Source organism: Gorilla gorilla, chromosome X, assembly GCF_029281585.2.
Source record: "Gorilla gorilla gorilla isolate KB3781 chromosome X, NHGRI_mGorGor1-v2.1_pri, whole genome shotgun sequence".
Classification (NCBI taxonomy): domain Eukaryota; kingdom Metazoa; phylum Chordata; class Mammalia; order Primates; family Hominidae; genus Gorilla; species Gorilla gorilla.
Genome location: NC_073247.2, coordinates 132,131,688 through 132,420,045, shown reverse-complemented (window position 1 = coordinate 132,420,045; position 288,358 = coordinate 132,131,688). Strand labels below are relative to the sequence as shown.

General features: G+C 40.1%; 4 protein-coding genes, 2 non-coding genes and 2 pseudogenes across 14 annotated transcripts; 5 read left to right on the top strand and 3 right to left on the bottom strand.

Moving 5' to 3' along the window:
• Positions 1–74,512: 74,512 nt before the first annotated feature.
• Positions 74,513–79,114, top strand: C1GALT1C1 (C1GALT1 specific chaperone 1). Its single transcript, XM_004064813.4, has 2 exons — positions 74,513–74,994; positions 77,749–79,114. The coding sequence occupies exon 2, from the start codon at positions 77,754–77,756 to the stop codon at positions 78,708–78,710; it is 957 nt and encodes a 318-aa protein (XP_004064861.1). The 5' UTR covers positions 74,513–74,994; positions 77,749–77,753; the 3' UTR covers positions 78,711–79,114.
• A 13,397-nt stretch (positions 79,115–92,511) lies between these two features.
• Positions 92,512–101,018, bottom strand: MCTS1 (MCTS1 re-initiation and release factor). Of its 2 annotated transcripts, none has more exons than XM_004064811.5 (6): positions 100,645–101,018; positions 99,333–99,485; positions 98,716–98,813; positions 96,538–96,671; positions 93,816–93,883; positions 92,512–92,719 (listed from the first exon to the last, which is right to left on the bottom strand). In XM_004064811.5, exons 1-6 carry the CDS (start codon positions 100,653–100,655, stop codon positions 92,638–92,640), a joined length of 546 nt encoding a protein of 181 aa, XP_004064859.1. In that variant the 5' UTR covers positions 100,656–101,018; the 3' UTR covers positions 92,512–92,637. The 2 variants fall into 2 exon arrangements, with proteins under 2 accessions (XP_004064859.1, XP_004064860.1); XM_004064812.5 differs by lacking the exon at positions 100,645–101,018 and adding an exon at positions 100,025–100,577.
• Positions 101,019–115,261: 14,243 nt separating this feature from the next.
• On the bottom strand, positions 115,262–115,351 carry LOC115932608 (uncharacterized; annotated as a pseudogene).
• A 19,676-nt stretch (positions 115,352–135,027) lies between these two features.
• CUL4B (cullin 4B) lies at positions 135,028–184,282 on the top strand. Of its 6 annotated transcripts, none has more exons than XM_019019490.4 (22): positions 135,028–135,248; positions 136,024–136,103; positions 149,986–150,528; positions 152,572–152,687; positions 163,367–163,470; positions 163,991–164,060; positions 165,089–165,162; positions 165,963–166,125; positions 166,402–166,491; positions 166,796–166,878; positions 167,561–167,628; positions 168,869–168,987; positions 170,029–170,221; positions 171,219–171,323; positions 171,821–171,931; positions 172,385–172,470; positions 173,559–173,666; positions 174,651–174,764; positions 176,002–176,107; positions 177,989–178,161; positions 180,331–180,483; positions 183,727–184,282. In XM_019019490.4, the coding sequence occupies exons 2-22, from the start codon at positions 136,040–136,042 to the stop codon at positions 183,820–183,822; spliced, it is 2,739 nt and encodes a 912-aa protein (XP_018875035.1). In that variant the 5' UTR covers positions 135,028–135,248; positions 136,024–136,039; the 3' UTR covers positions 183,823–184,282. The 6 variants fall into 6 exon arrangements, with proteins under 6 accessions (XP_018875035.1, XP_018875034.1, XP_018875036.1 ...); XM_019019489.4 differs by having other exon boundaries at positions 172,385–172,476; XM_019019491.4 differs by lacking the exons at positions 135,028–135,248; positions 136,024–136,103 and adding an exon at positions 149,123–149,240 and having other exon boundaries at positions 172,385–172,476.
• On the bottom strand, positions 166,186–166,289 carry LOC115932565 (small nucleolar RNA U13). The gene has a single exon (XR_004068830.1). It is a non-coding gene; the product is annotated as a small nucleolar RNA U13 (small nucleolar RNA).
• A 21,285-nt stretch (positions 184,283–205,567) lies between the features above and the next one.
• LOC115932520 (uncharacterized) lies at positions 205,568–205,617 on the top strand (annotated as a pseudogene).
• Positions 205,618–207,175: 1,558 nt separating this feature from the next.
• On the top strand, positions 207,176–207,235 carry LOC115932516 (U7 small nuclear RNA). Its single transcript, XR_004068786.1, has one exon. It is a non-coding gene; the product is annotated as a U7 small nuclear RNA (small nuclear RNA).
• A 33,404-nt stretch (positions 207,236–240,639) lies between these two features.
• On the top strand, positions 240,640–284,277 carry LAMP2 (lysosomal associated membrane protein 2). Of its 3 annotated transcripts, none has more exons than XM_031006048.2 (9): positions 240,640–240,945; positions 253,298–253,416; positions 254,497–254,710; positions 260,988–261,146; positions 262,095–262,279; positions 263,716–263,838; positions 267,495–267,558; positions 268,263–268,427; positions 271,143–273,954. In XM_031006048.2, the coding sequence occupies exons 1-9, from the start codon at positions 240,882–240,884 to the stop codon at positions 271,280–271,282; spliced, it is 1,233 nt and encodes a 410-aa protein (XP_030861908.1). In that variant the 5' UTR covers positions 240,640–240,881; the 3' UTR covers positions 271,283–273,954. The 3 variants fall into 3 exon arrangements, with proteins under 3 accessions (XP_030861908.1, XP_030861907.1, XP_030861906.1); XM_031006047.3 differs by lacking the exon at positions 271,143–273,954 and adding an exon at positions 278,984–279,506 and having other exon boundaries at positions 240,659–240,945; XM_031006046.3 differs by lacking the exon at positions 271,143–273,954 and adding an exon at positions 281,807–284,277 and having other exon boundaries at positions 240,683–240,945.
• The last annotated feature ends 4,081 nt before the right edge of the window (positions 284,278–288,358 follow it).

Sequence of the window (288,358 nt, the reverse complement as noted above, 5' to 3'; positions counted from 1 at the left end):
TTCTGTATACATATATATATATATATATATATATATATATATATATATATATATATATATATATATATATATATATGTATATATTCTTTAAAAATACATTGATTTTGGCCAGGCTCAGTGGCTCATGCCTGTAATCCCAGCACTTTGGGAGGCTGAGCTGGGTGGATCACTTGAGGTCAGGAGTTCAACACCAGCCTGGCAAACATGGCAAAACCCCGTCTCTACTAAAAATACAAAAAAATTAGCTGGGCGAGGTGGTGCACGCCTGTAATCCCAGTTACTCAGGAGGCCAAGGCAGGAGAATCACTTGAACCCAGGAGGCAGAGGTTGCAGTGAGCCAAGATTGCGCCACTGCACTCCAGCCTAAGCAACAGAGTGAGACTCCATCTCAAAAACAAAACAAATATATTGATTCTAAGAGTGGGAAAGTTAGGTATTGGTTGAAAGAGCAGCTTTGTTTCTTAGTTTGGTTGCTAAGTTAGGTTGCTAAGCAGCAGCAGAGAGAGATACAGAAGCACTTTAAGCCTTTGGTTTGAGAACTTACATTTAAGTCTTTAATCCATTTTGAGTCAATTTTTGAATATGGTATAAGATAAATGTCCAATTTTATTCTTTAGCATGTGGATATCCAGTTTTCCCAATACCGTCTATTGAAGAGACTTTCCTATCCTCATTGTGTATTCTTGGTGCCCTTGTCAAAAACTAGCTAACCATATATGCATGGTTTTATTTTTTATTTCTGAGGTCTCTATTTCTTTCCATTGGTCTATGTGTCTGTTTTTATGCTGGTACCATACTGTTTTGATTACTATAACTCTGTAATATAGTTTGAAATCAAGGAGTGTGATGCCTCTAACTTTGTTCTTTTTTCTCAAGATTGCTTCGGCCATTCAGGGTCTTTTGTGGTTCCATATGAACTTTAGGATTGTGTTTTCTATCTCTGTGAAATATGCCATTGGAAATGTGATAGGGATTGATGGCATTGAACCTATAGATCATTTTGGGTAGTATAGATATTTTGACAATATTAATTATTCCAATTTATGAACATGATATATTTTCCATTTATTTTAGTAATATAATTTTCCATTTTTAAAATACATTTTCCTTTCATTTTTATAATACAATTTCTTTCATTAATGTCTTATAGTTTGCAGTGTACAGATCTTTCACCTCCTTGGCTAAATTTATTCCTAAGTATTTTACTCTTTTTAATGCTAGAGTGAAATTGGACCCTTTTCTTACACCATGTGCAAAAATAACTCAAAATGGATTAAAGACTTAAATAGATCTGAAACAAGGTCTGAAATCACAAAACTCCTCAAAGAAAGCATAGGGGAAAAGCTCAACATTTGTCTTGGCAGTGATTTTTTTTTTTTTTGACACGACACCAAAACACAGGCAATAAAAGCAAAAATAAACAAATGGGACTACACAGCAAAAGAAACAATCAACAAAATGAAACTACAACTTTCAGCATGGGAAAATATTACAAACCATATATCTGATAAGGAGTTAATATCTAAAATATATAAGGAAATCACACAACTCAATAGCAAAAAATAATAATAATAACCTGATTATAAAATGGGCAAATGATCTGAATAAACATTTTCCCAAAGAAGATATTCAAATGGCCAGCAGGTATATAAAAAGATGCTCAACATCACTAATCATCAGGAAAATGCAAATAAAAATCACCATGAGGTATCATTTCATACCTGTTCAGATGGCTATTATCAAAGACAGAAGTAACATGTGTTGGAGAGGGTATAGAGTAAAAGGACCCCTTATGCACTGTTGGTGCAAATGTAAATTTATTAAACCACTGTGGAAAACAGTATAGTGGTCTCTTGTATTAGGACAGAACTAATAGGATATACGTATATATAAAGGGGAGCTTATTAAGGAGTATTGACTCACATGATCACAAGGTGAGGTCTCACAATAGGCTATCTGCAAGCTGAGGAGCAAGGAAGCCAGTCTGAGTCCGAAACCTCAAAAGTAGGGAAGCCGACAGTGCAACAGCCTTCAGTCTGTGGTTGAAGATCCAAGAGTACTTACGGTCTAATGTTCGAAGGCAGGAAGCATCCAGTCGGAGAAAAAGATTTGGCCGAGAGACTAAGCCAATCTAGTCTCTCCACGTTCTTCTGTCTGCTTTTATTCTGGCCAGCTGGTAGCTGATTAGATTGTGCCCACCTGGATGGAGGGTGGGTCTGCCTTTCCCAGTCCACTGACTCAAATGTTAATCTCCTTTGGCAACACCCTCTCAGACACACCCAGGAACAATACTTTGCATCCTTCGATCTAGTCAAGTTGACGCTCAATATTAACCATCACATCACTCAAAAAATGTAAAATGAATTACCATACAATCCAGCAATACCACTTCTAGGTATATATCCAAATAAAATGGCATCACTATGTCAAAGAGACATCTGTGTTCCCATATTTATTGCAGCACTATTCACACTAGCCAAGACATGAAATCAACCTAAAGGTTCATCAATGGATTAATGGATGAAGAAAACGTCACATACGCACAAACACACACACACACACAGAGAGAGAGGGAGATAGAGAGAGAGAGAGAAATATTATTCGGCCATATAAAAGAAGGAAATTCTGCCACTTGTGACAACATGAATGAACCTGGAGGACATTATGCTAAGTGAAATAAGCCAGATACAGAAAGACAAATGCTGAATGATCTCACTTATATGTAAAATCTTAAAAAGTTAAAATCGCAGAAGCAGAGAGTAGAGCAGCAGTTGCCACGGGCAACCTGTGCTGGAAGAATGGGGAGAAGTTGGTCAAAGAGTACAAACTTACAATTATAAGATGAACCAGTTCTGGGGCTCTAATATACACCATGGGTGGTCAGAGAGGTGTTAATTAATTTGATTATGAAACATTTCACAATGTATATGTGTATTAAATCATCACACTGTACACCATGATTATATTAAATCTTTGTCTATTAAATATTTCTAGAAGACTTTATTATTGGGTTAAAGAAAATGAGTGACACCGTATTGCTCACAAATCTGCCACTTGAAAGCCCCACAAAATTAGCTGGCCACTAAGGCTGCCAAGGGTTTAGAAAGCCTTGTCTTACAGGCTGGAAAGCAATAAGGCTTCTGATCCAGAAGTTGATAAGGGAAATCAAGGACTTCAAAATAGATTTCAGTTTCCAGAGTGCAGCCATAGAGTGCTTCAGAAGACTGGTGAAGCATACCTGGTGCTGTTATTTGAAGATTTTAACCTTTGCGTCATCTGTAATGAGAGAGTCTCTAACGTGCCTTAGGATGCCCTGTTAGCCTGCTTGATATGGTGAAAAAGAGCTTAAGTTAAGGCAGTTTTTATGGTGTTTAGTAGTAAATTATGCAAAATGTTTTGCCTTAACTTGTTACTTTATTGCAAGGAAATATTTATATATTGCATTTGAGCTTAAGTCATCCCCTCACTCAAGACGGTGTGAAAAGTAACTACTCAGATTCAGTGACATGAGCACTGTTGTTCAAGAGTGGCAAACTGCTGCATGAAGAATGGGTGGATGATAGTTTTTCCATGTTTCTGTATATTAATGAGTTGTTGGGTAGTAATTATAACAGTAGAATTGATTAAATGCATTAGAGGGCCTTTTTTCAATTATTGGTTATGAGTTGATCCAAGTGTTCAATAATTGAGGCTATTAAAAAGGAACCTGAACCTGAATAAGCATCAACAGCCAACCACTACTTTACAGGAAATAAAGAGGACAGAGAAAAATGTTAAACACTATGGGAAAGCTTTCGGCAAAATCCAGGATGTCAAAAACTCTACTAAATAAACCATCCAGTTTCTTTAACAAATAAATTACCAAAAATAAAGAGATAGGAGGGGAACCTGTAAATTAAAGTAAATATAAGAGACGTATCAACCAATAACAGTGTATGGATGGCAACTGTGGGATAGGGTGGGGTAGAGTTGGGAAAGTAGTGGGGATATAGAAGTAACAAGATTGATTATTAGTTAATAGTTGTTGAATCTGAGTGATGGGAACATGGGGTTTCTTTATACTGTTCTGTCTACCTTTGTATCATAATGAAAATATAAAATATACCTACCAAAAAAAAACCCAGGGTCTGAGGAATTTGACCATATGCTTTTGTGATAGAACATGGGCTTTTCCATGAGTGAAATTTAAAGTTTCCTTAGATAGATAGATAGATAAATAGATAAAATTTTTTATTTTTTTATACTTTCAACTTCTATTTTACATTCAGGGGTACATTTGCAGGTTTGTTACACTGGTATATTGCATGATGCTGAGGTTTGGGGTACAACTGATCCCATCACTCAGGTAGTGAGCATGGTACCCAATAGGTAGTTTTTCAACCCTTGCCCACCTCTGTCCCTCCTTGCTCTTACTAGTCCCCAATGTCTATTGTTCCCATCTTTATGACTATGTGTACCAAATGTTTAACTCCCACTTATAACTGAGAACAAGTGGTATTTGGTTTTCTGGTCCTGCTTTAATTCACTTAGGATCATGGCCTCCAGCTGCATTCATGTTGCTGCAAAGGGCATGATTTTGTTCATTTTTATGGCTGTATAGTACATCATGGTGTATATGTACCACATTTTCTTTATACAATCCACCATTGATGGACATCTAGGTTGATTCTATGTTTTTGCTATTGTGTATTGTGCTGTGATGAACATACAAGTGCATGTGTCTTTTTGGTATAACAGAATGATTAATTTTCTTTTGGATATATACCCAGTAATGGGATTGCTGGGTCAAATAGTAGTTCTAAGTTATTTGAGAAATCACCAAACTGCTTTCCACAGTGGCCAAACTAATTTACATTCACACCAACAGTATGTAAGTGTTCCCTTTTCTCTGCAGCCTTGTCAACACTTGTTGCTTTTTGACTTTTTAAATAATAGCCATTCTGACTGGTGTGAGGTGATATCTCATTGTGGTTTCGATTTGCATTTCTCTGATGATTAGTGATGTGGCTCATTTGTTCATATGTTTTTTGGCCACTTGTATGTCTTTCTTTCTTTTTTTTCTTTTCTCTTTTTTTTTTTTTTTTTGAGATGTAATCTCGCTCTGTTACCCAGGCTGGAGTGCAGTGTCACGATCTTGGCTCACTGCCATCTCCGCCTCCTGGGTTCAAGAGATCTTCCTGCCTCAGCCTCCCGAATAGCTGGAGTTACAGGCGTCCGCCATCACACCCAGCTAATTTTTGTATTTTTAGTAGAGACGGGGTTTCACCATGTTAGGCAGGCTGGTCTCGAACTCCTGACCTTGAGTGATCCCCCCCCCCCCCTCAGCCTCCCAAAGTGCTGGGATTACAGGCGTGAGCAACCGTGCCCGGCCTGTTTCTTTAGTTTAATTATAGTTTCTTTAGTTTATTTAGGTCCCACTTGTCAATTTTTGTTTTTGTTGCAATTATTTTTGAGGACTTAGTCATGAATTATTTCCCAAGGCCAATGTCCAGAATGGTATTTCCTAGGTTTTCTAGGATTCATATAATTTAAGGTCTTACATTTAAATCTTTAATCCATCTTGAGTTAATTTTTGTATACGGTAAAATTTCTGGGTCCAGTTTCATTTTTCTGCAAATGGCTAGCCAGTTATCCCCACACTATTTATTGAATAAAGAGTCCTTTCCCATTGCTTATTTTTGTTGACTTTGTCAAAGATCAGATGCGTGTAGGTGTGCAGCTTTACTTCTAAGTTCTCTATTCTGTTCCATTGGTCTATACGTCCGTTCTTGTATCAGTACCATGCTGTTTGGGTTACTCTAGTCTTTTAGTATAGTTTGAAGTTAAGTAGTGCAATGCCTCCAGCTTTGTTCTTTTTGCTTAGGATTGGTTTGGCTCTTCAGGCTCTTTTTTAGTTCCATATGAATTTTACAATAATTTTTTTACTAATTCTGTGAAAAATGATGTTGGTAGTTTGATAGGAATAGCATCGACTGCAAATTGCTTTGGGCAGTATGGCCATTTTAACAATACTGATTTTTCCAAATCATGAGCATGGAATGTTTTTCCATTTATTTGTGTAGTCTCTGATTTCTTTCAACATGTTTTGTAGTTCTTTTAGTAGAAATCCTTCACCTCCTTAGTTGTCTGTATTCCTAGGTATTTACATTTTTGCGGTTATTATAAATGAGATTGTATTCTCGATTTGATTCTCAGCTTTAACATTATTGATGTATATCCAGGGACCTAAGTTAGTTCCCTCTAGCCCTTTTAAAAGACACTAACCCATTCAAGGGGGTGTAGTCCTCATGACTTAATCACTTTCCAAAAGGCCCCACCTCTTAATTAAGGATTAAGGATTAAAGAAACTTAATTGAGGATTAAGTTTCAACACATAAATCTTGGAGGACAAATTCGAACCATAGCAAGAAGGCTCATAACTTCCATCAGATTCTCAAAGAATATCAACAATCACTGCCTTGAACAAAGGCAGCACACACACACACACACATCCTGTCTTTAGGGATGTTTCAGTTTCTGATCTCATCCTGGCAGGCACTATAGCTGCTTCTGCACATGAGAAATAGTTGACCTGATCTCACCTACCACTTCTTTTCTTTTTTCTTTTCTTTTCTTTTCTTTCTTTCTCTCTTTCCTCCCTTCTTTCTTTCTTTTTTCCTTCTTTCTTTCTTTTTTTGGCACTTCCTTTAGGAATCTTCCCTGTCTTGATGTTTACTTCTCTGGCTATAAGGACTTGCACGGTGTGTCCATGGTTATACCTCATATTATAAGTCATTTCCAGCTACATCATTCTCACACCTACTCACCCTGAACTCTACCTTCACCTCATCCTACTTGGGTTGTCCGACTCCCATGTTCCTGCTGCTGGTCCTTCCAAGCATACCTACTAACTAATGTTCCCTACCTAAAGTCTCAGATCTCTGTCCCTAACCATTCTTGGCCTCAGCTCCTCACCTGGCCCTCAGCATGTGATGAGTACAGAATGATGAAAGCAGTCTAATTGGAAAAAAAAATGGTTCATGGAGTGAAGCAAAGGGAGATGAAATTGGACTGGATTAAGTTCAGATCAAGTTCCAAAGGTCCTTGAAGTAAGGCTGTCACAATGAATATTTCCACCATGGGAAAATGGGGAACCACTGGACATATTATAACTGGGAAAATAGCATGACTAAAGCAATGCTTTAGTAAATCATTTCTGAAAAAAAGGTGTGGTATGTAATATTAATAGATGTTACATGAAAAAAAGTTATGTGGGCAATTAAGTTTGGGGAATGTAGGGTTAAAGTTAGAGATGGTTCTTTATTGCAGGACTTCTCAGACCCTTTAACATGATAATAAACATAGTGAATCTTCAGGAGGGATTTGAATGTGCCCTGGTTCTTAAACTCACATTAGCACAAAATCCTCCTTTTAATGAGGAGCATGTATCAGGGCTAATGTTTCCCAAAGCACAGTTTGAGAAACAGGATTTTGGGAAGATTGATCTGGCAAGGTATGCAAGAGAATTTGAAGTGAGATGAACCTGAGCCAGGAGACTATTGGCAGCAAAGCAGGTATAGTGGAATAGCAGACCACACTGCCCTCAGCAGTGAGAATTAAGTGGAACAGGTGATCCCAGAGGCTTTGTGAAAAACAACAGTGGGGACTGGGGTTAAACATCTGGTGGAAGACTGAAACCATGCTTTTTACTTTTATACTGTAGCATCAAGCAGAAAACTTTGCATGTGAGAGAAAGATGTACTCTTTTGGTCACTATGTTATTTCCATCCCAGGGATTTAACAAAATTATTTTTTCTATTCCACGTTAAAAGTTTGCCTTGCGTTGGCCAGGCATGGTGGCCCACACCTATAATCCCAGCACTTTGGGAGGCCGAGGCGGGTGGATCACCTGAGGTCAGGAGTTCGAGACCAGCCTGACCAACATGGAGAAACCCCGTCTCTACTAAAAATACAAAATTAGCCAGGCGTGGTGGCACATGCCTGTAATGCCAGCTACTTGGGAGGCTGAGGCAGGAGAATCACTTGAACCCGGGAGGCAGAGGTTGCGGTGAGCCGAGATCATGCCATTGCACTCCAGCCTGGGCAACAAGAGCGAAACTCCGTCTTAAGAAAAAAAAAAAGAAGTTTACCTTGTGTTTTTCTACAATTGGTGCAATTTGCAAAATGTCTCCCACCTGTCATTAGCTCGCTGTTCATGTTGCAACTAAAAAGGAGATTGGAAGTTATCTAAACAGAGTTTCTTTCTATCCAGTTGCAAAGCAGATTGTGTATTTTGGTAAGAGTTTCGGACTGAGAGTATTTGCTTGAAAGAAAAGAAGAGGGAGAGAATAAGGAGGAGTAAGATAAAGAGGGAACAGTCTATCCCAGGAATGTTTTAATTTGTTACTCAGCCCCTCATCCCCACTCCAAGAGCTTTCTAGGATGATAGCCTGTAGCCAATAGTTATAAGGCTAATAGTTATATAGGTTACAATGTTGATTACATTAAAAAACACTCAACATTAACAGTTAACAAGTTCATAGCCAGAGATATCTGACTGAGGTAAGAAATTCCTAAGCACAACTAGAGGTAAATTTGCTTGGTTAATCAGAGTTTCCAGAGTTAGTATCCATGACTTAAAATCCTCATGTCCTGGATCTCTTAATTGATGCTAAGTCCGTTGTAACAAATTGTGGAGTTCAGGCTGTTCTCCCAAAAGATAACATTAGCTTCACCTTTCTGGTGACATTTTGAAATTAACCAACATGTTTCTAAGACTTCTGATAGCCCCTTTTAGCAGAGGCAGTCCTGGTAAAAGCAGAAGGGGAATGGTTTCCTAAAAAAAGTTCAAATAGTCTCCAGCCTTTCATCCACACCATCAGGATCAACATGGCCACCAGAGATTCTTAGATGATAAATGCAACCCCAATTTAGGCAGAGCTTGACTGGACTGGCATCCTCTTGAGAGAAAACATCCATCCCCAAGAATGCTGCTTTATTTATATAAACTTACAGACAGCAAAATCCACATATCAGTCTGTGCCTGTTTCCTTACTGTAAAATGGAGATGATAACAGCACCTACTTCATATGGTTGAGGTAAAGATTTAATGAGTTCATACATGTGAAATGCTGAGTATAGCACCTGACAACAATAAGTGCTCATTAAGTATTAACTATTTTTTTCATTATTTATTATGGTTAGTGTTAGATTAATACATTATCAAAGCCCAACAATCTAACAAGATACAACCATATAGTGGTTGGCAGAGAGATTCCCTTTTAGGAGCTTAGCCAATTTATGTCATTCATATCTATACTTTTCTAACCCAGCAATCTCATTTCTGGGTATTTGCCCAAAAGATTTTATATCAGTTTGTCAAAAAGATGTCTGCACTCCCATGTTCATTGCAGCACTATTCATATTAGCTAGGTTATGGAATCAATCCAAGTGTCCGCCATCAGATGAATGGATAAAGAAAATGTGGTATATACACATAATGGAATACTATTCAGCCGTGTGTGTGTGTGTGTGTGTGTGTGTGTGTATGTGTGTGAATTTTTATTTTAGGTTTGGGGATACATGTGAAGGTGTGTTACATAATTAAACACGTGTCACGAGGGTTACTTGTACATATTGTATCACCCAGGTATTAATCTCGGTACCTAATAGTTATGTTTTCTGCTCCTCTCCCTCCTCCCACCCTTTCCACTCAAGTAGACCCCAGTGTTTTTTGTTTTCTTCTTTGTGTTCATAAGTTCTTATCATTTAGCTCCCACTTATAAGTGAGAACATATGGTATTTAGTTTTCTGTTCTTGCGTTAGTTTGCTGAGGATGATAGCCTCCAGTTCCATTCATGTTCCTGCAAAAAAAAAAAATGCTATCTCATTCTTTTTCATGGCAGCATAGTATTCCATGGTGTATATGTATCACATTTTCTTTATCCAATCTGTCATTGATGGGCATTAAGGTTGATTCCATGTCTTTGCTATTGTGAGCAATGCTGCAATGAACATTCACGTGCATGTGTATTTATGGTAGAATGCTTTATATTCCTCTGGGTATATACCCAGTAACAGGATTGCTGGGTCAAATGGTAGTTCTGCTTTTAGCTCTTTGAGGACTCACCATACTGCTTTCCACAATGGTTGAGCTAATTTACACTCCCACCAAAAGCGTGTAAGTGTTCCCTTTTCTCTGCAACCTCACCAGCAGCTGTTATTTTTTGACTTTTTAATAATAGCCATTCTAAGTGGCATGAGATGGTATCTCATTGTGGTTTTGATTTGCATTTCTCTAATGATCAGTGATATTGAGCTTTTCTTCATATGCTTGTTGGTCGCATTGAGAAGTGTCTTCTTTGAGAAGTGTCAGTTCATGTGCTTTGCCCACTTTTTAATGGGATTGTTTGTTTTTCTCTTGTAAATTTGCTTAAGTTTCGTATACATGTTGGATATTAGACCTTTGACAGATGCATAGTTTGCAAATGTTTTCTCTCATTCTGTAGGTTGTCTGTTTACTCTGTTGATAGTTTCTTTTTCTGTGCAGAAGCTCTTAAGTTTAATTAGATCTCATTTGTCAATTTTTTGCTTTTGTTGCTATTGCTTTTGGTGTCTTTGTCATGAAATCTTTGCTCACTCCTATGTCCAGGATGGTATTGCCTAAGTTGTCTTCCAGGGTTTTTATAGTTTTGGGGTTTACATTTAAGTCTTTAATTCATCTTGAGTTAATTTTTGTATATGGTGTAAGGAAGGGGTCCAGCTTCAATCTTCTGCATATGGCTAGCCAGTTATCCCAGCATCATTTATTGAATAGGGAGTCTTTTCCCCATTGCTTGTCTTTATCAGCTTTGTCGAAGATCAGATGGTCGTAAATGTGAAGCCTTATTTCTGGGCTCTCTATTCTGTTCCATTAGTCTATGTGCTTGTTTTTGCACCAGTACCATGCTATTTTGGTCACGGTAACCTTGTAGTATAGTTTCAAGTTGGGTAATATGATTCCTCCAGCTTTGTCCTTTTTGCTTAGGATTGCCTTGGCTATTCAGACTCTTTTTTGGTTCCATATAAATTTTAAAATAATTTTTTCTAGTTCTGTGAAGAATGTTTTGGTAGTTTGATAGGAATAGCATTAAATCTATAAATTGCTTTGCACAGTATAGCCATTTTAATAATACTGATTCTTCCTATCAATGAGCACAGGATGTTTTTCCATCTGTTCTTCTCTGATTTCTTTGAGCAGTGTTTTGTAATTCTCATTGTAGAGATCTTTCATCTCCCTGGTTAACTGTATTCCTAGGTATTTTATTTTTTTGTGGCAATTGTGAATGGGATTGCCTTTCTGGGTCAGTTCTCAGTTTGGTTGTAGGTGGTGTATAGGAATGCTAGTAATTTTTGTACATTGATTATGTATCCTGAGACTTTGCTGAAGTTGTTTATCAGCTGAAGGAGCTTTTGGGCTGAGACTATGGGGTTTTCTAGATATAGAATCACGTCATCTGCAAACAGAGATAGTCTGACTTCCTCTCTTCCTATTAGGATGCCCTTTATTTCATTCTCTTACCTGATTGCTCTGGCTAGGACTTCCAATACTATGTTGAATAAAAGTGGTGAAAGACAGCATTCTTATCTTGTGCTGGTTTTCAAGAGCAATACTTCCAGCTTATGCCCATTCAGTATAAAGTTGGCTGTGGATCTGTCATAGATGGCTCTTATTATTTTGAGGTATGTTCCTTCAATAACTAGTTTATTGAAAGTTTTTAACATGAAAGGATTTTGAATTTTATCAAAAGCCTTTTCTGCATCTGTTGAGATAATCATGGTTTTTGTCTTTAGTTCTGTTTATGTAATGAATCACATTTATTGATTTGCATATGTTGAATCAAACTTGCATCCTGGGGATGAAGCCTACTTGATCATGGTGGATTAGCTTTTTGATGTGCTGCTGGATTCAGTTTGCAAGTATTTTGTTTAAGATTTTTGCATTGATGTTCATCAAGGATATTGGCCTGGAGTTTTCTTTTTTGTTGTGACTCTGCCAGGTTTTGGTATCAAGATGATTCTGCCCTCATAGAATAAGTTGGGGAGAAGTCTGCCTCCTCAATTTTTTGGAATAGTTTCGACAGGAATAGTGCCAGCTCTTCTTTGTACATGTGGTAGAATTAAACTGTAAATCCATCCAGTCCTGGGCTTTTTTTTGTTGTTGGCAAGCTATTTATTACTGATTCAATTTCAGAGCTCATTATTGGTCTGTTCAGGGAATCAATTTCTTCCTGGCTCAGGCTTAGGAGGGTGTATGTGTCCAGGAATTAATCCATCTCTTCTAGGTTTCCTAGTTTGTGTGTGTAAAGGTGTTCATAGTAGTTTCTGATGGTTGTTTTTATTTCTGTGGGGTCAGTAGTAACATTTCCTTTGTCATTCAAATTGTGTTTATTTGGTTTTTCTCTCTTTTCTTATTAATTATTCTATCTAGTGGCCTATCTTTTTTATTAACTTTTTCAAAAAAACCATTCCTGGATTTGTTGATCTTTTGAATTTTTTTTGTGTGTGTGTTTGTCTTGATTCCTTCAGTTCCGCTCTGGTTTTTGTTATTTCTCATCTTCTGCTAGCTTTCCTGTTGATTTGTTTTTGCTTCTCTAATTCTTTCAGTTGTGAAGTTACGTTGTTAATTTGAGATCTTTCTAACTTTTCAATGTGGGCATTTAGTGCTATGATTTTCCCTCTTAACACTGCCTTACCTGTGTCCCAGAGATTCTGGTATGTTGTGTCTTTGTTCTCATTATTTTCAAAGAACTTCTTGATGTCTGCCTTAATTTCATTATTTACCCAAAAGTCATTCAGGAGCATTTTGCTTAATTTCCATGTTATTGTATAGTTTTGAGCAATTTTCATTGTGTTGACTTCTATTTTTATTGTGCTGTGGTCCGAGAGTGTGTCTAGTATGATTTTGGTTCTTTTACATTTGTTGAGGATTGTTTTATGTCCAATTATGTAGTTGATTTTAGAGTATGTGCCATGTGGCGATGAGAAGAATGTATATTGTGTTGTTTTGGGGTGGAGACTTCTGTAAAGGCTCATCAGGTCCATTTGATCCAATGCTGAGTTTAGGTCCTGAATATCTTTGTTAATTTTCTCCTTAGATGATCTATCTAATACTGTCAGTGGAGTGTTGTAGTCTCTCACTATTATTGTGTGGGAGTCCATGTCTCTTTGTAGCTCTCTAAGAACTTGCTTTATGAATATTTAAGATAGTTATATCTTCTTGTTGAATTGAACCCTTTACCATTATGTAATGCCCTTCCTTGTCTTTTTGACCTTTGTTGGTTTGAAATCTGTTTTGTCTGAAATTAGAATTGCAACCCCTTCTTTTTTCTGTTTTCCATTTGTTTGGTAGATTTTTCAGCCTCTTGTTATTTGGAGCCTATGAATGTCATTACTTGTGAGATGGATCTCTCGAAGACTGCACACCATTGGGTCTTGCTTTTCTATCCGGCTTGCCATTTTGCACCTTTTAAGTGGGACATTTAGCCCATTTACATTCAAGGTTAGTATTGATATTTATGGATTTGATCTTGTCATTGGGCTGTTAGCTGGTTATTATGTTGGCTTGTTTGTGTGGTTGCTTTACAATGACACTGGTCTGTGTGTTTAAGTGTGGTTTTGTATTAGCTACCAGTGGTCTTTTCTTTCTATATTTAGTGCCCCTTTCAAGACCTCATGTAAGGCAGGTCTTGTGGTAATGAAGTCCCTTGATATTTGCTTATCTGAAAAGGATCTTATTTCTCTTTCACTTAGGAAGCTTAGTCTGGCTGGATATGAAATTATTGGTTGAAGATTTTTTTCTTTAAAAATGTTGAATATAGGCCCCCAATCTCTTCTGGCTTATAGGGTTTCAGCTGAGAGTTCTGCTGTTAGCCTGATGGGGATCCTCTTACAGGTGACCTGCCATTTCTCTCTAGCTGCCTTTAACATTCTTTCTTTCATTTTGACCTTGGAAAATCTGACAATTATGTGTCATGGGGATGATCTTCTTGTGGAGAATCTTGTAGGAGTTCTCTATTTTCCTGAATTTGACTGTTGGCCTCTCTAGCAAGGTTGGGGAAGTTTTCATGGATGATATCCCAAAATAGATTTTCTCCCCCTCCCTTTTGGGGATGCCAGTGATGCATAGATTTGGCCTCTTTACATAATCCCATACTTCTCAGAAGTTTTGTTTATTCCTTTTTATTCTTTTTTGTTTATTTTTGTCTGACTTTCTTATTTCATGTTCTGAGGTTCTTTCCTCAGCTTGGTTTATTCTGCTGTTAATACTTGTGATTGTATTGTGCAATTCTTGTACTGTGTTATTCAGCTCTGTCAGACCCGTTATGTTCTTCTTCTTCTTTTTTTTTTTTGACGGAGTCTTACTCTGTCGCCCAGGCTGGGGTGCAGTGGCATTATCTTGGCTCGCTGCAATCTCCACCTCCCGGGTTCAAGCAATTCTCCTGTCTCAGCCTCCCGAGTAGCTGGGATTACAGGCGTCTGCCATCATGCCCAGCTAATTTTTGTATTTTTAGTAGAGACAGGGTTTCGCCATGTTGGCCAGGCTGGTCTCGAACTCCGGACCTCATGAGATCCACCTGCTTTGGCTTCTTAAAGTGCTGAGAATATAGGTGCGAGCCACCATGCCCAGCCTAGGTTCTTTTTCAAACCAGCTATTTCACCCTTCAGCTCCTGTATCACTCTATTATGGTTCTTATTTCCCTTAGACTAGGTTTTGCCATCCTCCTGAATCTAAATAGTCTTTGTTCCTATCCATATTCTGAATTTAATTTCTGTCATTCTAGCCAGTTCGGCCTGGTTAAGAACTCTTGTTAGAGAACAAGAGGTGCAGTCGTTTGGAGGACATATGGCCTTCTGGCCATTTGAGTTACCAGAGTTCTTGCATTGGTTCTTTCTCATCTCTGCATGTTGGTAGCAACATGCAGATGCCCAGGAAGATCAATACACCCTACAAGAGATGTCCTGTAAGGTAGATGGGCAGGGCCTGGTGTCAGCTGTGGAGGGGTGGTGATTTGATGGCTGCTAAAGGGGGAAGACAACTTTCCAGCAGCTGAGAGGTGGCATGGGCTACCTATCAGGTGGTTGCTTTCATTGCGTTGGCTGTGTTTAACCACAATGTGGGCAACCACTTAGAGAAACTGTACAGAAGACTTAAGAGCCAGATGCATTGTTGGAGTTGACAGCATTTATGGGGACTTCCAACCCTGACATTCTCAATTTGTGCAACTCTTTGGCATTTCAAAGAAAAGGAAACAATAAGAAACCACATGAAACTGCAACATAGATTGAGTACAGACAATAGACTTCTTTTCTGGATGTTTTCACTGGGCCAAGGCTTTGTGTAGAGTCTTTATTTGAAGCTGATGTCTTGTCTCTGGTTTCAGAGGGGGATATGTTAGTGAAGTATTTTTCGTGTTGAAGCTTTGGGGTGTGATCCAGCAGGTGACACTTAGGCTTACTGGTCAGTTGGTAGACTCTTGTCCAGTTGTGTGGCTCCCCTATGTTTCCTCTCAGTTGCAGCTGTGTTCCCTCTCAGTGCCCTGAAAGTGTGGGGTCCTCTCCCCCTTAAGTGCTGGCCGTAGTTCATGACTTGGCACTCTTGGGCTGCCCACTGCAGCTCTGGGGCAATCTCAGAGCTGCTAAGGAAAAGATCTTAGTAATGGTTGTGGCCCAGGGTCGTTTGCTCGACTCCTGGGGCCTCTATGCCAGAGAGATGCAGGTCAGCAATTGCTCAGTGCAGTCAGCCCAAGTTAGAGGGTTTGTGCTGTGGACCCAAGCCAGGGGTTCCCTGCCTGGTGATGAGCCACGGTGGGTGTGTGGGACCCGTGGGACACAGATTGGCCACCTCTCCTTGGGTCAACTGCAGCTTGTTGGAGGTATGGATAAGGCACTTAGGATCTTTGTTCCTTTGTTAGTCTGAGGGTGGCAAGGGCAGAGAAGCTTTCAGATGCCCCTGGAGGATCTGCACAGGGAGCTGCTGAGTTTGTACTGGCTCGAGAGCTCTGGTGGCAGGGTGTCTGGAGGCCCAGGCCTGGAGAACCTGCCCGGTGAGGAGATAGGAGAACGGGCGTATTGTAAGAGCCTGGCCACTTTTCTGTAGGGCTGCTGCAGTATGCTTGGGGCCTGCTTCAGTCTTTAGTCACCTCAGATTTTCCAGAACTTGGAGGTGTCACTAGTGAAGGCTGCAAAAAGACAAAGATGGCAGCATGTCCCTCCCTCTGGGAACTTTGTCCCAGGGAGGTGCAAACCTGTTGCTGGCCCAAAGGCACCTATAGGAAGTGGCTGGAGGCCCTAGTTTGGAGGTCCCACCCAGTGAGGAGGAAGGGATCAGGACCTGCTTTTAAAAAGCAGCCTGGCCACGTTTTGGTAGAGTAGCTGTGCTGTGCTGGGAGTGCACTTCAGCCCCTGATCGCTTCAGACCCTCTGAAGCCCAAAGGCTGGAATGGCTAAGTCGCCCAAACAGCAAAGAAGCAGCCCGCCCCTCCCTCTGGGAGCTCCATCCTAGGGAGAATTAAGATCTTTGTCAGCTGGAGAGCTCAGGCAGGGGTGGCCAGAGGCCCCATTGGGAGGTCCCATCCAGTGAGGAGGAACGGGATCAGGCACCTGCTTAAAGCAGCAGTCTGGCCATGTTTTGGTAGAGGAGCTGTGCTGTGCTGGGGGATCCCTTCAGCCTTCAGCTCAGACTCCAAAGTCTGAAGGCTGGAATGGCCAAGACACCCATACAGCAAAGATGGTGGCCCACCCCTTCCCCTGGGAACTCCTTCTTAAGGAGGTGCGATGCAGCTACTGGTAGTTGGCTGGAATTCCAAGCCAGTGGGTCTTATCTTGTGAGGTGCCATGGAAGTGGGGTGTGTGGGCTGTTGCGGCTCAGCCCCCTGGGAGAAGCCTGGTTTCCCCGGGTCACTCATTCACTCACCGCTTCCCTGTGTGGCTGGGGGATCCCCTGGCTCCATGTTGTTCCTAGGTAGGCTGTTGTCTTCCTTTTGTTCGTTCTCTGTGGGTCAGGTTGTTTCCTTGATTAATCCCAGTGTGAATGCCTGGATGTTTCAGTTGAAGGTGTTGTATTTATTTGCCCCTTCTTTTCCTCTACCTGACAGCCATGCACACTAGCTGCTTCTAGTCGGCTATCTTGGACACTCCCCTCCGCCCCCCACTCTGCCATTCAGCCTTTCAAAAGAAGGAAATTTGGCTGGGCATGGTGGCTCACACCGGAAATCTCAGCACTTTGGGAGGCCGAGGCGGGTGGATCACCTAAGGTCAGGAGTTCGAGATCAGCCTGGCCAACATGGTGAAACTCCATCTCTACTAAAAACACAAAAATTAGCCTGGCATGGTGGCGGGCACCTGTAATCCCAGTTACTGTGGAGGCTGAGGCAGGAGAATTGCTTGAACCCAGGAGGTGGAGGTTGCAGTGAGAGGAGATCATGCCATTGCACTCCAGCCTGGGCAACAAGAGTGAAACTCCATCTAAAAGAAAGAAAGAAAGAAAGAAAAAAGAAAGAAAGAAAGAAAGAAAGAAAGAAAGAAAGAAAGAAAGAAAGAAAGAGAGAGAGAGAAAGAAAGAGAGAAAGAGAAAGAAAGAGAGAGAAAAAGACAGAAAGAAAGAGAAAGAAAGAAAGAAAGAAAGAAAAAGAAAGAAAGAAAGAAAGGAAAGGAAAGAAAGAAGGAAAGAAAGAAAGAAACGAAATTCTAGCTAGGCATGTTTGTATGCATTTGTAGTCCTAGCTACATGGGAGGCTAAGATGAGAGGATTGCTTGAGCCCAGGAGTTCAAGTTCAGCCTGGGCAACATAGCAAGACCCCATTCCTTAAAAAAGGAAGAAAATTTTGTCATTTGCAGCAACAACATGGATGGAATTAGAGAGCATTATGCTGAGTAATATAAGCCAGAATAGAAAAGCAAATACTACATGTTCTCAATTATATGTGGGATCTAAAAAATTTGAACTCATAGAAGCAGAGAATAGAATGGTAGTTACCAGAGGCTGGGGGTGGGGTGCATGGGGAGATGATGGTTAAAAAATATAAATAGGCCAGGTGTAGTGGCTCATGCCTATAACCCCAGCACTTTGGGAGGCCAAAGTGGGAGGATCGCTTGAGGCCAGGAGTTAGAGACCAGCCTGAGTAACATAGCAAAACCCCATCTCTACTAAAAATGAAAAAGTTAGCTTGGTGTGGTGGCATGCACTTGTGGTCCTAGCTTCTCAGGAGGCTGAGGCAGGAGGATCACTTAAGCCCAGGAGGTCGAGGATACAATGAACCGTGATCACATCACTGCACTCCAGCCTGGGCAACAGAGCTAGACCTTGTCTTAAAAAGACACACACTCACACACACATAAGCACCAACTCATTCCTTAGGAGAGATAAGGGTTTTTTTTTTTTAAATCTACTGCACAGCATGGTAAATATATTTAATAATAGTGTATTGTACATTTCAAAATTGCTAAGACAGTAAATTACAAATGTTCTCACCACAAAAAATGATAAGTATTTCAGGTGATGGATATGTTAATTACTTTGAATTAATTATTACACATGGTATTCATAAATCATAATATCACTTTGTACCTCATAAACATATACAGGTATAAGTTGTCAATTTATAATAAAATAAATAAAAAATAAATTGATTGAGACTTGTAAAAAATATCTAAGTCTTTCTCACATGCATCCTTAAAGCCCATTTCCACTATGGAAACCTGGGTATATAATCCTGAGTTTATTTACCATGTAAGTTCCTTCAAATGTCCCCATAAGCTAGTACCAACTGAAACTGAAACACTCAACTTTCCATAAAGACAGCAACAAAACAAGACTATGATGAGAATCCAAGTCTTTTTTGTTTTTTTTCGGAGATGGAGTCCTGCTCTGTCCCCCAGGCTGGATTGCAATGGCACAATCTCAGTTCACTGCAACTTCCACCTCTTGGGTTCAAGCGATTCTCATGGAGCAGCCTCTTGAGTAACTGGGATTACAGGTGTGCACCACCACGCCCGGCTAATTTTTGTATTTTTAGTAGAGACAAGGTTTCACCATGTTGCCCAGGCTGGTCTCAAACTCCTGGCCTCAAGAAATCTGCCTGCCTCGGCCTCCCAAAGTTCTGGGATTACAGGCATGAACCACCGCTCCCAGCCAGAACCAAGTCTTTTTCATGTTTCATTCCCCAGTGTCTAGTGCAGGGCCTGGCCTGAAATAGATGCTCAGTGAAATTTCATTGTATTATACAACACAAGAAGGAAGAAGCAATTCTCAACGTTCCTTAGCACATGCCAAAGCATCAGCCAGTAAAGGAACTGAGAGAGGCTGTCATCTACAGCATGAATGGGAATATGGCAAGGCTTTCATTCAAGTAATTTTCTCTCACATTAGATGCAAAGTCATTACTCCTTCTAGACAGTTTCAACATTCTATAATCAACCACCAGCGGCATGGTGTGGTGGACACCTAGCAGCACCAAAAGAGCTTCCTGTCCCAAGTGGCCCCCCACAGTTGCCTGTCATGCTGCCTTATCTTCTTAGTATAGTCTTCACTCTTTAAAGGGTTAGGTTTTTTGGGGGTTTTGTTGTTGTTGTTGTTCTGTGTGGTTTTTTTTTCTATCAAGGGTGAACACGTAGCAGAGCTAGGATCATCTGACTAAGTGGAGACAGCCAGATCTCAGCTCTTATAGCTCTTTTGTAAGCAACCTATGATTCTTCAAGCCTCTTGAATTCTGTATTACAATAGCCTGCTATGTTGGATTCAGTTAGGTATGTGCTAAGCACATGGTTCTCCTGCATAATAATGTAAGAAAACATCCTCCTAGAGTTGGCGGTCAGTCATCTCGTACTCTATGTTTATGTCTGATATCTTCCTCTGACACACCAGCAGAGAGCACATAATTTAAGTGACCTTTACCCATGGTTTCAGAGACATGACGGGTGCAGGGTCCTAGCTGCATAGGAAATCCAAGAGCGTAAATTTTTAAAAATTGATAGGAATTTTATAAAGCCAAATTTGAAGAAAGAGCCAAGAAAACTTATGAATGGAGAATGTCAAAAGCAGTAGACTTTAATTTACCCTATATACAAAAATTAACTCAAAGTGGATCAAATACCTAAATTTAAGAGTTAAAACTATAAAACTTGTAGAAGAAACAGAGGAACAAATCTTGACAACTTTGAATTTGGGCAAAGTTTCTTAAATCTGACACCAAAAGCACAGGCAACAAAAGAAAAAATATAGTAATTGCACTTCATTAAAATTATAAACTTTTGTATATCAAAGGACATTATCAATAGAGTGAAAAGAAAACCCAAAGAATGGGAGAAAATACATGCAAATCACAAATCTGACAAAGGCTTAATATCCAAAATATATAAAGAACTTTTACAACTCAACAACAAAAAGACAACCCAATTTTAAAATGGGCAAAGGACTTGAATAAACATTTTACCGAATAAGATATGCAAATGGCAAAAAGCACATGAAAAGATGCTCAACATCATTAGTCATTAAGAAAATGCAAATCGAAACCACAATGAGGCCCAGGTGTGGTGGCTCACACCTGTAATCCTAGCACTTTGAGAGGCCAAGGCAGGTGGATCACTTGAGGTCAGGAGTTCAAGATCTGCCTGGCCAACATGGCGAAACCCCATCTCTACTAAAAATAGAAAAATTAGCCAGATGTGTGGTGGCAAGTGCCTGTAATTCCAGCTACTCGAGAGGTTGAGGTGGGAGGATCACTTGAACCCAGGAGGCAGAGGTTGAAGTGAGCCGAGATTGTGCCACTGCACTCCAGCCTGGGTGACAGAGTGAGACCTGGTCTCAAACACACACACACACACACACACACACACACACACACACAAAATGAGATATCACTTCTATCCTACTAGGATGGCTATAGTAAAAAAAATCAGACAGTAACAAGCATTGCTGAAGATTTGGAGAAATTGGAACACTCGTGCATTGCTGTTGGGAATATAAAATGGTGCGGCCACTGTGGAAAACAGCTTGGCACTTACTCAAAAATTTAAATGTAGAATTATTATATGATCCAGCAATTCCACTTTGGAGTATATACCCAAATGAATTGAAAGCAGAGACTCAAACAGATACTTGTACATTCATGTTCATAAGCAACATTATTCACAACAGCCAAAAGGTGGAAACAACCCAAATGTCCATCAATAGACGAATGAATAAACAAAATTTGGTATATCCATACAGTGAAATATCATTCGGCCATAAAAAGGAGTAAGGCTCCAACACATACTACAACATTCTGAGTCAAATATGCCAGGCACAAAAGAACAAATACTATGTCACTCCACTTACATGAAAGATTTTAAATAGGTAAATTCATAGAGACAGAAATTAGATTAAAGGTTATCAGAAACTGAGAGTAGGAGGGAGGGAAGAATGAGGAGTTATTGCTTACTGGATTCATAGTTTCCGTTTGCAGGGGTGAAAAAATTTAGAAATAGTGGCAATGGTTGTACAACATTTTGAATGTAATTAATGCCATTGAGTTTTACGCTTTAAAAGGTTAAAATAGCAGTCTATTTCATACGTATTTTACCACAGTAAAAAAAAAAAAAAAAAAAAAGCAGTTGCTGTGTCTGTGTTAATGGTTCTATTTGAAGTGAGAAGCCATAACAGAACCAGACGCAGCTCAAGGGCATTTTGATAGGGGACCTGAAAGAACAGTGCCAGCAACTCCAGTTTTGCTTTTGCACAAGGATGATGGTGGTTCAGTGTGCTGGTTCAGCCTTCGTCACATTCTCATCAGATGCTGCTTAGTTGAGCTTTAGTGTGAGATGCATGATCCATGACTCTACGCAGGAGACCTCTTGAGGCTCTGGAAAGTGAATGAGCTCAGCATTCTTGTTAGGGGAGAGAAGAGGATGTTCCAAGGACTGGGTGAAGGCAACGTGTTTGTTGCCCAGGGTTATAATACATGGAGCCAAGGAGCAGATTCCAAATGTGGAGTCCTGAGATGCCAAGATGTTAGCTGATATAGAGCGCAAAACATAAATCACCAAGGCTGAAGGATTACCAGAAATATAGAACCAGGATATGAAAGCAAAAATTAAGGAGACAGGGAAGCTAACACATGAAGTGGGTTAGGGTGGGCTTGAATTGTTTCTGAGCTATCTGCCTCAGATTTTTATAGGATTCTCATGACTGACATTACATTTAAGGGCCTGAAAAGAATGGAACGTTTAAGGTATTTTTGGCATTATAAACCATCATTATTAGACTCTTTTAAGAACACTCCCTTTTAAGGAGAGAAGTAACCTGGGAAACTGACAAGAGCTGTTAGCCTGAGAAAGGAAGAATCGGGGCATGTCAATCTTTCCTCCTCCACAAATAATCAATAGAAATAACAGCATTCCTCAGACATAATAAAAGAACTTAGATGACACTTTATTATAGGCACAGAGACTTTAGAAATGGAAGAGACAGCAATTGTCTGTTACGTGACCACTGGATATTGGAAATTGGATACCATATGAAACAGAGAGGCTCCTGGAGTGTTGGTACCTGCTATGGAAGCCCCATCTATGGCACAACCAAACCCAGGTGCTATTTGTCCAGGTCAGGTCTATGTCCTAAGGCTAAGAGTGATAGCAGGTAGATAAAATGGGGACAGCTGAGTGAAGTTGAGGCAAAAAGTCAGAAAGAAAAACCTGTGGCACAAGAGACTTATCACACAACTGGGATGGCCACCCCTTACAATCTGTGCGATGTTTCTATACCTCATGCTTGTAAATTCAGTGCAGAGGCCCTCAGGTTGTGAGACCAAGTAGATTTATCTCTTGCTGCATAGCAGAGATCTGGGCCTGGAAAGAATGAAACAGTCTCTGAGTAAGAAAGGGGAGAAAGTATTAACAAAAAAGAGGAGGAGAGAGGGAGATTGATAAAAGAAAATGTGAAGGGGAACATAATTCAATCTGCTTCCTTCATAATGCCAAGGGCAAGGCTAGGCTTGCCAAAATCACACAGGAGTCAGGGATTCAATATTTACCCAACAGTCGGTGGCTAAAATAGATTATAATATAAAATCAACTGAATTATGAGAATTACTTGAGCAGTAGAAAACTAAAATATATTAAAGTCATCCATCAGGCCCTCCTGTTGCTAGTAAATGGTAATTGGCTAAATCTATTTTCTGGGGTTGCTAGCAAAGGTTGCTCTGGCTCCTGCTCTGGCAGGGAGTAAAAGGAGCAGGTCCTGGGGAGCTAGCCCTGCATACAGGACTTGGAAGAGAGGTGCTTCTTTCCTGTGTATTACACAGAAGACAAGTAATAAATTATACTGGTTGTGGGTGATAGGGAGACATCAAGTCAAAATTAGAATAAGGAATACAAATGTGTTATCAACTAAAGTGTCTAGATATTTTTTGAGCCATAGGACCCTTTGACAGTTTAGGAAAAACTATAAATTTCTTTTAAAAGAATAATATTTAAGTATATAAAATAAAACATAATGAGCTACAAATGAAACCAAATATATCTCTGTACAATCATAAAAATATTAATAAGTGATACAGTAATGTATGTGTTTCCTTATTGACACATCCAATAACAAGATCTGGTGGCAGGTCTAGTAACTATTATGATTCCAAAGTAGTGATTAGCATAAAAGATACTTTGAAGCCTCTACAACTTCTGAAATTTTATATTAAAAGATTTCTACTCGTTTCAAAGTTGCAGGTACTACACGTACTACTGTGGTTCGCTGCTTATGTTCATAATAGAATTTTAGTTGGACGTTAGTGAAAACGAAGCTGTATTTTTTTTCATACAAGTTTATAGACCCCTTGATTTTTACCCATTGACTCCTTGGGGATTTGTGTATCCAGATTAAGAACCCCTGGTAGAAGTAAAAAACAAGAGCCAAACAAGGAAGCAGGAAAAGTTACAAACAAATCTGCCTCTTTTATAATAGAGAGGGCAAGCAGGAGGTCTAAATTAAGTGCAGATACCTGTAGCGGTTTTTAAAATGTTCCCATTGTCTTAGTCCATTTGGGCTGCTATAACCAAATACTGTAAAGTGGGTGGCTTATACACAACAGAAATTAATTTCTCACAGTTCTGAGGGCTAGCAAGTCCAAGATCGGTCGGCCACGGTGGCTCACGCCTATAATCCCAGCACTTTAGGAGGCCAAGATGGGTGGATCACCTGAGGTCAGGAGTTTGAGACCAGCCTGGCCAACATGCCAATACCCTGTCTCTACTAAAAACACGAAAATTAGTTGGGCATGGTGGTGCACACCTGTAATCCCAGCTACTCAGAAGGCTAAGGCAGGAGAATCACTTGAACCCAGGAGGCAGAGGTGGCAGTGAGCCAAGATCGTGACACTGCACTCCAGCCTGGGTGACAGAGCGAGACTCCAAAAAAAAAAAAAGAAAGAAAGAAAGAGAGAGAGAAAGAGAGAAAGAAAGAAAGAAGGAAAGAAAGAGAGAAAGAAAGAAAGAGAAAGAAAGAAAAGAAAAAGAAAAGGAAAGGAAAAGAAAAGAAAAAAGAAAGTCCAAGATCAAGGCACTGGAAGATTTGGTGTCTGGTGAGGGCTCACTTTCTGGTTTTCAGATGGCACACTCCCACTGTATCTTCACAAGGTGCAAGGAGCAAGCTAACTCTCTGTGGCCTCTTTTATAAGTGCACTAGTCCCACTCGTGACATAATCACTTCCCAAAAGCCTCACCTCCTAATACCATCACACTGATAACTAGGTTTCAGCGTATGAGTTTCGGGGACACAAATATTCAGATCATAGCACCCATAATGCACTTGCTTGACTGAACTGAATTCAGCTAAAGGACCAGACAAAAAGCAGACAGGTATAAATAAAAGAAGAGTGGCTCCATGTTGGTAGCTATTGAAGCTGTGTGATACATACACAGGAACTGTTTGTACCACTCCCTCTACTCATCTGTATATTTGAAATTTTTCATACTAAAATGATTTAGAAGTAATAAACACAATAAAGGGGCTAGATGCAGTGCCTCTCGCCTGTTGTCCCAACTACTTAGGAGGCTTAGGAGAGAGGATCACTTGAGCCTAGGAGTTCAAGGTTGCGGTGAGCTATGATTATGCCACTGCACTCCAGCCTGGGTGACAGAGCAAGACATTGTCTCTAAAAAAAATAATAAATTAATCTAAGTAAATTAAATAAAGGACCTGACATGTCAGGTGCAGTGGCTCGTGCCTGTAATCCCAGCACTTTGGGAGACCAAGGCAGGAGGATATCTTGAGGTCGGGAGTTCAAGACCAGCCTGGTCAACATGGCAAAACCCTGTCTCTACTAAAAAATACAAAAATTAGGTGGATGTGGTGAAATGCACCTGTAGTCCCAGCTACTCAGGAGGCTGAGGCATGAGAATCACTTGAACCTGGGAGGCAGAGGTTACAGTGAGCTGAGATCATGCCACTGCGCTCCAGCCCGGGAGACAGAGCAAGACTCCATCTCAAAAAACAAATAAAAATAAAAATAAAAATGAGGACCTGACATCCTGTTTGATCATCAGAATTCCTCAAATTAATTAATTCATTCACTCACCTATCTATTCATTTATTCAATATTTATTGTTGCCTCTGGCACAATGTAGGTTATAGGAAGACTGAAACAAGAGTCATGTAGGGGTCAGACCAGGAGAAACATTAAGGAGGAATCAGTTCCAGTTCAGAATGAAAGTAAAAGAATGGTAGGAGGAAACCAGGAGGCAAAGTAGAAGACTCTGAAGGACATTTTGATAAGGGTGAAGTTCTTGAAAGAAAGCGAAAGAAGGTGGGGCACATAACAATGGGGCACACATTGTAAGGTAACAAGCTGGCTGGAAGCAAGAATCGGGGATTGGAGAAAATGGCTGAAGACATGGGGAACCACCAATGGCAGCTTTGCAGCCTCCTTCACAACTACGTCTATCCCTACATGGAAGAATCAACTTGGTGGCTGTTTTCCACCCAAAAAGGTGTATTCAAGAATACGTCATTTGGTAAATAAAAACAAACAAACAAAAAAGTCAGGTCTCATCAGAGCTCTGTCCTTAAAACATCATTTTAAAGTTCATTATGAATCTCAAAAGAAAAATATATGTACGTTAACTTGTGGAACAGATAATTAGAAGGAACACAGTATAAAAAGAACACAGTATAAATGGAACAGTATAACTTGGAACTAATGAAAATCAAATGTCAGAGAGAAGAAATTAATCTCTGTTTATATTTCATTTCCTCTAACATTTGCCTAACTGAGAAAACAGCAACTAGGTTTTAATAACATTGGAAGAGCAAAAATTCCCAGGATGTAACCCTTTAAACAAGTTTTCTTCTAAAGACCATTTCAATAATGGCTTGGTAATTATTACATTCACAGGAGAACTCTGGCTGGCACCTTCCAATAGTGGGATACAGGACCCCGCTGGCAGCCAGATGCCCACATTCTACACTCCTGACTCTTTCAAGAAGCAAAGTCCAGACGAGTTTCATCAGGAAAATCTTTTGTAAAAAGATTGGCAAACGAGAGGAATTCTGCTCCAAAATGTGTTTCTCCTTCTTTGGCTACTACTAGTTATGTTTCCTTCAGCATTTCCTGTGACTCTGTTAGCCAGAACACAGTGACTTGAATTTGTCATCCAATTGGCAACTGTTCCATTCCCTTCAGGGGTCCTAGTTATATCTGCTACAACATTTGAACAGTAGGTGGTCCAGTCCCTGTCCACAAAGGCACACAAGTCAGAGGGGAAAATAATATCTCTAAAATATTCATCTCTTAAAAACCTTCTTACACCCATGGTTGGCAGCAAGAAAAGTCCTGTCTGCTACTACCAGCATTCAAATAGTTTAATGATTTGCCATCAAATTAGCCTAAACTATCTTGGTTAAGAACACAGGCTCTGGAGACAAACATGGGTCTTTATTTAAGAGACCACACACACACATACTTGCTAACTGTGTGACCTTGAACAAGTTACTTAACTCCTCTAAGACTTAGTTTCATAGTAAGTAAATAAGGAATAGATAGATACAGCTATTTATCTCACAGAGTCGTTGTAAGCATTAAATGAGAGATCTTGTGCAGTTCCTTCCCTGAAACCCCCATCCCTCAGTAATGCAGGCCTATCACTCCACTGGCCAGTCACACCTCACTAGCCCCGCTCCAGAGGTGTGGATCTGAGAAGCCTCTGGGTACTCCACAGCAAACCCCTAGCATGAGCATCCAGAGCTCCTAGGTGCTCTAGGGAAATGCGAACACTCAATTCACCCCCATTCCATCACCAAGGTCAAAAAACAGGAAAATGGCCACCTGAAAAGCAATTAAAACCTGGCACTCATAGGCAAAGGGGAGTCTCGTCACCTTAAATGGAACGGATGAGGCAGGCGAGGCTACCCCAGATGCCATCAAACCAGCACTCCGCAATGTAGAGCCCCAAAGAGACTCAGAAGAAGAAAGAAAGAGAAGGATAATGAGGGGAATAAAAGAAGAAAAGAGGAAGGAAATGAGGAGATGGAGGAGGAGGAGCCTTCTAGAGACTGAATGTTTGTGCCCCCCAACAAAATTTATAAATTTATATATATATATATATATATATTTTTTTTTTTTTTTGAGACGGAGTCTCTCTCTGTCACCCAGGCTGGAGTGCAGTGGCACGATCTCGGCTCACTGCAAGCTCCACCTCCCAGGTTCATACCATTCTCCTGCCTCAGCCTCCCGAGTAGCTAGGACTACAGGCGCCTGCCACCACGCCCAGCTAATTTTTTGTATTTTTAGTAGAGACGGGGTTTCACTGTGTTAGCCAGGATGGTCTCGATCTCCTGACCTCGTGATCCGCCCACCTCAGCCTCCCAAAGTGTTAGGATTACAGGCGTGAGCCACCGCTCCCGGCCCAAAATTTATATATTAAAACTTAATCCCCAATGCAATAGTATTAGGAGGTGGTGCCTTTGGGATGTGATTAGGTCGTGAGGGTGGAGCCCTCATGAATGGGATTAGTGCCCTTATAAAAGAGGCCCTTCATTGGAGGGACATACAAGAAAAGTAAAATAAAACGAGAGGCCTCAGAGATTTTCCTCTCCTCTTCCACCCTGTGAGGTTATAGTGAGAAGACAGCTGACTATGAACCAGTAAACGGGCACTCACCAGATATTGAATCTGCTGTTGCCTTGATCTTGGTCTTCCCAGCCTTCAGAACTGTGAGAAATAAATTTCTGTTGTTTATTAATCACCAACTCCATGGTATTCTGTTATAGCAGACTGAATGGACAAAGATGGAGTCCTTCAAATACAGGCCTATCTTTCAAGAGAAACCAGAAAGAGGTTGAAGATATTGTGTCTCCCACCTCACCAACCAAGAGAAGAGGAAGTTTGTGCTGGTGGTACTGAACAGTCTGCCAGGAAGGAAAGGCCACCGCCACCACCTTCTCCCAAGAGCCAGGAGTCCCAAGCAGAGGCTACCTCTACCAGTAATGCTGGAAACACAAAAGAAGAGACAGGGCTCCAAGCCACAGAATTGTCCACCCCCTCAGGCCAGAGACTAGCACCGACACCAAGGGTCAGGAAGCAGAACGAAGAGCTGGGTTGGGAGCACACAAGTGATTGCTAAGCTGCAAAAATTGTACTGTCATTGTAGGGTGACTGGCCAGACCGAGTACCCTCACTTTCTCCCCATGCCAAAAAAAAAAAAAAAAAAAAAACTGTCTTCTGCTTCCCCACAGCCGCATTTTTCCCTTTCTCTTTCCTGAGGACCTTCCCATAATCCATCTGCCCTTCCCTCCTCAAGGACAGTTGAAAATGATCTTTTACAGTTTTCTGAGTGAGTTTAGTCATGTAAAATACATCTGTCCATCTCCCCACCTCTTTCACTGACTCTACACTTGCAGAGGTCAATTTCTGATTCTCCTCCCTACTTCTATTCCGGGTAAGTTTTGTTTACCTGCCCACTAAATCCCAGAGCCAGAGTGGAGTGTTTTCACTCCCAGACTCTGAGCATACACCTCTGCCACCCTCTGTTGAGTTTTTAATTTCCTTTGCTTTCCAAGGGTCTCTGAGTTGGGACATTGACCCTACCTAGGTTTATGCCTCCAGACTGGGAATCAACTGTGTGTCCATTTTAGACATGGTCGGGGAATGGTTAGGCTTTCAGGCCAAGGCAGGGAGAGAGAGGAAAGTGTCTAATGTAATACACCTTATTTTTTGTCTCCCTTGTTGTAAATAACATATAATGGCCAAATCCTGAAGATGTATACATTCTAATTGCTAAAATCATTCCCATTTGGCTCCATTGTAACATTTGGAAAGAAAATAAATAAATGCTGATCCCTCTAAAAAAGAGAAAATTAAATGAGATAGACTATGTATGGTCCTTAGCAAAAACCTAGCACAAAGTGTTCAATAAGTGTTAGCCTTTGTTATCATTTTAAAGACTTCTGAATCCTATTTTCATTACTCCATTCATTTACTCACTCAAAAAATATTGTTTAGGCCAGGCACGGTGGCTCATGCCTATAATCGCAGCACTTTGGGAGGCCAAGGTGGGCAGATCACTTGATGTCAGGAGTTCAAGACCACTCTGGCCAACATGGCAAAACCCTGTCTCTACTAAAAATACAGAAAAAATTAGCCGGGCATGGTGGCACACGCCTGTAATCCCAGCTACTTGGGAGGCTGAGGCAGGAGATAGCTTCAACCTGGGAGATGGAGGTTGCAGTGAACCAAGATCATACCACTGCACTCCAGCCTGGGCGACAGAGTGAGACTCCATCTAAAAACAAAAAAATTATATGTATAGTTTGGGTGCTTACTTTATCACGAATATAACACAATATTAGACATTGGAGGCTGGGGATTGGAGTACAAAGAAAGAAAAGAACACCTCTAAATAGTCTCTACTCTGCAGGACTTTACAATGTGATTGTGGAGACAAGGTGTACACATGAGTGATAGTGTCAGAAATCCCGGCAAGGTATTAAGTGCCAAGTGAATGATATAGATTGAAAGGGGGCACTTGGTAGAGTTGAGGTAAAAAATGGCTGCATGCAACTTTGTGTTGATCCCTGAAGGATGGTCAATCTTTGTAGTGGCAAGGGACATTGTAGACAGTGGCAACAACATGAGTATGAACTTAAAATTTCAAATAAGTACAACATATTCAAGAGACAATGAGAAAACCAGCCTATAGAGGGGCCATGGCAGACCATGGCAGAGACAGTAAAAAGTGCAGCTAGAGAGATTTGGGTTACATCAAGATTCATGGCTAATAGGAGTTTAAGATATGCAGCCCAGCTCCTGACATGTAGGGGCCAGAAGGAAGATGGTGTCTATGGGGAAGGGGCACTGATAGGAACAACAGAGGAAGGCAAGAGCCAGGCATGGTGGTGCAAGCCTGTAGTTCCAGCTCCTTGGAAGGCCAAAGTTGGGGGATTGCTTGAGGCCTGGGCTTTGAGACCAGCCTGGGCAATATAGTGAGACCACTTGTCTACAAAAAAGTTAACAATTAGCTAGGCATGGTGACTGTAGTCCTAGCCACTCAGGAGGCTAAGGCAGGAGGATCACTTGAGCCCAGGAGTTTGAGGCTACGGTGAGCTGTGATCACAGCACTGCACTCCAGCCTGGGCAATGGAGCGAGACTGTGTCTCAAAAAAAAAAAAAAAAAGACAAAACATTTGAGTTCATCATCCTTTTGAAACCAGCCCAATTTTCCCAGAAAACTGATGTTTATGGTTTTTTTAGTTGAGAACATGTCCCGGCACACAAAAAAAAGAAATAAAAAAAATTTAAAAACTGATGTTTATGGTTTTTTCCAAATAAACGTAGAAATTGAATCTCCTGGTCTCTCTCTTTTAAGAGATGGGGTCTCACTATGTTGGCTAGGGTGGTCTCAAACTCCTGGCCTCAAGTGATCTTCCCACCGTGGCATTTGGCAACATTTCTTAGTGAGCAGACTCTGACTAAGACAGAATTTTTCTGCTGTCAAATGGCCTGAAGTCAACTATGAAAGTTAGGCATCTAGGGCATATATTTGTCAGGTTAGCTGAGTGCAGACTAACCAGGGACATGCTATAAAAGTTTATTTTTTTAAATAAATTCCTGATACAGCCTTCTTTTTTTATTGTTTACCTCATTCCCCTAAAAACTAGGCATAACAAGAAAAGAAAAATGGCCGGGTGCGGTGGCTCATACCAATAATCCCAGCACTTTGGGAGGCCGAGGCGGGTGGATCACGTGAGGTCAGGAGTTTGAGACCAGCCTGGCCAACATGGTGAAACCCCATCTCTACTAAAAAGACAAAAAGCCAGGCATGGTGGCGGGTGCCTGTAATCCTAGCTACTTAGGAGGCTGAGGCAGGAGACTCACTTGAAACCAGGAGGCAGAGGTTGCAGTGAGCCGAGATTGCACCATTGCACTCCAGCCTGGGCGACAGAGTAAGACTCTGTCTCAAAAAAAAAAAAAAAACAAAGTGAAAGTTAAAATTCAGTTAATTCAACTTCCACTATGGCCAAGATGGAGTACCAGGGGCTGGATTTATCCTACCACCTTAAAACTATAAAATTGTATGAAATGTATGAAAGAACTGTTTTTAGACATTGGGGCAATAAGCAGTGAAGAATTGTAACCCCCAAATATCTGGAAACACATAAAGTTAACCCTGCCGTTGCATAAGGCAGTTTCCAGTATGCAGCACAAGGAGAAGAGACCCAAACAGAGCCCAGCAGTCTCCTTGAGTTGAGGAGACAGAGACTGGTGTTCAGGGAGGTCAAGGCAACTATAATTTGTGGAACAGACTACCAGAGAGGAAGGAGCTGCACAGAGAAAATGTCCCAGAGATTGGCAGAAGAGTTCCCTTAAGTCTTTGGCTAAGTACTGATCTGCACAGAAGTAAGAAGAAAATACCAAGAGCCAAGGAAAGAATCACCAAAAAAGGAGTAACTAGAATCATTCCTGGAGCTCACAGAAGGCTGGTAATAGTACATGTCTTCACCAGCCAGAGTAGAAAAATCTCCTAATACACAGATTATTCAGTAGAATCCTCAGAAGAATGATACCTTAGTAGGAGTGCAAAATTAACCCTAAACTAAAGGGTATTCTAGACCTGTCCTAACAAAGCTTAAGAGCAAGCTGAATGAAAATGAAAGTAAAACATCAAAATTGTAGGATGCAGCTAGTTGTGGTGGTACGTGCCTAGAGTCCCAGCTACTTAGAAGGCCGAGGCAGAAGAATAGCTTGAACCCAGGAGTTCGAGTCCAGCCAGTGCAACGTAAGACGACCCTATCTTTACAAAAAAAATGTACGATGCAATTAAAACAATCCTTAGAAGGAAATTTATAGCATTGAATACTTACATAGGTTGAGCATTCCTAATCCAAAAATCTGAACTGCTCCAAAATCTGAAACCTTTTTAGTGTCAACATGATACCACAAGTGGAAAATTTCATACCTGACCTCATATGAGAGGTTGCAGTCAAAACTTTGCTTCATGCTCAGAAGTATTTAAAATATTGTGTAAAATTGCCTTTAGGCTATGTGTATAAGGTATATATAAAACATAGGCTGCCGCAGTGGTTCATGCCTATAATCCCAGCATTTTGGGAGGCTGAAGCGGGTGGATCACTTGGACCCAGGAGTTCGAAACCAGCCTGGCCAACATGGTGAAACTCCATCTCTACTAAAAATACAAAAATTAGCCAGGTGTGATGGCACATGCCTGTAATCCCAGCTACTCAGGAGGTTGAGGCAGGAGGATCACTTGAGCCTGCGAGGCAGAGGTTGCAGTGAACCAAGACTGTGCCACTGCACTTCAGCCTGGGCAACAGAGAGAGATTCTGCCTCAAAATAAATAAATAAATAAATAAACCATAAATGAACTTTGTGTTTAGACTTGAGTCCCATTCCCAAGATATCTCATTATATTTATGCAAATATTCCAAAATCTGAAAAAAGAAATCTAAAATCCAGAACGCTTCTGGTCCCAATAATTTCAGATGAGACACACTCAACCTGTATTAGAAAAGAGGGGCAATGATTTTTTGAAAATGATAACAAAAGCACAAGCCACAAAATGAAAATAAATAAGTGCAACTATATCAAACTAAAAAGCTTCTGCACAGCAAAGAAAACAATCAACAAAATAACTAGGCAACCTATGGAATGGGAAAAAATATTTGCAAACCATATATCTGATAAGGGGTTAATATCTAAAACATATAAGAAACTCATACAACAACTCAATTTCAAAAAAATTCCAAACAACCCAATTTAAAAATGGTCAAAGGACCTGAATAGACATTTCTCCAAAGAAAACATACTAATAGTAAACAGGTATATGAAAAAAATGTTCAAAATCACTAGTCATCAGGGAAATGCAAATCAAAACCATAATGAGATATCACCTCACACCTGTTAGGAGGACTATTACGAAAAAGGTAAGAAATAACAAGAGTTGGAGAGGGTGTGAAGAAAAGAGAACCCTTATGCACTATTGATGACAATGTACATTGGTACAGCCACTATGAAAGCAGTATGGAGGTTCTTCAAAATGCTAAAAATAGACCTACCACACAATCCAGCAATCCCATTTCTGGGCATATATTTGAAGGAAACAAAATCAGCATCTCAAAGAGATTGCAGCATTATTCACAATAGCCAAGATATGAAAACAACCTAAGCATCCATCAACGGATGAATGGAGAAAAAAATATGATAGATAGATAGACAGATAGATAAATACATACATACATACAGTGGAATATTATTCATCCATAAAAAGAAGGAAATCCTGCCATTTGTGACAATGTGGATGAACCTGAAGGATCTTATGCTAAGTGAAATGAGCCAGACACACAAACAGGCAAATACTGTATGATCACACTTACATGTAGAATCAAAAAAGTCAGACTCATAGAAGCAGAGTACAATGGTGGTTGTCAGGGGAGTGGAGGAAATAGGGAGATGTTGGTCAAAGGGTAAAAACTTTCAATTATAAGATGAAGAAGTTTTGGTAATTTTAATCTACAGCATGATTACCATAGTTTATTAAAATTCTCTGCTAAATACTTGATATCTTAAATGTTCTCACCACTAAAAAGTGGCAAATTCGTAAGGTGATAGATTGTTAACTAACTTGATTGTGGTAACCATTTCACAATATATGCATATAGCAAATCACCATGTTGTACACCTTAAACTTATACTGTATTTGTTAATCGTACTTCAATATATCTGAGGTGAAAAGAGGAAAAGACTCAAGTCAATAATATAAGCTCCCACCTTAAGACACTAAAACAAAAAGAGCTAAATAACCCAAAACCAAGCAGAATGAAGAAAATAATAAAAATAAGAGGAAAAATTAACAAAATTGAAAACAGAAAACAATAGAGAAGATCAATTAAAATGAAAGCTAATTATTTGAAAAGATGAATACAATTCACAAATCTGACAAAAACTGATAAATGTAAAACAAGACACAAATTATCAATATAGGAAATTAAAGAGAATATCAGTAGAGATGACTCAGACATTGAAAGGGAAAATAAGGGAATACAACAAATAAGTTTATGCACATAAATCTGACAGCTTCTATGTGATGAACCAATTCCTCAAACACCACAAGCTGTGAAAACTCACCCAAGATTAAATAAATAGCCTGAATAGTCCTATAACTATTTAAGACATTGAATTCATATTTTAAAGCCTTTCAAAAAAGAAATTTCTAGGCCCAAGTGGTTTCACTGGTAGACATTTAAAGAATATAAAAACCAATTCTACACAATCTCTACCATGAAATAGTAGAGAAGCCAACACTTTCCAATGCATTTTATGAGGTAAGCATTACTCTGATACCAAAACCAGACTAAAACAGTACAAGAAAATTACTGATCAACATTTCTCATAAACCTAGTGGCAAAAATCCCTATCCTTGTAGCAAAACATGTACTTTAGAGGTGTATAACCTGGGCTAGAATCCAGAGTCTGCCATTTACTAGCTACACCACTTTCACCAAATCACTTAACTTCTCTGATCCTGCTTCTCATCTGTAAAATGGAGATGACTATTGATATGGGTTAGCTGTGTGCCCACACAAATCTCATCTTGAATTTTAGTTTTCATAATCCCCATGTGTTGTGGAAGGGAGCCAGTGGGAGGTAATTGAATCATGGGGGCAGTTTCCCCCATGCTATTCTCATGATAGTGAGTAACTTCTCAGAAGATCTGTGGTTTCATAAGGGGCTTCCCCATTCACTCAGTTCTCATCCTTCTCACTCCTGCCACCTTATGAAGAAGGACATGTTTGCTTCCCCTTCTGCAATGATTGTAAGTTTTCTGAGACCTCCCCAGCCCTGTGGAGCTGTGAGTCAATTAAACCTCTTTGCTTTACAAATTACCCAATCTTGGGTATGTCCTTATAGCAGCATGAGAACTGACTAATACAGTAAATTGGTACCACAGAGAGTGGGGTGCTGCTCTAAGGATACCTAAAAATGCGGAAGCAGCTTTGGAACTGGGTAACAGGCAGAGGTTGGAACAGTTTGGAGAGCTCAGAAGAAGACTGGAAAATGTGGGAAAGTTTGAAACTTCCTAGAGACTTGGAGGGCTCAGAAGACAGGAAGATGTGGGAAACTGTGAGACCTTCCTAGAGACTTGTTGAATGGCTTTGACCAAAATGCTGATGGTGATATGGACAATGAAGTCCGGGCTGAGATGATCTCAAATGGAGATGAGGAACTTGTTGGGAACGGTAGTAAAGATGAACTTGCTATGCAAAGAGACTGGTAGAATTTTTCCCCTTCCCTAGATATCTGTGGAACTTTTGAACTTGAGAGAGATGATTTAGGGTATCTAGGGGAAGAAATTGCTAAGCACCAAAGCATTCAAGATGAAGCAGAAAAGTTAGGAAAATTTGCAGCCTGACTATGCAATAGAAAAGAAAATCCCATTTTCTGCGGAGAAATTCAAGCAGACTGCAGAAATTTGCATAAGTAACGTGGAGTCAAATGTTAATCACCAAGACAATGGGTAAAATGTCCCCAGGGCATGTCAGAGGTTTTCATGGCAGCTGCTCCCATCACAAGCCTGGAGGCCCAGGAGGGAAAAATGGTTTCATGGGCTGGGCCCAGGGGCCCCCTGCTTTATGCAGCCTCGGGCCATGGTGTCTTGCATCTCAGCTGCTTCAGCTCCAGCTGTGGCTAAAAGGGGCCAACATATAATTCAGGCCATTGCTTCAGAGGGTGCAAGCCCCAAGCCTTGGCAGCTTACACATGATGTTGGGCCTGTGGGTGCATAGAAGTCAAGAATTGAGGTTTAGGAATCTCTGCCTAGATTTCAGAGGATGTATGGAAACGCCTGGATGTACAGACAGAAGTTTGCTGCAGGGATGGAACCCTCATGGAGAACCTCTACTAGGGCAGTGCAGAAGAGAAATGTGGGGTTGGTGCCCCCACACAGAGTCCCCACTGGGGCATGGCCTGGTGGAGCTGTGAGAAGAGGGTCACAATCCTCCAGACCCCAGAATGGTAGATCCACCAATAGCTTACACAGTGCACCTGGAAAAGCTGCAGAAAATGCCAGCCCATGAAAGCAACTGGAAGTGGGGCTGTACCCTGCAAAGCCACAGGGGTGGAGCTGCCCAAGACCATGAGAGCCAACCTCTTGCATCAGTGTGCCCTGGATGTAACACATGGAGTCAAAGGAGATCATTTTGAAACTTTAAGGTTTAATGACTCCCCTGTTGGATTTCGGTCTTGCATGGGGCCTGTAGCCCCTTTGTTTTGGCCAATTTCTCCCATTTGGAATGGATGTATATACCCAATGCCTATAGCTCCATTGTATCTAAGAAGTCACTAACTTGCTTTTGATTTTACAGACTCATAGGTGGAAGGGACTTGCCTTGTCTCAGATGAGACTTTGGAATTGGACTTGGAGTTAATGCTTAAATGAGTTAAGACTTTGGGGGACTGTTGGAAGGGCATGATTGTGCTTTGAAATGTGAGGACATGATATTTGGGAGGGGCCAGGAGTGGAATGATGTGATTTGGCTGTGTTCCCACCCAAATCTCATCCTGAATTGTAGCTACCATAATCCCCATGTGTCATGGGAGGGACCCTGTGGAAAGTAACCGAATTATGGGGTCAGTTTCCCCCATGCTATTCTCATGATTGTGAGTAAGTTCTCACAAGATCTGATGGATTTATAAGGGCTTCCCCCTTCGCTTGACTCATTCTTCTCTCTCTTGCCACCTTGTGAAGAAGAATGTGTTTGCTTCCCCTTCTGCCATGATTGTAAGTTTCCTGAGGCTTCCCTAGCCCTACAGAACTGTGAGTCAATTAAACCTCTTTTCTTTATAAATAACCTAGTCTTGGATATGTCCTTATAGCAGCATGAGAACAATCTAATACAACTATACCTGCCCCCATAACTTTGTTGTAAAGATTAGATGCAATACTACAAAATGCTTAACATAATTCCTGAAATACAGTAGCATTCAATAAATGTTGAATAGTATTTCTATTAATATTACTATTGGTATTATTATTGATGTTCCCATATATGTGAAAATGTGAGGTACATTAAAACAACCAAAACCAGAGTGGACAGTAGTACATGCCTTCTGCTCTTGTGAGAGCTGGATGGGAGTATATGTCCAGGGTTACAAAGCAAATGTAGTACATATTCCAGGGCCTGACCTGTGCGAAGAGATTAATTGGAGCAGAATGAAGCAGTGGAATTCCTCCATCCCAGGATTTATAGGAACAAAGGTAGAAGCATGACTTCCCTTCAGACATACATTCTCTGGTGAGAAGAGTGAAGTCCTGCCAATCTGAGGGCTTCTAGAGCTGAACAACCTACGTGTCCTGAGACTTATGACAAGTAGATTCTAAATCACTGTCACTCTGAGATGGATCACAGGAGGCGTAACATTCTTAACAAGGCACTTCAGATGCTTCTGGTACACATGATTTATTGTTTTGGACTGAATTGTGTGCCCCACCCCTGCCGCTGCAACCTCCACCAAATTTATGTATTGAACTCCCACCCACTAGTACCTCAGAGTGTAACTATATGTGGAAATAGAGATTTTTAAAGAGATGATTAAGTTAAAATGAGGCCACTAGAGTGGACCCTAATCCACTTTGACTGGTGTCCTCATAGGCAGAGGGGATTAGGACACAGACACACACAGAGGGAAGACCACGTGAAGACACAGGGAGAAGACAACCACCTGCAAGCCAAGGAAAGAGGCCTCAGAAGAAAGCAGCCCTGCCAAGACCCTGCTGATCCTGGGCTTCTAGTCTCCAGAATTGTGAGAAAATTAATTTCTGTTGTTTAAGCCACCTAGTCTGTACTAGACTGCACACGAGCCTGGGTGGCAGAGTGAGATCCTGTCACTCACACACACACACACACACACACACACACACACACATAAATGAGAATTATAACTGTGGATAAGAGCTCACTGCTGGGTGGCCAAAGCAAAAGTTAAAGCAAAATTTAAATCATGGTGACTTTTCTTAAAACTTTTTGATGACTCTCACTGCTCTGAAGATACAAATCCTTTCCATAGCCTCCAAGGCCTTGCATGGTATGGCCTTGTTAACCCTTCCAGCTACTATCTCTATTATCTAACAATAGCCACTTGGCCTCTGTCAGATCTACGGTAGTCCCACATTCCTGCCTGTTTTGTGATATTTGCACATGCTATTCCTTTTGCCTTAAAACTTGATCCCCTCCTCTTTGCCTAACCAACTCCTACTTACTCTTCAGGCCCCATTTTAAGTGTCACTTCCTTGGGGAAGACTTCCCTGATCCGCTAAATTAGAAAAATCTTCTTTAGTGTTTGTTTTCTAGCACTTTCCTATCTTCCCTCATGGTGTTTATTAATGTCTGGCTCCCCCGTTCAATTGTGAGCTCCATGAGAACAGAGGCTTTGTCTGCTTTGTTCACCATGGTCTCCCCAGTGACTGATATGATGTAGACGCTCAATGAAAATTTCAATTGAAGGCAGAGAGGCAGTACAATATGCCCTAGGAGTGATGCCCCCCATGAGAAGCCTAGTAAGAGAAGTGACCTAACTACTTCCTTGTGCGTGTCATTCTGCCTTCTCAGCAGTTTCGCCCAAGCTCTCTATTCTTAACCTCATCTATTTTTCAACCCATCTCTATATTTCAGTTCTTAAAGCACAACAGTCCTCTCCCCCTACTCTAGCTTTTGTTTCCCAACTTTTATAAAAACTGGGCATAGAAAAGTATTTCACTTTTTTTTCCTAATGTCACTGTAAGAATAACAATGTCAGTTCCATGAAAAATGGTAACCAACTTTCAGATTCAACATCAAGTTGATATTATAAGGGCAGCTACTGCTCAGTTCCAGTCAGTTGTTGCTATGAGGAAATGAAGGCCCTGTGTGCCAGATTTCATTTTTTCAGGAGAAATCAGGAATGCATATTTTTGTATGAACCTTCCTATTTTTGAAATATTGGCAACTATTTTTTAATGTGAGCTTGTGTTAGCCAAATGAAGCATAGGCTAGAAGTGACCTATACACCACCATTTTGCATCCTCAAATTATAAGTAACTATAATACAAGTCAGAATAAAATCAGTGGTATACTGGAAGTAGAATCAGCATGTCATAAGATCATGTAGAAAAGAACAATTACAAAATGCACATTGCCATATAAACAAATAAATTTTTGTAAAAGATAGGCCAACTGACCCATTCATTTGCTTAAGAGCACAGCCAAGTCAGGTTTCCGTGCCCTGACCTTTGTTTGGCCTCCTGAGTCACACAGCTTGTCTAGTCATGGACTGTGACATGCTCTCTTGCCTATTTTTTGCCTCCTAGATCTTGGCAACAAACATAGCGAGTAAGGGCAGAATGACGATCAGAACAAAGAAAAATAAGCTTAGAAAGGAGCACAGTGTTCTTTCAGAAAAGCCCTACAGGAAATGAGTTCCATAAAAATGATTCTTAGGCCTGTGTATGTATTAACAAATCATTCCTAAGTGCACCCCTTGAGTTTGGGCATTTTGATTGTAATTTCCAATATTGCACATTAAGACCCTCACTTAAATCCCTTGCCTCATCTCTTCAGTCTCCTAATTTATCAAAACATTCAAACCTGTGTTTGCCACATAATCCTATCTTACCTCAATATTCTACTTTTCCTCTAGTGAAAATACTGCTAATTGCTATTTAAATCTAACCACTTCCTCAAGATAGTCAAGCTTATCTGGACTATTCCCACTATCTCAGCTCATTTCTCCACCCATGCTTCATCCTTTCCATTTCCCTAATCTGTAACTCTTTTGTGAAATATCTTTGTGTAGCTCCATAATTCACGGGCTCTTTCATGATTTACCTTAAGTAATTAGTTTCCTGGAATATAGCCATAGTCCAAAAAACTAATATTCATAGCACTCTTGGTACTACCTGAAGTCTTAGATTCACATTTCTGATGACAAGTTATACAAAGAAGTTTGAAGACTGAGGCATAGAGTCAGATGCAAGGATGTTTGCTGGAACATTGTTTGTAATAGAAAAAGACTAGATAAATACCAAATGTCTACTCATAAGAGAAAGGCTAAATGTACCAGGACACAGCCATCTGTGGATTAGTATGAATGTTTCATGTATAAATGGACATGAAAAATCCCCAGGATATATTGCTGAGAGGAAAAAGTAAGTTAGAGAAAAACACATACAGTATGATACTATTTATGTAATTGTTTTTAAACACAGCAGTATATATTTATATAGGCATTATGCACACATGTTTTATTGATGCATAATAGTTGTATATCATTTTAAGGTACATGTGATAATTTAACATATTCATATAATTTGTAAAGATCAAATCAGCCCATATGCATTTTTAAAAGTGTGGGGGGGGTAATTCCAAACTGATAACAATTATTACCTTTGCGAAGAGGAAAGAAGTTTAGGGGAAGAGGGAGGAATAAATGAAAACTTTAAATTGTTTTGGATATACATAATTTTGTTATATTATTTTGTTACTTTGGTATTATATGCCTCTTATAATAGACTATAGGGCCCATGAGAATAAGGCTGAATTTTTTAACATTTAAAAACTTGTTTTAAAATACACATAACATAAAATTTACCGTTTTAGCCATTTTTTAATGTTTTTTGTCTGTTTGTTTAGAGACAGGCTCTTGCTATATTGCCCAGGTTGGACTCAAACTCCTGGACTCAAGCGATCTTCCCACCTCTGCCTCCTAAATACCTGGGACTACAGGCACATGACACCATGTCTGGCTCATCTTAGCCATTTTCAAGTGTACAATTTAGTGGCATTAAATACCTACACATTATTGTGCAACCGTCACCACCATCCATCTCCAGAACTCTTTTCATCTTGCATAACTAAAACTCTGTTTCCATTAAACAATAACTATTCATTACCCTCTTCTCTACCCCCAACAACTGTTATTCTACTTTCTGTCTCTACGAATTTGACTACTCCACGTACCTCATATAAATGAAATCATGGCCGGGCACGTGTGGCTCATGCTTGTAATCCCAGCACTTTAGGAGGCCGAGACAGGTGGATCACCTGAGGTCAGGAGTTCGAAACCAGCCTGGCCAACATGGCGAAACCCCATCTCTACTAAAAATACAAAAATTAGCTGGGCATGATGGCAGGCGCCTGTAATCCCAGCTACTCGGGAGGCTGAGACAGGAGAATCGCTTGAACTAGGGAGGTGGAGGTTGCAGTGAGCCAAGATTGCATCACTGCACTCCAACCTGGGCAACAGAGCAAGACTCCGTCTCAAAAAAAAAGAAGAAGAAAAGAAAAAAGAAATCATACACGATTTGTCCTTTTATGACTGGCTTATTTTGCTTAGCGTAAAGCCCTCCCAAGTTTCATCCATGTTGTAGAATTAGTAGGATTCCACTGTAGGCATATACCACATTTTGCTTACCCATTCATCCACCAGTGGACATTTGAGTTGTTTCTACTTTTTGGCTATTGTGGACAATGCTGCTATGACCTTGGGTATAGAAATACCTCCTTGAGTCCTTGCTTTCTATTTTTTAGGGCACGTACTCTGAAGTGAAGATGCTCCTTGATTCATGATTGGGTTACATCCTAATAAATCCATTGTAAGTTGAAAATACTATGTCAAAAATGCACTTAATACACCTAAACATCCTAACCTCATAGCTTAGCCTACCCTACGTTAAATGTGCTCAGAACACTTACTTCAGCCTACAGACAGGCAAAATCATCTAACACAAAGTCAATTTTATAATAAAGTGTTGAATATTTCATGTAATTTATTGAATATGGTACTGAAAGTTAAAAAAAACAGAATGGATGTTGTTTTAGTCTGTTTCCATACTGCTATAAATGCTATAAAGAACTGCCTAAGACTGGGTAATTTATAAAGGAAAGAGGTTTAATTGACTCACAGTTCAGCATGGCTGGGGAGGCCTCAGGAAAGTTACAATCATAGCAGAAGGCAGAGAAACAAGGCACCTTCTTCACAAGGCAGCAGGAAGGAGAAGTGCCAAGTGAAGGGGGAAGAACTCCTTATAAAACCATCAGATATCGTGAAAACTCACTATCACGAGAGCAGTATGGGGGAAAATGACCCCATGATTCAATTACCTCCACTCCACCCTTGACATGTGGGAAGTATGGGGATTACAATTCAAGATGATATTTGAGCAGTGACATAAAGCCTAACCATATCAGATGTATAGGTACTTGAAGTGCAGTTTCTACTTAATGCTTACAGCTTTTGCACTATCGTAAAGTAAAAACAATCAGCACTCTCAAAATTCTTGCCCATACCTACTTCCCAGCTCCTGCTAGTACATGTTGACCAGATACTGCAGTTTCAGAGTCTTATCCAGTTCACATCTTGGCAGGCATAGCATATCCCCAGATGGGTTACATTGTGATTTAACCCTAGTTAAATCAAACCCTATGTCCAGGAGGAGGGGGTGCAGGCACATGTTGTCTTGCAAGAGAGAGGCCTCTGTATTGTCTTCAAGCAAATAGGGCATGCTAGCTCTTAATAGGAAGGTGCAGGCCACTTCTACAAGCTCAGAGGTCTCAGGGAAATCTGGGAATTCAGGATTTTCAGGCCCAGAAGTCCCTATCCCATGTGTCAGGATCTCTTTCTTTTTCAACCACAGCCTTGACCCTGGCATAGCACACTTGTCTTAGTTGATATGCTAGCCACCTTTGGAGCTTGACTACTCTTACAATTAAGTCCTAGACCTGGTCCTTAGCTTTCTCTATCATCCTGCTGCAGGAAGTAAGAGCCTCTTTATATGCTACCAAAGAGGCTCCATGGCTTTCACTCTTAACTTTAAATTGCTAATTAATCACTTTCAGCTTTGTGTTATCTTTGTTCAGAGTAGCAATCAAACTTCAGAATAGCTACTAAATTCCATCTTTTTTAAGATTACTATTCTCCCCATAGTTCTCAAATGCCTAATATATCCCAATAACTACTGTATCCCCTTTCACCAATGAAAGTTTTACCTGCACTTCTACCTATGTCAGGGAATATCAGTGCTCCACCTACCAACATTAATGATGTCCTCAATGTCATCTAGGCAGTGGTTGATCCAGATCCAAAATCCCATCAAGGTACCTGCTTTCTCAGACCACTCTTGGCATCAACTGTCACAGAGTCTGGGTTCCCCGAGAAACAGACCCTGAGATGGAGACCAGTGTGCAGGGTGTTTATTAGGGAGTGCCCCTTGAGATCAACACTTGTGGAAAGGAGGTGAAAGAAAGAGGATTAGTCAGAGGGAGAAGTGAAGCCATGATGTAGTTCTAATGAAGGCCTCAGCCAACCCCATGGGAGGCTCTGGAACTAGAATGACTGCTTGTCCCAAATTAGGTTGAGAGGGCTGGGCCTTTATATCCCTGCATTGACTAATCACTGAGTGTGGGCTGCCCTTGGAAAGAGGTATGAGGTTTCAATTGGGTGAGGCAGTTTTCTTTAGCTATGGTAATCTCTAGAGAGAACTGGCACCCAAAGGCCATCTTCTAGATGTGCTTTCAGCAGCTAGAGTAATAACATCTCCATTGCTGAAGGGAAATCTGGATGCCCCATTACAGCATTCACCACATGTGCTGATGTCCATACTATGTGAATGCAAACTCTTTCTGATCCACCTTCAAAGGGGTATGGAAAATAAAACATTCACTTGACCAGTAGCCATATATACACGTATATTAATCTACTTCAGTAAAGATATGACATCTAACACAGCTGTTACAGTTGTTACTACTACTTAGTTAAATTTGTGGTACTTCATTGTCATTTGCCGTGATTTATCTGGTTTTCTCAGGAGCCACACTGGTGAATTAAATAGGTATCTGATGGGGACTGCATTATATAAGTCTTTGAAGGCACTAAATTCTGCAATTCTCCCTGGGATGCAATGTGGTTTGTCAATTTCATTTATTTATTTACTTACTATGTTGGTAAGAGGGGATGAGAAATATCTGAGGCTTTTGCTTGCCTTTCCTCCTACAACAGATTTTACTCTGCTGTTCAAATAATCAATATAGGGGTTCTGCAAACTTCTCAGTTTTGCCAGTCCAATTATACATTCTGGAACTAGGGAAATGACCATCAGATAAGTCCATAGACCCAGCAGACCCACAGTGACCTGTTCTTGGGCCAGGACTCTATTCATTTATTTCCTGTCTCTCATATGTTCCCACTCAAACAGAGGGAGCTGAGTTTCTCTACTGGAAAGTTATCGTTTTTCCCTTGTAATTAATAAATATCATGGGAGAGATACTTTGAAGCCCTATTTCTTCTCAAACTTTCTCCCACTAATTTTAACATCCATTTTGTCCACAACAATTACGGTGTTTGTTCAATGATTTTGTGTTTTTCTCATTTCTTACATGTTTGTTTATTGAAATTATTCAATTAAACCTGCACATTCTCCCCAGTGTTTAGGTGATTTCTAAGCCCATGTAGAGTTGATATTTTAGGGTTCATTGTATTTATCACAATTTGAAATAATTTTGTTTTTCTGTCTAACTGGTATGGATCAGATCTGTCCCAATTTGTCAAACAGTCAAGCCCCTTAAGCAACAGTGCATTGGTAGCTGCTAGGTTAGCTTAGCACACTTCCATAGATTCAGCCAATAAGAAGACAACTAGCCCAAATGGATACAGTTTATTACTAACACAGGCAGCAAAACAAGATCAGTATGATGTCGCTAATCCCACAGGATGACACTGAATTAGAGATGTCAGATGGCAGATGACACAAGCAATGGGTCACTCTGGTGTGCAGAAGCCAACTCTAAATTATAGCCAAGCAGTTTATGCTACAGCTCTACTGAAGTGGGCTGTGTGTGTGTATGTGTGTGATGGTACAAAGCTCTATGTTTCACTGGAACCAGGGAGGCAAATAAGAAACCACCTCATGGTACCCTCCCACAAGATAAGGAGGCAGTTGAGAAATGATCTTGTGACAACTTATCACAATATTTCTTATCTTGCCATGTTGCAGAGAGATCACAGAGCATTCCTCCAAGATTTGAGTCAGACTATGGTTGAACCTTGGCTGTGTGACATAGGTGAAGGTGTTCAAGGTCACCAGGGCACCACAGCAGAACCATTCATTCCTCTACACTCACAACTAGAATGAAAGTTCCATGAGTCTAATGTCTGTATCTGGCTTGCTATACTGACTGTACCTAGAATAGCATCTGGCACATACTAGATGCTCAGTAAATATTTGATCTAGGAATAAATGAATGAATAGGGGTTTATAGTGTCTACTCTTATGAGGTAAGAAAGATGTGTCTGCCATCTCTCTCCCTACCTCAAAGTGGGATCCATGTCCTTTTCTTTCCTGGTTCTTCATCTCTAATGGTTTACTTCCATCAACTCTCATCCAACTTACTTGCACTACTAAATCAGATTGAACAAATGACATTTCTAAGATATTTATTTACTCCTCTTCCTTTTTCCTCAGTGAATTTTCTTGGTATTTGCTAGGAACAGTCTCTAGAAAAGTTGAATTGACTATGTTAAGATGTTGGGTCACTGACTTTTCTGCTATAGCAATGTGGTTCTCAACCCTAACTGTACATTAGAATTAACTTTTAAAAAGAAAAAAAAAAACTTTTTCTCAGGCTCCACTGCCGGAGGCTCTGATTTAATTACTTTCTTGTGGGGCCAGAATGTGGGTAATTGTTTTCTAACTCCCCAAGTGATGTTATTTTACATCCAGGGCTGAGAACCACTGCATTAAATAAAGTATAGGCTTGTAGCCTGCACCCAGTGTTTTTTGGTGCACCTGCTCTTGAGACCTTAAATATCTAACAGAAAACAAAATATTTCATTCCATAAAAGAAAGGGAAAAATCAAATGTGAATACCCTCAGGAGAGGAATTAGACTGACCTAAAGATAGTAGGGTTTGAGCCCTGGATTCCTAAATCAGATGATCTGAGTTGGAGTGCAGACTCTGCCACTTAACCACCAGATGATTTTGGACAACTAACTTAACTTCTCTAACATGGGAAAGTACCTATCAGTATGCCTGGCATATAACAGGTCCTCAATATATTTTTATTGACTCTGTATATGAACCTCTGAATTCCATCTGTAAGTTGAGTGTAATAATGCCTGCCTGCATCCTGGGGTTGCTGTGAGACTGAAAATAGATAATGGGCACAAAGGCACTTTTTTTAAAAAAAATGATGTTTTTATTTACTTTTTATTATTATTTTTTTAGAGAGAGACAGAGCCTCACTCTGTCACCCAGGCTGGAGTACAGTGGCATGATCATGGCCTACTGAAGCCTCAAGAGATTTCTGGGCTGAAGAGATCCTCCCATCTCAGCCTCCTGAGTAGCTGGGACTACAGGTGTGCACCACCTCATCCAGCTAATTTTTTAATTTTTCTTTTCATAAGACAGGGTCTCACTTTGTTGCCCAGGCTGGTCTCAAATGCCTGACTTCAAACGATCCTCCTGCTTTGGCCTCCCAAAATGCTGGGATTACAAGAGTGAGCCCCCACCCGCTGTCATGACTGCACTTTAAAATGCTCAGGTGCTGTACAAATGAAAAGGATAAACATTATTTTTCTTTTGTAGTATTGTTAAACATGTATATCACTTTTTAAAAATGTTTTGAAGAACCTTCACGCCTGTGGTCCTATAGAGTGTCATGAGAGCCCTGGGAAGTAAATTAGGCATCAAGTTAACTGGTAAGAAAACTGAGATAAGAGAGGTTGTGTGATCTGCGCAAGGTTGTTCAGCAAAACTAGGACTGGATCCCAGGACTGTTAAATCAAAAGCAGTGATTCTTAGCCAGGCACAGTGGCTCACGCCTGTAATCCCAGCACTTTGGGAGGCCGAGGCAGGCAGACGGTTTGAGCTCAGTAGTTCATAGACCAGCCTGGGCAACATGGCAAAACCCCATCTCTACAAAAATATATATATATTAAAAATTAGCCAGTCATGGTGGCACGCACCTATAGTCCCAGCTACTCAGGAGGCTGAGGTGAGAGGATCGCTTGAGCCCAGGAAGTTGAGGCTGTGGTGAGCTAAGATTGTGCCACTGCACTCCAGCCTGGGTGACAGAACAAGACCCTGTCTCAAAATAAATAAATAAATAAATAAATAAATAAATAAATAAATAAATAAATAAATAAAACAGTGCTTCTCTTCACCAGATGACTGTTATAAAAGGTCTATTAATAGCTCCCCTTAAATAAGTAGATTGGTTATCTGATCAGAGTTCTGAATTGTTGAACATGTTGGGACAATTTCTCTTACTTGACCCATTCGAAGCATGGATTGTACCTGAGGAAATCCAATAAATATTTCCCAGGTCTATATTCAATCCTCAGGTACACGATTTGTTTTGGGTTTTTGTTTCCCTCCACCTCTAGTTTTTCTTATGAAATATTTCAGTAACCATGCTGTTCGTACGTTGAGCAAAAGAAAAAGAAACCTTCCCAATTTCACCATCATCACCTTAGTTTCTTACCATGTGATGCTTTTCTAATTTCAACACTAAAAAAATACAGTGAAAATGACAACACTAAAGATGAATAACCACAAGATGGCAGAGTTTACCATTTCATTTTTTTCTTGTTTATATCATTTATTCATTCATTCATTCAAGAATTATTCCCTGAGTGTCTACTATGTGTCTAGTGCTTTTCTAGGAGTCTAGAGGATTACAAAAGAGGTTTACATGTGATATAGATCCTGCTCTTGATGAGCTTGTGGTGGGGGGAGCCTGTGGGAAAGACATACCTGAGAACATTTAAATGAAAATACATGGTAATGTGTGATTAAAGACCAAATGCAGAGTGCTGTATGAGTTTGCAATGAGCCAGAGAAGTCTGTACGGAGGAGGGGAGAACAGAGCTAGGGCTTGAGGGATGAATAAAATAGGTCGATGTAGGAAAAAGGAATAAGTCCCCAGCAAAGGAACCAGTGTGGGCTATGCCACTTAGGTAGAAATGAGCAAGACACAGTCCCAGGTTAGTGGCATGACTAATCTAGTTATAATAAACAGATATTGGGTAAACAAGAATGAAATAAATTAGATCTCCATTGATTTTGTTAGAATGATGCCCACCACGAAAGCTAAACTTATCTATTAAGTCTGCCACTAACTTATTGCCTTTAGGCAAGCAGCGTGACTGATTCAACTCTAGGGTTCTCCTTTGTAAAATGTGCAGGTTGAACAAGATGACCTCAAATAGCCCTTCCAGATCTTAGAAGAAAAGGAGGGAGGGAGGGAGGGAAGGAAGGAAGGAAGGGAGGGACGGAGGGAGGGAGGGAAAGAAAGGGGAAAAGAGAGGAGAGGGAAAAGCTGATTCTAAGTTCCCTAGCAATTACTCTATGGCCTTTGACATGGTTCAGTTGCAAAAAAGAACAGTGATAGTCTGGTATGGTGGTTACAACTTGGGGTCTACTATTAGCTAGCCTAGTTCAAGTCTTGGATCAGTCACTTAATAGCTATTTAACAATAGGCAAGTTAGCTTAGCCTTTATAAGTTTCACTCATTCATTCAACAAATATGCATGTAACACCTTACTGTGTTAGTCAGGGTACTCCAGAGAAACAGAAACAATAAAATATATTTATATCTATGTATGTATTAATAGGAATAGAGACTCAGTTGTAGGAATTGGCTCACACAATTATGGAGGTCAAAGAGTCCCATGGTTAGCTTTCTGCAAGCTGGAGAACCAGAAAAGCCAGTGGGATAATTCAGTCTGCGTCTGAAGACCTGAGAACCAAGGAGCTCTGATGTGTGAGAGAAGACGGATGTCCCAGCTCAAGAGAGTGAATTGACTCTTCCTCCAAATTCAGGCCCTCAATAAATTGTATGATGGCCACCCACATTAATGAGGATAACCTTCTTTTTACACTCTACCAATTCAAATGCTAATCTCTTCTGGAAACGCCCTCACAGGCACACCCAAAAATAATGTTTTACCTGCTCTCTGGGCATCCCTTAAGCTAATCAAATTGACACATAAAATTAACCATCACACTTACAATATGCTAAGCCCTATGTTAGTCATTGGGAATAGAGAGATAAACAAGACAAACAAGATCCCTTCCCCGGAACTTATAGTTTTGTAGAGGAGATAGCCCAAACCCAGAAAATCAAACAGCCTGTTACAGCATGCTGAGAAGAAATAAAACTCCATCATGATACGTGATTGCGATTGAGTCTTCGTGTAATCTTGAGAAACAAAGGGAACTTTCAAGGAGGCAAGAAAGGCTACAGAAGAAGGTTGCAGTCAACCTTCTGAGAATTACAATGTATTGTTTACTAAACGTGCTGGTAACGTCATCTGGCATGCAAAAACAATGGACAAGGCCCCAAATGATTGGCTTTCTAAACGGTAGTAAACCTCTAAGGGTACCAATATAAAATTTATTCTTTGCCAGTGGGGAAAAATATTTTAAAAAGTTAATCTATCCTTTTTGGACTTTTGTGTCCTGATTCTCCAAAACTGATCACTTTGAGGAAACTGAATTAATTACGCATGTCCTTTGTTTGAAGGATTTTTTTTATTTTTTATTTATTTATTTATTTTTATTTTATTTTATTTTATTTGAGACGGAGTCTCCAGTGCCAGGCTGGAGTGCAGTGGCGTGATCTCAGCTCACTGCAACCTCTGCCTCCCAGGTTCAAGTGATTCTCCTGCCCCAGCTTCCAGAGTAGTTGGGACTACAGACGTGCGCCACCACACCCAGCTAATTTTTTGTATTTTTAGTAGAGATGGGGTTTCACCATGTTGGCCAGGATGGTCTCGATCTCTTGACCTCGTGATCCGCCTGCCTCGGCCTCCCAAAGTACTGGGATGACAGGTCTAAGCCACTGCGCCTGGCCTTTTTTTTTTTTTTGAAATGGAGTCTCTCTTTATCACCCAGGCTGGAGTTCAGTGGTGGGATCTCGGCTCACTGCAACCTCCACCTCCCGGGTTCAAGTGATTCTCTCTGCCTCAGCCTCCCTAGTAGCTGGGATTACAGGTGCCTGCCACCACGCCCTGCTAATTTTTGTATTTTTTAGTAGAGATGGGGTTTCCCCATGGTGGCCAGGCTGGTCTTGAACTCATGACCTCAGGTGATCTGCCCGCCTTGGCCTCCCAAAGTGCTGGGATTACAGGTGTGAGCCATTGCACCTGGCCTGTTTGAAGGATTTAGATAACGGCCCATTTTCCTCCACTCAAATGTTATCTGATGTGCTAGCTGATGATAAATCATTGCTGCTCATTTAGATAGATTCAGTTTTTAATTTTTTTTTTATTTTAGAGACAGGGTCTTGATCTGTCACCCAGGCTGGAGTACAGTAACACAATCATAGCTCACTGCAGCCTACGCTTCCTGGGCACAATTGACCCTCCTCCACCGCAGCCTCCCAGGTAGCTAGGCCTACACGTGCACACCTCCACACTCAGCTAATTTTAAAATTTTTTTTGTAGAGACAAGGTCTCACTCTGTTGCCTTGGCTGGTCTCAAACTCCTGGCTCAAGCTATCCTCCTGTCTCGGCTTCCCACAGCACTGGGATTACAGGCGTGAATCACCATGCCAGGTACCAGATTTATTTTTAAAAAAGATCTTTGGCTAGGAAAGCCTTCATGATCCAAGGGATTGAATCTCAAATGGTGGAATCTGAGAAATTAAGACATGCAATGCAGGAAATAGGTTCAGGAATGCCCATTGCCCTGTGTGTTTTAACTCAGGCAGTGGTTAGGAGCAGGTGTTTGAAATCACATAAGTGGGCTTTCGGATCCAATTGCAAATCCTAGCTCTGCAACATATTGGCAGGGTGATCAAGGTAAGTTAATTCAGTTTCCTCAACTGTAAAACAAGGATAAGAAGGACCTGTCTTACAAGGTTGTTATGAAGATTAAATGTGGTAACATACAGTCATTCAAGAAGAGCCTGGCATAATTTTTTAAGTGCTCACTTATTTTTATTATTTAATCACATCTGGTGATTAAATAGAGCTGGCTGTTGCCTCTTCTTTTCCGAAACCACGGAGGGCTCCTCCCAAACAGCCCTGGGACATTTATGGTCCCCGCCCTGTTTGCATTTCAGACCAAGAGTGAAAGGAGCTGCAATGATCAGGAGCCCAGACCATTGGTCCCACGTAACTGGTAACAGCCACATGCAGGACATAAAGGGGAAAACTTGGAAAGACAGATGAAACCTGTGCCTTCCCTCCCCCAAATAAAAAATAAAAGCACGACCGGGTGCGGTGGCTTATGCCTGTAATCCTAGCACTTTGGGAGGCTGAGGCGGGTGGATTACGAGGTCAGGAGTTCGAGACCAGCCTGGCCAACATGGTGAAACCCCATCTCTAATAAAAAAAAAAGATACAAAAATTAGCTGGATGTGGTGGTGGGTGCTTGTAATCCCAGCTACTCAGGAGGCTGAGGCAGGAGAATTGCTTGAACCTGGGTGGCAGAAGTTGCAGTGAGCTGAGATCGCGCTACTGCACTCCAGCCTGGGTGACAGACCAAGACTCCGTCTTGGAAAAATAATAATAATAATAAAAAATAAAAATAAAAGCACAGTTGAGCATAATTCTGCCCAGATTTCTGCTGGGAGAGGTTTGCACACTAGATACTTTTATATCCAAGCTGCCAGGTCAATTAGCATCCCGAGTGCTTACAGGAGTGAGTAGTAGGAAGCAGGGAGCCTTTTTCCCATCTCCCCAACAACTACTCTCATGCCTCAGACACTTTTCCCTTTCCAGCAAACTGATGGAGTGGGTGCACTTCACAAGTGCCCTCTCTCTCCTCCTTTTACACTCCCTCAGTCTACTCCCAGAAACCTCCGGTGATTTCTGCTTTCTACTTTAGAGCCTCCAGATTTTTCCCAGATCCTTCCTCTCTATAAAAACATGCCTGTCCTATTTCCTCAAGACCTCACTCTTCACTAGATGTCAGTAATATAATTTGGGGTTAAAGCACGCTAATATTTTGGTTATTTTGTTTCTCACCAGTTCCAGATGCAAATTTCAAAGAATACATTATGAAAGATATTAAATCAACAAATATTTCTGAGGGCCTAGTATGTACTCAGCCTTGTGCTAGATTCTATAGCACTGGACTAAGGAGCAAACAAATTGGTACAGTGGGTCTATCCAGCCTTGTTGCCGACATCAGCAACCGGGAATGTGCTCTGGAAAAAAAAAATAGGTGAAATGTTAATATAAACTTTCTGACAGGCAATTTAGCCAGATGTAGCAAAAACTTTAAAAATGTATATAATCTTTGACCCAATAATTTTTCTCCAAAGAATTTATACTAAGGAAGTAATCAGGGATATATACAAAGATGTATGTACGATGATATGTATTGCAGCACTATCTATAATACCAAAAACTTGAAAACAACCTAAATGTTCAAAATAGGGGGTTAGGTAAATCATTAATTCTGCATCCATGTGATAGAATACTATATGTTCATTAAAGTTATATTAATAAATGATCATTTTATCCAGCCTGGCTCAAAATAAATTATTCTTTAAAGACGAGAAACAAATGTATTGCTGAGTATGAAAATTTTTGTTTTAATTTTATATATAGAAAAAAAAAAGACCATGTATGGTTGCTCATGCCTGTAATCCCAACACTTTAGGAGGTCGAGGCAGGAGCTTGAGTTCACGACCAGCCTGGGCAACATAGCAAGACCTCATCTCTACTAAAAAGAAAACTAGCTGAGTGTGGTGGCACGTGCCTGTAGTTCCAGCTACTGGGGAGGCTGAGTCAGGAGGATCTCTGGAGCCCAGGAGTTTGAGGCTGCAGTGAGCTATGATCAAACCAGTGCACTCCAGCCTGGGCAATAGAGAGACTCTATGGCTAAAAACAAAACAAACAAACAAACAAAAATCCCACTCTAAATGTCGAAAAATAATGGTTATCTCAAATTGGTAGGATTATTAATAATGTTTTTGGGGCTACATGTTCTAAATTTTCCACAAGAAACATTCTTTTATAATTGGAAAAACAATGAAACTTATCTGTTTTTAAATGTAATATTCCTGGCCAGGCTCTGTGGCTCACGCCTGTAATGCTAGTACTTTGGGAGGACAAGGCAGGCAGATCACCTGAGGTAAGGAGTTTGAGACCAGCCCGGCCAACATGGCAAAACCCCATCTCTACTAAAAGTACAAAAAAAAGATTAGCCTGGCATGGTGGTGCATGCCTGTAGTCCCAGCTACTCAGGAGACTGAGGCAGGAGAATCTCCTGAGTCTGGGAGGTGGAGGTGGAAGTGAGCTGAGATGGTGCCAATGCACTCCAGCCTGGGCTACAGAGTAAGACTGTGTGTCCAAAACAAAATAAAATAAAATAAAAATAAAATGTAATATTTCCTGAGACAGTTTGTCCTCCTTGTAACATCGAAGATTAACTATATTCCCAGGTTCTCCTAATGACACCATTTGTAGTTTTGCATTTACAAATGTGTCTGACATTTTTAATCCTTTTGATTTCTGGTTAGCAGCTTCTCAGACTATTATTTTTTGAACCAATTATAGATTCACAGAAGATTGCAAGGCATGTATAAGGAAGTCCTACACACCTTTTCCTCAGTATCCTCCAATGTTAGCATCTTATACAACTATAGTGCAATATCAAAACCAAGAAATTGACATTGGTACTATCCACAGTGCTTATTCAGATTTCAGCAGCTCTACATGTATATTTGCATGTGGTGTGTGGGTGAGTGTTTAGTTCTATATAATTTTACCATAGTATAGCCTTGCATCACCACCACTACAATCAATCAAGACATAGAACATTTCAGTCACCACAAGGATCCCTCATGTTATTGTTTCATAACCACACCTCCCTCCCTCACTCCCTCTCAGCTTCCCTAACCCCTAACAACCACTAATCACTCTTCCATCTCTATAATTTTGTCATTTCACGAAGATTACACAGATGGGATCATACAGTATGTCACCTTTGGGGATTAGCCTTTTTCACTCAACATAATCAGCATAGTCTGGAGATTCATCCATGTTGTCATGTGTATTGATAATTCATTCCTTTTTCTTACTGAGTAGTATTCCAAGTTATGGATGTACCACAGTTTGTTCAATTATTCATCCTTTGAAGGATGTTTGGGCTGTTTCATTTTTGGCTATTACAAATGAAACTTCTATGGACATTCATATATATCTTACTTTACTATACATATATATAAAAATATATATATATAAAAAAATATATATATATATATTTTTTTGAGACAGAGTCGCCCAGGTTGGAGTGCAGTGGCATGATCTCAGCTCACTGCAACCTCTGCCTCCCAGATTCAAGCGTTTCTCCTGCCTCAGCCTTCTGAGTAGCTGAGATTACAGGTGGCCGCCACCATGACCAGCTAATTTTTGTATTTTTAGTAGAGACTGAATTTTGCCATGTTGCCCCAGGCTGGTCTTGAACTCCTGACCTCAAGTGACCTGCCTGCCTCAGCCTCCCAAAGCGCTGTGATTACAGGCATGAGCCACTGTACCCAGCCTCATCTTACTATTTTTTAAAAATCCTCAATTTATGTCACCCAAGAGCCCAGGAAACACTCCTCCTCCTATATACAAGGACTTGTTGAACAAATCCATGTTTACCTTACCCATACTGGCACAATTTTATGAGAAACAATCTAGATTAAGAAAAGAACATGGAATTATACTGTATTTTCTTGATGAATTATAGTTTTTTATTTATCCATCTTTGCCCCTCAACTATGAATTAAGGGGCAGGGTCCATGACTGGATTTCCTTTACACCTAGAGAAAGGCATGGGGCATAGCATAGAGTAGGTATTTAGAAAATGTTAGGATCTCTAGGGGTGGGTGGGGTCCAGGGATAGATGTTTTATAACAAACTCCATAGATTATAATGTGCAGTCAGAGTTAATTTAGCTGAATAAACAAATTCATAAAGAGGAAGAAGCAAAGCTCACTGTAGGAGAGGGCAGACACAGGGCCGGGAATATAGATGTCCTATTATCATTTTTCACCTAAGATAGCGAGTTTTTTGGACAGATTACCCTCTAGACTGTATGGTAGGGAATCAGTGATTTCCAATTCTGTGTTTGAGAAGTGCTATTATTAAATCCCTATGGCTGACTGAAATAAAGAAAAGACAGCTTTCATCTGCTCTGTGGGGTTTTACCTATTTGAAAGACTGCCCCATACATCTTTTCAGCCCCAGACACCTTCCAGGGTTTTATGGAAAGGCAATTGGTGATATGAATTACCTGGAGGTACTTGCTTGTTTAGATGACATAATTATATTTGGTGGCACTTTGGAGGAGAGGAGCAATTGCTCCTCATTTTACTGGATCACTTGGGAAACACAGCCTGAAACTGTCCCTTGACAAATGCCAGTTCTGCAAGACCTCATTAAAATATTTTGGGTAGATATTTTTAAAAATCAGTTCAAACAAACTTTGGAACAAAAAATAATACGTTGGATATATAAAATCACAGCAGAGGCTGGGCATAGACCCTGAAAAGATCACTGAATGGCCAGTGTTCAACATTTAAAGACATTTGGGAGATTCAGCAGATACCACAGGAGCTGTTTGAAGGACTGTTCAAAGATTGCAAAGCTCATCAATGAGTTGATTCAGGATGGTCAGGTCAGAATTGGAGCACACATTAGAAAGGGCTGTGGAGTTGAAGAGGAAGGGAGAAGCAGGTACAAAATGCCAGGGCCTGACAGTGAGGAAGAGTGTTTGCGGCTCAACTATGTGGCCTATCAAAATAAAGCTGCCCTTACTGAGGGATCCCCCAGAAAGCAAACTAACAGACGAAGGAGTTTTCACCTGGGCAAACTTCTCTCATGCGCTCCTCCTCTTACTTGAACATTTTGGAAATTGTCAACCTGCTTGGCTCAAGGTTCTGTTTTAGCATATGCTGTCCACTACCTCCAAGACCTTTGACAAGTAGATGCCAATTTTGATGACTTAGAAGCAGTGCTATGTCATAAAAACACAGAGGAGAAAATAACTACTGATTTTTGACAACTAGAATAGGTCAGCTGGTGAGACTTGGAATCAAGTTCAAAAATTCGAGTTTGCAGCACAAAAGTAGACAAGTACAGAAACATCCTCAGGTATTTGGTGCCCTGGAAGGCAGGGATGCTTATTTCAGTCTCCTGCTGCCCTACTGAGAGGGTCAGGTTGAAATCTCATATTGGAACATGGAAAGGCTGTGACACAGAGGTCTTTTGTTGTCCCCCAAGCTGAGAAGTGAGGTGAGAACTAATAGGATTCAGGTATGTGCCCTGGGGACAGCATCTCCCTTTCTTGAAGACTTTAAGAGGAATCAAAGGAATCCTGGCAGCCTAGGTTCTCACAACCATATTTGACATCACTTAAATAGTTGAAAAAGGTAGGCCGGGCACGGTGGCTCACACCTGTAATCCCAGCACTTTGGGAGGCCGAGGCGGGCGAATCACGAGGTCAGGAGATCAAGACCATCCTGGCTAACACGGTGAAACCCCGTCTCTACTAAAAATACAAAAAATTAGCCGGGCGTGGTGGCGGGCGCCTGTAGTCCCAGCTACTCGGGAGGCTGAGGCAGGAGAATGGCATGAACCCGGGAGGCGGAGCTTGCAGTGAGCGGAGATCGCGCCACTGCACTCCAGCCTGGGCGACAGAGCGAGACTCCGTCTCAAAAAAAAAAAAAAAGAAAAAAAAAAGGTTGAAAAAGGTAATAGTGTTGCCAAAAGCAGGATTGGTGATAGCAAAGGAGGAAGTACAGGGTTGCTTCAGTGTTAATGCAGTGCCTGTGGGCCCTCAATGGTAACTGTGAGTATAACCCTGAAGAAGAGGCCAGAAAGTTCTTTGGTTGATCATATTTAGGCCTCCTGTCTATCAGGAACACCACAATTGAGCAGCCAAGATTAGCTTTTGAGAGGATAGGTGTGGGCAAAAGCAATGACAGAACACTGTCTAGGATTTGTGGAAAGAGACACCTAGGGCATTTGGTTCATATTGGTGTGCCAAAATTTTGGGGGAAGGATTTGATCTGCTCACATCTAGGTCAGAGAAGGCACTGTCCTCTTCTGTACTCAACTGGAGGTTGATGGAAGGAAACAATAAGCCAGTCTTCCCTTGTAGGAACTCCAGGATTTTCTCCCCAGGCAGTTTGTGACATAGTAGAGGCTTTAGACTCATTTAGACACGAATTCAAATCCTGGCTTTCATCCTTTATTAGCTGTGTGAGCCTGAACAATTTAATTCACTTCTCTCAATCTTAGTATTCCCAACTGTAAAATAAGGATGATAATATAGACAGTCATTGTGCAGTTTAAGTGAAATAATATTTATTGATGACTGACACCTACTAAGCACTTGATAGATTGTTGTTATTACTACAATTTGTGTTGATTACCATAAATTTTCATTTGGAAGAGGATAGTTTCAGATAGTGAAGAAAACATAAGCTTTGAATCCAGAAGACTCAACATTGCATCCTGGCTGTACCCCTATCTATGCTAGCTTGGGCAAACCAGTGTCCTTATCTATAACATGGCACACTCCAAATGACCATCACTATTTACCCCATCAGTAGTGGCAGATCCAAGTTTTGTGGGGCAGAAGCTTATATCATTTGGGTTAAATAAGTTTATTTTTAAAGAATAAAGTTAGGTAAAACCCTGAACATTTATTTAGAATGAGAAAACAAATCACAAGAAACTACAAGTTTTAAAACTGGCAAATACCACAAACATCACAAAATCAGGAAAAATAACATATTTTCATTATATTAGCTGATGCACCTCCACGCTACCTTTTTTCCTATATTTTTGTCTGCATATCTTTTGATTACCTCTTCATCCAATACTACTTTTGTAGTGTAATTTCTATGGAGAGAATAGAAAAACAATTTAGTTTTTCCCAAGGGTTTAGAAAAGCCTCTTTCAGCATGGCAACCCATTACTGGCTAATGTGATGTAAAGTTCTGGATTGTTGTCAAATTTAAGAAAACCTCTATCAAACCTCTATTATTTCTTTTATATATAAGCTGTAAGGTTTTAGGATATGTCAGGTCTTTTATGTAATGACTAATACTTAAAAAGCTTTGAATTGACTTCTTTAGAAGTGTTCCCACAAGTCATTACTACACTGATACGGCCAGCAATGACTTAACTATACACAGAAGTGACACCACACCACATAAATATATTCCATTAACCCCAAGTAAATGTATCTGCAACTCAATTTCTCTTCAGTCGTGAAGCAGCTACGTTGTCCAGGGTATATAACCCAGGTTCGTTGTCTCACACCAGGAAAATTTAGGACACGGACACACACAAGGAGTTTAGGAGTGGAGGTTTAATAGCCAAGGAAAAAGAAAGGAAAACTGTTCTCTCTCTAGTGAGAGACAGGGGACTTCCCAGAGGAAAGGCCACCGGCCTTGGTGGATGCCCCAAATTTTATAGTCAGGCTTGAGGAGGCAGTGTCTGATTTACATAGGGCTCACAGATTGGTTCGATCAGGTATGATGTTTACATAGCGCACGGGGATGTGGGCTGCCCCACCCTAATCTTATTATGCAAATGAACTTTTTCCCCTTGGCAGACACCATCTGGTCTGCTCCTTACTGTACACGTGGCTGACGAAGAGAAGGGAAGATGGAGCCAACATCTTGAGCATGATTGGCACAACTGCTGGCATCTATGTCTGCGGCTTGATTTTACACGCTGCTTTTTGTTAGAAAGGAAAATAATTTAGGGCTGCTTTTTATTAAAAGTAAAACCTTACAGAGGACTTCCGTTCCCTCACTATCTGCCTAAGTAATTTCTTCTTTTTTTGTGTTTCAAAATATACTCAATCTTTATTTGACAAATATTTTTAAATAAAAAATGAAGTACATGTATAAAAAAAGAATTTGAGATACATATAATTTACAAATCTGCTGATACTGATGTTTATTACTGACAATTTTATTTGCTTTTTTTTAATTATACTTTAATTTCTGGGATAAATGTGCAGAACGTGCAGGTTTGTTATGTAGGTATACATGTGCCATGGTGGTTTGCTGCACCTATCAACCCATCATCTACATTAGGTATTTCTCCTAATGCTATCTCTCCCCTTGCCCCCTACCCACCAACAGGCCCTGGTGTGTGATGTTTCCCTCCCTGCACCATATGTTTTCATTGTTCAACTCCCACTTAAGAGTGAGAATATGAGGTATTTGGTTTTCTGTTCCCATGATAGTTTGCTGAGAATGATGGTTTCCAGCTTCATCCATGCCCTGCAAAGGACATGAACTCATCCTTTTTTATGGCTGCATAGTATTTCCTGGTGTATATGTGCCACATTTTCTTTATCCAGTCTATCATTGATGGACATTTGGGTTGGTTCCAAGCCTTTGCTATTGTGAATAGCGCTGCAATAAACATACATGTGCATGTGTCTTTATAGTAGAATGATTTATAATCCTTTTGGTATATGCCTAGTAATGGGATTATTGGGTCAAATGGTATTTCTAGTTCTAGATACTTTAGGAATCACCACACTGTCTTCCACAATGGTTGAACTAATTTACACTCCCACCAACAGTGTAAAAGTGTTCCTATTTCTCCACATCCTCTCCAGCATCTGTTGTTTCCTGACTTTTTAATGATTGCCATTCTAACTGGAGTGAGATGGTATCTCACTGTGATTTTGATTTGCATTTCTCTAATGACCAGTGATGATGAGCTTTTTTTCATATGTTTGTTGGCCACATAAATGTCTTCTTTTGAAAAGTGTCTGTTCATATCCTTCACCCACTTTTTGATGGGGTTGTTTGTTTTTTTCTTGTAAATTTGTTTAAGTTCCTTGTAGATCCTGCATATTAGCCCTTTGTCAGATGGATAGATTGCAAAAATTTTCTCCCATTCTGTAGGCTGCCTGTTCACTCTGATGGTAGTTTCTTTTGCTGTGCAGAAGCTCTTTAGTAATTAGATCCCGTTTTTCAATTTTGGCTTTTGTTGCCATTGCTTTTGGTGTTTTAGTTGTGAAGTCTTTGCCCATGCCTATGTCCTGAATGGTATTGCCTAGGTTTTCTTCTAGGGTTTTTCATGGTTTTAGGTCTTTCATTTAAATCTTTAATCCATCTTGAGTTAATTTTTGAATAACGTGTAAAGAAGGGGTCCAGTTTCAGTTTTCTGCATATGGTATGGCTAGCCAGTTTTCCCATCACCATTTATTAAATAGGGAAACTTTCCCCATAGCTTGTTTTTGTCAAGTTTGTCAAAGATCAGATGGTTATGGATGTGTGGTGTTGTTGCTGAGGCTTCTGTTCTGTTCCATTGGTCTATATATCTGTTTTGGTACCAGTACCGTGCTGTTTTGGTTACTGTAGCCTTGTAGTATAGTTTGAAGTCAGGTAGTGTGATGCCTCCAGCTTTGTTCTTTTTGTTTAGGATTGTCTTGGCTATGTGGGCTATTTTTTGGTTCCATATGAAATTTAAAGTAGTTTTTTTTAATGCTGTGAAGAAAGTCAATGGTAGCTTGATGGGAATAGCATTGAATCTGTAAATTACTTTGGGCAGTATGGCCATTTTCATGATATTGATTCTTATTATCCATGAGCATGGAATGTTTTTCCATTTGTTTCTGCCCTCTGTTATTTCCTTGAGCAGTGGTCTGTTGTTCTCCTTGAAAAGGTCCTTCACATCCCTTGTAAGTTGTATTCCTAGGTATTTTATTCTCTCTGTAGCAATTGTGAATGGGAGTTTACTCATGATTTGGTTCTCTGTTTGTCTGTTTATTGGTGTATAGGAATGCTTGTGATTTTTGCACATTGATTTTATATCCTGAGACTTTGCTGAAGTTGCTTATCAGCTTAAGATTTGGGGCTGAGATAATGGGGTTTTCTAAATATACAGTCATGTCATCTGCAAACAGAGACAATTTGACTTCCTCTCTTCCTGTTTGAATACCCTTTATTTCTTTCTCTTGCCTGATTGCCCTGCCCAGGACTTCCAATACTATGTGGAATAGGAGTGGTGAGAGAGGGCATCCTTGTCTTGTGCCGGTTTTCAAAGGGAATGCTTCCAGCTTTTGCCCATTCTGTATGATACTGGCTGTGGGTTTGTCATAAATAGCTGTTATTATTTTGAGATACATTCCATCGATACCTAGTTTATTGAGTGTTTTCAGCATGATGGGGTGTTAAATTTTGTCAAAGGCCATTTCTGCATCTTTTGAGATAATCATGTGGTTTTTGTCATTGGTTCTGTTTATGTGATTGATTACATTTATTGATTTGTGTATGTTGAACCAGCCTTGCATCCCAGAGATGAAGCTGATTTGATCTTGGTGGAAAAGCTTGTTAATGTGCTGCTGGATTCAGTTTGCCAGTATTTTATTGAGGGTTTTTTGCATCGATCTTATCAGGGATATTGGCCTGAAATTTTCTTTTTTTTTTTTTTTTTTGTTGTGTCTCTGCCAGGTTTTGGTATCAGGATGATGCTGGCCTTATAAAGTGAGTTAGGGAGGAGTTCTTCTTTTTCTATTGTTTAGAATAGTTTTAGAAGGAATAGTATCATCTCCTCTTTGCACCTCTTGTAGAATTCAGCTGTGAATCTGTCTGGTCCTGGACTTTTTTTTGGTTGGTAGGCCTCAATTAATTACTGCCTCAATTTCAGAACTTGTTATTGGTCTATTCAGGTATTTGGCTTCTTCCTGGTTTATAAAAAATAAAAGTAATTCATGGCTCAAGAAGAGTTCAATGTAATCAACTCAGAGATTTCACTGTGCATTCCTTCAGCTCTTTTATAGAAATATATTTATTAAAAAATGTTGCTCCACCCAATCCTATCCCTAAGGAATCATGCTTTTGAAATGTCAAAACAATCCTTTAACCTCTTTTATCTTTATCTTTGTTTCCTACTTCTCAGGCAATATCTACTCAGAGGAAAGCGGGTTACAATCCTATGGTGACTTAATTCCCTTAAAAACAGATGTTATGCACAGCTGGGAGTGGTGGCTCATGCCTGTAATCCCAACACTTTGGGAAGCCAAGGTGGGAGGGATCGCCAGGGTTTGAAATCAGCCTGGGCAACATAGTGAGACCCCATTCTACAAAAATAAAATAAAACATATTTACTAGGTATGGTGGCTTGTGCTTGGTGCCTGTAGTTCCAACTACTCAGGATGTTGAGGCAGGAGAATCCTTTGGGTCCAAGAGGTTGAAGCAGCAGTTAGCCATGATCATGCCACTGCATTCCAGCCTGGGTGACAGAGCAAGACACTGTCTCGTAAAAAAAAAAAAAAAAACAGAACCAGTGGTTGTGACATCCTGTCAGAAGCCTTTTGGTAACCTGCAAATCCCGTCTGAATTAAAACAAAAACAAAAACACACTTTTTTTTTTTTTGAGGCAGAGTCTCCCTCTGTTGCCCAGGCTGGAGTGCAGTGGCATGATCTCAGCTCACTGCAACCTCTGCCTCCCGGGTTCAAGCAATTCTCCTGCCTCAGCCACCCAAGTAGCTGGGACTACAGGTGCACGGCACCATGCGTGGCTGATTTTTTTTGTATTTTTAGTAGAGATGGGGTTTCACCATGTTGGCCATGCTGCTCTTGAACTCCTGGCCTCAAGTGATCTGCCCACAACCTCCCAAGTTGCTGGGATTACAGGCATGAGCCACAGCACCAGGCCAAAAAAAAAAAAAAACTTTTTTGAGATCAATTTATATTATATCCACTGAATGTTTTATCTGTTTGCCATATGCTATATAATCTTTCAAGTAAATCCAGTTAACTAAATAAGCATTACAGAAATCACCATAATTTCCTTTAACAAATTATACTGGTTCAGATATGCTCTACTAGCTTTTCTGACATGATAGTCAAACTCCTCAGTTCTTGACCTCTATTGTCACATAAAAATCTTTTAATTGTGGATATTTTCAAACACACAAAAAAGTATAGAGAATCACACAATGAAGTTCCAGGTATCCATGACTCAGCTTCAGCAATTACAGTCTGCCAATATTAATCATCATTTTTTTATTTTGTTTCTTGGTTTCAAGGAAATTTTGAGCATTAGGCTCTAACTAGGAAGACGGCCATATTCACATTCTCACTTGAAATAAAGCTGTCACCTACATAACAGTTATCTAGATAGAGTCTAAAAGCATCCCTATTCCCATATTTTCCATCTCTAACCAACCTACTCTTCACTCCCTCTCCTCCCCACCCCTGAGCTGCAACCAAGATTTGTCCCAACCAACTAATCTAACCCTTTCAACTATGTAAATATAGGAGAGGAGGACTTTGAGAATAGATTTGCTCAGCACACTACATAATAGGCAAAATTGCCTTCTGACAAGTTTATATCAGGGTAATCCCAATTTCAATTCTTTACTTCCTAGAAAAGTGAACAAATAACAGGATTAGAACAAAACTTATTTTTTAGCCCTTTAGTTCAAAGATCTGTTTAAAAGCATGCCTAGGCCTGACGTGGTGGCTCACGCCTGTAATCCTAGCACTTTGGGAGGCTGAGACAGGTGGATCACCTGAGCTCAGGAGTTCAAGGCCAGCCTGGCCAACATAGCAAAACCTCATCTCTACTAAAAATACAAAAATTAGCCAGGTGTGGTGGCTCACGCCTGTAATCCCAGCTACTCGGGAGGCTGAGGCAGGAGAATCGCTTGAACCCAGGAGGTGGAGGTTGCAGTGAGCTGAGATCGTGCCATTGCACTCCAGCCTGGGTGACAGAGTGAGACTGCATCTCAAAAAATAAATAAATAAATAAAAGAAAAATAAAAGCGTGCCTAGTGTCTATGTATGTAAAAGTGGATGTTAGGCAAACAAGGCCAGAATAGCAAGACTCAGAGTGAATACAATGAAGGAGGATTAAGTTATAGATATTGGGAAGGGGACCAATAGCTCTAGGGTCCCTCTGGGAGCCTATGTCTCCTCTAATCTTCCAAACAACTTCAGGTATAATCTAATTCCCATATTACATGTGAGGAAACCGAGAAAACTCAAACCTCAGGAGTCCTGTGGCTCAAAGCACCCAGCTTGGGAGAGTTGAAGGAGAGAATTGAATCTTATCTGACTCCAAAGTCATGTTCTTTCTACCTAAGTGGTAGGGTCAGGAGCGCTAGACCCTCACACAGGGAATTGGTTGGGGTCTTCAGGACAATCCCTTTTGAGGTCTGAGCCTGAAAACAAATGCCACTTTGTAATGAGACTTTCTGTCTCTCTTACCAGATGGTCCCCTAAATTAGTTGAAGCCTGTGGGCCTTAAATATAAAACGGGAGGATGCATTTTGGTTATAATACAGCAGTTTGATTTAGTTACAAGTGTTATGCTTAAAATGGTAGAATGTGATTGACTTATGGCATTTTCTTTTTGAAGGATAGGATGGTTCTTTGTGCATGGTCAGCTCAACCCCTGACGGCTTGGCTGCTGTCCATAACAAACAGAACTACACCAGACAGACCTCAAAAAACAAGGGTTCTATAGTCATTTCCCTGAGACATCCCTGGGCCACAGCACCTTCACCCAATCTACACTGCTGATGTTGATTCTATGAGACCCACTGGTGGCAGCTCTTGCTGTTCATCGCTAGGCAAGAAATATTTCCTCAAGAAGCCCCCAGCTTACTGGAATAACATCCGCTCATTTCCTTCTTCAACATTAGCATTTACCCTATCCTGCCTGGATCTAGAAGCTGATCCCTCTGAACTAAAGATCTTCCCTTTTCTTCCCAACCGAGTGGGGGGACAAGAAGGAGATTTAAAACTTGCTTCTCTTTTACTCACATTCAGTATGACTATTTTCTCAAAATGTAAAGGCCCGTTCATCCAGAGCTAGGAAAAAACTGCTCTCACATCTAACTTTGGAACTGAGAAGTCAGTCTTTATTCAAACACACACGTTTCCTCCACAAAGCATGGCAGTTAGGGTGGAATGAAGGCAGCAGTGAAGCCTACTGAGGATCAAGCAAGGACAGAGAGAAAAGCAATGCTGAAAGGAAGTGAAGGGCAGTCTCTCTCAGAGAAGGCTGATGTGAATGGATCAACTGAGCCCAGGAGTTCGAGACCAGCCTGGCCAAGGTAGTGAAACCCTGTCTCTACTAAAAATACAAAAATTAGCCAGGAGTGGTGGCTCACACCTGTAATCCCAGCTACTCGGGAGGCTGAAGCAGGAGAATTTCTTGAACCCAGGAGGCGGAGGTTGCAGTGAGCTGAGATTGTGCCATTGCACTCCAGCCTGGGTGACAGAGTGAGACTGTGTCTCAATAAATAAATAAATAAATAAATAAAATAAAAATGAAAAATGAAAGCATACCTAGTGTCTATGCATGTCTCTCAGGGAAGACAGAAGGTGCAATCAGAGGGTTAAGCAGGCACTAGTGAGAAAGATGAATTCATGGTTGAGGAGAAAGGGAGAAAGAACTAAGTATTGGCCAGGCGCCGTGGCTCATGCCTGTAATCCCAGCACTTTGGGAGGCAGAGATGGGCAGATTGCCTGAGCTCAGGAGTTCGAGACCAACCTGGGCAACATGGTGAAACCCCATCTCTACTAAAATACAAAAAATTAGCCAGGCGTGGTGGCGCATGCCTGTAGTCCCAGCTACTTGGGAGGCTGAGGCACGAGAATCACGTGAGCCTGGGAGGTGGAGGTTGTAGTGACCCGAGATGGCACCACAGCACTCCAAAAAAAAAACTAAGTACCAAGCACTATGCTAGATGTTTGATATGCATAAAGTAAGGAGGGACTGGAAATGGGGAGGAATGTATGTATGCTATTACACTATTTAAGGCAAGAAGTGATGAAGGACTTAATAAAGTGGTGGCAGTTTGAAAAGAAAAAAAATGGATGCAAGATTCACTGTGAAGGGAGCATTGACCTGACAGCAACTGACTGGATGTAGAAGTTAGGGAGAAGGAGAAAACCAAGAGAACTTTGCATGTTCACAATAAGTAACTGGGAAGATAAGAGGACATTAATGAGAAAACAATTGTCAGGAGATGGATGTAGGTGAGGTTGATCAATTTGATTTTGGATCTATTTAATATTTTTAAATCTTTATTATGCAAGTTTTCAAACAGAGAGAAAAACAGAGAGAATAGGATATTGAAGCCCTATATACCCATTATCTAGCTCAACAATTATCACCTCAAGGTCAATTTTGTTTTATCAATCTTACCTATTCCTCCCCTTCCTGAATTAAACTTGGAACTTTTTTTTATTTTTTCAAATGTATGGTTTTTTTTGTTTTGTTTTGTTTTATGAGATGGAGTCTTGCTCTTTCACCCAGGCTGGAGTGCAGTGGTGCGATCTCAGCTCACTGCAACCTCCGCCTTCCGGGTTCAAGCGATTCTCCTGCCTCAGCCTCCCGAGTTGCTGGGATTACAGGTGCACGCCACAACACCTGGCTAGTTTTTTTTTTTTTTTGAGATGAATCTCGCTCTGTCGCCCAGGCTGGAGTGCAGTGGCGCGATCTCGGCTCACTACAAGCTCCACCTACCAGGTTCATGCCATTCTCCTGCCTCAGCCTCCCGAGTAGCTGGGACCACAGGCGCACACTGCCACGCCCGGCTAATTTTTTGTATTTTTAGTAGAGACGGGGTTTCACCGTGTTAGCCAGGATGGTCTCGATCTCCTGACCTCGCGATTCACCCGCCTCGGCCTCCCAAAGTGCTGGGATTACAGGCGTGAGCCACCGCGCCCAGCCACACCTGGCTAATTTTTTGTATTTTTAGTAGAGACAGGGTTCCACCATGTTGGCCAGGCTGGTCTGGAACTCCTGACCTCGTGATCCACCGGCCTCGGTCTCCCAAAGTGCTGAGATTACAGGCGTGAGCCACAGCGTCTGGCCTCAAATTTATTTATTTTTTAAATTGACATGTAAAATTGTTTATATTTATCATGTACAACATGATGTTTTTGAAGTATATATACATTGTAGAATGGTTAAATCCAGCTAATTAACAACTACAGTATCTCACGGTTAATCATTTTTTTTTGCAGTGAAAGCACATAACTTCAACTCTCTTTACGTTTTTCAAGGATACAATATATCCTTATTAACTATAGTAACCTTGCTGTATCATAGATCTCGTGAACTTATTCCTCCTATCTAACTGTAAATATGTATCCTTTGACCGACCACCCCCCAACCCTTCTCCCTGTTAATCCCCCCAGCCCTGGCAACCACTATTCTACTCTACTTCTAAGGGATCCATTTGTCTTCCTGTGCCTGGATTATTTCACTTAATATAATGTCCTCCAGATTCATCCATACTGTCACAAATAACAGAATTGCCTTCTTTTTGGTGGCTGAATAGTATTCCATTGTGTATACATACTACACCTGACCCATTCATTCACTGTTGGACACTTAGATTGGTTCCATATCTTGGCTATTGTGAATAGTACTGAAATGGACATGGATGTTCAAATATCTCCTCAACATACTAATTTGATTTTTCTTGGATAAATACCCAGTAGTGGGATTGCTAGATCCTGTAGTAACTCTATTTTTAATTTCTTGAAGGACTTCCATACTGTTTTCTGAATTGAATTATTTTGAAGTAAATCCCAGACATCATATGATATAATCCACAAACAATTCACTATATATTTCTAATTACAATTACATACAATTATCTCAACTAAAAACATTTTTTTTGAGACACGGTGTCACTTTGATGCCCAGACTGGAGTGCAGTGGCAAAAACACAGCTCACTGCAGCCCCGACCTCCTAAGCTCAAGTGATCCTCTCGCTTCAGCCTATTGAGTAGCTGGGACCTCAGGTGCATGCTAATTTTTTAAATTTTCTGCAGAGACAGAGTCTTGCCATGTTGCCCAGGCTGGCCTCAAACTCCTAGGCTCAGGCAATCCTCCTGCCATGGCCTCCCAAAATGCTGAGATTACAGGCATGAGCCACCATGCTTGGCCACCTAAAAAATCAACATTAAGTCTGTAATGTAATCAAATATCCATTAAGCATTTAAATGTTCTCAATCATTTACTTGTTTGTTTATAGTTGATTGTTTGAAATCAGGATCCAAATAAGCAGATTCACTGAACGTTGGATTCTATCTGAAACAGTCATATGGAGATATCAAGCAGGCAATTGAAATTTCACGTCCAAAACTCAAGGAAGACATAGAGGCCAGAAATATGGATTTGGAAATCATCCTCCCAGAGGGAGTAGTTGAAGCTATTTGACTAGATGAAGCTATTGAGTAGATATCATAGGGGGAGAATATAGCAATTAAAATGACCCAAGGAAAGAAATTCAGAATGACTGTATTTGGGAAGAAGAGAAAGAGACACCAAGAATGGGGATAAGGAGGGAATAATTTGAAAGAAATGAGAAGTTGAAAGGTTGGATTGGGTGCAGTGGCTCACGCCGGTTAGTTCCAGCACTTTGGGAGGCCATGGTGGGAGGATGGCTTGAGGCCAGGAGTTTGAGACCAGCCTGGACAACATAGTGTCTCTACCAAAAAAAAAACTATAAACAAACAAGTAAATGATTGAGGAAGAAAAGAAAAGAAGAAAAGTCGAAAAAGAAAACAAGACATTGGTGTTGTAACTGAAACCAAGAAATGAAATCTTTGCAGGAGGGAAGACCTGTTTTCCCTCTAAAGAGCCTTGGGCTAGGACTTACTCCCTGCTCTATTGTGGGACTTTCTGGATGTGTTATGTGTAGCAAATTGCCTCCCTAAGGCCAAGATTCTTCAGATGTAAAAAATGAATAAAACCAGTCTTTCTGGTTAAAATGCAGCTATGAGGATCAAGTAAGAATGCATGTGAAGAAGGCCCTTGTTGGCTATAAAGCACTGGACAAATATGAGAGACTGTTCATTCGTTAATCTTTATTATTATTTTTATAAACAATGTGAAAATGTAATTTAACTGTTGAATGGAGAATTTGAATATTGGAAAATTCTGAATTTGAGAGGCCGTAATTCTTCAAGAATCTCATGAGATACAATAGTTGGCTTTTATTGAGCATCTACCATGTGCTAGGCACTGTTTTAAACCCCCTACATACCCTACCTTATTTAATCCTCACGAAAACTTTATGAGTAATAATAGGTACTATTATTAATCTTGTTTTACAGATGAGGAAGCTGCGGTTGAGAGAAGCGAACTGATTTGTCCCAGGTCACACAGCTAGGAAGTGGTAGGACCAAATCTCAAAACCAAGTCTTTCCCATCTCAGAGCAGGATCTCTTAATCACAACACTAAGTTTCCTCTTTAAAATATGCCTTGGAAAATTAGATCACCATATTGCAACTCTAGTGAATTACCAATCTAGATATTGAGCATCAAAGACAGCTATCATCACAAAGAGAGACAACCAGACATTATGTGTCTCCTGAGTGAAACACACACCACCCCCTATGAAGCAGTTTTGCCTTAAAAAAAAAAAAAAAAAAAGACCATGCACGGTGGCTCACGCCAGTAATCCCAGCACTTTGGGAGTCCTAGGCCGGTGGATCACTTGAGGTCAGGAGTTCAAGACCAGCCTGGCCAACATGGTGAAACCCCATCTCTACTAAAAATACAAAAAATTAGCCCAGCATGATGGCGGGCACCTGTAATCCCAGCTACTCAGGAGACTGAGGCAGGAGAATCATCACTTGAACCTGGGAGGCAGAGGTTGCAGTGAGCCAAGATCATGCCACTGCACTCCAGCCTGGGAGACAGAGCAAGACTCCATCTCAAAAAAAAAAAAAAAAACCTGGGCCAAGCTCGGTGGCTCACGCCTGTAATCCCAGTACTTTGGAATGCTGAGGCAGGAGGATCCCTTGAGCCCAGGAGTTCCAGACCAGTCTGGGCAGTATAGCGAGACTAGGGAGACTTCGTCTCTACAAAAAATAAAAGTAAAAAAATAGGCGGGTGTGTTGGCACATACTTGTAGTTACAGCCACTTGGAAGGCTGAGGCAGGAGGATTGCTTGAGCCCAGGAATTTGAGGCTGCAGTGAGCCATGATTGTGCCACTGTACTCCAGCATGGGCAGCAAAGTGAGACCCTGTCTCAAAAAAATATTGATCTTGAATCTAGCATAGCCTTGAGATTAAGCTTAGTGTTGCCAGGTAAAATTCAGGATGCCCAGTGAAAAGTGAATTTCAAATAAACAGCTATATATAGGCCGGGCGCAGTGGCTCACGTCTGTAATCCCAGCACTTTGGGAGGCCGAGGCGGGCGGATCACGAAGTCAGGAGATCGAGACCACCCTGGCTAGCATGGTGAAACCCCGTCTCTACTAAAAATACAAAAAATTAGCCGGGCATCGTGGCGGGCGCCTGTAGTCCCAGCTACTCGGGAGGCTGAGGCAGTAGAATGGCATGAACCCGGGAGGCGGAGCTTGCTTGCAGTGAGCAGAGATGGCGCCACTGCACTCCAGCCTGGGCGAAAGAGCGAGACTCCATCTAAAAAAAAAAAAACAACTATATATATACATATGTATATATAGTTTATTTATTTGTATATATTATATATATAAATTATATGTTTATATGTGAACTATATATGTGAAATTTATATAAATATATATTTATATAAATATATATATATATATTCATGTAAGCACGTCCCATGCAATATTTAGTATGTCCCATACATTATATTTGGGACATGCTTATACTACAAAACCATTCATTGTTTATCTGAAATTAAATTTAACTGGGAGTCCTGCATTTATCTTTGCTGAATCTGGCAACCCTACTTTACTTCTTATTTTATTTTTGTTTTTTTGAAATGGGGTCTCACTCTGTCGCCACAATGGAGTGCAGTGGCGCAATCATAGGCTGAAGTTAGCTCACTGCAGCCTCCACCTCCTGGGTTCAGGCAAACCTCCCACCTCAGGCTCCCAAAGTGTTGGGATTCCAGGCGTGAGCCACCATCACACCCAGCCCAGCCCTACTTAAGATCCAACTACCTGTTTATGAGGAACACAAAAGACAGAGAAATATATTAAAGGAACCAGGATGAGGCAATCAGCACCAGACTAGGTAAAGGTACAAGAAAATAAGGCTGGGTGCAGTGGCTCATGACTGTAATCCCAGCACTTTGGGATGCCAAGGCAGGAAGATCACTTCAAGCCAGGAGTTCAAGACCACTCTGGGCAACAAAGTGCATTTTTACAAAAAATTTAAAAAAAAACATCTGGGTGCAGTGGCATGAGCCTGTAGTCCCAGTTACTCGGGATGCTGAGGGAGGAGAATCACTTGAGCCCAGGAGTTTAAAGCTGCAGTGAGCTATGATTGCACCACTGCACTCCCGACTGGGTGACAGAGTGAAACCCTGTCTCTAAAACAAACAAAAAAGACAAACAACCAGATTTCTTCAATAAATAAATATCAAGGGGAGAAAGAGAGAGAAGAAACCTATAGACAACAGAGAACTAAGAGACACATAAACAATCACAATGTGAAGACTATTTGGATTCTGATTCAGACTATTAAAAAATCACATTTGTGATATTGGTAATTTGAACACAGACTGGATGTTTGATCATATTAAGGAATTTTTTAGTTGTTCTAGTGGTATTGTGGGTTTTTCTTAAGAATTCCTTATGTCTTATAGAGATATACAGAAATGTTTGTGGATGAAATTATATAAATTTTTTTTTTTTTGAGACCGAGTCTCGCTGTCGCCCAGGCTAGAGTGCAGTGGCGCGATCTCGGCTCAGAAATAAAATTCATTTTGGTATTCCTTTAGAAAACATACCACCATTATAATTATTTGTAATAAATTGCTTAATGTCTTTCTTCCCCGCTTGACTGACAGCTCCATGAAGTCAGGGTACTTATTTTGCTCACCACTGTATCTCCAGATTTTAAGATAGTGTCGCCAGGATAGTAACTACCTACAATATATTTGTTCATTGTTTCAGAGTTCCCTGAAACCTTCAGTCTACTTAAACTAGGTCACTGACAACACTCAAATACATGTGTGTCTTTAGGAACTCAGGCCCGAGTAAGTCACCACTCAATTTTATCTTAATGGAACCTAGTAACAATACACTTTAAATAATTGTAAAAATTTGGGCTTTTTAGCAAAAAGCCTTCTGCCACAAAAATGAATTTTTTTTTTTTTTTTTGAGATGGAGTCTTGCTCACTCTCCCAGGCTGGAGTGCAGTGGCACGATCTCGGCTCACTGCAACCTCCACCTCCCAGGTTCAAGCAATTCTTCTGCCTCAGCCTCCCGAGTAGCTGGGATTACAAGCGTGAGCCACCACGCCCAACTAATTTTTATTTTATTTTATTTATTTTATTTTATTTTATTTTATTTTTTTTGAGATGGAGTCTCGCTCTGTCGCCCAGGCTGGAGTGCAGTGGCGCTATCTCGGCTCACTGCAGGCTCTGCCCCGGGGTTCACGCCATTCTCCTGCCTCAGCCTCCCGAGTAGCTGGGACTACAGGCGCCCGCCACCTCGCCTGGCTAATTTTTTGTATTTTTAGTAGAGACGGGGTTTCACCGTGTTAGCCAGGATGGTCTCGATCTCCTGACCTCGTGATCCGCCCACCTCGGAGTCTCGCTCTTTCGCCCAGGCCAGACTGCAGTGGCGCTATCTCGGCTCACTGCAAGCTCCGCCTCCCGGGTTCACGGCATTCTCCTGCCTCAGCCTCCCGAGTAGCTGGGACTACAGGCACACGCCACTGTGCCCGGCTAATTTTTTGTATTTTTAGTAGAGACAGGGTTTCACCGTGTTAGCCAGGATGGTCTTGATCTCCTGACCTCAGGTGATCCACCTGCCTCGGCCTCCCACAGTGTTGGGATTACAGGCGTGAGCCACTGCGCCTGGCCAAAAAGAATTTTAAAAGACAGATCGGTGGCTCACACCTGTAATCCCAGCACTGTGGAAGGCCGAGGCAGGTGGAACACCTGAGATCAGGAGTTCGAGACCAGCCTGGCCAACACGGCGAAACCCCGTCTCTACTAAAAAAATAATAATAATAATAACCAGATGTGGTGGCGCACACCTGTAATCCTAGCCACTCGGGAGGCTGAGGCAGGAGAATCACTTGAACCCGGGAGGCAGAGGCTGCAGTGAACTGAGATCCCGCCATTGCACTCCAGCCTGGGCAAAAAGAACGAAACTCGGTCTCAAAAAAAAAAAAAGAGAGAGAGACATCAAATATTTCGTGGAAAGAGAGCTCTGCACTCTTAATTAGAAGACCTGGCGGCCGCGCGCAGTGGCTCAAGCCTGTAATCCCAGCACTTTAGGAGGCCGAGGCGGGTGGATCACCTGAGGTCAGGAATTCAAGACAAGCCTGGCCAACCCCGTCTCTACTAATAATACAAAAATTAGCCGGGCGTGGTGGCGGGCGCCTGTAATCCCAGCTACTAGGGAGGCTGAGGTAGAAGAATCGCTTGAACCCGGGAGGCAGAGGTTGCAGTGAGCCGAGATCGTGCCATTGCACTCCAGCCTGGGCAACAAGAGCGAAACTCCGTCTCAAAAAAAAAAAAAAAAAAAAAAAAAGACCTGGATTCCAGTCCCACCTCTGCCATTAACTTGCTGTGCGGACTTTTGAAATTTCCTTATCCTTTTTAGGCCTGGTTCCTCAGCTGTAGTTCTAATATTCATTAATTCCACTAATATTTACTGTCCACTGCGTGCTGGCACTGTGGTTAAGTACTAGAAATACTGGGGTGAATCATAACAGCCAGTACTTTTTAGTAAATGTTTACTCTAGGCTTGAAATTTTGCTAAGGGAGTCATATGCACTATCTCATCTAATTTTCTATGAAATAGGCACTACTGTGACATTTTCTGTACTTTACAAATGAGGGAACTGAGGCACAGCGAGGTGAAGTAACTTTCCTGGGATATCAAAAGGTGTGGTAAAGACAGGATTGGATTCCAGGCAGTGGGGCTTCAGATCTCATTCCAGTAATAATAGGAAACCGTTGGTGTCATAATTACGTGACTATTTCAGTGGCTTGCGTTTTGGTCTCAGCCCAGGAGTACTGGGGGGGTGGGCAATATGAGGATTCAAGGACGCAGGGGTACATCAGAGAAACCATCAAGAGGTCTCATAAAAAGCGACACCGGGAGCAAGAATCTCGCACTCTCGCAATTTCCATGCCAGGAAGGTGAAACGAGAGGTGTCAGCGAGTCGTACGCACGACCTCCTCTCTGGGCGCCCGTTGGGTAAAGGAGAGCGTGCGGCTCACGCAGACCTATAGCAAGTCTCTGAACTCGGCAGGGGGCGGGGAGAAAAGGCACGCAGTGTGCGCGCAGCTGGGGCGCCGGCCCTTCCGACGCCTGCGCGGGCGGGCAAACGGACGGCTCCGCCCAGCCGCCGGCTCCTTTGCCCCGCCCCACTACCCCCGCCTTCGCGGCGCTCGTTTCCTGGCCCTCCCCACCTTTAGCGAGACCAACGAGAGGACACCGCCTGCAGCTAGAAGAGCCTGGCCAGGAGCGTAACGGAGTGGTGCGCCAACGTGAAAGGAAACCCGTGCGCGGCTGCGCTTTCCTGTCCCCAAGCCGTTCTAGACGCGGGTGAGTGGCGGGGCCTCGACCCCCACCCCAAGCGCACCCTGACTCCCCTCCCTCTCTTGGGGGAGGCCTGGGCCCCAGCCCTCTCCCAGCATGCTCCACGCGGGATGCTTGGGCAGGTGCAGCGGGAGGATTGTCAGCACAGGAGACCGAGAGTCTTCTTCCTGGGGGCGCTCTCTTGGTCCCTCAGAGGGATATCGAGGTTACCATGTCCTCCCTCTCACTTCTCTTCCCTATTTCGCCTTCGTTTTCCGTACTTCACCCCAACTACCTTCACCCAAAAAGGTTCATCTAAAAACCATTGGGGTAGTTTCTGTTTCATTTGTGCTCGTGTGCAGTTTTAAGTTTCCTTCTGCACAAAGTATCCTATCATATGCATCCCTAGTGTTATATTTTTTGCCTCTCTGATGGGGAAAAAATCTCCTTAGAATAATTTTTGCAAATTATTTTATTTAAAATGTGTAAACTTACTGAGTTTTGATCACTATTTTTGCAGCCAGGAGTAGGATCACCATCAGGAAGAATTCTGACACATATGCCATAATTGAGCAAAGAAACGTGTGAATTATGTATTGGCCAGAAATAATGAAAACTGCGTGACATGAAATACAAAAATCCTATATAAATTAATCTTAGAGTGCACCCGACAATTCTTTTTCTTTTTTCTTTCTTTCTTTCTTTTTTTTTTTTTTTTTTTGAAACAGAGTCTCGCTCTTGTTGCCCAGGCCGGAGTGCTGTGGTGCGATCTTGGCTCACTGCCTGCAACCTCCGCCTCCCGGGTTCAAGCAATTCTCCTGCCTCAGCCTCCTGAGTAGCTGGGATTACAGTCATATGCCACCATGCCCGGCTAATTTTTGTATTTTTAGTCGAGACAGGGTCTCACCATGTTGGCCAGGCTGGTCTTGAACTCCCTACCTCAGGTGATCCTCCCGCCTCGGCCTCCCAAAGTGCTGGGATTACAGGCGTGAGCCACCGCACACAGCCGACAATTCTAATATTATGCCGAGCTTGTTTTCTGTCACTTCTCTTCTTGGAACTGTGTTTATTGACCAAGTTCTGTGAGTGACACAGGAAAGTCTTCCTGCCTCTTGCCCCACCCACCGCTCAGAAATTACATCTGCCAAGCTATTCCACACCTTGTCTTTCTGGTAGAAGTCAAAATTCCATTTCCTCTAGCAGAAAACCACAGGAGTGGTTTCCTTGTAGCAATATGGTGCTGTTGGGTGCAAAATATCAGTTATGGTCAACAGATCCCACTTTTTTTCCATTTGTATGAAAACAAGGATATTCAGTAACCCATTTATTAAACTCTAATGTGGTAGAAGCACTATGGCAATTATTCTTCTGTAATGGAAAAAAACCATTAAACTGATATTGAGAAATGTGGTTTCTAGTCCACTTATACCACTGTCTAACTGTGTGACTGAGTCAGTTATTTAACCTCTGTGGACTTCCATTTCCTCTCTGTAAAATGAGAGAAGTGACTGACATTGGGTAGTTTTCTAAGGCTCCTTTCAACCATAAGAGAAAACTGGGAAGTCTAAGTAGCTCAATAGATTGCTTTTTTCTGAAGATGGAGGGAAGATTGGAAAATTCAGCCTTTACTAGAATAAATGGTTAACATACAATTTTTTTCAACAAGTTTATTTAATGTCAGCTTTTAATTTCTTTTATTTATTTATTTTTTCTGAGACAGAGTCTCACTCTGATGCCCTGGCTGGAGTGCCGTGGTGAGATCACAGCTCACTGCAGCCTCCGCTTCCCGAGTTCAAGAGACTCTTGTGCCTCAGCCTCCCGAGTAGCTGGGATTACAGGCACCCACCACCACGTCTGGCTAATTTTTTGGATTTTGGGTAGAGACAAGGTTTCACCATGTTGCCCAGGCTGGTCTCGAACTCCTGAACTCAAGGGATCCACCCACCTCAGCCTCCCAAAGTGCTGAGATAACAGCCATGAGCCACTGCACCTGGCTCTTAATTTCTAATTGAAATAAAAGTGTAAATGTTTCCATTTTTACTTCCCCAAAGAAGAAGAAAATTCCTTTTGAGGAAATGAAAATGTTTATTAATGGGCCCCAGATATATCTATCAATATTCCTTTTTGATCCAAAAAATGTAACTTTTTATTATGGGCTTCTATTACATCAATAGTTGGGATACTGTATTGGAAACCATTTAGTTTTAGGAACAAAAGGGTAAATATTAACATATATGGTGTTATTCTCAAGAAACTTGGTTTAGATTTACTCAAAACACTTAAGGACAGCAGCCATCAGTTAAAGAAAGCACTATGTTGAGAACAGAAATGTCAGCACAATACCATTGGTGATTTGCCATTTATAGGTGGTTTTATCTGTTCAACCCAAGGTTTTGGTGTAAAAGTTCACTATATTTTTAGAGGTATTTAAATAATGCAAGCTTGTGATGTGAAATTCTTTAAAGAGAATGGTGGATGGATAACCTCTGTAACACTGGTTTCAAGGGTTTATTAAATCCTCATAGATGAAGTGCAAAACAAACTTCCCCATAGAGGAGTTGTTGCAAAGTTCCAGTTTATACCAAACAGTAATCAGATTCCATTGGAAGCTAAAGATTTTGAGAGCCTTTTGTACTATATGCAACTAACTTGATTTCAAGCTTGGGAACCTTTTAAAAAAAACATTAAAAGCAAAATGTAAGTATATAAGGAATACCAAATCAAATTTATAGACTAATCTTTTTCTATTAAGTATTTTAAGAGTCTTTTTCTTCTTTATAGGAAAAATGCTTTCTGAAAGCAGCTCCTTTTTGAAGGGTGTGATGCTTGGAAGCATTTTCTGTGCTTTGATCACTATGCTAGGACACATTAGGATTGGTCATGGAAATAGAATGCACCACCATGAGCATCATCACCTACAAGCTCCTAACAAAGAAGATATCTTGAAAATTTCAGAGGATGAGCGCATGGAGCTCAGTAAGAGCTTTCGAGTATACTGTATTATCCTTGTAAAACCCAAAGATGTGAGTCTTTGGGCTGCAGTAAAGGAGACTTGGACCAAACACTGTGACAAAGCAGAGTTCTTCAGTTCTGAAAATGTTAAAGTGTTTGAGTCAATTAATATGGACACAAATGACATGTGGTTAATGATGAGAAAAGCTTACAAATACGCCTTTGATAAGTATAGAGACCAATACAACTGGTTCTTCCTTGCACGCCCCACTACGTTTGCTATCATTGAAAACCTAAAGTATTTTTTGTTAAAAAAGGATCCATCACAGCCTTTCTATCTAGGCCACACTATAAAATCTGGAGACCTTGAATATGTGGGTATAGAAGGAGGAATTGTCTTAAGTGTAGAATCAATGAAAAGACTTAACAGCCTTCTCAATATCCCAGAAAAGTGTCCTGAACAGGGAGGGATGATTTGGAAGATATCTGAAGATAAACAGCTAGCAGTTTGCCTGAAATATGCTGGAGTATTTGCAGAAAATGCAGAAGATGCTGATGGAAAAGATGTATTTAATACCAAATCTGTTGGGCTTTCTATTAAAGAGGCAATGACTTATCACCCCAACCAGGTAGTAGAAGGCTGTTGTTCAGATATGGCTGTTACTTTTAATGGACTGACTCCAAATCAGATGCATGTGATGATGTATGGGGTATACCGCCTTAGGGCATTTGGGCATATTTTCAATGATGCATTGGTTTTCTTACCTCCAAATGGTTCTGACAATGACTGAGAAGTGGTAGAAAAGCGTGAATATGATCTTTGTATAGGACATGTGTTGTCATTATTTGTAGTAGTAACTACATATCCAATACAGCTGTATGTTTCTTTTTCTTTTCTAATTTGGTGGCACTGGTATAACCACACATTAAAGTCAGTAGTACATTTTTAAATGAGGGTGGTTTTTTTCTTTAAAACACATGAACATTATAAATGTGTTGGAAAGAAGTGTTTTAAGAATAATAATTTTGCAAATAAACTATTAATATATGTGATAAATTCTAAATTATGAACATTAGAAATCTGTGGGGCACATATTTTTGCTGATTGGTTAAAAAATTTTAACAGGTCTTTAGCGTTCTAAGATATGCAAATGATATCTCTAGTTGTGAATTTGTGATTAAAGTAAAACTTTTAGCTGTGTGTTCCCTTTACTTCTAATACTGATTTATGTTCTAAGCCTCCCCAAGTTCCAAAGGATTTGCCTTCTCAAAATGTACAACTAAGCAACTAAAGAAAATTAAAGTGAAAGTTGAAAAATATCCCTGAGAAAAAAAACTGAAAATTACTTACAAAATTGAGTAATTTTCCTGGAAGCGAATTTAGTGTCATTCCTCAGAGCATACGCAATTTCAGTGTAACTGTCTGTACTTCAGCCTGCAGATACTGACATTGGATTGGTGCCTATGAAGAATGTCATGTCATTTAATTGTGTTGTTTCTCAGTTAATCAAGCTCCCAGCTGCAATTTGGATAAAAATGTAGTCCTGCTGGGTCAATGAGTTCTGTGGAAATTTGAAGAACTTGTTTTGGCCATCTGGCAGTTTCACTTACCTGAGTTGAATCTGTTCTGTATTTTGTTTTGTTTTGTTTTTTTGACACAGAGTTTTGCTCTGTCGCCCAGACTGGAGTGCGGTGGCACAATCTCGGCTCACTGCAACCTCTGCCTCCTGGTTTCAAGCAGTTCTCCTGCCTCAGCCTTCCAAGTAGCTGGGATTACAGGTGCCCACCACCACACCTGGCTAATTTTTTGTATTTTTAGTAGAGATGGGGTTTTGCCATGTTGGCCAGGCTGGTCTCGAACTCCTGACCTCAGGTGATCCACCCGCCTCGGCCTCCCAAAGTTCTGAGATTACAGGCATGAGTCCCTGCGCCCAGCCTATTCTGGATTTTGTTTCCTTGTACAAGTTCAGGGAATTTTCCCATGTTCACAGCTGTACCATATCTGTTTTCAGTGTGGAGGTCCTAACCTATCTAACTTTGCATTACCATACCTTTTCCCAAATTTCAATGGCTACTCAGAAACTTAATCCAGTGGTAAATGCAATAGCTCCTGTACTGATAAATGTGTGAAATACTTAGAGCTGACTTGTTCTACAATCTGGCCAGCACATGCTGTGAGTCCGCATAGAGTGTTAGAGCATGACATTTTAGAGATCAATATTTCTTGTAACTGGCCTCATGATGGTAATGGTCTCCCACAGCTTTAGCAAACCAGAAAGAAAATTTCCTTAAGATGGCCTTGGGCTTGAAGTTATTGATCCTCAGGGTAGTATGTAAAACTTTGCTTTATTTCTGATTATTCTCATTGAGGGTTTTGGTTAAGATGAAGCGTTATTAGTTTTGAAGAATAACAAAACCCCTTTATGAAGCCCCCTAATATGTGGTCTCAGATGCAATTACTACAATCAAATCATGTTCAGTGTGAGTACAGTAATAAACAGTATCTCTCAGAGTGTGACACAGCTTATGTGTCACCTTGCCCCCAACACCAGTATATTTAAAATTTTTCTATTGCATTTATCATCTTCACTTACATTAGTATATCAGAGTATCATCATAAACATGTCAGAATGCATTGCATTGTGTGTTTTGCTAATGAGTACTAAGGTAACATGGCCTTTTAAGCCAAATTGATGCTCTTGATTGTATCTTTATACATATTTTTTTTTTTTTTTGAGATGGAGTTTCGCTCTTGTTGCCCAGGTTGGAGTGCAATGGCGTGATCTCGGCTCATCCCAACCTCCGCCTCCCAGGTTCAAGCGATTCTCCTGCCTCAGCCTCCCGAGTAGCTGGGATTGCAGGTATGTGCCACCACGCCCAGCTAATTTTGTATTTTTAGTAGAGACAGGGTTTCTCCACGTTGATCAGGCTGTTCTCAAGCTCCTGACCTCAGGTGATCCGCCCGCCTCGGCCTCCCAAAGTACTGGGATTACAGGCGTGAGTCACTGCGCCCGGCCGATACATGAGTATTTTTTTAACGAAATGTTAGGTGTCTCAAATAATATGCTGTCTCTCTGAACTTACTTGCAGCCAGTCTTGCAGATAAAATCTGAATCAATAACAGAAAATAGTACTACTGAGGTTGTGGTTACAGATTTGATCACCATATATGTCTGTTAGCTTTACATAGAAAAATAATATATTCAGTAACCGAAAACAATAACCCTAACCCCACTCATGATGAGAGAGTTGGAAAAAATGGAGGTCTGATGGAAATTGATCGGGATTGTGAATATACTCTACATACGGCTAGTGGCTGTCATATTGGACAGCACAGTTCTAAGCAATTTTAAGTGTAAGATCCCACTCCTGGCTGAGATGTGAATAAGAGAAAACTTGAAGTTTCCTCTAAAAGTTGTATTTGTTTGTCTGGTTGTCTCAAATGCAATGGAAACCACAGCATGACTTTTAGCAGGCCCCAGACCATTGCCTTGTGTGAGTTCAATCACTGAATCTTCCTTTTCAAGAGTAAAACATTGGATCTGGAGCAAAATATAGATTTAGACCCCTTGGCTATTTTCTGGGGGCGGTGGGCTGGCAGGGGAGTAAGCTAAAAGGTTGCTTGTGTATCAAATCTGATTCATAATGCCCAGATTTTTCTATAATGCATTTAAACAAACTCAGTTATTGGGTGTTCTTAAAGCAGGGCATACCTGTAATAGAAAAGTTGCTGAAAATAGAGTCTAATGATGATGTACCGCTAATTTCCCTTTCATTTAAGAATATTGTGTTCTGGCTGGGCACAGTGGCTCATGCCTGTAATCCCAGCACTTTGGGAGGCTGAGGCTGGCGGATCACCTGAGGTCAGGAATTCAAGACCAGCCTGGCCAACATGGTGAAACCCTGTGTCTACTAAAAATAGAAAAACTAGCTGGGCATGGTGGCGGACACCTGTAATCCCAGCTACTCGGGAGGCTGAGGCAGAAGAATTGCTTGAACCTGGGAGGTGGAGGTTGCAGTGAGCCAAAATCGTGCCATTGCACTGCAGCCTGGGGGACAAGAGCGAGACTCCATCTCAAAAAAAAAACAATATTGTGTTCCTTTTGGTATGGGCTGACTTTGATGCACTCAGTACTTGCCTGAGTGGTTATGTGAGAAGCATATGTTTATAGAAGTTAGCTTTCTTTTGGCATACAAAGACATTCAGCAATGTTTATCAACTCCCCCCCAAAAAAATATTGCCCCCAATTTTAAAAATAACTATACTTGACAGTTTTTACAAGTTTGAAAAAAATGACAAAAAATAACTATAGTCAATAATTCTAATATCACCAAAAATAGAATACTATAAAGCATTTAAAGGGTAATGGGAAAATGACTTGTTTGGAAAGTATAAAATGATGACATAGTGTATCTCTAGGGTCTCTACCATAATAAAAAAAAATCCAGCTTTACTAGTGTGGCATCCATACACTATAATTTTCTTTGTGTATATTGGGTATCTATGAGGTCAACAGTAGGCAGTAGGCCTGGTACTTTGTGGAAAGCAGAAAGAGCCCAAACTCATAATTCATCATAGTCAAATAATCATTTCACATAAGCTTTGCAGGAGCAATAAGACAAACTGTAATTTAATAATGTAGTACTAGAATATAGTGGTCAGCCCTTTTGTCTTAAAATTCCTGGATTTGATCAATGCTTTTTTTTTTTTTTTTTTTTTTTTCCCAGGCTGGAGTGCAGTGGCACGGTCTTGGCTCACCGCAACCTCTGCCTCCCGAGTTCAAGCGTTTCTCCTGCCTCAGCCTCCCAAATAGCTGGGATTACAGGCATACGCCACCACACTCGGCTAATTTTTGTATTTTTAGTAGAGACGGGATTTCACCATGTTGGCCAGGCTGGTCTCAAACTCCTGACCTCAAGTAATCCACCCGTCTTGGCCTCCCAAAGTGCTGGGAATACAGGCATGAGCCACTGCGCCCTGCCTGATAAATGCTATTTCTTCTAACCCACATAGTTCCCATTTCTTTAGGTTTCTACTGATTACATGCAAGAATAGCCACATTGGTTATGCCATTGCTTTGGAAATTTGGCAAAAACCCTAGCAGAAAGAGCAGGACTTAAAAATAAGACTCAGGTTTTAGAGAGATAAATAGGATAACTGCCTTTAATGAGTGACAGACTTCCATTAGAAAAAAAAAATGCTTTGATCTAGTGAGTGAATGATACAGACATCCACCTAGTTATCCAAAGTGTTGAATTAATGGAAGTATTCTAATAGTCAAAATACCACCCCTGTACCATCTGAGGGGAAGAGGGAAAAACTTCCTGGCTTGATGGAAGACTGAATGCTGGCACTGAGAATCTTTTTCATACTTACCACTTTAAAGCACTTGCCTCTAGCACGAAGCTTCAGGGAATACTGCCTTTTCTCCAACCGATCGCCGTCCAATAGATAAAACATGAGCCATATATAATTTCACATATTCTTTCTTTCTTTTGAGATGGAGTCTCACTCTGTCGCCCAGGCTGGAGTGCAGTGGCGCAATCTCGGCTCACTGCAAGCTCCGCCTCCCGGGTTCACGCCATTGTCCTGCCTCAGCCTCCCGAGTAGCTGGGACTACAGGCACCCGCCACCGCGCCCGGCTCATTTTTTGTATTTTTAGTAGAGACGGGGTTTCACCGTGTTAGGCAGGATGGTCTCGATCCCCTGACCTCGTGATCCGCCCACCTCGGCCTCCCAAAGTGCTGGGATTACAGGCGTGAGCCACCGCGCCCAGCCTTTAATTTCACATTTTCTAATAGTCACATTTAAAAAGTAAAGACACAGGTGAAATTACTTTTAGTAATATATTTTATTTAACCCAAACATATCCAAAATATTATCATTTCAACATATAATCAACAGGAAAGAATAGATAATTTACATTATTTATTAAGTCTTTGAAATCCAGGGTGTATTTTACAGTTACAGCACATCTTAATTCAAACTAGTCACATTTCAAGTTCTCAGTGGCCACATATGGATGGGCCGAGGCTACCATATTAGATAGCATAGGTCTAAGCAAGTCCAGAAGTATGAGACCCCCCCAATGGCTAAACATGAATGGGAGAAAACTTAAAGTTTCTTCTAAAAGTTGTATTTATTTTTCTGATTTTCTTGAATGCAATGGAAACTGCAACCTGACTTTTAGCAAGCCCCAGGCCATCTCCTTGCATGACTTTAATCACTGGATTTTTCTTCCCAAAAATTAAATCATTGGATCCAGAGCAAAATGTAGATTAGGCCCCTCAATGTTTTTTCCCTTAAATTATAACTGAACCCAAACTCTTCCTGTCATTAATTTTAATATCTTTTTTTTTTTAGACGGAGTCTTGCTCTGTCGTCCAGGCTGGAGTGCAGTGGCACAATCTCGGCTCACTGCAACCTCCGCCTCCCAGGTTCAAGCAAATCTCCTGCCTCAGCCTCCTGTGTAGCTGGGATTACAGGCACGCGCCACCACGCCCGGCTAATTTTTTTTTTTGTATTTTTAGTAGAGACAGGATTTCACCATGTTGGCCAGGGTGGTCTCAATCTTCTGACCTCACGATCCACCCACCTTGGCCTCCCAAAGTGCTGGGATTACAGGCGCACGCCACCATGCCCGGCTAATTTTTGTTTTTTGTTTGGTTGGTTTTTGAGACGGAGTTTCGCTCTGTTGTCCAGGCTGGAATGCAGTGGTGTGATCTCAGCTCACTGCAAGCTCCGCCTCCTGGGTTCATGCCACTCTCCTGCCTCAGCCTCCCGAGTAGCTGGGACTACAGGCGTCCACCACTGCGTCCGGCTAATTTTTTGTATTTTTAGTATAGACGGGGTTTCACGTTAGCCAGGATGATCTCGATCTCCTGACCTCGTGATCCGCCCACCTTGGCCTCCCAAAGTACTGGGATTACAGGCGTGAACCACCGTGCCCGGCCTTCCCCAGATATCTTCAAAGCAACTGCTAGTCCTGCTTTTGCACATTACACTCTACATTCTCATTGCCCCACTTAACTAACCCTCCCTCATGTCCTTTTCTAAAGATGTAGAAGACTTTGAAATAGCATAACATTTAAATGGTCACAAATCACCTGGCTTGAAAGTGACTAATAATAGGAAAATCAGACCTCAGGACTGAGTTCAATTTCAAGATTCTCCCACTCCACTTTGCTGTCTAAGAGGGAAACAGAAAAACATTACTCCAGCCACACAAATATGATACTGTGCAAGTATCCCACTCTTACTCATTCAAATCCTACCCATATTTTCCCATTGTGGAACAGAGTGTTGCCAACTTATACCTCTCTCCAATAACCCATAAAGATGGTGATTTGAATTTGGGCCAAGATTTAACATTTTATGAAATACAAGGGGAGAGTTTTCTGCAAAACACAGGATTTGCAGACAAGGAGACTTAGGTTCAAATTCCAGTTCTGCCATTTATTACCTCAGAGAGGTCATACAACTTTCCTGAAGTTGTATGACCTCTCTGAGCCTTAGTTTCCTCGTTTGTAAAATGAGAATTAAAATCTACCTCATGGAATCATTGCTAGGATTAAGCAAGATATATAAGTAGAGCTTGTGCACATGGTAGGTACTTGGAGAATGTTATTTCTCCTTCCCTCTTACTCATCTGGACAAGTTTAACTAGAATTCTAAACAGTTAAATATGTATCAATCCTTTGTATTAAATATCTTGATGGTAAAATGTTAAAATATTGACGTGAATAACAGCTGGTATTGAATATTCAAATTAGGGGAACTCTTTCATTGTTTTAAGATAACATCTGTACATTTAATCTGTGCCATGCAATAAAACAGCTTTTCCTGAAACAGCTTTTTAAAAACTATTTTTAAGAAATTCATGTTACTTTTAAGAACATTAGCTTAGAACATCTTCCCCTTTCACAACAAATTAGACATTAGAGCCAAAATTGCCCAAATTGGTATAGTTTCTATCTCCCTACACTTTAATCAAGATGTTTGTCTTTATATCAGCAAAAACCGCTGCTTAAGTGAGATTCCTGCATCCCAATAAATGTATCTGGGCATTTGGTACTTGAGAGAGGATTGGGTTTGACAACACCCAGAAGCTAATGAGGATGTGCCTTCTCTCAGACCTTTGCATTCAGGAGCAAGAAAGCAGAAATACTTTGTGGACTCCTTTTCAGACACTTTACAAAATACAAAATTTTAACCTTGTGAAACACAAAATAAATGCAGGATAAATGTCCAAACATTTTAGCCCCTACTGTTTTTGAAACTGAATAAAGCCATGCTAGTGAAAAATATTTTCCAGTCAGTGCTTTTTGGAAGCTATTTAGTAGATACTAATTTGATGGGTTAGAGATTGCTATTATCCCATTAAATGAAGCTGTTTCTACTTTATATTCAAATATATTTCAAGTTGAACTTGCTTAAATCTAAAATGCTTACACAAGCAAACTGTGGAAAGAATTTAGTCACGTAAAAGAAAACTTTTTCTTAATCCTGGATAAGTCAACTCTAAGAAAGCTGTCCAGAGCCTACAGAGCAAAAAGGACTTTCCTTCCAGCCTCCTCACCATGTCCAATCTAGTCCAGATGTGAAGAGTCAATTTTGGTTTTCAACAAAATTTGCATGCAGCAGCATTAGAACTAATGAAAACAGTATCCAGACTAAGACGTGCATACAAAATCTTTCACATCATGAGAAACTAAAAATTTGTTAAAACATCAGTCGGCAGGAACAGACATCTCAAGCTCCACTGATAAGGGAAGCAAAACTGGAACTACATGCTGCTTTTAAAAGTGTCTCAAATTTAAGCTCACTCAAGGACTATTAATAGACAGTGTCAAACTGACATGCAGTTTCATCATTAAATCATCTTATTGGTTTGCAAGTTTCCAAGCCTCAGGGCTTCATTATGCATCAGCATAGGACAACCCCAGAATTTGGGGACAAAGACAACATCCCTTTTTGAAAGAGGTGGTAAGAATAAAAACAGGTTGGCCAACCTTGGAAGCCACCGCAGTACGGCTTCCCGTGAACCAAAAAGGCAACTGAATTTTATTTGTTTTCAAGGCATACGTTTGGAAAAACAGCACTTTTTCCAAGCATGTGCTTAGTTAGAACAAATGATTTATTGCTTAAAACCCAGTCTTTTACTCACACGCTTGTGAAAATAAGAAGAAATTACCTATTTCACCATAGATTATTAAATGGACGTTAACAGTTATTGACAATCGAGTCTTGTGATAAGAAATTTAAATTATAAAGAAAAAGTAAATCTTCCCGTCTTTAAATTCTAGGTGGTAGAGTTCTGAGAACACTTACAATGAACTTTAAGGGAGTAACTGATTATGCCTTTGAAGTCTCCTATATTCACACATTGGCTGAAAGTAAAGCATTTTAAAATTGGAGAATGAAATGAAGAGCAATAACATTTGTTATATGAAAACTGTGGTTTTACTTTTAAAATGGGATTTTAAAAATGTATTAGTTGGGTCGGGTGTGGTGGTTCACACCTGTAATCCCAGCACTTTGGGAGGCCAAGGTGGGTGCATCACCTGAGGTCAGGAGTTTGAGACCAGCCTGGCCAACATGGTGAAACCCTGTCTCTACTAAAAATACAAAAATTAGCTAGGTGTGGTGGCACACGCATGGGATCCCAGCTACTCGGGAGGCTGAGGCAGGAGAATCGCTTGAACCCGGAAGACAGAGGTTGCAGTGAGCCGAGATCGTGCCATTGCACTCCAGCCTGGGCAATGAAGCAAGACTCCATCTCAAAAACAACAATAACAACAACAACAAATGTATGAGTTGGATGAGTTTAATTTTTTGCTTTCTGTTTCTGCCTAAAGATAAACCAATTTAGCATATATTGATATTAAGATGTTTGCCATATTTTGAATGTTAGCCTGTTGATTTACAGTCTTCCAAATAAGACTGATGCCTGAAGCTCATTTTTTGGTTAACTGCTTCTGTTAGTTGCACACCTTTTCCTACCTTCCTCTAATCTTAAGTCTATTTAGTCATTTGAAATATCAGTTTTCACCTGTTAGTATTACTAGCTAAGTTGGCTATATTTCACAAAAACATTTCTAAAACAATCCATTTAATTAGAATTGGACATTAATAGTGAGGCATGTCATTCTCTGTAACAACTAAGATTTTAAGTAGAAATTATTTCACTAATTCATCTTTTATTTCTCAAAGTATTCAAGGCTAAAATTTGGAGTTCTTTAATTTTCATTCTAAGAGGCAAGTATTAATTGTACTAATGAGTTCAGATGTTTTTATTTATTTTTCCTCCCAATGACCTATTCTTAATGAACATGGTATTATTAAGAGAAATTCCAGTGAATCATCTCCTGTATTTTCTTACATGCATAAATTATATTCCCTAAGGCCAGACTCTTAAACAGACAGATGAACCTAATAGTCTCAACAATGATTTAAAAACTGGCCCTCAATTTTCTTCATTCATTCCTGATCTCGTGGAGTTGTGGTCCTTTACTTGGTTTTAACACAGTATTCAACAAATTGTTGTTATAGTTGATAACATCTACTTATTCTTTTACCTGCCTTAAAAAGTGTAATAAAAGCATTCATACAAAGTATAAAATACATACAAGTATAAAAATGTATAATACATTTAATTTACATGCATCAGTCTCTACAATGACAAGTATGATTTCTTTAGAAACTGATGCATACATTTTCACTGTTTTTCTTTCATTATATATCAGTTTTAATGCATACTCCTTAGAAATTAGAATCATTTTGAGTTTCTTGAAGAGACTTGATAATTATAGTCTCAAAATTAAGGAACCTAGATAAACAAAGTTAAAATATTTATGACATTTTGCTTGGGCATATATTCATATTTCCATTAATATATAATTGCTACATTATTAATAAGTGACATATTTATTATAATGAAACACCTCCACGAATTTAGTGAATTGTAATTCTTATCTCTTCCTCTGAAGTATTATACTTAGAAATACTGTATCTTCAGTTACTGATTTGTGTACGACGGGGAACCTGGCTGGATATCATTATTATTTGATATATGCCATATAACCTTCTGTTTGGGGAATATAAAATCCCTCAAATTGGAAATGTTCATGACTACCCATGGGATAAATCCAGCTGTTTTTGTTTGGGGTCCAGAGCATAAAAACAGAAAAGGAAAAATGCAGCTTCCCAACAGACCACTACCAAACCACCATAACAGACAGTCTGCTAGAAGAGAACTGATCAGGCCATTATGTCACTGGACAACAGGACAATCATCTGAGTTGGAATGCTGAATCACGGCAACTCCAAGACATCTGGGATTTTTTTTTACCCTCACATTGAATACAATCTATGGAATATTACTACATTTAGTTCATTTGTAATTTACAATTTTTGATGACTAAAATTGGAAAAGGATTAGTACATTCCTACTGGCTTTACATATTAGTATTGGGCTGTCACCATTACCCAGATTACTTAAAATGTAAATTTTCTTTACTCACTAGATTGGAAGCTCCTTAAGGGCAAGGGCTACTTCTGTATTATTCATCTTCATGCCACGTCACTTAGAACCTAGTAGATACTCAATAAATACCGCTGAACTGACCTTGTCTGAGTAAAAGTGAGTCCAATACACAAGTTACTAGATTGTAGGTTGGTTTGACACAAACTTAATTTTGAAACTAAAAATGAACTAAAGACACACTGCCTGAGAGAAGCAGGCTCTCTATCCCTGTATTCCTATTCTCACGAATATAGGTAAACTAAGTTTCCATTAAGCACAGTATCTAAAGATGCTGACACATCTGCTAGTTTAATCTCTTTGAATTGCCTTTCATGTATGACCTAATGTTTAGAAAATGACAAGGATCACACATGTAGAGTGACATCCCTGATTAACAGTGATGAGCAGAGGCCTCAGACCCAGGGGAAGCAGAGAACATACATATTTAGTCCATATCACCAAGGCAACACAGTGTACCTCAGCACAGTAGAAAAACAAGCACAGATGTTGATGTTGAATATTTAAAAAGTGTTCCTTACACCCACTGTAACAGTGGTTAGACACAAAGATGAATTATTTCAAAAACCAAGCTATTAAACGTTTTTACTTCTCTAATGTATGTATATGTGTGCTTTGTTTTTCATTGCTAATACTCCATAGGCAGTCTTGGTCAAAAAACATTCTCTTAGCAACAAAAATAAAGGTTCAAAGTTTGATTCTGACATAAATGACTTGTATATTCTTTTTAAGAACATAAGGAGCTACAGGCCTCAAATAGGGTGCCTCCTCCCCCAAATAGGGAGACATCTGAATTTGAAGCCAGTAAGTCAGCAAAAAATGAAACTATCTGTTGAAGAAACCTCCCTGGGAGATGACTTACAAACGAGTTCCTCATGAGACTATTTATACTTTCGTGGACCAGGAATAAATAATATGGTAAGCTGCAGAATAAAACTGTCATAACATAAGGAAAACTACATGGAACTTGAAAAGGATATAGGAAATAAAATATCAGGGCACCTCTATGGGCTAGGAAAGAGATGAGATTTTGGCAGAGATAAGCATTCTAATTAATGATGAAGCAGGAAAAATTCTCCAAGTCTTAACCTCAGCACAACTGAAATATTACCCCAATTTATCAATCTTCCTTTGCTCATACCTGTGTTTACCAAGTAACTTCCTGTTTCCTAATTGTTTACCATAGGCAGACCTATCACTATGAATTAATACATTTATATTCTAACTGGGGAATCTCCAAGTCTCACAAGTTTCATCAGTGGGAAATGGTTTCTCAAGCTGAGGGTCAGACCCTGGATCTATGTCCACCTATGTTACATCCTGGGAGACCCAGCTGGAACAGCCAGCCAAATGATCTCTCTCTTTTTGCTATCCACCCTCACCTTTCTCACCAACTTCTAACTGTAACACAGGTCACCACAATCTTGTATATGTCTGTATCCATCTGAAAAATAAAATCACATGTCATATATTGGTAAACAACCAAATGAAGATGGCTAAGACACTAGAATAACAGCAAGGTTATTAGGAAGAAAAATGGTCTTTATCAATAAATAAATCCACAACTGCTCTTTTAACTCCCCAAACAGATTACTGTTCTTACTAAAGCAGGTCCATGTCCCTCATATTCCACTTACAGAAGATATACATTATTTAAGGAGTCTAGTGGGGACCCAAATCCAGATGTTCTGGGCATCTGTTTGGTATGACTTTACTCAAAAGAAGGCACTAAAAAAACTGAACCTGAATCTGATCAATCTTATTTGTTTACAGGATATACAGGAGGCATAAAAACAAGTTAATGACTTCACAGTGATACAATCAACAAAATCCAGAATATGTGTGGAAACTTTAAAGACAAAACAACTAGATTTCTTAAATAATTTAAGGGGGAAAAGAAAAGCTAACTTATAAATTAAACAGACTTCAATAAATAACAACCAAATGCAATGTATGAACCTTGTGTGGTACCTATTTCAAGCAAACCAACAGTTAAAGAGAATTAACAGTCTAGACAGTTGATCATATTAAGAAACAGTTCAACTTTTTAGGTGTGATAATGGTATTGTGGGGTTTTTCTAATTTTTAAAGATACATACTGAAGTAGTTATGACGCCAGGCATGGTGACTCATGCCTATAATCCCAGCACTTTGGGAGGCTGATCACTTGAGGCCAGGAGTTCAAGACCAGCCTGGCCAACTATAAAATATATAAAAATTAGCTGGGCACGGTGGCTCATGCCTGTAATCCCAGCACTTTGGGAGGCAGAAGGGGACGGATCACTTGAGGCCAAGAGTTCAAGACCAGTCTGGCCAACATAGCGAAACTCCATCTCTACCAAAAATACAAAATTAGCCGGGCATGGTGGCACGTGCCTGTAATCCCAGCTACTCAGGAGGCTGAGGCACAAGAATCGCTTGAACCCGGGAGGTGGAGGTTACAGTGAGCCAAGATCGTACCACTGCACTCCAGCCTGGGCAACAGAGCAAGACCCTGTTTCAAAAAAAAAAAAAAAAAAGAATAAAGTAGTTATGGATGAAATGATAGGATGTCTGGGATTTGCTTCAAAATAATTGGGGGGTGGGGAGAAATAATTGAGGTATAGATGAAATAAGACTGACCATAAACTGAAACTGGGTGATGGATATGGAGAGGTCCATTATACTATTCTCCAGACTTCTGAATATGTTTAGAATTTTCCATTGAAGTTTTTTTTAAAAAAACAATCAACAAAACACACACACACACACACACACACACACACACACACACACACACGAGAATGAGCACTGCTGGGTCCCCTGGAGTAATAGAATAAAATTCCTAGTCTAGTTTCTAGCCCCATTTAACTAGACAGTTTCTCTAGAGGTCTACCATAAAATGGCAATCCATTGACCAAGTCCTGCTCTTCACTCTTATATCATTAGCCTAAGAAAGGACATTAGTTGTATGAGTTTGCTTACTTACCAGATACCTTTTAATGTCCAAGTTTGCTACCCAATTTTAACTTGAGTTTAAGAAAACTTAAAATAATTTCTGAAGCTAACAGAATTTTAGCATCTGGTGAATTTATTCAGCATAACCACAGGCATTATCTTCATGCTGTCACACACAGACACAAACACAGATACAGCACAATATCCATATTTAGCCCAAGTGCATTCCTTCTGAGGCTCATTTATATGTCTTCATATGCCACAGCCCATCATTTAAATAATGGATATTTTCAATGCCAATTCCTTTGTTGACTTTCTCACTGCAGAAGGAAAAAAAACACATAAACATACTTTTATGCATTTTTATAGTCTTACTCGTGATAAATATAATTCAAAGTATATTGTTATTTTTTAATTATTAAGCCACAAGTAAAGAACTTATTGACATCACAATTACATTGTTGTTTATATTAAACTACATTACTCTGTGGCAGCTCATATCTAAAAGTGATTTTAGTGATCTAACTAGTGGGTCTATAGAACCAGAGTAACAATGTCACAAGACTAGGGGAATATCAAAGTGCTACATTAACCCTGAAACAAAATTAATACCACTAATTTGGTCATCAAATGGGTTCTAAAATTTTTAAATATACTGCCTATGTTTTGATAATATATCTTTACTAGTTCTCTAAATATTCTACATTTCTTGTACTACCAGGTCAGAATATAAGATACTGTGTGGTGGTGAGATATATCACTGTTTTTAAAACTAGCAGTAATGACCAGGTGCAGTGGCTCACACCTGTAATCCCAACACTTTGGGAGGCTGAGGTGGGTGGATCACTTGAGGTCAGGAGTTCGAGATTGGCCTGGCCAACATGGTGAAACCCCATCTCTACTAAAAATACAAAAATTAGCTGGACATTATGGCGCACACCTGTAATCCCAACTACTTGGAAGGCTGAGGCACAAGAATCGCTTGAACCTGGGAGGCAGAGGTTGCAGTGAGGCAGGATCGTGCCACTGCACTCCAGCCTGGGCAACAGAGTGAGACTCCATCTCAAAAAAACTTAAAAAAATAAAAATAAATAAAATGAAGCTAGCAGTAAGATCTTCCCTCCTCCCCCAATTTAAATGATACTAAATAAGATTCCTAAAGTACCACGTACACACATATAAAACAGCTGTGTTGGCACATGGGTTCTTTTCAGTGCTTAAGAAAGACTACAATCCTGAAGACAAAATAGGTTTCATTGGCTTCCTAAGTGTTAGGAAATATCAGAAATAAAGCTTCTGTGCTTGGATATTTGTGTAATGTGGTATGCATGACAGCAAATTTCGCCTGTAATTCTGATGCTTCCTGGGTTGGTTACCCATATATCAAAAGTTAAGGGGGCCTAAAGTAAGACTTACATGTCTTCTGCAGACATCTTCATGACTCCAACACATAGAGCATGCTGTTTTCCTTCTGCCATGATAGCCTGAAAGAACACAGCTAAGAAAACTATTTATCAAAATGCCTTGGGGCCTCCCCATCAAGGGAAGGGTGTCAAATAATGATCATGTTACTAGTTAAGCCACTTGAAACCCCTCTTGTGTCTTCTCCTAGACCATTAACTCCTTGAGAGCAGAGACCTAGCAGAGTCTGTGGGTACACTGTAAATACTCAGTAAATGCTAAATGAATAAATCTAATAACCCCTTTTCTTTCAAGTCAAATGTTAATACTATAACCCCATGCTAACAAAACCAGAATAAGTCACACAAAAAAAGGAGTAAAATTTCTTGCACATAAATACTAAAAACTGTGAAATCAATAAATATTAATTGTTCTGATTAATTATTCTGATCACTGACTAGTGGGGATTTTTGTTTGTTCTTGAGACAGAGTCTCACTCTGTTGCCCAGGCTGGAGTGCAATGGCGCAGTCTTGGCTCACTGCAACCTCTGCCTCCCAGGTTCAAGCAATTCTCCTGCCTCAGCCTCCCGAGTAGCTGGTGCTACAGGCGCGTGCCACCACACCCAGCTAATTTTTGTATTTTTAGTAGAGACAGGATTTCACCATGTTGGCCAGGCTGGTCTGAACTCCTGACCTCATGATCCGCCTGCCTCAGCCTCCCAAAGTGGTGGCATTATAGGCGTGAGCCACCATAGCCGGCTGTTTGTTTTTTTGAGATGAAGTCTTGCTTTGTCACCTGGCTGGAGTGCAGTGGCATGATCTCAGCTCACTGCAACCTCCGCCTCCTGAGTTCAAGCAATTCTCCTGCCTCAACCTCCCTAGTAGATGGGATTACAGGCGCATGCCACCCCACCCGGCTAATTTTTGTATTTTTAGTATAGACAGGGTTTCGCCATGTTGGCCAGGCTTGTCTCGAACTCCTGACCTCAGGTGATCTGCCCGCCTCAGCCTCCTAAAGTGCTGGGATTACAGGCATGAGCCACCACACCCGGCCTGAATGGTGGTTTTATGTAAAGGCTGTTTTAAAATAATAGGTAAATTCCCAGTCTATCTTTAAGAGCCTGATATAACAGTTTCAACCTTTCTAGAAAAACCAGAGTGGTCTTGGTTAACATTTGAAGTTTCTGGAATGTTAAACACTGCAGTACATATTTTAAAAAGTCAAGATTCAGGGTACACAAGACCTCTCTGTACCATTTTTTTTTTTACAACTTTCTCTAAATCTGTAACTGTTTCAAAATAAAAATTATTTTTAAAAGTAAAGACTAGGTACTAAGGAAATTTTCCATTTAAGGTTAACTCCAGAACTATAAATTTACCAACACTTAATAAATATTAAAAACAAACAACAACAACAAAAAACCCGTCCTCACTTTTCTCCCTTGATTTTCAATTCACTCAGTGTTCCAAATATGTGAGCACCTATTAGGCAAAAAGCATGTCAACATAAGCTGTTCCTAGAATATAAACATACTACTTATACTACCCCTTCGCTATAACTGCCCCAACAGAGAATATCATTTTTTTTTCTTATTCTTCTTAAACACACCCCTGGCCAGGCGTGGTGGCTCACACCTGTAATCCCAGCACTTTGGGAGGCCAAAGCGGGTGGATCACCTGAGGTCAGGAGTTTGAGACCAGCCTGACCAACATGGTGAAACCCTGTCTCTACTAAAAATACAAAAATGAGCCAGGTGTGGTAGTGGGTGCCTGTAACCTCAGCTACTCGAGGGGCTGAGGCAGGAGAATTGCTTGAACCCAGGAGGCAGATGTTGCAGTGAGACAAGATCGTGCCACTGCACTCCAGCTTGGGCGACAGAGCGAGACTCCATCTCAAAAACTAAAATAAGATAAACACACTCTAAAAGTAATTTCCCTATTCCCACCAAGTACCATTCCTTTTCTATACCCGAGGCAAATGGCTACTTTAGCTATGATAAAGGAGAAGATGTTCTCCTGTCCAGAATAGTCACAAAAATCTATTTAATCTAGAAAATAGCTGAAACAGCATGGTAGAAATGGAAATAGTGCAGAATTATTCAGCTATGTCAGGAGTTGAATCGATCTTTAAGGACCATCTGGGACTCTGACATTTCTCTTTGAGAAAACGTGCTCTGAGGCCCCCAAACTCAACTTTTCAAATAATTAATTTTCAAAATAAAAGTTGGAGGTTGCCAATATTTCCCACTATTCACTCCTAACACAAAATTGTTGCTTGGTAAGAGATACCTATACCTGTTGCCTAAATTCTTTTCCCTTTTGAGAGCTTTCACTCCAACGTATGTCAGTAAGTCAAAATGAACATTACAGTGGCAAGTTGATATCCAAAAAGCTGATCCAATTATATCATCTATATCCTTTCCCCTAGTAATCAAGAATTCCCTATTGTGTCCTAAGTCTGATAACAGTAGGCCCTGACTGGGCTGAAATGCAGCTGAGACTCTTTTGTAACTTATTCTCATTTAACTTCTAAGAAATGACCTAAGATGAGATAATTTAGCAGCAACAAATAAAATTACTTTGTACAACTTCAAATGTAACCAGAAAGGCATGAGATAAGAGTAACAGTAACCTTCAAAAAAGTACATCTAATGTTCTCTTGGATGGTACACCTTTCGCAGTAATGATAAGAGCACAATGAATACATTTTTCAGCAGTTTTAGCCTGGGAAGGATACAACAATGGTATCTACTGCAGCAGGGTAAAGCTTAGCTCCAGGAGAAGTTAAGCCTGGACACATGATATTTGCTCCACTGAGTACAAATTTGATGGCTCCTTTATCAACCTGCTGGTGTGGCAGGATAAAAGGATCTATAAGAAAAGAAATACAATATATTAATAATAAGACTAATGACTCAACAGAAAAAGGCAAAGGATCTGAACAGTATTTCCCCAAATTAATCTGACAGATACAAAAGAAAACTCTGAAACACTATCATTTGTTTACCAAACTGGTAATCTTTTTTGTTTGTTTTTTTGAGACAGGGTCTTGCTCTGCCACCCAGGCTGGAGTGCAGTGGAGCAATCAATACCTCACAATAACCTTGAACTCTTGGACTCATGCAATCTTCCCGCCTCAGCCTCCCAAGTATTCTCCAAAAACCGTAATTTCAAAACTATGGTTTTTGGAGACTACTTAATATGCCCTGGGAAATTTTTGTGATATAATGTTAAGTGAAAAACGCAGAGTAAAAAAACGATTAAAAAGATCAGTGGTTACCTGGGGTTGGGGAAGTGCGGGGAGGAAGGATGAATAGGTGGAGCACAAAGGATGTTAGGGCAGTAAAACCATTCTGTATGATACTTTAACAGTAGATACTTGACATTATGTATTTGGGAAAAATCATAAAACTGTAGAATACAAAGAGTAAACCCTAATGTAAACTAAGGACTTGCGTTAATAATAATGTATCAATGCTGGTTCAATTGTTACAAATGTATCATTCCAAAACAAGATGTTATTCATAGGGGAATCTGAACTGGGGAGAGGGAACTCTGTTCTTTCTGCTTACTTTTTCTGGAAACCTAAAACTGCTCTAAAAAATAAAAGCCTGTTAATTAAAAAAAAAAAAACTACAAGGGGATGAGGAGAAGTTGGTTAAGGGGTATAAAAATACAGGTCGATAAGTTCTAGTATTCGAGAGTACAATAAGGAAATTATATTTAACAATGATTTACTGTATATTTCAAAATAGCTAGAAGAATTGTAATCTTCTCAACACAAAGATAAACGTTTGAGGTGACAGATACCCTAATTACCCTGATTTGATCATTACACGCTGTATAAAGGTATCAAATATCACATGTACCCCTAAAATATGTACAACTATTATAAATATATATAGGTGGTGGGGGATACAGGCACCACAACAGCAGACAATGTACAGCTATGACGTATCAATTTTTAAAAACTATGTAACAGAGAGCCCAATTTAAAAAAAAAATGCATTTACACACATCACAGGAAATACCTGGATGGAAGGACACTTAGTCAATGCTTTCCCATATATAGACTTTTCTCTATTAGGCAAATAGATACAAATATAAAAGATGAAAATGCTCACAATGCTTATCACAGTTTGTAAATACATATTTGTGTAATTATCTAATTGTTGTTTATTCTCCAAACTAGACTATTAGTTTCTTAAGGACAGAGACAATGTCTTTGCTTCCCATTGTATTCTCAGCACCTAGCCGAGTGCCTAGCACATAGTAAGTTCAATAAATATTTGTCTTTTTTTTTTTTTGAGACTAAGTCTCGCTCTTGTTCCCCAGGCTAGAGTGCAATGGCGTGATCTCTGCTCACTGCAACCTCCGCCTCGCGGGTTGAAGTGATTCTCCTGCCTCAGCCTCCCGAGTAGCTGGGATTACAGGCACCTGTGACCACGCCCGGCTAACTTTTGTATGTTTAGTAGAGACGGGGTTTCACCATGTTGACCAGGCTGGTCTCGAACTCCTGACCTCAGGTGATCCACCCGCCTTGGCCTCCCCAAGTGCTGGGATTACAGGCGTGAGCCTCCGTGCCCGGCAATAAATATTTGTTGAATGAATGAATAAATGATCTTTCTTGGGCTTTCTGGAATGCATGAGAGAATCTGCATTTTTCAGATTTACCACAAGATGGGCATTCATTTTAGTTTTACATCCACTATTACCTAGTACTAATAAATAATGAGTCAATTATCAGAAGTCACTCTAAACTCTTTTTGTGTCTTTCAATATTCCCAAATGCATATTTCTGTTTTTCTCCCCCACCAGTGTCTTATCTGATTAAATGCATATTTCTTACAAGACTTTACATTTGAATATTGCAATAGGAGTAAAATTTCAAAAAATAAAAATTAAAAAACCTTACATTTGTGAAGTAATCTTAGGGTTGGATAAAAAGGCCCTTCTCTTTGTCTAAAAAAGAGTAATTCTCCATTTACTGTAAGGATTTCTATATGTTCATGGCTGTAAGACAAATGTCACAAAGTACCAAGTTAGATATTTTCTTTCAAAAATTCACAATATAAAACACGCATATACAGTGATAAACTTTCTTAAAAAGTCAGTAAAAATCCTGGCCAAAAAATATTGTTTACATTGTTTTTCCTATCATGCAAGTCCAGTAGAGAAAAAAAGAAAAATATTACCTGCTACAACCAATTTTATTTCACATTTTATTAATTCCATTGTTAGGTAATTCAATAAAACAATTCTCTAAACAACAAACTGAAATAAATTAAATCCAACTCTGAACTAAAACATTTAACTCTTTACTAGAACAATCAATACACAAAGCCACATTTTTTCAGGGACATAGAAAATCTTTGAAAATACAAATATTGGAGTTTTAGAGTTATTCTGTGTCTACCCCATTATTAATCTATCAATAGTTAATCTGAAAATAATTCCATTTAGTATGAGTGCAATCTAATCATTAAATATTCAGCTACACCGAGCTTTACACAGACAAAAACAAAGACTTACCATCGGACTATTTTGACAGGATCTTTCTTAGGCATGATTTGATTAAGCCATGGTTCAATACCTGGAAATTGCTCTATCAATTGATTCTTAATACCCTTAATAACTGAAGTTTTCAACTGGATGCAGTTGGACACATTTTCTTTTTCATCAAATCTGCCAAGTAATTTTTGCAAGAAAAGAAAAGGCATTTCTAAGTAGAGGTATCAGAATACCTAAAGGTACTGTTCTAATTAGTCATTTATTCCCAACCAAGTATTTAGATACTTAATTATGAAATAAATTGTTCTTTTAAAAAAAAATACCATCTCCCTTTTACTCTGTCCAGCACAAAACCAATGTCTTAATACAATATTGAAATAAACTGTCAAGTATACAGCAATTAGCTGGGGTTAGGGGGAGGAATATGAGACATACTTTGCACCATAATCTGTAATTAGCTACACAAATGCCTTTCCTGGAAAATCTTATTCAGTTCTACCCAGGAAGAAACACAGGCTCCCACCAATAATAAAACCTGAGATCAAAAAACAAAACCCTCAATTCTTGAGATACAAAAGACCAACCCAAGCATAACATAGAAAATCGGCCCCTGCTAGGCTATGTAATCTGCTGAGATTTTTTTTAAGTGATGATAATAATGATTTCTAAGATCCCTATTCGTTTTTGCTCAAAATTTCACGCACAAAACCCACCTTCCTTTGCCCATGTTCCCCCTTTGCTTTTTGCGTCTACCAAATCTGGAAGGCAAACCCACTAGTAGGTTCCCAAGGAATTTTTGTCTTCCTTACACTGAATAGCCTATGGGGCAATCGTTATTTTCAAGGCAAGGTTAATCTGGCAGCTAGGCAATAGGCATGACAGGCCGCTTGCTTCCTGTCACCCAGACTCCTTCACTCCCATGACCCAGGAAGTCAAGCCTTCCTTTATTCAGTTCATAACTAATAAACATATGGCAGTGAGCGCAGGGCTCCCCTCTCAGCTACAGAGAATATGCCTCTAAATCACAGTGCACGGATGTGATTGGTAGAACCCTAGGAATGGAGACAGAATTGGGGGAGGGGGCAAAAGAGAAAGAGGGGTAAGGAGAAAAAACAATGGGAGTGGAGGGACTGAAACCCAATTAAGGACTACGGATGGAAAGCTTAAAGAAGTGTTCAAGTCGGGAGTGAGAGCATAGTACTATAGAAAACCTTAGGGAGTCAGGATGGCAGGGGCGGGGGAGAGAGAAAGAGGATCTTAGCTCTCGCCCTCTTCCCCACCCCCACCCCACCGCCTTTGTGAGCAGCCGATGGAGGCCACAGCATGTCCTTACTTCTTGAACATGATCCAAGGTGAAGGGGGCGACGATAGGGAAGGGCCCGGAATGGGAAAGAAATTGAATTTGCAGGGGTCCGGCAGATCCCCTCACACGAGGAAGGCCGGCACTGACAGTCGGAGCTGTAGTCGTTATCCGGAAAACGAGAGCCAGCCGCGCTTTACGGCTCTCAGTCAAATCTGACTACTTCCGCTCCTCTGGACTCCACGTAGGCGCTTTTGCCGGCTCCTTTTAGGCAACCGGTTCCTCTGCAGTTGGAGGTAGCTGAAAGGGCGGGACTTGAGAGGAAAGAAGTGATAGAGCAATTGCAGGAAGAGAAGAATGGAGGGGGCGGGGAATCAATCAAAGTAGCATTTATGGCACTTGCGTCAGTTACGGGTTCCTCAAAGGGTCAAGATTCTTCCGTGCTTCGTTGCTACCTATCGTCAAAGTAAACGATTTTTTTAGAGGGAATGGTTTCTGTCCTGTCTGAGGCAACCGAATGGATTGGTGCTTACCTACCAGCATGAATCCAGGCAACCCTCATGGCTTCATGTTAAAGTGCTGGTAGGATTGCCAGGTTTAGCAAATGAAAATACAGGATGCCTATTTAAATTTGCGTTTCAGGTAAACAACGAATATTTATTTTAGTGTAAGTATACCTCATTAATATTTTGGATATACTTACACTAAAAATATACAGCGCTTGTTTAGCTGAATTTAATTGAGCATCCTGTTTTTTATCTTATAACCTTATTCACTGGCAACCGTACGATGCTCCCAAAGTTTTTTGCGGGTTTTTATTGAGACAGGGCCTCACTCTTGCCCAGGCTTGAATGCGGTGGTGCTATCATGGCTCACTGCAGCCTCTACCTTCTTGGCTCAAGGAATCTTCCCACTTCAGCCTCCCAAGTAGCATGGACTACAGGCACACACCATCATACCCGGTTAATTTTTTAATTTTTATTATTATTATTATTTTTGTAGAGACGGGGTCTATGTTGCCCAGGCTGGTTGCAAAGTCCTGGGCTCAAGCAGTCCTCCCACCTTGGCATTCCAAAGTGCTGGGGTTACAGGCGTGAATGACTGTGCTCCCGTAGAATAATTCCCATAGAATTATTACAGAAGGTAATCTGATTTAAGAGATAATAGCTAAAGAGACATGTTTTACTTATGTAATTTTTTTAAAAAGAAAGCTGATAGAGAAACAAAATTATGCCAATCAAGAGTTTCACTTTGTTTTTTGTTTTAGAGACAGCATCTCACTCTGTCACCTAGGCTGGAGTGCAGTGGCATGATCATGGTTCATTGGAGTTGCAACTTCCCAGGCTCAAGTGACCCTCCCGCCTCAGCCTCCGGAGTAGTTGGTACTGCAGGCATGCACTACCACACCTGGCGAATTTTAATTTTTTGTAGAGACAGGCAGGGTCTCACTAAGTTGCCCAGACTGATCTTGAACTCCTGGCCTCAAGCAATTCCCCGAACTCAGCCTCCCAAAGTGTTGGGATTACAGCCATGAGCTACTGTGCCTGGCCTAATCAAGGGTTTTGATCAGCCAAGAAATCATGGAAAAATTTAAAAACCTGAAAAAGCCCTACTCAGGAGGTGGGGTGGGTAGGCACTGACATCCAAAACAAATACACCAGTCTCCGCAGGGAGTAAATACTCTAGTCCATATTGAGGAGACGGGCCATTAGAGCAATTATAGCAAACAGTACTATGCATTTAAATGATCCAACTAACACCTTGTCTTAATTCTATGGTATGAACAATATTCTGATTATAATTTGGCTTCCCATGAAGATCTGCCCACAGGGAAAGAATTAGCTATGTTCCAATCAAATCTGCATGAACAATTATGTTTGCATTTGTAAATTAATAAATTGGCATTCTGGTTTATACAACACTCTCTTGTGAACATCCTTAGTGAGAATCCACATTCCCAGCATCCATCAACTCTGCAACATTTAGAATATTGACATTATGAACATGTGAAACTGATGTCCAGACCCCAAGCTGTGGTGAGTGCCACACTGGCAGGATTATTTTTTTTAATTTTTATGGGTACCTAGTAGGTATATAAATTTATGGGGTACATGAGATGTACAGGCATGCAATGTGAAATAAGCACATCATAGAGAATGGGGTGTCCATCCCCTCAAGTATTTATCCTTTGAGTTACAAACAATTCAATTATGCTCTTTAACTTATTTTAAAATATACAATTAGGTTATTATTGACTATAGTCACAGTACTAGTTCATTCTCACACTGCTAGAATACCTGAGTCTGTGTAATTTATAAAGTAAAGAGGTTTAATTGACTCACAGTTCTGCATGGCTGGAGAGGGCTCAGGAAACTTACAATCATGGCAGAAGGGGAAGCAAACACATCCTTCTTCACAAGGTGGCAGGAGAAAGAAATGTGTGGAGCAAAGGGTGAAGAGCCCCTTATAAAACTATTAGATCTCATGAGCACTCACTGACTATCACAAGAACAGCATGCAGAAAGCCACCCCCATGATCCAATCACCTCCCACCAGGTCTCTCCCCAGACATGTGGGGATTATGCGGATTACAATTCAAGATGAGATTTGGGGGGGGACACAAATCCAAACCATGTAAGTCACCCTATTTTGCTATCACATAGAAGGTCTTAGTCATTCTTTCTATTTTTAATACCTATTAGCCAACCCCACCTCCACTACCCAACCCCCCCACTACCCAACCCCCCACTACCCTTCCCAGTACCTGGTAACCATCCTTCTATTCTCTGTGTCCATGAGTTCAATTGATTTGATTTTTAGATCCCACAAATAAGTGAGAACATGTGACGTTAGTCTTTCAGGGCCTGGGTTATTTCACTTAACATAGTCAACTCCAGTTCCATCCATGTTATTGCAAATGACAGGATCTCATTTTTTTATGGCTGAATAGTACTCCATTGTGTATCTGTACCACATTTTCTTTATCCAAACATCTGTTGATGGACACTTAGGTTACTTCCAAATCTTAGCTGTTGTAAACACCGCTGTAAGAAACATAGGAGTGCAGATATTTCTCTGATATACTCATTTCCTTTCTTTTTGGGTAGATACCCAGGAGTAGGATTGCTGGATCATATGGTAGCTCAATTTTTAGCTTTCTGAGGAACCTCCAAACTGTGCTCCATAGTGGTTGTACTAATTTACATTCCCACCAACAGTGTACAAGTGTTCCCTTTTGTCCACATCCTCACCAGCATTTGTTATTACCTGTCTTTGGATATAAGCCATTTTAACTGGGGTGAGATGATATCTTGTAGTTTTGATTTGCATTTCTCTGATGACCAATGATGCTGAGCAACTTTTCTTTTGCCTGTTTGCCATTTGTGTGTCATCTTTTGAGAAATGTCTATTCAAATATTTTGCCAATTTCTTGATTGTATTATTAGATTTTTTCCTATAGAGTTGTTTGAACTCCTTATACATTCTGGTTGTTAATCACTGGTCAAATCACTGCCCATGTTTGCTTTGGTTGTCTGTACTTGTTGGGTATTGCTCAAGAAGTCGTTGCCCAGACCAATGTTGTGGAGATTTTCCCCAATGTTTTCTTGCAGTAGTTTCATGGTTTGAGGTCTTAGATTTAAGTCTTTAATCCATTTTGAATTGACTTTTTTATATGTCAAGAGAGAGTCTCGCTCTGTCGCCCAGGCTGGAGTGCAGTGGCGCGATCTAAGCTCCCTGCACCCTCTGCTTCCCGGGTTCAAGAAATTCTCCTGCCTCAGCCTCCTGAGTAGCTAGGATTACAGGCGTGTGCCACCATGCCCAGCTAATTTTTTTTTGTATTTTTAATAGAGATGGTGTTTCACCATATTGGCCAGGCTGGTCTCAAACTCCTGACCTAGTGATCTGCCCACCTTGGACTCCCAATGTGCTCAGATTATAGGTGTGAGCCACCGTGCCCGGCCAGTGTATTTTACTTTTCATTATAGAGACCTTTCACTTCTTATAGTTCAGTCAATTCCTAGGTATTTAATTTTACATGTGGCTATTGTAAATGAGATTATTTTTTAAATTTCTTTTTCAGATTGTTCACTGTTGGCATATAGAAATGCTACCAATTTTTGCATTTTGATTGTGTATCCTACAATTCTAATGAATTTATCAGTTCTAATAGTTTTCTCTTGGAGTCTAGTTTATTCTAAATATGAGATCATATCATCAACAAACAAGGATAATTTGACTTTTTCTTTTCCAAATTGGTTGCCCTTTGTATCTCTCTCTTGTCTGACTGCTCTAACTAGCACTTTCAGAATAACAGTGATGACAGTGGGCATCCTGTCATGTTCTGGATCTTAGAGGAAAGGCTTTAAGTTTTTCCCCCTTCAGTATAATACTAGGTGCAGGTCTATCGTATATGACTTTTATTATGTTAAGGTATGTTTTTTCTATCCCCGGATATTGAGGGTTTCTATCATGACGAAATGTTGAATTTTATCAAATGCTTTTTCAGCATCAACTGAAATGAAAGAGTTTTATTTCAAACTGAAACTGAAGGTTTTTATCCTTCATTCTGTTGACAGGCTGTATCACATTGATTGGTTTGTGTATATTGAGCCATCCTTGAATCCCAGGGATAAATCCCAGTTGGTCATGATGAATGATCTTTCTAATGTATTGTTGAATTTAGTTTGCTAGTATTTTGTTGAGGATTTTTTTTTTCTTTGAGACGGAGTCTCACTCTGTCACCCTGGCTGGAGTGCAGTGGTGCGATCTCGGCTCACTGCAAGCTCTGCCTCCCAGGTTCATGCCATTCTCCTTCCTCAGCCTCCCAAGTAGCTGGGACCACAGGTGCATGCCACCATGCCCAGCTAATTTTTTTGTATTTTTAGTAGAGACAGGGTTTCACCGTGTTAGCCAGGATGGTCTCGATCTCCTGACCTTGTGATTCACCCACCTCAACCTCGGAAAGTGCTGGGATTACAGGCATGAGCCACCGTGCCCGGCCGAGGATTTTTGCACCAGTGGTCATCAGAGATATTGGCCTGAGACTGAGTCTTGCTCTGTCACCCAGGCTGGAGTGCAGTGACACGATCTCAGCTCACTGCAACCTCCGCCTCCCAGGATCGAGTGATTCTCCTGCCTCAGCCTCCCGAGTAGCTGGGATTACAGGCACACGTCACCACGCCCAGCTTTTTATTGTATTCTTAGTAGAGACAGGGTTTCACCATGTTGGTCAGGCTGGTCTTGAACTCCTGACCTCGTGATCTGCCCGCCTCTGCCTCCCAAAGTGCTGGGATTACAGGCATGAGCCACCACGCCCGGCCGTGGTTTTCTTTTATTGTGTCTTTGTCTGGTTTTGGTATCAGAGTAATGCCAGTCTCATAGAGTGAATTTAGAAGTATTCCCTCCTCCTCTATTTTTTGGAATGGTTTGAGTAGGATAAGTATTAGTTCTTCTTTAAATGTTTGGTAGAATTCAGCAATGAAGCCTTTGGGTCCTGGGCTTTTCTTTACTGGGAGACTTTTTATTACAGCTTTGATCTCATTACTTGCTTTTGTGCTGTTCAGGTTTTGGATTTCTTCCTGATTCAATCTTAGTAGGCTGTGTGTGTCTAGGAATTTGGCCATTTCTTCCAGATTTTCCAATTCATTGGCATATAGTTGCTCATAGTAGCCTCTAATGATCCTTTGAATTTCTGTAGTATCAGTTTTAATATCTCCTTTTTCATTTCTGGTTTTATTTGGATCTTCTCTCTTTTTTTCTTAGTTAATCAGGCTAAATGTTTGTCAATTTTCTTTAACTTTTCAAAAAATATCTTTTTGTTTCATTGATCTTTTGTATTGTTCTCTTCATCTCAATTTCATTTATTTCTGCTCTGAACTTCACTATTTCTTTTCTTCTACTAATTTTAGGTTTGATTTGCTCTTGCTTTTCTAGTTCTTTAAGATGCATCATTAGATTATTTATTTGGAGTTTTTCTTCTTTTTTGGATGTAGGCACTTAGAGCTATAAACTTTCCTCTGAGTACTGCTTTTGCTGTATCCCATGGGATTTGATAGGTTGTGTTTCCATTATCATTTGTTTCAAGACATTTTTCAGTTTCCTTCTTAACTTCTTCACTGATCCACTGGTCATTCAGGAGCATATTGTATAATTTCCCTGTGTTTGTATAGTTTCCAAAATTCCCCTTGTTATTAATTTCTAGTCTTATTCCATTGTGGTCAAAGAAGATGCTTGATATTATTTCAATTTTTGAATTTTTTAAGACTTGTTTTGTAACCTAAGATATAGTCTATCCTTGAGAATGATCCATGTGCTCAGGAAAAGAATGTGTATTCTGCAGCTCTTAAATGACATGTTCTGTAAATCTCTATTAGATCCATTTGGTCTACAGTGCAGATTAAGTTTGATGATTCTTTGTTGATTTTCTGTCTGAAAGGTCTGTCCAATGCTGAAAATGGGGTGTTGAGGTCTCCAGCTATTATTGTTTTGGGACCTATCTCTTTCTTTAGCTCTAATAATATTTGATTTATATGTCTGGGTGCTCCAGTGTTGGGTGCATATATATTTAGAATTGTTATATCCTCTTGCTGAATTGATCCCTTTGTCACTACATGGTGACCTTCTTTGTCTCTTCTTCTGGTTCTTATCTTGAAATCTATTTTGACTGATGTAAGTATGGCAAATCCTGCTCTTTTTTGGTTTCCATTAGCATGGAACATCTTTTTCCATTCCTTTATTTTCAGTCCATGTGTGTTTTTATAGATGAAGTGTGTTTCTTGTAGCAACAGATCAATGGGTCTTGTTTATTCATCCATTCAGCTACTCTATGTCTTTTGATTGGAGAATTTAGCCTATTTACATTCAATGTTATTATTGATAAGTAAGGACTTATTCCTGCCATTTTGTTATTTGTTCTCTGACTGTTTTGTGGTCTACTCTTCCTTGTTTCATTCCTGTATTCCTCTAGTGAAGGTGATTTTCTCTGGTGATATGACATAATGTCTTTCTATGTTTTTTTATCCATTGTATGTTCTTCAGTTTGAGGTTACCATGAGGCTTGCAAATAATAACTTATAACCCATTATTTTAACCTGATAACAACTTGACACTCTACACATAAAGGAACAAACAAGCAAAAAAAAAAAAAACTAATAAAAACTCTACACGTTAACTTCATCCCCACCGCTTTTTAACTTTTTATTGTCTCTATTTACCTCTTATTGTATTGACTATGTCTTGATGAGTTTTTGTAGTTGTTATTTTTGATTGGTTCATCATTTTGTCTTTCTACCTAGTATAAGAATAGTTTACACACCACAGTTACAGTGTTATAATATTCTGTGTTTTTCTGTGTACTATTACCAGTCAGTTTTGTACCTTCAGGTGATTATTGCTCATTAATGCCCTTTTCTTCCTGATTGAAGTACTCCCTTTAGCATTTCTTGTAGGACAGGTCTGGTGTTGATGAAATCCCTCAGCTTTTGTTTGCCTGGGAAAGTCTTTATTTCTCCTTCATGTTTGAAGGATATTTTCATCAAATATACTATTCTAGGGTTACAGTGTTTTTCCTTCAGCACTTTAAATATGTCACGCCACTCTCCTAATCTGTAAGGTTTCCACTGCTGCCAGATGTATTGAAGCTCCATTCAATGTTATTTGTTTCTTTTATCTTGCTGTTTTTAGGATCCTTTCTTTATCCATGACCTTTGGGAGTTTGATTATTAAATGCCTTGAGGTAGTCTTCTTTGGGTTAAATCTGTTTGGTGTTCCACAACCTTCTTGTACTTGGGTATTGATATCTTTCTCTAGGTTTGGCAAGTTCTCGTTATCATCCCGCTAAATAAACTTTCTACCCCTATATCTTTCTCTACCTCCTCCTTAAGGCCAATAACTCTTAGATTTGCTCTTTTGAGGCTATGTTCTAGATCCTGTAGGTATGCTTCCTTGTTTTTTATTTCTTCTTTTGTCTCCTCTGACTGTGTATTTTCAATTAGCCTGTCTTCAAGCTCACTAATTTTTTTGTCTGCTTGATCAATTCTGCTATTAAAGGACTGTGATGCATTCTGTAGTATGCCAATTGGATTTTTTTAGCTCCAGAATTTCAGCTTGATGCTTTCAAATTATTTCAGTCTCTTTTTAAAATTTATCTGATAGAATTCTGAATTCCTTCTCTGTGGTACCTTAAATTTCTTTGTGGTTCTTGCAGACTCATAGGGGTACTGCCTCGATGGTCTTGGACAAGATCTGGGAGAATTCTCTGCATTACCAGGCAGAGAATCTTGTTCCCTTCGCTTACTTTCTCCCAAACATAGTCTCTCTGTTCTGAGCCACCTAAATTTGGGGTGGGGTGACACAAGCACCCCTGTGGCCACCACCACTATGACTGCACTGGGTCAGACCTGAAGCTAGCACAGCACTGGGTCTCACCCAAGTCCTATTGTAACCTGTCCCTGGCTACTGCCTATGTTCGCTCAAGGTCCTGGGGCTCCACAATCAGCAGGTGGCAAAGCCAGCCAAGCCTGTGTCCTTCCCTTCAGGGCAGTGAGGTCCCCAAAGCCCCAGGTGGGTCCAGAAGTTCCATCTGGGAGTCAGGGACTAGAGTCAAAAACGTTAGATGTTTACCTGGTGTTCTATTGTATTGTAGCTGAGCCAGCACTCAAACCACACCGTTCAGTCCTTCCCACTCTTCTCTACCCTTTCCAAAGGGAGAGGAGGTTCACCCCATAGCCATTGCCACCCCAGGCCACAAGGAGTACTGCCAGATTATTACAGATGTTACCTTAAAGCCCAACGTCTCTTAAGTCAGCTTGTCATGCATGCTGCCTGGCCTGGGATTCACCCTTCAGGCCAGTGGGCTTCCCTCTGGCCCAGGGCAGGTCCAGAAATACCATCCAAGAATCAAGTCCTAGAACTGGGGATCCCAAGAGCCCACTTGGTGCTCTACCCCCTGTGGCAGTGTGTAAGGTACAACACAAAGTCCCCTTTACTTTTCCCTCTGCTTTTCTCAAGCAAAAGGAGTTTTGTCCCATAGCCACCACAGCTGGTAATGTGCTGAGTCTCACCTAAAGCCAGGAAGTCTCAGAGGTTCACCCAAAGACTTCGATGTAGTACCTGGGTATTGCTGCTGGTTATTCAAGGCCCAAGGGATCTTCAGTTAGCAGGCGATGAATGCTGCCAGGACTGGATCCTTTCCTTCAAGGAAGTGGGTTCTCTTCTGGCCCCGGGTGTGTCTAGAAATGTCATCTGGGAGGTAGAACCTGGAACAGGGACCTCACAACTCTGACCAGTGCCCTATCCTGCCATGGCTGAGCTGTTATCCTAGATGCAAGACACAAGTCCTACCCACTCTTCCCTCTCCTCTCCTCAAGTGGAAAGAAGCGGTCTCTTTTGGAGCCACAAGCCATGCAGCCTAGGATTGGGGGAGGGGTGATGCCAGCACTCCCTTAGCCACTGCAGCTGGTGTCTCAGTATGGCGCATGCCCCCACAGTCCACTGTCTCTGGGCTTAATTCAACACTAGGACTCACGACGAGTTGCAGTCCTAATGGCCTAGAATGTTCTTTAAGTTTACTTGGAGACGCAGAGTGCTATAGTCCTCATTGGTGAGGTTTGTGAAAACTCAAGTTCCGAACACCGAGACTGGTGATTCCCCTCTGGCTAGGGCTACTTTAAATGCTCCCTCCAAGGGCAGGCATCAGCTGAGTTTGGTCTGGGTTTCCTTTCTGCTCTAACAGGACAGCACTGAGTTCAGCGCCTCACAATTGCTGTGTTCTCCCTCCCCCAGCACCCAGAGATGCTCTCCCCACCACGCCATTGCTGCCGGGGGTGGGGAGAGGTGGTGTAGGCAATTCCAAGCTGTTTTTTAATCTCTTCAGTGCCTCTTTTAGCAGTATGAACATGAGGGCTCACCTGATTTTTGATTCTTATGAAGGTATTTCTTCTGTGTAGGTAGTTAACTTGGTGTCCTTGTGGGGGCGGAGTATGATCGGTGGCGCTTTCTATTCTGCCATCTTGCTCTACCCTCCTCCAGCTTTTGTCTGTCAGGATTCTTGCCAAATGGCCTTCCTCTCCTGGCAACTCTCAAATCACCCTGGGAGCCTGCCATTTAACAATAAATACATTATAAACAGCAATAGGCCAGGCACATGGGCTCACACCTATATTCCCAGCACTGTGGGAGACTGAGGCAGGAAAATTGCTTGAGCCCAGGAGTTTGAGACCAGCCTGGGCACCATAGCGAGACCCCACCTGTAAAAAAATTTAAAGATTAGTCAGGCCTGGTGGTGTGTGCCTATAGTCCCAGCTACTCTGGAGGCTGAGGTGGGAGGATCACTTGAACTCAGGAGGTAGATTGCAGTGAGCCAGGATCATGCCACTGCACTCCAGCCTGGGCAACAGAGTAAGACCTTGTCTTGGAAAAAAAAAAAAATGGCCGGGCACGGTGGCTCACACCTGTAATCCCAGCACTTTGGGAGGCCCAGGAGGGCGGATCACGAGGTCAGGAGATCAAGACCATCCTGGCTAACACGGTGAAACCCCGTCTCTACTAAAAATACAAAAAATTAGCCAGGCATGGTGGCGGGCGCCTGTGGTCCCAGCTACTCGGGAGGCTGAGGCAGGAGAATGGTATGAACCCAGGAGGCAGAGCTTGAAGTGAGCTGAGATCGCGTCACTGCACTCCAGCATGGGCGACAGAGCGAGACTCTGTCTCAAAAAAAAAAAAAAAAAATAATGACAAAAGTATTACACTGAAAATCTGTGGTGCTAGAAATAATAGTAAGAGTTAACTTTTTTGTTTGTCTGTTTTTTAGACAGTCTCGCTCTGTCACCCAGGCTGGAGTGTAGTGGTGTGATCTCAGCTCACTACAACCTCCATCTCCTGGGTTCAAGAGATTCTCATGCCTCAGACTCCCGAGTACCTGGGATTTCAGGTGTGTGCCAGCCCGGCTAATTTTTTTTTTTTTTTTTTTTTTTTTTTAGTAGAGACAGGGTTTCACCATGTTGACCAGGCTGGTCTCGAATCCCTGACCTCAAGTGACCTGCCCGCCTTGGCCTCCCAGAGTGCTGGGATTATAGGCTTGAGCCACCATGCCCAGCCAAGAAATAATAAATTTTATTTATTTATTTATTTATTTATTTATTTATTTATTTATTTATTGTGAAGGAGCTTTGCTCTTGTTGCCCAGGCTGGAGTGCAATGGCACAATCTCAGCTCACTGCAACCTCTGCTTCCCGGGTTCAAGCGATTCTCCTGTCTCAGTCTCCCGAGTAGCTGGAATTACAGGCGCCTGCCACCACGCCCGGCTAATTTTTTGTAATTTTAGTAGAGATGGGGTTTCACCATGTCAGCCAGGCTGGTCTCAAACTCCTGACCTCAGGTGATCCACCCGCCTGGGCCTCCCAAAATGCTGGGATTACAGGCATGAGCCACCACACCCGGCCCATAAATTTTAATTTTATAAAAATTACACATATGCTATCTAAGTTATGACGGATCTTACATGCATGGGAATTGATATATAACCACATGTACATATATATTTTAATCTACTTTCATACACTCTGACAATCACAGAAACTAAATCTGAATGATGACAAATACCACGTTTGGTCATTAGTATTAACGTGCTATTCAGATCTGTACGTGTGCATAAGTACCTTCATTCATAACCCATCTATACAGGTACATAAGCAGGGCCCACTTTTCACTGCAATGCATTTCTGGATATTGTGTTGTAAATGGTATCATCATAAAGTGGATTCTGTTTTTCCAAGGCTGTAATTGAGGGTTTGCTCCTGACAAATAACTTGTCTTCAAATAAATACTTGCTACAACTAACCATATGTCATTAAAAAAGAAATGCTTCAAAATAAACTTCTTCAAAAATTAAAACAATGAACTTCATTTAGTCATGTAATAAAGGACCTTTATGTTTTAGACATACATTTTCTCTGTCCTGTAACTTGTACATAAATGTTCTGTGAAATTTATCTTACAAGGGTCCTCGAGGTACATGTAGCACAGGACACAGAAAACCCAAGTCTATCATACATTATACTAAAATAAGTAATGTAGCTGTAATAAGCATTAAATATTCAACAATTGTGTTTACCTTCTTAGAATCCTGAAAGGATTTTATAGGGTCATCTTGACACAAGGCTCTAAAATGCTGCCCAAGGAAGTTTGCAATAAGGCCTCCTGTTCTTTTTCACAAATTTCCTTGAGCACCAAGCATGGCACCCAAACCTTTCAGTAAAGAAAGGTTTCTTTAGGAGCTAGGCCAAAGCTTTGAACACTGGAGGAGATGCTTTCACTGCAAGAAAGAATTGGGCTACTGCCAGACCCCTGCTGGGCCTCACATCTCTCAGAATCTACAGCCTGTGAAGTCCTCCAGTAGGTTCCCATTTCCCACAAACTGCCTCTCAGCCTTATACCTTAGAGGCAGCTGCAGCCTGGCCTTATATATCCAACTAGGGCAAGACGCATCTAAGAACCACACCACTGCCCCTACCACCAATTGCTCTGCAGAGCACAGGTGAGAAAATATACTGGTCATGCCACTGCCTGGATCCTTCCACACCTAGCAATGTAAGGAACACCAATAAAACAGCAACTCCTGCCTCCAGGTCCAAATACAGCTAAATTTGGGGAGACCTGAGAGCCCCCTGTTTATCACAAAATAGCAGGACTAACCATCTAACCAAATTTGTGATGAGCCAAACCCACCATACCTCATTCATATCCCTGTTTTCCTCTGTCATCATTCAACATGTAAGCATCCAGTTTGACATACCTGCTTTGTGACCTTGGGCAAATCACTTGAGCTCTGTGCCTGTCTTCTCATCTGTAAAATTAAGGTCTACTCTTCATGAGGTTTTATGAGGATTAAATGAAATAATCTATGCAAAGCCCTGTTAGATTATTATTGTTATTATTATGTTTTATTATTATTGTTGTTCTTATCCTCTAACTGCATTCCCATATTGCTCTGTGCTGCTTCTCCCTGAACCTGACCTTCCACTTTTTTTTTTTTTTGAGGTGGAGTTTTGTTGTTGTTGCCCTGGCTGGAGTACACTGGCAGGATCTCGGCTCACCGTAACCTCCACCTCCCGGGTTCAAGCGATTCTTCTGCCTCAGCCTCCCAAGTAGCTGGAATTACAGACATGTGCCGCCATGCCCGGCTAATTTTGCACTTTAGTAGAGACGGGGTTTCTCCATGTTGGTCAGGCTGGTCTCGAACTCCCGACCTCAGGTGATCCGCCTGCCTTGGCCTCCCAAAGTGCTGGGATTACAGGTGTGAGCCACCGTGCCCGGCCCTGACCTCCCACTTCTACCTTCACTCCTTACATGCTTCGGCTGTGCCTCCTGGAACACTATTCCATGATTAACAACTCTTCTGCCATCCACAAACTCATCCCTGAATATCCACGTTCCTGGGTTTCCCATGAGGATGGAGCTTCCTTTACAGCCCTTTCCAGTGAAAGTGATCTATACCAACACACCGCATGTACTGCACATAGAGGAGGTAAGGTGGGTATCCTCTTCCAACCACACTGCACCTCTCAAACCATTCCTCCTCCACCCTCAGGCAAAACCCCCTGATCCTTCTTCCTCTGAGTTTCATGATATTTGGTTACACCTTGACTCTACCTCTTTGCTGTCCTGTACTCATTCATCAAAGATGCTGGCATCTGGTTCACAGCCTTTCTTCTCACTCCTACCCCCAGGGGTGTTAAGCACTGCAAGAGAAAGTCACATAGATGAACAGGTTGTTACCACTCTGAATTCGTAGTCACCAACATCAAATGGACCTTCAATATTTCTGGGGATTCCTGTCATATTTTCAACTCACTCTCTCATTTTCCCAAATGATACTTCTCAATCTTCTTCGTTTTCCTCAAAACTCCAACTACTCAGCTGCCCCAAAGATAAGATAGAAGTCTCCAGATGGAAACCAACTTCCTACTACCAAACTAGAAATATATTCACAGCCATCCTTTTCTACTGTTAAAATGAAAGATATCCCTCTTCCAATCTAGGTGTAATTCCTCCATGTGCATTGTAGAGCCCATTCATGTACAGGTCTCCTCACTAGCCATACTCAACCTATTATTACCTCTTTCCTATTTTCAACCTCTCACTCTCTACTGGCCCCTTTCTCTTGGCTTTTTCAAAGGATGTACATGAATATTCCAACATTATATAACATCCAAACAACACAGAAGCCGACAATCATAATAACTAACATTTATTGAGGACTTACCATGTACCAGGCACTGTTGCAAATGCGTTCAGGTATTAACACATTTAATTCTCAGAATTACTTATAAAGTAGATACTATTAGTATTTTCTCTTTTCTTGAATTAAGAACCTGAGGAAAAAGAAGTAACTTGCCCAAGATTACCCAGATATGAAATACCAGAATCTGGATTTGAACTCAAGTGGTCACAACACTATGCTCTCTAAATTACCACATTTAAAGTGTCCCTGCTGTGTCCTGCCCTGTCCTGCCCCACTCCACCTCGTTCTCCCTCCCCTCCTTAACTCTTCCCTTCCTTCCCCATAGGTAATGACTGGCAATAATTTTGTGTGTATATTGTGTGTACATTTGTGTGTATATCCTTCCAGAAATTTTTGGTGCATTTATATACACAGTACATATGTGCTTTTTATCTTTACCTGTTCAGAGAAACTTCTCTAGTAACAAACTATAGAAGTGACCCCTGAAAATATAGTCTTACACACATGCTTTTAAATTGATACATAATATTTGCATAAATTTATAGGGTATATGCAGTATTTCATTGCATGCATCGAATGTGTATTAATGAAGTCAGGGTATTTAGAGTATCCATCACCTCGAGTCTTTATCATTTCTATGTGTTGGGAATATTTAAAGTCCTCTCTTCTTGTTATTTTGAAATGTACAATGCATTGTTGCAAACTATGGTCACCCAACTCTGCTATCAAACATTGTAACTTATTTCTTCTATGTAATTGTATTATTGTACCCATTAACCAATCTTTCTTCATCAACCCCCCCCCCCCCACGTACACTTCCCACCCTCTCTGGTTTCTATCATTCTACTCTCTACCCCCATGAGATCAGCTTTTTTAGTTCCCACAGATGAGTAAAAACATGTGGTATTTGTCGTTTTGTCCCTGGCTTATTTCACTTAACATAATGACCAGACATGTTGCTGCAAATGACAGGATTTCATTTTTATGGCTGAATAGTATTCCATTGTGTATAAATACCACATTTTCTTTATTCATTTGCCTGTTAATGAACATTTAGGTTGATTCTGCATCCTGGCTATTATGAATACTACTACAATAAACACGGGGGTGCAAGTATCTTTTGGTTATACTGATTTCTTTACTTTTGGATAAATACTCAGTCGTGAGATTGCTGGATCATATGGTGGTTCTATGTTTAGTTTTTTGAGAAACCTCCATGCTGTGTTCCATAGTGGCTGTACTAATTTACATTCCCACCAACAGTGCATATGAGTTCCCTTTACTCTGCATCCTCACCAGCATCCGTTGTTTGCTTTTTAATAACAGCCATCCTAACTGGGGTCAGACAATATCTAATTGTGGTTTCGATTTGCATTTCCCTGATAATTAGCGACATTGAGCATTTTTTATATATCTTTTGGCCATTTGTGTGTCTTCTTTGGAGAGATGTCTATTCATGCCCTTTGACCACTTTTTTAATAGAATTACTTTGTTGTTGTTTTTCTCATTGTTTTTACTATGGTGTTGAGTTCCTTATATATTTTGAATATTAACCCCTTATCAGATACCTAGTTTGCAAATGTTTTTCTCATTCCGTAGGTTGCCTTTTTATTTTGTGTTTCCTTTGCTGTGCAAAAGCTTTTTGTTTAATTAAGTCACGTTTGTCCTTTTTGTTTGTTTGTTTTTGTTGCCTGTGCTTTTGAGGTCTTAGCCATAAAATATTTGCCTAGATAAATGTTCAGAAGTGTTCCTCCCATTTTCCTCTAGTAGTTTTATAGTTTCGGATCTTATGTTTAAGTCTTTAATCCATCTTAAATTGATTTTTGTATATGGTGAGAGATAGGGGTCGGATTTCATTCTTCTGAATATAAATATCCAATTTTTGCAGGACCATTTATTTGTGGGGTGTGTGTGTGGGGGGTGGGGGGGGTGTCCCAATATATCCATGTAACAACACCAGCACCATTTATTGAAGGCAGTGTCTTTTCTCCAATGTATGTTCTTGGTGCCTTTGTCTATAATCAGTTGGCTATAAATACATGGATTTATTTCTGGATTATCTATTCTGTTCAATTTGTCTATGTGTCTGTTTTTATAACAATACCATGCTGTTTTGGTCACTATAGCCTTGTAATATAATTTGAAGTCACATAGTATGATGCCTCCAGCTTTGTTCAGAAGGCTGCTCCTTCTGAGACTCTTTCACTGATTCCTTCTTCTCTCCCAGAATGCTATCCTTGGTATTCTCTTCTCTGTCCACACTTCCTCTCTTGATAATCTCATCTTGTCTCCTGGCTTTAAACACCATTTATATCTCCATCCTAGACTTCTCCCTTAAACTCTAGACTTGTATATCCAAGTACCTATTTGACTTCTCTGCTTGAATATCTAAAAGACATCTCATAGCACATGTCTAAAACTACCACCTGTTTCCTAAAAACTACTGAAATAAAATTAAAAAATAAACAAAACAGTACTTCTAGTCTCTCCCCATTCTGCCTCCCCACACACATCCGAAAACTTATATTACTGACAGCCTTCAGTTGATGACAGTTGCTTCCTTTCACATGGATGGCACTGCATCCTTTGCTTAGATCCAAACTCTTTGGTATTTCTTTGACTCCTCTCTTTCTCTCACATTCTATCTTCAAATAATAAAAAAATCCTATTTACTCTTCAAAATATATCAATAATTCACCCACTTCTCACAGCTCTCACAGCTACCATCCTGGTTCAAGTCATCATTATCTGTTGCCTGGATTATTTCAATAGCCTCCTAACTGGTGTTATACCTCTGCCCCCTACCACAATCTACTCTCAACACGAGTCAGATTTTCCTATTAAAAATGAAAGTTAAATTAAAGTCTCTCCTCTGCTCAAACATCTCCAGTGGTTCCCCATCTCATTTAGAAGAAAACCAATGTCTGTACAATAGCTTACAAGGTCTTTAATTATCTGGATTTCTGTTATCTCTTTAACATCATTTCCTACTAGTCTCCCCTACTTTCTCTGACTCTTCTCTAGTCACACTAACCTACTTGCTATTTTTCTTTTCTTTCTTTTTGTTTTTGTTTGACAGAGTTTCGCTCTTGTCGCCCAGGCTGGAATGCAATGGCACGATCTTGGCTCACTGCAACCTCTACCTCCCGGATTCAAGCAATTCTCCTGTCTCAGTCTCCTGAGTAGCTGGGATTACAGGCGCCTGCCACCACACTGGGCTAATTTTTTTGTATTTTTAGTAGAGATGGGGTTTCACCATGTTGGCTAGGCTGGTCCTGAACTCCTGACCTTAGGTAATCCACCCGCCTCGGCCTCCCAAAGCACTGGGATTACAGGCGTAAGCCACTGTGCCCCGCCTCCTCCTTCCTATTTTTCAAACACACTAGTCATGTTCATACCTTAGGGTCTTTGCACTGGCTGTTCCTTCTACCTGGAAGGCTCTACCCTAGATCTCCAATGACTACATCCCTCCCTTCCTTCAAGTCTTTGCTCAAATGTCACCTTCTCAATGAGGCATTGCCCTAGTCACTCCACTAATAACGTCATTTGCCCTCCCATCCCTTTTGCTCAGGGATGTAATTTTTCCATAGCATGCATTACCTTCTAACATACTATAAAATTTGTTATATTATTATTTATTGTGTCTCTTCTCAACCAGATTGTACGCTCAATGAAGGCAAGGATTTGCCTGTTTTTGTTCACTGTTTTATCCAAGATCCTGGCACATGGTACACATTCAATAAATATTTGTTGAATGAATAAATGGAATACCACATTAACTACCATTGAAGTTTCCTATTCCCCATTATAGCAACAATCCTGGAAATAGTTTTCTATATTCACAATCAAGGTTAACATCATCGGTGATAGGTCATGTACCTTTGATATAATGTGATAATGGCACTTTACCTTCCTGATCTTCCTTCCAGAAATCCATAACCCCTAACTATGAAACAAGCATCAGACAAACCCAAATTCTATAAAATACCTCAACAGACTTTTAAAAATTGTCCACGTCATCAAAAACAAGGAATGTTTAAGAAACTTTCACAGCCAAGAGAATCTAAGGAGACATAATAACTAAATATGATATAGTATCCTGGATGAGATCCTGGAACAGAAAAAGGAACATTAGGTAAAAAACTAAAGAAATCTGAATAAAACATAGACTTTAGTTAACAATAATCAATATTGGTTCATTAGTTGAGGCACATGGCCTTTCCACTTTCTCTTTCTGTTTAGCCTAATCCCTCTCTTCTTAAATCTGGGCTGATCTTAGAGACTTGCTTAACCAAAAGAATGCAGCAGAAATGACATTCTGGGATTTACAAGGCTAGTTCATAAGAAGCCTTGCAGCTTCCACCTGGGCTTATTGGGACACTCCCTCTTGGACCCTTGAGGCACGATGTAACAAGTCTGTCTACCCTGAGTCTGTCATTCTGTGAGGAGACCCTAGCTAGCCACATGAAGGGATGTCTGGAGAGAGAGAGATGACCAACTTGCCCCCAACTGGTCTAGTCCTTCTTCCTCCTTTCCCCCAAACCAAAACCAAAACAAGAATTTGGTCCTCTTGCAGTATTCTGTAACTCAGTAAATGGCACCATCATCCATCCATTTGCACAAGCCAGAAACTAGGAAGTCATCCTTGTTATGTGCTCTCCCTTGTCTCTTAAAAGCTTGCTTGGGCCAGGCACAGTGGCTCATGCCTGTAATTCCAGCACTTTGGGAGGCCGAGGTGGGTGGATCACTTGAGGTCAGGAGTTCGTGAACAGCCTGGCAAACATGGTGAAACCCCGTTTCTCCTAAAAATACAAAAAAAAAAAAAAAAATTAGCCAGGCATGGTGGCACGCGCCTGTAATCCCAGCTACTCGGGAGGTGGAGGTTGCAGTGAGCCAAGATCACTCCACTGCACTCCAGCCTAGGCGACAGAGCAAGACTCCATCTCAAAGAAAAAAAAAAAAGCTTACTCGTTCTTTCTCAATGTCTACCACTCCTCCTACCACTTCTACCTAAGATATCTTCTTTTCTCAGTAATAGCTTTTTAATTGATCACCCTGCTTTGACTTTTGCCCCTCATCCAATACTTTTTACAGTCAGTGTGGTCTTTTTCACTTTTAAACTTTTTTTTTTTTTTTTTTTTTTTGAGACAGGGTCTCACTCTGTCACCCAGGCTGAAGTGCAGTGGTGTGATCATGGCTCACTGCAGCCTTGACTTCTTGAGCTCAGGTGATCCTTCCACCACAGCCTCCCAAGTAACTGGGACCACAGGCATGCATCAACATGCCTGGCTAATTTATTATTATTATTTGTAGAGATGGGGTCTCCCTATGTTGCCCAGGCTGTAAACTTTTCAATGATTCCTATCTCTCTTAGCATTAAAAACAAAATAATTAATATAGCCTCTGAGGCCCTGCATAGCATGGCCAATATCTACCTCTTCAGCCTCATAAAATTCTCCACTTGATGTCTGAGCCCCAGCTACACTGGCTTTCTTTTGTCCTCCATATGCACTGGGCTTCCTCCTGCCAGAGGGTCTTTGCACATGTTTTCCCCTTTGCTTGCAATGCTTTTTTTCCTGCTTCATCTGGTTAACTCCTGTGCAGTCTTCAAATCTCTGAGGAAGTTTTGCTTGGTCAGGAAAACCTCCCTGACCTCATATTCTGTGTGCCTCTCCTACAGAATAATTAATTGAGTAATTAATAGAGAACTCATCACAGTTGTAATTTTACATGTATTTGCATGAATATTTGAATAATGTCTGTCTCCCTCACTAGACTGTCAGCTTCATGTGGCAGGCGCCAAGATTGTTTTGCTTGGTACTCTGCCCACAATATCTAACACAATGCCTAATACATACAAGGTGCTAAATATTTGTTGGAGGAAGGAAGAGGAGAAAGCAAGAAAAAGATAAGGAGAGAAGCAGGGAAGGAGAGAAGGGAGAGCAAGAGAGGGGACTCTCCCCCCGTGACTGACTATTTGTAAATGTTTATTCTCCTTGTATTTCTAACAGACTTTGCTTTATATTTCTTATTCATGTCATTATGTGCATAAAGGTCCATGACAGTCACATGTTCTTGGTGGAGTGCACCTTTTATCAATATTAAATATCCCTTTGCCAGGCATGGTGGCTCATATCTGTAATCCCAGCTACTCGGGGGGCTGAGGTGGGAGGATCACCTGAGGCCAGGAGTTCAAGACCAGCCTAGGCAACACAGTGAGACCCCCATCTCTACAGAAAATACAAAAGTTAGCTGGGTGTGGTGGCATGCACCTGTTGTCCCAGCTACTCAGGAGGCTGAGGTGGGAGGATCACTTGGTCCCAGGAGTTCAAGGCTGCAGCGAGCTATGATTGCACTCCAGCCTGGGTGATAGAGCAAGACTCCAACTCTTAATTTTTGAGACAGAGTCTCAGTCTGTCACCCAGGCTGGAGTGTAGTGGTGCAATTTTGGCTCAACGCAACCTCTGCCTCCTGGGTTCAAGCGATTCTCCTGCCTCAGCCTCCCGAGCAGCTGGGACTACAGGCACATGCCACCACACCCAGCTAAGTTTTCATATTTTTAGTAGAGATGGGGTTTCGCCATGTTGGCCAGGCTGATCTCAAACTCCTGACCTCAGAAGATCTGCCCGCCTTGGCCTCCCACCTCAGCCTCCCAATGTGCTGGGATTACAGGCATGAGCCACTGTGCCTAGCCCCCTTTGTCTCTTTTAATACTGTTGGCTCTAAATTTATTTTTGTCTAATTCAAATATTACTGCTTTTTGCTAGCATCTGGAAAACTCAAAGCTTCACTGTTTCTTTGCTCATCACTATTTCTTATATTCCACATGTTCCTCTTTTTTTGGATTCATTTTTCATTTTGCTGTACTACATACTTGAGTAATTAATAGAGGCTCTGAATATGTGTGAATATTATAATCTGAAAATTGGAGTTTTGTTCCTTATATTATTTCCCCCCCACCACACCCATGCAGGGTCAATTGTGCTATTTATTCATTTTGGTTCTTCTCTTTTATGCTATATTTTTTCTCCAAATATTTCTGGTAATCCTTTGATATCTATGCACACTAGTGAATAAGGGATAAATCAGTTAGCAAAGATAGCTTACCTGGGTCTCCTCTGCAGTTACATTGGTCTGTGTCCCCTGACTGGCCTGTCTCCTGAGATAGAGGGCTTTGTGTATGTGGGTTGAGTGTCTTGACCTATCAGGCTTCACTTTAAGGTAGGTGGGTACAGAGGAGATAGAAAGGCTGGTCTCTTCCCTCCCTACAAATTGTCAAAATAATTTTGCTCTAGTGTAATCACCCAGTGGGCTCTTCCTGCACACTGCACAGACAAAATCAATTCACTGAGACCAAGGTATTACAGTAAAGAAAGATTAATTGACACTAGGCTAGCAATATGGGAGACAGAGTTCTAACTCAAATCAGCCTCCTTTAGAATTCTGAGGCTAGGGTTTTCATGGTCAACTTGGTGGACAGTGGGCTAGGGAATGGGTGCTGCTGATTGGTCGGGGATGAAATCACAGGGGTGTGGCAAACGGTCCTCGTGGGCTGAGTCCACCTCTGGGTGGGGCCACAGGACCAGTTGAGACATAAGTTATGGGTCCAGGCAGAGTCAGTTCATTGCCAGAAAATCTGAAAAAAAAAAAATCTTAAAACACCAATTTTAGGCTCTACAATAGTGATGTTACTCATAGGAGCAATTGGGGAAGTCACAAATCCTTTGGCCTCTGACCACATGACTCCTGAGCAGTAAGGGTTTATACAAACTACACCTACATTTTTGCAGTATTCAAGTTCCTTCCATAATCCTAATCTTGTCACCTTTCATTAGTCTTACAAAGGCAGTTTTCAGGCCCTAAGCAAGGAGTGAGTTAGTTTTAGTGAGGGACTATTATCATCCTTAATTTTAAGTTAAGCTATAAACTAAATTCCTCCCATGGTTAGCTTGGCCTGTGCCCAGTAGTGAGCAAAGACAGCTTAGAGGTTAGGAGCAAGATGGAGTTATCCATGTCAGACTTCTTTTACTGTCATAATTTTGTAAAGTCAGTTTCAATCCCCCCTTTGGATTTCAGCACACTTCAATCCTGAGGTGTGAATTACAGAGATGGGAAAAGGCGGATGACTACTCCAACTTCTTCCTGCTGATGGGGCATAGTTGGAGTAGGGTTTGCCCCAGGGTAAGAGGAGTGAAACTGTCTTGCAGTTGTTTGTGTATTCACAAGTGCCTAGTTAGGATCCCAAGGTCTGTATAACAAAACATTAGCACTCTTATCTACAGCTTTAGTATAGTACTTAAGTGAACAGCAGACTTAAAATAAATAATAAGCCCTAACATAAGGGGTAAAAATCCTAGCTTCAGGTGTCGCTGTAGAAATGATGTGAAGCCTTGAGGGACCTAGGTGAATGACCTTGAGAACCAATCATATATTGGGTCATCAGCAGAGACTCAAAAACAATGGACTGGAATCCAAAAACAATTAGCTGGAATCTAGTAACAGGTATACTATGTTTTTCCAAAACATAATTTTTCTCTCTCCAGTTTTTCAATTCTACCAAAGACAAATCATAGTAGGACCAATTTATTTGCAAAATAAGTATGAGTCTTATTATGCTTAGCTTAATTATTAGCATAAAGTGCAACAAGAAAAATTATTTGCCATAAAGGCATTAAAAAAAACAAACAAACCTGGCGTTGCTGGAACTTCTCATAAGGAATCTCAGATTAGACCTTTTAACAGCCTCTTGAGCCCAGCCAGGGATTTATTTGTACCTGCAGATAACTGTGTGAATTGGGTGAATTGCTCTCTTCTCAAGGTACCAAAACAACTTGGGGTTCCTGGGCCTGTCAGAAAGTAACATTCTTTACTTGCCACAGGTTCGGAACCCTGTAAAGGACAAAGTATGAGGCCAGTTTTCTAAGGGGCTCTTATCAGCTCTATAGGTAAACCTCAATTTGCCAATACAGTCTGAAAACATGTCATTACAGTAAAAGCCTTGGTAATGTAACCAGTGTCCTGAATTGTGTTCTGTTACAAAAGAAAATGGATTCTTATTGAACTTATACAAATAACTATATTGCCATAAGTTAAGAATAATCACAAATAGTCTGCAAATTCTGGAGAAATCAGGTAGAGAGAAAGAAATATGCTCCAAATTTTGTTCACAGGAGTATACTCTACTCAATTATTAAAAGCTGTCGAATAGCTCAAAAGAAAAAAAAGTTGGCCAGGCATGGTGGCTCTCACCTGTAATCCCAGCACTTTGGGAGGCTGAAGTGGATGGATCCGTTGGGGACAGGAGTTTGAGACCAGCCTGGGCAACATGGCAAAACCCCGTTTCTACTAAAAATACAAAAATTAGCTGGGTGTGGTCATGAGTGCCTGTAATCCCAGCACTTTGGGAGGCTGAGGTAGGTGGACCACTTGGGGACAGGAGCTTGAGACCAGCCTAGGCAACATGGCAAAACCCCGCTTCTACTAAAAATATAAAAATTAGCTGGGCATGGTCATGTGTGCCTGTAATCCCAGCTACTTGGGAGGCTGAGACAGGAGAATTGCTTGAACCAGGAGGCAGAGGTTGCAGTGAGCCAAGATCACACCACTGTACTCCAGCCTGGGTGACAGAGCAAGACTGTCTCAAAAGAATTTTAAAATGTTTAAAAAGAAAAAAAGTTTTCTTAACTCTGAAAAGCAAACCAAAAAGGATCAGCAACATTTTAAGCAAAAAGTCATAAAAAGATAATTTCAGTCTTCTATTAGTTCAGTCCATGTGATTAACTCCTGCTCTATTTGATATTGGGCCAACAATCCTTATGGACACATAAGCTCTCCACGAGAGTCCTGGAAGTTTTTTTTCTTTATTCCAGTGACACAATTTCTAAAGTTATCAGGAAACTGCATTCAAGAGCCCCTGTCAGAGTCCCATAGCTGAATATAAAACCACCTTTTGAAAAGGATTAAAGCAAATCAATTGTAGATGACAAGAGAATCAGAACACCCATGGTTAAAGACACAATTAACAAAGAAATTTGGTTATTTTGTGGCATACAACAATCTAACATAATAATCATAATTATTACTGATAACATACATAAGTCATATTAAAATTATAGGAGTCTCACATAATTCTAGAACACACATTAATAACACATTCATAAAAATACATCCCAAAGAAAGCCAAATGCCATTTCACACATGACAATGCTCCCTGTATGATTGTAACATACCAAATAAGCCAAATATGTCTCTTTTGGACATCAGGGGACCCAATATCTTTAAAAAAATTAATGAGGACAAAAGGACTGAATTTAGAACTTGAAATTTTTATTTTGGAAGATCTGCCAAATATCAATGATTAAAAACACTTGATATCACAAAATAGGATCACAGGTCATTCAATTAGCCAAAGTGATAACTGAAAAAATTTCAAAAAGGCAAAAATCTTTACTCATTGGGAGACCCAGCTTTCCAAACAACAAGACCCAATAAAGACAGCATGGGACCAACTGAATCTGTCTCTTCTCTCTCCTTTCTTTTTTCCTTTTGTCCTACAGTTTACCCAAAAGGCAAACACAAATCTTTATTATTTTAATATTACATGAAAATCTTGATCAAAAGAGAAAACCAAATTTTGCCTTTGCATTAGTATACTATTAATGTTAAACCTATTTTAATAAAACTTTATAAACAAATCTGTCCAATTTTAATCAGTTTGACCATAAGTTAAAATTTTTGTAAACCTTTTATAACTCTTTACAATTTTCTATTAAAGAGCAGATCGATGCTCCAAAGAAACCCTGTTATTCTGGCACATGGACCCAGATGTGCTTTTTATTTTTATGTTTAATTTATAGAAAAACTAAATAATCCCCTTCAAATTGTGTCCAACTTGTTCACACACAGAACTTCCTTTATAAGATCAATATTTTACAAACTTCTACAACTTGCTTAAGGCTTCAGTTTTGTCCTATCATTCTTTTAACTTAGGACATTCCATAAAAACCTCTAAACTAGACAAAATTACTTTCCTTTTAACAAAAAAAACATATTTCCATGCCTTCTTATAACCTCTTACCAAAACACATTCTACTTTCTTTATATGCCTTACATGTAACTATTTTGCCAGTAATCTCAATTACATATGTTACAATGTTAACTCTCAGCAATTTTTATTCTAGTGAGAAACTTAGTAAGTAAGCAACTTTGACAGTGTATCAGATTTCAGAGCCCAGGACAAGGACAGAGCTGTAGACAATGTCTGACTCTTTCCAGACTAGCTAGGGGACACAGTTAACTCCATATGTCCCCAGGCCTTACCTAGAATCTAATGGCTGTAAAACAGACAAGTCAAACAATTATCAAAAATGTCATAGTAGCAGTTTATGACCTTAAAACATCTGACAAAGACTGTCTGACCTGCCTGATTCAGACTAAATGTCTAAATTCTGAAGACATCTTTATTTTATTTTACCAAAAATCTTAAAACTATATTTACCAAAGATTACTAATGCCACATGAACTAAAAAGCATTAAAGTTTCTATTTTTTCAAGTGTTTATATTTATTGAAGCCAATTAATTAGAGCTCTTTCATATATTTTGGTAATTGAAACATCACACACAGGACACATACAAATGTATAGACAGACAGACAAAAGCAGATCTGGTAGAGTTATAAGATTCTTCATTTGCCCAGTTTTAAAATTTCTTTTCTCCATTTGAGACCACTCTCTTAATTACTTGTTCCCTGCCCTGAACAATTGTCAGCTAGGCAACTCTAAATTTGCATTTCTAAAGGGACAATTCTTAGGTGAAACAAGATAGAGGATTCATATTTTACTCAAACCAAGGAAAAAATGGTGCGAGTAAAAGTTCAGTTAAGACAGCCAGGAAAAGCAGACACCCTTACATGTGGACATTTCCTTAAAGATATAAGTTTCTTCATTGGACTACTGGCTTTAAGATGGAGCCTTTTAAGGAACAGGGTCAAGGAGGCATGCAGTTTCTAGGGCCTAATAGGCAGTCACAGCTGGAAGGCAGAACAAATCCCCAAAAATCAAGGATCCCATTTTCACACCAAAGTCTGGGTCCCCCAGAAAAACTAAATACTGTGGGATGACACAACACAATGCTTTTACCTGAATCCCACTGCAAGGGCATTCCTCTGAGGCTGGTGGCCAAACCAAAGCCAATCAACCCATTCTATAATCAGGCCATCCCCCATGGGAGCCTGTATTAGTCCGTTCTCATGCTGCTGTAAGGACATACCTGAGACTGGGTAATTTATAAAGGGAAGAGGTTTAATTGACTCACAGTTCCACATGGATGGGAAGGCCTCAGGAAACTTACAACTCACAGCAGAAATGGAAGCAAACACGTCCTTCTTCACAGAGTGCAGGAGAGAGAAGTGCAGAGCAAAGTGGGGAGAATCCCCTTAGAAAACCATCAGATCTCATGATAATTCACTCACTCTCATAAGAACAGCATGAGGGAACCACCCCCAAGATCTAATCACCTCCCACGAGGACCTTCCCCCAATACGTGGGGATTACAATTTTGATTACAATTCAAGATGATATTTTGGATAGGGACACAGCAAAACCATATCAGAGCCTTACCTCTCAGTGCGGGCTGGGAATGTTTCCATGCCTTCCAGGTGACCAAAAGCATTATTTTATTATCTAAACATGCAAAGAACCGAGTATCCCCCCATAACTACCATTAACCATCCCTAAAAGTATATCTCCTACCTAGCTATTACATACCAAGGCTAAAAGCTATCTCAATACGCAAAGTAAAAAGGTCAGGTATTACAATGCAAAACAGAGTAGAGCCTTATATCTAATCTGTTTGCTTACGACTCCTGGGGTTCCATGAGGAAAACAGAGGTTCCACCCAAAACAGAGTCTGTGGTGCCTTCTGTTTTTCCTGAGGGGTCCCACGCTGTTAGGAATCATCTTAGGTCCTCTCATGTGGGCATCAAGGGTGGCAAGAGGGCAGACAGAAGTAAATGGAGAAACATAATTCAGTCAACTGGGAAGAAAAAAACCTTTTCCTCAAAAAACAAGATCCAAGAAGGGAAAAAGCATAAAGGCCTTTTACTGTCATAATTTTGCAAAGGCAGTTTCACTGGTATTACTCAGGAGTGTATTTCTCTCACGATCAAAACTGCTTCTGTTTTTTTCCCTATATTTCCTGAAAGTCCAGATTACACAAAGGTCTGTTCTGTTGTTTTCGTTTTTCTAGGATCCTACACTCACATTAGCAAACCTTTGGAAGCAAGTAGTTCGCTTTCTTTAGTGTGAAATTCTAGGTTTTAACCTTGGAATAAGTTGGGGGGGGAAGGAAGGACAGAAACAGCCACAGAAGTGACCCTTCTTTTCTGAATATAGTTCTCGTTTGTTTGTTTTTTTAACTGCTCCATTCCAATTGTAGTGAATGCAATTCTTTAATTAACTGGAAGTTCCCCCTTCCCATGCGTTTGCATTTATTTATTCTGAAATTTGATTTTCTCTGGATTTACTCCCGTAATCTTCTCTTGCAGGTTTTGGACCAGGCTTCTCTTCCTCTCTTATCAATATGATTCTAACTGATTTCTATCCTCAGGGGATTCTTCACAATTTCTGGACTGCTGATGGTACACTTTCCTTTAATTATACTGCTCTTATTTTGCCATTGTAATATTTTAAGGGATTTGAAGCGGGGTGGATGAGAACAAAGTTACAGGTGCGTAGGCTGCCATCTTGATTTAATCTGACCAGAGTCATTTTCTTATGTCAATTTGCCTGAGGCGAGGAGACTGGCCAGGGCTCACTCAGAGAGGCAAGGAGAAAGGGCCTCTTCCAGGGAAGGCTTCTGATTACTCAGGATTTCCTCTTCTTCTTCTTCTTCTTCTTCTTTTTTAACTATTGTACAATATTTATATTATGATTACTCATGACCTCTGATAAAGGACCATTAGGACTTAAGGACCTACAATCTGCATATCAGTGTTTTAGAAAGAGCAAAGGCTACAGCTAGCACATAAGACCCCTTAGGGCAAATTAGAAAAGGGCATGACCTTTGGAGCAGAAACATTGCAAAAAATAGTCTCCCCTTCGGGTAGATTAATTGGAAAAAGGCACCTCTTTGGATAGGCCAGTCATAAGAAAGTTTGCCTTCTCTGCTGACCATGACACCCCTGAATTAGTACACGAGGCTTGGTTACTAGTACAGTATAGGCTAGATTTCATTTCCTCACACATAGCTGTGTGGGGGGCATAGGCTGCAGAACCATATTACCAATTATGGTGGCCTCTGCTGGTGCTAATCACAATGCCCAGAGACAAGGCCTCTGCCTTCTGGAGTGTCTCCCAATTCCACGCACAGGTCTGAAAGGTCAGTTGAAACTCAGAGAGACTTTGCTAAAGTAGGCCTTCTATGACAGCAGTCTTTGCTCCCCACTTTCCACTGCACCAAGAGACAGCCCTGAATCCCTGAGTCCTAGCGGAGCCAACATTGCAGAGCAGCCCAGAGATCATCCTTCTAACAACCAGGGAACTCTGGTTTTAAAGACTAGGCTCTCCTCACTTAGGCTTCTAATAGAGTCACTCTCAGCACCAAGAAGAGAGTTTTGTTTTGTTTTGTTTTGTTTTGTTTTGTTTTGTTTGTTTTTTGAGACAGAGTCTCAATCTGTCGCTCACGTTGGAGTGCAGTGGCGCGATCTCGGCTCACTGCGATCTCTGCCTCCCAGGTTCAAGCGATTCTCCTGCCTCAGCCTTCTGAGTACCTGGGATTGCAGGCACACACCACCATGCATGGCTAATTTTTGTATTTTTAGTAGAGACAGGGTTTCACCAGGTTGGTCAGGCTGGTCTCGAACTCCTGACCTCATGATCTGCCCGCCTTGGCCTCCCAAAGTGCTGGGATTACAGGCGTGAGCCACCGCACCCGGCCGAGGAGAGGTCTTTAATGCAAATGCCACCAACAACTCTTAGAGACCATCAACCACCACTAGGACTCCCTAGGAGTTGTCCTTAGGAATTAGAGACGAGGCCTCTATTGGACATGCTACAACCTCTCTCCCACAATTTACTTCACTCACTCACCAGGGCCATCAGCAGATACACCAGAATGCATATAACTTTATTTATATATTTAAAACAAAAATAGGATTAGTCAATAGACATTGGGCTACAACTGGTTTTATGCCTCACTTAATGTATCACAGACTCCTTTCAGATGGATACATACAGTGCCATCATTTTCTTTGTAATGGCTGCAGTGTTCTACTACATGGATGTACCATAATCTATTCAGGCTTTCTTATCTTCCCCCCAGTTCTCTCCTCCTCATCCTCTCAACAGAGTTATAGCAACTTTTGGATAAACTATTATGTGTAAATAATTAACTGATGAGCCACGTAATATATTATAATTACATTTCCTTTCTTAAACATTTGCTTTTCCTGGATTTAACAATTGCCTCTCCTTTTCATTTGCTTCGTTTTTCTGTGGTGCTCTGTGGAGTTGTGCAGTGCATAACTTATGCAGTTATATATGGCAGCCCTGCCTGTACCTATGGCTAAGTCATCCCGAACTATGAAACAGAGCTTCTTTATTTTTCCTCTAGGGTGAATGAGGGGTGAGGGGGCTGGGTTTCTGAGAAGAGAGCCAGACTTTCAATATAATTTTATAGACAGTTAAATTAATAGATGATCTATCCATTCCATTTTATTTTCTTAGATGCCTCTGTCTTCCTATTTCAATATCCTGTGTCAGATCATCTGTTTCCTGGATGCCATGTCTTCCTCTTTCTTGGTTTGCCCTTTAGTTTTAGTGGAGCATGTCTTCTAGTCACTTCTTGTGAGTGTGTGCATGGGAGGAAAATTATTTAAGCACTGCATGACTGAAAATGTATTTATTCTACCTTAAAACTCAATTGATATGTTGACTGAATATAGAATTCTACATTGGAAATCATATTCACTAATAATTTTGAAGTATGGTTCCACTGTCTTTCAGCTTTACTGATTTCTATTGAGAAGCCAAATGCCATTCTTATTCTTGATCCTTTGTATGGAAACTTTTACTTCTTCCTACTTCTGGAAGCTTTTAAGGTCTGCTTTAATACTTTGAAATTTTACAATGGTATGCCTCCATGTGGGGCTCTTTCTCGCTCATGCTTCATGTTTTATGAATATAACACTTTTATCTTTCTGCATATACTGGAGTAGAAGCTTAGTAGGGCTTTTTTTAAAATGTTTTTTTTTTATTTATTTATTTATTTATTTATTTATTTATTTATTTATTTGGAGACAGTGTTGCTGGAGTGCAGTGGTGCGATCTCGGCTCACTGCAACCTCTGCCTCCTGGGTTCAAGTGATTCTCCTGCCTGAGCCTCCGGAGCAGCTGGGATTACAGGCGTGCGCCACCACGCCCAGCTAATCTTTTTTATTTTTGTAGAGACGGGGTTTCACCATGTTGGCCAGGCTGGTCTTGATCTCCTGACCTCAAGTAATCTGCCCACCACAGCCTTCCAAAGTGTTGGGACTACAGGCGTGAGCCACCACGCCCAGCTTTTTAAAATGTTTTTATTTGTTCTTGTCATTGTTTATATTTTCTCCCACCTCCCCTTTTCTGTTTTTTGGCTTGTTTCACTTCTGGTTTTCACGTTGGAACTTTCCTTGAGTTGTTTGAAATCTTTAGTGATTTGTTCATATTTAAGAGTGAGGCACTAAAAAGCTGGCTGGAAGTTCTGAATGCCTGGGAGAAGGGGTGGGCTTTGATGTATGGCAATTGGATAGCAGGATGCTTTTTGGTTGAGGTACCTGTACCAGTAGACTATTCTTTGATGTGGCTCAATTCTTCAGAGAAGGATCCTTTAAATCTCCTATCTGGGATATAAGACTGCCTGCTTATATTCCAGGAACTAGATATGAGAAATAGAATCCCAGACTTTATTCCTCCTATTTTCAGTCTAGCATACTCTACTTTCCCTACTTGTCTCTAAGTCTATAACCTCTGTGGTTCATTTTCACTTATTTGCATTTTAGTCTATTTTAAAAACGTTTTATTGATAAATAACATACAGAAATGCACAAATCATTGGCTGGGCGCAGTGGTTCACGCCTGTAATCCCAGCACTTTGGGAGGCTGCGGCAGGCGAATCACCTGAGGTCGCGAGTTCGAGACCAGCCATGACCGACATGGAGAAACCCCGTCTCTACTAAGAATACAAAATTAGCCGGGTGTGTTGGCACATGGCTATAATCCCAGCTACTCAGGAAGGCTGAGGCAGATGAATCGCTTGAACCCGGAAGGTGGAGGTTACAGTGAGCTGAGATTGCATCATTGCACTCCAGCCTGGGCAACAAGAGCGAAACTCTGTCTCAAAAAAAAAAAAGAAATTCACAAATTATAAGTGTACTGCTCAATGAACTTTTACAAATAAAGCTACATAATGAGCATCCAGATGTCTCTTGTTTAGTTTCTACAAATAATAGACCTCTTTTGCTGGAGTAACGTATGTAAAGCACTTAGAACGTCCATGGGATTATGATGAGTGCTTCTACTGGAGCTAGCTAAAATAATTTAGTCACCTATCCATCTGCTTTCCATCTGCCTTTCTTTCTTTCTTTTCTTTTTCTTTCCTTTTCTTTTTTTCTTTTTTTTGAAACGGGGTGTCACTTTGGCCGAGGCTGGAGTGCAGTGGCACACTCACGGCTCACTGCATCTTTGACCTCCTGGGCTCAAGCAATCCTCCCGCCTCAGCCTCCCTAGTAGCTGGGACTACAGGTGCGTGCCCACCACACTGAGCTACTTTTTGTATTTTTTGTAGAGATAGGGTTTCACCATGTTGCCCAGGCTGGTCTGAAACTCCTAGGCTCTAAGCGATCTTCCCTCCTCAGCCTCGCAAAGTGCTAGGATTATAGGCTTGAGTCACTACACCCAGCTCTAAGCAGTGTTTTCATGTAGCATTTACCACTCCTAGTTTCACGGAAGGTAAAGTCTACATTCCAGTTTCTCCATTTTCTTGTTTTCAGGTGATTTCTGTACTTTACTATCTTCCTTACAAAATTTTTAATTTTGATGTAGTCTTACCTGTTCATGGATGGCCAAAAGGCACTGGATAAAAATCAGCAGCTATTCCTTATAAATGAGTGCAATGAGTATAGAAAGTACAATGAGAATAGAAAAAAAACTTTTTTTTTTTTTTTTTTTTTTTTTGGCCATGGTCTCGCTCTGTTGCCCAGGTTAGAGTACAGTGGCGTGATCTCTGCTCACTGCAACCTCTGCCTCCCCAGGCTCAGGTGATCCTCCCACTTCAGCCTTTGGAGTAGCTGGGACTACAGACATGCACCACCATACCCAGCTAATTTTTTGTATTCTTTGTAGAGACTGGTTTTACCATATTGCCCATGCTGTTGTCGCACTCCAGCGCTCAATCCACCTACCTCGGCCTCCCAAAGCACTGGAATTACAGACATGAGCCACCACACCCAGCTAGAAAAGAGCTTTCTAAACACAGTAAAGAGTATCGAAAAGCCAACAGAAAGCATCATAATCAAGTCACTTCCCCTGAAATTCAGGAATAAAGCATAGATGTCCACTACAGTGTTTTGAAGGCTCTGGAATGTGACAAAACAAGAAAACAAAATAAGCTGTATAAATCTAAAAGAAAGAAAAGAGGAAAAAATATATTTATAGATATGATTATACGCATTGAGAATCCAAGAAACGTAACTTAAAAACATTAAAACTAATAAGCCTATGTAGTGGATATCTGCTATTTTGCTTTGCCCAGGATTCCTTCCTCTCTGCTTCTAGCAACAGCATTCTTCTTCCTTTGGGTACCTGCTCCTACTTTATCCTTTCAATATAGTCCTGGTAGGACAGGCAATCACAATAGTCCCCTCCGCTGCCTGTGGCTGGGCACCTAACCCAGGATGGACTAATCATAACATCATAATCATAATATCCAACCTCACTGGATTCAGTGGTAGCTCCAAGTGGTAGGCATGAGACCTGGCCCAGAGATACAAGATCTCCCTTGGAATTTTCCAAATCAAAGGTAAAGAAGTAATTTTCTCTTTTCCTTGGATATTGAACTGTAAGGATGTGACCCAGAGAAATTAGTAGCCATGTCGGGTCTCTACCATGTAAGAGTCTTAGAGAATTAGGCGATACAGAGAGAAGCAGAGATGAAAGATGAGACGGAGTGAGAGCCTAGATACCATTTGAGTCCCTCGATCTAGTTGGTTCTGAGATCTGCCCTATTCTTCCCAGTTACATTAACCAATAAACTCAATTTTCCTCTTAAGATTATTCAAGTTGGCTTTCTGTCACTTGCAAACAAGAGTCCTAATACAAGCCAGATGCAAAATAAATATATAGAATCCCATCATTTCCATTTTTTTCCTTTTCAAAGTATTATTAAATAGCTCCCTTTTATTTTCCAATATTTGTTATAAAAATGTTCAAACATGCAGAAAAGTTTAAAGAATTTTTACAATGAACATCAATACACCCACCACCTAGATTTTAAAATTAACATTCTTTTGTTATATTCCAATAATTTTCTCTTATTCTAGTAATAACAGAACTAGACATTATGTGTGCATATATATATCCCATTCACAACAGTGTGAAACACCAACAGACACAGACTAAAGCCTTAACAAAACTTGTCTCTCAAGACAAAGGACCCAAAAAGGAGCAATCTAGCAATCGAGAAAATTTTAGATAGCTAATCTAGTCAAGCCAAATGCCATGGGAAAAAAAAAAAAATGCAGACTCACCCTTACCCAAGCCAGCAATGGCGGAACAGGAGCCTAGACTTCGGCTCTTAGAAGGCTCCAGTTCCCATCTCCCATCCCCCACCTTTTCCCGCTCAGCAGAGACCACGTGGAGAGCCTGATGCCCCTCACCCTCCCCATGGAGGAGATGTCAGCACTACCCTGATGCGCCACCCCTCCCCATGAGGGTGACGTCAGCACTACCCAATTGTGAAGACACAATCCCTCCCCAGCAGTTCAGTTTAGAAACTGCCAGTCTTGGTATGGAACAACCTAGGCTTATCTGTTTAAGTCCCATAGGTAGTATTATTAGAGAATAACCCAGGCTTTGGGAACTGTATAACTCTGAGATCGTTTGAAATTTTCGTTTTGTTTTTCTTTTGGCTCCAACCAGGCCTCTGTTGTTAGACTAATGGGGTTTCCCCTGCAGAGATTGGTCAGCTCTGCTGTCTATCATCCCGGAAGGTGTTAAATGCACAGGAAAGCCAGCCTCGGCGGGCAGAACCTAGCCCGAAAGGGCGGGCATTGCTAAAGTGTTTTCAAAAGGTCTTCCCAATCCTCTGCTTTAGACAGCTGGGACCTTAGATAGAAGAACACAACGGATCCTCCAGTGACTAACGGTGAGCTAAAATGCCCTTTTGAGATTTCGGAATGTGGGGAGGATCTTGTTTAGGAACTTATTGAAGGTGGACCTGGTTATGTACCTGGTTATGGGTCACAAGACTTAAGCAAAGCCACATTTTTAGGCAATTTTAAGTTATTCTCAATGTTGTGCTAGGTTTCGTTATTCCCAAATATTTATAAGAGGTATGTTAAAAGTTACAGCCTTTATTCACCTGTGATGTGGATAACTTAGGGAAAAGCTCGTTAGAGTCATAGTTATTTGTGGTGAAGATCCTACCCAGCAAAGTGGTGATCACAAGATGGCCTTCAACAACCATAGCACTGCAGCTTAAAGAAGAGGCAGGAACAGAAGAAAATTTGTGACTGATTCAGATCATAAGTGAGATAGTACTTTGAAGAACCTCCAGAAATAGCTGGAGGACACTTTGAGGGGAATCTGTTTTGTTGACATTCAAGCCCGTAGGAGTTCAAGCCATTGTAATTTAAAATGGCATGTCAGGCTTCCAATTTAAGAGAATCTTAACAAATGTGTTTTCCCTGCCAAATCAGCTTGAAATGACAGAAGTAAAAAACAAGTAAAAGAATAGCACTAAAATTGCAAGGGTTAGCAAGGAAGGATGTGATTAGCAGACCAAAATTTTGATAATTTCCTTGAAGATATGGAACAAATAGGATAAAATTGGCTGGGAAACCAGAGTCAATGAATTCATAACACTATACAGATATGGGAGAGGACTGCTGGAAAAGTGAATTCTCTGTTTTCTATCGTAGACCCAAAGGACGGATTATGTCACAGTCATCTGGATCAGGAGATGGGAATGATGACGAGGCTACTACCTCTAAAGACGGTGGTGAGTAAATGAACTAGTAAAACTCAAGAGTTAAGTCTAAATAATCGTTAACAGGCCGGGTGCGGTGGCTCACGCCTGTAATCCCAGCACTTTGGGAGGCCGAGGCGAGCAGATCACGAGGTCAGGAGATCGAGACCACGGTGAAACCCTGTCTCTACTAAAAATACAAAAAATTAGCCGGGCGTGGTTGTGGGCGCCTGTAGTCCCAGCTACTCAGGAGGCTTAGGCAGGAGAATGGCGTGAACCCGGGAGGCGGAGCTTGCAGTGAGCCGATATCGCGCCACTGCACTCTAGCCTGGAAGACAGAGCGAGACTCCGTCTCAAAAAAAAAAAAAAAAAAAATTGTTAACAACATGTCTAGGAGGCTTGAGTAAATTCTTATGAAATTATACCTCAGGGCCGGGTGCGGTGGCTCACGCCTGTAATCTCAGCACTTTGGGAGGCTGGGGCAGCAGGGGGCAGGTGATGGGGGAGGAGGGGTTGGCGGGGAGGATCACCTGAGGTCAGGAATTCGAGAGCAGCCTGGCCAACATTGTGAAACCCCGTCTCTACTAAAAATACACAAAGTAACTGGGCGTGGTAACGGCACGCGCCTGTAATCCCAGCTACTAGGGAGGCTCAGGCTGGAGAATCGCTTGAATGTGGGAGGTGGAGCTTGCAGTGAGCAGAGATTGTGCCATTGCACTCCAGCCTGGGCAACAGCGGGACTCCGTCTCAAAAAAAAAAAAAAGAAAAATGAAAAGGAAGGAAATTCCTCAGAACATCTAGCGTAATGAAACAATTAATAAAAAAATTAATAGCAAGGTAGAAACAAATTTTCTCAGAGAAAACTGGGATCAGGGGATGGTGGTCAAGAGAGCACTCCTGCTTTTACTTTGTTTTTGTTGCTTTACAGTGAGAATGAATTCATGTAATATTTTGGCAAAAACTTTAAGGTTTGATAAAATTTAGTGTTGCTAAGGATATGCGGCAGTTAATGGTCATTCAGAAGGTGGGGATCATATGTTGGCACAACATTTTTGAAGGGTAAATATGACAGTGTATCGAAATTTTAAATATACCTTCCCCTTGACCCAATTCTACTTTTTCAAATATATCCTCAGAAATACTTTTATACATGCACAGATTTATGTTACAAGGATGTTCATTGGAGCATGTTTGTAGTCACAAAAATTGGAAATAACCAAATGTCCAAAAATAGGGGAATGGTTTAATACAATATGGTATATTTTTACTGTAAAATAGTATACAGCCCTTAAAAAGAATGAGGTAGATCTCTATATACTGTCATGGACAGATCTCTAATATATATTAAGCGAAAAAAGCAAATTGTAGAGCTATATGTACAGTAATTATGCCATTTGAAAAAATACTAAAGCTTCCTATTTGTATATATACAAGTATATATGTACATAAATGCTGAGGAAGGTGATGCACCAAATTTAACAGGTAAAAGACACTTTTAATTTTATTTTATTTTTCTTTTTTGTATGCTTATCTGACCACCAACACTTACACTTTTTATCCTATATTCTTCTATATTGTTTAAATTTTTTCTTACAAAAAGAATGTTTATATATCATTTGCATAACTAAACAGAACTGAAACGTGACCATTAATAGAATGTAAATAGTATGTAGAACTTCCAAAACACTAATAGTTGAAAAAAGAAACAAAGGAAATTGTCAGTCCAGCAACGTAAGGTAAGAGAAAAAAGCAACAACAATAACGTGTGATAATTAGATTTTTTTGAGTGATAGGAATATGTATCCATATATAGTATACTATGTTGCCCTTAAAAATAGTGAGGTAGATCTGTGTGTAGTGACAAGGAAAGATGTTCATGATATAATATTAAGCAAAAAATAAAGTCACAGAAAAATTTATACTGTGTGATCCTTTTTTTAAAAAAAGCAAAAACTGCATGTTGGTTAAGTGTATAGAAAAAGATCTTTAATCAGCAAACTTAACTGAGGTTACCTTTGGGGGCTGGTTTTAGTTGGGGAACAGGGACTGAGTGGAGATTTCACCTTATTTTGTAGTCAAAGGTTGTTGAGACCTGGACATTTCTTTTCTTTTTCTTTTTCTTTTTCTTTTTTTTTTTTTTTGAGGAGTTTTGCTCTTGTTGCTCAGGCTGGAGTGCTATATGGCATGATTTCGGCTCACTGCAACCTCCGCCTCCTGGGTTCAAGCAATACTCCTGCCTCAGCCTCCCAAGTAGCTGGGATTATAGGCATGCGCCACCACACCCGGCTAATTTTATATTTTTTAAGTAAAGACAGGGTTTCACCATGTTGGTCAGGCTGGTCTTGAACTCCTGACTTCAAGTGACCCACCTGCCTTGGCCTCCTAAAGTGCTGGGATTACAGGCATGAGCTACCACGCCTAGCCAAGACCTGGACATTTCTAACTGTACCTCTGGTTATATTACTCCCTTCCATATTTGATGCCCTTCAGTGGTTACCCATGACCTACTAGATAGAATCTAAACTCTGGAGGATGACATACAATATTTGCCATGATCTGAACCCACCCCACCTCTCTGTCTTCATCTCTCATCATTCCTCCACAGGCCTACTGAACATCAGTCACACAGCATGGTAATATGGTTGTTCCAAGGTATCTGCAGGGAACTGGCTCCAGGAACCCTGCAGATACCAAAATCGGTGCATATTCAACTCCCACAGTCAGCTCTGCGGAACCCACAGATACAAAAAGTTGGCCTTCCCTTTACAGGTTTCCAATCCTGCAAATCCTGTATTTTCCATTCCTGCTTGATTGCTGATGTGGAACCCGCCCATGCAGAGGGCCGACTGTATTTATTGAAAAAATATGTGTATAAATGGACCATCACAGTTTAAACCCCAATTGTTCAAGGGTCACCTGTAAACAGTTGCCTAAATGGGCCATGATCTTTTTCATGCCTCCATGTCTTTGCACACACTGTTCCGCTTTTCAAGTAATCCATAGATCTCTAGATCTCACTGTCCTGATACTACAAATTAAGTTTGGATTTGTATGATTAATATACAGGTTACAACGTTAAGCCCCCATATTGTGGACCATAGAGAGTCCATTCTTCCACCAGGTTGGAGGGTGCATCCCCTGCCCTTGAGTAATTTCCAGAAATCCACAAGGTATGCTTAAATGTTACAAAAATCAATCCTAGTTGTCATTTGTTATCTCTGCCAGCTATTCTTTCTGCATACTGTCATGGTCTGCCTTCAATAAGTCACCACTTCCTGTCTTGAAACATTTTTTTAAAAAACCTTTTAGTTTTTTTAATTTTAAAAATTTCTGCAAACACTATGGCGACTTGTGTAATTTTAATACATACAAAAGATGTATGATGTGTAATATATGGAGCATAATTATTAAATAAACATCCAGGAATCTATCATCTGTGTGTAAGAACTAGAACATTACTGATGCTTTTGAATCTACCTAAATTCCCCTTCCCTAAATTTTCCTCCCACACTTCCCCTAGAGCAATCTCCTACCCCAGATCTTATAGTAATTATTCCCCCCACCCCACCCCACCCCCTTTTTTTGTTATCTCCCTGTGTTGCTCAGGCTAGTCTCGAACTCCTGGGCTCAAGCGATCCTCCTGCCTCAGCCTCCCAAGTAGCTGGGACTACAGGTGCATGCCATATCACCCAGCTATTTTCCTTCTATACTTTAATACCTTTACCATATTATATATCTGCAAGTTTTTCTTATTTTTGAGATTTAAAAAGTTATCAAATTGTAGGTATTATTTGGTGATTTGTGTTTTTCACATAACATTGTTTGAGACTTATGCACATGGCTGTAATTTATTCATTGTTCAATGCTGTGTAGTATTTCATTATGTGACTATACCACAATTTATTTAGCCATTTTCTTATCAAAGAATATTCTCTTGCCATCCTTTGAAGTCTGCATGCAGACTAGGAATAGAAAATCCTTAGCATGTTCTAAATCACTTTCTCCTTTGTGCCATGTCTCTATTTTTAACAATTAGTATATTCAAATGCAAGGACTGGCAATTTTTTTTTTCTGTTAAAGAACTAGTAGGAACTATTTTAGACTCTGTGGGCCATATGGTCTCTGTCAAAACTCTAAACTCTGCTGTTTTAGCATAAAAGCAGCCACAGAAAATACATAGACAAATAAATATTGCAATGTTCCAATAAAACTTTATTTACAAAAACAGGTAAAGGGCAGGGTTTGGTCCATGGGCTGTAGTTTCCAAACCCTGCTGTAGTTCATCTGAATTTTTGTAGTGTTGCCCAGTATTGTGGTTCTTATTATCAAGTCTGCCCTTGTCTTACTTTGCACGTGTCAAACCCTATTCTCCCGCTTTGTGATTCTCACCTCCTATATCTAAGAGTGAGCCTGACTTGTAAATCCAATTCCTGAACCAGTGTGGCTCAAAGCAAGAAGTGTTATCTGTAGCCACAGCTCCAACAGCAAGTAGGGTATTTGAGTAAGATTTGGTGCTAAGAGGCCTAAGATTGCTGTACCAGACTTGAGATTGGGATGCTGCCTTCATTTCCTTCATTAGCTCTTCAGAGTTTCTGGTTAGGACTGAAGTTACACTCTAATAACTAGTCTCCTTGCAATGTCCTGAATGTGCCTTACTCTCTCTTCCTTTAGGATTTAAATGTGCTTCCTATCTTCCTTCTTTATGCCCCCTGCTCCCTTTCACTCCCTTTGCCTGGCTGATTCCCACTCACTCTCGGGGATTTAAATTGGATTTCTTTCTCTGGAAGCTATTCTTAATTCCCTTCCTCCACTGCACCCCACCTCACCCTCCTACGCTGGGCCAGGTGTCCCACCTCTGTGTTCTCATAGTGGCCTTTGTCACTCTGTCTTGTAATTGTCTGCCTTACCCACCAAATATATTGCTTGGTAATAGAAACTTCCCGGCCATGCCCGGTGGCTCACGCCTGTAATCCCAGCACTTTGGGAGGCCGAGGCGGTTGGATCACAAGGTCAGGAGATCGAGACCATCCTGGCTAACACGGTGAAACCCCGTCTCTACTAAAAATATAAAAAGTTAGCCGGGCGTGGTGGCGGGCGCCTGTAGTCCCAGCTACTCCGGAGGCTGAGGCAGGAGAATGGCGTGAACCAGGGAGTCGGAGCTTGCAGTGAGCCAAGATCGCACCACTGCACTCCAGCCTGGAAGACAGAGCGAGACTCCGTCTCAAAAAAAAAAAAAAAAAAAAAAAGAAACTTCCCTAAGGTGAGTGATAATTTAAAAGTTGGGCATTTAGGGATAGCTCTAAACCTACATTGCCAATTGAGAATGGAGGACAAGGGTTGTCTTTGTATACTAAGGGAGTAGATCATGATGGGTCTGCCAGCAGGGTTCTTTCACTGTTTTCCTGGATTTGGCCAGGAGAAGCAGCCAGTTTCTACCTCTTGTGAAGATCAGCCACTGGCTGAGGGTCCAGCCAGAGAATAGACTGATTCTCTAGAACAAGATTGCCACCATATCCTTAAATGTGCATTGCCTGCTGTTTTGTCCTACCTGCTTGATGGTGGCCTGAACTGCATGCAAGCTTGGTCTCCTTTTGGGCATTTTCATTTGGCTTATCTCAATAAAGGAGTTATTTTCTTATTCATTTTTTTCTCTTGGTGAGTGGGGCTCTGAACGTCTTTTTCTAACATGTCTACTACTTGAGACTATTTTATGGCAAGTCTCCTTACGAAATTGTAAACTATGGGAAGTGCTGTATTTGGAGTCAGTGAAGAACTGGACTTAGGTCTGTGTGCTTTGTGACTTTAGCAAATAATTTTAACCTCCTTTGCTGAGCCTATTTCTTATCTGTACAGTGGGGATCGTACTTGATCTATCTCACAGTGTGTTTATCAGGATAAAATAAGATTGTATGTGAAAGTGCTTTGAAAAACTGTGAAATCAACTACAAATTGAATTTTGTGTTATTCTGTATTCCCTCACGGCATCTAGCACCATGCGTTGCTGAGAGTATTTGCTCAATACATTTTTGTTGAATGACCAAAGGAATTGGAGAGAGAAATAATGCTGTTGGTGGGAATAAAGGACATTTAGTAATAGAAGCAGGAAAAATACATGACTTGGTAATAGAAACTTCCCTAAAGTGAGTGATAATTTAAAAGTTGGGCATTTAGGGATAGCTCTAAACCTACATACCCAATGTCTGCTCTCTGCTTTGCTTATAAAAAATATTTAAATTTTCTTTTAGTATGATTTTGGCAGCTTAGATAAGCTGTCAAACTTGATTAGGTTTTAAATATGCAGTCATCAAAAAGCAGGATTGGCCCTAGGCAATACTGTGAGGTCAGCAAAATGTACTCTCAGAAATCTTTCCTTCCTGGTTGGTAACCTCACCTCTCACCACTCCCTATTGCAGTGGCTTCTTCTAGTTGTGTTTACCTCCAGTCTCCTAGGACTTTCCTATTAGCTTTTTTCCTCCAAGAGGCATTCACCTTAAAGGGTTAGGAACTAAGACTCCTTGGCTAATTTGCACTTTAAAAAAGGATTCCTAGAGAAGGAGGCAATGTGTTATCCAAATGAGTGAATAAATAATCATGAAATTTCAGGCATTAAACGGAATACAAGTGCTTATCAGCCCCATTCAAATCACAAGACATACTTACTTCATCTACAACTATGGTTTCTCAAACTTGGAGGTATGTAGAATTTCCCGGAGAGCTGCTTTTTTTTTTTTTCTTCAGAGTCTTACTTTGTCACCCAGGCTGGAGTGCATTAGCACCATCATAGCTCACTGCAGCTGGAACTCCTGGGCTCAAGCAATCCTCCCACCTCAGCATCCCAAAGTGCTGGGATATGCCAGCACATACAGCTAATTTTTTTTTTTTTTGATAGAGACAGGGTCTCGCTTTGTTGACCAGGCTGGTCTTGAACTCCTGGCTTCAAGCAATCCTCCTGCCTCGGCCTCCCAAAGTGCTGGGATTACAGGCACAGGCATGAGCCACCGCACCTGGCCAAGAGCTTCTTAAAAATACTGATAATTGAGGTCCTCCTCACAGAGATTCTGATTGAATTGGACTGACTAGGTTTGGACCTGGGTAAAGATTAAAAAACAAAAAAAAAAACTCCCAGGTCATTCTATTGTACAGTGAGTTGGGAACCCTGGATTTAAATCTAAATTGGCACTGGGTGCAGTGGCTCATGCCTGTAATCCTACCACTTTGGGAGGCCGAGGTGGGCGGATCACCTGAGGTCAGGAGTTCAAGACCAGCCTGGTCAACATGGCGAAACCCCATTTCTACTAAAAATACCAAAAAATTTAGCTGGGCATGGTGGCGCACACCTGTAATCCCAGCTACTTGGGAGGCCAAGGCAGGAGAATCACTTGAACCTGGGAGATGGAGATTGCAGTGAGCCAACATTGCGCCACTGCACTCCAGACTGGGCGACAGAGCCAGTCTCTGTCTCAAAAAAAAAAAAAATCTAAATTGGCCTTGTCTGTGAGAAAAAGAAAAGCTGAATGCCATTAGATCAAACATTGAGCAAGGTGGGGTTGGAGGGACTTTGAGAGACATCGATAAAGTAAACAGAATGTTAAAAATAGGCCCATGCCATGGCACATCAGCTCGCCAAATATATATATAGGCCCAGCAACTCCATAAGCAAGTCCTTGGCAGCACCCAAGGGAGAAGTCATCTGTGGCTGGTCTGGCTCCCCACTCCCAAACCCTCAGGGAAAATAGCCTATCTCTAACTTTTAGTCCTTAAATCTGCTTTCCAGATGGTTCACAGGTATGACAGATAAAATCTCTGAGCTAAGGAACGAAGTGCTTGAATGGCTGATGTACCAAGTCAGTAACTTCAGGCGATGTAAGATAAACAATTTCGCTAAAAATATGAAATTTGGCTGGGTGCGGTGGCTCACACCTGTAATCCCAGCACTTTGGGAAGCTGAGGCAGGCAGATCACCTGAGGTTGGGAGTTCGAGACCAGCCTGGCCAACATGGAGAAACCCCGTCTCTACTAAAAACACAAAATTAGCCAGGCGTGGTGCTGCATGCCTGTAATCCCAGCTACTTGGGAGGCTGAGGCAGGAGAATCGCTTGAACCCGGGAGGTGGAGGTTGTGGTGAGCCGAGGTAGTGCCATTGCACTCTAGCCTGGGCAACAAGAGCGAAACTCCATCTCAAAAAAAACCCCAAATATATATATATATATATACCTATACACACACACATACATATGAAATCTGTGTTATCTATTTACATTTTACTTAGCACATAGGTTCAGCACATGTTATTACTTTCCTTGCTTTTATATAGCAATCTCAGGATGGGAAACGGATGAATTCACATTGTGTAGTTGGATTATTTTTGCTTGAGCTTTGGCCTCCTCAGCAGCCCATTGGTGTTGATAGCATAACAAAGCCCTTATTATGATACAATCTTTACTATCTCAGCATTGCTTAGTTTGCCTCCTCTGTACTTTCCTGCTTCAAAGATGATCCTTCAGAAAAGTGGATGAAGAAAATGGACTGCCTGGGCCAGGCGCGGTGGCTCACGCCTATAATTCCAGCACTTTGGGAGGCCGAGGCGGGCGGATCATGAGGTCAGGAGATCAAGACCATCCTGGCTAACATAGTGAAACCTCATCTCTACTAAAAATACAAAAAAAATTAGCCGGGCGTGGTGGTAGGCGCCTGTAGTCCCAGCTACTTGGGAGGCTGAGGCAGGAGAATGGCATGAACCCAGGAGGCGGAGCTTGCAGTGAGCCGAGATGGCGCCGCTGCACTCCAGCCTGGATGACAGAGCGAGACACTGTCTCAGACAAAAAAAAAAAGTAAATGGACTGCCCTTTACCTAGCAGTTTTTTTTTTTTTTTTTTGCACTCTGTCACCTAGGCTGGAGTGCAGTGGTGCAATCTCGGCTGACTGCAACCTCTGCCTCCCGGGTTCAAACAATTCTCCTGCTTCAGCCTCCCAAGTAGCTGGGACCACACATGTGCACCACCAGGCCTGGCTAATTTTTGTATTTTTAGTAGAGACAGGGTATCGCCATGTTGCCCAGGCTGGTCTCAAACTCCTGGCCAAGTGATCCACCCACTCTGGCCTCCCAAAGTGCTGGGATTACAGGTGTGAACCACTGTGCCCAGCCGTTTTTTCTGTTTTGTTTTGTTTTGGTTTTTGCTTTTTTTTGTTTTTTGTTTTTTTTTAATGCATTCTCAGAAACATCTTCAGATTCTCCTGGGCAAGCAGTCTCTCCCATTCCTAAGGAAAGTCCCACCCATTGGATAGGAAGGCTTCCAGGAGTGTCTGTCTAATGGCACTGGTATGAGATATCTGGAGAGGACCTAAAGCACCCCAGATGGCTATAACTGTATGGCGTCCTACATTACACATCTTGATTCCCCAAGCACCCTGGGGAATCCCTGTGATCAAAAAGGTGAAATGGGTTACACTCTGCCTTTTTAGGGAGATGTCCACAGAAATAAAGGAATTGACATTGTAAAAGCTAGCTCCCTGTCTTTGTTTGTATTTCTTCCTTTACACATATACTTACCTTTATAAACAGCTTGGTTAAAAGGTGGCCAATAATAACTACACCTCATGTGGCAACATTGTAAAGTTTAATTAATGTTTCTAAGGTATGAGTTGAACTCACAAGATGAAAGATCCTAAATATGGAATATGTGTTAAGTGCCCAGTCTGGTTTAGTCTGATAATGGCTATAATTGTATGGTGTCCTATATTACACATCTTGATTAGTGTGGCTCCCGTGAGTTCAACCTTGAAAATGTATTTTAATGTTGAGAATGTGTTTAACGTTGATTGGCAAACATTTGGGTGTACAGAATATACGCTTATGTTCTTCAACTAGCCTCAATTAGTTGGTTCTTGATGTAAAAGATATTTTACAAACCAACTTGGGAGGTTTTTGTTTTTTTTTGAGACAGACTCTTTCTCTGTTGCCCAGGCAGGAGTGCAGTGGCACAATCTCGGCTCACTGCAACCTCCACCTCCTGAGTTCAAGCGATTCTTCTACCTTATCCTCCCGAGTAGTTGGGATTACAGGCACCCACCAACGTGCCCGGATAATTTTTGTTTTTAGTAGAGATAGGGTTTCACCATGTTGGCCAGGCTGGTCTTGAACCCCTGACCTCAGGTGATCTGCCCGCCTCAGCCTCCCAAAGTTTTGGGATTACAAGCCTGAGCCACCTAGCCTTGTTTTTTGTTTGTTTGTTTGTTTTTTGTAACAAGGTCTCACTCTGTCACCCAGGCTGGAGTGCAGCAGTGTGAGCTTGGCTCACTGCAACCTCTGCCTCAGGTTCAAGGGATTCTTTTGCCTCAGCCATTTGAGTAGCTGGGATTACAGGTGAACACCACCATGCCCGGCTCATTTTTGTATTTTTAGTGGAAACGGGGTTTCACTATATTGGCCAGGCTGGTCTGGAACTCCTGGTCTCATGTGATCCACCCATGTTGGCCTCCCAAAGTGCTGGGATTACAGGCATAAGCCACCATGCGTGGCCAGATCTGTGCTTTTTAAAACCAACATATAACTCAGAAGACTGAAGGGCTTAGATAACCATGTGAGATAGGGAACTATTATTACTAGAATGTAGTTAAATATTAACAGGACTCAGCTATCATTTAGGTTAGTAGAAAAGTTTATCTTTGTATGGCAAAAGCAGCTTTCTCTTATCTTTATGTCCATTCCCTTTCAGTTGCACTAATATTTGTAATTTTTTAAAATGGCTAGCACTTCATATACCCTCCTAAAGATTTTAACTACATGAATTAGAACAACCTTGTTCATTAAATCCTGAAAATGAGTCAGTTAATCCTCCCTTATAAAGACACAGCATTATTTTATTCACATGCAATGAAATACTCAATTCAATAAGCATTTACCCTGCATTTACAGTGGTTCAGCATTTTGTGAACTGTGAGACACGATAAAGAAAAGTTCAATGTATTAAGGTGTCTTTCCTGGCCTTAAGAGTTTACTGTTTCTATTTGGGCAGCAAGAACTATATGGTAGGCCCATCACTTTGGGAGGCTGAGGCAAGCGGATCACTTGAGGCCAAGAGTTCGAGACCAGCCTGGCCAACATGGCAAAACCCTGACTCTACTAAAAATACAAAAAAAATTAGCAGGCGTAGTGATACATGCCTGTAGTCCCAGGTACTCAAGAAGGCTGATGCACAAGAGTTGCTTGAACCCAGGAGGCAGAGGTTGCAGTGAGCCAAGATTACACCACTGCAGTCCAGCCTGGGCGACACAGCAAGATTCTGTCTTCAAAACAAAACAAAATGAAAAAAACTATGTGGTATATTCAAAACAGATAGGAGTGCTTCCATCTGTCTCCTTTCAGGCCCCTGTCTCCCTTCTTAGCGGTTCTAAGTTCCATTAGAGCCTTGCTTTCAGCAGGCTGTCATCAAATAGCAATGATATTGTCTAATAATGCCAAAGGTTGATTTGCATTTTAATCAGGGACTTTTCAAGACACAAAAACAAGTGGGCCTGTTTAAACAAAGTTAGAAAGTTGATTTATTTGCAGGGTTCTGATTCACCTATCACAAGGTATACCATACAAGCTGCTTTTACTCCACTCACACAATCCTGTCACCCCTGGTTTGTAAAAGCTCTGCTTGCTGGATTGTCTCCCTGCTATCTATGATCGCCTACAGAGTAGACTCCAAACTCTTGGCTTGGTGTGCCAGACACTTTTGAGCCTCATCTTCCTTACTCCCAGCCAGACATCCTACTTCCCAGCCTCACTGCACTTTCCATGTTTCCATAAACAGGCCTGGCCATTTCACTCCTTGCTTTGCCCTTGTTTCCGTTCCCCAGAATGCCTTTCATCCTGTTCCCTCTTGTCTTTTTGGCAACTCCCACTTTGAGACACAGCATAAACATAATCTCTGTAGAACTCTTCCTATTCCAGATTTCTCCCAAATTTCTTGTTTTGCCTCTTCTGACAGCACTTTGTATATATGTCATATTATTGTTATGGAAATTAGTTTTGAAACTATCTTCCCCTACTGGCTTCTCAAGGGCAGAGACCTTGCATAGTCTTACCATACATGCTAACTGAATGCTTTTGCAGTTAGAATGATCAACAGGTTGGCAAATTTAGTTTTTGATATTGTGTTACCTCCCTCTGAGAATGCCCCAAGGTTAAGTAAAAACTCCCAACAGGGAATTTACAAGGTTTATTGTTGCTAATTTAACCAAATTTAAAGATTTTTAAAATCAGTAATCAATTGTAAAGCATGGGGTCATGAAACACATTAGTAGAAAACACTGACTTTTGCCGATATGGTTCTAAAATGTCTCCTTTGGGACAGCGTGTAAACTGAGATTTGGCAAAAGAAGGAAGTGGGTCTTAGCTTTGTTGGGTCTATAAATTACTGAGTTAAGGACTGATAGAGTGGGGGTTAGGACGATCCTGGGCATAGTGCTGGGTGGGTGAGGGGTTAGTTACCTTTCCATTTCTTCGCCTTAGAATACACCCTTAATTTGGCCAGCCAGCTTAGAAAATGCTCCCGGTAGTAAGATAAAAGGATTTACAGCTACATGAAAGAGAAAGGCATCAAAATTCAGGCCTTATTCAGCCTTGGGTCTGTGGTGCCTTGAGATAAAAGAGAAACAATTTATAGCGGCACCGAATTAAAAAGTCCTTTTCTTCCTATCTTAGCTCGTTTTCTTCTCCTTTCCTATCTTAACATAGGGACATTCCTCTCCAGCAGCGGGCATAATGGCATGATTATGTTTTCCTCTATTTAGGGTTACTCCCCTAGCCTTGCAACCACTCCTTATTCTTTTATCTCTTTCAAAGTTTCTATTCTCCCGGACCCTTAGGTTTTATTCCGTCCCTCCCTCTCTCCTCCTCTTCCTCCTCCTCCGTTTTCCCAGCTAGCTCACTCCGCCCCTCGCCGTCACTACCTTCCCTCCCCCGAGGCTCCTTCCCGCTCCTCCCGCCACCCCCCTACCCCCTCGCCTTCAGAAAGCTCCAATCAAGAGCTCCGAAGGTGTCTCGAAGGCCCGCCCCCTCCTCCTATCCACTTTTCTTCCCCCCAATTTCTCCCTCCCCCCTTCCCCCCCCCACTCAAGTCCTGCGGACCTGGGGGCTTCGGGATCTGGGCGCTATGAAAAGTGTCTGCCCAGTCACTTCCGGTAAGGGCGCTGCGGCGCGAAGCTTCCCGCGGGACCGTTAAGGAGGGAGTGGGAGTTCCCGGTGGGCCAGGGAAGGAAGGCGCTGCCAGGAAAGGGGATCGCGAAGGGGAGCGGGAGCAGGAGCGAACTAGCGCGAGCGTCTGGGGCACTTTAGCCGCCCCTTTCCAGCCGCCCCCTCACGCGCGAGCTCCCCCGCCCCCCGGGCGGCTGCAGCGCTTCCCTCACCCCCACTCCCTGAGGTTGACACCGCCCCTCCCTCGGCGCCGCGTGACCGGAAATGGCGCCATCTTTAGCCTCTTGTGCTATTGACAATAACAAGCCCTGGTTCTTTCCCCCTCCCCCTTTCCCCCAACCACAGCCTCTCCCCTCCCAGGGAGAGGGAGAAAAGGAGGAGGAGCTGCAGCCTCACAGACTCGCTGAGTCGCTCCTGCAGAAAGGGGGGGAGAGAGATCGAAAAGCAGGGGAGGGGGACGGCACGGCCGTTTACCTGTCTGCCTCCTCATTCGCTCTCCCCCCTCGTTCTGCTCACTCCTGGTGTCAGCCTATCCGCCTTCCCAAACCCTCCCATTCCCCCGGTGTAGCCCCCCCTTCACTTTCCTTCTCGTCCTCTGTGTTTCTCCTCTCTTCTTTCTTCCCTTCCCCCTCTAGCATTGCTACCTTGTCTCCTACACGCACGCAGGCATATAAACGTAGGTTTTTGATGCTCCTCTGCCTGTTGACCCCGCTATTTTCATGTTTCCAACAGGTTTTTCTTCCCCCAGTCCCTCAGCTGCTGCTGCTGCTCAGGAGGTCAGATCTGCCACTGATGGTAATACCAGCACCACTCCGCCCACCTCTGCCAAGAAGAGAAAGTTAAACAGCAGCAGCAGTAGCAGCAGTAACAGTAGTAACGAGAGAGAAGACTTTGATTCCACCTCTTCCTCCTCTTCCACTCCTCCTTTACAACCCAGGGATTCGGCATCCCCTTCAACCTCGTCCTTCTGCCTGGGGGTTTCAGTGGCTGCTTCCAGCCACGTACCGATACAGAAGAAGCTGCGTTTTGAAGACACCCTGGAGTTTGTAGGGTTTGATGCGAAGATGGCTGAGGAATCCTCCTCCTCCTCCTCCTCATCTTCACCAACTGCTGCAACATCTCAGCAGCAGCAACTTAAAAATAAGAGTATATTAATCTCTTCTGTGGCTTCGGTGCATCATGCAAACGGCCTAGCCAAATCTTCTACCACCGTCTCTAGCTTTGCTAACAGCAAACCTGGCTCTGCTAAGAAGTTAGTGATCAAGAACTTTAAAGGTAACCAAGGCCAAAATTCATAATCACCTAATAAGGATTTGACACTCGAGGGGTCACGTGCTCTATTTATGTTAATATATTAAACAGTTTGGAGGTGGCCTAATGTTTTATGCATAATCAATGAGGTGGAGGGGAGGTCCTTTTTTGGTGGAGGGTTCATTTTCCGGGGGTGGTTAGGATCCTTGTGCTGAAGCATACACCGGGTGTTTCTGTGCAGTATTTTGAGGTCTTTTTCAACCTATTGTATTTAATCTGTTATTCCTTATAACACTGACAATCAGTATGATTGATCCGGATTTTACAGGTGAGAAATTTGTATTCTAAAGAGGTTTATTTATTTCAGGTGCATAGCGAGCCTTGGCATTGCTGGGATTTTTATTTTTATGCTTCAGTAGGCCACATTATCCAATGCCTAGAAATGCAGGTAGCAATAGTGATCTTTTTATGCTCAAATAAGATTTATAATTAGATTTATACTGTATTCATGAAACTCATTTGGAAGGAATATTTGAAGAAAAATTTATGTTCTCTGCATTTCTTTCCAAAGGTAGGGTTTGAAAGTGAAAAACATTGTGTATACACAGAAGTAGTAACTCTGTGTACCACTAGTCTAAAGATAGGAACAATTACTACATCTATTTTTTCCATCACTAAAATGGATTTTAAAGTATCGACCTGCAGCTTTTAGGAAAATTTGTTCAGACCGTGTTTGAGATATGTGAGGAGAGTATTATGAATACATTGAGGCAAATATAAAATCAGCAATTTTTAAAAATGTATTTGAGCTGAATTAATTTTTATTTGTTGAATGTGTTTCTGTTTTTCTGACTTACTTTTTCAACACCCTTAACTGCCAGGTAATCAGTGCTACAGTGTTTATTAAATAGAGAAGTAAATGAATGAACTTAAGTAATATTTATGAGATAAGTGCTTTGTGGCTGAATATTAGTATTGAGAAGATTAGGTTCTCTATGCTTGTGTATTTAACATTGTGTGGAAATCAGGAGTATGCTCTATTTTGTCTCAAGCAGAGGGCTATGGTGTTGTCTATTTTTAACCCTTTCTTTTTTATATCACTACCTTCCCATACCCAGGCTCTCAGTTTCTGATTTAATAGTAGAGCTTTCTGAAGTCAATATGAATTGTAATTGACTAACGTTTTCATTATTTCACTTAAAAATATATGGATTTTGTAGCTAAAGATTTTTAAATGAGTTATGATCCTGGTTGCATTTTCAAATTGGTTTCAGAGATTTTTTTCTCTCCCTCCTAAAATAAAAGCATATTATTAAGGCATTTGGATGTTCTAATTAAAACTTTTTTCCCCACACTCATTGCTAGTCAGTGAAGTTTAAAGCCTAGAGTAAGATGTTTCTTTCTATTCTGAAAATGCAACATGGTTTCTGGAGTCATTTCTTTCAGTCTTTAAAAATTTCACTCTGCTCGTAAATGTAGTTTAAAACCTGAGTTAAGATGTTTCCATTTCTATAGATGCTGCATAAATTTGGGGGTCAAACAGACCTGAATTAGAATCCCAGCTTTGCCATTGACTAGCTATGATGACCTTGGGCAAGCTTACTAAATGAGTTCCAGCCTCAGTTTCCTCGGTTGTAAAATAGATTCCTCAGGGTATTGTTGGGAAGATTAAGAGGCTTATAAAGTACCTTGCACATAGACAGTACTTTAAATCTCAGGTTAAAAATTCATGTCGACTTAGGTTTTACACATGATTAAATAAAATCAGGATTGTTATTTTTTATGGTCATTGTTGAATTTTTATTTTTTTGAAGCAATACAATCAATAGGAGAAAAACCTCACCTTCAGTTTTAATAGGTGAGTCAAAATGACTTAAACAGTATTATGGCATTTCAAATTTTATTCTTTATATTAAGCTTAAATACAGTGGTTACTTTAATGATTAGGTGTAATAGTTATAAAGATCGCAATTTACCCTAAAAATAGTAATGCTATTATATTTTATGAATCTTTGGTTACTGTATCTGACATGGTATTCTGAAACCAACCTTTTACATATCATCTAGATAAGCCTAAATTACCAGAAAACTACACAGATGAAACCTGGCAAAAACTGAAGGAAGCAGTGGAAGCTATTCAGAATAGTACTTCAATTAAGTACAATTTAGAAGAACTCTACCAGGTATGTATTAATATGCATAACCAGATTTGATTAACATAAATTGAGGTGGGATGTATATGGATTTTGCTTTCTGAAATAGGTTCTTAAGTAGACTTTTGGTTCCCTTCTAATTTTAGTTTCTCCATTAATTGATGAACTCTGTAATTAGACCACGTATTCTCACATAAACCATGGGTACAGTCATACCGGTATAAGTTGTGCTTATATTTGACCCTCCTGATAAGAAATTACAGTTATGTGTACCTTGGTGTAATAGAAGTTCTACCTATAATGTAATCCTATAGCATGAATCCCAAAGATGATTTCTGGTGACATGTCATTCTATTGTGATAATTGTTTCTTAGTTGTGTTACCTACCCATAGGAAAGGCCTCAAGACATGCAGATATTATTCATATCCTTTATTCTACCTCCTTCTTAGTAGTAGACTTTGCCATTTCTTTTTCTTGCTCTTTACATTTTTCTAATACCTGGGCTACAAGACGCACCTTAGCCCAGAAATGAGTAGCAGTTTGTAGTCCAGCAGCTTAGTCTGAGGTTCAGATTCTTTACTTAGCAAATGGGTCCTTACACTTAAATATAATGTTAAGGGCAGTTACTAAGGGCAATCCCTTGCTACCAAGAAATTTTTCCCTACTGTGTATTTGACACACAACCAATTCAAGAAGTTACTTTCATTAGAGTGTCAGGGATTTGGTGTTAAAAGATACTTCAGGCCGGGCACAGTGGCTCACACCTGTAATCCCAGCACTTTGGGAGGCCAAGACTGGCAGATCACCTGAGGTCAGGAGTTCGAGACCAGCCTGACCAACATGGAGAAACCCCATCTCTACTAAAAATACAAAATTAGCCAGGCAATGTGGTGCATGCCTGTAATCCCAGCTACTCAGGAGGCTGAGGCAGGAGAATCGCTTGAACCCAGGAGGTAGAGGTTGCGGTGAGCCGAGATTGCACCATTGCACTCCAGCCTGGGCAACAAGAGTGAAACTCCATCTCAAAAAAAAAAAAAAAAAAAAAAGATACTTCAGAGTACAATAGCTTGAATTTTTGTATTGATGAGTACCTTGTAAGAAATTATGTTGGTTTTATTTATCAGTATTTGTATATTTTAGTTGCAGAGCTAGTATGGTGATGGGTAAATCCTGGATTAGGAGTCAGAAGATGGGTTTGGGATCTAGTTTTGACTGCTGTTACCCTCATAATCTTGGGCCAGGCACTAAAGCCCTCTCAGTTTTTTTCCTGTTTTTTTAAGAGATAGGGGTCTTGCTATGTTGCCCAGGCTGGTCTTGAACTCCAGGGCTACAGCAGTCTTGTCACCTCAACCTCCCAAGGTGCTGAGATTACAGGCATGAGCTACCAAACCCAGCCGTCACTCTCAATTTAAATTTCCTCCGCTCTAAAGTAGAGGAAATAATAGTTTGCCCTACCTATCTCACAAGGTTGCTGATAAGAATCAAATAAGATATTTGTGGAAAACACCTCCAAGCACTATAATCTTACAAATATAAGATGATATCACGAGTCAAACTTTTTTACAAGCCACATTATAGCTTCTTCACTTGTAGTATGTCAATTGAGATCACCAGTTTCTGTTGCTGTGAAAATTAGTACACGCAAAATACTCAAATCAGTGCACAACACATAGTAATAATGCCGTGTAACATTATAAGCATTATAATGCTATGCAAATGTCGGCTAGTAGTTGTAGTACTAAGCTATTACTTAAGAATAAGCCCATTTCATATGGCTCTTTTGGCGTATTATATATGCGTCTCTTAAAATGTACAACAATAAAAGCCAAAATATGAAACTGACTTGGAAAGGCCTTAAGAGAGCATGTGGTCCAATATTTTTTCTTTGTGGTGTCCGTGACAGCCTGCAAAGGGGGTTCATCTCGTATTATCTCATATAAGCATTATGGAAACCCTTTCTGGGGTACGTAGGGTAGTAGTTACTATCCCCACTTTTTTTTTTTTTTTTTTTTTTTTTGAGATGGAGTCTTGCTATGTCACTCAGGCTGGAGTGCAGTGGCGTGATCTCGGCTCACTGCAACCTCCACCTCCCGGGCTCAAGTGATCCTCTTGCCTCAGCTTCCCAAGTAGGTGGAATTACAGGCGCCTGCCACCACGCTCTGCTAGTTTTTGTATTTTTAGTAGAGACGGGGTTTCACCATGTTGGCCGGGCTGATCTCGAACTCCTTACCTCAAGTGATCCACCCGCCTCCACCTCCCAAGGTGCTGGGATTACAGGTGTGAGCCACCGCGCCTGGCCTATCCCCACTTTATTGATGAGGAGACTGAGTCTCAGAGAAGTTGAATAACCTGCCCAGAGTCACATATTGGCAGAGCAGGGGCAACTCAAACTGAGATGCTGGATTTCTAGTTCATTGCACTTTTACTCCTGTACCACCTCACTAATATATCCTGGTACTTTGAATACCACTGTAGTGCAGTGTTTGAAACAATTAAATTGTTTTACTTTAGGGAAAAAGCTCTTTATCATTTTAGTAGTATTTTTATCTGTGCATGCATAAGTGGTGTTTATTTGGATATGCTGGTATACGGCATATTTAATTTCAATAATATTTTATATATTCCATATTTGTAACAAATGTTTATTGTGGTTATTAATTAACCCTATTTACTTTACCTTGAATATTTTTCCAGAGCTTTTGATTTGAAAATACTTTTCCTGATACATTGATTCTGTTAAATCTTTTTCTTTCAAGAGCATAGAGCTTGCATCTCTTGATTTTGTTTTCTTGTACTTCGTAAGTTTTACCTGCTGTTGTTCAGTTGCATTTCTTTAGCCTAGTCACAAGTCTTATAACTTCACTGTTTGCATTTTTCATAATACCTTACTGCTTTTGCTATAATGAATTCAAAAGCATTGGTTTTTAGCTCTTTTACTGTTTTTGACCTTAATTTTATAAATGTTCCTTTGGATTGTTCTCAGAAAGATTATTTTGAGATGTTCAAGTTCAAACAGGAGGATAAAGGAGGTAAAGCTATTTCATATAATCTGGACTTCAGGTGCTTGTTTGATTTTGACTCATTGAAACGTAATTAGAAGTACTCTCTCAATCTACCTGAGTGGGAAATAAAAACATAAGAAAAAGTACTCTTCTAAAATTGAAATAATGTGGAAATATGTAGTTATACAAAAGTTCTCCAAACCCCTGTCCCACCCTCTTTCTCTGAGGTAAACACTTACTGGCATATATCTGCTTAGAACTTACCTCTGCATGAAAAAACATTTTGCTTTAAAGCTTTAAGTATGGAAGTCCCTAGTGTGGGTTGCATGTACTGCCTACTAAGTTTTTAATTTCTATAAAAGAACATGCTGTTCTAAGTACACTTGCAGTAAGCAAACATTGTCTTTTTAAAGTAATGTTAAATTAGAATTGGACCTGAGTTTTAAAATTATCTTTCCTTGACAACCTTGAGATCCTGTGGGTGTGAGGCAGTGATTAATGTTTTCATTTGACTGTTTTGTTTGTTTGCGTGCTTGTTTTTGATTGACTGCAAATAAGACTGATTAAATGCACTGACTTTTGAGCTGTCCAGCCTGCCTTAGGTTACAAATCTGTCACTCATCATATAACTTTGGGCGAGTTACTTCTCTAAGTCTTGGTTTCCTCATTTACAAGATGGTGAGACTAACGGCTACCTATATGGTAGGGTTTTTTAGACGTAAATGAAATATTGCAAAAAAGTAATTATCACAGTTCCTGCTATATATTGGTATGTGTCATCAATGATAGTAGATATTTGAGTCTTTAGAAGAGAAATCTTTATTTTAAAATTACATTTTATTTTAGAGCTCTGAAGCCACACAATTTTAAATTCTAAATCTACACTGGGCCAGAGCAGCTGTCTGATAAATAGATTACATTCCAAATGTGCTTCAGTAGACACCATTAGCGAAATTGAAAAAATAATAGAAAAAGATAGGAACTCTCTAGGAACAGTGTCCCTCTACGCTTAAAAAGAATGTGTCTTGTTTTCACATGTGGTATCGTACAGTTGGAATTTTGGTTTTGGTGTGAGTTTTTTTCCTATTAATAAGTAATATTTTAAATAGGATTATTTTCATAATCCTATTATGAGCTCATGTTCTCAACTTTTGTATGAGTAGCCGCAGTGTTTTGTTTTGTTTTGTTTTGTTTAAATAGAGATATGGGGGTCTTGCTATGTTGCCCAGGCTGTTCTCGAACTCCTGGCCTCAAGCAATCATCCCGCCTTGGCCTCCCAAAGTGCCAGGCTTACAGGCATGAGCCACCATGTCTGGCCTAGTACAGTGTTTAAGATCAGCTACCTTTTTTGGAGATGCTGGAAGTTTGTACAGGAGCATGTAACATTTATCTTTCCTATAAATCTCTAGCTATTTTTAAAGTCAAGCCTAGTCCATACTTCAATTCTGATGAAAATAATTTTATTTATTATTAATAATGGGAACTGTAGTTACCTTTTTGTGAAATAAACCTTAAATGATGAACCTTTCTATTAACGATTCATTTATAGAGTAGATGACCACAGGACTAGAATCAAATAGTGTAGGTTATTATCAATTGTAAAATCTGGTTGCTTAAGCAGTCAGTGATTATTAAGAAAGCAGTTAGATTCTTAGCATTGTTGATGACTAGCTGTTGGAGTCTGTGTAACTTTTGTCACCCTGTTGATGTCTTAAAGCTTAGTCTATTATGTATTATGTATTTCTCTTTTTACTGAATCGTTAATCAGTACTATTGTTGCCGTTTTTTAAAATGTACAACTAAAATTCTACTCTTTGTTATTTTGAAATATACAATAGATTATTAAATACCAAAAAATTTTAAAATGTGCACTTACAAATTCTTAGTCCTTGATAATTTTCAGTCTTATTTAAGTCCTGTTTACTGGAAGTAAAAAGAAAAGGAGTTTAGGTTTCATTGTATAGTTGGTTTCCTTTAAACAGATTCTTAGTTTTTGAATACTTAGAGTATCTTAGCCATATTTACTTGACATAAAAAGAGAGATAATGTAGATCTTATTGCTATATCAGTTGTTGAATTTTTGTTATGTGCTTTACTTACTATCTGTAAACATAGCTCGAAAACTAAGACTCCACTCCTTAGACCAGTGACCAGAGTTCAACACCCTGGTGGAAATTCAGTATCTTTTTTATTGTCTGTTGTTCAGTAAATATTTGCATATGTCATTTGCTACACATTTATATATATTTTTTGAGTGTGTTTTTTTTCAGACACTTTTTTTTAGCTCATCCTTGTGAAGAAAGACACATTTTTTATGTATCCTGTGGATTTTGGAGGGGAAGGGCTAGGATTTGGAAGAATAAGGGTTAGAAGCTTGCTAGAATGCCTGTATTTTATACCTAAGTACCTTCAAAGGATTTAAGGCAGCATATTTACTGGTAATTAGTGGGAGCTTAAGTAAAAAGATAGTTTTATTAAAAAGACTTGTAAGGCTGGGTGCGGTGGCTGACGCCTGAAATCCCAACACTTTGGGAGGCCAAGGTGGGCGGATCACCTGAGGTCAGGCATTCAAGACCAGCTTGGCCAACATGGTGAAACCCAGTCTCTACCAAAAATACAAAATTCAGCCAGGTATGGTGGCACGTGTCTGTAATCCGAGCTACTGGGAAGGCTAAGGCATGAGAATCGGTTGAACCCAGGAGGCAGAGGTTGCAGTTATCTAGAATCTGTTTATTACAAATAGTTGTTTGTGAGGCAAGAGGTTACTTCCAGAGATTCCCAAAGTGTTTTATTAGTGTAAATAATAAATACGTAATGCATAATATGTAAAAATACATAAATAATACATAATATTTAAATAAAACAATGCATAATATGTAAAAATACATAAATAATAAATACATAATATTTAAAAGAATATATTTCTAAAAGTGCTTTTCAAAGATCTAGAGTAAAATAGAGCTTATCTCAAACACCTTCTTATTCCTGTTTCCATCCCAGCATGTAATAGGATGAAGAGTACTTAGTAAACAGTCATTCCTTGTTCAATCCATGACTGCTTACTGTGTCCAAAACTGGACTGATACCTTGGGGGTTATGGAAAGCAGTTAGTACTAGTAAGAGAGCATAAGTACCTACCTTAAGTTACTTATGTTCTAATAGGTTCATGAAATTAATAGTTCGTGACCAGCATTTTTTAAAAAGAAATGAAATAGCAAATATCAGAATGCATCACATAGAGTAATGATGTGTAGGTTCGTGAAGATTTTATTTTAGTTACATAAATTTATGTATGATGGATTGTGACATTAGATTTCCTACTGTGGCTTTGGGTCAAAACATTTTGGAAGCCACTGTTTTACAGACACCACTCCAAATCTTGCCCAAAAGTGAGAAAAGTAGAGTACTTGGATCAAAGGATGTGTGAAAGGTTATAATCGGGTGGCCAAGGTGGCTCATGCGTGTAATCCAGCACTTTGGGAGGCTGAGGTGAACAGTTCACTTGAAGTCAGGAGTTCGAGACTAGCCTGGCCAACATGGTGAAACCCCGTCTCTACTAAAAATACAAAAAAACCTAGCTGAGTGTGGCGGCGCATGCTTGTAATCCCAGCTACTTGAGAGGCTGAAGCAGGAGAACCACTGGAACCTGCAGGCAGAGGTTGCACTGAGCCAAGATTGCACCCCAATCTGGGCGACAGAGCAAGACTCCATCTAAAAAAAAAAGAAAAAAGAAAAGTTATAATCAGACATGAGATGAAAGTGGTAAGATTTGCCTTGAACACCATGCTAAAAAGTATGGTGGTGGGGAAGTTAGAAAGGCTTTTATTGGGGAAGGCAAGTATTTAAGTTTTTTGAATACCTGATATATTCCTCTGGTTCAAAGCCCCGAAAGTATTGCAGAGCATGTAGTGAAAAGTCTCACTTCCACCCCATCCTCCAGTCCCCTCGTTAGTTCTCTTTGTGACAGACATTATTAGTTTTTTGGATATCTTTCCAGAGATGTTTTATATACGTAAAACGACTGTGTATGTTTTTATTTTGTCCCTTTTTTACATAAATGATAGCAGACCATGTGCCGGATAGTTCTTTTTGTTTGTTTATTTATACCTATTACGGGATTGCTCCATCACAGTACAGGAAAAGCTTGATGGAAGGTTGTTGAGGAAGGAAAATGACTAGATCCGGTCTATAGGTTAAGCAGTCAAGGCTAAATTAGAAAAACAGAATGTTCCCTCCGAACTTGACCTCAAAACTCACCTTAGATGCTCCTGCCTTTCTTGCCTTAAAGTTCTTAAACCACCCTCCAGCCAAACACAGGTGAGACTCTGTGCTGTAAAGCCCAGCTTGATTCTCGATTTCTCACTATTTCCACTAACTTTTTATCTGTTTCCCTGTGGGTCTTTGGGACTCTGTCCCTTTACCTCTTCCCAGGAAGGCTTTTCTGACTTGCCCTCCCCTAAATGCTGGGTTAGGGGCCTCATCTCTCTGCTTATCCTCATCATAGCATCTAGCACACTCAATCGTAATTACACGTTTTCTGGCAACTTTTCTCATACTAGAAGCCCTTTCTATGTGCAGGACACATTGCTAGAGTTTTTTTTGAATACTTCATGTATTCACTTGGTTCAAAGCTCAAAAAGTATTAAAGAACTTATAGATAGATGAACACACAATGTGTTTCTGTCATTAAGGAGTCAGAGAGACAAGATATACACATAAAAAGATAAGTAGTTTTGTGTAAGAAGTGTCCAGTGGTTGGGAGATAAATAGTGTTGACTCAATGACTAAGTCAGTGTGGTATGATGGGTGCGAGTGCCATGTGAGTCACTGGTAGCTGAGTCAATTAAGAAGAACTTATTGGAAGAAGTGGGACCTAATTGAGTAGTAAGGGAATATGGTATCTTGTGTGAGAAGATAAGTAGATGTGCCGAGAACTGTTTTATTTGAGAAGGGAACATAGCAGAAGGAAACGGGATAAATAGGACTTAGAGAAGTACCGGAAGTGCGCAATGTGGAAAGATGAAGTACGCACTAAGTCATATGGCAGAATCTAAGCAGAGCGATAAGAAATGCTGAGAAAACAGTCATTCAGAAGGAACGGTGAGATACAATGAGAGGAATACTAAAGGTGGAAGGGGGACAGTCCACAAAGGACCTGTGTGAACAGAGAGGCACATGAAATAAATGTAAATTCCCTTAAGCATTTGTGGCCTAGCCCCAGGTCACGTGAAAAGTGGGCAGGCCAGCAGAGTCTCAGCCTTCTTATTCCTCCATAGCTGCCCAATCTAATTGGCCTGCTGTTTCCTGATGAGGTGTGGTGACTTGTCTCTTGTGGTGTAAGAGGTTTCCTTTAAGCTCTGCTCTGCTCTTCTCTTCTCTTCTTTTCTCTTCTCTTCTCGAGACAGAGTCTCACACTGTTGCCTGGGCTGGAATGCAATGGCACGTTCTCGGCTCACTGCAACCTCCACCTCCCGGGTTGATGAGATTCTCCTGCCTCAGCCTCTCGAGTAGCTGGTGCACACCACCACACCCGGCTAATTTTTGTATTTTTAGTAGTGACAGGGTTTCACTATGTTGGTCAGACTGGTCTCGAGCTCCAGACCTCATGATCTGCCCGCCTCGGCCTCCCAAAGTGCTGGGATTACAGGCGTGAGCCACCGCGCTCTGCCAAGCTTTCTTTTCATTTGCTGATTTATTTACTGGACCTGCATATTGGGAATGTGACTTCTAACTACATATTTTTAAAATTCCACTCCAACCCACAGAACTTGGATGCCCCCCTAGAGTTCATTTTAATGGAATTTTTTTCTTCTGTTGTGGTGAGAAAGGAATTCTGGTGTTACATTTAAGTCATTACCACTTGGAATTATAGATTATATCAGAGTTTTCCCAAAGAGTTTTATCATGCCTGTTGTTTTAAATTTGAAAGTCTTTTATATATGCATAACAGGAAACTTACTGAAATCTGAAGGTCATCCTTCTGGAATCTGAGTATAAAAGAAGACCAATTCAGTTATTAAAGTGAAGTAAAAATGCAGTTCTTTCTTTTGTAATTGGTGTTAATTCAGTTGTACAAATTTTATTTATTTTTTATTTTATTCCTTTTTGAGATGGAGTCTCTCTCTGTTGCCCAGGCTGGAGTGCACTGGTGTGATCTCGGCTCACTGCACCCTCCACCTCCTGGGTTCAAGCGATTCTCCTGCCTCAGCCTCCTGAGTAGCTGGGATTACAGGCGTGCACCACCATGTCCGGCTAATTTTTGTATTTTTAGTGGAGACGGGGTTTCACTATGTTGGCCAGGCTGATTTTGAACTCCTGACCTCAAGTGATCCGCCCGCCTCAGCCTCCTAAACCGCTGGGATTACAGGCATGAGCCACTGCGCCCAGCCACAGATTTTAAAATCTATATTTAACTATTCTTAAACTGAAATGTTGGAGAAAATTCCTTGGTATTATATCATACTCATTATCATACTACTATCAGTAATTTCTGCTTTGTTCTGTTCAGGAAAATCCAAGAACGTTTAAGTAAATTTTAATTCAATTGTAGTAGGGCTGCCCAACCCATCTGATACATAAATAACAGGTGAAATTCTTTTTTAAACCCAAAATGAAGCTCTGCTTGTGAAAATGATTAACATTTTAAACAAGACAGCTTTTTTATTTTTGAGACAAGGTCTCACTTTGTCCCCAGGCTAGAGTGCAGTGGCGTAGTCATGGCTCACTTCAACCTTGAACTCTTGGGCTCAAGTGATCCTCCTGCCTCAGCCTCCTAAATAGCTGGAACTACAGGTGCACACCACTGGGCCCAGCTAATTTTTAAATTTTTTATAGAGATATGGGGTCTTGCTTTGTTTCTGTATTAGTCAGGGTTTTCTTAGAGGGACAGAACTACAGAACTAGTAGGAGATATATATAAAGGGGAGTTTATTAAGTGTTAACTTACACGATCACAAGGTCCCACAATAGGCTGTCTGCAAGCTGAGGAGTAAGGAGAGCCAGGTTGATTCCCAAAACTGAAGAACTTGGAGTCTGATGTTCGAGGGCAGGAAGCATCCAGCATGGGAGAAAGATGTAGACTGGGAGGCTAGGCCCTTCTCTCCTTTTCACTTTTTTTGGCCTGCTTTATATTCACTGGAAGCTGATTAGATTGTGCCCACCAGGTTAAGGGTGGATCTGCCTTCCCCAGCCCACTGACTCAAATGTTAATCTCTTTTGGCAACACCCTCACAGACATACCTAGGATCAATACTTTGTATCCTTCAATCCAATCAAGTTGACACTCAGTAGTAACCATCACAGTTGCCTAGGCTGTTCTAGCCTGGCATCAAGCAATCCTCTCACCTTGGCCCCCCAAAATGTTGGGATTACAGGCATGAACCACTGTACCCAGCCCAAGTAGGATTTTCTTTGAGCAGCATGTTGGCACTCAAAAAGTTTCAGATTTTTGAGCTTTTTGGATTTCAGATTTTTAGATTAAAGATGCTAAACCTGTAATTTGTTCTTTTTTGATACAGTGCATTGGTTATGAGAAAGTTTGCCACCCACATTGATATATTTTGTTGTTTTACCTTGTGTCTTAAGTGGATGAATAACCCTTTTTAATAAGCTGATGTGGTAGAAATATCAAATTAATAAGAATCTGATGTAAATAGTTGAGAAATCCTTCATCCTTTCCTTAAGAAAGTATGTGTTTAACCTTGCAGGCTGTAGAAAATCTCTGTTCTTACAAGATTTCTGCAAACTTGTACAAACAGCTGAGACAGATCTGCGAAGATCACATCAAAGCACAGATTCATCAATTCAGAGAATATCCTTTTTAAAACAAAAAATCGTGAATAGTTTTGTCTTCCTCTCTGTCCCTACCCCTCACTGTTTAGCCCAGCTTGAAGTAGAATGCCTGTATTTTGTAGGTTTGTCGTTTTTTGTGCCTTGTGTTTCTCGAGAAAGAAACACATTTTGACTTTTCAGCCTTAATTCGTGTCCAGGACTACATGTGGTATTCATGTAAATAAGATGTCCTTATGTCTTTACCCTTTTTGCCCTAACAGATTTCCACTTGAGGAAAAATAATCTCCTAAGGGAAATCGTAAACTGAAAACACGATGTTCAGTTATGTCTAAGACTTGTTTTTAAAGGTGTTTTTTAGTATAAACTATGTTTTTTTTTTTCTTTTACAAATTAGGAAATAGCACTTTGGTGCATAATAAAGTGCCATTTAGTTTCACTTAGTGTGCAAGGTATTCATGTTTAAGACTAATGTGCTGTCTGTCACATGGCACATATGACTTGTACCAAACGCTTTAAAATATCCTTAACATATGTTTCAGGGATTCATTGGATAGCGTTCTTTTTTTAAAGAAGATTGATAGATGCTGGCAAAACCATTGCAGACAAATGGTAAGCTGGAAAAAGTATTGTATTTCGGCTAAACATTGTATTAATAGTTAAAAACATTTCTTCAAATACAGGAATGTTAGTTTTTAAAACTTAGCAATAGGGAGATTGCTTCAACATCTATTCCTTTTCTTTTTTTTTCTTTTTTTAAAAATTTATTTATTTTTTATTTTCCCGTAAGTGATTGGGGTACAGGTGACATTTGGTTACATGAGTAAGTTCCTTAGTGGTGATTTGTAAGATTTTGGTGCACCCTTCACCAGAGCAGTATACATTGCACCATTGTAGTCTTTTATCCCTCACCCCCCTCCCACTCTTCCTCCCAAGTTCCTTTTCTGAATTGGAAACTAGTTTTGGTTGAGTTTTCTATTTTAAAACCACAAGTTACAGGTAAACCTGCATTTCAGAATGTCTTGCACCTTAGGTTCATTTTTATTTTTGTCACACTTACCAAAAATGTATTTATCTCATTCATTAAAAAGCTACATTTCGTCTGTCACTCTTATTTTTTTTCTCTCTTGATGGTTATCCTGTCCACTATTTGATTACCTGTGAAGGTGCCTGATGGTCCTGTGTTTTAGTTTATTCAGATAACAACCTTTTCCATTTTTCTTAATCTGGTTTATACCTTATATTCTACAGATTAAAATCTTAAAATCCATCACCCCCCCCCCACCCCCACCCCCTGCCAAAAAAACCCTCACACGTGCAATGTAAGGCAGCTTCATTCCCTAGCACTGTGGCGCAGGAAGAATTATATGAGTGTCCCCTTGATTTTTCAGTTACTTCTCAAGTAGTAAATCAGAGGGCCATTTTAAGTGTCTTTTTTCTAGAAAACACAAAAAGGATTGACTGTTGAGTAATAAAAACGATATGGGCATATTCTCAGATAGATGTGTTTATCTGCATGTTTGATCTTAGTAATCTAATATATATACAGACAAACTCTTCAGTTTTATTCTTATTGAAAGCAAATATTTCAGCTTCACAACATACAAAACTTGTTTGATTTCTTTTTTTTTCATTGGCAGATCATGATCAGGAGCATTTTTTTGTTTCTGGATAGAACTTACGTTCTTCAGAATTCAATGCTACCCTCCATTTGGTAAGGATGCCAGAAAAATATGAAAAGATTGTTCCAAATCATACTCAAATCTTAATTACACTAATGAAAGAGTATAAGCTGTACTGTGAATATTCTAAAAATTCACATTTGGTTCTAGACTTTCCTTTGTAGCAGTTTTATCTTCCTAATAATATGCTGCCTCTGCTAATATTGAAGATAGCTAACATTCCCTGGGCATATATTAATTTATGAAGAAGTTTTTTGTTAGCCGAGGGGACTAAAGTTTGCTCTGGAATGTCTATGATTGTGATTCATTTTGCTGCTGACCATCAAGAGTTCACTCATTTAACATTATGCAAAAGTCCATGTATACACGAAAATAGAATAGTATCATGAACTCTTCCCCCTCCCATGTACCTATCATCTGCCTACAGCAATGATCAGAATTCACTGATTCTTCAGTATTGAAACCAGTTGATAAATAACCAAATAAGCTTTCAATACCAGTACAGTGAAAACTGTTTTATGTCTTTGAACTAATTTTGTCTGTTGATTTGAGCAAAGAAGAAATCCACAAAAAGAAATAATACAACAAAACTTAGTTATGGAGGAAAATAGGAATTTAGCTTCAATTCTCAGTAAAGACAAAATGAGTTTCTTGTGTTCTTTAATCTAATAATGTTATTCAAAATTAAATGTGTGGATTTTATTTTTTAACAATTGCTGCTTCAAAGCCCTGGAGCCCTAATTAGCATGGGAACATGTGGTAAGAAGTTAAGCAAACCTCTTCAGAAGTGGTATTGTCAATTAATTTAGGTTATATGTGTTTTTTATTTTAGGGACATGGGACTGGAGTTATTTAGGGCTCATATTATAAGTGATCAGAAAGTGCAGAATAAGACAATTGATGGCATTCTTCTCTTGATTGAGAGGGAAAGGAATGGTGAAGCAATTGATAGAAGTTTACTTCGAAGCCTTTTAAGCATGCTGTCTGATTTGCAAGTAAGTTTACTACACATACTATACAGAGCTGATTGCTATTCCTAGTTTTTTTTCCCCCCACATCAGACAGGTAATGTGCTGATGTCATAACAAGGTTTGAAGGAAGCACATCTCATATATGAGCATTAAAACCCAATCATCATGCTTCTAAACTACAAAAGGATCCTAGGTTGATGTTTAAAAACCAAATTCATAATGCTGTTTACATAGACATAGAGGACATTTAGTAAATATTTGCTAAATAAATGATCTCCTTCATTTTGTTCCCCCTCCCAGATTTATCAAGATTCTTTTGAACAACGATTTTTGGAAGAAACTAACCGGCTCTATGCAGCTGAAGGCCAAAAATTAATGCAAGAAAGAGAGGTATTTAAAAATCATGACTAATAAATTCTCACTGTCTCTCACAATAGACCTTACTTTGTAGAATATAAGCTTCCCTTTGCATTTATCTTCCCAACATTGTGATGCTCTTCTCTCACTTAGGTGCTCCTTTCTTTTCTCTCTTCTTAAAGGCCAGAATTCTGGATCATAAACTCTACCTATAAATTTTTACATATGATTCTACCCTGTCACATTTGACAGGGCCACTTCCAGGATCTTTTGGACTTGACATTTTCTGAATGATTTATGGGGAGGAAAACAATAATATAAAAAACTATCTTTGTAGGTTCCTGAATATCTACATCATGTTAACAAACGTCTAGAAGAAGAAGCAGACAGACTTATTACTTACTTAGATCAGACCACCCAGTAAGTATTACATGCTGAATTTAATAGTCTTAAACTGTCGTTAAATCACTTGCAGCACTTTAGCCATCCTAAACATGTTAGTAACTGTTTTCAGGTGTGATTTGAAGTGTTAACAGTTGTTTTCATAATACAAACTTCAAGTTATTCTTTTCCCTAGTTAATTAGTTTTCGTCCAAGGATTCGATTATTAGGGGTGTGTGTGTGTGTGTGTGTGTGTGTTTAGAAGGTAATTTAGAAATAATGCTAGAGGCTGATGTGACCTTTAAACCCTTCAGGCCAATTAAAATTCAGTGGATTCCCCTATTTCTGTGTTTTCCTAAGTATTAATATTGCCAGTCAAGGGGCCTCTGTATGTAGTACTTCTTTACCTTCCTAATAAAAGTAGCAAAACTTGGAAAAAGCCGACTACAGCAAGGTCTTGGAGATATTTATTTCATTATGTAAACCAAATTCTAAAATATGCAGTGTTTTTTTAAAAATTTTTGCCTGTCAGTTCCTTTATGTCTTTTTCTTTTAGGCATAAAGTATAGTAACTCTGAGCACCAATAAATTTATACATAGGATAGGAATCTTGAAATCAACATAAAATGAGCTATTTGATTTTTTCCCCCCCTCAGGAGAGGCTTTACATTTTCTGGAAGTCAAACATCAATAATACTAACCTTTTTTCTTTTCCTTGTAGGAAGTCATTAATTGCTACTGTAGAAAAACAACTTCTAGGTGAACACTTAACAGCAATTCTTCAGAAAGGTAATTGGCAATTTGTAAATAAGAGATTGCTTTTTAAATGGTAGTGGCAAACTAGTAGGGAATTTTTAAAGATGTTGCCCTTTTAAAAGTTTGATAGCATGTGGCTGCATTTCTGAGGATGGACACAATCCTTATTAATCACAGTAAACTTCCTGGAGGTGCCAGTTTTCTTATCTGAAAGATACAGGAACTAGAAGAGAGTGATCCACAAATACCAATAAAAAAACAGTGGTTGATATGTGCCTGTAGTATCAGCTACTTGAGAGGCTGAGGCAGGAGGATGCTTCAGCCCAGGAGTTTGAGGTCAGCCTGGGCAACATAGTGAGACTCTCGTCTCTTTAAATAAAATAAAAGAAAAAAAGTGGGAAATTCTTGACTTAATATGTAAGCTTTCAGTAAGGAAAGGTATTCGTTTTTACACTAAAGCGGTGAGGGTTTTTTGTTGTTGTTCATGGCATGTCAAACCAAGCACTTCTAATCCCAAGTGAATTTAGAGTATACCCTACATTTTACTTTGAGAATGCCGCAAATAGGTAAAAGCCTTACCTTTCTCCCCAACAATATTTTCTTTTGTATAAAAATTTATATATTTAGAAATTTAATGCAGTTATACTGTTATTTCATCCTGGAAATCAAATATTTATTAGAGCCTCATTTAAATTTGACCTATTTATGCATGGCTTTTGATATATCACAGGCTATATCCAGTATTCTGAAATATAATTATGTACATAATATGGCTACTACATATATGAGGTATTTATAATGTATATTTATGTAAGCCAGTTTTTATAAGTTTGTTTTTGCCTCTGTCATGCTAAATGGCACAAACCATTATGGAGTTAACCATTTTTCTTTTTCTTTTTAATTTTTTTAACTTTTTGAATTAAAATAGAGAGGGGGAGGGGGTCTTACTGTTGTGCCCAGGCTGGTCTTGACCTCCTGGCTTCAATTGATCCTCCTGCCTCAGCCTCCCAAAGTGCTGGGATTACAGGTGTGAGCCACCGTGCCTGGCCTGTTTTTATTTTTATAGCGACTAAAGTCTATATTTAGTTTTTACCCAGAAAGATGGTTGGGTTTAATTCAAAGGAAATCTTACATTACAACTCACATACAGACTAGTCATAGTTCAAATCAGTATCACAATAATGATTATAACTCAAATTTTATTAAAATGTCTGATAATCTTGTTCACTTTTTTGTTCACTATATTTTAATGCCAAAATGTTTTAAAATACAGGTTTAAATAACCTCCTTGATGAAAACCGAATTCAAGATTTGTCTCTTCTGTATCAGCTCTTCAGTAGAGTTCGAGGTGGAGTTCAGGTTCTTTTGCAGCAGTGGATCGAATATATCAAGGTATTAACAATTTACCTGTGATTTTTCTCTCTTACGGCTTATCTACACATCAAGAGTGCATATTGGCAAGCATTTCTTGTTTGATCCAATTTTTTTTTTTTTTTGAGACAGAGTTTTGCTCTTGTCACCCAGGCTGGAGTGCGGTGGCGCGATCTTAGCTCGCTGCAACCTCTGCCTCCCAGGTTCAAGTGATTCTCCTGCCTCAGCCTCCCAGGTAGCTAGGATTACAGGCATGCACCACCATGCCTGGCTAATTTTGTATTTTTAGTAGAGACGGGGTTTCACCATGTTGGTCAGGCTGGCCTTGAACTCCTGAACTCAAATGATCCACCCGCCTTGGCCTCCCAAAGTGCTGGGATTACAGGCGTGAGCCACCACACCCGGCCTTGATCCAATTCTTTTAAGGGAATTTTAAATTTGTTTAAAAAGTAATGGGAATTTTGAGAACAGTCAACCTGAGAATGGTAGCTGTGTGGCATATCAGCTATAAAACCTGATTGATGGCTGACATAATTTCTGTCTCTACCACTTAAAGCAGTAAATGTAGAAAAAGAAGACTTTGAACCCCAAATTTCTTTCCTTCAATCTTACACTAAAGCCAGATTGCCATTTTAAGGAAGTTGAAAGCTGACTTCTTTAAAAATAAGGAAAAGATCCCAGAGGCTTCTAATAATACCCTGTTATGATATCATATGCCCAGTGATCATTGCTTACTATTTTTGTGATTATAGATGAGTGGTTAACAGTGTGGATATTTTAGCACTTTATTTTTTTGTCCTCATTTCACCATCAGCTTTATTTTGCCAGGTGCAGTGGTACATGCCTGTGACCCCAGCTACTTGGGAGGCTGAGGCAGGAGGATCCTTTCAGCCTAGGAGTTTCAGACTAGCCTGGGCAACATAGCAAGATTCCATCTTAAAAATAGCTTTATTTTACTTTTTAAAGATCTTTAAATATATATGCCACTTAAAATATGATTTGGGGATTGTTTTCGTTGTAGACAATTCGATTACAGTAAAAAGTGGTAATTTTTTGTTTTAGGCATTTGGCAGCACTATTGTAATTAATCCTGAAAAAGATAAAACCATGGTTCAAGAATTGCTGGATTTTAAAGATAAGGTTGACCATATAATTGATATCTGCTTTCTGAAGAATGAGAAATTTATCAATGCCATGAAAGAAGCATTTGAAACGTTCATTAACAAAAGACCAAATAAACCAGCTGAACTTATAGGTATGTTTTCCAGTCCTTTTTCCAGTTGTTTAATGATGTTCTTTGAGTCATAAAATCTCAATCTGAAATTTTTACCAGGTTGTAGTATTACTAATTCCTCATTTGTTTGAGGTTGCTTAGCTGGTATATCAAGTTTGAAGAGTGTTTCTAAAAACCTGGATGTAAGTACTGAAAGCCCACATGTCAAACATAATGTGCTTTCTTTCAAAGACAGTACGTTGGACACTATTTACCTTTATTGATAATAAGCTAATCTGTTTTCCTAGCCTAACGATTTAGAAATGAGACAGGGTGTTATTTCAAGCTACAAAAAAGGGCAGCATGAAATTACAGTTGTCAGTGAAAAAGAAAAAAGTCCAGGGCAAAAATAAACCTAATAATCTGGGCCCATTTAGCATAAGGATGTGATATACACTACAGTGCTTCTCAGGTTTTTCCACCCAAGTACCCTTAGTGTCAGAGGAGGAGGTAACCTGAGAAGGTCTAGGGTCCTCTGCCAAAAGGATGAAATTTTGTTGCAACCTATCTACTATTTATCCGTAAACATGTAGCAAATTTTACCTTCTACTCTACGATGTATCTGGTTTATTTTAATAGAAAAGTAATGTTTAAGATTGCTTACTATTCCTATAAAATGGATACTCCAGAAGATTCCTCATGTCTTTTCGTGGCTTTGATTACATTATGCCCTCACAGGGCTACATGAGACCTCCCCCACAGGATATCCGTATCCTATTTTCATAAACATCAGTATAGTGGAAAGTACATTTGATCTGGAGTCAGAACACTTGGGTTTGTGTTCAGGCCCTGATGTTATTAGCTCTATGGCACTGAACAAGTCAGTTGATCTTCCTGACTTTGGAGACTTTAAAAAATGCATATAAATTTCTGAAGTATTGAAAAACTCAGTGTATCATACTCCTCTTTGGGTATATATAGTGCCCAGTACCTCGTGTATTCCCCGGTTATTAAACAACAAACTTTTCCCCCATTTTAGCTAAGTATGTAGATTCAAAACTTCGTGCAGGCAACAAAGAAGCTACAGATGAAGAACTTGAGAAAATGTTGGATAAAATTATGATCATATTTAGATTTATCTATGGTAAGTATTTACTAATGTTTTAATATTTTTCTTTTAAAATGGCACTCAACAGAGAAGCTAGCAAGTATATTCAAACTGGAGGGAATATTTATTTGGAAATTACAGATTTAAAATTGTTTTTAATTCATTGGGGGGATACGTGAGGAATGTTACCTGATTGTCCTATGCTTTGGCTCTTCTAGTATTAAGTGCCTTGATTTTTGCTACTTGGCTTAATCTCTTAAATATTGGCACCAAAGCTACCAGTCCACAAAAGCTTTTCTGAAGAAAAGTTAATGCAATCAAGACAGTTACATGCAAAAAAGTTTTACAATAAACACTTCAAAATGTCTGGCACAAAAATGGATCTTTACTGTTTCTTGCATTTAACAAACTTAAATAAAATGTGTAAAGTAAAATAACTTGGAATAATGGTGTGCTTTATTAAAGCACTTTAAAGCAGTTTTGTCAGTACTTTTTATTGGAATATTATAAATTTTGCATTTCTTTTTACATAGGCAAGGATGTTTTTGAGGCCTTCTATAAGAAAGATTTAGCCAAGCGCCTGTTAGTCGGAAAGAGTGCATCTGTAGATGCTGAAAAATCAATGCTGTCCAAACTTAAACATGGTAGGTTTCTCATTCTTTCTGTTCCTTTTCTTTGATTCCTGAAGGAGAATGTTAGCTTTTTACCCTTTCAGTCGATTTCCTCTTTTGTCACTCATGTCTACGTATATATGATGAAAACATAAATTGAGCAAGCTCCTGAGGTTTCCAACTTATTGTACATAATATCCAGAGTTGTTGTTTTTTTTAAGATAAAGCATTGTTCTTGGTTTTATTATTTGTATAAAAATTTCCCATTTATTTTATACCTAAATAGTAGATAAGGTTACTACAGGATTAAAGAGTTTGACTCTGAATTAATGGGGCATACACTTTGGGGTAAGGATTTCTTTTTATTCTTATGAAAGTTACAGATCATACTTCATACTAAAGTTTTGTATTTCGTGTTTCCCACTTTTAAACCTCTTTTGTTTTTACCACTTTAAAATATTATACATGTACAAACATCTTTAATAGAATGCGGAGCTGCTTTCACCAGCAAACTTGAAGGAATGTTTAAAGACATGGAACTTTCTAAAGACATCATGATTCAGTTCAAACAGGTAAAAGTGAGTTAAACTCTTAATTCCTCAAACTTAGTTGTATTTAGTTATCTGCTTGCTATGATTTGTACTAAAGAGGATAAATAGAAACGTGTTTGTTGTAATTCATGGCAACTGAGGTGATATTCACAGTAGAAAAAAAAATTGGTGAAATATAAGTATATTTGACCTACTTTAGGATTTATTTTTAACAAACACCCAGAATAACACAAAAATAAAAATAAAATGTATTGAACTGAAGTCAGTACAAGAAGAGCTATAGTGGGAACAGGGCTTTCCTCAGCATCTTATCGTTCGGTAATTTGCATGTTCAGAGCTTGCAATGGGGAGAGAGGAGAAGTGATAATGCAGCTGTATAAAAGCCTTTGGGGACATTGGGGATAGAAAGCTAGATCCACAGTTTTGAAGATGTAGGTAGAAGGTAATTTTGAAATGTTTAAGAACATAGGTGATAATGATGGCAAATTAGATTTTCCTCTTTTGGGTTTTAGTAGTGACTTCTTTACCCCACAGTGTTGCTAAGGTGGGAAGTGGAAGTGAAAGAATTAAGAAAAAATCAGGGTCAGTAAGATTATGGATTCTATAGTAGCTACAGAATAGGGCTTATCTGCTTTGCCCTTTTCCCCTCTTTTTCCTTCCCTACTCCAGGTCAGTCCCTGCAGACAGGCAGTGGAGCAAGTGAAAAACTGGAGACTTGGGCTGGCAGGGGGTGAGGAATGGGGGTTGCTGCAAGGTGTTTAAGCCACATAGGGGTATTCAAAGGTGGGGACTGCAGGTGGTATTGGGGAAAAGAATGGAGAAGAGATCCTATAACGGCCCAGCTGTATGTGAGAAATTATTTAAGTTGATAACGCCTGTAATGAGGTCATGTGATCCTTGTATGCCTTTGTATCAAAATGTTAACCTCTGTACTTGCCTAGTGCATTTTGTGTAGGTTTCATTTAAAGTCTTCTTAATAGTTGCCTTTTATTTTAAGGATGGTCAGTGTTTGCATGTAATTTCATAACAGGGAACTTCTTAAATAGGTTATTATGATATGAAATGTATGCAGTTTTAAGATCTCAGTGTGTGTTTTGATATTCTTATAGTATATGCAGAATCAGAATGTTCCGGGAAATATTGAGTTAACTGTGAATATCTTGACAATGGGCTATTGGCCGACATATGTGCCTATGGAAGTTCATTTACCACCAGAGGTAAGAGTTACTGTTTAGAACTGACTTATAGGCATAGAAATCATAGCATTTCCATTTTGCTTGTCATTTAAAAATAGATACTTAGAAAAAAATAGAGACCCAGGGTCTCGCTGTATTGCTCAGGCTGGTCTTGAACTCTTGGGCTCAAGTGATCCCCCCCGCCTCAGCCTTCCAAAGTGCTGGGATTACAGGTGTAAGTCACCAGGCCTGGCATGGATACTTTTAAAAGTGTATGTCAGTAAACGCACCAACACCAAATACCAACTGCTTTAATGTTTTACTTTTGTACTTAGAAGTCCAGTTAAGCACATAGCTAATAATGCCAAATTTCTGGGTTCAGGGTCAATTTCCCTGGCTCTTCTTCCATCTTCCCAGGTTATACCCCTCACTCTACCTAGCTATTAAGAATTCTTGCACATATTTCACCCATAGGTGGGATTGCTAAATGATGGGTCCTTGATTAAATCTATCCTGACTCCTGGTAAACTGTCTAGTCCAGGACTGAAGCCCATAAAAGGGATTAAGGCTAGACAGATAGATATTGAGAATCCTCCATGGAGATGATTATGAAGGCCCAGGGAGTAGATTTCTCTCAAAGAGGAAGAAAAAACAGCAGAGGCAGAACTTTAGAAAAGGCTCACATTTGGCAGATGGTAGAAAGAGGAACCTGTGAAGGAAACCAATGCAGAAGCAACAGTGAAATAAAGGAACCAGCATAGTGCAGAGGCACAAAAGCTGCTGCAGGTGAATGTTTCAAAAGAGGGGATGATTAAATGTTCAGAGAGAGCAAAAGGTATAAATCCTAATAAATCCCATTTGATTTGGTGGTTGGGAGATCATTGTTTTTCATCAAAGTGATTGGTGGACCTACTGGATATAGTCTTAAAATTTTCCAGAAACTATATCACATGAGGTAAGTATAAAAAGTGGTAAATGTGGTATTGGATACAGAGCTTAAATAAAGCCTTATTTTATTTACTTTAGATGGTAAAACTTCAGGAGATTTTCAAGACATTTTACCTAGGCAAACATAGTGGCAGGAAACTTCAGTGGCAGTCAACCCTAGGACACTGTGTGTTAAAAGCAGAATTTAAAGAGGTAAGTGGATGTTCCCAAAACTTTTAGTTTTCATCTTTATCTTTAATGTTTAGGTCATCCTTCTTAACTGAAAGTTTAGGCTATTGTTTTTTGTTTTCTTCTTTTTTGTTTTTTTTTTTTTTGAGACAGAGTCTCACTCTGTCACCAGAGTGGAGTGCAGTGGCGCTATCTTGGCTCACCGCAACCTCCGCCTCCTGGGTTCAAGTGATTCTCCTGCCTCAGCCTCCCGAGTGGCTGGGACTACAGGCGCGCGCCACCATACCCAGCTAATTCTTTTTGTGTTTTTAGTGGAGACGGGGTTTCACCATGTTGGCCAGGATGGTCTCTGTCTCTTGACCTTGTGATCCACGCGCCTCGGCCTCCTAAAGTGCTGGGATTACAGGTGTGAACCACCGCATCTGGCCAGTTTAAGCTATTGTTTTATGATTGTATCCTAGATATCCGCATGATGACAGTGATAGTTTGTCATAGCTTTATGTATTTTTAAGTAATTTTAGGTGTGTGGTCTTTCCACGATTGATTTGGCCCTTCTGCAAAATGAAAAGCAGTGAACTTTCCCCCTACCCTTTCCTCACCTGTGGATGAAAACTGTACACTGCCACTTCCTATTTTTATTTATTTGTTTATTTTTAGAGATAGGGTCCCACTCTGTCACCCAGGCAGGAGTACAGTGGCACAATCATAGTTCACTGTAACCTCAAACTCATGGGCTCAAGCTATCCCCCTGCCTCCGCTTCCTAAAGTGCTGGGATTACAGGCATGAGCAACTACACTTAGTCTAACACTGCCACTTCTTGACAGAAATCTTGTTGCTGGGAGCTACGAATAGAGTGGGAGTTAAGGGAAACAGTGTGCAATATCTAATCTCAAAAAACTAGCTTTTCATGACTAATCTGAGCCAAACAAATCAAAAATACATTTGAAATAGTGATTTCTTGCTGCTTGTGATGAATATCTAGAATGACACATAAGGCTGATTAATTTTCATTACTGTATTCTATTTATAAGGCTTAAAAAAAACTGTTAAAAGGTCAGCTAATCCTTCCCCCTATTTTAGGTAGGGTCACACCTAAACCTCACACTGAAATACTGTATTACCACGTCAAGTGGCTTTGCTGGATAATGCTAATCATGTTTCTAAATCCACTAATTGAAAAATGCTTTTCCTATAAGAGATGATTAATTTTTCATGTGTTTTTAAAAAAGTGATGACTAAACACTTTTATTTCTTCAACAGGGTAAAAAGGAACTCCAGGTCTCTCTTTTTCAAACACTGGTGCTGCTAATGTTTAATGAGGGAGAGGAGTTCAGTTTAGAAGAGATCAAGCAGGCAACTGGAATAGGTTTGTAGCAAACATTAAGTGTTCACTATGTGCACACCACTATGTTAAGAGGTCTGGGGGACATATTTATAGGAATAACTCCTTGCCTCAGAACTGTTTTGAGTTTTTTTTCTTTTTTTTTAATGAGACAGGGTCTCACTCTGTCACCCAGGCTGGGGTCCAGTGGTACAATCATGGCTCAGGCTCAAGTGATTCTTCTGCCTCAGCCTGCCAAGCAGATGGGACTACAAGTGCATGCCACCATGCCTGGCTAATTTTTAAAATTTTTTTTGTAGAGACAGGGTCTCACTATGTTGCTTAGCCTGGTCTCAAACTCCTGGGCTCAAGGGATCTTCCTGCCTCAGCCTCCCTAAGTACTGCAATTACAGGCATGAGCCCCTGCAGCCAGCCAGAACTCTTTTTTTTCCCCCTCAAGATGGAATCTTGCTCTGTCACCCGGGCTGGAGTGCAGTGGCGTGATCTCGGCTCACTGCAACCTCTGCCTCCTGTGTTCAAGCAATTCTCCTGCCTCAGCCTCCCGAGTAGCTGGGATTACAGGCGCCTGCCACCACACCTGGCTAATGTTTGTATTTTTAGTAGAGACGGGGTTTCACCATGTTGGCCAGGCTGGTCTGGAACTCCTGACCTCGTGATCCGCCTGCCTCGGCCTACCAAAGTGCTGGGATTACAGGTGTGAGCCACCACGCCTGGCCAGAACTCTTTATATAACCATAGGGAAAGGGGGAAATGACACTTGAAATAATGTCAAAACCCATAAGTACTGGCTTGTGGTACTGACTATAAGTGTTGTAAGAGTGCAACAAAGCAAGAGATCACTGTGGACTGGCACAATTGGGAAAGCTGTCATGAAGCAAGTGGCATTTGAGCTGGGCCTTCAAGTTTTGGTCAGGGAGAAGGCATATACAGCAAGGGGAAATATTTTGAGATGAGGTTTGGAGGTAGGAATGGGCACAGTATAGGCCCATGAAGAGCTTAATTGTAGCATAGAATCATGAAGAATCATGAAGAGCTTAATTGTAACATAGAATAGTGAGTTAAAAAATTAGGTAAGATGAGTAGGGCCTGATTGTGGAGAACCTGATAAGTCTAGCAAATGAAAGCTACACTGTAGTGTCTCAACTATGTGGCATGGTGGAAGTAATTATTTGGACCACTTACTGAAATCAATCTACAGGGCAACTGGAAGGATCAAGGGATTCCAGTTTAGATGCTATTGGGATGATTCAGGCATAAAGTAGAAGGGACTTAGACTAGAATGAGACCATGAAAATGGAGAAAACTCATCTCTGCGGAAGCAGCGGCTAGCTATTATGTTGAGGATGAAGGAGAAGGAAAAGTTAAAAGATGATTTCAGGGTTTCCCAACTGAGAAGGTTAGTGGTATCACCACTGACAATTGGAAAGAGGACACAGTTACATGGAGATGATGAATCAAATTTTGGACGTAACTACAGTTGATAGTAAAACAGCCAGGCGGAATTGCCCTTTAAACGTGCAACTGGAGAGAAGTGAAATGTCATTTTGGAAGATTTGGTAGTTGCCCACATGGTATGATAATTGACGTCTTTAAAAGAGGACTAGGGGCCGGGCGTGGTGGCTCACATCTGTAATCCCAGCACTGGGAGGCCAAGGCGGGTGGATCACTTGAGCTCAGGAGTTTGAGACCAGCCTGGGCAACATGGTGAAACCCCGCCTCTATTTTTTTTAAAAAAGAAGAGGACTAGGAAAAAAGCCATTGGCTAGAACAAAGAAAAGTTGTTGGTGACCTTTGGGAAAAAATGAAACAGTTTTAATAGGGGGATGGAGTGGAAGCTAGATTGAGGTAGAATGTCGTAGTTGTTCATGCTGGTAACAAATAACTAAACCTCTGTTTCTTCTTCAGAGGATGGAGAGTTAAGGAGAACACTGCAGTCATTAGCCTGTGGCAAAGCTAGAGTTCTGGCGAAAAATCCAAAGGGCAAAGATATTGAAGATGGTGACAAGTTCATTTGTAATGATGATTTCAAACATAAACTTTTCAGGATAAAGATCAATCAAATCCAGATGAAAGAAACGGTATTTCTTTCACTTTCTCTTAGTCCTAACACACTGGAATTATACATGTTAATAATCAAAATATATAAAGATTTTTATACCTGTAATACTGCCAATACCATTAATATTTTTTGTGCCTATGTCCAGCTAAATATGTTTCCTTATTTGATTTTGGGTGTTTGGGAGAGTGGTTGTACAGGATTGAGATGATACTCAACATGGTTTCATATCTTACTTTGTTTATTTAGTATTCAATCTTTAGAATTTTTCCATGCCATTAAATAGCTTCGAAAAAATGGCAGATGGCAGTGTAATATTTTTACATGGCTCTTATAGTTTGTTCAACCACTGTTCATTTTGGGGCAATTAAATTCATGACTTATTAGTATTATAAATAAGATTGCAAGAAACCTCTTTGAAACTAAATTTTAATCTCTTTGATATATGATAAATTTGTGGAAGTAGATTTTTTTGGGTTAAAGGGTATGAACATTTTAGGAGTCTTAGTACATAATGTCATATTGTGTTCCGGAAAGGCTGGACCAGTTTATACTCTGTCCAGCAGCATATGAGAGCCTGTCTTACTATGTCCCCCAGCACTAAAGATTATATTTTCTTTTGCCAACTTGCTTGGTGAAAAATCTGAATTGATTTATTCACTATTTATTTGATTAACAGTGAAGTTGGGCCAGGTACGGTGGTTCACACCTGTAATCCCAGTACCTTGGGAGGGCCGAGGCGGGCAGATCACCTGAGGTCAGGAGTTCAAAACCAGCTTGGCCAACATGGCGATACCCTGTCTCTACTAAAAATACAAAAATCAGCTGGGCGTGGTGGTGCGTGCTTGTAGTCCCAGCTACTTGGGAGGCTGAGGCATGAGAATCACCTGAACCCGGGATGTGGAGGTTGCAGTGAGCTGAGATCGCGCCACTGCACTGCAGCCTGGGTGACAGTGAGGCTCTGTTTAAAAAAAAGAAAAAACAAACAAAAACAGGGAAGGTGAATATTTTGTTTGTTTTTGCCATTTGAATTTGTAAGAGACTTCCAACTGCAGCATCCTGAAACTGATGGTTTCAGTTCCAATAAGGTTTAATGCAATATATGAAAAAAAAAATTTTTTTTTTGAGGTAGAGTCTCACTCTGTCACCTAGGCTGGAGTCAGTGGCACGATCTTGGCACACTGCAGCCTCTGCCTTCCGGGTTCAAGCGATTATCCTGCCTCAGCCTCCTGAGTAGCTGGGACTACATGCGTGAGCGACCACGCCCGGCTAATTTTTGTATTTTAAGTAGAGATGGGTTTTCACCATATTGGCCAGGCAGGTCTTGAACTCCTGACCTCATGATCCGCCCATCTCGGCCTCCCAAAGTGCTGGAATTACAGGTGTGAGCCACTGAGCCCGACTGAAAAAATTTTAATGTAGGACAGCGACCAGTATCTCCAAACAAGTTCCTGTCATTTTCACATACACATCAAAGACAGGATATTTTCTTAAAGGATTACCATGTCCTTACTTTTAAAACATTTATGCTGTACCAGGAAGAAACTGCTGCAAAAAGGCCAAACTGTTTTTTTGGTTTAATTACTAAAGATGAACATTTTTACTTTAGCATCAAGATTGGTAAACCGCCTCCTAAATACCTAAATTTCTGTAAGTCTTGAAGGATTGTAAGCACTAATGGCATGCATGTCTGATTTATATATTACAAAATAAAAATTAATTTTCAAAGAGGTTGACTCTTAACTAGTTTGCTTAGCCAGTTAATACCATGCCTTGAGTCAGAGATCAGACAGAGTCACCTTATAGACAAGCTATTGTCGTAGAGAAATCTGGTTAACAATCCATTGAAACTGATACACACATTTAAAAGATATATCAAAGACAGAGTAAAAAAACAAAATGGTAAATTCCACATCAGCTATCTCTACTTCTAGAAAAGCAATTCAAAGATGATGTTTTTCTATTAACTAATATTAGCATTACTTCATTGGTATAGGGCAATATAATCAGAACAGAAAGGAGTTATGTTTGTAGGATTTTTCTCTGTCAGCATCTATATTTATAAGACCCCATTTAGATAATTCAGTACCTTTAAAGCAATAACAATGTCATGTCCCTAAAATGCACAATTTATGTAAATAGTCAGGTTTTGCTTCTGGTATAATTCCTAGGTTTAAAACTTTTTTGTTAGGTTGAAGAACAAGCAAGCACTACAGAAAGAGTATTTCAAGACAGACAGTATCAAATTGATGCTGCAATTGTTCGAATTATGAAGATGAGAAAGACACTTAGCCACAATCTCCTTGTTTCAGAAGTGTACAACCAGTTGAAATTTCCAGTAAAGGTAGGTACTTCTGTGTTTTCCTATTGAGCGTGTTATAAATAAAAGAAAGTACATTAGATTTTCAGACACAAATCTTGCAAACATAAAGCGTCATGACCATTTAGAGAGAGAAAAGTTTTAATTTCCCATGTTGATGCATATGATTTCCAGAAAAAAACTTTGTTGGCATATGTGGGCAGCAGTGACAAAAGGGAAAAATAACAGAAAAGCCTGGATACCTGAAAGTTTAACTGCTAAATGAGTGTTTGGAATTTTCAAGTTTATTCACTATATTTCTTTTGAACTTCTTGGTTGGTTATTTACTTCTTTTCCTCTTGAAATACCATGGTATTTATTGAAATACCATGGTATTTGACAGATTTGGTTATTGTGGATTGAGTTAAATCTCCTGTTTAGTTAGCTTATATAAGAGATCATCTGTTAAAAACCATACAGATAACTAGTCATGATTAAGCATCTTTTTGAAAAGTGTAGTGATAGTTCTGGTAAACTGAAATTGGTCATTAAATGGAAATGTTCCATTGTGAATGACCAATAATAAAGTCACTTAATGTGATGTTGTACTGGCCTTTTTTCCAAGTTTTAGGAGGTAGATAGCCAAACCCTTGGATGATAAACATTGATAGAGTTTGAATAGACTGCTAGCTATTAGGGTTCTTATGAGCTTTGGACTTTCATAAATCACTTCACCATGCTGATCTTGTTTCCTCTTTTGTAAAACTGAGATAATAATAGTACTTACCTTGTAGGATTATTGTGAGGTTTAAGTGAGATCATGAATGTAAAAATCTTAGCACTGGACCTGGTACATAATAAGCACTCGGTAGCTCTTAGTTCTAATAAGGTAAGCATTTTCTTTTCTCCAAACCTAATATCGCACTCCTCATTACCACCCTCTCACCCTCATGCTCTGCTTAACAGTCATTTCACCTCAAGCCAGAGAGATCACTGATGCTGGGGAAATTAGGGGATCGCTGTAGTTAATATTGTGCTGATATTCTAGGTCTTTCACCATAATTAAGAGAAAGTCATCTGATTTCCCAACCTTGGGATTACTGGATAAAATTTTCACTGCTGTATCAGACTACCTCCCCTCTTTTCCCCTCTTGAACAAGTGGTCATTTTACTTATCCTGAAAAACTTTCTATTAGCAAACAAGATTATATTATATTTACAGACTAGATACATAAGATATATAGTGGAATTTTGTCATCCAGGAGCTTAGAATGCAATCATGAAGATAAAGCTACAAGCTTTCTTGATTACTTTTAAATCACAGGATGCAGAAATCCAAGTCACTTAGATGCACTAAACCAGAAATATGAAGATCTAAATTATGAGGTACTTCATTTATCAAGCCATTTCATGTAGTTTTTTTTTTGAGATGGAGTCTCACTCTGTCATCCAGGCTGGAGTGCAGTGGCATAATCTTGGCTCACTGCAGCCTCTGCCTCCCGGGTTCAAGCAATTCTTTTGCCTCAGCCTCTCGAGTAGCTGGGACCACAGGTGCGCACAATCACGCCTGGCTAATTTTTATGTTTTTAGTAGAGACGGGGTTTTACCGTATTGGTCAGGCTGGTCTCGAACTCCTGACCTCATGATCTGCCCACAGCCTCCCAAAGTGCTGGGATTACAGGCATGAGCCACTGCACCTGGCCAGTATTCTTTTAAATAGTGATTTTTTTTTTTTGAGATGGAGTCTTCTTGCTCTGTCACCCAGGTTGGAGTTCAGTGGCGCGATCACGTTTCACTACAACCTCCACCCCCCGGGTTCAAGCAATTCTCCTGCCTCAGTCTCCCTGGTAGCTGAGACTACAGGCGCCCACCACCACACCTGGCTAATTCTTGTATTTTTAGTGCAGATGGGGTTTTGCCATGTTAGCCAGTCTGGTCTCAAACTCCTGACCTCAGGTGATCCACCCATCTTAGCCTCCCAAAGTGCTGGGATTACAGGCATGAGCCACCACACCCGGTCTAAATAGTGATTTCATCAGTACGTTTTAAATCTTAATTTATAAAAATGAAGCCAACTAACTCTTGCCCAAAGTAAAGGTGTGCTTCATGAACTATCTTGACAAAACGAGTATTCTGTGTCCTTAAACTACCTTACAGTGCTCATGTGAAGTTACAATAAATGTAGTCTTTTGTATTTAACCACGCGAAGGGTAGCTGCTTCTGGCATGACCTCTTTAAAATAGAAAAGTAATAAAAAGTATTCCGTAACAATATGACAAGGAAGTGACAGTTTAATGTATGTATAGTATATAGTACAGGTTGAACACCTTTAATGAGAATCCAGAATCTGAAATGCTCTAAAATTGGAAACTTTGAATGCCAACATGATGCCACAGGTGGAAAATTCCACACTTTACCTCATTTGACAGGTTGCAGTCAAAACTTTGTTTCATGCACAAAAGGTATAAAATTATCTTCAGGCTATGTAAGGTATGTATGAAACATAGATGAATTTTGTGTTTAGACTTGGGTCCCATCTCCATGGTATCTCACTATGTATATGCAAATATACCAAAATGAAAAAGTCAGGACCAGGCATGGTAGCTCACACCTGTGAGTACTGGGATTCCAGTACTTTGGGAGGCTGAGGCTGGGGGGATCACTCCAGAACAAGAGTTTAAGGTCAGCCTGGGCAACATAGCAAGACCCTGTCTATTAAAAAAATTAAAAGCTCCAAAAAAAAATCAAAAATCAAAAACACTTTTGGCGTTAAAGAATCTTCAACATACCTGGGCACGGTGGCGCACGCCTGTAATCCCAGCACTTTGGGAGGCTGAGGCAGGTGGATCACCTGAGGTCAGGAGTTCGAGACCAGCCTGGCCAATATGGTGACACCCCATCTCTACCAAAAATACAAAAATTAGCCAGGCGTGGTGGCTTGTGTCTAGTCCCAGCTACTCGGGAGGCTGAGGCAGAAGAATCACTTGAACCCAGGAGGTGGAGGTTGCAGTGAGCCAAAGTGGTGCCACTGCAGTCCAGCCTGGGTGACAGAGCGAGACTCCGTCTCAAAAAAAGAAAAAAAGAATCTTCAATGTGTATAAAACATTTTTTAACCTGGTTTATTTTCATGATACTTTTCTCTAAAAAAGAGATTTAAATAAATAAAAATTTTAAAAAAGGAGATTAAATTCATGAGCCGAAACTGTTGTCTTTTTAATGGGGTATTAACTAAATGGGCTTGAGCCAATGATAATGAACTTTACATTGAAAATTTGCCTTCTCTTACAGCCTGCTGATCTTAAGAAGAGAATAGAATCTTTAATTGACCGGGACTACATGGAAAGAGATAAAGAAAATCCAAACCAGTACAACTATATTGCATAGAATGTTGGCCTTGCAGCATTTGGTGTCATATGCAGTAGCCAGTGGATAAACTAACCTGTTGATTCAATATTATTTGACTCCTTTTTTACTACCGATGACCAAATGAAGCAGTGTAATTAATGGAAATAGTTGAGTGGACTTTTTCTCAGTGGTTAACATGCCCATTTTAAAGAGTAATACTTACCTTTAAGAAGAATGTTGTTGAACTCTTTGCATGTTATTTAGTATGATGTGCAGAAAACACTTAAGAACGTACCTGGTCTTCATGAATTCCTCTTTGGAACTGGGAAAGAGATCCCTGTGGCTATTAAAAATGGGGGAGGGTTCTTACACACCATTAATTATGAAGCAAAAGGTTTATTTGCTTAAAATGTCATTTAAAGATACTTAAACTGCATGCAAACTTTATTTACTGTACAGAGTTCTGGATGTATTTATCAAATAGAAAAACCACCCTTGACTTGGTTGTTCACCCGTTTTGTGATTTCCCTTGAAAAGAGAAATGAATTGTCATAGCTATTGATATTTTACTAGGTAATGTTCTGTTACACTGAAAGGGATGTTTTTTAAAAAAAATTATTTGGAAACAAGTTTTCAAGTAGGGGGACAGTTGCTTACATAATATCTTGTATATTCACATCCTAAAAATTTTCATTTATGAGTATGGGATGTGTATATATGGCTTAGCCCCAAGTTAACTGTGCTGATTAACAAGTACTTATAAAAATAGCTAAAATAGAAAATTAATGATCAGTTGTACTAGAGGAACATCATAGAAGAGAAAAATCCAACTCTTTATATTAAAAATGAATACAATAAGAAAATTGCAAAAGAGACCAAAATGAACGTGTTTTGTAAATTGTTACAGGAGCAAAAACTTCGCAACTAGTTTTCAACATACTTTAGACTTTAAATGTTGTTTGGACAGTTTTGTCTTCAACTTGGACCAATTGTAGATTGTTACAGGCTTTCTAGGATTTAGCATTCCTATTTTCTCTACCAAAGTTTTTTTTAGAAGCATCCCAACTCTTCTCTTTGTTGATAAATAAGCCTTTCCTGTCATCTTCATTTTAACTTGCTAAAACCCTAGATACAAAGGTCCTCCCTCATTTTTCCCACACAGCCCCTGTTTGGGAATTTGAGATTCTGTGTCATGCTGGTTTTCCTTTCAGAATTGCTTGAAATCGAGTTCTCTTAGCCACTGGACACCTAGTTTTCAGGAGAATGTCCCAAGATTGTTTATATATACAAAATGGCAAAAGTACTGTTTTTCGAATTGATAATTCAAGCAAAGGCTTCTCTTTACCATCACTGATTTTTTTTTTGTTTTTATTTTGTTTCCTTGTTTCTATTTCCTTGAAGCTTTGAAGGGAGGAGAAGCAGAAAATTTTGTTTTTGTTTTTTAAAAATCAGAACTACTTAATGCTTTTTGCCACAGCATATTTCCTTGCCTGTTGGAGCCGTTAGGAAGATTACCTATGTCCTAATCTTCAACCTGAGAAGATTTTTGACTCTTGTGTCTACTGTTGATTGTTTGCTTGAGTTCTCAAAGACCTGTGGCCAGGTATTTTAAAAAGTCGTCTATTTCTTTCTAGTTGCATCAACTTGCACACTGGTGTCTAACTATATGTGGTATTTGGAACTTGTAATTCTTATTGAGCAGCCATTGCCTATATTTTCTCAGCTCCTCACTGATTTCTTTATATGAGCTCAGCTGACAAGCAAATGCAGCTATTTTGTTTACCCTCTCTTCATACCGGACCATCAACAACAGTGTTCTAACTCATCCCTGATGGTCTGTGAGATGTAGACTATTACACAAGATTCAAGTTACTCATAAGCAACTTTTAGATAGAGTTGGTCCTGTTAGGAGGAGACTCTTGATGTCACCTTCAGTATCTTGAAAGCGGGTCCCCTCCCCGAGGCTCTTAATTCTTTGAAAACTTGATGCTGTTTCAGCTGAAAAATTAGCAAGACTGTTAAAAAAGTTGAGGGGAGCTGTTTAAGAAACTGAAAAGTAATTGCAAACTACATTGGATAATTGTGACTTTCAGTTGTTGTTCTGTATCAGTTGAATTTTTGTGCTCTTTTCCCTGTGTACGTGGTGGTTCTATTTTTCTCCAATAAAACTTTTATTTAAAAAAAGTTTCTAGAGAAGATCTTTAAAATTCAAGTATTGTAAGAAAGTTATAAAATCACAGGACTTAAAATCTTCCTAACAACTTCTAATGAACTCACATTTGTTGATTTTGTTATTTTTAAACTTTTTAAAAATTTTGTAATGATATTGTGGTAATGCTATAAGAGTATGGGGGAGGGCATGGTTAACAGGGTGAGGAAAATTCCCAGGAATCCTCAAGGTGGATAATTATTCTTAAACATGCGGATACAAGTATAAACATTGCTTCATTCAAATCCTCAGTGTCAAATTGTTTCATAAAGTCAATATGAAATGAGTCTAGATTTGAGTTCAGGGGAGAAGAAAAGATTACTCTTAGTTATGGCATTTGCTCTGCCTTTTCTGTTAATAGTTTTTTGAGTTCTGGGCCAGATACTCTCAGAGTAAGATGTTCCTCAAAGTTTTTGAACCCAGTTCCTGAGTCTGCTTGAATGGTCTTAATATGATGTCTAGCCATACTCTTGAAATTTTTGCTGTGTATGTGAGTGTACAGTTCAGAAAACCAGTTTATCTAGGCATCTGGATCTAAAGATTAGAGAAGTTTGTTTTTTAATCTGGATATTCATAAATCTTTTAAAATGAGCTGGTCTTTGTTTTCATGACCACTCTGTTTAATGCTGTGAATGGCAGGAGTGTTGTGAGCATGTTCTATTCTCTTATTTACATAAAATTGCCAAAACAAATTGTTCATTAAAAAGAAAAGAGCAGTACTGATGAAAATTTGCATAATTATGCTTTGTAAAATGATATCTTGCTAATGCTTCATTAATGAATATTTTTCAGTGTCCTACAAAAAAAACACCTGCTTTACATTTGAATACTGAAGTTTGTTCACCTGCAAACACTTGGTTGAAATCACTTTGCTCAATTATTTTCCTTTTTCCCCTTGCTGTTATAAAAAAGGGTATTTCTTCTTTTGAATGGACACATAATGTACCTTTATGTTTAACAATCCTTAGAAGTCATCTCTAGCATAGTGAAAAAGACTCTGACCTTTCTTTTGTAAAACCCTTTCTATTGGATGTAAAATATAAGAATGTGCTGCACTGACATGTTAGAACTTAATAGTTTTGCCAGCTATAACAACAACAGATCCTCTTCATTTGTTCTCTAATTTCAAAACTTTTCTTTAATTTTTAAATTTTTTATTGTGGTAAAGTACACACAAAATTTACCATTCTAACCATGATAAAGTATACAATTCTGACATTTAGTACATTCACAATATTGTGCAGTCACCATTATGTAGTTCCAGAACATTTTCATCAACTCTAAAGGAAACTTGGCACCAATAAGCAGTCATTTCCCATTCCCCATTTCACCCAGCCTCTGGAAACCACTGCTTTCTGTCTCTCTGGATTTGCCTATTCTGGATATTTCCTATCAATGGAATCATTATGTGACTTTTTGTATCTGGTTTCTTTCACTTAGCATGATGTTTTCAAGGTTCCTCCACATCATATGTATTGATACTTCATTCCTTTTTATGGCTGAATAATAGCACATTGGACATTTGTGTTGTACAAGGTGTTGGACATTTGTATGGTTTCCACCTTCTGGCTGTTGTGCATAGTGCTGCTATGAAGATTTGTTTACAATTATCTGTTCAAGTCCCTGTTTTAAAATCTTTTGGGAATATACCTAGGAGTGAAATTACTGGGTTATATGATAGTTCTGTGCTTAACTTCTCGACGAACCACTAAACTTTTCCACAGCAGCTACACCATTTTCTGTTCCCACCAGCAATGTATTTCTCCAATTTCTCCACATCCTCAACACTTGCTGTTTTCTGGTTTTCAGGTATTATCATAATCATCTTAGTGTGAAGTGGTAGTTCATTGTGATTTTGAATCTCATTTCTTTAATGACTAATAATGTTGACCATCTTTTTATGTGGTTATTGGCCATTTGTATATTTTCTTTGGAGAAATGTCTATTCACATTTTTTGGCTGTTTTTTAAATAGGTTGTTTTTTTATTGAGTTGTAAGAATTCTTTTTATATTCTAATAGTTTCTCCGGTTCTGTGAATTGCCTTCTTAGTGCCTTCTTAGTGCCACTTAGTGGCGACCTTTGCACATGAGTTTTTAATTTTAATGTAGTCTAGTTTATTTTTTATCTGTTGCTTGTGCTTTTGGTGTCATTTTTTTTTTATTTTCACTTATAAGCTGTCTGTATGTCATGGTGTCATATTTAAGAAACCATTGCCAAATCAATGCTCATGATTTTACCCCTGTGTTTTCTTATAAGAGTTTTACAGTTTTATTTCTTATGTTTAGGTCTTTGATCTTGAGTTAGTTTCTATATATGATATGAAGTAAATGTTTAACTTTATTCTTTTGCATGTGGTTATCTAGTTGTCGCAGCACCATTTGTCAAAGAGGCTATTTTTTCTCCCATTGAATAATCTTATCAACCCTCGTTGAAAATCAATTGGCCATAGCTGTATGGGTTTATTTCTTTATATATATATATATATATATATACTTTTAAGTTCTAGGATACATGTGCACAACGTGCAGGTTTGTTACATATGTATACATGTGCCATGTTGGTGTGCTGGCACCCATTAACTCATCATTTACATTAGGCATATCTCCTAATGCTGTCCCTACGCCCTACCCCCACCCCACTACAGGCCCCGGTGTGTGATGTTCCCCTTCCTGTGTCCAAGTGTTCTTGTTGTTCAGTTCCCACCTATGAGTGAGAACATACGGTGTTTGGTTTTCTGTCCTTGCGATAGTTTGCTGAGAATGATGGTTTCCAGCTTCATCCATGTCCCTACAAAGGACATGAACCCATCTTTTTTTATGGCTGCCTAGTATTCTGTGGTGTATATGTGCCACATTTTCTTAATCCAGGCTATCATTGATAGACATTTGGATTGGTTCCAAGTCTTTGCTATTGTGAATAGTGCTACAATAAACATACGTGTGCATGTGTCTTTATAGCAGCATGATTTATAATCCTTTGGGTATATACCCAGTAATGGGATGGCTGGGTCAAATGGTATTTCTAGTTCTAGATCCCTGAGGAATCGCCACACTGTCTTCCACAATGTGGAACTAGTTTACAGTCCCACCAACAGTGTAAAAGTGTTCCTATTTCTCCACATCCTCTCCAGCACCTGTTGTTTCCTGACTTTTTAATGATCGCCATTCTAACTGGTGTGAGATGGTATCTCATTGTGGTTTTGATTTGCATTTCTCTGATGGCCAGTGATGATGAGCATTTTTTCCTGTGTCTGTTGGCTGCATAAATGTCTTCTTTTTAGAAGTATCTGTTCATATCCTTCGCCCACTTGTTGATGGGGTTGTTTGTTTTTTTCTTGTAAATTTGTTTGAGTTCTTTGTAGATTCTGGATATTAGCCCTTTGTCAGATGTGTAGCTTGCAAAAATTTTCTCCCATTCCGTAGGTTGCGTGTTCACTCTGATCGTAGTTTCTTTTGCTGTGCAGAAGCCCTTTAGTTTAATTAGATCCCATTTGTCAATTTTGGCTTTTGTTGCCATTGCTTTTGGTGTTTTAGACATGAAGTCCTTGCCCATGCCTATGTCCTGAATGGTATTGCCTAAGTTTTCTTCTAGGGTTTTTATGGTTTTAGGTCTAACCTGTAAGTCTTTAATCCATCTTGAATTAATTTTTGTATAAGGTGTAAGGAAGGGATCCAGTTTCAGCTTTCTGCATATGGCTAGCCAGTTTTCCCAGCACCATTTATTAAATAGGGAATCCTTTCGCCATTTCTTGTTTTTTGTCAGGTTTGTCAAAGATCAGATGATTGTAGATGTGTGGTATTATTTCTGAGGACTCTGTTCTGTTCCATTGGTCTATATGTCTGTTTTGGTACCAGTACCATGCTGTTTTGGTTACTGTAGCCTTGTAGCATAGTTTGAAGTCAGGTAGCGTGATGCCTCCTGCTTTGTTCTTTGGGCTTAGGATTGACTTGGCAATGCGGGCTCTTTTTTGGTTCCATATGAACTTTAGTTTTTTCCAATTCTGTGAAGAAAGTCATTGGTAGCTTGATGGGGATGGCATTGAATCTATAAATTACCTTGGGCAGTATGGCCATTTTCACGATATTGATTCTTCCTATCTATGAGCATGGAATGTTCTTCCATTTGTTTGTGTCCTCTTTTATTTCGTTGAGCAGTGGTTTGTAGTTCTCCTTGAAGAGGTCCTTCACATCCCTTGTAAATTGGATTCCTAGGTATTTTATTATTTTTGAAGCAATAGTGAATGGGAGTGCACTCATGATTTGGCTCTCTGTTTGTCTGTTATTTGGTGTATAAGAATGCTTGTGATTTTTGCACATTGATTTTGTATCCTGAGACTTTGCTGAAGTTGCTTATCAGCTTAAGGAGATTTTGGGCTGAGATGATGGGGTTTTCTAAATATATACAATCATGTCATCTGCAAACAGGGACAATTTGACTTCCTCTTTTCCTAATTGAATACCCTTTATTTCTCTCTCCTGCCTGATTGCCCTGGCCAGAACTTCCAACACTGTGTTGAATAGGAGTAGTAAGAGAGGGCATCCCTGTCTTGTGCCAGTTTTCAAAGGGAATGCTTCCCGTTTTTGCCCATTCAGTATGATATTGGCTGTGGGTTTGTCATAACTAGCTCTTATTATTTTGAGATATGTCCCATCAATACCTAATTTACTGAGAGTTTTTAGCATGAAAGGCTGTTGAATTTTGTCAAAGGCCTTTTCTGCATCTATTGAGATAATCATGTGGTTTTTGTCTTTGGTTCTGTTTATATGGTGGATTACGTTTATTGATTTGCATATGTTGAACCAGCCTTGCATCCCAGGGATGAAGCCCACTTGATCATGGTGGATAAACTTTTTGATGTGCTGCTGGATTCGGTTTGCCAGTATTTTATTGAGGATTTTTGCATCGATGTTCACATGGCCGGGTACCCCTCTGAGACGAAGCTTCTAGAGGAACGATCAGGCAGCAACATTTGCTGTTTAGCAATATTCGCTGTTCTGCAGCCTCCGCTGCTGATACCCAGGCAAACAGGGTCTGGAATGGACCTCCAGCAAACTCCAACAGACCTGCAGCTTAGGGTCCTGACTGTTAGAAGGAAAACTAACAAACAGAAAGGATGTCCATGCCAAAACCCCATCTGTATGTCACCATCATCAAAGACCAAAGGTAGATAAAACCACAGAGATGGGGTTTATTTCTTAATTCTATTCCATTCTTCTTATATGTCCATCTTACACTGGTACTACACTGTTTTGATTACTATAGCTTTTTAGTAAATTTTGAAATCAGAAAATGTGAATGTTTCACCTTTCCTCTTTTTCAAGATTGTTTTAACTATTTAGGTGCCTTACATATAATTCCATATGGATTTTAGGATCAGCTTTTTCATTTCTGCAAAAAAGGTCATTGGGATTTTGATAGGGATTGCATTGAATCTATATATCACTTTGGAGAGTATTGTCATCTTAACAATATGAAGTCTTCTAATCCATGAACAAAAGATGTCTTTCTGTTTTTAGGTATTTAAAATTTTTTTTCAGTAAAGTTTTATATATGTCAGTGTACTTTTCTTGTATCTCCCTAATTATGTTCCTAAATATTTTGTTCTTTTTGGTGCTATCATAAATGTAATTGTTTTCTAAATTTACTTTTCATGCTATTCATTGCCAGTGTATACAACTGTATACAACTGATTTTTGCATGTTTATCTTGTATCCGGCATTTTTGCTGGATTCGTTTGCTAGCTCTTATGAATTTTTGTGAATTTTTAAGGAGTTTGTATTTATAGCATCTTTGCCATCTACAGTTTACTTCTTCCTTTCCATTTTGGGTGCCTTCAATTTCTTGCCTAATTTCTCTGAGTGGAGATTTCAACAATGTTAAATACGTAGCTAAAGTGAGCATTCTTGACTTGTTTCTGTTCTTAGGTGGGAAGCTTTCAGTCTTTCACCATTGAGTATGATGTTACCTGTGGGTGTTTTATAAATGCCCTTTATCATATTGAAGAAGTTTTCTTTCTCTTTTATTTAGTTTTTTAGAGATGGAGTCTCGCTCTGTCACCCAGACTAGAGTGCTATGATACAGTCATGGCTCACTACAGCCTCTACCTCCTGGGCTCCAGCAATCCTCCCACCTCAGCCTCCCAAGTAGCTAGGACTACAGGCACCTGCCACCACACCTGGCTAATTAACATTTTTTAATAGAGACAGGGGTCTCACTGTGTTGCCCAGACTGGTCTCGAACTCCTGGCCTCAATTGATCTGCCGTCTTGGCCTCCCAAATTGCTGGGACTACAGGAGTGAGCCACTGCCTGGCCGGAAGTTTTCTTTCATTCTTAGCTTTCTGAATGATTTTGTCATTAAAGGGTGTTGAACTTTGTCAGATGCTTTTTCTGCATCAGTTGAGATGATCATGTGGTTTATTTCCTTCATTCTATTCATGTGGTGTAATACATTGATTTGTTTTCATATGTAGAATCACCCTTGCATTCTTGGCATAAGTCCCATTTGGTCATGTTGTCTAATCCTTTTGGTATGTTGTTGGATTTGATGTGCTATTATTTTTTGAAGATCTTTGCATCTGTATTCATAAGGAATATTGATCTGTACTATTCTTGCAGTATCTTTATCCAGCTTTAGTATCAGGGTAATGCTAGTGTTATACAATGAACTATCAAGTATTTGGTCTTCTGTTTTTTGGAAGACTTTCAGAAGGATTGGTGTTCATTCTTCTTTAACAGAATTCACCAGTGTGAAAGTCAGAGGATGAAGAATAAAAAAGAGAATTCACTAGTGAAGCTGTCCGGTACCAGGCTTTTCTTTTGGGAGATGTTTTCGATTATTTAGTATCTTACAGGTCTGTTCAGATTTTCTATTTCTTTTTGCATCAGTTTTAGGTCATTTGTATATTTCTAGGAATTTGTATTTTTTTGTTTGTTTGTTTTTTTCTTGTCTTTTTTTTTTTTTTGAGATGGAGTTTCGCTCTTTTCGCCCAGGCTGGAGTGCAGTGGCGTGATCTCGGCTCGCTGCAACCTCTGCCTCCTGGGTTCAAGCGATTCTCCTTCCTCAGCCTCCAGAGTAGCTGGGACGATAGGCGCACACCACCACGCCCAGCTAATTTTTGTATTTTTAGTAGAGACGGGGTTTTACCATGTTGGCCAAGATGTTCTCGATCTCCTGACCTTGTGATCCACTTGCCTCGATTTTCTCTTAGATATCTAATTTGTTTGCATACAATTGTCGATAGCAATCCTCTTTTCTTTTTTTGAGACAGGGTCTCACTCTTGTCACCCAGGCTGGAGTGCAGTGGCACGATGATAGCTGACTGCAGCCTAGATCTCCCAGGTTCAGGCAATTCTCCTACTTCAGCATCCCAGGTAGCTGGGACCACAAGCATTCATCACCACACCTAACTAGTTTTTTTTTTAAATTTTTTTGTAGAGATGGGGTCTTGTTGTGTTGCCCAGGCTGGTCTCAAACTCTTAAGCAATCCTCTCACCTCGGCCTCCCAAAGTGCTGGTATTACAGGCATGAGCCATTGTGCTCAGCCTCATGGCAATCTTTTATCATCCTTTTTAATTCTGCGAGATCAGTAGTAATATCCCACTTTCATTTCTGATTTTAGTAACTTGAGTCTATTCTATGTTTTTCTTTTTTTTTTTTTTTTTTTTTGAGACAGGGTATCACCCTGTTGCCCAGGCTGGAGTGCAGTGGCACAGTCACAGCTCACTGCAGCCTAAACTCCTGGGCTTCAGCGATCTTTCTGAGTAGCTGGGACTACAGGTGCGTGCCACCACACCCAGCTAATTTTTTAAAATTTTTTTGCAGAGATTGGGTCTCCCTATGTTGCCCAGGCTAGTCTTGAACTCCTGGCCTGAAGCAATCTTTCCATCTTGGTCTTCCGAATTGCTGGGATTACAGGCGAGAGCCATCATACCTGGTCTATTAGTGATTTCTAATTTTACTCCATGTGGCCAGAGAAGATAGTCTATGATTTCAGTCTTGTTAAATCTATTGAGAGTTGTGTGGCCTAACATGATTCATCCTGGAGAATGTTTCATGTGGAGTTGAGAAGAATGTGTATTCCACTGTTTTGTGTGGAATGTTCTGTATATGTCTACCGAGCCAAGTAGGTTTGTAGTGTTGTTCAGTTTTTCTATTTCCTTATTGATCTTCTGTCTAGTATTATCCATTATTGAAAGTGGGGTATTGAAGTCTTCAACCATTATTGTAGAACTGTCTATTTCTCCCTTCAATTCTACCAGTTTTTACTTCATATATAGTGGGACTGTTAGGTATGTCTGTTTATGATTATTAATACCTTACCCCTATATCAATATATATTATTCTTTGTCTCTTGTAATAATACACTTTTTTACTTAAAAGTCTATTTTATCTGACATTAGTGGAGCAACCCTAGCCCTCTTTTGGTTTGGTTTGCTTGCAATGTCTTTTTCCATCCTTTCTCTTTCAACTTGTTTGTGTCTAGAACCTAAAGTGAGTTTCTTGTCGACAATTTATAGTTAGATCTTGGTTTTAAATCCATTCTGCCAATCTCTGACTTTTGAAATTGGAGAGTTTAATTTTTTTACATCTAAAATAATTACTGATGAGGAAGGACTTCTGTCATTTTGCTATTTGTTTTCTATATATCATATTTTTTTGTTCCTTAATCCTTTATTACTGCCGTCTCTTGTGTGTGTTTCTTTTTAAATTCATGGGTTTTTTGTTTACTGCTGTACTTGATATATATGAAGTAACAGATACTGCATTTTTACTTATATATTTATTCTTGGTTGAATTAATTTTATAATCATAAACATCTAGTAGAAATAACATAAGCTTATTCGACTAGTAAACTCAGAATAAAAGTTGTGTGTCTGCATTATATTTAATGCTGATGCTGACAACTCTGAAGGCATTTTCTTTTCTTTTTTTTTTTTTAACTAAACCAACAGTATTATTTACCAAAGATTACCAGTCAAGTGAACTTGAAAAGCATTTGGGTTAGTTCTGTTTTCTAAGAGAATACTTAATTTATGTAAGTTTCTCTTTCTGTCCTTTTTTTTTTTTTCTTGAGACAGTCTTGCTCTGTCGCCCAGGCTGGAGTGCAATGGCGCTATCTTGGTTCACTGCAACCTCCACCTCCTGGGCTCAAGCAATTCTCCTGCCTCAGCCTCCCGAGTAGCTGAGATCATAGGCACATGCCACCGTACCTGGCTAATATTTGTATTTTTTGTAGAGATGGGGTTTCGCCATGTTGCCCAGCCTGGTCTTGAACTCCTGAGCTCAGGTGATCTGTCTGCCTCGGCCTCTCAAACTGCTGGGATTACAGGCGTGAGCCACCATGCCTGGCGTTTTTTTTTGTTTGTTTGTTTTTTTTTTTTCTTTGGACACGTCTCTGTTACTTATACTGGAGTGCGATGGCAGGATCATAGCTCACTGCAGCCTGGAACTCCTGGGCTCAAGCAATTCTCCTGCCTCAGCCTCCTAAGTGGCTAGGACTACATGCACAAGCCACTATGGCTAGCTAATTTTTAAATTTTCTTTTGTAGAGACGAGGATCTCGTTATGTTGCTGAGGGTGACCTTAAGCAATCCTCCTGCCTGGGCCTCCCAAAGTTCTAAGATTACAAGCCTAAGCACCACACTCGGCCAGGTTTATTTTTCTTAAAGCCAGTGAAGTAGACCTTGTTTACAAACTACATAATACCATGGGGATAGAAAAATGTCATATCTACAGAGACATACATAAACATACAGATACAAACATTTTACAGCTTTCATTTAAAAATTTTAGCCATGTATCAGGTACAATAATATGAAACTCACTCGTTTGTAAGAGAATAGCTGTATCTAAATTGTGTTTCTAGCAGATAGAGTAAGTTAAGGTTACCTACTCAGATGGCTAAAGGTTTTTACAAGTATTTGTGGAAAAGACAAGATTCTTCATTTGCCCAATTTCCAAACAGCTCCTTTTTTTTCCTTCAGGTGAGAGTCATCTTGAGATTTTCATTTCAAAAGAGATAGCCCTCAGGCCCTAGAGAAGAAATTTTACATCTCAAAGACACAGAGAAAGGATGAAAGTTCTCTCCTAGGAGTTTTGTAGCATATTTGCCTATTTCCGGAGGTCCGTCTTATGAGGCTGTGGACTAAAATGTAGGTGACTGAGGAGACACCTAGTGGTTGTCTATCTCCAAAGCCCATCGGAGTGGATGAAATATCCAGTCTATTTCTAACTAGCCTTCCTTTTCTTTTTAGCCTCGTGTAATTGCTTTTGGATGTCCCTAAGTCTCTTGAGAGCCAGAGTTCTACAGTTCAAGAGACTAAGGGGCTGGAGTGGGAAGGTAAAAGGTCTGACAGTAGTGGACAGAAGGATGGAGGAGATAGGGGCTTGGAGGGGGAACAGATCAAGGTTCAAAGAAACTGAATTAAAGATCGAAAATGGCAGAAGGAGGAGCGGAAGCAACGGGGAGGAAGAGGTCTTAGCACGAGTTTGGGGAGATCTTAAGTTTTCTGAAGAAGCCAATGAAGTTTCAAGTTATTAGCAAAATTGTGTCAACAAAAAGGAGGTGGCCAGAGTTGGCAGATCATATAGTTTGCAGGATTTTGAGAAAGGAATTTCAGTTGACTGAGGTTTCCATGGAAGGAACAGGATCAAAAAGAATAGAGAATATTCCTGGCAGAATTGAACTCCTTTTTTTTTCTTTTAAACCAAAGGTGTAATAATATGTTTCTTGCCCAATGTACACAGCAAATCGATATGCTGAGATGCTGGGTTACAGCAGAGAAAGAGGTTTTTGTTTTTTGTTTTTGAGACGGAGTCTCGCTCTGTCACTCAGGCTGGAGTACAGTGGCACAATCTCGGCTTACTGCAGCCCGTGCCTCCCAGGTTCAAGCAATTCTCCTGCCTCAGCCTCCCGAGTAGCTGGGATTACAGGTGCGTTACCACCACGCCCAGCTAATTTTTGTATTTTTAGTAGAGACGGGGTATCACCATGTTGTCCAGGCTGGTCTCAAACTCCTGACCTACAGTGATCTACCTGCCTCGGCCTCCCAAAGTGCTGGGATTACAAGCGTGAGCCACTGCGCCCGGCCGAGAAAGAAGTTTAATGGTAGGATAATTAAACAAAGAGATGGGAGGAAACCTCAAATCTATCTCCCCAAGGAATTTGAGGTTAGGGTTTTAAAGGGTTTTGGAGTGGGCCAAAGTGTGGAGATTGTTGATTGGTTGAAGAGTGCAGGATGAAGTCATAGGACTTGGAGATGAAGAAACTGTATTCTTGGCCAGGTTGATGCCTATAATCCCAACACTTTGGGAGCCCAAGGCAGGAGGATTGCTTGAGGGAAGTAGTTCAAGACCAGCCTGGCTAACATAGGGAGACCCCATCTCTACAAAAAATTTTTTTAAATTAGCTGGGTGTAGTGGTATCTACCTGTAGCCCCAGCTACTAAGGAGGCTGAGGCTGGAGGATTACTTAAGCCGAGGAGTTTGAGGCTTTAGTGAGCTATGATTGTGCCACTTCACTCCAGCCTGGCTGACGGAGCAAGACTCTATCTTAAAAAAAGAAACAAGTATATTCTTGTGCTGATTTGGTTCCTCTCTGAGGGTCTTGAAACTGGTTGGCTTCAGCCTTTCCACTGGAATTCAGGATCCTAAGAATATCTTAAGCAGTCTTTAAACGAAAGCCTTATAATTCCAATGTCAGAGATCCTATCTATAGGAACAATGGGAATGCAAATAGTCAGTATCTAGTACTACATGACTTTCAGCAAAAGGAAAGTGGGCCAAAGGGCAGCCTGATTAATTTTTAACTATATTTCTGTCCAGAACCTGGCATGCAATTCATGTCACCCCACTGGGGACATTTTCAGAGTTATATTTATCGAGTGACTTGACCAAAACCAATAAGCCCTTAATGGCTTAACTGTGGGTATAAGGGGTGTCTTCATAGAGGGTGCAAAGATACAGCCCTCCCCCCACCGCCAAGATCCAGAACCACTCCCAGAGATAGCCAAAAGACAGAGAATCCTCTGAGAGCTGGCAACAGTTGGTAGGACCCTAGATACAAGTAGGGTGCAACCCCCATTTCTGTCCGGCCATATTGTTGGGGGCTGCCAACCTTTCAGTTGGCTGCCTGCAAATACAGGCTTGATAACCTGTGTGCCCGGACAGGTAGAAAGCCAAGCTAAGCTTTCAGGACACGAGACCAACAGGAAAGCAAAAGCTGTCTCTGAGAGGGAAAGGATCAAGCCAGAGTCATAATCCAAAAAAATCAATTGGTACAGATGTTTTCCTCCTGCTAATCAAAGTTAGAAAGTAAGGAGCAAAGAAAAGTGTTTGCCTTCCTCTTCTCTACTAGGTGCTACAGACAGATCCAGGAGAGTTGACTTTGGTAAGAATTCTTACCCTTAGCCAGCTTCTGTCAGTTTCCCCGGGATCTCATTGGCAGGTTCCAGAGTGAGCAGGGTACCCCAGAGATCCTATCCTCATCACCAGAAACTCTAGGGGAGGAAAAATAATTTTCTCTCTACCCTTCATAGTTGTTAATTGTGATGGACTCCTGTAACAAAAGATAGATTCACAAGAGAAAAACAGTTTAATAGCTTGTACAGCAGTCCCCCCTTATCTGAGGAGAGTATGTTCCAAGACCCCTGGTAGATGCCTGAAATCACGGATAGTACCAGGCCCTATATATACATTTTTTTCCTATAAATACATACCTATACTTCATTTATAAATTAGACACAGTAGATTAAGAACAATAAAATAGGACAATTGTAACAATTTGCTAGCATTACTACTCTTGTGCTTTGGGGCCATTGTTAATTAAAACAAGGATTACTTGAACAGAAGCACTGCAGTACTGCAACAGTTGATCTGATAACCAAGATGGCTACTAAGTGACTAATGGGTGGTATATACAGTATGGATGTGCTGGGCAAAGGAATGATTTGCATCTTGGGTGGGATGGAGCAGGACGGCATGAGATTCCATCATGCTATTCAGAATGGCATGCAATTTGAAAGTTAGGAATTGTTTATTTCTGGAATTTTCCATGTAATATTCTTGGACCATGTTGACCACAGGTAACTGTACCCAGGGAAAACAAAACTGCTTATAAGGGGGGACTATTATATGCCTCATGTATACATCCAACCAGGGAAGGATGAGTAAATCTCCCCTTCTGTTGTATTTGATTGATTTTTTTTTGTAGTATACCGTTTTGATTCTCTTCTCATTTCCTTTTATGCATATCTTTTTTTTAAACAGAAGCAAAGTATCACTGTGTTACCCAGGCTAGACTAGAGCTCCTGGGTTCAAGTGATCCTCCCTCCTCAGCCTCCTGAGTAGCTGGGAGTATAGGTGCACGCCACCTCGCCTGGCTTCTTTTCATATATATCTTTTAGGGTTTTTTTCTTAGTGGTTACCCTGGGGATTATGATGGGCATCTTAAGTTTACAACTAACTAGTATGAATTAATACTAATTTAGCTTCAATAGTATATATAAAAACTGCTTCTATACAGCTCTACCTCTCCTCCTTTATGTAGTTATTGTCCCAAAGTACATCTTTATATATTGTGTGCCTATTTAGAGATGAAATCTTTCTCAGATTTCTTAGTCTGAAATAGCCAATGAGACATTCTTAAGTTGAAAGCAATATAAATATTGGCACGAGTTGCTTTTAGATATTCAATTGTTTTGTGTTAATTTAAAAATCCCTTCTGTGCATAAATGCATTTTCTTTTCATTAACTATATGTCAGAAGTTTGTTTCGTTGGTTTTTGTTTGAGACAGAGTTTCACTCTGTCACCCAGGCTAGAGTGAAGTGGCGTGATCTTGCCTCACTGCAACCTCCATCTCCTGGATTCAAGCTATTCTCCTGTCTCAGTCACCCGAGTAGCTGGGATTACAGGCATGCGCCACCACGCCTGGCTAATTTTTGTATTTTTGGTAGAGACGGTTTCACCATGTTGACCAGGCTGGTCTCGAACTACTGACCTCAAGTGATCTGCCCGCCTCGGCCTCCAAAAGTGATGGGATTATAGGCGTGAGCCACTGCGCCCAGCCTATATGTCAGAAGTTATTTTTTTAAACATTTGGCAGACAGAATTTTGTATTAAGTACAAAGAAATTTTTCCTTTGTTGATTTATTTAAATCATTGGTATGTGAATATCTTGTGAAAGCATTTTAAAAAGTGGTCATAAGATTCTTCAGGCCGGGTGCGGTGGCTCACACCTGTAATCCCAGCAGTTTAGGAGGCCGAGGTGGGCGGATCACCAGGTCAGGAGTTCAAGACCAGCCTTGCCAACATAGTGAAACCCTGTCTCTACTAAAAATACAAAAATTAGCTAGGCATGGTGGCGTGTGCCTATAGTCCCAGCTACTCGGGAGACTGAGGCAGGAGAATCGCTTGAATCCGGGAGGCGGAGGTTGCAGTAAGCCGAGATCATGCCACTGCATTCCAGCTTGGGTGAGTGTGAGACTTCTTATTAAAAAAAAATTATTTGTAATGGTTAACATTATACCTAAAAGGGCAGTATGGAATTTGCTGGATTTTTAAAAGATAACACAAGTGAGAGGCAAAGACAAATTTTCTTAGAATCAGGCCTACATAATGAATTAGACTTCTGTCCTAAAACACAAGCAGCAATTCAGACTATGGAATTAGCATCTTTCAAAGGTTTATTTCTAATTCCTCTTTGAGTTAAGGATTATGAGGCAGAAAGATAACTGTATAAGCATTTTCCTCTTTATCTTTCAAACATATTAAATTTTTAACATAATTTATATAATGTTCAGGAATTTCAAGTATCCTACTTAATATGGTTTTGCATGTGATTGTTTAAGAGGAAATTAGATATAAACAGGTCAAATGTTTTAACCAAAGATAAGAGTAGTATGAAAACCTCAAGCCTCTTTGAATGCATGAGGCCTCTATTAGCCTTTTCACCCTACTCTCGTGTAGGAACTAATAAATGGAGAGTTACTTCCTTTGCAATTAAAAGGAACAAGAAAAGATTATTTCAAACCAGTATATATAATTCCTACCTAAAACAGATCACTAGATTCTGTCATCTAGGAATGAGTATTTGGGGCATATCAGGCTCTAGTATACACTAGAACATTCTGCTAATTTAATTTCTAATTTATTGTTCTAAAGCACATCATTAAAATGTACTTTTTATTTTATTTTATTTTTTTGAGACAGAGTCTCGCTCTGTCACCCAGGCTGGAGTGCAGTGGCACCATCTCGGCTCACTGCAACCTCCACCTCCTGGGTTCAATCGATTATCCTGCCTCAGCCTCCCGAGTAGCTGGGATTACAGGGGCCTGCCACCACACCTGGCTAATTTTTGCATTTTTAGTAGAGATGGGGTTTCACCATGTTGGCCAGGCTGGTCTCGAACTCCAGACTTCAAGTGGTCTGCCCACCTCAGCCTCCCAGACTGCTGGGATTACAGGCATGAGCCACTGCACCCGGCCTAAAATGTGCTTTTTAGAAGAAAGGAGTGGGATGCAAGAAGCAATGATGACCAAAGTAATTGATGAAATATATTCATATACCTAAATAAGTATTGACTAAAAATAAAAATTACTGATTTTGTTGGGGAAGATTACAATAAGAGTAGCACTAAAATACTAGACAAGCTAACATGGAAGATGGAAGGTAAAAGTTTGGAGTTAAAATGTATTAAGGTCTTTGTTTTATTCAAAAGGGGAATAAAGTATATACTAACTTTGGACTGTATGCATATTAAAATTTAAGGGTACCGAGAAATGTCACCCCTAGGTATTTTCCAAGAGGAATGAAAACTAATTCTCACACAAAAGCCTGTATGTAAATGTTTATGGTAGTTTTATTTATAATTGCCAAAAACCTGAAACAACCCAAATGTCCTTCAACTGCTGAACGGGTAAATAATGGTACATCTGTGTAATGGAATACTACTACTCAGCAATATACAGGAATGAACTATTGATACATTCAACAACACGAATAAATCTGCAGTTCATTATTTTAAGTGAAAGAAGCCAAAGTCAAAAGGCTACATACGGTATAATTCCTACATTACATTATGCAAAAGGCAAAACTAACAGTGGAAAACAGATCAGTAATTAGCATGGGTGGGGGTGAGAGGAAGGATATATAAAGGGGTACTAAGAGGGAATTTGAGGCATGATGAAACTCTTTGGCATCTTAATTGTAGTAGTGTTTACACAGCTCTGCATTTGTCAAAACTCAGAGCTGTACAACAAAAATGAATTATACTGTATATAAATTAAAATATATATTTTTAGGCTGACTCAAAAAGAATTGGAATGTCTAACATCCAAACCAGTAGAAGGGGGAAACATGATCAGTGAAACAGGGAAAGAAGGAAAGAAGCTTAGAAAAAGTAAAGTTAATACAAAGCACAAAAATAACATTGGAGAGATAGTTCCAATATAACTAATCAAAAGGCCCCATACAAATCAGAAAGACAACTTACAGTCTGGGAGAAGACATTCATAGTGCATATAACCAACACAGGATTAATATTCAGAAAATATAAGTAAGTTTCATAAGTCAATAAGAAAAACAGGTAAGTTCAAAAACGAGCAAAGAATATGAATAGGGGATTCACAGAAAAGGAAACCCGAATGACCAATACATTAATAAGATCAATCTCACTATGGTCAGAGGAATGCAGAATAAAACTGTAAGGTATTGTACTTCACATGCATCAGATTACCAAAAATGGAAAAGCCTTACAGCATTAAATGATGGCGGTGATGAGGAATGTAGTCTCATTTATGGTAGGAATATAAATGGGCACAACTACTTTGAAAAGCAATAGTAATATTTAGTAAGATCAAAGCTGCTGACATCTTATGACTGAGTAATTCTAATCTTAGGATATACATCTCACACTATGTTTGAAAAGAAATCTACAAGAATGTTTATTTCTGTATTGTCTGTAGTGAGTATTAAAAAAATGGAAACAAGCTATGAGTGTTCAACAGAATGGATGAATTGTGTTACATTTATAAAATACAGTGTTATATAACAGTTGAATGAATTAGTACTATATGTGTCAACACAGATAAATGTCTAAAACAATGGTGTGCAAAAAAGCACGGGAAAATACATCCACTGTGATACCATTTATTTAATTTTTTAAAAATTTAAAACTAAATTACTTTTTTAAAATTTAAAAATGTTTATAATATTTGAGGACACATATGAGACGATTTGCTTTACCTAATATCAACAAAGTGAAGAGACAACCCACAGAATGGGAGAAAATATTTGCAAACTGCCCATGTGACCAGGGATTAATAACCAAAGTATATAAGGAGTTCAGACAATTCTAAGAAATATAATCTATTAAAAAATGGGCAAAAGATTTGAATAGACATTTCTCATAAGAAGACATATAAATGGCAAACAGGCATATGAAAAGGTGCTCAACATCACTGGTCATCAGAGAAATGCAAATCAAAACGACAATGGAATATCATCTCACCGCGGTTAAAATAGCTTATATCCAAAAGACAGGCAATAACAAATGCTGGCGAGGATGTGGACAAAAGGGAACCCTTGTACACTGTTGGTGGGAATGTAAATTAGTACAATCACTATGGAGCACAGTTTGGAGGTTTCTCAAATAGCTAAAAATTGAGCTACCATATGATCCAGCAATTCTGCTGCTGGGTATATACCCCAAAGAAAGGAAATCAGTATATTAAAGAGATATCGGCACTCCTATGTTTCTCGTAGCAGTGTTTACAACAGCTAAGATTTGGAAGTAACCTAAGTGTCCATCAACAGATGACTGGATAAAGAAAATGTGGTACAGATACACAATGGAATACTATTCAGCCATAAAAAGAATGAGATCCTGTCATTTGCAATCACATGGATGGAACTGGAGGTCATTATGTTAAGTGAAATAACCCAGGCCCTGGAAAACTAACATCACATGTTCTCAGTTATTTGTGGGGTCTAAAAATCAAAACAATTGAACTAATGGACATAAAGAGTAGAAGGATGATTACCAGAGGCTGGGAAGCATAGCGGGGGCCTGGTGGGGAGGTGGGAATGGTTAATGGCTCCAAAAATAAAATGAATAAAACCTACTATTTGATAGCACAATAGGATGACTATAGTCACTAATAATTGTACATTTTAAAATAACTCAGTGTAATTGGATTGTTAACTCAGTGGATACATGCTTGAGGGGATGGATACCTCATTCTCCGTGGTGTGCTTATTTCACATTGCGTGCCTGTATCAAAACATCTCATGTACCCATAAATATACACACCTACTTTGTACCCACAAACATTTAAAAAAAAGAATAAAAGGAATGCTGTAAACAACTTTATGCTCATAAATTCAACAACATAGAAGAACCAATTCTACAAACTATAGGCCACAAACCACAAAAATCACAAATGATCAAAACTGAACCAATATAATCGGAATAGTCCTATAACCATTAAATAAATTGGGTTTATAACTATAAAGCTCTCAAAAAAATAAATCTCCAGGCCCATGTGGTTTTACTGAGAATTCTACCAAACATTTGAAAAAGATTTTACACAATCTCTTCCAGAAAATAAGAGAAGGAAACACTTCCCAACTCATTTTATAAGGCGATTATTAACCTGATACAAAATTCTAAGACAGTATCGGAAGGAAGGGAGGGAGGGAGGGAGGGAGGGAAAGGGAAGGGAAGGAGGGAGGAGAAGGGAAGGGGGAGGGAGGAAGGAAGGGAGGAAGGAGGGAGGGAAGGAAAGGAAGGAAGGAAAGGAAGGAAGGGAGGGAGGAAGGAAGGAAGGAAAGAAAAAAGGAAGGAAGGAAGGGAGGGAGGAAGGAGCCACAGACCAGTATCTTTTATGAACATAGGCACAAAAACTACTCCACAAAATATTAGCAAATAAAATATAATATTTTATATAAATGACTATACACCATGAGCAAGTAGGATTTATTCCAGGTGTTTGTACTTGTCAGGGTTCTCTAGAGAAACAGAACCAGTAGGAGATGAAAAAGAGAGAGAGAGACACACACAAGGAATTGAGGAATAGGCTCATGGAATTATGGAGGCTGAGAAGTCCCGTGATCTGTCATCTGTAAGCTGGAAACCCAGGAAAACTGTTAGTATAATTTAGTCTGAGCTTGAAAGTTTGAGAACCAGGAAGCCAGTGGTATAAATCCCAGCCAAAGGGCTGGAGAAGATGATATGAGATGTCTCAATTCAGGCAAGCAAACAGGAAGCAAAAAGGGCAGTTTTCTTCTTTTTCCACCTCTTGTTCTATTCAGGCCCTCAGTGAATTGGATCATGCTCACCCACATCAGGGCAGGCAATCTACTTATTGAGTTCACTGATTCAAATGATAACCTCACCTGGAAACATCCTCACAGACCCAGAAATAATGTTTAATCTAAGCACCCATGGCCAGTCAAGTTGAGACATAAAATTAGCCATCACAGTACAGGCATACCTGGGAAATGATGCAGGTTCAGTTCCAGACCATCACAATAAAGCAAATATTGCAATAAAGTGAGTCACAAAAAGAAAAAGTCAGTGTTACAGCTTTTAGAATTTGTCTAGCAGGTTTTCTGGAAAACCTTCACAAGAAAAGGAGAAAGAGTGCATATAAAATGCTTATGTTGATACCATACGGTAGTCTATTAAGTGTGCAATAGCATTATGTCTATAAAACAATGTACATACTTTAAAAATATTTTATTGTTAAAACATGCTATCACAGAGACACAAAGTGAGCACATGCTGTTGGAAAAATGGTACTGATAGACTTGCTTAATGCAGGGTTGCTACAAATCTTCAATTTGTAAAAAACATATTATCTGCAAAGCACAGTAAAACAATGTATGCCTGTATTCAAGCGTGGTTCAATACTCAAAAACCAATGTAATTCATCATATCGATAGGCTCAAGAAAGAAAGTCATATTATCATATTCATTGACACAGAGAAAACATTTGACAAAATCCAACACCCATTTATATTTAAAAAAAAAACAACCTTTCAGCAAGTTAGCATGATAGGGGAACTACCTTAACTTGATAAAAGGCATCTACAAAAACCCTACAACTAACATCACAGTTAATGGTGAAAGAGTAACTGGCTTCCACCTGTTTAGAAACCAGGCATGGATGTTCACTCTCATCACTCATTCAACATAGTACTGGAAACACAACACAATAAGACAAGAAAAAGAAATAAAAAGAATACTGATTAGAAAGGAAGAATAAATCTGTCCTTACCTGAAGATGGCATGCTTTTCTATATAGAAAAGCCTAATGAATCTACCAAGCAAATAAACAACAAAAAATCCTCTACAACTAATAGGTGAGCTTGAAAGTTTGCAGGATTCAAGATTAACGTGCAAAAGCCAAATGTATTTCTATATATTAACAGAGAGCATGTGGAAACCAAAATGAAAAACACTATACCATTTATAATTGTTCCAAAGAACAGTACATACTTAGATATAAACTTAACAAAACACATACAGGATCTGTATGGTGAAAAGTACAAAATACTAATGAAAGAGATCAAAGAAGACTGAAATAAATGGAGTGCCATAGCATATTTATGGATTAGAATACACAACATAGTAAAGATAGCAATTCTTCCCAAACTGATCTATAGATGTAATGCAATTCCTATCAAAATCCCAGCTAGGCTTTTTGTAGAAATAAACAAGCTTATTCTTGAAAAAGAAGAATAAAGTGGGAGGAATTACTGTATTTGATATTAAGCCCTAATATGTAGTTACAGTAATAAAGACCGTGTGATATTGGTGGAAATATAGACATACAGATCAATGCAACAGAAGAAAGAACGCATCTGTTTTTTTTTCTTCTTTTTTTATTATGGCAGAGTACATGTAACATATAGTTTGCTATTCCAACTGATTTTTGACAAAGATAGAACAGCAAATCAATGGAGGAACGATAGCCTTTTTAACAAATGGTGTTGACACAACTGGACAACTGTAAGCAAAAGAAAATGAACTTCAATCTAAATCTCACACCGTATTAAAAAAAACTCAAAGTGGGCCACAGACTTAGATATAAAATGTAAAACTATAACACTTTTAGAAAAAATATAGGAGAAAATCTATGGGATTTAGGGCAAAAGCATGATTCAAAAAAGGAAAAAGTCAGTGTTACAGCCCTTTTAGAATTTGTCTAGCAGGTTTTCTGGTTTTCCAGAAAACCTCCACATAAAAAGGAAAAAGAAAAAAAAGGAAAAAGTAATAAATTAGTATGAATTGAGCATTTTAATGATTCTATTTTATTGCCTTTGTTGGCTTATTAAATATAACTCTTTGTTTTGTTATTTTAGTGGTTGCTTTAGGTTTTATAGTAATACATCTTTAACCTGTTACAGTCCACCTTCTTTTTGTTGGTTTGTTTTGGAAGCAGGGTCTCACTCTGTCACCAAGGCTAGAGTGCAGTGGCACTATCACGGCTCACTGCAACCTCAACCTCCCAGGCTCCAGCGATCCTCCTGCTGCAGCTTCCTGAGTAACTGGGACCACAGGTGCACACCACCACACCTGGCTAATTTTTGTATTTTTTATAGAGACGGGGTTTCGCCATGTTGGCCAGGCTGGTCTTGAATTCCTGGAGTCAAGTGATCCACACGCCTTAGCCTCCCAAAGTGCTGGGATTACAGGTGTGAGCCACCTCTCCCATCCCAGACCTTTTATATGGCATTAATCCATTCATGAGGCCAAAGCCCTCATGACTTAATCATTTCCCCAAAAACCCCACCTCTTAATACCACCACAGTGGAGATTAAGTTTCACCATGAATTTTGAATGAAGCACATTCAAACCATACCACTATTGTTGCCATGCATTTTTTCTACGTTATAAACTGCACAATACAACATTACTATTTTTGTTTTAAGCCAAATATCTTATAAAGATTTAAATTATAAGAAAAAATCTTGTGCATTTTACCCAGGTAGTTACCATATCCAGTGCTCTTCATTCGTTTGTGTAGATCCAGATTTTCATCTGTTATCATGAAGGACATCTTCTAACATTTCTTCTAGTGGGGTATCTGCTGTTCCTTCCCTTATCCCAACAACAGAGCAGGCCAGTCCCTCCCTACCTCAGGCACATACTCCACAGCCACTAAGAAGGACTAATCCCTGGAAAAGCTCCAACCACTAGCCTTTAACCAACCAATGAAGAAATAAAGATATGGTGACCTGGAGAGAGCACTGGACCTAGGGACACAAGATGTGAGTTCATGTCTATCTCTACTCACTACATAGTGACACCGTGAACATTCCTGGGTTTCACTGTTTTCATCTGAGAAGTGGGGGAATGATTTTCTTAACTTCATTCACATGATTGTAGTGAGAATGAAATTAGATAACAGAGGAAGGCTGGTGGACTGTAAGGAGCATATTGGATCCTTCCAATTCCAACATAAACACTTCCTAGTTGTGTGACTTTGGGAAAGTTACTTAACTTTTCAGGGCCCTAGTTTCCCAATTTGTAGAATGAGATAGTATCTGTCTCACAGGGATGTATGAATGAAATGAAAAAAATATTTAGAAGTGCCTGACCTAGGCCAGGCACGGTGGCTCACACCTGTAATCCCAGCACTTTGAGAGGCCGAGGCGGCGGATCACCTGAGGCCAGGAGTTCGAGACCAGCCTGGCCAACATGGCAAAACCCTGTCTCTACTAAAAATACAAAAATTAGCTGGACATGGTGGCGCTTGCCTGTAATCTCAGCTACTCGGGAGGCTGAGGCAGAGAATGGTTTGAACCCAAAGGCGGAGGTTGCAGTGAGCCAAGATCATGCCACTGCACTGCAGCTTGGGTGACAGAGCAAAACTTCGTCTCAAAACTAAATAAATAAAATAAAATAAAATAAAAGTGCCTGACCTGTAATAGGCATTCAGAAGATGGTAATACATTGCAAAATCTAGATTATACCTTCTAAAATCCTATAGAAATGGGGTAAGGGGATACACAATAGGAGGAATTTTCTGTGTTGTTTTTTGTTTTATTTTTTAGATGTGACCCTCCTTCATAAACATTGATTATTTTAGCTCTTTGCCATAACATCTTTAAATTCAAGATGTCACAATAATAGATTTTGGAGAAACTCAGGGCCATCCTGTGTCATAAAGGATTAAAAAAATACTTTTGGAAAGTGGACAGAGACCTCTAACTCCACCTTGACCAGCCAAAAATAAGTGCTCTGGAAATTAGCCTAAGACACGCATTTCCCCAGTCAAAATATATGGTTCTTATAGATGTTTTTGACCTTCGTTGATGCAGCTTTCTTCACACGCTGCATGATTTAGTGTTTGTCCATTAGAACGTTTACTACTCTTAACTGTTCATATATATTTTGTACAATCCTGATAATTTTCAAATTTATTTATTTCTAATTTCATTTATTTCTTTTTTCCTTTTTTTTTTTTTTTTCCTGAGAGACAGGGTCACTTTGTCACCCAGGCTGGAGTGCAGTGTCGTAAACATGACTCACTGCAGCCTCAACCTCTTGGGCTCAAGTGATCCTCCCACCTCAGCCTCTCAAGTAGCTGGGACAACAGGCGTATGCCATCATGCCCAGCTAATTTTTTTTTTTTTTTTTGAGACGGAGTCTCTCTCTGTCTCCCAGGCTAGAGTGTAGTGGCACGATCTCGGCTCACTGCAACCTCCACCTCCTGGTTTCAAGCGATTCTCCTGCCTCAGCCTCCCGAGTAGCTGGGACTACAGGCACGTGCCACCATGACCGGCTAATTTTTGTATTTTTAGTGGAGATGTGGTTTCATTATGTTGGCCAGGCTGGTCTCGAACTCCTGACCTCGTGATCCACCCACCTCGGCCTCCCAAAGTGCTGGGATTACAGGCGTGAGCCACCATGCCCGGCCCATGCCCGGCTAATTTTAAAAAAAATGTTTCGTAGAGATGAGGTCTCATTATGTTGCTCAGGCTGGTCTCAAACTCCTGGGTTTAAGCAATCCTCCCACCTCGGTTTCCCAGCCTGCTGGGATTACAGGCCTGAGCCTTTGCACCCGGCTCTAATTTCATTTCTATTGTAATCCTATGTCACTTCTTACTGGGACTTTCAACACTCTTTATATGTATCAGATATATAATATGTTAATAACGTTCATTAAACTACTCAATCATAAGCAAAATCACAGCAAACATGCCTGATGAACCACCAATGCCAGAGACCAAAATGGCAGCCAATAACCATCTGCTGGTGGCAGAGTTGATGACATTTGCTCTTCACATGTGGTTCTCTAAGAAATGTTTTAAGCAGAGGAGTCTCTGTGTATAGAGAACTTACTACGTGGCAGGCATTGTGCCAGAATTGGGAAATGCAGTGGGGAGCAAGCCAAATCTACTCTCTGCTCTCCCCAAATTCCCAGTCTAACAGAGGACACAGATCAGGAAGTGGACAGTTGCCATACAGTGTGGTGAGATGATGGGGAGCCGAACACCCACAAAGAAAGGTCACCTAATCCAGGCTTGGAGAACAGAGACGACTTCCTGAAGGAAGTGATGTCTAAGCTGAGCCAGTAGGATGGGTAACATTGAGTCAGGCAAAGATGGAGGGAAGTGGGTCCTAGGCAGGGAACATGGTCTTTTCAGAGAGCTGAGTGATGAGGAAGGCTGGAGAGGTAAGTGGAAACCAGGCCACACAGGGCTTTATAAGCCATGGGAAAGAAGCAGGGAGTAGTTGGGTCCTCTGGAAGAAGACCTTGAAGTCTCAGCTGTCTCTTTCACTTAGCACTGTGAACTTGGACAAGTTACATATGCCTTTAAGCTTCAGTTTCCTCATGTGTGAAATGAGGACAAGGCCGGGCACGGTGGCTCACACCTATAATCCCAGCACTTTGGGAGGCTTAGATGGGAAGATTACTTGAGGCCAGGGGTTCCAGACCAGTCTGGGCAACATAGCAAGACCCCCACCTCTAAAATTTCCCTTTTTAAATTAGCCAGGCATAGCGGCACATGCCTCTAGTCCTAGCTACTCAGGAGGCTGAGGCAAGAGGATTGCTTCAGCTCAGGAGTTCGAGATTGTCTGGGCGACAAAGACCCTGTTGAAAAAAAACCAGAAAAATGAGGACGATATTCTAATAATAACTACCTCATAAGCTTAAGCTTAAGTGTTAAAAGTGGACATAAGTTACCAAATACATAATATGTGCTCAATAAGTTATCAGGAATTTCTGTTCTCTTATTTTTTAGAGATGGGGTCCTTAGCAATTATTTCTATATTATTTCCTCTAAATATGAACTTGACATTTTGGCTGTTGGAGACTTGGTGGTTTCATAGATTTGTACAGGTTATATGTATGTGTGCATATATTATATAATTATAATTAAATTAATTACATAATTATTTAATTATAATTATTTATAATATGCAATTATATATATAATTGCATGTTGGCTTTTTATCATTCCTATGCATTAAAAACTTTTTTTGCATTTACATGTTTTTGTTTATAATCTTCGTCTTTTGCTTGTTTGTTTTTGTGACAGTCTTGCTCTGTCGCCCAGGCTGGAGTGCAGTGGCGTGATCTCGGCTTACTGCAACCTCTGTCTTCTGGGTTCAAGCGATTCTCCTACCTCAACCTCCCAAGTAGCTGGAATTACAGGCGTGCGCCACCACGCCTGGCTAATTTTTGTATTTTCGGTAGAGATGGTGTTTTGCCATGTTGCCCAGGCTGATCTAGAAATCCTAGCTTCAAGCGATCTGCCCGCCTCGGCCTCCTAAAGTGCTGGGATTACGGACCTGAGCCACGGCGCCTGGCTTATAATCTTAGTTTTGTTGATTACGAAATTGTTTTATATATTGATATAGTGCTATTCTGCCTCCCTTTCTTTTCTAACTTCTCGTCCATGGCTTTATATCTTAAACATTATTATACTTCCTCCAGAGACAGTGTTTTCTCTCTTCCTCCGTCTCCTTGAAACTTGTTGGTTTTGTGCCTTCCTGCTTAGGGACTCTAAATTGGTACCGCTTAGGAAAGAGCGCCCTCTGGCATTCATCTGGTGTCAGTTCAAGAGACCATTTTCCATTACTGCGGTCTGTGGTCCCTGCCTGCTGGCTATGAGCGGAAACCTTCAGTCCCGGAGAGCGTGGAGGTTGTTAAAACTGTAGGTTTCACAATTAAAAAAAAAAAAACCCGGCCGGGCGCGGTGGCTCACGCCTGTAATCCCAGCACTTTGGGAGACCGAGGTGGGGGATCACCTGAGGTTAGCAGTTCGAGACCAGCCTGGGCAACATGGTGAAACCCCACCTCTACTAAAAATACAAAAATTAGCCGGGTGTGGCAGTGCATGCCTGTAATCCCAGCTAATCAGGAGACTGAGGCAGGAGAATCGCTTGAACCCGGGAGGCGGAGGTTGCAGTGAGCCGAGATCACGCCACTGCACTCCGGCCTGGGTGACAGAGCCAGACTCCACTCAAAAAAAAAAAAAAAAAAAAAACCCGCTGGCTGTTATAAAAATGTCCTTGTCCTTGAAATGTCGAAGGTATCACACACCTACTTATCAATATAAAGCCCACATTAATGTATCCATGCACAAAGATTATTACATACAAAGAGACTTCCCTAAAAGAAAAAGCACAAGGATTTGGAGCCCTGGCATCTAGGTCTACATATCCACTATTACTGTGTGGCCTTGGGAAAGTCTTTCTCTCAGTTGATCCTCTCATTTTTAAAATGAAAATGTTATATTAGATCGATGTTTTGCAAAATGTTTTGTAGAATACTCTATTATGTTGAAGGCATCACACGCATACAAAAGAGAGAGGGGAGGAGAGGCTACATTATCAAATAAATTTGGAAAATGAGGGGTAAGCAAAATAAAAGTGTTTATTGCAGGACTTTGGAGAGATTTTATAGTGCTAAATACGTATTATGAATTTACAACACATGTCTACAGTTGCCCAACACCAGTTGACAACAGAACCTTTTGCTGACAGAGCACCTTGCAGGATTCTGTAATAATGCAGTATCCTTGCAATGTTGTAGTATTCTTGCAGGAGTCTGAGAAAAAATAATTTTGAAAATGCTGGTCTAAGTCTGGCCAACATGGCAAAACCCCGTCTCCACTAAAAAGACAAAAATTAGCCAAGTGTGGTGGTGCACACCTGTAATCCCAGCTACTCAGGAGGCTGAGGCAGGAGAATTGCTTGAACCTGGGAGGCGGAGGTTGCAGTGAGCTGAGATTGTGCCACTGCACTCCAGCCTGGGTGACAGAGCAAGACTCTGTCTCAAAAAAAAAAAAAAAAAGAAGAAGAAAAAAATAAAAAAGACAAGACAAGCCAATGCTGGTCTATGCCACCATTTAATTTGGCAAATCTTCCTGATCACTGGATCCCTTTGCTAGATAAAGACAAGGCCAGGCAACTAATGTGCTGTTAGGATGCCAAGTCAATGGTAAGGAAAATCTAACAATAATCATGAATATAGCCTCTTAATCATAATAACAACAGCAATGATAATAGTTCATGTTTACTGAGAGCACAACATTCCAAGGCACTGTACCAAGTGACTTATAAACATTATTTCATTTCATCCTTGCAACAAACCACTGAGAGAATTTATATTATTATCATCACCATTTTAAAGATGAGGAAACTTGAGGCCAAGGCGGGCCAATCACCTGAGGTCAGGAGTTGGAAACCAGCCTGGCCAACATGGTGAAACCCCGTCTCTACTAAAAATACAAAAATTATGACCGGGTGCAGTGGCTCACTCCTTTAATCCTAGCGCTTTGGGAGGCCGAGACAGGCAGATCACTGGAGGTTAGGAGTTCAAAACCAGCCTGGCCAACATGGTGAAACCCCATGTCTACTAAAAATACAAAAAAAAAAAAAAAAAATTAGCTGGGTGTGGTGGCACACACCTGTAATCCCAGCTATTTGGGAGGCTGAGGCAGGAGAATTGCTTGAACCCAGGAGGTAGAGGTTGCAGTGAGCCGAGATCACACCACTGCACTCCAGCCTGGGCAACAGAGCGAGACTCCGTCTCAAAAAAAAAAACAAACAAAAAAAAACAAACAAAAAAAAACAAAAAAAACCCACCAAAGATGAGGAAACTTAGTATGAGAGTGATTGAATAGCTTAAAGTCACAAAACTACTAAGTGTTAGAACTGGGATTAAAATCCAGGCTGTCTGCTGCAAAAGCTAATATGGTAAGTATGCTATAGTTAAGGTGACCACATAACTTCTTGTCCAAGTTGATGCACTTTTGAGTGGAGAACTCTGAAACCAACTATATAACTTTTCTGAAATATTTATTTTGTACCAAAAATTGATTTTATTATATTAGTGTGCAAAAACCATTGTCAAAAGTAAAATGCTTTATTTAAAAAACAAAGATAACATTCATCTGTGTATATTAAAGCAAAATGTTATTTATATTGATTATCTGAAAATTTTCAAATAGCCGGAGTAATTATTATTGGTACATGTTCACATAGTCTAATCAGTTTCTTAGTCCTGTCTTATAATGCATCAGTGGTATTTTTGTGAAGAAGGTATTGTTTAATATGATTTTGTTATTTTTATTTTATTGTATTTTTTTGAAACAGAGTCTTGCTCTGTCACCCAGGCTAAAGTGCAGTGGTGCGATCTCCGCTCACAACAACCTCCGCCTCCCCTGTTTGAGCAGTTCTCCTTCCTCAGCCTTCTGAGTAGCTGGGATTACAGGTGCACGCCACCACACCTGGCTAATTTTTGTATTTTTAATAAAGACAGGGTTTCACCATATTAGCTAGGCTGGTCTCAAACTCCTGGCCTCAAGTGATCCACCTGCCTCCACCTCCTAAAGTGCTGGGATTACAGGTATAAGCCACCATGCTCGGCTGATTTTGATAGTTTTAAACTTTAAAATAAAATGGTCCGCAATCATTTTTAAACTTGCATTTTAGGCTGGGTGAGCTGGCTCATGCCTGTAATCCCAAAACTTTGGGAGGCCCAGGAGGGCTGATCACCTGAGCCCAGGAGTTTGAGACCAGCCTGAGCAACATAGTGAAAACTTGTCTTTATAAAAGAGAAAAATTTGCATTTTATGGCTAAGAAATTTGAAATTGTTCATACCTTCAATTATCTTATATCTGTAAACCATACTATTTTTAATTTAGAAAATACTATGTCTGCAGGTGCTGAGATAGTATTGAGGTGAGTACCCTGCACCTCAAGTTCAATAAATGGTATACATCTTAACTATAGCATGCTTAGTCACAATTACTTTTTTTTTTTTGAGATGGAGTGTTGTTTTGTCCCCCAGGCTGAAGTGCAGTGGTGTAATCATGGCTCATAGCAACCTCGAACTCCTGTGCTCAAGCAATCTTCACGCCTCAGCCTCCTGAGTAGCTAGAACTACAGCTGTGTGCCACCATGCCTGCCTACTTTTGTTTTATAATATGTTGTTGTTATTGCTGTAGAGACAGGATTTCTTTATGTTGCCCAGGCTGGTCTCAAATTCCTGGCCTCAATTGATCCTCACGCCTTTGTATCCCAGAGTGCTGGGATTATGGGTGTGAGCTACCTCCCCCAGACTCACAATTACACTTTAAAAAATTAAAATGGGTAATTATTTCATCTCAAATATTCTTACAGAAACTCTCTAATCAAAACGTCATTCTTCAACGAATATTTTCACAAGACAAAACTCATGTAAAAAGTTGTCTCTATGTTTCTTTTGAAAATTTTGCCAAATGTGGATGCTGAAAATCATAGGCCTTCTCAATTTCATTCCATTCAGGTACAGAATAGAAATCTGTCTAATTAAAATATTATCAAATTAAATGTATTCAACTAAAAAAATAAGAGCACTATCAACATGTCAAGTGCTTTCTCTCAAGTCAACATATTCCAAAGCACAATTATAGAATTTCACAGTTAAATCCTATTTGTTCATTGTTCACCATTACAGCTCTAGTTTGTTTCAGTCCTTTTTTTAGGGATACATTTTGATGCCTTTCTGTTTTTCAGGCTTTGTTTTCAATAACTGCAATTTGCTAAAAGCTTCAAAAGCCAAAGATTTTTAGGTGCTCTATTTGTTGAATATTTTGATTAAATAATACCTACTGATGTTCAACAAAATAACCCAATCTTTGTAAAAAAAAAAAAAGTCAGTACCTATTTTAGGACACTTAGGTGCACTATCAAAGGAGCCCTTCAAAAACTTTCTTCACATTTTCTCTTTTTTTTTTTTTTTGAGATGGAGTCTTGCTCTGTTGCCCAGGCTGAAGTGCAGTGGAGCCATCTTGGCTCACTGCAATCTCTGCCTCCCAGGTTCGAGTAGCTGGGACTACAGGCACACGCCACCACGCCTGACTAATTGTTATATTTTTGGTAGAGATGGGGTTCCACCAAGTTGGCCAGGCTGGTCTTGAACTCCTGAGCTCAGGTAATTCGCCCGCCTCAGCCTCCCAAAGTGCTGGGATTACAAGCGTGAGCCACCGAGCCCAGCCAAAAAAAAAAAAAAAAAAAAAAAAAAAAAAAAAAAAATTAAAGCAGAGTCTTACTCTGTCTTCCAGGCTACAGTGCAGTGGCACAATGACAACAACTCCTTGCAGCCTCAACCTCCCGGGCTCGAGCAATCCTGCTACCTCAGACGCATGAGTATCTGGGACAACAGGCACATGCCACTATGCCCAACTAATTTTTAAATTTTCTGTAGTGATGGGGGTCTCACTATATGCTCAGCCTGGTCTCGAACTCTTAGGCTCAAGCAATCCTCCTGTCTCAGCCTCCCAAATTGCTGGGATTGCATGTGCATGAGCATAGCAAATAGAATATCTATCTATTTGATAGATATAGTGTTACAGCTTGTTTGGATGCATGGCTGCAATTATCAATTACATGTGCACTATAACCAATCCCAAGGATATTTTTGCTCCACAAGTTTCTTAATTAAGAACATTATTTTTAACACATTCTTTCTCTGCTAAAATTTGTGTTCCTATTATCCCTGAAAAAAACCCAAGTCATTTTATATTCAGCGTTAAACTTTGTTACTGAACTTACTGTTATCTTTAGAAAACACACAATTTATACATTTAGAGAAGGAGAGGAGACTTTATTTCTTATAAAAAGTTACAGCCTGCAAAATGGCCATCCCACAGGCTGGAAAACACAGCCTCCAGCCAAGACCAGAGACAGGTAGTACTTGGAAGGAGGAAGGGTTGGGGTAGGAGCTTTATGCTAAAGAGGTTGGCAAAGTATCACGCCTGTAATCCCAGTACTTTGGGAGGCCAAGGCAGGCGGATCAAAAGGTCAGGAGATCGAGACCATTCTGGCTAACACGGTGAAACCCCATCTCTACTAAAAATACAAAAAATTAGCCGGGCATGGTGGCGGGCGCCTGTAGTCCCAGCTATACTCGGGAGGCTGAGGCAGGAGAATGGCATGAACCCCGGGGGGCGGAGCCTGCAGTGAGCCGAGATCGCGTCACTGCACTCCAGCCTGGGCGATAGAGCGAGACTCGGTCTCAAAAAAAAAAAAAAAAAAAAGAGGTTGGCAAAGTATATGTATTCAACAGGTTACAGGAGGAGCTATGAATATTCATGAAGGCAGTCTTGATGCATGCATATTGAACAAACATGCATATATGACCAATTTTCACTTTGGGGTGGAGACTTAACATTTATTTTATTTTATTTTATTTTATTTTGAGACAGAGTCTTGCTCTGTCACCCAGGCTGGAGTGCAGTGGTGCAATCTCAGCTCACTGCAACCTCCGCCTCCTGGGTTCAAGTGATTCTCCTGCCTCAGCCTCCGAAGTAGTTGGGATTACAGACATCTGTCACCATGCCTGGCTAAGTTTTGTATTTTTAGTAGAAACAGGGTTTCACCATGTTGGCCAGGCTGGTCTTGAACTCCCGACCTCAAGTAATCTGCCCGCCTTGGCCTCCCAAAGTGCTGGGATTACAGGAGTGAGCCACCACGCTGGGCTGAGACTTAACATTTAAATGTATTACAATTAGGTCCTATACACAGAAGATCTTTTCAGGACATGTAAGCATGCAAGTGCACAGCCTCTGTAAACCGGCCAGAACCAGTCCATAGTGGGAGATCTTATCAGGAGAAAGTTGCTAAAATCAGTCTGTTGTCTAATTAAAGATGTAATTACGGCTGGGGGAACAGAGGTTCAGTTAGTCAGGGTCTGTGAGCTAGACGAGTTGTAATTGTTTTAATATTATCTCAAGACCAGTGCTTGTTTAGCTGCTAGAGAAAAAGAAAAACCTTGAGACAGTTAGAGCATAGTCATATATGCATGTTTGTTCAATATGCATGCGTCAAGACCACCTTCATGAATATTCATAACTCCTCCTGTAACCTGTTGCATACATATAACTTTAGCCAACCTCTTTAGCATAAAGCTCCTACCCCAACCCTTCCTCCTTAACCCTTGCCTGGCATGGCCTTAGGTCCTGTTTATAATTTCATATCTTATTGCCACAAAGAGTGTATTCTGTCAGTCTTACAGTTTCTATTTTAACATTAGTGTTGGTTGGTTGTGTCAAAACCATATAAGGGAGAGGGTATAACAAGACGTGTCTGACCTATCATCCCATCATGGCCAGGAACTCAGTTTTAAGGTTTTTCTGGGGTCCTCTTGGCCAAGAAGTGGTCTGTTCATTTGGCAGGGGGCTTAGGATTTTATCTTAAGTTTATATTACAACAGCGTTTATGATGCTGTCAGATGTCTTGTCTTCAACAGAAATCAGTTCCAAAATTGTTATTTTGATTTCATATATTGGATGAAATAAATGTATCACTACTAATTTAACTTCTATTTGAAGCACCTGAGGACACCGATATAAGATCGGCATCATTAAACTGTTTGGCTAATGCAGCCAACACCTTAATAGCTACAACTTCACTTTTTGTATATGCACAAGGAAAGTTGGAATAAAAATTGAGCAAAATGAATTTAGAAGAACAGTCATTTGATCTAGATGAGAATCATGTTGAACAGAGTTATATGTAAACCTGTGGTCCTTAGCACATTCTTAAAATAACTACTGCCTTATGAGGTACATGCTGACGCTTCCTCAACAGACCATTGCCTTCTGGGTTTTGTGTGGTCAGTTTTATCACTGTGGCCCTCACAGTGGTAAACATCAATAGACATTTTGTGCAAGTTACATGTACATCACCAAATTTAGTACCTACATTTTTTTTAAGAGATGGAGTCTTGCTCTGTTGCCCAGGCTGGAGTGCAGTGGTGCAATCATAGCTTACTGCAGCCTCAAACTCCTGGGTGCAAGCGAACCTCCAGCTTCAGCTTCCCAAAGCGCTGGGATTACAGACATGAGCCACCATGCCCGCCAGTACCTAAATTTTCAGTAAACATGTACTTTCATTTATTTGAGCTCATTACTGCTAAGAAGGTTTATAACAAAATAAAAAAGCATTATCAATACATAGTTGTATATTTACACCATGCGTAAATTATACAACCACTGTTGTGGGAATTTTCAGACTGCTCTCTATATCTTCTGTGGCTGGTCTGCTCAGCCTCTATTTCCTATGTCTATACAGGTACACCTTACCTATAATTGCCCACATTTCCCATTGACCCTGCTAACTGGCGACCTGATGGCTTCTTTTCTTTTCTTTTCTTTTTTTAACTTTAAGTTCTGGGATACATGTGCTGAACGTGCAGGTTTGTTACATAGGTATACATGTGCCATGGTGGTTTGTTGCACTTATCAACCCGTCATCTAGGTTTTAAGTCCCGCATGCATTAGGTATTTGTCCTAATGCTCTCCCTCCCCTTTCCCCCAACCCCTCAACAGGCCCCGGTGTGTGATGTTCCCCTCCCTGTGTCCATGTGTTCTCATTGTTCAACTCATACTTATGAGTGAGAACATGCGGTGCTTGGTTTTCTGTTCCTGTGTTAGTTTGCTGAGGATGATGGCTTCCAGCTTCATCCATGTCCCTGCAAAGGACATGATGTTATTCTTGTTTATGGCTGCATAGTATTCCATGGTGTATATGTGCCACATTTTCTTTATCCAGTCTATCATTGATGGGCATTTGGGTTGGTTCCAAGTCTGACCTGATGGCTTCTGAAACACACATGGAACTCACAGGCCAAAGAACCACTGGCCAGTACTCCAAGTGGCAGGCAGCTGAACAGTGTCAGATACTTCCTCCACCACTACATGAGATCTGAGGTTGTTATCAGTCCCTAACTGCTGATGTCTGGGCATATTTCCTTTTATCAATGAGTTCCTCTGCCTGCTTTCCTTGATGAGGAGGTTAGTTATGTTATTTCTGGAAAGGGTAAGGAAAAGAGAGATTATCAGTGGTTGTTTTTCAGATTTAATCAGGTGAGAGCCAAAATGAGAACTCTGTAGAAACTGGAAGTTCAAAGTGGAGATCTACTAAACTCAAACCAAATTATTTTAGTGGAACTACTGAGAGTAATATTTAGTTCAAAAATGAAAAACGTGAGACAAATGCTAAATTGGATGAGATGTGGGACAATGGATATAAACTGAGACTGTCCCAGGCAAAATGAGAATGTAGAGTCATCCTGGTTATACTACTTCTCACTAGATGATCATTTCTTTTTGTTTGTTTGTTTGTTTGAGAAAAGGTCGTACTCTCACTCTGGCTTGAATGCAGTGGTGCGACCACGGCTCACTGCAGCCTCAACTTCCCAGGCTCAAGCCATCCTCTCACCTCAGCCTCCCCAGTAGCCGGGACTATAGATAGGCACATGCTACCACGCCTGGCTAGTTTTTATTTTATTTTTTGTAGAGATGGGGTCTCATTGTATTGTTCAGGCTGGTCTCGAAATCCTGGGCCCAAGTGATCCTCCCACCTTGGCCTCCCAAAGTACTGAGATTACAGGTGTGAGTCGCCAGGCCCAGCCTATTATTTCTTAAACTGGGTCCCATTTAATAACTCCACGTGGTCTTAACCAACATCCTAGAATAGTAATATCATGATGATGATGATGTGGATGATGAACTTTTGACCCAGTTGATTATACATCCTCCTGAAAATGTTCTTCCCTCTTTTCGCTTCTGGGGGGGTTTCATCCTTACTCTGATGTTCCTCCTCCTCTACCCAAGTCTAACTGTTAGGAGTGCTTCAAGGTTTGGGTCCCGGGCCTGCCTCCCTTCTCTTCCTGCACTCACTCTTTTCTCTGTGGCAGCTGCTCTTACCGCACATGTACAGTTGTCTGGTACACAGACATTTCATCTCACTTTTCCTACTATCCTGTGTCAAGAGATGGCTGCTAGTCCTCTTCCTTACATGTTGAGATATAGTTGCAATTCACTGTTCGGGACATTCAACGGTTTGCCATGTGTTACTATACTGTTGGTTTGCCCCCGTTGTGGTGGACATAGGGAATATGCCATTCTGATCCCCCTGCAAAAAAGGACTTGCTGCTCAGCTGTGAAGAGTATGCTCAGAATCAGGCCGGGGGCGGTGGCTTATGCCTGTAATCCCAGCACTTTGGGAGGCCGAGGCGGGCAGAACAAAAGGTCAGGAGTTCAAGAGCAGCCTGGCCAATATGGTGAACCCGTCTCTACTAAAAATACAAAAACTAGCTGAGTGTGGTAGCATGCACCTGTAGTCCCAGCTACTCGGGAGGCTGAGGCAGAAGAATCACTTGAACCCAGAAGGTGGAGGTTGCAGTGAGCCAAGATCATGCCACTGCACTCCAGCCTGGGCAACAGAGCAAGACTCCATCTCGAAAAATGAAAATGAAAATGAAAAAGAATTAGCTGTCAGCGACTGCAGGGTCTGCCTCCACTTCAGGTCATGAGGTCATGCTCTCTCCAGGGCAGCCTGCATCCAGTGATAGAGAGAGGGGGATGAAGGCCCAGCCTTATCAGCCCACTGTGGGACACTGATGGCAATAGTCACTCCAGACATTCCTGTGGGGTTGGTCAAGGCTGTGTTGGGCTGGCATCACTGTTGTTGGGATGCATCCTGCCTCCCACCCCTTCCTTTCACAGGTATTGATTTCTAAATAAACATCTTTCACGTCAAATTCTACCTCAGCCTATTTTGGCAAAACCCAACCTGTGACACCCCACTTCCTTCCCTTATAGCAACTACAACTGAAGTGCACAAAGTCCAGGGCAACACGTCGGTGCAAGCTTAGATGCCTTCCTGCAGCTCAGTGCCAGCTGAGCCAACTCAGGTCTCCCACGCTAGCCTGCACTTGGCAATGACGCTTCTCCCATCCAACCCCGTAGCCACAGGAAAGGCCACATGTGTTGACTTGGGAAATGTGAAGCAGGGAAAACTTCATGATGTAGGCTGAATCTGAGCTGAATGCTTCAAAGTAAGGGAGAGGGAAGGGGGAAGAAAATGAATACCGACTAGCCTTATGTCTCAGGCTCTCTGCTAGGAACTCTACTTGCTTTTGTTCATTAACGCTCTGCTCACAATAATACTATCAGGTAGGTGGTTCGATCACCAATGAGAATAAAAAAAAATAAGTGCCATTGGTGGTGATTACACCACTGATGATAATGACAAAATAGAAATAAATATCATTGATTACACAGTAGTATGTATCAGGTAGCGTTCTGGGCCTTCACACTCATTATTATCTCATTTAATCATTAAAAGTCCTTCAGGCCTGGGAAACTTTCTATTTTTTTTTTTTTTTTTTGAGACGGAGTTTCACTCTTGTTGCCAAGGCTGGAGTGCAATGGTGTGATCTTGGCTCACTGCAACCTCTGCCTCCCAGGTTCAAGTGATTCTCCTGCCTCAGCCTCCTGAGTAGCTGGGATGATAGGCATGCACCACCATGCCTGGCTACTTTGTGTATTATTAGTAGAGACGAGGTTTCACCATGTTGGCCAGGCTGGTCTCGAACTCCTGATCTCAGGTGATCCATCTGCCTCGGCCTCCCAAAGTGCTGAGATTACAGGCATGAGCCACCACACTCAGCTGAAACTTTCAGATTTTAAGGACACTCACCGACCTCCTATTCTCTTACCTTCTAGTAGCAGGGCTGACAGATTTCACTTAGGATCGACTTTTGTGAGAATCATTCTCCCAGTAATTCCACACAAATTTATTATGAGACAGCAGCCCATATTTGAGGCCCACGTAGAGTTGAGGTTCCCCCCAAATTACTCTCCTTCTACTCCTCCCTTGCTGACCCTGATTCACTCAGGAACTCTGTGAGAAAGCCGAGGCTCAGAGAAAATGAGGAATTCAACTTAGCTCACACAGCTGGTATATGGCAGTTTCTGTTCAGACCGACGTTGGCCTGACCCCTTAGCCAGGGTTCCTGACCCCTGTGCCGGGCTATCTCCTACGGGGCTATGATCACTTGTTTTCTTTCTTTTTTTCTTTTCTTTTTTGAAGAATAGTGGCTTTGTGTTTTCTTCGGTGTCAGGGCAATAGTAAATCAAACATTAATTAAACATCCTCAGGAAAACTTTGCAAGTAAAACCACGTGCCTATATTTACAGAAATTAAAGGCTTTAAAATAAATGGCAGTTAAATTATGAAATTGGGCAATAGATGTGATTTTTTTCTTTACTCGGTGATGTAGATAAAAGAAACACATTTTGTATTTTTATCAGTTACTTAATCTTAGTTATCATGTATTAATCTTCTGAATGTGCTTCTTTTAAACAACTTTATTGAGGCATCAGTGACATATAATAAGCTACATATATTTAAAGTGTACTATTTATTTGTTTTTAGGAAACTTCGCTAGCAGAAATAAAGCGTCCAATTAATTAAATTTTGACAAGTGCACATGTGAAACAATTGTGTTTATGCCAATCAAAGTCATTTATAGCTACAGCGGCACCCACAGACGTGCCAACCCAGGAAAGGTACTAAGCCTAGTGGCTTTGGTGCAGGTTCATGCTCGCATAAAGGCCACCAGATGAGTAGGTTCGCTGAAGAAAGACTTCAAAGCACCTACTGCCAGCGAAGTCCGAAGCGCCACCTTTAGACATAAAGGGCAGCACTTCATCGTTCTTTTCGCGCAGAGGCCACAATTAACTGGCAAGGATTGCAAGCTACTCTTGGCGCCAAAGCCAAGAATAGAGCTGTATCCAGCTGTAAAAACAAACTGCATTTAAAGCTGAGGCCTCCAGGGGGAGAAAGGTCCTGGAGGAATGCCTAGAAAGCTGCCAAGCCGCCGGAGTCACTAGCTCAAAGTACAATAGTGGCTTTGCTGAACAAGGTCGCCTTGACCGCTGGCAGCGAGTGCGGCCTCTCACAGCTGCAGCCGGCCCCCAAAACGTACCAAACGCAAGAGACACAAAAGGCCAATGTTTCGCCCAGATCGCTGTGTTCCTGGTCCGCAACCCAGACCCACGTGCCTAAAGGCGCGCCAGCCGGGCCCAGTTGCCCCTCCTTCCGCCACCTTCTCAGTGCTCCGCCAAGTAGGATTGATTAAAACCGACCCTCCTCTTCCCTTTAACAAGACCAAAAGTGGGTGGAGAGGGAAGGGAAGGCTAAACGCGTCTGATTAGTTTCGTTTTTATTAAAATCTTCACGTGATTGCCGTACTCTTGACTCAGCGATTTCTCCAAACGGCCTCCTTGAATTTATTGGTTTGTCATCACCGCCTTCATCTTTTCTTGTACAGTCCTACCTACCAGTTTTGAACATTTAAACGGAATTCCTCCATTCGATACAAAGAACAAATACATTTTAAACCTTTAGAAATGAAGATCAAGATTTGATTTCTAAAAATTCAATTTAGTCAATTCATTTAGCCAAATTCATTTCAAGCCCACAAATGACAAGATATGGGTTTTAAATAACCACTTGACATGAGGCTCCTCCCTCATTTCCCACAGAAGCAACTGCCACACATTTTCTTAAAAGGACCATCAGTTTTTCTCACTCTTCTACCTTGGTTCCCGAGCAGTGGGACCACAGGTATGCACCACCACGTCCAGCTATTTTGTGCATTTTTTTTGTAGAGACGGGGTTTTGCTATGTTTCCCACACTGGTCTTGAACTCCTGGGTTCATGCGATCCTACTGCCTTGGCCTCCCAAAGTGCTGGGATTACAGGCGTGAGCCACCACGCCTAGCTACTTAGCAATTTTCAGTCCACAACATATTGTAATGAACTATAGTTACCATGTTGTATAATAGATCTTATAGATTCGTTCTTAAGCAAATGAGTGATTAGATTAAAAACTTGATAAACAGTTGTCCTGGAATTTTTTCTCCCTCAATAGTGACAACTCAATAGTCACCTCAATAGTGACAATTCTGGAAAGTTTTGTGCAAATCAAATTTTAAAAAATCAAACCTGGATTTTGTTTTTAAAGTTTACTTTAATCTTTTTTAAAATTTTATTTTATTTTGTTTCGAGACAGAGTCTCACTCGGTCACCCAGGTTGGAGTGCAGTGGTGCGATCTCGGCTCACTGCAACCTCTGCCTCCTGGGTTCCAGCGATTCTCCTGCCTCAGCCTCCGGAGTAGCTGGGATTACAGGTGTACCACCACACCTGGTTATTTTCAGTAGAGATGGGTTTTCACCATGTTGGCCAGGCTGGTCTCCAACTCCTGACCTCAAATGATCTTCCCCACCTTGGCCTCCAAAGTGCTGGGATTACAGGCATGAGCTACCGGGCCTGGCCATATATTAATCTTTACAATAAAAATAATACGCTCCCATTATAGAAAATGTAGACAGACAATTCAAAAGAATAAAAGGAAATTATTTACAATCTTTACACTCAGAAACAATCTGTTAATAATTTGGTGTCTTTCCTTCCAGTATTCTCATTATGGATTTTGTTTGTTTTTCCTTTTTTTTAATAGCCCAATATACCAATTTAAGGTATATAATATTATGGATTTTTAAAAATAATTGTAATTATACAATTTTGTTTTCAACTTTCTCCCCCATTATAATATTAGCATTTTCCCATTTTATTAAGAACATAACTTTTAATGACTGTTTAGTAGTCCATTGCATGAATTGAACGTTGATCATTTAATCTCAGTTTCCCCATTGTAGGACATATGGGTTCAATTTTTTATTCAATTGAACGAACTATTTAAAATAACTGTCTGGACGCAGTGGCTCACGCCTGTAATCCCAGCACTTCGGGAGGCCGAGGCGGGTGGATCATTTGAGGTCAGGAGTTCAAAATCAGCCTAACCAACATGGTGAAACCCCATCTCTACTAAAAGTACAAAAAAATTAGCCAGGCGTGGTGGCACATGCCTGTAGTCCCAGCTACTCAGGAGGCTGAGGCAGGAGAATCGCTTGAACCCGGGAGGTGGAGGTTGCAGTGATCTGAGATTGCACCACTGCACTCTAGCCTGGGTGGCAGATTGAGACTCTGTCTCAGAAAAAAACAAAACAAAACAACAACAACAACAACAAAAACATGTAGTAAATTCTTTATATGAAGTGAGGCATCCTTTGAAATGTGAAAAGCTGCTCCCAGATCCAGTCTATTTTTATAAGTTTGAGTTCTCACTTACTGGAATTTGTTTAAGGCAAAAACACACCTGAACTTTTTTTTTCTTTTTTAAGTTTTAGAGTTGTTTGAGGTTTTCCTACACGTTTATGTTGTAAAAATAAAAATCCCAAATTATTGTTCTAAGAATTATTTGTGTTTTTCTGAAGCGTTCCAACATCATATATATTGGTAAGTATCTAGATTTAGTGAAAAGAGTGATTTTACCCCTTCCTACTTATTCCTCCCCACTGAAGAGAGAAGAGAAACTTGGAAAGAATGGGTGCCAGTAGAATAGCAATTAGGGTTGGGGCACCGGGCGTGGGGTGGGAAGGAAAGGGACTGAGTGAGCATCAGGGGAGTTGAGGCAAGTCAAAGGTAGTATACCTGCCTCCAAATGTTTGCAGCCTAGCCAGCCAAAATGAAATCAAATAGGTGTATAATATTTGGAGAGGCAGATTCTAAGTCACAAAATGTTTTATTCTCTTATAGCCCTACTCCAGGATCTGGCCTAGTAATAGGTACCACGAAGATAATAAATTCATTAATTTGACAGTAGTATTTACTGAGTATCTACTATGTACCAGGCACTGTTCTTAGTGCTTAGGGATATATCAGTGAACAGAAAACACACCAATCCCCTCACTTTGTGGCATTAATATTTTAATGGGAGAAGACAGATAGTAAGTGCATGACATTAGTAATTAAATTCTATTTTGTGTTAGAAAGAGATAAGTGCTATGAAAAAATGGACAGGAAAAGGGAGTTTGAAAGTGTGTTGGTGGGGTGACATGGGTGGAAGGGGGGTCTCAGTGTTAAATAGCGTAGTCAGGATAGGCTTCATTGAGAAAGTGACAGTTAAGCAAAGACTTCAAGGAAATGAGAGAGTTACCCATCGGGATACCTGAGAGAAGAAAGTCCCAGGCAGAGCAGCCAGTGTCAAGTCCCCGGAAGTGGGAGTGTACCTGAAGAACAGCCAGAAAGCCAATGTGGATGGAGAGGAGCCAAGCTGATTGATTAAAGGAATAAATGGCTAGACACGTGATCACAAAGCAAAATGTTAGGAGTATGAAAAAAAAATCCTACCCGTACCATACATTAAAGGGATGAGAGCTGGGTGTGGTGGCTCATGCCTGCAATCCCAACAATATTGGAAGGCCGAGGTGGGCAGATCACTTGAAGTTCAGGGCTCAAGACCAGCCTGGCCAACATGGTGAAACCCTATCTCTACTAAAAATATGCAAATTAGCTGGATGTGGTGGCGTGCGCCTGTAAGCCCAGCTACTCAGGAGGCTGAGGCAGGAGAATCGCTTGAACCCAGGAGGTGGAGGTTGTAGTGAGCCAAGATCGCGCCACTGCACTCCAGCCTGGGTGACAGTGAAACTCTGTCTCAAAAAATAAATAAATAAAAATAAAAATAAAAATAAATAAATAAAGGTCTGAGTACTTGAGCAACTGCTGAGTTGGAAGGAAGTTATCGAGTGAAGACAGTTGTAGGTATGCTCCCTGAAACTTGAGTTGTAGAAGGGAGGGGAGGATGCAGAAGGGATATAAAATGGACTCAGGGCCTCAAACTGCCCCAAAATCGTTGTCTAGACTTACAGGTTTCTGGAGGCTTTAGGGGAGAATCTGTTTCCTTGCCTTCTCTACTTTATGTAGGCTGCCTAAATTCCTTGTCTCATGGCCCCTTCCTCCAACATCAAAGGGAACAATGGCTGGTTGAGTCTTTCTCACGTGGTATCACTGTGACCTCTGCTTCCATTGTCACATCTCTGTCTTTGACTGACTCTGCTGCCTCCTTCTTTCACTTAGAAGCACTCTTGTGACTACATTGGGCCCACTGGATAACCTTGTATAAGCTCCCTACTTTAAAGTCAGATGATAGCAACCTTAATTCCATCTGACACCCCAATTCCCCATTTTTCTGAGGATTAGGATATGGACCCCTTTGTCAGGGGCACATTGTTCTGCCTATCAGATCAAGTAACTCTGGAATGGGGGTAAGGGGTCTCTCTCCACTAGCTGTTTTGTAATTAACAAAAAGTCAAAGGCTTTCTTCTGAAGTATTTGTGAAAGAAAGTTTGATGGCATTGAATGTGCCTTTCCTTTCATAATATCACTGTTGAATGCCTTTTGTATTTTCTTTTTTTTTTTTGAGATGGAGTCTCGCTCTTTCGCCCAGGCTGGAGTGCAGTGGCGCGAGCTCAGCTCACTGCAAGCTCTGCCTCCCGGGTTCACGCCATTCTCCCGCCTCAGCCTCCCTAGTAGCTGGGACTACAGGCACCCGCCACTACGCCCAGCTAATTTTTTGTATTTTTAGTAGAGACAGGGTTTCACCATAGCAGCCAGGACGGTCTCAATCTCCTGACCTCGTGATCCACCCACCTTGGCCTCCCAAAGTGCTGGGATTACAGGCATGAGCCACCACACCCGGCCTTTTTTTCTTTCTTTTTTTTTTTTTTGAGATGGAATTTTGTTCTTGTTGCCCAGGCTGGAGTGCAATGGTGTGATCTTGGCTCACTGCAGCCTCTGCCTCCCGGGTTCAAGTGATTCTCCTGCTTCAGCCTCCTGAGTAGCTGGGATTACAGGTGTGTGCCACCATGCCTGGCTAAGTTTTGTATTTTTAGTAGAGATGGGGTTTCACCATGTTGGCCAGGCTAGTTTCGAACTCCTGGCCTCAGGTGATCCTCCCACCTCGACCTCCCAAAGTGCTGGGATTAGAGGCGTGAGCCACTGCGCCCAGCCATGTATTTTAATTTACTGTAAACTTTCTTCTCTAACTACTACTGAGGCACAAGAAATTTCAGAAAGCTGTGGAATTCAAGTTGGTAGAGTGTTTAGAGGCCATCGTATCTAACTTGTCTTCTGATACTGAAACTCATATTTTCTGGACAAATGCTCAATTCAGCTTCTCTTTAAACCACACTTCCGGTGTCTCAGAACGAATAATTATGAGTTACTACTTTTTAAGATTTCATTGTTAAAAACTCCCCCTTCCTACTAAACTGAACCCTGGCTCCTTTTAATGACAAACTATCCTTTTTACTTTGCTCTCCAGAGCTCTAGAAAATATCTTCTTCACTCTACCCTGTGTTCATTGTACACAGGGCAGAAGGAAGAAGGTTTGAAGGAGAAAGGTTTGAAGACCTACCTTAGCTACCCTGCTAAGACAGATTCTGTTCTCCAGCCTGAGCATGTCCCCATGGGAAGATTTTCCAGAGCCTCCCCAATTCTGGTCTCTCTATCCTGGAGGCTCTCTGGTATGTTAATGTCCTTCTGTAACTGTGGAACCCAGAACTGGATATATAACTCCATGGCAGAGTCCATTAGGATATCATCTCCCTTGACTTGCTTGCTTGAGCTTTCTACCTAAGTGGCCCAAGCTTGTACTTTTCACTTTTTTTTTTTTTGAGACAGAGTCTCACTCTGTTGCCCAGCATGGAGTGCAGTGGCACAGTCCCGGCTCACTGCAACCTCTGCCTCCTGTGTTCAAGCTATTCTCGTGTCTCAGCCACCTGAGTGGCTGGGATTACAGGTGTGCGCCACCACGCCTGGAGAATTTTTGTATTTTTAATAGAGTTGGGGATTCGCCATATTGGACAGACTGGTCTTGAACTCCTGTCCTCAAGCTATCCACCCACCTCAGCCTCCCAAAGTGCTGGAGACTGTAGACGTGAGCCACCATGCCCGGCTCACTTTCATTAAAAAAAAAAAAAAAAAGTCACACTGTTGATTCATAATTTGTCAGTAATATAATCCTGCAGATCTTTTTCCCATGAGTTTTTGCTAATATGGTCTCTTCCATCTTGTATTTGTGAGATAGATTTTTTTTTTAAAGCTCGTAATACTAGATTTTATGTTTATCCCTGTTCACTTTCATCTCACTGGTTTGGGCCCACTGTTCCTGTTCCAGATAATTAGAAATCTTCATGCATTTGAATCTGAATTGGTGGACTAGCTTGCCCTCCTAAATTTGGATAATTTGCAAAATTTATGCTCACTTAATTTTCATGAAAATGTTTCTGTCATTTAAAATGTATTTTTTTCTTTTCCATACTTATACTCACTTCTAGCACATTGGAAATTAGCATTGTCCTTCAGTTTGAATCATCAGTTTAATCTAAACAAATCTTGTTTTTTTCCTTTCTGTAGGGCAGACAACCATAATTGCTTAAGCAAGTAAAAAATAGATTATAAAATTTTCTAAGTGCATTTAGAACAGAGTTTCTCAAAGTGTGGCCCACATACCACATATATCTGTATCACATGACTGTTTTTCTAAAAATACAGTCCCCTGGGTCCCACCCAGGCCTTTAGACTCTCTGGTAGTGGGGCTCAGAAATCATTATTTTTGTATAAAACACAGGTGATACTTATGGACACTGGAGTTTAAGAACCCTGCCCTAGAACATCAACACAGTGATCTACAGCACTGGGTCTCAACCCTGGCTGTACATTAGAATCATCTGGCGCCCTCTTAAAACTGCTGCCATTCAGGACACACCTTGTATTAATTAAGTCATTAGCTGGGCGTGGTGGTGGGCACCTGTATTCCCAGCTACTCGGGAGGCAGAGGCAGGAGAATCACTTGAACCCGGGAGGCGGAGGTTGCAGTGAGTCAAGATCACGCCATTGCACTCCAGCCTGGGTAACAGAGCGAAATTCCATCTCAAAAATAAAATAAAATAAAATAATTAATTAAGTCAGAATCTCTGGCGGTGAGACCCTGGCATCTGTATGTTTAAAAGCGTTACCCAGGTGATCCTAATGTGCAACCATTATTGAGAAGCACTGATTTATATGTTCCACAGTATAGATTTGAGGGTTTAATACTACTGAACAATTTGTCAAATCTCATAAACCCTTTCAGCTCAAAACATGTCATCTGTTTACTTTGGACTTTGAATTACATGTCCTAGAGTTAAAAGTTACTTACTGTGAGAAGAGACCGAGGTGCCTCTTGTTTGGCACTCAAAATTCCAAGCAACTGCCACCAATATTCTTCAGACAAAGAAGGTTGAGAGACACTAGCTGTGTGGCACAATGCTAGGCACTGCTGGCAGTACCGGAGGCAAACTACAGTAGTAGAAGGCATGGTTCTCAAGAAACTTAGCCCAGTTGAAGAGGCAAACCTGGGAGAAAACAGAGTGAAAAGTTCCATAAAAGCTTAATGTAATGAAGTACCAAGCTGCAGGACACCTGTTAAATATTAGTTCAGAAGTTCAGCAGAAGAGATCAGTGAGGTCTGCAGTGGTCAGGGGATAATTTGCTGGCAGGTAGGGTTTGAGCTGCTTCTTGAAAACATTTCAGTATTTAAATTGATGGTGGAACAAATGGACAGCTTCCTGGATGAAGAGTACGGTATTAGTTCAGATGACTTCAAATGCAAGTAACAAAATCCCCGAATTATCAGTGACTTAAACTTTTACAGATATTTGCTAGTCCACTTGTCTTAGTCTGCTCAGGCTCCTATAACAAAATACCATAGAATGGGTGGTTTAAACAACAAACACTGATTTCTCACACTCTGGAGGCTGGAAGTCCAAGATCAAAGTGCCAGCACATCTAGTGTCTGGTGAGGGCACTCTTCTTGGTTTGTAGATGGCTGCTTTCTTGGCTTTATCCTCACATGTTGAAAAGAAAGAGGGCTATGGTCTCTTCCTCTTCTTATAAGGACACTAATCCCACCATGGGAGCCCAGCCTCAGGACCTTGTCTAAACCTAATTACCTCCCAAAGGTCCCACCTCCAAATACCATTACATTGAAGATGAGGACTTCAACATATGAATTTTGGGAAATCACATTCAGTCCATAGCACCACTTCACAAGATACCGGGAGCTGGGCAGTCCCAGAGTTTGTGTAGCAACTCAACAATATCACCAGTACTTTTATCTTTTTGTTTTGACATCCTCATTGCAATGGCAATGTCTCCTCTCATGGTTCCAAGATGGCTGCCACACCATCAAGCACCACATCCTAACTCTAGTAACTTAAGCAAGAGATTGATGGAGCTCTTTTCTATGATCATCTCTTTTTCAGAGAGGAAAAATCTTTCCCAGAAACTCCCTCAGAGTTCTCCTTATGTCTCATTAGCCAGAACTAAGTCACCTAGTCACCCCTATATCCATCACTAGCAAAAATTTGCATGACCGGCTTAAAACAATTATGATTCACCTCTTGGGGAACACACTGTCACCTGTAACATAATCAAGGTTCTGTTACTAAGGAAGGAGGGGGAATAACTGGTAGGCAACCAGCCATGTCTGCCACAGATGTAATGTGAATGAAAACTTATGCAGCAGTAAGGAGGCCAGCCAAATTAGAGCAGAGAATGTGTAATGTGAAAAGATCGGCTCGGTAGGGAGGAACCAGACTGAAGCCCTTAAAAGCCAAGCAGAAGAATCTAGAGTTAATATAATAGGAGAGAGAGGGAGAGAGAGCTATCAAAAGATTTTAAATAGGAGGAGGATGCGGTAAAAGCATTATCTGAGGAAGATCACTGTGACATTGGTGTGTAAATGGATTGGAATCAAGGAGACCAGCTAGATAATAAAGGCCTGGCCTAAGGTGGGAATAGAGTGCTAAGTATGGAGTGAAGAAAAATAATAAAAGGAAAATCAACAGAAGTTGATGTGTGGCTAGTTTGGGGTATGGAGGAGCTGGATTAAAGGTAGTGTCAAGATTTCTAATCTGGGTGACTGGGAGAATGGTGGGAACGAAAAAAGTTGGGAGGGACGCCTGGCTTGGAGAAAAAGAGAAATGCTGAGTTTGGTTTAGGATATATTAAATTGGAGGTGTCAGTGAGCAATCTGAGTCGATGTATTCAATGGGCAGATAGGCTTTTCAGGGATTAGAAATAGCACTTGGTGCTAGAGACCTTTGCACAATAGTGTCATGGTTAGGAGCAGGTATACTGGGGCTGGACTGCCAGAATTTGAAATCTGGTTTGGCTGCACCATTTACTAGACATGTGACCATGGGCAAGTTACTTAATTTTTCTTTTCTTTTTTTTGGAGACAGAGTCTCACTCTGTCGCCCAGGCTGGAGTGCAGTGGTACAATCTCAGCTCACTACAGACTCTACCTCCTGGGTTCAAGCCATTCTCCTGCTTCAGCCTCCCAAGTAGCTGGAATTACAGGCATGCGCTACCCCATCTGGCTAATTTTTGTACTTTTAGTAGAGACGGGGTTTCACCATGTTGGCCAGACTGGTCTTGAACTCCTAACCTCAGGTGATACACCCGCCTCGGCCTCCCAAAGTGCTGGGATTACGGGTGTGAGCCACCGCGCCTGGCCCCAGCTAGTGTTTTAATTTCTAAGAAGCAACTTCCTGCTGTCAGCTATGTCCTATTTCCTCCAAATTGGGGGGAGGGGGAGAGATGTGTGTCATAATTTGTATGTGGAGAGGGAGATCAGATGCACGAAGGGGATGAAGTGACTTTCCTAAGGTCGCATAATAATCTGATGGCTGGCCGGGCGCTGTCCACGCCTGTAATCCCACCACTTTGGGAGGCCAAGACAGGCAGATTACCTGAGGTCAGGAGTTCAAGACCAGCCTGGCCAACATGGCAAAACCCCGTCTCTACTAAAAATACAGAAAAAATTAGCCAGGCATGGTGGCACACGCCTGTAATCCCAGCTACTCGGGAGGCTGAGGCAGAAGAATCGCTTGAACCTGGGAGGCAGAGGTTGCAGTGAGCTGAGATCGCGTCGCTGCACTCCAGCCTGGGTGACAAGAGTGAAACTCCATCTCGAAAAATAAAAAATAAATAATAAATAATAATCTGATGGCTGAGTGGGTTCCAAAAATCTAGTTCAGCATCACAACTGCTGGCCAGATGAGCAATGCTTATGTTGTGGCACGTTTCCAGTTTTCAAAACAGTGACATAAGTCTAAATGGTTTATTAAAATTCTCTATAAAATAAAGTGGTGTTGTTCTATGATGCAATCCCTATACTAACCACATGGTGATGCTGCAGACAGATCTAGAGATTTGAGGAAAAGGTGTTTAAGAATATTTTTTATGTTTGTATAGTACAGCTACACAAAGATTATGCAGGCTTTTAAAAGAATGAGGTAAAGCTACAGACTTGTAAGAATAATCTTCAAAATATGCCACTAAGTGAGAAAAGTAAGTCACTAAACAATATCATATTTGTCTATTTTTTTTAAAAAAGAATGTAAATATATATGCTGGTACACATATGATTTTTCTCTGCAGTGTAAAAAAAAAAAAGACCAATAGCAGTTGTTACTTTGGGCAATGGGACTGGGGTCCAAAAGAGGGGAAACGGTGGCTTTTTGGATAACTTTTTTTTGGGAGGCGGGGTGGTTCAATGATTCTCCTGCCTCAGCCTCCCAAGTAGCTGGGATTACAGACAGGCATGTGCCACCACGCCTGGCTAATTTTTGTATTATTTATTATTATTATTATTATTATTGTATTATTAGTAGAGACGGGGTTGCACCATGTTGGTCAGGCTGGTCTCAAACTCCTGACCTCAGGTGATCTGCCGGACTCAGCCTCCTAAAGTGCTGGGATTACAGGCATAAGCCACCGCACCTGGCTCATAACATTTTAAATGATTTGATTTTTAATAATTTACATTAATTAAAAACTCATTATTACAAAAAAACCCATTCGTTGTACAACTTTACTGCAGAAGTTAATAAAAATCTCTTCTCCTTCATCTTTTGTTTTTTTTTTTTTTTTTTTTTGAGACGCAGTCTTGCTCTGTCTCCCAGGCTGGAGTGCAATGGCACAATCTCAGCTCACTGCAACCTCTGCCTCCCGGGTTCAAGCTATTCTCCTGCCTCAGCCTCCTGAGTAGCTGGGATTACAGGCACCTGCCACCACGCCCGGCTAATTTTTGTATTTTTTTTTTTTTTTTAGTAGAGACAGGGTTTCGCCATGTTGGCCAGGCTGGTCTTGAACTCCTGACCTCAGGTGATCCACCCTCCTTGGCCTCCCAAAGTGCTAGGATTACAGGCATGAGCCACCATGCCCAGCCCTCCTTCATCTCCTAATCCCATTCCCCAGAGGACAGAGAGCCCCTGCTGAGAGTTTGAGATCTCATTACTCAGAATGTGGTCTCCAGACCAGCAGCATCAGATCACTAGGGAAGTTGCTAGAAATGCAGATTCTTGTGTCCTACCCCAGAGCTGTTGAACTTCACAGTGGGGCCTAGTAATCTGTGTTTTAATAAGCCCTCCAGTGGTTGTGATGCATAAACCATTTTGTTTTAGCAGATTGGATCAGATCTTTTGGCAGGGGAGGTTGAGAATACTACTGGCCAGGAGAACAAACAACTCAAAATGGCATGTTTCCATTTATCCAGAGAACTCTGGCTGAAGAGTTGGCAGCCCCTTGAGCCCACTGTGACCTCGCTGTGGGGTTGAGCGATGACCATACTGTCATCCAGACAGTAGATATTAAAGGTATTATCCAGAAAAAAGGGACATGCCAGAAGGAGAAAGGAAAAAGAGGGAGGGTAGGAGAAACTAAAAAAGATGAGTAGGGAAAGGAAAAATGGGGCAGAGAAAAAGATAATGCAAATTTAAAAAGTAAAGATTTTTGGTGGCAAATAGATGACACCAATACCTCAGGGGCACTCATTTATTTATTTTTATTATTTATTATTATTATTTTTTGAGACAGGGTCCCACTTTGTCACCGAGGCTGGAGGGCAGTGGCGCAATCTTGGCTCACTGCAAACTTCGCCTCCCTGGTTCAAGCAATTTTTGAACCTCAGCCTCCTGAGTAGCTGGGTTTAAAGGCATGTGCCACCACACCCAGCTAATTTTTGTACTTTTTGGTAGAGATGGGGTTTCGCCATGTTGGCCAGGCTGGTCTTGAACTCCTGATCTCAAGTGATCCATCCCTCTTGGCCTCCCAAAGTGCTGGGATTACAGGCATGAGCCACCGTGCCCAGCCCATTTATTTAATAACTATTTATTATTCTTCCATTCTAAACTTCCGCACCTTTAAGTTCATTTCCTCTGCTCATCCCCACATTTCATTGTCTATCATTTACCAAATCTGATAGGGTCATCATTTCTTACACCATTCAGTATGTTGACATGTAGGGAAATGTTTGCCAATGATTTCCTGCTCTTTGGCCAAAAAGTCATGCACTCTCAAAGGTGCTGAAAAGAGTCTTAATCCACCTATGATGGTAGGGGACAGTGTGGGGGGACTGCTGAGGAGTTTGTGCACTGGGGTGGTATGAGGTATATTCAGGAGCGCACATAAAAGCACCCTAGATACAGCGGTATCAACAATCAAGTCAACTTTTGTGAAGCTTAGATCGGAGGGGATCTCACAGGTTTCCTCAAACACTAACCCCAGTCTCACGTATACATCTGCGTCTACCACCGAAAGCCAAGGAAAAGCTCCTTCAATCTGGGGCAGGGTAATGGGAGACTGTATAAGAAAAGGGATGTTTCTCACAGTGCTTTTTGGAGAAAACATTAAACATTTCTGAGTATGGAAGCTCAGTGCAAACAAAGACTTGAGAATTTTTAGCCTATTTATTCTGACAAAATACCCAGCATGTATCTACAACTTTCAAAACATTGTTGTGTCTCACGACGATGCCTGTCCCAGTCAAGGAGCCAGCATTTGTATTTGCCTGAGGAAAAGGTTGTGATGGGGGTGAGGGTGGATTTCGCTTGTAAGGCTGCTCGTATTTCACTGTGTTTATTTTTTTAATTTGATGACACCTTCAAGAGATAAAGGGTGACAATTTATTACACCAGATATTTGACAAATTGGGACAGTATTTTATTTTATTTTAATTGCTAGAGACAGGGTCTCACTCATTTGCATAGGCTGGAGTGGAGTGGCGCCATCAAAGAGCACTGCAGCCTCAACCTCCTGGGCTCAAGCGACCCTCCCATCTCAGCCTCCCTGGTATCTGGGACTACAGGTGTGCACCACCATGGCTGGCTATCCTTATATATAAATATAAATATATACATATATTTTCAGAGACAGGGTCTTGCTCTGTCACCCAGGCTGGAGTGCAGTGGTGCAAACATGGCTTACTGCAGCCTCCACCTCCTGGACTTGAACAATCCTCTTGCCTCAGCCCCCAAGTAGCTGGGACTACAGGTGCACGCCACCACCCCCAGCTAATTTTTAATTTTTTGTAGAGATGGGGTTTCACCATGTTGGTCAGACTGGTCTCAAACTCCTGAGCTCAGGCAATCTGCCTGCTTTGGCTTCCCAAAGTGTTGGGATTACAGGTTTGAGCCACTGCGCCTGGCCAATTTTAAATAAATGAGCATTTACTCACATAGAATCCTTGAATTATAAACCTGATGCCAACTTAGAGATCATCTGAGGCCCACCAATATTGTTTTGGGGAGTTTTGAGAAAAACACCATGTCCAGGCCTGACTTCAGATAAACTGAATCAGAATCTCAAGGGATGGGACCAAGGGGAATTTTCCACTTTTAAAGCTCCACAAGTGATTCCAACATGCAGCCAGGATCAAGAAACAGCTCTAGTCTCATTATTTCCTTTTACCAATAAAGATATAGAAGTTCAAACAGATGAAGTGACCTGCCTAAGATCACACTGCCAGTAAGTAGCGTCTCACAACCAACTCCTCTGACTGCTAACCCAATGTTCTTTCCACTATGTTCTTTTTTTGTTTCTTCTTATAGAAAGAGCATAGGGTTTTACTGAACATTAAAGTTATGCGATTTACAATTGAGAGAGAAGAGCTAGAGTCCAGGAAGTATTGGTGGGGCATCTTCAGAGGGCTCAATTCAATTGTGGGTTCCCTGAAGACTACTATGCCCAGGACATGGCTCCTGCCAAGTCTCATTGATGGCAGTCAAATGACATTTTGCTAAAGGCAATTACTAACACTGTATGCAGTGTTCATTAGTCTTGTGTTGGGTCACTTGTTCACAAATTAGTTTCATCTATGGTAGTAAACATTCATTGACAAATGTTCTCACTTTCAGGAATTAATTACATTAAAGCAAACAATAGTGGGGCAGATCGGTGGTTCTTAATATTTGAATTAGGGTAGGGGTTAGGGCAAGGAGTCACAGGTCCCATTGGAGAACTAGTGAAAACTACAAACTTCCTCACAAAAATACACATGCATAAATGTTGCATGTAATTTCTGAGGATTCACCGACACCTCTCCCATCCTGTCTAAACTCATACATAAACTCCAGATTAAAATCTCCTGGACTAGATGATTTTGAAGCTCTCTTTCAGTGTTTCTCAAAGTGTGGTCCATGGACCACAGAATCAGAATCACTTGGGGTGTTTGTTAAAGAAGTGATTAATAAGACTGCCACAGACCTACTGTTTCAGAATCTCTGGGGAATGAGGTACAGGAATCCGTATGTTAAAAAAAAAAAAAACCCAAAACCAGATGGTTCTTTTGGAAACTAACACTTGAGAATCAGTGCTTTATTCCAACTCAAGATTTTTAAATGCTTTCATCTGTTGAATATTTTAGGTTTTGTCTGTTCATCTATCAAGTATAGCAAACAGTATGCTTAGTATGAACTCATTACAGAATATTTGTGTGTATGTACATAGGAAAAATATCTGGAAGTATAGATGTGGGTGTGTGTATATATGTGTGTAAATATATATAATAATGTTAATAGTAGGAATACAGATGATCTCTATTTTTCCCCTTTATCCTTCTGTTTTATTTCTCTCATTTTTTTCTTCCTGTGTTTAAAAAAGATGCTTCTTGTTTCTGAGCTCAATTCCCCCACTTGAGAACAGGGTGCTGTAACTAGGTGAATTTCAAGATCATGTCTTGTTCCGATGGTCCGTGACTCCATACTACCCTCTAGGTTCCCTCGTCCATCTCACAGCATGAACTGCATAGGTAACAACAGTGTTTGGAGAATAAGCATGTATTATTTTTGTATGTATTACGTTTGAGATGCCTAGCAACCGTTTTTGTGCCCGCAAAATTTTTCTCTTCTTTGTCAAGGAGCCAAAACGGAAATAGTCTACTATCTACGGCCCTCAAAAGTTCCTCCTCTCTCCTTAGCCTTAGAAAATACCGTCCGCCATAGGCATGGGCAAAGACTTCATGACTAAAACACCAAAAGCAATCGCAACAAAAGTCAAAATTGACAAATGGGATCTAATTAAAAGAAGTTCTGCACAGCAAAAGAAATTAGCATTAGCGTGAACAGGCAACCTGCAGAATGGGAGAAAATTTTTGCAATCTACCCATCTGACAAAGGTCTAATATCCAGAATCTACAAGGAACTTAAACAAATTTACAAGAAAAAAACAACCCCATCAAAAGGTGGGCAAAGGATATGACCAGACACTTCTCAAAAAAAGACATTTATGCAGCAACAAACATGAAAAAAAGCTCATTATTACTGATCATTAGAGAAAGGCAAATCAAAACCACAATGAGATACCATCTCACGCCAGTCAGAATGGTGATTATTAAAAAATCAGGAAACAATAGATGCTGGCGAGGCTGAGGAAAAATAGGAGCGCTTTTACACTGTTGGTGGGAGTGTAAATTAGTTCAACTATTGTGGCAGACAGTGTGGCGATTCCTCAAAAATCTAGAACCAGAAATACCATTTGATGCATGCACACATATGTTTATTGCAGCACTATTTACAATAGCAAAGACTTGGAACCAACCCAAATGCCCATCAGTGATAGACTAGATAAAGAAAACGTGGCACATATATGCCATGGAATACTATGCAGCCATAAAAAAATGAGATCGTGTCCTTTGCAGGGACATGGATGAAGCTGGAAGCCATCATCCTCAGCAAACTAACACAGGAACAGAAAACCAAACACTGCATGTTCTCACTCATAAATGGGAGTTGAACAATGAGAACACATGGACACAGGGAGGGGAACAACACACACGGGGGCCTCTCAAGGGGTGGGGGCCAAGGGGAGGGAGAGCATTAGGAGAAATACCTAATGCATGTGGGGCTTAAAACCTAGATGACGGGTTGATAGGTGCAGCAAACCACCATGGCACATGTATACCTATGTAACAAAGCTGCACATTCTGCACATGTATCCCAGAACTTAAAGTAAAATTAAAAAAAAAAAAGAAAGAAAGAAAAAGAAAAAGAAAATGCCGTCCGCGCATATCTCTCAGGAGCATAGGAAGGGCTGTGAACCAAAAAGCCAGGGCGTGGTCGCCCCGCCCACCGGCCGCTACATCACCACCCCTCTCGCCGCTTTCAAGCGCGGAGATTGGCTGTAAGCAAGAAAGAGCCCTGCCCCTAGTCTTATGACTCGCACTGAAGCGCCGATTCCTGGCTTTTGCAAGGCTGTGGTCAGTGGTCATCAGTGCTCTTGACCCAGGTCCAGCAAGCCTTTTCCCTGGTGTTGCAGCTGTTGTTGTACCGCCGCCGTCGCCGCCTGCTCTGCGGGGTCATGGTGTGCTTCCGCCTCTTCCCGGTTCCGGGCTCAGGGCTCGTTCTGGTCTGCCTAGTCCTGGGTGAGTTGTCGGGCCCTCCCGATTAGTCTGTCCGCCTGGGCCCGGGGCACCAGTTCAAAGCTACAACCTGAAAGACTGGTCCGAGGGGGAGGGGGTTGAGAGGCTCAGCAGCTAACACTGGGCGGCGGCGGTTGGCCCGGGGAGGCAAGCGGTGACCTAGAGAAGGCCTGACTGACGGATGGCGGGGAAGAAGGGCCCAGGAGAGTAAGAAGCGGCCGGTAACGGGGGGTGGACGCCGAGGGAGTAGGCTGGGAGGAGTGAAGCGTGGGGAGGGTCAGGGTGGAAAGAGTAACTTGGGTAAAACACTAAGGAGTGAGCGTAGGAGGGTGGTACATGCAGATTTTGGGCGCCAGAGACAATTAGGAGAGTCTTGGTTTGCTGAGATCAGGGAAGAGTTTTGAAGATGGTGGAAAAACTATGGGGTGAGATAGGAAATTAAGAGAGGAGACCATGCCTGCCTGGAGTAGCTTGGGGGAAGTGTGTGGGTGGGGGACAGATGGGACAGATAGGACAGTAGAGCCTGAGGGGCAGGGGCAGTGACAGGGTTGAGCATTTTGAAGGTTGGAATTTGAGACTGTGAAGAAAGGGTGATTCAAGAGATTAGGAGTGATGCTGGGTTTGAGTTTGGTAGTCATAGTTTTAAGGGCGAAGGAACCTAAGGTAGCTGGGGCAATTTCCAGGAAAGAAAACTTGGACCCAACCTCTGGAGACTAAGGGGTTCGGGGGGAACTTTGATGGGGAGTGCACATCTGACTTGGAGGTATTGAGGATGTCGATTTTCTCCCAGTTTTGCTACTTCCTCCCAGCCAGACGCTGACAAAAAAATCCCCAGACGTTTCAGTTAGGAGGGCCTCCCAGATGTGAGGTTTTGGGGGTGGAGTATTTGAGTTTGGTAGACTACCTCTTTGCCTTCAGAGTTTCTTCTTTTCTTTCTTCCCCATCACACAGCTAACCTATTGCCTCATATTTTGGGGGTGCAGGGAGCAGGTAGACAACTTGCTAAGGATTGGGTTGTTACCAGGGCCTAAGAATGGCTGGATGGGGCCGGGCGCGGTGGCTCATGCCTGTAATCCCAGCACTTTGGGAGGCCGAGGCGGGTGTATCACCTGAGGTCAGGAATTCAAGACCAGCCTGGCCAACATGGTGAAACCCCATCTCTACTAAAAATACAAAAATTAGCCGGGCGTCGTGGCACATGCCTGTAATCCCAGCTGCTTGGGCGGCTGAGGCAAGAGAATCGCTTGAACCCAGAAGGCGGAGGTTGCAGTGAGCCGAGATTGCGCCATTGCACTCCAGCCTGGGCGACAAGAGTGAAACTCTGTCTCAAAAAATAAAAATAAATAAATGGCTGGGTGAATGTTCGCTGATTGTGTTGTGTCCTAATAGGCAGTGGGTCCCTAACAACTTTAATGCCTAAAAGTGAACTTTGACTAAAGTGTCTCTTCCTGACTTTGATTCATGCTGTGCTTGTTGCTACCCACCTGCTCTTGCTATTTGTGACTTAATAAAATAACATAAAGAACAGACCCAGATGGGAGTGGGGGAAGAAATAGACATATTAGGGGTCTGAGAAAGCAGTGAGAGGTATACATTTTGTAATTCACATTTCAGTAGAATGAAATCAACACCCTGGAATAGTGATTCTCAACCAGGGGACATTTGGCAACATCTGGAGACATTTTTGGTTGTCACAACTGGGGGATTGCTTTTAGCATCTAGTGGGTAGAGGCCAAGGATGCTGCTAAACATCCTAACTAAGCACAGGGCAGCCCCTGACAACAAAGAATTATCTTCCTGAAAATGTCAATGGTGCCAACATTGATAAATCCTGCTCGAAAACCATAGTATTGGAAGGGTTCTTGATTATCTAATTCAGTGACTCTCGAGGACCTTTTCATGCGTCTGTGAAATCAAAACTTCGGAATAATGTTAAGAAGGTATTTGTCCTTTTCTGCTGGGCACAGTGGCTCACGCCTGTAATCCCAGCACTTTGGGAGGCTGAGGCGGGCGGATCACCTGAGATCAGGAGTTCAAGACCAGCCTGACCAACATGGTGAAACCCAGTCTCTACTAAAAATACAAAAATTAGCCGGGTGTCGTGGCACATGCCTGTAATCCCAGCTACTTGGGAGGCCGAGGCAGGAGAATCGCTTGAACCCAGGAGGCGGAGGTTGCGGTGAGCCAAGATTGCGCCACTGCACTCCAGCCTGGGCAACATGAGCGAAACTCTGTCTCAAAAAAAAAAAAAAAAAGAAGTTATTTGTCCTTTGTCCTTTTCACTCTCATCCTCTCACCAGTGTACAGCAGAGTTTTCCAGTGGCTACGTAACATGTGATGACCTCACCACTCTGATGTTCTTATATTTTATTCATTTCTCAGTTTTAATTTCTAATACTGTAAATACCAATACATATGACTCACATAAACCTCTGTGAAGTCCTCAGTGGATAAGAAAGTAAAGGGGTCCTGACACCAAAACTTTGGGAATCCCTGATGTAGTCCAACTGTTCACAGCGTGCAGGAAACTCTTCTGTAGCACTTCTGAAAGGCGGCCTTGAGGCAGGCTTTGCTTGAATACTTAATTGGAAGCCTTAACTGTACCTTGGAGCACTTACTGAGGGCCAACTGACCCTAAGAAAGGATTGTTTACAATGGAAAGTACCTTATCAGTGACTAGAACACATCTGACCAAGGCATCTGTTAATCAGTAGTTCCCTGCCAATTGAATCTGTGCACAAATACAACACTGTTATTGTTTTGGGAAAGTGAAAAAAATAATAGTTGTCCTACTTGTTGGCTTTCATGTCATTAAATTTTTTTTTGTTTTTTAATGAAAGCTTTTTTGTTTTGTTTTTACAAAAGCAATGCTTACTCATTGCAGAAAATAAACATGCAAAAAGAAGCACATAAAAGAACCCATCAGCTCATCTGCTAGTTTGCCATTTATTGATCAGGACTAACTAGATTCTTCATCTTGGAAAATTTCCAAGATTGATTCCCTCCGCCTCCAAGTTCAGAGCAGGATTTGGAAAAGTAAATATTAATAATGTACCTAGATCTGATTTTTAAGAGGTTCCAGGATGAAATAGAAACCATTTTTCTATACAGCTGCATTTTCTGATGGCTCTTGGTTCAGTGTGGAGCCCAAAGTCCTCCCATATAGCTTTTTCTGTCAAGAATTTAGCAGTTGCTTGGTGGGTTTTGCACAAGTTACTTTTCTATATCAAAATGGATACCAATAATAGATTTTTGAAAACTTAATAAATATTTGTAAAGTACCTAATATGTAGCTAAATCAATAAATATTTGTAAAGTACCTACTATGTAGCTAGAACTGTGCCTGGGTACTGTACAGAGTGCCAATGAAGGAGGACCTGTCCTAAATTTATAGTCTTATTAGCATTAGTGCTCTAGCTGTGCCAGTTTGACTTTGTAACTTTATAACTCTATCCCAGCTTCACCCGTAACCTTTTAAAAACAGCAGCTTTAGAATAAGTACAGAAAAGGATTCTTAGAGGCTATATATTGGTCTTTTTCATAGAGATTAAATTATGCTGGTGTTTATTTGGATGAATTGTAACTGACCAGACAACTTTCCGAAGAGAAGCTATATGATTTAGAGGTGTTATAAAGTGGATAGTGGGTGAAAATCCTTTCTTTATATAATTGCCTAATTATGGCCCTTTTGTGATATCATAGATTTCAGGATTCTTCTGTGGTTATTGATTCTTATAACTAGCTTGACTTCTGTTTTTTGGTTTGTTTGTTTGTTTTTTTAGGGTTCAGATTTTTTTTTTTTTTAGGTTTGAGTCTTTTCTGGGTGGGAAAAACCTCACAGAAATATTCTTAGTGTATGTTACTGGTAGGAGCCTCTCCCTTCCACACGTTTACTGAATGCCTATTGTGTCCCAGCCACTATATTAGGTGAAAGGGACAGAGGAATGGATAAGACAGATGAGGTTCCTGCTCTCATGGAGCTTACATTTTAATGGGAGAAGAAAGCTCAACAGATAAATAATATAATGTCAGATAGTGATAAACACTATGAAGAGGCCGGGCGTGGTGGCTCACGCCTGTAATCCCAGCACTTTGGGAGGTCAAGGTGGGCAAATCACCTGAGGTCAGGAGTTCGAGACCAGCCTAGCCAACATGGTGAAACCCCATCTCTACTAAAAATACAAGGGCATGGTGGCCAGCACCTGTAGTCCCAGCTACTCGGGAGGCTGAGGCAGGAGAATTGCTTGAATCCAGGAGGTGGAAGTTGCGGTGAGCCGAGATCATGCCACTGTCCTCCAGCCTGGGGGACAAGAGCAAAACTCTGTCTCAAAACAAAACAAAACAAAAACACTATGAAGAAAATTACACAGGTAATGAGAAAGGAGAATGAGTAGATGATAGGAATGGGTGATGGTGGATGATCCTTCTTTATATTATGTGGTCAGAGGGCCTTCCATTATCGGGTGACATTTGGACAGAGACCTGGGTGTTGGCAGGAGGCCAGCCATGTGACCATCTGGGGAAATAGGAATAAATCTTATCATTTGCAAAATCTTAGGTTACTAGCCTATTTTCCACTCTTTTTTGTTTCCCCCTAGTTTTAGTCAAGTCTCTCCTATGGTAGCAGTCTCTAAGAGCAGAGACTATCTTATGTACTGTTACTTCCCATTGCCTACCTAGCATAGGGTCTGGTACATGGTTAACCCGTAGTGAATTTGTGTTGAAGATATTCATTGGTGGGCACTAGGGATGTGGTGGTAAACTAGACTCATTTAGTCTCCTTTTTCTTCCATGAATTTTAAATAATGTTTTGCAAGAAGTTCTTTTGGATTGAAAACTTCAAGATCAGTGCTAAGCAGTACGGATAATTATACAGTAATTTACTAACGTATAATCCCATATAATAATGCTAGTCTCTTACCTGTACTCCTTCAGATATACCTCCATAGTCTTGAAGGGGGTAATATGGAGAATTAGGAGTTCCTTGGTGAGGAGAGTTAGGTTTTCACAAAGTTAGGTTTTCTCTGAGAGAAAACAAGCACTAAGATTTTTCTATAGGCTTAACACATTTCATTTAACTGATAACTTTGATTTTGAGGTTCTGCCAAATTATTCTAGTTATAATAGAGATACTGTAAAGGACTGAAAAATTCTGAACCCTAAAAAAAACCAAAAAAACCAAAAAACAGAAGTCAAGCTAGAAGATAAGAAAGGACAGGCTTGTTAGTTAGTCATTGATTATCACATCTGATAGGGTTATAGATATTCAAATATGTCCCAAATACCAGATTAGTTTGTTAGTCATTGATTATCATATCTGATAGGGTTATAGATATTCAAATATGTCCCAAATATCAGATTATCACATCTGATAGGGTTATAGATACTCAAATATGTCCCAAAAGAACAGCTTTCTTCCCCTATAACTTTGGGTAGATTTTGTCTATAACCAAGGATTATTTCGTAGCACTGGAGCTGATTTAAATGACCCTTGATGCAGGAAAGCTGCCCTTCTTTCTGTAGTGCAAAAGCATTCTGATCATAATTTCTTATTAAAGTGATCAGAGATCCCCTCAGACCCAAAAGTATACTTTATAAGTACTTGTTGGTATCCTGCTGTGCATTGTGAAAGAATTCTGGAGGTGTGCCAAACACTGCTCAACAATAAGCACTTTCCATTAGTTGAGTAGTGTTGAATCTTGTTTCCTTACCCACTCTTTGACCTTAACAAATTAAGTCATTTTATAGCTTAAAAACATATTTTTATTAACTTTTAATACTCTTTTTCATGTGTTCAACATTCTTACTTTAAAATCATATTGCTTTTCTCCTTTAAGAAACTTACCAAAAGCAAGGGTATAAAGTAACTGAATGCAATGAGTGTACCTATTATTAGGAATTATAAAGGAGAAACGGTTAATCTGACTTAAACTTGTAGGAAAACCATCACTCTGAATAGAAAACAAAGATAAATAGGTACCATATGCCTCTGTGTCCTGTATTTTAAAAAGACCTTTTGCTCAACATCATTCTAAATTCCTGAGTTTGAGGACAAGAGTCCAGAATTTAATATGATGAAAGTAAACATAAAGCTAAAACTTGGGAAGGTTCCCTTTAGGTGCTGTGTTTACTAAAAAGGAGACTTGTAAATTGGTATCTAACTTGTTTGGCAAATTTCTTTTAGCTCTGAAGGGTTTATATGCTTTCAAAGAACCTATTGGAGAAATATAATTCTAAACAAGGGTAACTTGCCCAAAGTCTCACAGCTAGGAAGTTGGACTGCCAGATTTGAGTTCTAGCTCTTCCACTCCAGGAATGGGGACTCTTAATCACTTCATTATATAATCAATCCATTATATCTTGGATCATTGTTTGGTTTCTTTTTATTGGTTTTGTTTTATTGCTAGCATTATGTTCTTCCCCCACCCCTAATTTTGTGTGTTTATGTTTTCAGCTATACTTTGGGTCAAATAGACTTGCAAAAACCTAGCCACTTTTTGCAGTGTCATACACTTGGGGAAGTAAGGTCTGTGTTCTCTGTGAGAGGTTTTTTTTTTTTTTTTTTTTTTTTTTGACAGGGTCTTGTTCCATTCCCCCGGCTGGAGTGCAATGGAGTGATCTTGGCTCACTGCAACCTCTGCCTCATGGGCTCAAGCGATCCTCCCATGTCAGCCTCGCGAGTAGCTGAGACCACAGGCATGCACCATCACACCCAGCTATTCTTTTGTATTTTTAGTACAGATGGGGTCTTGCCATGTTGCCCAGGCTGGTCTTGAACTCTTGAGCTCAAGTGATCTGCCCCCCTTGGCCTCCCAAAGTGCTAGGATTACTGGTGTGAGCCACTGCCCGGTCAAGATCTGCATTCTAAAAGAATTTACAAATGACCTTTTTGGAAAACAGGATTGAGAGGATATTTGACTTTGAGAACGTTGATTTTGAGGCATGCCTTTTTCTTTTATTTAGAGAATAAACTCTCAGCTCTAAAATTACACACTCTAGAATGTATTCATCTATGGTTTTTTAATGTCATAAAGCCTTTTAAAAATTGGGTATTGTAAAATCAAACACAACAATAAGGATGGAAATTGCTTGCTAGATACTTTTTAACAAAGTGTAAATATTTCAACTGTAAACTTACCTTTTGGGAAAAGCTCTGTTCCTAGCTTGAAATCCATGTCAAAATTTATTGAAGTGAAACCCAACATGGGGTTTGAGGGAATATCCAGAAGACTGATATGTTCAAGATTTGGAAGAGCTAAAGGACTGGCCTCTCTGTAATTAGATTAAGCTATGTTTTGGGTCCCTATTGCAGTGTGTTTTCACCTTGATATAATTAATCAGTATTTATTGAAAATCTAATATGCATTCAGCACTACTTGGAATGATAGGAGATAGAGGAAAAGTAATACACATGGTGTCCCCTACCATAACACTCATGATAGATGACATTCATATAAAAGACACACTGCTAGGGGTTGTGGGATACATCAGATCATCTGATCAAGGGAGCATACTGGAGTTCAAACGAGTGACAGAAATGTTATCTAAAGGGAATCTTGAATCTATCCATATATATCATTCATTCACAGACTTGGTACTTTTTTTTATTAGTAACAAATTACTTACTGTATACTATAATTTACCATGGCACACCAGTTTGTTATGAAGTGACAGTTGAAAACTGCTGTGTTGGAACTTATGACAGTAGGAGGGACAGGATTTACTGCTATAAAATAACTGAATAATTCAGTATAATGTAAAATATACTGAAATGGGATATGCATTATTACTGCTCCTTGAGGGCTTTTATAGTCAGGGAAAGCTTTGTGGAGAAAATGGCTACTGAAAAAACAGATAGCATATCAGCCCAGGTTCTTAATTGCAAGGAAGAGAAATACAATCTGATTGATTTTAAGCAGAAAAGAATTTATTAAAAAGAACTGGGATATAATGCATACCCTTTGGCCCCACAGTTTCATTCCTAGATATACAGCCAACATACACGCATACATGTGTTTACTAATATGTGCAAGAATGTTTGCAGCAGTGTTTGTAATAGAATCACACTGGAAACTAAATGCCCATTAAAGGTAGCATAGATAAGTAGTTTTTTTGTTTGTTTTTGTTTTTTTTTTTTGAGACAGAGTTTCATTCTTGTTGCCCAGGCTGGTGGAGTGCATTGGCATGATCTTGGCTCACTGCAACCTCTGCCTTCCGGGTTCAAGCGATTCTCCTGTATCAGCCTCCTGAGTAGCTGAGATTACAGGCATGTGCCACCATGCCCAGCTAATTTTTATATTTTCAGTAGAGGCGGGATTTGGCCATGGTGGCCAGGCTGGTCTCGAACTCCTGACCTCAAGTGATCCACCCTCCTTGGCCTCCCAAAGTGCTGGGATTACAGGCGTGAACCACCTGGCCTGTATTCACCTGATCATAGAAGGTTATACAGCAGTGAGCACAGACTGCAATTATGCATAACATGGGTGAATCTCACAAAACCTAAAATTGAGGAAAGAAAGCAGACACAAAAGAGAGCATAGTGAATGATTTTATTTATATCAAGTTGAAAAATGGATAAAATTAATCTATAGTGTCAGAAATCAGGATAATGGTTACCCTTGGGAAGGGAATAGTAACCCTTGGGAAGGGAAAGGGAAATAAGGAGGGCTTTGGAAGTGTAGTTGACCCTTGAACAACACAAGTTTGAACTGTGTGTGGATCTACTTATACATGAGTTTATTTCACCTCTACCACCCTGAAGACAGCAAGACCAACCCCTCCTCTTCCTCCTCCTCGTTATGATTTTTTTTTTGAGACGGAGTCTCTATGTGTTGCCCAGGCTGGAGTGCAGTGGCGCGATCTCAGCTCACTGCAACCTCCACCTCACAGGTTCAAGCGATTCTCCTGCCTCAGCCTCCCAAGTAGCTAGGATTATAGGTGCCCACCACCAAGCCCAGCAAATTTTTAGTGGAGATGGGGTTTCACCGTGTTGGCCAGGCTGGTCTCGAACTCCTGACCTCAAGTGATCCACCTGCCTCAGCCTCCCAAAGTGCTGGGATTATAGGTGTGAGCCACCGTGCCCAGCCCTCCTTATGATTTTCTTAACATTTTCTTTTGTCTAGCTTTATTTTCAAAACACAGTATGTAATACATATATAACATACAAAATATGTGTGAATCGACTGTTTATGTTGTTGGTAATGCTTCCAGTCAACAGTAGGATATTAGTAGTTAAGTTTTGGGGGAGTCAAAAATAATATGCAGATTTTCAACTGTGCAGTGGGTCAGCACCTGTTAATGTTCTGTTTCTTGACACAGGTGGTTTTGGTTTGTGAAATTATTTGAGCTGTAGACTTAATGTTACGTGCACTTTTCCCTTACATCTGTTATACTGTGCCTGTTTCTGTACATATGTTACATATCAAATGTTTATTAAAGGGGTATATTGGGTAACTCAGAATTTCTGGTGCTCCTGGCTATATATACCAAATCCCAGTTCAGGATTCAACAACCCAGATCATGCTGCTGAACTGCACTACCACTGCCAAGTGTGAAATTGAAGCTTGCTCTGCTGGCCTTGTTGCCTGGGAGCTTGATCCTGCTTCTGTTACTCCACACCTGCCTCCCTCCCTGTTCCATTCCTGGCTCCATTTGCAGCCCTCCTTTCAAAGTGTGGGGTGGATACCTTTGTTAGGCAGAGCCTAGCACAAGTGGTCCTCCTTACTGCAAGGGAGTCTGGGAAAGCAAGTATCCAGTGTTTTCAGCTTTTATAGTGGGTGGTGATTTCTGCCAGAAATTGTAACAAGGGGACAAGGGGTGTTTCAGATTTGGGGCAGCCAAAAAGCGAGGAAAATCCATCTTTGAGGTGAGCATTTAGGCCAATAGAAGAAAGTAGATTTCAAGTGTTAGGAACAATAGAAGCCCAGGGTAGAGGTTGAATAGAGTATGGCATTTGAGCCCAGTGGAAACAAGTTTAACTGGATTAAAGGGTGTGCTCTGGGAAAATAGTTTGAGAAAAGTTGAAGGAATAGGATGGGACAAGATGAAAGATTACTTTGAAAGTCAGGCAGAGGAATTTAAATTTCATATGGGAATGTTGGAGCCAGTAAAAGTTTTTGAACAAGAAAGTGTCCTAAAAGGAAATGGTACTTAAGGATTGTTAATCTGGCAGCACTTCTAGGGGTATCTAGGCATTTTCTGTCATAATTTAGGTGTGGGGTGATAGGTTGGGAGTAGAAATAAAAGGCAAAGATTGTATTTAAGAGAAGATTTGAAGGAAAAAAGTCAATAGGACTTCTTGAAGAGAAAGAAGTAGAGGCTATTTCTGAAACTGAGCTTGAGTGACTGATCCCACTCTTCATTTAGAGCTAGCAAAGCTGAGGAGGGACCCAGTTTGGAGGAAGCAGAAGAATGAATTTTAGTTTGGGAATTGCTGAGTTTGAGGTGAGAGATATTGAGTAAAAGTGGTCCCTGTGCAGTTAGAGTTGGGGACCAAGAAGTGGAAAGAATTGCACTCAGGCAGAAAGGCTGTGAAGGGAATGGAACAGAGTGTGCCAGAACCCTCGAGGTGTTTCTCAGCTCTTGTTTATGGGCCACCAGATATACTATCTTGAATTTAATTTTAAGTGATACGTTTGAACCACAACCTCTACCTTTTGTTTCATAAAACGTCAGTTCTCACACCCTAAGACACATTGATGCAAGGTATCGATGCTATTACTATTTTACATGGTCTTCTTCCTGTTATTCTAATATATTTGGAAAGAAAATGATTAATACATGTGAGGCTTTTCTTGGTAATTTTCAATACTTTTGAATGTTTTGAATACAAGGAGAATAATATACTAAAGCTAGAGACCTTAAACAAGACCAAGAAAAGACTGCATATAAAAAGCAAACCTCCAGTTCATTAAAATTGTAAGTTGGAGCTCTTGGCTCCATGGCAGGGAGCCTTGGATCAGTAAGTATGACAGCTCCCTTCCGTATTGTACTTAGAAAAGAGTGATCATAAAACCTACTTAGGCCTCACAAGGTCTTTTTGAGCCTTAGCCAATGCATTTAGTCACTGTCAGTAACCACAAGCTTTAGTATAATATTCTGGCTTGCAAAGCAGCCACGTCTCCAGAGCATGACGATAGGCTCTCCTATACAACTTGAAAGCTGTTGCTGAGGCATACCTACTTGATATTCCTCTTAGCACTTTTCTCTAGTCTATAGCAAGTCTGTACCTGTAGATGACAGTGGATTGCTCAGATATTATTAAAGAGTATGCAAGTATCTTAACAGGAAACAGCTTACCCTTTGGGTAATGTGTGATACAGTGAAGAAAATCCCTTAAATGGTTGCCTAATATTTATGCTGCTGGCATGTTTGCTGGGATATTTTTTCTCCTCTGAATTAGTATTTTGAGTCCTTGGGCTCTTCAGTTTAATAGATAATGTTTCTATGTTTAAGTGTAGAAGATCAACCATGTTAGCTGAAAAGTTCCAAGGCTTTTCTGTCTCTGTAACATTTCTCTGCCTAAAGAGGTAGCAGGTTGAAAATTTAGGAAATAACTTTGCGTCAAAAAATTCATCAGCCTTTCTAATCAATTAGATTTTAAAGTGTGAAACAGTGATGAACTTTGCATTTATCAGAATTCATGTTTTTCTTATGGATTTAACAGCCCTTTGCAACTCTGCTTCCTTGGTTACACGATACTCAGAAAGAGTATCTGATCACATCAGAATAAAATCGTTTGGGAAGACATCCGTGTGTCATAGATTATGTAGCTTGCAACAGGATTTAAAGCAAAAAGATGATAGAATATCAGATCTATCATTATTTTTGCAGTGAATGTTTCACCAGCTGGTTTGAGAGAAGTTTTACACCCCTACCAGGCTTCCTCTTACCTCATTTACCGCAAAAACCACAAGTCCTAACAGGCAAACTGTAATTGCCTAAAACAAAACTAGTAAGGTATAAATGCATGTGGAAATGATTATTTGAAGGCAAAAGGCAAATAAATGTCACCAGTCTGAGCCATGACCTAAGCATCCTAGGTCTAGTAACCATTCTTTTGGTAAGGGATAATGCCAACTTTTTTATCAATAGGATTCTGTTAAAAATACAAAGAAAACCAGTCAGCAGGATACTATATACACATACATATATGTATATATATTTGTATATACATATATATGTATATATTTGTATATACATATATATGTATATATATGTATGTGTATATATAGATATAAAATACTTTTGTTTCATTTTAGAGCTGGTTGAACTTCAGTGGTGGATAGAGCTTGTTTTTAATTTATATAATTTTTGTAGTACAATTTTAAAATCTTATTTTTTTAAATGAATCCAGGAGCTGTGCGGTCTTATGCATTGGAACTTAATTTGACAGATTCAGAAAATGCCACTTGCCTTTATGCAAAATGGCAGATGAATTTCACAGTACGCTATGAAACTACAAATAAAACTTACGTAAGTATATATTTTAATTTTTCTTTGAGTTTTATAGTAGGAATTTAATTGACTTTATCCTTTAGATACACGTATACAAATGAAATTCCACGTTGACTGACTTAATGCTGAAACTCTGGGATTTTTTTTAAGCATACACACTGAGAAGTTATTCTGTTTAGTGTTAGAATGAATATTTCTTCTGATTCATTGGTTCTTGGGAGTTTTTGTAGGACTTGATTAAGGGCAAATGATCTGAAGACGACTATATGGTGTTCAGGTCTAAGTATTTCTGTAAAGTGTTTAAAATGTACTAGCACCAAAGCTTGCCCTTTTAAAAAGTAGCTTCCCATCTGGGCGTGGTAGCTCATGCCTGTGATCCCAGCATTTTGGAAGGCCAAAGCAGGAGGATTGCTTGAGCCCAGCCCGGGCAACATGGTGAGACCTCATCTCTACAAAAAAACTTTAAAAATTAGCCAGGCATGGTGGCACACACATGTACCTCCAGCCACTCGCTGGGCCGAGGCGGGAGGATTGCTTGAGCTCAGGAGGTTGAGTCTGCAGTGAGCCATAATTGTGCTACTGCACTCCAGCCTGGGCAACAGAGCAAGACTCTATCTCAAAAAAAAAAATCACTTACTTAGGTTGGTATAAAAGTAATTGCCATTAAAGGAACAAACCACAATTACTTTTGCACCAACCTAAGTAAGTGATTTTTTTTTTTTTTGGCACAAACTGCAATTACTTTTGCACCAACCTAACACTAAAATCTCCCCCTTTTTGGCATCTCCTCTTAATTCCTTTGCCTTCTTATTTTCTTTTTGTTAAGGTCCTCACTACTTACAACCTAATTTTTTTAAAAATCAGTTTAAGAACAGCAGCTCAAGCCAGTTTTCCTTTTCTTTTTAGACATACACGAATTTATCCAGAGGAGTGGTATGTAGCTGAAGAATCAGGGACTGGTTTACACAGCAAACCAGGCAAAGGGCAACCTGGCCACGGAGAATGTATGATTTAGGCTGAAGTGGCATGCCCTACATAAATGCTTGGTGTTCCTTGCTGCCTGTTTGTTTCTCACCCCCAAATTTCTATTTCTTTTAGAAAACTGTAACCATTTCAGACCATGGCACTGTGACATATAATGGAAGCATTTGTGGGGATGATCAGAATGGTCCCAAAATAGCAGTGCAGTTCGGACCTGGCTTTTCCTGGATTGCGAATTTTACCAAGGCAGCATCTACTTATTCAATTGACAGCATCTCATTTTCCTACAACACTGGTGATAACACAACATTTCCTGATGCTGAAGATAAAGGTAACCTTAAGAATGGATTTGTGTTATGTTCTCTTGCTTTTTATTAATGATAAAAATGTAAACAATTTAAAAATTGTTATGAATGTCTGTCTTCCTAACTAGCATGGAAACTTCATGTCTTTATACCCCTCCCACTGACCCCATGCATGGCACATATGACACCATCCAACATACTGGTGATATTTGCTGTCATTGCTTGAGTGACTTACTGTATACCAGGTATTATCCTAGTATACAGTAAGTCACCTTACTATATATATCCTAGTATACATATATATGTGTGTATATATACACATATATGTATATCCTAGTATATATGTGTATATATATATATATATATACACATATATATATCCTAGGATATATATACACATATATATATCCTAGGATATATATACACATATATATATCCTAGGATATATATACACATATATATATCCTAGTATATATATACACATATATATATCCTAGTATATATATACACATATATATATCCTAGTATATATATACACATATATATATCCTAGTATACAGTAACACACCTGGTGTGTTACCTGCAGCATCTCACTTAATTCTTAACAGCAACCCTGGGAAGTAGATGTTGTTTCATTTTTACAGGTAAAGGAAATGAGGCTTGATAAGATTAAATGACTTTTCCAAACATCACACAATCTGGTAAGTGGGCGAGCTGGTGTTTGAAGCAGTCTATTGACCTGCAGAATTCATATACTTAACTATTATTGATTTCATTCAGTAGTGTGCATGAAACAAAGGTTTGATGAATGAGAAAATGCTTTACTAATAGCTACTTTATTTTCGAGATCGGGGGTGGGGGGGTCTCACTATGTTGCCTAGGCTGGTTTTGAACTCCTGGGTTCAAGCGATCCTCGTGCCTCACAGCCTCCTGAATAGCTGGGACTACAGGTATGCACCCCTGTGCCTGGCTACTAATAGCTATTTTAAATGTGTAAAAGTTAAGCAACCTGAGACTAGGAGAAATGCCTCTTGTTCAAATCTTTTTATCATTTGGGTTGGATTTTGATTGAAAAGTAAATGATGATTAGTTAAAGGTGTAGTAGTATTCCCTCATTACACTCAGGGGGTATCATTCTAAGATCTCCAGTAGATGCCTAAAACTGCAGTTAGTACTAAACCCTATACAGGAAATGCTATGTTTTTTTTTTTGATCTGATAACCGACATGGCTACTAAGTGACTAACGGATGGATAGTGTAGACAATATTGATATACTGGACAAAGGGATGATTCATGTTCCTGGTTGTGCAGAGCGGGACAGCAAGAGATTTAATCATGCTACTCAGAATGGCGTACATTTTAAAACCTATGAATTGATTACTTTTGGAATTCTCCATTGAATATTTTCAGAGCTCAATTGACCATGGGTAACTGAAACCAGGGAAAGCAAAAACTGTGGATAAGGGGAGACTAAAGTCAACATTTGCTGTTATTTTAAGACAATTTCAGGTCAAAATGAACTTGGGAAGCATTGGCAATTAGGCCAGTCTAATAATTCCCAGAACTGAAATGCATGTTAAAATATTTTGAAGATATAGAGTGTAGAGATTTTATTTTATTTTATTTTTTTGAGTTGGAGTCTCGCTCTGTCGCCCAGGCTGGAGTGCAGTGGCCTGATCTCGGCTCACTGCAACCTCCACCTCCCAGGTTCAAGCAATTCTCCTGCCTCAGCCTCCTGAGTAACTGAGATTACAGGTGCGTGCCACCACGCCCGGCTAATCTTTGTATTTTTAGTAGAGACAGGGTTTCGCCATGTTGGCCAGGATGGTCTTGAAATCCTGACCTCATGATCCACCCACCTCAGCCTCCCAAAGTGCTGGGATTACAGGCGTGAGCCACCGCACGTGGTCGAGATTTTAATTTTGTTAGGGACATAATTCTCTTCTTTCTCCCCCTGCCCATTGAGATTGAGTTAATGTGGTATTTGTAGTAGCTTAGCTCTTTGCAGATAGTGTTTCATTCTGACCCGAGAAACAGGTAGATGGGCTTTAGTTGCCTAGACCTGGGGATTAATAACTCATTTGGACTTAAGGATATCAAAAGATCCTATTCGAAAGAACCAGAAGTAAATAAGCTCACGTAAAATTTGGGAGGTATTGCAGAATGAGACTTGGAAATCAAATCCTAGTGTTCTTTTTACTAATCTCTTAGTTTGAGAGTATAACTAAAGCAAATGGTTATTGGCTATCTTATCAGTTTATCTTTGTGCCCTATTTTGCCTTTCAGAGCTAGTATAAGATATGCCCCTCACTTTCAAGTAGCCTAAGAATGAGCTGGGGAGACAAAGCTAAATGCTGTTCCTGAGTTACATGGAAAAATTGGAAAACATTGAGCTCAGTCTGATTTTGTTGTTGTTGTTTGCGTTTTTGTTTGAGGGAGTAGAGGGTTCATAAATCTCTTCTGACAGTGTGAGGAAAGCTTTAGACTCCCTCTCAAAAAAGAAAAAGTACACAGTAAACTTTGCATATGGAACATAGTCCCTGAACCCATATGTAGATCCCTGTGGTTAAGAGTGCCTGATTTAGGTCGAGAATGGTAGCTCATGCCTGTAATCCCAGCACTTTGGGTGGCCGAGGCAGGCTGATCACTTGAGCCAGGGAGTTCAAGACTAGCCTGGGCAACATATTAAGACTTTGTCTTTACAAAAAAAAAATAGCCAGGTGTGGTGGCGTGTGCCTGTGGTCCCAGCTACCTGGGTGGCTAGGGTGGAGGATCGCTTGAGCCCAGGAGGTTGAGGCTCCAGTGAGCTGTGATCCCACCACTACACTCAGCCTGGGTGACAGAGAGAGAGAGATCCTGTCTCAAAAAAAAAAAAAAAAAAAAAAGACTGGCTGATTTAAAAGTGTTCCCGTGTTCCCACAAGTGGTCCTGATTAGGAGGAGTGATAAAGGAAGGCTCAGTGTGTGTTAGAGTAGTGAGAAAGCTTGGTAGAGAAGTAGGACCTGAGCTGAAACTCAGCTAATGGTAGAATTTGAGTAAGCGGAGGATTTTGAGCAGGATGTTTCCAGCAGGGGGAAGCATAGCATATGCGGCAGTAATTGGAGAGCTGCCTGATTAAATCAGAGGCTGTGTGTGTAGCAGAAGGAAAATAAAGTTGGCTAAATGAAGTGGGCCTAAATTATAGGGGGCCTTGGAAGCCAAGGAAAGACATTTAGCTTGATGGGGTAGGCACTGGGGAATCATTTTAGGTTTTTAAAGCAGGAGAATGATATAACAAAAGCAGAGACAGTAGCTTATAAAGAATATTCTGCAGGATTAGTTGAGAAGTGAGGAGGCTACAGGCAGAGATGCTGGCTTAAGAAGCTGTTATAGTAATCAAGGGCTGACGTAATAAATGCCTGGACTACAGGGGCAGCAGTTGTTAGCAGTTATTAGGAGGAGGTGTTTAATCTGACATATTTGGATAGAAAAACTATGGACCCTGAAATGTTAACACTTCTCTCTTTCCCCTTTTATTTAAAACAAAGGGAGGATTACTTTTTAAATTACTACCTTCTATATAATAATATTTGAAACTATTTGGAATGTTAAATGGCTTCCTGAAATGGACTATTAATAATTGTTTTTGATATAGTTCAGTGTTTCAAGAATACTAATTTATGGCTGGGCGCAGTGGCTCACACCTGTAATCCCAGCACTTTGGGAGGCTGAGGCTGGTGGATCCTTTGAGGTCAGGAGATTGAGACCAGCCTGGCCAACATGGTGAAACCCTGTCTCTACTAAAAATACAAAAATTAGCCGGGTGGTAGTGGTGCGTGCCTGTAATCCCAGCTACTCGGGAGGCTAAAGCAGGAGAATCGCTTGAACCTGGGAGGCGGAGGTTGCGGTGAGCCAAGATTACGCCACTGCACTCTAGCCTGGGCAACAGAGGGAGACCCTTCCTTACCCACCCCCAACAACAACAAAAAAAACTAATTTAGGCCAGGTGCAGTGACTCAACGCCTGTAATCCCAACACTTTGGAAGGCCAGGCAGATCGCTTGAGCTCAGGAGTGTGAGACTAGCCTGGGCAACATAGCGACATTCTGTCTCAAAAAATAAAAATAAAAAACTGCTAATTTATTTTTAGGCATCTGATAACTGAAGTAACATTGAAGCTGCTTTTTTCTTTTTTAAATTTTTTTCATGATTAAAATATAGAAATGTACTGGCCAGGTGTGGTGGCTCGTGCCTGTAATCCCAGCACTTTGGGAGACTGAGGCAGGCAGATCACCTGAGGTCAGAAGTTCGAGACCAACATGGTGAAACCCCATCTCTACTAAAAATACAAAAATTAGCTGGGTGTGGTGGCGTGCACCTGTAATTCCAGCTACTTGGGAGGTTGAGGCATGAGAATCGTTTGAACCTAGGAGGTGGAGGTTGCAGTGAGCTCATATCATGCCACTGCACTCCAACCTGGGCAACAGAGCAAGACTCCATCTCAAAAAAAAAATTATATATATATAAGTTACATATATAATAAGGGTTTTTTAAAAGGCTGTACATATACATATATATATAAAGATTATATATCTATAAAGATTATATATGTATACAGAGAATAATATAGCAGACCCATATGTACCCATTATCCAGAATTAATAAATGCTGTTTTTTTAATGTTTGTGTTACTTTTTTGATGAAAAAGATAAAACGTTGATGATACAGTTGATATTTCCTTTGTCTTCATTCCCCAGACCCATTTTCCTTCTTGCCTGCTAAGAGGCAAACACTTTCACAAATTTGGGGTATAACCTTCCTGTCTTTATGTTTGTCTTTTACTGTATAAGTACGTGTTCATAAACAATACGTAGTTTAAAAAAAGCTATTCGTAGTATAACTCCAATATGTCTGCAAGTTGTTTTTTTGCTGATTTGTTTTTGAAGTCCATCTGTATACAGCCAGTCACGTATCTATTCATTTTTGTTAACGGTGAGAAGCAATTCTGGGAAAAATGTTCTAGTTCATTGGTTTTTTGTTTTGTTTTGTTTTTTAATTCCTATGGCCATTAGGGGGTGCCAAGGCAGCATTATATGGCTGCTTGCTACATGATGGAGAGGCACAGAAGGCGGCCTATATTAAGGACCTTGGATACTTTCCTTTCTTGCTACTTCTCCAAAAGAAGCCAAACCACTTGGGTGATCATCGTCTTTTGAAGTTTCACTATACACAGGCTAATAAAAACTATATGAAATGGCTGTAACTTACTGCTTTCATACTCTGAAGATTCCCTGAAATGGAATCATCTTTGAATGTAATCCAGGAAGCAGTTCTATAAGCTCACTGGAGTTAATATAACTTACTTCGGACTAGTAAAACAAAAATAAGGATTTACTATACAAATGTATGATTAATCCATCTCTCTTGCTTCCTTAGTTATAGTCACTAAGTCCTGTTGATTCTACCATAGATAAGTGTTTTCAGTTTGGCTTCTTTGCTCTCTTTCTACTGCCCCACACCATCTTGGTTTAGGCAACCCTCCCTTACCCTTCACCTTAACCAGACCATCACCCTCTGGTTTCCCTCTTAAGTGGCTTCCCTGAAAAGTTTTTCCCCCTGCCTATCCCCTACAAATTTGCTATCTTCCTTAAAATAAATTATATATGTGTTATTTTCTGCTTTAAAAACTGAGGCTAGCCCTCGACTGCTAAAAAGAAAAGCCCAAACAGGCCTTAGATCATAGAAGATGCTTCAAAGTATGATCACCTACAACTTGTCTTTCCTTCTTAACCCCCATTTCTTTTCCTTTTTTCTTTCTTTTTTTTTTTTTTTTTTCTTGAGACAGAGTTTTGCTCTTGTCATCCAGGCTGTAGTGCAGTGGGCGATCTTGGCTCACTGCAACCTCCACCTCCCGGGTTCAAGCGATTCTCCTGCCTTAGCCTCCCAAGTAACTGGGATTACAGGCACCTGCCACCATGCCCAGCTAATTATTATCTTTTTAGTAGAGATGAGGTTTCACCATGTTGGTCAGGCTGGTGTCAAACTCCTGACCTCAGGTGATCCACCCACCTCGGCCTCCCAAAGTGCTGGGATTACAGGCATGGGCCACTGTGCCCAGCCCCTAACCCCCATTTCTTCTTCCACCTTACTCCTTATGTTTTAGCCACAGTGAACTAGTCATGCCCTTAAGTATGCTATATCCTTTGTCACTTTGGGCCTGGGGTAGGGCAGGCAGAGAGAAGAAGAAAGCCTATACAAATATATTTATATTATCACTTTTCTCCTACCTTCTTGGAAATAGCCATTGTTAATCTTGTTTTATAGGAATTCTTACTGTTGATGAACTTTTGGCCATCAAAATTCCATTGAATGACCTTTTTAGATGCAATAGTTTATCAACTTTGGAAAAGAGTGATGTTGTCCAACACTATTGGGATGTTCTTGTACAAGCTTTTGTCCAAAATGGCACAGTGAGCACAAATGGTGAGTAAAGTATATATTTCTCTACTTGGATCCTAATTTAAGAGTAGAGTATACCAGGTAGCTTTCATTGAAGTCATTATCTGAAAGCATTTATATATTAAGGTTTATTCATAGCTTCTACTAGGCTATAAAGTTTTTGTAAATAATAGCAATTCTTATTTTTGTGGATCTTACAATTTAAAGTTTTTGATGTACATGTTGTGGAATGGTATTTTAAAAGACACTACCTATACTGTTCTCAGCTGATAAAACCTAATCATTGTTTGAACAGATCCTCAGATAGCTTGATTATCAGCTTTTTTAGCGGTTCCAAGACCAAAGCTTAGAAATCAGATTCATGTTCTAATCTTGAATTTTTAAAGTTGATTTTATAATTTTTATATAGCTTTATGGAAAGGTAATAATTTCTCATTCACCAGTTCTGGAAAACTATGAACACTTCCTAAGAAGAGGTTGAAATGCCTATGATTTGCCATAGGGCTAATGCAAATAAATGGTTCATTTGTATTTAAGTCCTTTGATGATTTCTAAGCTTTTTTCTAGTAAACAGTATCCTTCCTTATGGTGATTGTATGTGGGAATAAAGAACCAAAAAATTTAAGACTTAACTCTCTGAATTTCATATCAGAGGCAGGCAAAGTTCTTTGGGAATAAAAAGATTTAAGGGTCTGAAAAAGACGAGTATGTGGCCATGTGTGAGCAGATAAAGCATAGGGATGTGTCCTGAGTTTGTCTGCTGTGTCATAACTCATGTAGATATTCTGTATATGAAGCAGCAGTTTAAGAACCTCTGCCTAATTTAGTTTCAAATATACTAACAAGATATTCTCTTCCCCTAATATAACCCTTTTGGACTTCTATTATGAAAATTTTTTTTGGTTTTCCCTGGCCTTATGAATTAAGAAAATGTCCGCTTTGGTTTCTTTTGTCCCTTTTTGCTTGTTTTAGAGTTCCTGTGTGATAAAGACAAAACTTCAACAGTGGCACCCACCGTACACACCACTGTGCCATCTCCTACTACAACACCTACTCCAAAGGAAAAACCAGAAGCTGGAACCTATTCAGTTAATAATGGCAATGATACTTGTCTGCTGGCTACCATGGGGCTGCAGCTGAACATCACTCAGGACAAGGTATAGGTGTCTATTTTTATCAATACATCCTTTTTGCATTTCATTTCAAATATTGCGTATCCTACCTTCAGCCCAAAGGTAGTGTTACTAGAATGATTCCATTTTCTGTTTGTTTGTTTGTTTGTTTGTTTGTTTGTTTGTTTGTTTGTTTTGAGATGGAGTCTCGCTCTGTCCCCCAGGCTGGAGTGCAGTGGTGCGATCTCGGCTCACTGCAAACTCCGCCTCCCGGGTTCACGCCATTCTCCTGCCTCAGCCTCCCGAGTTGCTGGGACTACAGGCGCCTGCCACCATGCCCGGCTAATTTTTTGTATTTTTTTAGTAGAGATAGTGTTTCACCGTGTTAGCCAGGATGGTCTCGATCTCCTGACCTTGTGCTCCACCCGTCTCGGCCTCCCAAAGTGCTGGGATTACAGGCGTGAGCCACCATGCCCAGCTTTTTCTTTCTTTCTTTTTTTTTTTTTTTTGAGATGGAGTCTCACACTGTCGCCCAGGCTGGAGTGCAGTGGCATGATCTTGGCTCACTGCAACCTCCGCCTCCAGGGTTTAAGTGATTCTCCTGCCTCAGCCTCCCGAGTAGCTGGGGTTACAGGCGTGCACTGCCATGCACAACTAATTTTTTTGTATTTTTAGTAGAAATGGGGTTTTACCATGTTGGCCAGGCTGGTCTTGAACTCCTGACCTCAAGTGATCCACCCGCCTCAGCCTCCCAAAGTGCTGGAATTACAGGCGTGAGCCACCGCGCCCAGCCTGATTCAGTTTTAAATGGAGATTTCATGTTGGCTTGTTGAGCTTTGATTAGTTAGGAGTTACTATAACCATGATGTGTTAATGTCACTTTCAGGTGTTGTGTTGGCCGGCAGAAAACCTAGCAGTTTAAAGTACTCTTTGGGGTTTAGATTCTATTTGCCATCAGTGGATCAGAGTACAAACAATTGGCCTTTATTTCGTTCAGTTTAAAATATAACTCCTTCACACTTTGATCTGAAATGGACTGTAGGTTGGCGTACAGGAGTCGCACAGCTATCCGTTTCTCCAGCTATTTGATGACTCAGATCTTGTAGACATGCCCAAGTACATGATGGCACTTCTAGTTGCAATGTTCCACTCAGGCTATAGAGGGAGTGCCAAGAAACAAATCCGATTTCCAGGATCTTGTGACTTAAGCGAGGCAGATGGCTCTTGTGCTCCATAAAAATGTGTGTTTTCATTTGGCTCATTACTGTAGAAGCTTCCCTCTTGTTTTTTTTTTTAAGTTGTCTGAGTCATAGCTTGAGGACCCATGCCAACTTTGTTTGAAAGTTAAGACACCATGAATTTTAAGTATCCAGACAAAAGATTTTTTGTTCTACACTGAAGTTGATTTTGGTAGAGTATAAGGCTTTGCTGGCCACTTTTATAGCTAACCTGTACCTTTTCCCTTTCTTCTTCTCCTGAAGGTTGCTTCAGTTATTAACATCAACCCCAATACAACTCACTCCACAGGCAGCTGCCGTTCTCACACTGCTCTACTTAGACTCAATAGCAGCACCATTAAGTATCTTGACTTTGTCTTTGCTGTGGTGAGTAACAAATTTTTTAAAGTTAGGTTCATTCTCTTAGAAACACATCTGAAAGTCTAAATAGTTGCATGGGGGGAGGGGAGTATTTAGCTTTATTTTCCAGTTCTACAGTACTCAATTATAAAGTGTAGTCCATTCATCCCTGTTCATCCCTCAGAGTCTGTGCAATGGTCTGTGGACTGGACTCTTGCATTAATGTTCACGAAGAGTGGCCATTTTGCCATTAGACAGACTCTAGGGTAGAAGCAAGAATTAACTCACATCAAAAAAAAAAAAAAAAAACACAAAACCCACAATTGTCTAACCTATCCATACATAAGTAATTTCCATGATAATTTTTTCTCTGTTATTGGTTAGGTAGTGCTCATGTTTTTCTGTGATACTATTTGAAGCCATTTGGAGGCTATATTATTTGTAATAGTGTCAGTAATAAAAATAGGTAACATCTATTGAGTACTTACTATGTACAAAGCTCTGTGTTAAGTGTGTATATGAATTCATTAAATCAGGACAATTTATAATGGCAGCATTCAGGTTTTTGTTGTTGATCAAGAGCTGAAACCTAAACAGAAGGTTTTGGGTTAAGCATACCTGTTCTACTTCTTGCTAGCATAAATTAATCATCGGGGACCTTTATTTCCACCTTCTCAGAAGCAATTATTATTCCCATAATTTCTGTGAAGGGATGTATGTGTGAACATGTTGTGGCAAATGAGACTGGTGGAATAGAAGATAGCTATAAGTGAGGAAAAATGTTGAACCACCAACTATTCTCAAACTAAAAATATTGTATAATTAGATAAAAACCAGTTCTGTTTTTAAATCAGATTACTGTGTTTGGGGATGGGGAAATAATCTCAACATCTGATATATAAAAAGTAGGTATGTTGTTATTTCATATGTGATCTTGGTATTTTGAGTCTAAAGCACATTTTTCTCTTTAGAATATATGTCGAGTAATTGAGGATTACATTAGGCACTTATATTTTGGAAAGGTTTACAAAAATGTTCCTTTTTCCAGCATTCAAATAATTCCTCTGTTAAAGTACCATGTGACCAGTGAATTACTATTGAAAATGTCTAATTAAATTTGTCCTCTCCAGTATGGTAAAAGCAAGCCTCAGGCACATTCTCTTTTAAAGTTACCTAATAGGGGTTATGGTCAATAAGAATGAGGAAAGTAGTATTTTGGGTTTATTCCCTTTCAAGTGATTGAGTTTGATCTTTCTAGCTGTGGTAGACTCCTAAAAGGAACATGATTTCTCTTGACTCTCATTCGGCAATGTTTAGTATTTAAGAATTACAATATTTAATTTACCCAGCAGGCTATTTTAAAACGTAATCCAAAATAGTGACATTTTAATCATGCTACAGGCACTCTGAAAAATCAAGAGACACCTGCAATGTCCCCAGAGTTCAGTAGGGCCCATTTTTGCCTTCAACCCTGTCATGATAGATGCTCCTTAGGAGAATTTATAGAATTCGAGTGCATTATGTGCAGGCTGCTATGGTGGGTTATGGAGAAGAAAGCCAGTATTCTTAAAGTGCCCACAGTTTAGTGGTAATGGGAGAAATCTGCAAATAATTACCATTTTTGTGAAAGGCCTACATGCCATGCCAAGGCTTTTGAACTCGATTCTGTAGGCAGTAGAGTACTGTGGAAGGTGTATATGAAATGGGATGAGTGCCAGACCAGAGAATAGTACAAAGTGCTGCAGGAGAATGGAGGAGGGAGAAGTTAATCCCGGCTGGAGGAGAGTCAGGAAGGTTTAATGGCAGAGATGGCATTTGAGCTGGGCCTTCAAGGATGGGTCTGATTTGTATTGGTAGGGAGATAAGGAGAGTAAGTGGGAAAGTGCAGGTTATCCCTGGATAAAGGGCATAATCAAGACCAGCTGGGAGAATGAGGAGTGTTATATGTTTAGTGAAAATATGGAAAAGTCATTGGGACAAATTGTGGAGTCTTGAATGCAAAGCCAAGATGTAGCCTAAGTCGAGGAGGGATGTGATGAAGGCGTGAAGTCCTCCATTATGCTTCTTCCTGAAATTTCTCTGAAGTCTGTCTCCTAGCTTTTACTCCCCATTGCCTTTGCTCTGGATCCAGTCCACATTACCTCTTGCCTGGACCATTCAAACAGCTCCTGCCTGATTGCTCCTCTTCCTCACCTTCTCCATTGTTCTACATCAACTTAACCTTCCTAAAGCACATCTCTCCATCAGTGTTTCTCTCTTTCTTTTCTTTCTTTCTTTCTTTTCTTTCTTTTCTTTTCTTTTTTCTTTTCTTTTCCTTCCTTCCTTCCTTCCTTCTTTCTTCTTTTCCTTCTTTTCTTTTCTTTCTTTGACAGAGTCTCGCTTTGTCACCCAGGCTGGAGTGCAGTAGCGAGACCTCAGCTCACTACAACCTCCGCCTTCCAGATTCAAGCGATTCTCCTGCCTCAACTGCCCAAATAGCTGGAACTACAGGCACGTGCCACCACGCCTGGCTAATTTTTTGTATTTTTAATAGAGACGGGATTTCACCATGTTAGCCAGGATGGTCTCGATCTCCTGACCTCGTGGTCTGCCTGCCTCGCAATGTTTCTCTTTTGCCAACAAGGTAACATCTAAAGTCCATGGCTGGGTAGTTCAAGCCTTCTTTTCTCCCATGCAATGCAGCCTGCATTTTCAGCCTTCACTCCCTCTTTATCAACCTTATGTTTCCTTTAGTTCCTTCAGGGTGATTCCCTCATCCTGTCCTCTGTGCACTTCTTGTGAGGTAGGAGAACATAGTAATAATAATTACATAGACTCCGCAGCCATACTCCCAAAATGGGGATGATAACAGCACCTATTGCATAGGAGTGTTGTACTTACTCAGCGAAGCATCATATGTAAAGTTTTAAGAACAGTGCTGGGCACTTAGTAAGTGCTCAAATGCTAGCATAAAGATTTGAGATTATGCTTATTTTCTAACTACCGTTATTTATACTCTTGCTCTCTCGAATACCCCTTTTCCCGCTTGTTTCCTAAGAGAATCCTGCCCGGTTCAAAATGCCCCATCCCTAAGCTGGCATTACTTTTTCTCCTCCCTTATTTGGAAGTGATTTCTCTCCTATTTTCATGACTTCTCACTTTCTTTTTTGTAATATGGTTGTTTATGTGTTTATCTTACCTTCCCTGGCAGATTGCAAACAGGGTGAAGGCAGGATTGAAGTGTGGTTCATTTTGGTAGCTCCTGGAGTACTTGCACTCTGAAATTATTAGAATGATTGGCTGATCAGATGAGTACTTCAGAAAGATAATAGCAGTGAAAAGGAAAGATTAGGACTGGAGGGGCTGAAAGGCAGGGAGCCCACTTAAGAGGCTGCTGTGATCCAGGCTAGAGGTGGTGAGGGCTCAGCAAGTGACAGGAGGAATAAAATTGAGGCCATAAATCTTCAAGTGTCTGAGAGCCACATGACTACACCTGTGCTCCAAAAGTTGGAAACAAAATACAGAGGAAAGGGATTTCTGTCAGATTATGAGTTCTCTTTTACTTAGTTGCAGTTTATTCTACTGCATGATTTCTTCTTCTGTGTAATAGTGTTAGATTGCTTTTCTTCTGTGGATATTAACCGTATCTGTTATCTGTAGACAGTTGTGATATGTTAATTAACTGGAAGCTCTTTTTCAAACAGAAAAATGAAAACCGATTTTATCTGAAGGAAGTGAACATCAGCATGTATTTGGTTAATGGCTCCGGTAAGCAAAGCATTGGCCTGGGGAAAAAGACTGTGGATTACCCTGAAGGATTAGAAATTACAATGGTCTTATTACCAAATAGTGCCTTATTTAATGAAACAGAAGATGCTATGTAAAAAGTGTACCTTGATCATACCTTAAAATCAGTAACTTAGAACTATGATGTTCTGTCTTTTTCTGTATCCCATTTTTTCAAAGTAGAGTAGATAATAATTAAGGATATGACTGATTTTTAGACTATAGAAACATCTATAGAAAGATAAGGGAACCTAGTTATGGTAAGAATTGCTTTTTGTGGGTTGATCTTGTCCCCCAGGCTCCCATACTTCACTGAAAAATCCTGAGGACTGTTCCTTTTTTTTTTTTTTTTGAGACAGGGTCTCGCTCTATGCTCAGGCCAGATTGCAGGGGCGTTACCACAGCTCAATCCCAGGTTCAAGCCAACTACCCACCTCAGCCTCCTAGGTAGCTGGGACTACAGGTGTGCACCATCATGCCCAGCTAATTTTTTTTTGTATTTTTTGTAGAGACAGGGTTTCACCATGTTGCCCAGGCTGGTCTTGATCTCCTGGGCTCACGTGATCTGCCCACCTTGGCTTCCCAAAGTGCTGGAATTACAGGCGTGAGCCACTGTGCCTGGCCAACTTTCCCATTTTTGATGTTGATAGGATAAGAAGTTACTAACCTGTTTCTTTTCTTTGAAGTTTTCAGCATTGCAAATAACAATCTCAGCTACTGGGATGCCCCCCTGGGAAGTTCTTATATGTGCAACAAAGAGCAGACTGTTTCAGTGTCTGGAGCATTTCAGATAAATACCTTTGATCTAAGGGTTCAGCCTTTCAATGTGACACAAGGAAAGTATTCTACAGGTAAGAATCAAGCAAACTTCATTAATAATTTATGTTCTTATGTTGACTGATAGGTGGCTTTTCCTTTGAATCACAGACATTTAAACGTTGAAATAGAGGAATATGAATTCATAGCCTTGACCAAATTGTGCAAGTCTATATTTGGCTCATCATTTTGCTCAACCGAGATGTTTTTGTGATCTTAAAATCATTTGCAAAAAAAGTTCTTAAAGCTAAAACTGATAGAAGCTTTAAGTGAGCTTTATTTGAGGTATGGGTTTTAGTTTGTAGGGAAGATGGCACTTGGGAGCAGCAGCTTTGAGCATCTTGCATCTGCTTCCTGAGGCCGTCTTCTCACTGGAAACATTTTCATACCTGAATGAAAGCAGTTTGGTCTGATTTTGTTAAGACAAAAGATAGGCCGGGCGCGGTGGCTCACGCCTGCAATCCCAGCACTTTGGGAGGCCGAGGCGGGTGGATCACGAGGTCAGGAGATCAAGACCATCCTGGCTAACACGGTGAAACCCCGTCTCTACTAAAAATACTAAAAATTAGCCGGGCGTGGTGGCGGGCGCCTGTAGTCCCAGCTACTCGGGAGGCTGAGGCAGGAGAATGGCGTGAACCCAGGAGGCGGAGCTTGCAGTGAGCCGAGATCGCACCACTGCACTCCAGCCTGGGCGACAGAGCGAGACTCCGTCTCAAAAAAAAAAAAAAAAAAAAAGACAAAAGATAAAGAGCGGTAGCAAAGCCTCAAATATCATGAACTATGTTTTTACCAGCCAAAATGATCTGGAGAGTTTTCAAAGCATGTGCCAGTGTGAATGAGGCTTTTTGAAGATCACTCAGGGATAATGGTGGTATTTATTAGATTTTTAATGAAACCCTTTTGAAGGGCTCATTATAATGTGTTCATACGAATATGAAAGACATATTTGGCATTACAAGATTAAAATTTGCATGAAGAAAAAAAGCACATAAAATTCCTTAATTGACTTGTCCTTTTAAGCCTATTACCTAAAATTGGGGGTTTGTGGATCACAACTCTGTTGAGCAGAGCTAGCTATTCCAGGCATCCACATCCTTTTCAACCATTAATTCTATGGTTTGGAAGGAAATGTGGAAGCTGTGTTTAAAAGCGAATATACTGTGAGCCATTCGACTACTTTTGCAGTGGTGTTGAATACCTAGTCTGACTTGGTTAGGCCACAATAAATTGGGCTCTCCACCCTACCATTCTTGCAATTAAAGACGTTAGTTACACTTTAAAAATATTTTCAAGAATTCATTTTCCCTTTTGCCTGTTTTGCTTATGTACTTCAATTATTTTGATCCTTTAGTAGCTTTATTTTTGGACTTTTTATCTGGCTCCCCTTCATTATTCCCCTAATTTTAAGTCCAGATTTGTGTTTACAGTTTAAAATCATTTGCAGTATTAGTATCATCACTTCAAGACTGTTTATCTAGTCACCTGTAAGAGAGATGAGCTGTGCTCTTTCTCTTACTTTGAAACTTTGGTTTTTATGTACATGGAATTAAAAATATCACCCAAAGAGATATACAGCATTTAATACTGATATTGAATGTATAATCTATTTGTGGAACTAGGTTCTTGGCTGTGGGTACCTATAAATACAACACATAGATAATATTTGACTGTATGGGGAAAGAAATAGAATTGCAATAAGGCAGAAGAGTGTTGATTGGATTTTACTGGATCAGACCACTTTCTAGAAATAGAAAAAAATAGCCCCCTTAGGCTGCCAACCCTGACCAGATAAGAAATGCAGTAAGCACACTCAAATTAGTAAGAGGTCCCAGTTTCTTGACTTTGCAGCCACTAAAATTGTATGTACTAAGTCACGATCTGCAAACTTTAAAGTTCCAAACAGTGAGTGTTTTAGGCTTTGGCGCCATATGGTCTCTGTCACAACTATTCAACCCTGCTATTGTAGCACGAAAACAGCAACACATAAACAGATGACTGTGGCTGGGTTCCAATAAAACCTTATTTATGGACACTGGAATTTGAATTTTATATGCTCTCATGTGTCACAAAATATTTTTTTCATCCATTTAAAAATGTAAAGGCCATTTTTAGTTCTTGGACCAGATCTGGCCCATGGGCTACAGCTTGCTGACCCCTGACCCTAAAGACAGAGCCAGCCTGGCTATTCTCATCACATGATACCTTCCTGATCCTGTTTCCACTTTCCCAAAAGACATTCACTCTACCACTGAGAGGCTAATCTGGCTATGTAAAAGTGGGCTAGATTAGCTCCCTTTATTTCTGATAAAGTAATATGCCTATTTTGGAAAGGACTTGGAATATAAACAAACATATACGTGTGTATGTATATGTATATGCACACATATATATCACATATAAAATATATATCATATAATGTGTGCATTATATATCATATATAATGTGCATATAATATATGCACATTACAATATGAACTGTGTTTATAGATGTAAATGAATATACATGTATTCATATATATGAAAATCTGCATATATACACATAAACAAATGAAAGGACAAAGAAAGTCTTAGAATTTTAATTCTGGAACAGTTCTCCATTTTCTATAGCTTTATCATAAAAATATACCTGTCTTAGTTACTTGAAGTTGATCTTGTAAGAACATTTCTGACTTTTAAATCAACATCTTTGACTTCGAGACATTCTTTTGTGATTATACTCATTATTTGTTACACACTTTTTCTCACCTACAGCCCAAGAGTGTTCGCTGGATGATGACACCATTCTAATCCCAATTATAGTTGGTGCTGGTCTTTCAGGCTTGATTATCGTTATAGTGATTGCTTACGTAATTGGCAGAAGAAAAAGTTATGCTGGATATCAGACTCTGTAACACTAATCAATACGTGATCTCTGTTACAAAAGAAAAAAGCAAGTACAAGTTCCAACATGCAATACTGGTCAACTTAAGGTATATTTAGTTGCAGTCCAGCTCTTTAGAATGGGTGGTATGGGGGATTTCAAACTTAAACAAAAAAGTATCAACTACAAATTAGTTGCCTGACTTTGGTTTTTCCAACCAAGGAATTTAAAACTATTATTTTTACAGCAAAAGATGTGCAAAATCACTGGATTATAAGTTCTATTTTACTGTCTTGAATTAGTATTTCAGTGTTTTCATTTTAGACATTCAGACTAAAAATACACAGTTTAGAAAAAACAATTTTTGAAAAAGAGATTTTTTTTTCCCTGCAGGTAGTTGAGTTGGAACAACATGTTCTACAGTGGATTTGTACTTGCTCCTTTTGCTCTTTGTGTGTGTGTGTGTGTGTGTGTGTGTGTGTGTGTGTGTGTGTGTGATTTTTGTTTGCAGGTTAACTTAGCTACTTTGGCATTGCTGCATATTTGACCTTTGAGAGATATAATAGTAGATTTGAACAGGGGCTGGTATTATTATGTTCTTAGCAATAAATGCTTTTCTAATGCTTTTTGAATACATTTGTATTTATGTGGCTGTAATGACAAAAGATACAAAAGCTTTTTAAAATTTAGAGTAGGTATTAATCTTATTGTTTAATCTTTTTTTTTAAAAAGAACTGGATATTTCAATCTTTTAAATTGCAATATATAAGACTATTCCAACTGGGCATTTCAATCCATTTTTTAGGTGCTTTAGAGATAATTGCTTGCCAGTGCCAATTGAGGTTATTAGTACTTTGTGCTCATAAATTGGCCTCTGTATGCAGTACTAAAATTAATGCAGATTTCTCTTTAGCCTTCCAACATTTCTTGTTGATAGTGATGTATTTTATTATTTTCTTTTTCTTAAGAAATGCCAGTGTGTCCTAGGACCTAGATAACGAAGTGCACTTACACTTATAAAATAACTTGCATCTAGGCTGGGCGTGGCGGCTCACGCCTGTAATCCCAGCACTTTGGGAGGCCGAAGTGGGTGGATCACTTGAGGCCAGGAGTTTGAGACCAGCCTGGCCAACATGGTGAAACCCCATCTCTATCAGAAATACAAAAAATTAGCTGGGCGGGGTGGTGGGCGCCTGTAATCCCAGTTACTCGGGAGGCTGAGGCAGGAGAATCACTTGAACCCAGGAGGCAGAAGTTGCGGTGAGCCGAGAGTGCACCATTGCACTCCAGCCTGGGCAACAAAAACGAAACTCCATCTCAAAACAAAACAAAACAAACAAACAAACAAAACTTGCATCTAACCGAAAAGTCTTGGTTTTATCTTAATCCATTAAAAAGTTGTTCTTTGTTTCCAGCTTGCATTGATTGCTACAACATCACTAATTTGGCTTTCACATTTAAATGGTTCTGTGCTAATCAAAACTTTCATTGTTATTATTCGTTATGGTAGAATCATTATTAATTCACGTGCTTTGTGTTCAGTTTTGTGGTCTGAGAGATGCACCAATTGTCAAATTACCGTGTACCACCTAATGTTTATAGGAGAAAGCAAAATACATCAGCTTGATAGTTAACACATCAAATATTTCTTGCTGCTTCTAGGAGAACTTTTTTGGTGTGTGTTGGAATGGCTGAGCAAATATTAAAATTGTTAATATGCAGCCATATATGGAAGGTTCCTGTGGGGTTGTTTTTTCGTTTTTTTTTTTGTGTGTGTGTGGTGGGATTATGTGCCTCCCATTCACTAGAAAATGAGAAAATTGTCTGGGTTCCAAAATATTGATATTGAATGGATCAATACACCCACACAGATATATATATATGTGTATATATATATATGCACACATATATAGGCAGTTGCATGCTAGCATGGGTATTTTTATAACAATATAACTGAGTTATATTGGAATTATAAATATTTTCCGTCACTTAAATTTGCTCTTTGTTTAGCCTGAAAACCTTTATGGCTCAAGATCAGATTCCTGACTAACCCCTCTCTTAGAGCTACAGCGAGCTGCATTACCAGCTTAAAACACTTCTTAGGGATTAAATATAGATGTAATTTTTCAAAATCGTTTTTAATTTAAACTGTGTTTTAGTGTAAAATTGTTAACCTTGTAAGATGGATAATGTGTATAAGAATGTAGGCCTTAACTATTTCACATGAGTCAAAACAAAGCAGTTTTAAAAAAATAATTGGAAGCACAAGTGCATGGCACTGACTGAATGCTGTTAATATTTCTAAAAGTTTCTACATTCAGATTATATGCCTGATTCATAGTAAAATACCTCTAATAAACACTGTTTTATAGAAAACCTGACTTCAGTGAATATTTTTGTATTTTACATGGGCCAGTTTATATACTGCTATTTACACTATTATTTCCTATAGCTACATGTTCTTTGTACCTTTTGTAGTTTTATTTGTATTACTAGATTCATACCTTGATGGTAACGCTCTATCTGGTTTTGGGTGTTTTTCATGTTTTAGCATTTGTATAAAGAAACTGGTCCATGTAAATACTTTCCATGTTTCTTCTTCAAATGTTTAAACCACTAGTTGATGTATGGTATCTTTAGATATTTGCCTGTCTGTTTGCTCAAAATTGCTTCTAAAACAATAAAGATTCTTTTATTTCTTAAGGCAATTTGCTCACATTTTTTCCCGTTGGTTAAAGTCAAGATTTTGTATACTACATAATGGCAATTTCTTTCAAATGGAAAAACTTTAGAAATGTTTAGAAGTAGAACTAAATTATTTGCAAAATGTTCTGATGTTCTGTCTGTATATTACTATCTGGAAGAATAGTCCCATACCTAGGCCTCGATTGATGGTAGGCAGGCTTCAGAATAAGATTAACCTGGGAAGCATTTTATAAAAATAGATTCCAGGCTGCATCCTTAGAGGATTTAACGTAGTAGGTCTAATGAGGAGACAGAGAGAGAGAGAGAGAGAGAGAGAGAGAGAGAGAGAGTGTGTGTGTGTGTGTGTGTGTGTGTGTAAGCTCCCCTGCTGAACCTGATGCATAGTCAGTTAGGGAACCAGTGATCTAGAATATTTATTTCATAATAAAAGCTGCGGAGTATCTCTTTGTACACTTTTCTCAATTCCTAAGTTGAGGTTGATATTTAATATCTCTACATAGTAGCTTTACATTGCAGCCATACATATTGAGCTATTGATCTGAACCAATGTAGGATTGTGTGCAGTCTCTGTCTTACTTAGATCACCCTAAAATACTTGAGCCTTCCAGTTTCCATATATGGATAGTTACCTAGTCACCTTACTATATCACATAAGAAAACTTAGCAATGTAGCTGGTAACTTTTCTCTGAATTACCCAGTTAAGCCATGTGAATGCCAGTTAGTCATCACGGCTGCAAACTCTGCAGTTAACTACCATTGTCTTTGGCCAAGTTGTTTAACTTCTAATGTCTCAATTTCTTCATCCAGTGGGTGGGGGCTTTAAAATCCTGCTACTCATTTCTTTGAGTGATAATTTGCATTTCAGAGGAATGCATCATAGTATTTCATACATCTTAGTATTTTAGAAGGAATCTGATAAGCTACTTGTTACGTATCAAGAACATACTATAAGTTCAGTGTAAAATGTACCACTTAAGTTTCCTGCAGTTTTTCAGGAGGAATTCTTATAAGACTTGGACATTTTTAAGATGATAGTATTTCATCTGTTTATTTAGATAGATAATGTTAAATTGTCTTGGGCTCATCTTCCACCCATCTCCTTTCCTTTTACCCCGGTAGCTAACTTTCTGCGTTAATAATCACCATTTCTTGTCTTTGAAACTGGTATAGATATTCATGAATGATACTGAGTAGCTTCACGAATCTTTTCAGATGCATGTGATTTACTTAACACAGTTTGATTATAGATATAAAATGTATATAACAAAATATCACCTAAGAATGTGCTTCTTAATGTTGATCCTTCCAAAAAGAAGTTTTGACTCGTTTGTTTGTTTGTTTTGTTGTGTTTGAGATGGAGTCTCGCTCTGTTGCCCAGGCTGGAGTGTGTATAGTGGTGCGATCTCAGCTCACTGCAACCTCCGCCTCCCAGGTTCAAGCAATTCTTATGCCTCAGCCTCCCAGGTAGCTGGGATTACAGACGAGTGCCACCACACCTGGATACCTTTTTATTTTTTTAGTAGAGATGGGGTTTTGCCATGTTGGCCAGGCTGGTCTCGAATTCCTGACCTCAAGTGATCTGCCTGCCTCGACCTCCTGAACTGCTGTTATTATAGGCATGAACCACTGTGCCTGGCCTCAACTGGTTTTTAAGAGAAGTTTTATTAGTTTTTGTTGTAAATGTATACCTCAGCTTTCCAGTTCTTGTGTTGAAAATTGTATTTGAAAAATGTCTGAACTGGCAGAAAATTGAAGATTAACAGCATTTTTAATCTACATGAAACTTCTTACTGAAATTTTAATGGCCATGGAACTTTTTAATCTTTAAAAATCTTTATTGCTTCTGTGGCTATTAAATTCTTCTGCAAATACACTTTTCTTTTCCCCAGAAGCATTTTCAATACAGCGTTAAGTATACATTAGGCAAGTAGATCAGATCAAAATGACTTATAGGATGAGATTTTCTTTTCTTCAGAATGTGATCCCATTAAAGTTACTGTTTTACCAACATTTTTTCCATTAACTAAATAATTTTTAAAGGTTGAATTCATACAATCAATAGTTATTATAAATTAATATTTCACATACTAATTGAGAGCATTTTAAGTAAGTGACAGTATCTAGAAAGATCTTTGTATTAGCAGAATTGCCTTTTTGAGCTACTCTGGGAATATTTGTCTTACATGAAAGCCTTATTGGCAGTATTTATGAAAGTCGTTTCAGTACTAGGTCAAATACCCAATTTGGGAAAGAGAGAACTATGAGTCTGTTGCCAGAATAAGAAATTAATCTACTAATGAATTTTTTAAAAACCAAGTTATATTAAACCCACGGCATAATACTTTATGGTACATGTCACCTAATAGTTTATGGGCTGGGTGGTAATTTGGGAAATTGTAGGGGAGGTGCTAACTGGGGATTCTTAACACCATCTATTCACAGGTCACATCTGGCAACCTCAGCTCTCTGGATTCTTAAGAGAACCAAGAAGCAAGCAAAACAAATAATTGAACTGGCAGCCCAAGTCAATGTCAGAAAAGTTCATAAACTCCAGGGTTGCATTTTGTTCCTAGTTATTGCCCCAGAGGCTAGTGCGGGCGGTGGGGAAAGCTTGGCACATTTCTTGAATGCAAGCACAATCAGAATTGCCATGCAGCCTATTTGTCCTATCTTTGATACAATTCTAATAAGCTTAGTTATCTGATTTATCAGTCGCTGGTAGACTGCAAGCTAGGCAGAGAACTAGAGCAACAAGACACAGGAAATGGGAAATAGAAATAGCAGTTAACTTCCTTCCTGCAAGCGTATCCATCTGTAGCATTCCTTCCTCCTCTCCAGTCTCAGAGTAGGTTTTCTTTTCATGGTTAAACTGAGGCAAACAGTTATGTCATCAAGGCCCATTTATATCTCTTTTCCTATTACTAAGTGACCTCAGACAGATTGTTATGTATTGAGTTCTTATGTCTTACGCTTTTGGAATCCAATCTCTTAACTTGTAGGAGAACTTGTACCATTCAGCATCTTCTGTCAATTGCTAATAGCTGTTTCCCTCATCCTATTTAAGTTCTTCTAACCTTAAGCTATCCTTTCTCGTCCCTATGTCCCCCTTCTAATTACCTCCCTTTTGTCCTGCCTTAATCATTCTAAACTTCTTAAAATGAATATTGTATTTGTTACCCTGCCCAAGTTCTTGATGTCCTAACCAATCACTTCCCATTCCCTCTTAAACCTGCAGCAATTTTACTCATATCTCCCACCCTTCATATTGCTAGAGGCAATGGACATGTTTCAAAGCTTTCTACTATCATTTGCTGTCTTTCCACCCTAATTGAAACTTTCCATCCTTAGCTTCTCTGGCGCCATTTTCTATCTGCCCTTTTACATCTTTTTCCTACTCCATTTGTCTATCCCACAGGTATTGGTGTTCCCAAGGGTTTTTGTCTCTGATCCTCTTTTTATTCTACTTCCCCTTACTGAGAAATGTTCTTGCCCATGTTTTAACTACCACTTAGGTTCATATAGCCACTTGGTTAGGACATAGTGATTTTTTTTTTTTTTTGAGATGGGTTCTCGATATGCTGCCCAGGCTGGTCTTGAACTCCTGGGCTCCAACAGTTCTCCCATCTCAGCTTCCCAAGTAGCTAAGACTACAGGCGTAAGCTACCATGCTAAACTAAGGGCACAGATATCTTAAACTCACATATCTAAAACTGAGCATCTCTCTCTTCCACGTATCCTTTTTACCACCTGTTCCATATAACTACAAAAAACTGAAATGCATATATTCTTCCTCTTTTATAGAATGGCGCCAGCATCTACATAATCAGTCAAGTGTGGAATTGGAAACCATTCTATTATCTCCTCCTCGTACACCCCCTACATCCATTTGGTCAATTTTGCCTTCTAATTTGATCTCCAGTCTGTGCCTTCTGCTTTTCTTCTGCACTTCATTAATCCAGCTCAGGACAATATTATTGGTTACCTGGACTCTAGTGATAAAGATATGTCCTACCTTACTACCTCCATCTGCCATAACTTCTGAAATGAAATCCTGCTTAATATCCTGCTGCTGAATTTTTTTTTCATCAGGATAAGGCCAGACTACCTAAGAGCATATAGTACCTTTGTGACCTGGGTCCCTGCACACTTTTTCTGCCTTCTATCCAGCCAAAAATACCTTTTGATCCATTGTTCTAGCTCTGCCAAACTGCTTGCGTTTCCCTTGAAGTGCTATGTCTTTTTACTCTCCATATTTTTGTCTGTGCTATTTCTTATACCTGGAATGCCCTTCCCCCATTACTTGCATCATTCATTCCTATTCATTCTTAAAATCTCAGCTCAAGTGTCACCTTTTCAAAGTGTGTCTTATGTAATAAGGCTGAACTTGAGTGTGCCTCTGAAATTTTTCCATGGCACTTTGTGTTGCCTACTCCTACCACAACACATTTTGAAATTATAACCACTGATTTTTCTTGTCTGACTCTCACACTAGACTGAGCATCTTGAGGCAAACAGTTATGTCATCAGGGCCCACTTATATCTCTTATATCTCTTTTCCCATTAGTAAATGATCCCAGATTGTAATGTATTGAGTTCTTATGTCTGCTTTGTATAGTTGTTCATTCAGTGAGTTAATACTTAACAGCAATATTTGAAGCATTGTGCTTCTTCGACATCATAACAGTTTGCCTCTGAAAGCTCACGGCCTGATCATCAAGGCAAGGCTAATTAGATTTGTTCATTATGTTCTGTTTAAGAAATCTGGGAAGTATGTGACCATGTTATACATTTTTCATCCAAAATGACTGCATTTTTACTTGGTACTTAAAAGTGTATTATTTGGTTATTTGGAAAATCACTTTTGTGGAACATCTCATTTGCTGATAATGAAATGCCAATGACTTGTTACCTTGGTATAAAAAACCAAAATATGCGTGTTAGGAAGTGCTGTCATTTTACTCAAAATACACAGATTTGAAAGTTTGTCACTGTTTTTGTTCTCAATTGTCCTTTCTCCACATCTAGCTCAAGACTGCAGTGCAGATGACGACAACTTCCTTGTGCCCATAGCGGTGGGAGCAGCCTTGGCAGGAGTACTTATTCTAGTGTTGCTGGCTTATTTTATTGGTCTCAAGCACCATCATGCTGGATATGAGCAATTTTAGAATCTGCAACCTGATTGATTATATAAAAATACATGCAAATAACAAGGTTTTCTTATCTCTCAGTTGTTGAAACACTTTGCTTCTTAAAATTGATATGTTGAAACTTTAATTCTTTTATCAATCCCAGCATTTTGAGATCAGTCTTTATTAATAAAACCTGTTCTCTTTAATCAGCTTAAAATCCAAAGTGTCAAATTTACTGGTCCTGGAGACAAACTTGTTCAAAAGAACATCAACGTGCAATGTTTTAAGGTCTATCTTAAGAAGCCCTGGCCAAATTTTGATCCTAACCTTGAAGTATGCCTTGAACTTATTAACATGGCCATTATAAGAATAAAATATGTAGTTTTGTCTTAATGGAATTAATAAATATCATTTCACTACTGGTGTTCTGTTTTAATGTATAAGGACTATAGTGATTTAAACTCATCAATGTGCCTTTGCATAAAGTTCATTAAATAAATATTGATGTGGTATAAATGCCCATCAGATATGCTTAAACTTGGTTTTCAGTTGAATGAAGTAGAGAATGTCCTCAGGACCATCAGCATTTTAAAGGTTATGTGACTTTTGCTGATTTCTCTGAGTTCAAGTTAAGCATGAAGTTAGTACCTCAAGCCTGTGATTTTTCCCTAGGGATGATACAGACCCAAGAGGCTACAACAGAACTTAAACTGGCTTCGTAATTAGAGTTTTTAAGATAATTGTTTGTTTTTCAGCAATATAGACTGAAAAGATTCAAGCATATTTAGCCACTTGCTTTTTTGTTTCTTGTTTTGTTCTTTGGATGCCTGATTAGTATTGAAAGATAGAAATATTCTATGAACTAATTAGGACAGATTGTGTTGTGTTTCTCTACCTCATCTTGTTGATCTCTGGAGCATTAAAATCTATTTAGTGTTGTCATCAGTGTGGTACTTATGAAATGTAAGCTAACAGCAATCTCAGAAGGGAGGCAGTGAAGCATAGCAACTAGGCTCTTGTTTCTTCAAGATGGCCCCTGTGGGGCAGTGCATAGATGGGGGTGTAAAGAGAAGCTGTTGGCATTAAAATGAGCTAGATAATCAGCCCTTGTTGAAGCATATTCCATGGTATAAGAGTAGCACAGACATGAAACATAGATAAAGAAGGAAGGCTTAATAGACTAGAAGACTTCCACATTGAAGTATTATTAACCCATTGTATGTATATATGGGCATGATCAGAGTCTCTATAACTTCCTGATTAACAATACAGTGTATCTTGTTACCCAGCTGTCAGTCTTTGAGAGCTTTCAGTAAAATATAGTAAATTCTTTCAGCATAGGCTAACGTTTGGTTACTGAGATGAGTGTTGTGTACTCAGAACCGTAGCAACATTTTTATGAATGGTAAAAGTACAAGAGGAGGAAAAGTTAAAATTAGAAGAAAAGTACAAGTTATTGCTTAATCATAAATCACACCAGATAACACATTTTGTTAATTTCATTAGCTATTACTGGAAAGGACCTTAACGATTATTTACAGAAAGGGGAGAGAAATTCATTGAGGTTCCATATCAAGTGGGCAACAAAACTATTATTAGCATTTTGATAAAAATTGCCCCTAATGAAATCTAGTCACTCAACAGTAAAACAACAGCTGGTTTACACTTGAAATTATGAGATCAGAATTGGGCACTTTGGGCTTCCGTACTATGTTTTGCTTAAGTTTTTTTTTAATACTAATATGGGCTTTTTCAGTAGTAATATACCAAAACACTTCTATTTTAATCTCTGTTTGCTACTTCAAAACCTAATCCTCCTCAGATGGGATCATGAGCATAAGAGGAAAAGAAAAGAGAATGAATACTTGTTGACCTCTTGATGTGTATCAGATGCTTTAGAAATGTAATTGTATTTAATCCTCAAATACCGTATAGGTATTATTATCCCCTTCTTACAGATAAGGAAAGTGAGGCCCAGTTTAAATAACTTGCCCAAGGTCCTTTGGCTAGTACTGGAAGGAGTCAAGATTTAAACTCAGTTCTGTCTGAATCCAGAACTCAAAATGTACATTGCACATGTTGCTTTCCTGGTGGTTCGGTGGAATGGACTGCAACGCATTAGATATTGCTGTTATTCTTCCAGGCCACCGCTCAGCTAAAAATAATTGTGTGTGTATATATATATATATATATACACACACACACACATATATATATATACACACATATATATACACATATACATATATATACACATATATATACACACACATATATATACTGCATTCTTGATCCTAAGTCTTTTTTAACTTAAATTTTATTACTTATACAGAATTCTTATTTATACTTTAATTATAGGTGTGACGAAGGAGAAAGAGAGTAGGGAAATACACAGGCAGTGGTTTTAAGTGTAGATGATGGCTCCTTAACCCAGTGTCATTAGATAATCAAACCTAAAGTCTTCCCATATTAGGCAAGCACAATTCTCTATTTTGGACCCTTCCCATTCTTCCCTTACCTTCTGCTTTTCGTACTGAGGAATTTCGTGTGATTTTAGATAAAGTGATAATGAGATATTGAGCAAATAAGAAAATAGAGGTAATGCTATAAAAGACTAAGCTATGTACACTTTCAAAATGCTTGTTTCTTGCATGCTTTTTACTACTTAATTGCATTCTTTACTAATTTCCTTTCCTTGCTGTCTGTTCTTTTCTAACAGCTGAAGAATGTTCTGCTGACTCTGACCTCAACTTTCTTATTCCTGTTGCAGTGGGTGTGGCCTTGGGCTTCCTTATAGTTGTTGTCTTTATCTCTTATATGATTGGAAGAAGGAAAAGTCGTACTGGTTATCAGTCTGTGTAATCAATTAAATCTAGTGTTTTTTTTTCTCAATTAGAAGTTACGTTTCCATTGGCTAGAAGCCAGGACATGCTGTACAATAGATTGTTTAAGATATGCAGACTAACTTCAGTGAGTTCCTAGCTAACTTGGGCATGAGTACACTTATTTAAGACAAAATATATTAGGACCAATTTTTTTCTGTTTTTTTCTTCCTTTGTTAAAGTATAATTAAAAGAAAAATTGTGGCTTAGAATTTTTTAAGTAAATAATGATTTTAAGCCCCTGGATCCAATTATGAAAGCATTTTTACTGATGTGTAATTTTATATGTTACAGTTACTTATATTTTACTACTTTGATGTTATTTGCAAAATCAAAGGTGTTAAAGAATTTAACTTGCTTCAGGAAATAAATTCAAGAACATAATGGATTCATTTTCATTGGTGGCAGACACGAAATTTGGTTCATGATAAGACTTCCTTTCCCCACCTCCTGATCAGCATTATTTAAATCTGTAATTTTCTGTTAGTTAAGAAAGAAATGGCTTCATTATATTGTATTTAATAGCAAAAGTTTGGCTGTCTTCTTCATTACTGTTAATAGCTACTATACTTTAACAAGGAGATTTCTTTTTTTGTTGTTGTTGTTCTAGAGTTTGGAATATACTGATTATCTCAGACTTGACATTTATACTGAAGGATGAAGTAAGACCTCCAGCTTTTTTTTTAAAAAGGTGTTGATTTGGAACACCTGTATGGGTTATGGCTTATTAAGGTTATGGTTTAGAAAGTTTTTTTCCCTCAGAGCCTTAACTTGTTAAGAAGGTTCATTTATCCTGCACTGAAAACAAAAACTCTATATACTTTGTTTGTGTGCCTCCTGCACTCTCCCATTCCCTATGTGAATATGCTCTAGTTGATATTTTTAATATATTGATTTCTTTTTTCTCACAGCAACAAGTGCTTACTCTAGAGGTTAGTGGGCCCTGATATGTCATCAGTCAGATGCCTGCCTAGCCAAAGCTGGACTAAGATTATTCTGTACATTTGTTGATCTTGATATAGACTTATATCCCTGTAGGGACCGCTAATGCCTCCGGCTTCTGGAGTAAGGTACTGGAGACCACTCATCCCTGTGTCTGCTTGATTGGTTCAGCTGTTGAATTGCCCTTTTGTTTGGAAGCAGTGTTGAAGTTGTCTAGGGTTCAAATGGCTGCTTTGTACACCTGTCATTAGTATAAGGCAGATGTTTATTTTATCAAGCTATTTTATCTCTACATTTAACTAAAAACAAAAGTTCCCAAAGATCTGCCTTCACTTCAGAATTTTTTTTTGGATTAAAAAAATTAAGCCTGGACCTTAAATAAAGTGAGTTGGTTATTCATTCCAAGGATTAAGTCCCAATCTACCTCTCAGCACAGTGCAGAAGCTCACCACTGTATTGCTGCCATTAACTCATGCCAGAACCCTTTGCCAATAACTGGAATTACAAATTTTTGTTAAAGAAAATTTATCAAGATCTTTCTTTACTGCCTTCTCTGTATGTACATCTCAAAAACATGTACATCTCAAAAACTGGAGTAGAAAGTTAGATTGCTCAACTACAACTCCTCTAGAACTCTATAGCTCTGACATACAGATTCACACTCTCCTCTATTTGCTAAGTATGTAAAGAATGTTTTCTTTTAAAATGTTCTCTTTTGAGAACAACTGCTTATTTGTTATAAAAGCATTTGGTTAAAATGATGTCATCATAAAGAACAGTGGCTTTATTTCAATACATATTTTTGAGATGATTATCTAGAAGCCAGATTAATAAAATCAGCTTGTGACCTTGCTAAGCATATAAATTGGAAATTCAGATACATTCAAAATTATGGGTTCATTTAAAAGTGTTCTACCTTTTGGGTATGAGACTAATATCACTAATTCCTCAATAGTTATCATGGCTCTATCTTAATTAGAAAATATGTGTGTTTAATTCCTTGAGAATTAAAATACAGAATATTAACAGAGGGTTAAAAACTGCTTCAACTCCAATAAGATAAAGGAAGCTCAAAATCTATGAGCTGAGTGTTCAATTAGGTTTGCCTACTGAGTTCAATTTTATGTCAATACAACAGTGGATCAGACAGTACGACTTTGAACTGGTGAATGTAAAGAATTGTTTTTCACCTAAGCTGCTTTGGAAGAACTGATGCTTGCTGCTAACTAAAGTTTTGGATGTATCAATTTAGAGAACCAATTAATACCTGCAAAATAAAGCATACTGTGGTACTTCTGTTTGATCTAGTATGTGTGATTTTAGATTGATGGATTAAAAATTAATAAAGATCATACATTCCATACCACTATGGATAACCTCATTTTTATTCCATATGCTCAGCCTTAAGAGCTTAGACTTAATTGTATAATCTAAGTTTCTTGAATTCTAGTCTCTTGGATTGTCAACAGGAATCATAGGATCTCATAGATCTGCAACTTAACCAAGTCCCGTCATTAGGAAGGCACTAGTACAGAACCTTTAGTACAGACACCTCAAATAGGGGGACCTACGTAGTCATGGAAATTACAAGAAAACATCAAAAACAAAATATGCAAATCTAACAAATGTAAGAACATCGTAACAAACGTACTTTCCGCGTATGTCTGTCTGCATTGATGAACTATACTAATTGTTGAAGTTCATTTCATTCTGAGTGAGATATACCTCAGGGATATGGTGGGGCAAGGGGAGGAGCTATCCATTTTGTGAATTTCCTTTAAATTCCTTACAATCTAGTCTAATGCTCAATTTTTATATAATTGGATAAAACAACAACACATACATAAACATACTCCTTTTTACATAAGAGGTATTTTTGGTGGGAGAAGGAATTAGACATTGGCTCCCTCCATAGTTCCAGAATAATAGGGTTTCATTTTCTGAAAGACATTTAATAGCTTGTAATTAAGTCAAAAAATGGCCTTCATAACTGCCACCTCATGAGGCCTCTGAAAGAAGCACTTTAAGTTGACTGATAATTAGGAAGAGTGGTTCGATATATGTTGCTGTGAGGGTTACAGTGTATCTAAAAAGTCAACTTGGAGGGTCATCTTTTTAACTTCAATGTGTATACTTTTTGAATGCCAGAACTACCTTTAGAATTCTGATGAAATGTTTTTCCTTTCCTTTGTTTTTACTGTCTGCATGTATTTTGATAGCAGTGTAAGTTTGGGTCCCTTTAATTTCAAGAGGTATGCATAATGAACAGGAGAAATCTTGCCATACAATGCATCTTTAGTAGGAAAAAATCCATAATTTTATTGAGCAGTTACAGTGCTATGCACTTTAAACACCTTATTTCATTTAATACACCAACTCTCTGAGGTTGGGGGTATCATTTCCAGTTTACAGATGGGATAACTGAGGCTTGAGTTGTTTACTTAACCAAAGTCACACAGGATTAAGTGGCAAAATGGACATTTGAACCCAGTTCTGTTTGCCCGCCAAAGACCATGCAGTTAACCACTATACATCTGCCTTTTGCAGAAGCAATAGATTTTTTTAGAGCACATGCCTTACATTAAATGGTTACAGAAATCTGACTTCTGTACTCTTCTATCTTGTATGTGGTTGCCTTATAAATATTCTTCAATATTCTTAAAAATAACTTGAGTTTTATCCAGCCCACTTGTGGGGCAGATGGATGTTGTGGCAGCATGCCTTTTGGAAGATCAAAACCAAGGCCAATTTGCACTGTACCTCATCAGTAATATTAAGCCCGAATGTCACTTTTCAGGGTAGCCTCATCTAGTTATTCTGATCACATATCATTGTCATTCTGCTCTCAAACTCTTCCGCACCATGAATCATTTTGACTGTGCATTAGTGTGTTTAAGAAACTAAATGGAACTGTCTCTCTTCTCACTTTCCTTAATACCATTCATACCCCTTCCCTTCATCCCTCAGCTTTAAGTGCATTGTAGCCATGACACTCAACTATCTTTGCCAGGTGGTTCTGAACCTTATTAATGCACAGTTCCTATTCCCAAATCTAAGGCCTTTTGGGAAGGGTTTCAATAATTTTTTTTTTTTTTTTGAGACAGAGTCTCACTGTTGCACAGGCTGGAGTGCAGGGGCGCGATCTTGGCTCACTGCAACCTCTGCCTCCCAGGTTCAAGCTACTCTTCATACCTCAGCCTCCTGAGTAGCTCCCAAGTAGCTGGGATAGCCACCACGCCCGGCTAATTTTTGTATTTTTAGTAGAGACGGGGTTTCACCGTGTTGGCCAGGCTGGCCTCGAACTCCTGACCTCAGGTGATCCACCTGCCTTGGCCTCCCAAAGTGCTGGGATTACAGATGTGAGCCACTGTGTGCATGGCCAATTTCAAGAAATCTTTACCTGCAAAGTTTCCAGCCATAATCTGCGAAAGCCCCATGCCCCTCCCTCCTTATCTACTACTTTCCTGTATTCACTTCAGCCATACTGACCCTTTTGCTACGCCTGGCTAATTTTTGTTTATTTTTGTATCTTTAGTAGACACAAGGTTTCACTATGTTGGCCAGGCTGGTCTCGAACTCCTGACCTCAAGTGATCTGCCCGCCTCAGCCTCCCAAAGTGCTGGGATTATAGGCGTGAGCAACCACACCCGGCCAATGTTAGCTTTTTATTTATATTAATCTGGACTTCTTTCTAAAGATGACAGATGTCAGCTGTTTAGATAAGATCATAGAAAGAGGAAGTGGAGAGAGTAAGGTGAGATAAAACCTTAAGGAACAGAAATCTACTCAGACTGGGTTAAAAAGAAAAAAAGAGGCCGGGCGCAGTGGCTCACTCCTGTAATCCCAGCACTTTGGGAGGCTGAGGCGGGCGTATCACGAGGTCAGGAGATCAAGACCATCCCGGCTAACAGGGTGAAACCCCGTCTCTACTAAAAATACAAAAAATTAGCCGCGTGTGGTGGTGGGCGCCTGTAGTCCCAGCTACCTGGGAGGCTGGGGCAGGAGAATGGCGTGAACCCGGGAGGCAGGCGTGGTGGCTATCCCAGCTACTTGGGAGCTACTCAGGAGGCTGAGGTATGAAGAGTAGCTTGAACCTGGGAGGCAGAGCTTGCAGTGAGCCGAGATCTTGCCACTGCACTCCAGCCTGGGCGACAGAGCGAGATCCGCCTCAAAAAAAAAAAAAAAAAAAGAAAAGAAAAAAAGAATGAATTGTGAAGCTATGGGGTAAGTCTCACAGAATCCAATTGAAAGAAGTACATCTTGGACTCAAAGGAATACAGAATTAGATTATAAAGCTTCAACTGAGAGAATACATGGGTGATGACTACCAGGAAAGTTTAGGAAAAAATGAATAATGAATAATAACGTGCACTGCATTTGCTAAAATGTATTAGAAAGCTAGAATCAGGTGTTAGGTGGGTATAAGAATAGAGCAACAGTTCAAAGGACAAGACACAGTATACACACAAATATATACAGCAGTATGTATGTGTATGTGTATATACATTATGTATGTATATACAGTGTGTGTGTGTGTGTGTGTGTGTGTGTGTGTGTGTGTGTATTTGGTATTTGATAAGGATGTTGTTTTCAGATGAGTGGGGAAAGAATGGAACGTTTAAAAATGATGCTGAGGGCCAGGCATGGTGGCTCATGCCTGTAATCCCAGCACTTTGGGAGGCCAAGGCAGGTGGATCACTTGAGGCCAGGAGTTCAAGACCAGCCTGGGCAAAATAGCAAGACCCTATCTCCACAAATAATAATAATAAAAAAAAAATTAGCTGGCCGTGGTGGCACATGCGTGTATTCCCAGCAACCCAGGAGGCTGAGGTGGCAGGATTGTTTGAGCCCAGGAGTTTGAGGTTGCAGTGAGCCATGATTATACCACCGCACTCTAGCCTGGGCAACAGAGGGAGACCTTGTCTCAAAAAAATAAATTAGAAAAAATATGATGCTGAGATACTAAGATACTAGGTTAGTTATTTGGGGGAAAATACACTTAGTCGCCTACCTCACAATACCAAAATAAATTCAAGGATAATTAGAGTTAAGTTTTTAAAAAAAAACTATAAAAGATATAGAATCAAATATAATGGCTGTTTATTTTATCTCAAAATAAAGACCTTCCGAAGAATAGAAGAAAAAGAAGAAATGGCAGTGGAAAAAAGATTTCCATATAAAAACATTTAATATATCTGACCACTAAAATGCTACCAGACACAAATTTACAGGTAAACTACAAACAAGGAAAGTATTTGCAATCTTAAATATAACAAAGAGTTAAGGTGATATTTTTACTATCAAACAAATACAAACAAGATGAATATTCCCTGAATAAGCTGGAATAAGGACATGGATTGCAAATAGATAAGCAACTTGAAAAAATGTTCCATCTCCCTAGTAAACAAAGAAACACAGGTTGAGTATCCCATTGAAATGCTTGGGAC

What these genes read in the sequence shown, in the direction of transcription:
- MCTS1 (XM_004064812.5), bottom strand. An exon ending in CCTAAGATTACTTCACAAAT is followed by an intron (nt 96,672 to 98,715) that starts GTAAGGTTTTTT and finishes CTTTTCTTATAG; the next exon opens with ATCCTTTTATCCTGCCACAC. An exon ending in AAGATGTCTGCAGAAGACAT is followed by an intron (nt 92,720 to 93,815) that starts GTAAGTCTTACT and finishes TTCCTTCTGCAG; the next exon opens with TGAGAAAGTCAACAAAGGAA.
- LAMP2 (XM_031006046.3), top strand. Translation starts at nt 240,882, where the DNA reads ATGGTGTGCTTCCGCCTCTTCCCGGTTCCGGGCTCAGGGCTCGTTCTG. An exon ending in AAACTACAAATAAAACTTAC is followed by an intron (nt 253,417 to 254,496) that starts GTAAGTATATAT and finishes TATTTCTTTTAG; the next exon opens with AAAACTGTAACCATTTCAGA. An exon ending in TTGACTTTGTCTTTGCTGTG is followed by an intron (nt 263,839 to 267,494) that starts GTGAGTAACAAA and finishes TTTTTCAAACAG; the next exon opens with AAAAATGAAAACCGATTTTA.
- CUL4B (XM_019019489.4), top strand. Translation starts at nt 136,040, where the DNA reads ATGTCACAGTCATCTGGATCAGGAGATGGGAATGATGACGAGGCTACT. An exon ending in GCATGCTGTCTGATTTGCAA is followed by an intron (nt 166,126 to 166,401) that starts GTAAGTTTACTA and finishes TCCCCCTCCCAG; the next exon opens with ATTTATCAAGATTCTTTTGA. An exon ending in TAAAAGCAGAATTTAAAGAG is followed by an intron (nt 174,765 to 176,001) that starts GTAAGTGGATGT and finishes TTTCTTCAACAG; the next exon opens with GGTAAAAAGGAACTCCAGGT.
- C1GALT1C1 (XM_004064813.4), top strand. Translation starts at nt 77,754, where the DNA reads ATGCTTTCTGAAAGCAGCTCCTTTTTGAAGGGTGTGATGCTTGGAAGC.